The following is a 239652-nucleotide window of genomic DNA, read 5'->3' on the forward strand; positions in this document are numbered from 1 at the left end:
CTCATTAATTTCTTTTTTGATTTCAGCTTGGTTAGATTTTATTTCTTTCATTTCTCCGGAAAAGGTTTTTATTTCTGCAAACAGGGTTTCTCTAGTATGTTCCATGCCTTTTTTGAGCCCAGTTAGCACCTTGAGAATCATCATTCTGAACTCTAGATCTGACATATACCAATGTCTGTATTGATTAGGTCCCTAGCTGTCAGTACTGTATCTTGTTCTCTTTCTGGGGTGAGTTTTTCCACTTTGTCATTTTATCCAGATAAGAATATAAGAATGAGAGAATAAAATACTAAAAGAGTGGCAAAGACTGCAGAAAAATGTATGCTAACCAAATCAGAGGAGATCCCAAACTGGGGGGAGAAGAAAGGGCGTAAAAAGAAATTAAAAATATATATATATACATATATATATATATATATATATGTATATATATATATATATATATTAAACTGGTGAATAGAACAGAGCCACCCATTTGATTTTCAGTGTATTTTGGTCTCTTAGAATAAACTACCCCCCAAAATTTTAAAGAAAGAAAAACTTATTTATATACAAAAATAAGGTAAATATGATGAAGGGATGGAATATGACTGTAAAAATGAAAATTTTTAATAAATCTAAAAAAAGCAATTGATAAGATAAGTTGTTTGGAAAAAGAAAGAAGAAAAATAGAAGGGGGAGAGAGAATGTGCTCAGGCTGAAGATTAGAACAAAGCCCTGTGCTAGATTTAGGGTATATTTTGATCAATTAGAAGAAGTTGCATCCCAAAATTTTTTAGGAAAAAAAACCCCTTATATGTATACAAAAAATAAGGTAAAATACAATGAAGGATAAAATATGACTATAATAATAAAGGTTTAAAAAGATTTTTTTAGAAAAGTATTGTTAAGATAAACTGGTTTAAAAATGTTAAAAGAAGAAAGAGGAAAAGTTAAAAATTAGAATAAGAAAGTAAATAAAATTTTGAAAATGTAATTTAACTTTGCAAGACCAAAGGATCATGGGGAGAAAGCCATGAATTCCTTGCATTGCTTTCCCCTATGTCTGGAGTTCCTCTGTTCTCCTTGATCAGTGAGCTTGGTCTTGGCTGGATATTCTTGCTAATCTTCTGGGGGAGGGGCCTGTTGTAGTGATTCTCAAATATCTTTGCCCGAGGCAGAATTGCGCTGCCTTTGCCAGGGGCCAGGTTAAGAAATCTGCTCGAGTTTGCTCTTGGGAGTTTTTGTTCCCTGAACACTTTCCGTAGAGCTCTGGAGCAGGGGAATGAAAATGGCGCCTCCCAGTCTCCAGCCCAGAGGAGCCAAGAACTCGGCGCCTGACTCCTCAGTGCACCCTCAGAGAAAAGGGGTCAATCACTCCCATCTGCCTGGTCTCCATCTGCACTCTGGGCTCACCCGGCATATGACTGAGCATTTCTGTCTCTGGCACACAGCCCTGTTTGGAGTCTCCAAACCCAGCACATTTCTGCCTCCAGAGGAAGAAGGTGAGTTTCCCTGGATCTGCCACTTGTGGGGTCCCTGCTCAAAGAGCAGTTGCCCAACTGTGTTGTGGACTGTGGTTTAAGGTAACCCGAGCTGAGAGCTCACTCCTTGGCTCTGTCTCTATAGTTTGCTTCCTGATACCTGGAAGCTCTGCCACACTCAGACACCCCCAGTCTTTCTGAGACCCCATGGGACCTAAGTCTACACTGTCTCTGCAAGGGCTCCACCCCCACTTAGCCTCTGGAGTGATGTCCCTCGGTGGCGGAGGCTTCTAAACATTCTGATTTTGTGCTCTACTGTCCCACCACTTGCTGGGAGCCAGACCCTTCCCCCATGGTCTATCTTCCCATTGCTTCAGATTTACTTCTCCACACGTCCTACCTTTCAGAAAGTGGTCAATTTTCTTTTTCTAGAATTGGTGCCCTTCTCTTTGATCTCCTGTTGATTTGTAGGTGTTTGGAATGGTTTGATAACTATCTAGCTGAACTCCTGTGACCTGATGTCATTTCAGTCCACTACTTCTCCGCCATCTTGATGATGTATATTCTTGAGGAGCATAAACATAAGCCCTTGCAAATAACTTCAGGTTTAAGAGTTTTGCTTATGTTTTAGTTATGTTGTAGTCAATGCTTTAAAAAAAAGAAAAAAAAAACCACTGGATTTCTACAGAGTTGCCTATAAATTGGGAATGGCACATTTTTATGCCAAGGGTTGATTTCATTTAAACACAAGGTCTGGAGCTAAAGAAAGTAAAATTTTAGAAAAAGAAACCGGAGTGAAAAGAAGGGCCATATGTACCTGAATGTTCATAGAGCAATTCCACAATCGCCAAACTGTGGAAAGAGCTGATATGCCCTTCAACAGATGAATGGATAAAGAATATATGGTCTATATGTACAATGGAATATTACACAGTCATCAAAAGGACGAATACCCAACTTTTTTTTTTATCAACATAGATGGGACTGGAGGAGATTAGGCTGAGTGAAATAAGTCAAGCAGAGAAAAGTCAATTATCATATGGTTTCACTTCCTTGTGGAGCATAAGAAACAACATGGAGGATATTAGGAGAAGGAAAGGAAAAGTGAATTGGAGGAAATCAAGTGGGAGACAAACCATGAGAGACTGTGGACTCTGAGAAACTGAGGACTGTGGAAACTGAGGTTTTTGGAAGGGGGGTGGGGGGATAGATGAGCCTAGTGGTGGGTATTAAGGAGGGCATGTATTGCATGGAGCTCTGGGTGTGGTGCATAAACAATGAATCTTGGAACACTGAAAAAAACAAGATTAAGATGTTAAAAAAAAAGAATCAGGGGGATGCCTGGGTGGCTCAGTTGGTTGGACAACTGCTTTCAGCAAGGCAGAGGGAGTCCCAGGATGGAGTCCAGCATTGGGCTCCCACCTCCACAGGGAGTCTGCTTCTCCCTCTGACCTTCTCCTCGCTCATGCTCTCTCCCACTGCCTCTTTCTCAAATAAATAAATAAAATCTTAAAAAAAAAAAAAAAGAATCAGGAGAGGATGGGAAAAAAGAGATATACATGGAAGGCAATAAAAGGCAAAATTGTTCTATGCCATATAGACCTAAATAGAAGAAGCTGGTGTTTCAGGTGGAATAAATATTTTTAAGTGGAAAAAAAAAAAAAAGACACTTGAAACCAAGTGAATTTCTAGTGACCACATACACAAGTGTTTAATTTCTTCAATATTACTTGATCAATTGCAACTTTACAAATATTTCTGGATTAAGATTAGATTTTGAGAAATGGGAAGATGCTACATTTCCTGAGTCCTCGTGAGTGGGATTAATATTCTTTTTTTTTTTAAAGATTTTTATTTATTTGTTTGACAGAGATCACAAGTAGGCAGAGAGGCAGGCAGAGAGAGAGGAAGGGAAGCAGGCTCCCCGCTGAGCAAAAAGCCAGATGCAGGGCTCGATCCCAGGACCCCGGGATCATGACCCGAGCCGAAGGCAGAGGCTTAACCCACTGAGCCACCCAGGTGCCCCTATGAGTGAGATTAATATTCTTAAAAAAGAGACTCTACAGAGATCCCTTACCCCTTTCAGGAAATAAGGATACAGCGAGAGGGCACAACCTATGAACCAGGAAGGAGACCCTTACCAGGCACTGAATCTGCTGGCATGATAATAACCTTGGACTTCTCATCCCCAGAACTGTAAGAAAAAATTTCTGTTGTTCATAGTCTACCGGAGTAGACTATGATATTTTGTTATAGCAGCCAGATTGGACTAACACACCATAGCGTCTTACGAGACTGACTCAGGCTCTTCAGATTATGGACGCCGTAGTATCTTAAATGGGTTAGACAAGAGAATGTGAAATTGATTTCCTTTTACAATGTCAAAATTGAAAATAAAAAGTATACTAATAATAACTTTACCTAGCCTTACTTATGTTCATCTTACTGGTAGATAGATTTCATGATGATAGAAAAAAAAAAAGAAGAGACAAAAAAAAAAAAAAGAAATCCCCAAAAGTCACCTTTGGTAGATGTTAGGGAACTGTGATATAATGGGAAATATTTGGGGGCAGCTGTGTGGCTCAGTTAGCTAAGCGTCTGACTTTGGCTAGGGTCATGATCTCAGGTCCTGGGAACGAATCCCACATGGGGCTCCCTGCTTAGCTGGGAGTCTGCTTGTCTTGTTCCCTCTGCCTTGTTCCCACTTGTGCACACACACATTCTCTCTCCCATAAATAAATACAATCTTTAAAAAAAAAAAGAAAGAAAGAAATATGTATTTGGTCTCTGCGCCAGGTTCCTGGCACAGAGCTTCTAAAACCCTAGAAATTTACTAAGCGATAAGAGCAAAAGAAGTATCTTTTGCTATTTATAACAAGTCCTTTTCAGCCACACCTAAATGGATGTTAATGACGTGGCTTTGACAAACCCCCTACCTATGGGATTTAGGAGGACTGGTTGTCAGGGGAACCAACCACTTGATTAGAGGGTCGGAGCATTCAGGACCACCTCCGGCCTTTGGGGATGAGAGAGAGGCTGGAGATGGACTTACTCATCAGTGGCCACTTAATCAAGTCTGCTCACAGAATGCAGCCGCCATTCAAAACCCAAACAACAGGGTTCAGAGCGCTCCTGGGCTGGTGAACACAGCTGAATGCTGGGAATGTGCTGGGTCCGTGGAAGGTGCAGGCTCCCTGCCCACACCTTGGATTTGCAGCTCTTCCAATTATCTCTTCCTCGGTCACATCCTTTATAAAGAAACTGTACCAGTAAATGCTGCCCCGAGGTCTGTGAGTCATTCCGGCAAACTATCAGACCTTAGAGGAGATTGTGGGAACCCCTGATTTGTAACCAGTTGGTTAGAAGCACAGGTACTGTAACCAAAGGAATGTGAATTCTCTCCTTGGGGAGTCACAGATGGCAACTATACCTGGTGACTCATCGCACAAAGGAAACAGTTGGCCGCAAATAATGAGATCCCTGGGAATAACTCCCGAAGCTGTGACTCTCCAGAGATAGAGGGGTTCCTTTTACTTGGGGTTAGGATGAATCTTTAGATAGGGGAGCCTTGTCATTGTATGTAGAAACAGGCATACGGTTACACCTGAGCCTTAAGGAAACATGCCTGTTACATACATTGTATGTTACGTAAATGAGGTTTGTTCTCCTCTTTGGGCAGAGATTTTTGTACTATAATAAGTTAAAAGAAATTGTAGGTCATTCTGGAGGTCACTCCTGGTCCATCCACACAGGCATGAGGTGGGGGTTAACTCAAACTCATCTGGGAGGTCCGGGCCACTAGAGTCCTTCCTCCTGGCTGTCATTACTGCCTGAGGGATAGTTTCACTTTCCGTCATGGGATGTTATGCCCATAGGGTCCTTTCCCTGAGGTAAGAGATAAGGGGGGGAAAGAAGAGCTTAAGGAAGAAAGTGGGACAAAGGTTGGTAGGTACGTGAAAGTGAGCAATAAAGGTTGAGTCTTAGGATTTAGCTGGTGACGTACCTGAAATTTACACCGAACATCTGAGTTTGGGGGCAGTCTTGTGGGGCTGAGCCCCCAACCTTTCTGACCTAACTCTGGGTAGTTAGTGACAGAATTTTCCCCCACACATTTGGCCTTGTTGAGAGTAAAGAGAAATTCTAGTATTTTTCTTTTAGAAACCAACTTGCAATTCTAAAAACCTTATAAATAAAGCATCAAACAATTGTCTGTCTTTCCTGTACAAACCATACATGAAGGCAACCATTAGTTGTTGAAGTTTCCCTTTATAGAGATATTCTAGCCGATAAGTGAAGCCAGCGTAATAGAATTAGAGTATTACCGGTTGGGGACCTCTAATTGAAATAATGGACGTAAGCAAAGATCATCAATGGCTCTTAAAAGCATTAGGTGAAAAACTGACAGAGAACTTGATAGTATTCAGGCTTTGCCTGAATCCACCGATTAATCTTAGCATTACAGAAAGAGACAATCAAATATTTCGTGCCTCCTGATGAAAATATACAAATGGTCACAAAGTACTCATGCCAACAAGTTGAACCTAAATCTGACTGAGCCTCCAAGTGTTTCAGTTTACAGCCTGTCCTAAATCTTAGAAATGATGGTTTTGTTAAGTGCCCAGAAAAGGGGAAATCATACAAAGAAAGGGAAAACTCTGAAATCAAGTATCACCTACTTCGCAAATTTACTGACATCCCTGGGCTTTAGACATTTAGTTTTCGTTGTTGTTATTGTGGTTTTTAAAGATTTATTTATTTATTTATTTGACAAACAGAGATCAAAAGTAGGCAGAGAGTCAGGCAGACAGAGAGGGGAAAGCAGCCTCTCTGCTGAGCAGAGACCCCTCGATCCCAGGACCCTGAGATCATGATCCGAGCCAAAGGCAGAGGCTCAACCCACTGAGCCATGCAGGTGCCCAAGACATTTAGTTTTTTATAAGGTCAGTTCCAGATCATAAGGTAGTGGAGGTGGACTGTAGCACAGCTTGGACGAAGATGGTGACATTTGTGTTTTTGGTTTGTCCTTGGGGTTTTTTTTTCCAGTATATTTTAATATGAATGATTGAGAGTTTCAAAACCAAATATTTTAAACCAAACAATGAAACCATTTTCTACTGTTTTGACTTTAAAGTAACAAGAGATCCTCCTGGCCTCCCAGCTTCATATGCCCCAGGAACCCTTTTCAAATGAATGTGAATCTGGAAATCCAAATTAGAGGTGGAAAGACATCAGTTCCTTCCATAGAATCTCTAATAAATAATCATCCACTTTCTCTTTAAACACCTCCAAAAACAGGAACTCTCAGCCATATTTCATATTTGGTGTGGTTTGTTGTGAAGTTTTATTATTGTTGCATAAGAACAAGCCTGCCCATCTCCCATGATAGCACTTTAATTCTAGACCAGCTTTCTTATCCCCACTAAGTCAGTGACTCTTACCTGGAGTGTAGTGAATGGGAAAGCAGAATGAGAATGCCCTCCTCTTGGGCAACATCAGCACCTTAAAGCAGGAAAGGCAAGTAGTTTGGTAAAATGTTAAGTAATGTGATGCCCCACTGAGGTTAAAAAGTAATTTCAATGGTTAAAAAGAGAACACATGCTAAAATCCTTTAAAACTTACTGTAGAACCATTATCTTAAGTCTTTCCCTGGTTAAATATTTCTTGCTCTTTGAAATGTTGGTTATATGTATGTGTATATGTATATATATATATATATATATATATACACACTGAAGTATATTATTTAAAAATGTATTAAGTAGAATATACTTATTATTAATATAAATATCTATGTGTATGATAAATATATGTTGATATAAAAAAGTAACCCAGCCCACTTTCCCTTTTAGGATTTGACATGAAAGTTGTACATATCACTTCTACTCACGTCTCATTGGTTAGAGCTTTGTCACATGGCTACACATAGAGCCAGGGAGCTGGGAAATGTAGTGTTTATTCTGGGTAGCCATGTGCCCGGATAAAAACGCCCTTACTCCGGAAAAAGCAGAGGGTGTATAGAAGGAGACTACGGACGTTCTATGCTCCAATAACTCTGAACAGAAGCTATCACCATATATCACAATGGCAGGTGTCCTAAACTAAGAGTTTTAGTAAAAAACCCAAATACAAGTAGTATATATGTGATAGACATTTGTTCTTGGCGCCTAACATTCATTCACTCTCCTTGCAATAACAGTTCTGGTTTTTATTTGGACATCCATTCTTCCTCTTAGTCCATGTGGTTCTGTGGGTGTGCGTCCATTCTTGAATCCAGAGGTGAATTGTGACCTAACTAGCCTAGCTAGTTAGGTTATCACATTCCTTAGACAATGATGACTGTTTCAGGGATCATTTCGTCATTTCATTTCAGCCACTAGAAGGGTAGACTATCCTTTAATTCTGCATCCATCTTGCTACATGGAGTCTGATGGTAAAACCATTCTTTTTTTAAAATTTAAGCCCAGGTCCCAGCCATGTTTGAAGTCTACTCTACACTGGGTCTTCCAAGCAAAAGATCCAGTAAATCCCCTTCTCCATTTTCATTTTGCTTTCTTTTTATCCTTATACTAGTTTATAGTGGGTTTTCTGTAACTTGAAATAAAAAGAATAAAAAGAATCCTAACTGATACCTTTGAGACTATTTCCAAGTCTCCAAAATTATACAATAAGGAATTAAAAGAATTATGAAAAAGCAAGTAAGATATTTGACTAATTCATATATTTAAATGGATGAGCTATTATCATATGGCAAACATAGACACAAAACATCATTGTTCTATACTGTAGTTCCAGAATTTGGAAGCACTAGCTTGATTATAGGCTTCAAGAATTCTTTCTCATACAATATTAAATACTGATATTACTGTGGATTCATGAGCTTAAAAATTTGGTGATTATCTAAAAATCAACCTTAAATCTTTCTGGACTCAAAAGCTTAAAAACTTGGTAATTATCTAGAAATCAGCCTTAAATCTTTCTGGAGTGAGGTAGGAGTATAAATAAGTTGTAAAAGGTATCAAGCAATTTCTTTCTCTTTCTAGCTTCTTTTCTAGGTAATCAACTCTCCTTTTACACAGACTCCACATTCTCATCTTATGGCTCTTAAAAAGTACCGGCAATATTTCTTCTTACCACTTAGAGTGAATAAATAATTCAGAATAATACCAAATGTAACCTAGAACTAATCACATTTCTTGTAAATCCCTTAAGAAATCTCTTCAAAGGAAAATATTGAAGGACAATTTTATGGATCCCCGTATCATTTCTAATACTGTAAAATAATAACTGTCACTCACACGTCATTTTGTCTGTTTGGGAAAGTCCCATCTGATCAACAGGGTGCTGGTGTTGGGTCACGTTCCGTGTTACCTGGCGGCTCCTGCCGGGGGCCAGATCAGAGAAGACAGGCTGAAAGGTCTTCTAGCACATCTCCTCTAAGGATCGATTGCATCAGAATTAGCCTAGAAATAAGGAATTTTATCTCATCTTAAAGCTGGCATAAGAGGGAACTCCATTCCTTTTTAGTAACCCACGTCAGTACATAACAAGCTTCACAAGAAATTAACCACTGGCAGAAGAGGGAAGTCCAGTCCTTTTTAGTAACCCACGTCAGTACATAACAAGCTTCACAAGAAATTAATCAACTGTTTTATCCAAATCCTTTGGGCTGAAATTCTTCTGTTCTAGAAACAAAAAGCTCCTGATGACTGTCATCAGTGTGAGAGCCCTTCATATATTTGGACACTGTAATTAAAGTTCTTTATGCTGATTATTTTAACTCCTTTAATCCAGTCATTTTCAACAGGGTGAAGAGGTGATTTTACCCCTAAGGGACGTTTGGCAATGTCCGAAGACTTTCTTGGTTGTCACAGCAGGAGGGGAAGTGCTACCTATTGGCATCTAATGGGTAGAGGCATGGCACACTGCTAAACACCTTGCAATGCACGGGATGGCTCTACACAAACACACACACATGCACACAAACACACTACACCCCGAAGAATTATCGCAAAATATTAATAGTATTAAGAATGATAAACTTTACCTTTCTTTTTTTTTTTTTAAAGATTTATTTATTTATTTTAGGGATGAGGAGAGGAGGGAGAGGGAGAAGTTTTGTGTTTTTTTTTTAAAGATTATTTATTTATTTGAGAGAGTGAGAGAGAACGAGCACAAGCAGGGGGAGAAGCAGGGGGAGAGGGAGAAGCAGACTCCCTGCTGAGCTGGGAGCCTGAAGCCAGAGCCCTGAGATCACGACCTGAGCAGAAGGCAGATGCTTAACCGGCTGAGCTACCCAGGCACCCCTTTACCTACCTTAACATTGTCTTGTTTTCCAGACCTTTAGAATAATCATTTCAATTTTCTTTCAACCTCTACTCAAACTTACATGACTCCACTTAGGTTTGGAGCTGTGAATTACATGCGGGCCTATTCCTGAGAAGTAAGGACAGATTGCTTCATGGTTCCTTCAGTCTGTGATGTTTGATAACCTGAAGTGGTGAGTCCTGAGCGAAGATTATAAACATGCACCTTTCCTGGACATGTAAACAACCCACCTCAAATGTCTGTAGGCATTTGTATGAACTACAAGGGCCACACAAAGTTCTACTCTGATAAGATTATGGGAAGATCTCAGCCTGGTGGAAACGGAGATCGGCTGAGGGTGTGGGTAGGGGAAGGAAGTTCTTCCTGAGCTATGGCCAGAGCAGTAACAGAGTGATGTGAGATGGAAGAAGGAGGTCCCTGGGGCTTGCTCTTGCAACTCCCAATGTAGGCAACCAGAGAGAGAGGCTGAGTAAGACCTCCTAGCCACAGCTACATTTTACTGGGGCCTAGAGACACGTACTTAAGATAACTTTTGGTAAATTCTTAAACTTCTGTAACTTTCCCACTGTTCATTTATTTGTAATCTCCTGTTTGTCATTGTGGAGCCGTGAAAACCCTTAAAATCAAAAGGCTTGAGTGCTTGCTTCCAAAGTAACCGGAGTAACCCCCTCTGAGGCCAGCCTTGGGAAAAAAAGATTTCTGGAAGAAAAATTAGACTGGTCATGGCTAAGACGAGAAGCAATCTGGGGAAGTCCTGAGGTCTGCAAGAAGAAATTTGGGATGTACGAAAGGCTAATGCTGGGGTTGGAAAAAGTGCTTCAAGCCTTCAAAGATGGACGCTGAGTTCTGTTTTACATAGAGCCTCACTCACGTAATACATGGTTTTCTGATTTTGATTAGCATTTTGCTCCTAACTACTGCTCTTAAATTCAAATTATAGCTTTCCAGAGGGTACAAAAACAAGAAGAAGAAATATGCTGAGGTTTGCAGAGAGATCAAATAACCATTCCATTCTGAAACCATAGATTCTGCCATTTGTTGAGATTTCGTGCCAGGTTTGACATTGCTCATGTTTGATGTCTGCATACACATATTCACATTGGAGAGTCTAAATAGAAATGAAATGATTTGGTGGGTTTGAGTTCTGTAAGGAACACATAAAATGTTCCTTAAAATTTTAGTTCCAAGTATGTTTTTATGTTTATAGGACTCACAAAGACTTTATTTGCACATTATCCATTGAGCGTGAAAAATGACCTGGAAGAATATGAAAAAGTAATTAATTTCAAATTTATGCATGGAGAAGATGGCACTTAATGTCTCTCACATTCTCTCTGCTTCCAACTGTAAGCACATTTTGACTCCATTGGCCAACCCACTCAGAAGGCAGGAGGGACATGGGCAATGGAGAGTCAGAGGCCTACGGTGATGCTTTCTCAACTGTGGGCGGGACAGAAGCTGGAGGTCAGAATAGGGTAGTCCTGATATAAACTCCTGAGAATGGTGGTTCCTGGTACTTGGACCTCTTGATGGTATCCTGATATGTTTGGCCTACCAGCACGTTGTTTTCTGCCCTGTGTAAGTATGCATATTCTTCTTGACCCCAAGGAACTGGGGAGGAACCAAACTGAAACCAGGAGAAGTTGAAGAGATCAGGGAACAGAAAGGCTTCCTTCCTTCATGAGGACATGTCTACCATTATACCATCACACTCTCAGAGACCACTCCCCTTCCACTTTCTGAGGGCCACTGATACTATAGCTATAATCAGAAAGAGAGAGCACAAATCACACAATCAGACTGAGTTCCCTTATGAACTACAGCTGCTGGAAGAGACAGATAGCAATTGCACACCAAGAAAAAATTAAATAAGAACCCTAAGCTAGATCTCTGTGCAGCACAAAAGAGATACTCTGAAGATAAATCAAACTAAACCATGATTTTCAGACTAAAAATTTAATAAAATGAAGGTCATTTTTGAGACTCAAGTTAATGGAAAATTGAGTGGAAGAAAGATCTCAGATGACAGGGAAAAAATGCAAAGAGATAGAAATCATAATAAACAGGCAAACAAACAAAAAAGACAAGAGATTTGGAATATAGACCCTAAAGGATTGGTTCTAGAAGAAGGAAAAGGAGCAGGTGAAGGAGAGGTAATAGAAGAATGTAGAAGAAAGTCTTTTGTGAAAATGTTTTGAAATTTTTTTGTGTTAAAGAAAGACTAGTGTCTGCAAATTCAAGAGACTTTCTAAGTTCCAGGCATAATCAATAAGAAATATAGCAAGGCATATACTGGTAACATTCTTGAACTTCAAGAGAAAGGGAAAATCTTAAAAGGTTCTGGAGGGGGAAGGGGAATGGGCAAATTATAAAGAAAAAGAATCAGACAGGCAGGTGATTTAACTTCAGCTTCAGAGGCTAAAAGACAGTGGAGCAAACTACAAAGTACTGAGGAAAAAGTACAGAAATCCAAGAATTCTAGACCCAAACAAGCCTGCTAGTGTGGAAAGACATTTATAACTACACACAGATTCAGAAAAGATATCATAGACACACCACCACTTAAGGAAAAGTCTTAAAAAAGAGCATCAAATAGCAAATTAATCTGAATAGAACTTAATATACACAACATTAGGTCTTCTATCGTATCTGTTATCTATGCATTAGTTATCTGTGACTGTGTAACAAATTGTCCCAAAGTTTAGTGGCTTGAAACAACACTAAGCATTTATTATCTCTCATAGTATGTGTGAGTCAAGAGTGACTTAGCTAAGAGGCTCTGGCCTGGAGTCTTTTGAAGATGAACTCGTGATGTGGGCCAGGGCTACAGTTATCTGAAGGTTGAACTGGGACTGAGAATCTGCATCCAAACTGGGTCACTCAAGCCAACAAGTTGGTTTGCTATTGGCCGGAAGCCTCTGTTCCTTTGCACGTCAGCTCTCCTAGGACTGCTGAAGTCATATACTGTTGCTGGCTTCCCCCAGAGCTAAATAGCCTGGAGAGAGAGAGACAGGTGGAGCCTCACAGGTCACATAGTATCTTTCTGTTTACTAGAAACTAGTAACTAAATCCAGTCCACATTCAAAGGTATGGGAATTAGAAGTGACCAAAAAAAAAAAAAAAAAAAAAAAAAAAAAAAAAAAAAATCTGTGAATGTATTTTAAAACCACCACATAGATAAAATAAAAACTAAGGGAAACACAAGGAAAACCTCATAAAAATTAAATTATATTGAAAAATTTTAACATCCCCTTTTTAGAATTAGACAAAACAAACAAAAATAGCTTAAGGAAATTAGAGGAAATAAATCAATGCTCTAGATTTAATAAACATACATAGACCCTTACATTCCTTAAAAAAAAAAAAGACATAAATCCTTTTATCCATGAAATAGTGTTTTTAAAAGAGCGACTCAGTATTTTTTGAGGGGTAATAAAACTTTAAAGAAGGTAGAATTGCAAAAGAATTGACTACATAACAAAAGACTACCCCAAACTAGCAAATATTTTTAAATTTAATTTGACAGAGATCACAAGCAGGAAGAGAGGCAGGTAGAGAGAAAGGGGGGAAGAAGGCTCCCCGCTGAGCAGAGAGCCTGATGCAGGGCTTGATCCCAGGACCCTGAGATTATGACCCAAGCTGAAGGCAGAGGCTTTAACCCACTGAGCCACCCAGGTGCCCCCAAACTAGCAAATATTATTGTAAACTGTTAAATACTAAAATCATGTCGATTACAATTAGAATCCAGCAGGGATTTTCACAATCTCAATTATTACTCAATGTTTTCTTTAAGGTTCTATTTGATGAAAAAAAATGATATAAACATTGAAAAAGGAGCACCTGGGTGGCTCTGTGATTGAGCCCTGCATCCAGCTCTCTGCTCAGCAGGGAGCCTGCTTCCCCCTCTTTCTCTGCCTGCTTGTGATCTCTCTCTGTCAAATAAATAAAAAAAATCTTTAAAAAAATTGGAAAAAACAAGGTAAAGTTTTTGCTATTGGCTTGATTTGCATGCATGTACTCTCGCAAACAAAACCTTAAAAAAAAGAATCAGTAACTTTGCTCAATAATGCCGGTAAGTGCCAGAAAATGGAAATAGGAAAAAATTTCTTTCACAATAACATCTACATAAAATAACCAGTAATGAACTTAAAAGAAAGGCGTGCTCCCTCTCAGTAAATGAAAGAATTACTAGACAAAAAAGCAGCAAGGATATTGGAGATCTGAACGACATAGTCAATCAATCAATGGAGCTAATTGAAATGCATAGAAAATTTCACCCAGTAATAACAGAAACCATTATGTTTTCAAGTATTCCTGGAATATTCACCAAGATAGAATATGAATATATATATATATATATATATATATATATATCCATCCATCCCTAGGGTATATGTATAATGATGTTTACTGCACATCATCCATAGTGGAAAATGTTGAAACAAAGTGAATGTCCATTGAGAGAGGAATGGACAGATCTATTACAAGCATTCACGCTGTGAAATATTATCCTGCCATTAAAATGAACACATTAGCATTCTGTCATTCAACAGAGATTTTGGTAAGGATCGCATGAGAAAATTAAGGTAGGACATCAGCATATATAATAGAATCTCATTTTTGTAAAGCAAAAAATGATTTTTAAATGTATGTATCTGTGATTAGTTATATGAGTCTGGAGAAAAACAGAAAAATATGCATCATATTGTTCATACAAGTTCCCTAGAGGAGAAAAGATGTTGGGGAGAGGAATAGGGGAGTAGGGGAAGAGACAGGGAGAGAATACAAATAAAGAAATAGATAAAATGGAAAGACTAGGGGTGCCTGGGTGGCTCAGTGGGTTAAGTCTCTGCCTTCGGCTCAGGTCATGATTCCAGGGCCCTGGGATAGAGCCCCACATCTGGCTCTCTGCTCAGCAGGGAGCCTGCTTCCCCCCCACCCCCGCCTCTGTCTGCTGCTCTGCCTACTTGTGATCTCTGTCTGTCATATAAATAAATAAAGTCTTTAAAAAAAAATGGAAAGACTAAACAACATAGCATACCTCAGTGTATATGGAGTAAACTCTGTCATGTAAAATAACATATGTGAGCATGAGAGAGATTATGTGTAAATTAGAAAATATTGTTGTAGATGTATATCTACTAACTTGCAGAGAAATCTATGTTACACTGTCAAATGAAAAAAGCAAATTGGAATACACAAACTGAGGGTCCTTAAAAAAATTGGGACACAGTATTAAATCATCTAAAAGCTCAAACTGTTTGGAGTTTGGTTATATTTCTATGATAACAGATAAAGAAATCCCAGTGTATTGAACATATATTTGTGTATGTGTTAATAAAATATTAAAGTTGGTTATCCCAGGGGAGCAGCAGTGAATAAATGGTAGTGGGTACAGAGATGGAAACAGATGGGATAATTAACTTTCCCATTTTTGTTAAGATTTTATTTTTTTAACTAATCTCCACATCCAACATGGGGCTTAAATTTGTAACCCTGAGATCAAGAGCTCCATGCTCTACCAAATGAGCCAGCCAGGCTCCACAGCTTTATCTTTTATATGTGTTTGTTTCACGTTATTTCATTTGTTATTAGAACCATGGGCTACTGTTGTAATGTTCAAAAAAAAAAATCAAATAAAGAATTTTTTAAAAAAGAATGTAAAACCCACCCACATTGCATCTCAATTGTATGCTACAATTTGCATGGAGAGCACATAGCAAAGAGAAAAACACTCAACATTCAATTTGGAGAGAGTAGACAGGCATTATTGGCTTAAAGTGGATTTGCTGTAAGGAATACAACATAGCAGAGAAAACAACACCCAAATTTAGGTGCATGAATATTTATCTAAGCTCATTTTGAAAGAAAATTAGATAGTAACTGACAGGAAATTGAACATCCCGGTGATCCCTAATGCAAAGCAGGAAATATGTAGACTGACTCCATGTGGCTACAAATATGCTATAAAAGTAGCAAAGAGATAAAATTGCAATCATTAAACTGATTTGAGCACTAGCTAGAGTTAAGTTCAGGCAGCCACAGCTCAAATGAGCCAACAAGCCAAAGTTACTATTTAAGGTGGTTTACTGAGGCTCATAGGCAAGCCATTAGTCTTAGAAAAACTGTAATACTGAAAAATGTAACTGTGTTCTCTTTTCTCATGCCCTCCTCTTCCTTGGGTGCCTATTGCCCATCTCACAGGATGGCACCCAAGAGATTCTGCTCAAAATTTCAACCAAAGTCTCAAAGCTGTGGACAATGGGTGACAATTATACCCATATTTAAGAGACATACTAGACAGATCCTTACAGGACTAATAGGCAACCCATCTGATCTGTAATAATCAATACCATCCCCCTGTTTCCAACACTGATAGAAGATTCATTAATGAAACTCTTGGTAGTGAGAGGATCCATGTGAATAGAAAGTGTTATAACATGCTTGCCCTCCTATCTCCAAACCAAAATAAGGGATCCCAGTGGACCCCTTATAAAGCATAATATTATCTACAAGACGAAGATTGGTATCTGATTTTCCAGTTTCAAGTTTTGCTACCATAATAGAACATGACATTTTGGGGAGAAAATATCCCTAGGAAATTGGGTCACACAGGGTGAAGGTACTGACTAGTGTCTAACTCCCCCCCTGGAAAACTCATAGGGTGGAGAGCCTAGCTAGAGCTGCCCATGGAGCCGGGACAAAGAGAAGAGGCAGCAGTGAGAGCTTTCTGCTATTCTGGGAGACAGGCATTCCTTCTAGAGTAAGGATTTGCAATGTTTCCTATGGACCAAGTGGATACCATGGCAAGTAGCTGGGGAAGGATTTCCTTGAAAGAACCTCATCTAAGAGAACTGTGTGCTTGGGTCAGAAGATCCCACCAGAGAGAGGCTATAGGGGATATACCAGAGGATGGAGCTGATACAGGCTGGGCAGCAGTGCTGTGTCAGGATATCCAGTGGGAGTTCCAAAGACCTCACTAATGTGCTCTGTGAAGGAGCCAGCCATTGGAGGCCTGCCACGAATAAAGTAGCCCAAAGAGAATTATAAACATCAGATGTGAGAAACAGCCATTCCTTCTTTTCCTCTAATCCCTTCTGCACCACTGTCTCCAGCTCTAAAGAAGCCAAGAGCAGTGGTGGAAGAGGAGGTAGAATAAGAACAGACCAGACCTTCACCCATTGGTGGTTACCAAACCATGGGTCTGGCCTGAGCTGAGAACAAGAGAGGAGCCCCTGAATTGGATGAAGGATTGGAATGTTTACTTAGATTTAGCAAAAGCCGTAAATTCACTCTGAAATCTATGGACCCTGCTTGGGCCAGCAACAGTCAGAGCTGATTCAAGAGCTCATCAGTTTTCCTGTGCCATGACATGTATCTCCTTGTTTTCAGAATCAATACTTGATACTACATCTTCTAATATCTGTGTCTAACATGATCTTTCTGGAAGCAACATCTGGTTTTACTACTCTCTTGCTTAAATATGTTCAGTGGCTCCCGTTACCCATGGGCCCACTTCAGTGGCAGCTCTTCCAAATGGTGATGTGTTTCAGCTAAAGCCAAGATTTCCCAAGTGCATGCAGAAGACATTAGGTTATTTTAATTATTTGTCACATGGATGAATTATTTCATTTCAATAACCATGTGCTAGGATTAATAACATTTGCTAGGGAAATAAAACTAGTACATCAAAACCATGATTTCATGGATATCGTTGCTTACAAGAAGGCTAAAGCAGGCAGACTGTGGTAGCCTGCCTATCACGGACATCAGAAATTATAAACCTGGTGCTCAGGTGCCAAGTATTAAAGCTTTTACACCAGAGGGAAATGAATGAGTGTTCTGTTTTATATACATATATGCATTTACCAGGAGTCTCCTGCAAGATATGCATGACAACCTAGAAGAAGTACACAATGATGCTGTTCAAATTGTCTCTAACATTCAGAGATAATGGCTGAGAACTGTCACTACCAAATAATGAAAGACATGAATCCTCAGATTTGGGCATCCCAAAGGAGTACTAAGAAGGTTAAATAAAAATCCACAGAGACACACAGGAGTGTAATGGCAGCATACCATATTGTAGAAAAGTAGCCAAAGGAAATTACACACAAGGATGACAATTAGACTAACAGCAAACATTTCACCAACAATAGAAACCACCATGCAGTAGAACAGTATATTCAAGCTGCTGCAAAGAACAGTTACCTAAAATCCTCTATCCAGGTAACTACTGTTGGAGTGTGAGGATGAAATCAAGACTTTTTTCCCAAACAAAAACAGATGGAATTTATCAATCTGAGAAACTCATTGAAAAATCTATTATTAAGGGATGTCCTTCAGGCTAAAGGGAAATAATCCCAGAAAGAAGATCTACCATGCAGAAAAAAAGGAACGGTGAGCAAAGACATTGGGTAAACAGTGGTTAAATCTAAATAAATGGTGTTTTGTAATCAACAGCAATAGTAAGAATAGTAATGGGAGGATAAAACAAGGTGCAAATGAAGTCTTGGATGACACTAGCTTGTCAGATGGAAAAGAGCGATCATGGTTAATACATTCTAGGGTACCCATACTCAAGACGGTGGTAAAAACATGGTGACCCTTAGACTTTGTGATGTAAAGTATGTATGTTGAATTTTTAACTTTAACCACTAAAATGGAAGAAAAAGATGGAGGTCTCAGAACAGGAGAGGGGTGGAAAGGAAACAGTATTATCTCAGCCAATTAAAAATAAAACATAAAAGGAGGAGGAAAACACATAGATTAAGCTGAGTAAAGAGGAGCCATGCAATAAGATGGTAGAAATAAATCTAAATGGAAATGAAAATGAACTTCAACTTAGAAGACACAGATTGTCAAATGAGACTTCAGAGAACAACTTGATATAGCTTATAAGTATTGGGCAAGGTGACATGGAGACATACATCATATTGAAAACCAAATGGTGTGTTCCCCCACCCAGAATTCACATGTTGAAGTCCAACCTCCGGTAGAAAGAATAAAGTTAGATGAGATCATAAAGGTGGGGCTCTAACGTGATAGGATTAGTATCCTTATAAGAAGAGATACCAGAGAGCTTATTCTCTCTCTATGCGTTTGTGTGCTTGTGTGTACACACCAGGGAAAGGCCATGTGAAGGGACAGCAAGAAAGCTGCTGTCCACAAGCGAGGAAGGGGGCTCTCACCAGACACTGAGTCAGCAGGAGCCTTGATCGTGGACTTCTATCTTCCAAAACTCTGAAAAAATAATTTTTTTTTGTTTAGGCTGGTCACTAGTGTTTTAGTATGGCAGCCCGAACAGACTAATTATACTGCTGGCAGCTGCACGTGATGAAAAATTAAAGTACTGTTCTTTAGGGAAACTTAGAGGCAGAGAACAGTGGATTGTGCATGACCTTCCTGTCTTTCATCATCCCACAGGGAGATGTGCGTAAATAGGGGTATTGTAAAACTGTCACTTAAAAAATCCAAAGAGAAGGACTACCTCTTTATCATTCTACATGTTTCCAGGGAAGCTAGAAGGAGAGTCAAGGAACAGCTAGTTGACCATATAACAGTGGGAGATTTTTTCCTTATTTAAAAAAAAATTTTTTTAAAGAAATCTTTACACGCAATGCGGGGCTCAAATTCAACCCCTAGATCAAGAGTTGCATCTCCGGACACCTGGGTGGCTCAGTTGGTTAAGAGGCTGCCTTCCACTCAGGTCATGATCCCAGGGTCAAGTCCCACATTGGGCTCCTTGCTCAGCAGGGAGCCTGCTTCTCCCTCTGCACTCCACTTCCCCTGCTTGTGTTCTCTCTCTCTCTCCCTCTCCTTCCCCCTCTGGCAAATAAATAAATAAGATCTTTAAAAAAAAAAAAAGAAAAGAAAGAAAGAAATGAGTTGCCCGCTTTACTGACAGCCAGCCTGGTGTCCTGGGAGCTTCTTGTTCTTCTTTTTTTTTTTTTAAAGATTTTATTCATTTGAGAGAGAGAGTGCGTTCGCCTGACTGGGGGGAGGGGTAGAGGGAGAGGGAGAGGAAGCAGAGTGTCTGCTAAGCAAGCAGCTGGACTCTGGGCTCGATCCCAGGACTCTGAGATCACGACCTGAGCCAAAGGCAGACACCTAACTGAGCCACACAGGTGTCCCACTGGGAGCTTCTCAATTGAAGAAATGGATGTATTAGGAAGAGAAGCTGGCATTCCTGAGATGCTGCTATCAGCCTGTCCTTCCATTGAGCTGTTTCACTGAACTGTCTTCACATTAAGCTGCCAAATGTGGGGAGGGAATGAACCTCAAGGATAACCTATTTGTCTCTTCAACAATAAACAAGAAACTTAAAATATAAGGACACCAGAAGTTTGAAAAGGTAAGATGGGAAGAGATATGCTAAAAGATAAATGCTAACAAAGAGAAAGCTCTATAATCAAGCCAAAAAGTATTATTAAGGACAAAGAAGATAATTACCCAATGATAAAAAGAAACAATTTTCTAGAAAGATTGAATAACTCTAAGCGTGTGTGCACCTGGAATCATAATCTCAGATTATACAAAGCAAAATCGTCCAAACTACAAGGAGAAACCGAGAAATCAACAAATGGGGGAATTTTAACATTCCTCTCTCCCTAATTGATACTTAAACTGAGAAAAATTAGAAAAATACAGCTATTTGAAAAACACATGTAACAAACTTAACTATTCATCAAATGGACATAAAAATAATCTTGCAGCAAATAATTGTGAGGCACCCTGTGCAGGTGGAGGCTGTTGGTATGGAGGGGGAAAGAATTGACCCAAGGCAGAACAAAAGAGATAGAAGTTTACTGAATATACCACTGTGGGCAGGGCAGCAAGGGAGAGACTGTCTGTGACAGCTATAGGGTGGAGTGAGGGAGTACGGGGACGTATAGAATTTTCTTTCTTGTGGGACGCCTGGGTGGCTCAGTTGATTGGACGACTGCCTTCGGCTCAGGTCATGATCCCGGAGTCCTGGGATCGGGTCCCGCATCCGGCTCCCAGCTCCATGCGGAGTCTGCCTCTCCCTCTGACCTTCTCCTTGCTCATGCTCTCTCTCACTGTCTCTCTCTCAAATAAATAAATAAAATCTTAAAAAAAAAAAAAAGAATTTTCTTTCTTGGTAATCTTCGGGACTGTGCCCGGTTGTAACAGGCCAGTTAGGGCCTATGGTTATTTTGAGGTGAGTTGCTTACAGATCCTCTTTGCATACAGGTTGGTGGTCTCTGTGGGCCCTCCTGCCTTGGTCAAGTTCCCATTGCTTGAGCCTGTTTCCTAAAGGTGGTCTCTACCATAACTAGATAAATTTCATTCTTTCCGAGCATACATGGAACATATATGAAATACATCGCGTAGGAGCTCACAATTAAGATCTGAACAAATATCAAATAATCAACATCAGACATAGGATGTACTCTCTGAACATAATGCAGTTAAGTACATATCGTCAACAAAACTAACAAAAAAGGGCAGTAGAAACCTCATACGTTTGGAAATGTAAAAACACACACCTACAAACTGAGCACAATTTTGATAGATTTTTGGATGTCATTGTTCATTGGATGTTTAAAATGTTTCTTAATAAAAACACACTCTTAAATAACTCCAGTGTCCCTTGATAGACAATTCTTGTAACTGAAATGTAATGAGTATATTACACATAAGAATTTGTGGGCCAAAGACTAAGGTGTTCTTAGGAGAAAGTTTATAGCCTTAAATGTCACATTAAGGGACACCTGGATGGCTCAGTTGGTTGAGCCACTACCTTTGGCTCAGGTCATGATCCCAGGGTCCTGGGATCAAGTCCCACATCAGGCTCCTTGCTCAGCGGGGAGCCTGCTTCTCTCTCTGCCTGCCACTTTGCCTGCTTGTGTGCTCTCTCTCTGACAAATAAATGAATAAATAAATAAATAAAATCTTAAAAAAAGGGGCACCTGGGTGGCTCAGTGGGTTAAAGCCTCTGCCTTCAGCTCAGGTCATGATCCCAGGGTTCTGGGATCCAGTTCCGCATCAGGCTCTCTGCTCAGCAGGGAGCCTTCTTCCCCCCTCTCTCTTTCTGCCTGCCTCTCTGCCTACTTGTGATCTCTGTCAAATAAATAAATAAAATCTTAAAAAAGAAAATCTTAAAAAAAAATCTTAAAAAAAATAGCCACATTAAAAAAGGAGAAAAAATGGCACCTGTGTGGCTCAGGTCATGATCCCAGGGTCATGAGAAGGAGCCCTGCGTGGGACCCCCCAAGCAACACAGAATCTGCTTGAGATTCTCTCTCCTTCTGCCCCTCCCACTGGTGTGTGCTTATGTGCATGCTCTCTCTCTCAAACAAATAAATCATATCTTTAAGGAAATAAATAAAATAAAGCAGTGCTTTCTGAAATTGCTTTACAAGGGTAAAAAGGAAGACAGAGCAGTATCTAATGAAAATGAAAGAAAGATGAAGGAAACTCAAACAGGCTGGTGGGGAGAATGGGAAAAGGGAGAAAGGGATCTGCTGAGGGAACAGGAATCAGAGGAAAAAGGAAAAGAATGTAAAAGAAAGCATGCCCAAGACCAACAATAGAGGAAGTAAAATTAAAAGTAATAGAGGGGATAATTCTTCATGTGATTAGAGAAACTACTTTAAAAGGCACATGTAGATGCCAGGTGTGATTTAATTTCACTTAGGTTTTGGAATTTTACAGTTACTAAAGTCTTCTTCTACACCCTTATTTCAAAATGGAGAAACTGAGTCCCAGTTAAGTAAATTGGCCTGTGGTTCACTGCAGAGCCGGAAGTAGGACCCATGCCCTGAGGACACCTCGACGTGGAGATTCTCCCATTTCACTGCATTGCCTCCTCGCACCTGGAGCTCCCCCCGGCTTGAGCTGGAGGTTGGGGATGGGTGCAAACAGGGCTATGAGAGAGCCCCACAGGGATGTCACCCAGGGAAGGAAAAAAAATGATGGCAAGCAAGTGACATATTCAGTTAGTTAGCTTTTTATGCCTTTATGATCATCCTCTTGATTTAAAACTTTTTATTTAACTTTTTTTTTTAAGATTTTATTTATTTATTTATTTGACAGACAGAGATCACAAGTAGACAGAGACAAGTAGACAGAGTCACGCAGAGAGAGAGAGAGAGGGAGGAGGAAGCAGGCTCCCCACTGAGCAGAGAGCCCAACGCGGGGCTCCATCCCAGGACCCTGAGATCATGACCTGAGCCGAAGGCAGAGGCTTTAACCCACTGAGACACCCAGGTGGCCCATTTTTTTTTTAACTTTTAAAAAAGATTATTTATTTATTTGAGAGAGAGATAGAGAGAAGAGAGAGAGAGAGAAGAGGCAGGAAGCAGGGTCAGAGGGAGAAGTAGACTCTCTGCCAAACAGGGAGCCTGATGTGGGGCTCGATCCCAGGACCCTGAGGTCATGACCTGAGCTGAAGACTGAGCCACTCAGGTGCCCTGTTTCAAGCCTGTTTAAATGGAGCATGCAGCTTCTGCTTTAGGTATTTTAATAGACAGGTGATATGGGGAATATAAAAACGGGGAGTTGAGAACTGTTGTATGAATCCATTCTTATGCTATTTTTATTTCTGCTTTCCCAGCAGAACATTCTCTGTAACACATTCCTTAAAATCAAGTAGAGAAAGTATCAAAGAAGGATCTTCTCTAATTAGGCCCTAAAATAAGATTGCAACCCACAAAGGAAGAACTGGCCTACACACAGCTCCACTGCAATTACTGTGATTTCCTTTTTTTTTTTTCTTTTTTAAATTTAAAGTGAACCATATCAAATCTAAATCGTAATCTGTAGGGGGGCTGGGTTTTTTTTTTTTTTTTTTAAGATTCTATTTATTTATTTATTTATTTGAAAGAGAGAACGAGTGGTGGGGAGGGGCAGACGTCAGGGGTAGGGTAGGTGGTGGGGAGAGAGAGAGAGAAGCAGGAAGCCCCATGCTGGTCCCTATCTACAGGAAGCGGGACTCGATCCCAAGACCCGGAGATGATGACATGAGCTGAAGGCAGATAGTTAATTGACTGAGCCAGCCAGGCACCCCATAAACTGTGATTTTAGGGGCACCTGGGTGACTCAGTGGGTTAAAGCCTCTGCCTTTGGCTCGGGTCATGATCTCAGGGTCCTGGGATCAAGCCCTGAATTGGGTTCTCTGCTCAGCAGGGAGCCTTCTTCCTCCTCTCTCTCTGCCTGCCTCTTTGCCTACTTATGATCTCTCTCTCTCTGTCAAATAAATAAATAAAAATTTAAAAAAATAATAAACTGTGGTTTTTTTAATGGTTGTTTGACTTTTCTAGTATGGAGGTAAAGAAAAGCAACAAACTAAAATCAAATTGGTTGTGTGATACCTTGAGATTGAAGTTTCCTCAGTTTTGCGGAGCTGTCAATGCACATTATTACCCAGTGAGATACATGGGCCAAAATAATATTTGAGCTTTCCGGAGAGACTTCATTAACAGCTTGAGGAACCTCATGTTTATCTGGTGGCAGACCGGGGCATTAAGTGACTGACGAGACTCATAAATGCTTCTTTGTTCATAGAATTGTGCTGTAGTTAGAACACTGTCCCGCCCCACACTTGCCATTTAAGCCTCCCTTTGCTGAGATTTATAACTGGGCTGGAGCACTTTATTCATTGTACAACTTTGTGTCAAGGGATTCAGTTTTGTTTTTTGTCTTGTTTTGTTTTTTGTTTTTTGTTTTTGTTTTTGTTTTAGATTTCATTTATTTATTTGAGAGAGAGAGAGTAGGGGAGGGGAGAGGGTCAGAGGGAGAAGCAGACTCCCCCCTGAGCAGGGAGGCCGATGTGGGACTCCATCCAGGACTCCAGGATCTTGAGCCGAAGGCAGTTGCTTAACCAACGCAGCCACCCAGGTGCCCCTTTTTTAGAATTTCTGAAAACACCAGACTCCAGGTAAAACAAACCACACATGGTATGTAAAACAAACCACACATGTTACGATTTTCTTCCTTCATGAATTATGTTCTCACTTTTTATTTTAAGATGTTTGAGGAAAGCCTGCAAGGAGAAGAATTGGTATTTCAGGAAGGTCTTTGATCCAAAACCAGTCATACTCTTTGGCAAATATTTGTTATATGGAGTAGTTTCAGTTCTAGAATTTGGAATCTAGAAAGAGCTAAGGCATTCACTTGGAAAAAGTGTGGTAATGTGTTTTCTTTTAGAGAATGTTCTCTAAGAGAAAGGACCTGGAATCCTACTGAATCAGTCAAAAAAACACCTTGTAGTGAAAACCACATAATGTTGTTCTAAACTACAATTAATATATTTTTTTAAAAGGTGACAGAAAAACAATTTTTTATAAGCCCCATAAAACCGTGCAGAGCCACGAAGTGTCACAGAACTAAAGATTGAACAAAGCCTCCGAGATCACTTGGCCCATCTTACTTCTAGGCAGGACCATCCCTTTCATTCTTTTACTCAGCACTTTCTCTAGTCCCTCTGGAATGTCTAAAGTAACAGCACAGTCCTTTCCATTACAATTGTTATTTTAGCATTTCACCAAGCGGAGCAACACTGAGTAATGATTTTTTCTAAACGAAATGCTGCTTCTAATCTTTAGATTTAAATTGAAGGCTGTGGCACTCTTCTATAATATTGGAATTCTGTTCCAATGGGTGGGGTGAGTGTTAGCCTGGTATGCAACTCATAGACTAAGCATTAGTTCAGACATTTACTGTGATTAGCTACTATGTTTCAGAAGAGAGAGTTCTGGGTAGAGTCATGCTATCATGAGGTTGTCATATTTTGAGTTTTTATGTCTTTATGACATACAATTATTCCGTAGAATAATATACTATCCATTTAGATGTTCAGTTCGAGGTGTCTGGTGGAAAACAGTTTATTGAAGGAAATCAAGACACAAATGTATTATGGCTGATAGCTCCCAGAGAGTTTTTGCCAAGAGAGTTTTTTTTTTTTTAAGATTTTATTTATTTGACAGAGAGAGATCACAAGTAGACAGGCAAGCAGAGAGAAAGAGAGAGAGAGGGAGGAGGAAGCAGGCTCCCTGCCGAGCAGAAAGCCTGATGTGGAACTCGATTCCAGGACCCTGAGACCATGACCTGAGCCGAAGGCAGAGGCTTAACCCACTGAGCCACCCAGGCAGCCCCAAGAGAGCTTTTTTAAAAAAAGTAGTGCCTGGGTAGGGAAAAAAAATAGTAATCATAAAATAAAATTTAAAAAACATTAAAAAAAAGTAGTGCCTGGACCTCAGATCAGCAGGGACTCATACGAGACTCCCTGCCCCCCTCAGATTCCAGCCCCTGTACTCAAATTTGTGCACAAAAGTAAGAATAATTTTAATTGTGAATGAAGCAACCTAAATGTTCATCAAGACGGTGACACTAATTCTGTAGAATGTTCCATAGTGGATTAAAAAAAAAATGTGTTGGGCTGGGAACATTTCCAACAAGCATAGCAAAGAACAATACATACAGCATGATTCCAGTTACTGAAAGAAACAAACATCCACCGCACACACCCCGAAATACAAAAAAAGTAAGAGGCAATTAAAATGCTTTATTTGTGTGAGTGATAGGAGTAAATAAACAAATTAAAAATCTGATTTTTTAAAAAAGATTTTATTTATTTATTTGACAGAGAGAGATCACAAGTAGGCAGAGAGGCAGGCAGAGAGAGAGAGGAGGAAGCAGGCTCCCTGCTGAGCAGAGACCCTGATGCGGGACTCCATCCCAGCACCCGGAGATCATGACCTGAGCCGAAGGCTGCGGCTTAACCCACTGAGCCACCCAGGCGCCCCTGAAAATCTGATTATTAATTAAACTCTAAACTACATCTTGTCTTTTGTGATTATTGTTCTTTCTTGGAGAGATGATCCTCCCTGTGGACCCTGCCGCCATGTTGTGAGGACACCTAGTCAGCCTGTGGAGAGGCCCACTTGGTGAACAACTGAGGCCAGAGGAATTCTAAGTAGAATGGATAATTCTGCAAGTGATTTTACCAAGATCTCAAAATGCAAACTTTCTGAAAAGTGGAACAAATAGGTTTTACTTCTGTGTTTTCAGCTGTTCAGCCCGTCTCTGTCAGCAAATTTGTTTCTTGGCAAAAGACATGTAGAGCTGTGAATCCATTGTCCTAGTTCTGTTTACTAATAAAAACCAAGTATCTATTTAGACTATATAGAATCACTGTTTTTATATTGTAGTTCATTTTAAATATTCCCTAGGCTATAAATAAAATAGCTGTTTCCTAAACAGTCCACCTGAAATCTTGTGGTGCCCATCCACAATGGGCACAAAATGAGTATACATTTTAGGAGGATTGGGAGGAGGGAGGGAGTATCTGACTATCATGTACAAATCTGCACCATGGAAATGAATATTTCTTAGAGGGGGTAATATGTAATCATCAAAGCTGTTTTCTTCTTACTGAAGATCCAGAGTGGTTTGTTTGTTTGTTTGTTATTAAGATTTTTATTTATTTATTTGACAGAGAGAGATCACAAGTAGGCAGAAAGGTAGGCAGAGAGAGAGAGAGAGAGAGAAGCAGGCTCCCTGCCGAGAAGACAGCCTACTGCGGGGCTCGATCCCAGGACCCTGAGATCATGACCGGAGCTGAAGGCAGAGGTTTAACCCACTGAGCCACCCAGGCGCCCCAATCCAGAGTGTTTTATACAACCCTTCCCACTGCTATCTGATTGGGAAGAAAGAAGGAGGGAGAGAGAATGGGGGAGGGGAAGAAGGATAAGGACAGGAGAGTAGAGAGGTGACATTGAAAAGAAAGAGTGTGTCCAAGGGGTTGAAGAAGCAATACAGAGAGGAACATTTGCTATAATGTCATTGAGGAGAGCAAATCACAGCCAAGTTACTATCTTCAGGAAGTCTTTTGTGACCCCTTCTGCCAATGCATTGTCATATCCTCTTTACTTTGATGCATAATGAATTAATGCAAAACTATCTCACATAGTTTCTAAGAGTGAAGAGTCTAGGGCCCGTCTAGAAGTCACTATGGCTCAGCCTCCCAGAAGGCTATTGGCTTCTTCTGATGGCCTGCCAGGGACTAGAGGATCAGCTTCCAAAATGGCTCACCCACATGACTGCAAGTGGGCAGCCTCTGTGGTTCACCAAGTGGACCTCTTTGTAAGGTGCTTGAGTGTCCTTCTGACATGGCAGCAGGATTTCCCCAGAAGGAGAGATCCAAGAGAGAATAAGCAGAAAGTCACAATGCCTTTTATGGCTTTGTCTCCAATGAGTAGGTTATAGGCAATGTGGTTTTATCCTTATTCCTTACAATTGAGTCCTTTTTTCCAGCCCACACTCAAGGGAAGGGGACTCAGGCTCTGTCTTTTGAATGGAAACTCAAAGAATTTGTGAACATAGTTTAAACAACCATACCCCTTACCCTCCCTGGGCGGGCAAAGGGGTCCTACGCTCTGCTCTCTTGTGTGGTATGGTAGCCACTGCATTTACAGCACTGGTGTCTCCATCATTGTTTTATTCGATTCATAATGAAAATCACTAGTAGAAATAACATGCACACACAAATGCACACACGTACACAGAGACAATGGGCTGGACGACATACAAAGTTGTAATAAATAAAAAGCTGCTTGGAGAGTCACATCTTTTTAACAAAACTGGAGGTATAAAAATATGACTCAGGGAAATTGAACCTGTTAAAAATAGTGGCCACAAAAGAAAATTTATAGTAGCAGGCTGCTCTTAGAACTTGATATGAACAAAAGAGTCATAAAAAAAATAAAATCTTGGTTGTAAATTTATATGGAAAAGAACCAATGCAGTGAAAATAATCTTAGTAGAACAGCAAAAGAAAACAAAAACAAAACAAAACAAAACGAAACCAGGAATAATTTAACTACACAGTAGAGAAAGTTGATCAAAGAATGATATTAGCCTAATGACACTCTCTCTGAGAACAGCGTCTTACAATCAGCATTGTTGTTGTAATTCTGATTAAGATGCTTGTGTTAGTACATAGAATAAAAATGTTATTGAAGTCAAAACAGTGGAAGCTCAGTACCTTTGCAGACAAAATGCCTGTGACAGGGGCACCTGGCTGGCTCAGTTCTGTGACTTTTGATCTCAGGATGATGGGTTTGAGTTCTATGTTGGGTGTAGATCTTATTTAAAAACAATAACAACAAAAACATGCCTGTGACAATTTATCTGTTACTTCATGTATACAGTAAATAACCTTTGGGTAGAGTGGCTTGGAGGAATAGCTTTTTTTTTTTAAGGATTTTATTTATTTGATGTAGAGAGAGATAGTGAGAGAGGGAAAACAAGTAGGGGGAGTGGGAGAGGGAGAAGCAGGCTTCCTGCTAAGCAGGGACCCCCCCATCCCAGGACCCTGGGATCATGACCTGAATAGAAGGCAGACACTTAAGGACTGAGCCACCAGGCGTCCCTTTAAAGTTTAACACCTAAGGCAGAAACTAAAAATGAAAAGACTGTCAGAATTCACTAGAGAAAAACAAGTACATCCAAAAAATGCTATAATTACCATTAAAAGGGATATGATAACTTGGGAAAATGACTGTGTTTGAGAGATTAACAGTTTATATATATTTAATATATACCCCTCACAAATCAATGAGAAGATACCCTCATAATAAATAAGAAATTAGTCTCATGAGAGAAAAAAAAAGCAAATGCAATTTGACAGAAAGTTTAATTAAAAGAGTAATTAGAGAAATAATAAGTAAAAAACAATGTATACTCTCATACATTGCTAGTATGAATAAAAATGGGTACAACCCTTCTCAAGGGCAGTGTCACATACATATAAAAAGACTGACAAAAATGACTTGGCAATTCACAGTTAAGAATTTATACATATCTGGGGCTCCTGGGTGGCTCAGTCAGGTTAAGCATCAAACTTTTGATACCAGCTCAGCTCATGATCTCAGGGTCCTCAGATGGAGCCTTGCACTGGGCTCTGTGCCAAGCAAGGAGCCTCTTCAGATTCTCTCTCTCTCTCTGTCCCTCCCTCTGCCCCTCCCTCCTCTTATGCGCTCTCTCTCTCTCACTTAAAAAAAAAAAACTTATCCATATCTAAGAATAATTAGTGAAGTAGGCAAAGATACATGTTCTAGAGTATTCCTTTTTTTATTTAAGATTTTATTTATTTATTCATTTGACAGACAGAGATCACAAGTAGGCAGAGAGGCAGGCAGAGACAGAGAGAGTGAGGAGAAAGCAGGCTCCCCACCGAGCAGAGAGCCCAATGCCGGATTCAATCCCAGGATCCTGGGATCATGACCTGAGCCAAAAGCAGAGGCTTTAACCCACTGAGCCACCCAGGTGCCCTTAGAGTATTCCTGACAGCAGTATTCATAAAAACAAAAAATATAGAAATAGCAAAAATGTCCTATAATGGGGGGTTTGGTTAAAATTTTAAAAATACATCCATACAATAAAATTCTATTGTGCCTTAAGTTAATGTTTTAGATGAACATTTATTAATATCAAGGGATATTAATAATAGCATTATATAAAAGAAGTTATAAATGGGATGTATAATATAAGCTCGTTTTGGCACAAAATGAATGAAAGGCTATACAAAGCATAGCTCTGGGTGGTGAAATTATAGGTGTTTATTATTTTTTTATTATTTTATTTGTTTGAGAGAGGGAGAGAGCAGAGTGAGAAAGAGAGAGCTTGAGCAGGGGTTGGGAGGTGGGGAGGCTGGAGGGGGAGGGAGAAGCAGACTCCCGGCTGAGCAGGACTGTGGGATCATGACCTGAGCCAAAGGCAGACCGTTTACCAACGGAGCCACCCAGGTGCCCCGGTGTTTATTTTTTTCATTTGCTTTTTTGTATTTATTTTTTAAATTAAAGAAATGAATATGGATTGTTTTTATCACAAGAGAAAAATTGTGAGTTTTAAGTATAAAAATGCACTCAATTGCAATTAGAAGAATGCTTCCTAATTTTTTAAAAGATTTTATTTAATTGAGAGAGAGAGAGAGAGGAAGCATGAGCAGGGTGGAGGGGCAAATGGAGAGGGAGAAGCAGACTCCCTGCTGAACAGGGAGCGCCATCATGGTAGGACTCTGGGATAATGACCTGAGCAAAAGGCAGATACTTAACTGACTGAGCCACCCAGGTGCCTGTTTTTTTGCATTGATGCAGGTTTCCTCAACTTATCTTAATATTAAAATTATTAAAATACTTATTTACAAATATAAATTATTAAATATATTATTGATATAATAGAATTATAATATATTAATAATTATTAATATTATAATTATATAAAATATATAAATTTTTATATAAATTAAAATTTTATATAATTTAATATATAATTTAATATAAATTAAAAATAAATATAATATATAATATGAGTATATGATATATTTATATAAAATATAAATTCTTAAATACATTAAAATAATTATTTTTACAGCACTCATATAATTATTAAATTATTAATTATAATATTATAAATATAATTATTAAATATATTTATTTTTAATATATATTTATATATTATATATTTATTTTTATTATAAATATAATTATTAAATATATTAAAATATCTTAATATATTCCTGCTTTTTAATGAAAAAAATATCACACTTAAAAAAAGTACAGGCCAGGATTTGGGAACAGGCTGTGGTTACAACCCCCTTCTTCTGATCCCCGCCCCCACATCTTTGTTCCCATTTTCCACTCCCACTCTATAAAGTTAACCAAACTAGCTAAGTGGCTCATGGAAGATAAACAATAAAATTTATTTCCTGGGAAATAAAAACTTAAATGATATACTTGCTTGAACCCTCTTTGTGATTACTAACATAAACATACAAGACTCGATGGAGAGATAACCATTTCTCTCTGCACACATCCAGGTGGCACCTAGCATTTCTGCTTTGTTTACAAACAAATAAAATATCCTATTTTATTTACAAATGTTTATTATTCTGAATTATGTCCACTAATGTAATGTAACAAAAAGATGTTTTAAAATGCAGTAAGAAATTGGTTTAAGCAAATTTTAAGTGGATTAGTAAAAGCACCAGAGTATTGCTTCTATTTTTAAAGAAACCTCTTTTATTTTGGAATTGTGGAGGACTACCTCAGCACATTTTTCACTCAGTAGGTTATTTGTTGCTTTTCTTTCCTTTCTAATTTCAGCTTTCATTTTGAGTCACCTAAAAGTAAAGTGTTTCATGTGGCAAAAATAATGTTCTGAGTTATCTAAGTTCCATAAAGAAAATCATTTTGGATGCCGCAAGCTTTTTGCCTCTCTCTAATTCCCAAAATCAAGCTGTAATTTCTCCTCTTCTAGCTTTATCCAGAAACTTTAAATTAACAACGTAAGAAACTAAACAGGAAGTTACATTTCTCTGATCTATAAAGTTAGGAGGAAGATGAGGAACAGATGAAAAAACTAATTGGGAAAAGGAAGCCACCACATTTTGGTTCCATTAATCAAAATTATATATTCAAAATTCTCCTAGTATCCTGACTGAAAAAATTAAACATCAGAAAGAAGTACACTAGATTTTTTCCAGCTGTCTACAGGTCGTAATGAAAGGAATGATCATTTCCTATGTCTACTGATAGTTCTAAATCTATTTAGAAAGAGGTCCACAAAAGTTTAAGCATAGCTCCTAACTAATGCTTTAAAGGAAGATTTGATTTATATACTTAGTGACCAAAAAAAAAAAAAAAAAAAAAAAAAAAACCAAACAAACAAACACCAACAACTTAGCCCATATGCCATGACTTTTCAAATACCAACATATTTGAAATTACAATAATAACTGTTTCCATAGCAAATGTGATACACAAAAACAACAGATTTTGGCTTTTTCTGAATGCTATTTGGAGCCAGTTTTGTTTGAGGAGTTAATCTAGACTAACTTACTTAGTTCAGTTGACGAGAGCAGTGGTCTCCAGACTCTTGGATTTCACAAAGTAGCCAAGTTTCTCAAATGAATGAATAAATAAATAAACTGGGGAGTAAAGAACATAGGGTTATTAACTTTTTATTTTACCAATGAGTATATATAAAAACTCAGTTGTCATCAATGATCACCATTACTTCACAAGAACATTTTAACAGAAAAAGAAAGCAAGAAGGGAATAATCTTATAATAAAAAAATAACCCTTAAGAGGAAAAAAATTGGTTTTATGAAAAAATCACTACATTTTCTATGTATAATTTCCAATATACTATAATAGACTAGTATTTAGGAACCACTGGGAACCACTATAGTATTAAGGAGATCAAATTTTCACTTTTAATTCCCATATAAGCTAGTTAACTTATTGATCTGTTGCAAGGCGCTAGAATGTGTATTAATGTACATTTTTTGTCTCCTGTTAATTCACTGATTCTTTCAACTATTGAACAAATACTTCTTGTGGTCTATTATATATTATATATATAATATATCATATCAGATTATATCACATCATATCTTATATTATATTATATATTAGACACTGACAGATTATAAAGCAAAATAAGATTGTCTCTTCTCTTATGGTGCACAGAATTTATAATTCAAGACAAAACATACTATAAGAGGGTACAAATGGATCAAGGAAACCTAGAGGAAGGGGGCAATGGGCAGGCACAAATGGCATTTGAGGTTTATTATAAGATGACATTTCAATGGTTTATGCTGGTCTGGTGGAGGGCATTATGGAGGATGATTAATAAAATTATTGAAACTGGGGCACCTGGGTGGCTCAGTGGGTTAAGCCTCTGCCTTTGGCTCAGGTCATTATCTCAGGTCATGATTTCAGGGTCCTGGGATCAAGCCCCGCATTGAGCTCTCTGCTCTGTGAGGAGCCTGCCTCCCCTGTCTCTCTGCCTGCCTCTTTGCCTACTTGTGACCTCTCCCTCTGCCAAATAAATAAATAAAATCTTTAAAAAATTTTTTTAATAAAATAAAATTTCCAAAACCAATAAACCTCGTGAAGCATTAGCTATGTTGGCAATCTTGAGAATAATTTGGCTTGATATGAATAGGAGAGTACTGGGGAAATATGAATAGGCCATTGTGCAGAGGATCTTCAAAGTCAAGGCAAATGTTTAGACCATATCTAGGAAGCAAGGCATCACCACCAACCAGGTGAATAGAGATGGAAAAACTCCTGAACTTGAAATGAGGAGCCATGAGTTTGAGTGTCAACTCTATTCTTCCCATGAAAGCTTGAGAAATTATCTTAATCTCTCTGAGCCTCCTTTTTCCATCTGTAAAATGAGATTCATTTCTATGTTACATGCTATTTTATAATTAAGTAAGATGCAGTATGTGAAAAATCTAGTACGGTCTTGGACATACAGTCTAAAATCATTAAAGTTTGTTGACTGTGAATATTATTAAATTATCAAAATTTAGGTTTAGGAAGATTATTGTGTTAACCTGTGGGTTCAAAAAAAGAAACTAGAGGGGCGCCTGGGTGGCTGAGTGGGTTAAGCCTCTGCCTTTGGCTCAGGTCATGATCCCAGGGTCCTGGGATCAAGCCCCCCAGCAGTCTCTCCACTCAGCGGGGAGCCTGCTTCCCCCTGCTCTCTCTGCCTGCTGCTCTGCCTACTTGTGGTCTCTCTCTGCCCAGTAAATAAATAAAATCTTAAGAAAAAAAAAGAGAGAGAGAGAGAAACTAGAGAACAAACTAATGGTTGCCAGCAGAGAGGTAGGTGGGGGATGGGCAAAATAGGAGAAAGAGAGTGGGAGGTATGAGCTTCCAGTTATGGAAGTGAGTAAGTCACAGGGTTGAAAGGTACAGCAGAGGGAATATAGTCAATGCTATTATAATAGCGACCTATGGTGACAGATGGTAGCTCTACTGTAATAAGCACAGCATAACTTACAGACTTACTGAATCACTAGCTAGTATATACCTGAAACTAATGTAACATGGTGTGTCAACAATGCTTCAATCAAAAAATAAATAAATAAATGAATAAAGAGAGCCAGAAATCGAGTGGAAAAGAAAGAGAGGAAATGAGGAAATGAGAAATTCATGGGAATAGAAATGAGTAAATGGAGGTGAGAGATATGTGGACTGCTTGCAAGAATGGGATGAGAGGTGTGCTCGAGGATGAGGACGCATTTAAGCACGGAATGGTGTCATTTGTAGAATCCTGGAGACTGACTAGAAGCCCAGTGAGAGGTCAGTGTGAGGAGTTCGTTTTTGATGATTGAATTTGAGATCCTAGGGCTCCATCTGAGTGGGAATGGCCAGCAGTGTTCAGAAATTAGGAGAGGAGTCAGAAGCTGAGATAAACATTAGGGAACAACCTGTATAGGGATGAAAACTGAAGCCATAAGACTGTTGTCAGTCCAAGAGCGGGAGTATCGAGGCAGGAGGGACCAAAGGCTGAGTATTGAGTAGCTTCTCTACTAGGTGGGCGAGCAAACAAAGGAGGTTGGAAGGGCAGCAGAGAGGGGATTCAAAAGTGAGAAAGGCCAGGTGTTTCCAGGAGGGTCAAGGTAGTTTCAAGAACAAAGGGGAACTCATAAGTGCCACATGCCTCAGAGGCCAAACACACAAGAGCAGAAGAGTCAAAACAAGGAGCTCATTAAGGGCTGTTATGAGAACAGTTTCAGTAGCGTGGTAGGTGCAGATATCTCACCGGTGGAAAGGAGTGAAGAAGTTCATTAAAGTCTATATATTAATTTATATTTTGAATAAGTAAAAATGCTTCTGAATCAAGAGCTACCAAAGCATAAAAGGAGAAAATTAGGTCTCTTGGCTACGCCTCCAGTTTCTCGTGCATCCTTCTGGGAATATCCAGGGATATGCCATGAATATATATGATTTTTAAACACCACACTAAAACATACTGCTTTACAGCTTCCTCTTTTTCCCTTGGCCACATGATGTCTCAGAGATCTCTCCATTCAATTCCTATGTGATCTCCATGAGAAGAAGCATAACTTATTGGATTGGTCTTTTCTTCTACTGATGGACATGTAGGCTTTTTTTTTTCTTTTTTTCCAACGAAGAGTTGATAAAAAAGGACAAAATTTTCCTGGTTGACTACATGACACTCCAAAACTCTAGACCTGGTTGACTTAAGAGGTAGGACTCTATATTTACCAGTAAACAACGACATCTATCCCCTTCTCTCATCCCAGTTTTGATTTGGTGCCTGCCTTCATGGGAGGGTTCCATTTCCTGCTCTGTAACCTTCTGTAGCCTTTCCACATAATCCCATCATAAAGCTTTCTGAAAATAAAAAAGTAACTCCTGCTCAAAAGATTTAAATCCTGAACACTAGGCATCTGACTGACTTAGCCTTTAGTTATGATCTCATAAAGTATATAGATGTGAGCCTCCCATTGAGGATTGTTGGTGTTGGAAGTATCTTAAAAGTTGTCCAATTCCACCCCTTTGTTTAGTAGCAGTGGAAACCAGAGAGCAATGATATATGCTCCCTGAAATGATGTGACAAAACAGTTATGGAACCCAGGGTCTTTACTCCCAAACCAGTGTTTGATTTCAAATAAGACCTTGGATTGAGTAGGGAATAAATAAAGGAAAAATGTCTTGGGGATCTGGGAAAAATATAATGCTGTACCTGAGAACATGAGAGCCAGGTTTCACTTTTTAGTTTAGATTGATTCACAGTATGACTGGAAAGTCATGTGTCCTCTTTGGGTTTGAGTTGTTCCAGCTACGCATTTGACCTCCTTCCACACAAGCCTTGAAGAAATTACTGTGAACGTTGATGAGGTAATCCTTATAAAATTCTCTTAGCTATGAAAGCCACAACTGTGTCTAGAACTGATGGAATGTTGGATATGCAGTACACACTCTTCTATCCCTTATTGGTTTATCAGATGCTGTGAAACTTCAGCCAACCAAACATCTTATCGTCACCAGCTAAGCCTTTCCCCCCTGCCCTCCTTTTGGTCATTCTTAACCTGGTTGATTCAAAGTTTACTTATTCTAGTTCCTTGAGTTTCAAAATAACACAAGGTCTTCACCATTTACTTAAATTCTCCGTGCCTTGGTTTCTCCATTTGCTAAATGAAGATATGGTGGGGGGGGTGTTGTGGTGAGGATTACATACATGTAAAACAGGGCCTGATACATACAGTGCTCAGTAAGGGTTCAGTACTATTAATATAACCTTTTGAAAGTGGATGAGGGGGCCTGGGTGGCTCAGTGGGTTAAACCTCTGCTTTTGGTTCAGGTCATGACCTCAGCGTCCTGGGATGGAGCCCTACATTGGGCTTTCTGCTCAGCTGGGAGCCCGCTTCCCCCCTACCTCCTCTGCCTGCCTCTCTGCCTATTTGTGATCTCTCTCTCTGTTAAACAAATAAAATCTTAAAAAAAAAAAAAGAAAGTGGATGATAGTATATGTAAGCATGTGTTCAATTAAAAAAATAATAGCAACGCTCAATGCTCAATGGTTTCTTTGTTTCTCTGTTTTAAGGGACACACTGAAGATTTCTATAGGTGAAGTAACAAGAGACTTCTAGGCTATGGAGATAGAGACAACAATAAATGAGAACTGGGTCGCCCAGGCCCTCGGATCCCTAAGTTTTCTCGTTAAAAATTTGCTTCCTCGGCTGTCCTTTCAAAGTTGTATCCTCAGCACCCAGGTGCTCAATCAATATTAGCTAATGAATGAATATATTTATGAATCAACCCAAAGATAGAGAAATGGAGGACACCCACAAAGAAGAAAGTCTGGGTTACATTGTAGGTTTTCCAGGAGAAAGAAAATAAAGAGAAGGAGAATTATGTGTGTAAGAATTGTGTAACTGTTGGATGATGGTTAGTGAGTCTATGCCTGAAGATTAAAAAAAAAATAGAGAAATAGCTGTATGGTTGGACAAGCTGGCCCAGAGAATCACTGGGTTTTGTTTTTATTTTTAGTGAAGTCAGATATCTTAAGAAGGTAGTGAAGAGCATTTCTTTTTGACAGTGGTATTCTACAGAGAATCATTTTTAAAAGAGATCATTCTCAAGGTGTCACAAAGAACACCCTATTAGAGTATCTATCTCTCTGAAAATGAATCCTTTGTACTCAGGGTGTTTCTCTGTTAATAATAGCCTCCTACTATGACCCTCAGTTTCACAGCATACCTGAAAGTAAAAGCTGCTCTTTGTATAGGCATTTTTCCCCCCCATTCCTAAATACACTCCTCCCCAACTGGGGTCATAGTAATGCCATTGCTACGAAATGCATCACTACGGAATCAAAGGACAAGTCAGAGCAACTGTCTTTGTTTCCTTTTCTTCCACATCATGTTTATTCAGGATGAAATGGTTTTCAATAAAACTCAACAAGCATTTACCTAGCACCCATTGCGAATAAAGCACTCTGCTAGGTCACACATGGAACATGGAGTCAATTAGGCCTGATTTCTGGCCTCAAGAATCTTGTACTCGCTTGCAGGTTATCGTAATGACTGGTGAAATGTTTCAGGGTCTCTCTTCAACCTCTCCAGGCTATGGGTTTCTCTTAATTTAACTTGTTGCTCTAGAATTCAGTTGAAGGTGAATTTGAATATGTTGGATTTAACAGAAGTCCTGAAAACACCTTCTGATCCCTCCATCTAGATGTTCTTTCTGCACTTTCCTCTTTTACACTGGATTGTATTTATTTATGAACATGACAGCCTCCATAATCAAGAAAGGGAACAGGCACAGGGAAAGGTGCCTGAGGACTGGAGCCAGAAGACTTGTCCTTGTTTATGTAGGCAGACTCAGGATAGTAATCAACCATGAAATCTTGGCCATGCAACTTAATCTCTATGACCCTCAGTCCTGCATCTAGATTTGCAAGATAATAATGTCTATTTCATAGAATGGATATGAAAATTAGATAGTCATGTGAATGTGCTTTGTAAACTATTATCCATATGTTAATTTTATTATCCCCCATGTGACCTAGCGAAAGGCCTTGCCTCTGAGGAATACTTTTTTAATATTCATTAAATTTCTGAAAAATGACATCAACCACCTTGTGAATTCTTTTCACTCATATTCTTTTCCTAGACCACATTGTTAGCAAGGCTTATATCTGCAGTGCCCTAGTACATTGGAGTAATTGCAGGGAATAAACAGGATCAAAAGGGCCTGCTTGGGGCACCTGGGTGGCTCAATGAGCCTCTGCCTTCAGCTCAGGTCATGCTCTCAGGGTCCTGGGATCAAGCCCAGCATTGGGCTTTCTGCTCAGCAGGAAGCCTGCTTCCCCTTCTTTCTCTGCCTGCCTCTCTGCCTACTTTTGATCTATCTGTCAAATAAATAAATAAAATCTTTAAAAAAAAAAAGGGCTTGCTTGCTGGTGGAGCTAGTATCCAACACCCTTCCCCTCACACTTCATATGTCTTGCTTCTACCTTAAGGGCAGGTAATATCAGGGCGGTCCTCCTAGTCAAAAGATGGGCTTTGGAGTAAGATCATCCTAGGTTCAAATCTTGGATCTGCCAGTTTATCAGTGGTGTGATACAGGGTAATTTAAAAATTTTGCTGAGCTGTTGTTTTCTCATCTGAAAAATGAAGATAACACATGATTTTTCAATAATTAAAATTAGGTCATGTTTTAAATGAGAAATTGTGAGGAATTAATGAGTTACATACATCATCTTAGGTGTTGACTACAATGACATCCATTTTTAGCCCTTAAAAAGTTAATTGAGCAACTACTATGGGGACCGAGAACTAAACAGGTGCGGGAGATAATGTCACCAGTAGAAAAGACCTGATGATACAGTGTGGCAAATGCTATGACAGAAATAAGAACAGGGTGTTCTGGGAAGAGTAGGGGAATCTATGTGACAGCCCTGACGGGGATGCATCAGGAGCTGCCTGGGAAGGCTTCTTGGAGGAAGTGATTTCTATGAAGTAGGTAGGAATAAGCCAGGTGGACAGAGGTATCATACTGAGCAAGGACAAACAGATCTTTCCCTTTTGGGAAAGCGGAGAGCGGCTCTGATAAAATGAAGCCATGTAGGTCTGAAGATACAGGATCATGGTGAGGGGTGGTTTGCTGTGTGAAAGAATCCATGCTTTATTTGCAGGAAACGGGGAGGCATTGGTGGATGCGCTCCCTCACTTAGTGAGAACGCTTAAATGGAGAGCATTGTGTCAAAAAAAAAAAAAAAAAAAAAAAAGTATCTTGATGTAATGAAATTAATACAGGTTTACGGCTTCGCAGGTTCTCAGTCCGGGTTGAGGCTCTAGGTGTGACTCAATCAACTCAATTCATCTAATTTTGTGGTCAATCAGCGATAACACCTAACCCTTACAGTTACTTCGAGTTCTAAGTAGGCTTTATGCACACCAGCCTTGCAGCAAAGTGTGTGTCCCACAGCAAAGCATTTTTATAAATATCGGTTCTCTCTGCTTAACCACTGGGTCGCTGAAATACGCGAGCTATCGCTAGGCCCTTCCCTCCGCTCCCTCCCTTCCCTTTCCCCTTCCAGCAGTGTGAGCTGCAGCAGCCGAACGCCAGGGACGAGGAGGATGTCCACTCAGGCGAGCACGCCTAAGTGATGATTAAAAAACAGCCGCACCGAAGCCTGGGCGCGGGCGGGGAGCGAGGCCGGGCATGCTCAGAGGGCCCGGCGGGCGGCCGCGATCTTGGCGGCCGGAGGGAAGCCGGGCGGGGGCGCAGGCCGGAGCGGCGCCGGCGCGCATGCTCACTGCCCGCATCTGCTCACTCCCTCCAGTGCGGCAGCCGGAAAACCGCAGCGGCGGCGGCGGCTGACGGGGAGCGACCGAGCCGGGCGGCGCAAGGGGGGAAAAATACCAGGGCAGGACTGATAAGGGCAGGACCGAGAGCGTGGGATTTACGGCCTCTGACGGGCCGCTGCCTTCGCCGTCCGCTGGGAGGAAGGTCCGGGAGGCGGCGGCAGCGACGGCGGCCGGAGAAGGAGGCGACGGCGACGGGAGGGGAGCGCGGAGGAGGGGCCGGGCCGCCGGCGGCCTGGGAGCCGCAGTGATTTTGACGTTTTCCTGCGCTCGGTCTCCGGCGGCCCCCGACCCGGCTGCGCCGGGGGACCGAGGGAGCCCCCGTCCCGCGCGCCTGGCTCGTCCCTTGACTCGCGGGGGCCTGAGGGGGTCTCCCCGCTCCGAGGGAAGGGAAGCGGGAGGCGGGGGCGTGCGGGCACCGCGATGGCGGGGACATTTTCCACAACGTGATTGTTAAAGCTTCCCCCCCCCCCCCTTAAAATTCCGGGCCCTTCCAGCCTCCCCCTCCCCCCAAGCCCGTGTGACTAAACGGAGACAAAGGGGAGGCGGCCTCGCTCACACGCGCGCTCGCGGGGCGGGTGGCTCGGCCGGGCGCCGGCGCGGGGCGGACGGACGGACGGACGGACGGACGCTGCGCCGTCACATTCCTATGCCCGGGAAGAGCGGCGGCGGCTCCCGCGGGAGGCGGCAGGCTCGCGGCGCGGACAGCTGAGCTTCTCCTCCCCGGTCGCCGCCCGGGCGGGCCTCGCCCCGGCCCCGATGGTTTGAGCTTTTCCCTCCCCTTCCCTCCCCCGTCCCGACCCCCGCGGCGGCGAGGCCACACCATGTGAAGGTGAGAGCCCGGACATCCCGAGGAGCCGCCGTGAAAGATGGGGGATGCTGCAGACCCCCGGGAGATGAGAAAGACTTTCATTGTTCCAGCCATCAAGCCCTTCGACCACTATGATTTCTCCAGGGCCAAAATCGCCTGCAATCTGGCCTGGCTGGTGGCCAAAGCCTTTGGAACAGGTAAGTGGTGTCTTCCTTCCCTCTTCTTCCTCAGGACGTACACAGGCCGGTTTTTTGTTTCCCATCATCGGATCCCCGCTCCGTGTCTTCTCGAACAGGTTCAGGAAGATGATGGGGGACTGGGAAGATAAGAAAGAAGAGAGAAATAAAGCAGCTTTGGTCTTAAATCAAGTGCCCTTGCTTAGGTGGGATTTACCCGGATTTCTTTCATTGGAGAGCAAAACGGGTTTTCTTTTTCCAGGGAGCTATTTTATTACGTTTTTACCTAGGGTAGTTTTATTTTGTGGTATTTTCCTCATACATTTCCCCCTCAGTCATAATTGTGATTACACCACCAAGAAATTTGAGTTGGTCTCTTTATTATTGGAAGGCGGTGAATGGCACATAGTACTGTATTGATTTTGACATTTGTAATGATGGCTGCTGTTGAGACTCCGTGGAATGTAAGGTGGCCTGTGTCGAAGGACAGGGTTCGTTTTGGTTGTCATTCTTAAAGCCTGTATCATCCTTTCCATACACATACACATTCTAGGCTCTAGTAAACCATTTATTTAAAACTAATATTTAGCTTGCTGATTGTGAGGTGCCATTGTCATTTCCTATTATCAGTGAGACCTATTCCTTTTGCCAGACGTATTTTGGCCTCATAAATTAAGAGAAACAAACAGGGCCTACTATGGGATTTTTTTTTTTTAAATAGAGTTTTTTTTGAGAGCATGTGCTGTTGACACAGATTGTACAGTGCAGTGGCAATTAAACATTCTCTCCGTTACCCAGTCTTTGCAAAATAACAGGAAAAGGGCCTCCTGTTGTAATTCCTTAGCGTTTGCTTTCGGAGCCCATGTTGTAGAGCTCTGAAAAAAATTAGAGAGCTTTTCATAGAAAGATGCTGGTGTAAGGAAATTTTGTCTGGTAACTTTAAGAATCATTTTGTAAGATTTCTGTGCCCTGTATAATAAATTTTAGATGTGTAAAATATTTGTAAAAAAGTTTCTTAGTATTTGCAGACTTTTCTCCAGATGTTAAATGTAAGGTGGTTTTTTTTTTTTTTTTTTTTTTTTTTTTTTTTTTTTTTTATGTTGTTGTTTGTGGGAGGAGAATGGCTTCTTTCCACTATGAAGACTGAAAATATGGGAGTTAATGGTTTAATTGATTCTCAAACACCATAACAATGTTTTCAGAGCTGCACATGTTAGTTAACTAGCAAATGAATCTCAGTGTTTGGAAGATTATTTGCATTAGTTTGAGGGAAACTTTAACGTGATTTTATGTTTATGACAACTTTTGTTTTATTTAAATTCTTGTACTTTGATATTGAAGTAGATATTAAGGTCTTAAAACCGGCATTAGGAGTAAGTATAATTAAAACTCATTTTGAGATAATTTACATTTTAAAGATTTATTTGGAACTAAATGTGTGGAGTAACACATAGGAGGAAGCTTGAAGTGTCAGTGTGTTTTTATTTTCTGGCAGCATTGATACCAGCAGTGAGAGTAAGAGATGTATTTTGGTTTTAATATACGCAGCATGCTGAAGCTAATATCCATTTGGAGGAGAAATGAAGCTATTTAAGTATTTAGAAAAGATAGAGGGTAATTTATGTAATGACCTACATGGAAAAGCAGTGTGTACAAAATGGAAGGAAGAGGGAACAACAGAAATATTTTCTTTCCTTCTGAAACTGAGAGGATGCTTATAGTACAAGATGTCAAAATGTTGCCCTTGATTCACAAAGGCTACTAACCAGAAAATGGCCTACTTTCTGGATTTGTGTCAGGCAAGTTCGCTAGATTCCGGACCACTTGGTGAGGAACACATATTGAACACCATTGAAGAAGAAAGGAAGTGAAAGGAATCTAGTATCAGTGGAATCTGCCGTGTGCTGGGTGCTGTGCTAGATGCTTGGCATTATATTGTACGTTAGAGATTCATAGCAACTTTGTGATATTCGTAGTTTGTTCCCCATTTCCCCCAGGGCACAGGGAGGTTAAACAACTTTACTACTATCACACTTTTAGTAAGGGCAGAGATATGTTTTCACTTGACTGACTCCCAGGGATATGGCATTGGTGGAGGCAGGGCATACCTGCTATATACTCAGTTCTTTAAATACATTGCTTCATTTATTCCTGCAACAACCCTCGAGGAAGATACTATTCTCATTTTGCAGATGAGCGAACAGGTTCAGAGCTATTAATTTGTTTAAGGTGAAACATCTGGCAGGTGGTGAATTCTGCATGCCAGCTCAGGTCTTTATGACTCTGAGGTCTTTGCTCTTTACACCACTCTGCAGAGTGTGAAAAATGTGCATATAGTACCTGTTAGAAGTCTTATTTATTTATTTATTTTCTTTAAAAAGTGGGCAGATCTTTTTTTTTTTTTTTTTTTTAAAGATTTTATTTATTTGACAGGCAGAGAGGGAGGGAGAAGCAGGTTTCTTGCTGAGCAGAGAGGCCCATTTGGGGCTTGATCCCAGGACCCTGGGATCATGACCTGAGCCGAAGGCAGAGGCTTTAACCCGCTGAGCCACGAAGGCGCCCTGAGTGGGCAGATCTTAACACACTCTTGGATGGTTTAGATGAGTATTGTTGGCACTTGGTTACATTTGCTTTGGCAACAGTTGGACTGGATAAAAAGATCATAAATGCGATGAGAACCAAACTTAGAAGACCTTAAGAGGGTAACTTAGTAACAAAACTCAATACATTATTGAGAATGTTATGTTTGTGCATTTTATTCTTTAATCAACAACCTTTCAAAGGTTGTTCTATTCACTCCACATTTATATGGAGTGAATAGAGAAAAAGTAAGGTTTCGTTTCTTTTGATGTAAATATTCTTCATTTGCTGTAGACACTTAAGCAGCAAGTGTTAATAGACAATTAAAAAAAATAGCCCAACTTTAAGTTTTGATTTACTAAAATCACTTAAAAGATTTATTTATGTATTTGAGAGAGTTGGAGAGCTCATGAAGCAGGGGGAGGGGCAGTGGGAGAGAGAGAATCCTAAGCAGACTCCTTGCTGGGTGCAGGGTTCCATGAAGGGCTCGATCCCAGGACTCTGAGATCATGTCCTGAACCGAAATCACGAGTCAGAAGCCCAGTTGACTGCGCCCCTTACCTATCACTTTAAATGACTTTTCCAACACATACACTTCTAAAGTTTACTACTTTTCAATATATCAAAAATTAGAAAGTTTCTTAGAGAAAAATGACTAAATCAATACCTGAAGACCCTATATATCATCGTTAAAGAAGTGATTTTAGTGGGGTGCCTGAGTGGCTCATTCAGTTGGGCTTCTGAATCCTGATTTCAGCTCGGATCATGATCTCAGGATCCTGGGACAAAGTCCTGCGCCTAGGGCTCCCCACTCAGGAGGCAGGCAGTCTGCTTGTCTTCCTCTTCCTCTGTTCCTCCCCCTGCTTGTGGTGCAGTTGCTCTTTATCTTTCTCTTAAATAATAATCCTTCAAAAAAAAATGATAGCTAGAAATTAATGATGGGTGTAGAATGAAGTTATTGAACCGTGAAAAAGAAATAAAGCACTAATATTGCAATACCTAGAAAGCAGATAAAACGTTTACTTTATTCAAAGTCTTACATCGGAAGCTTTGAGTCATGTTCTTCTCATTACACTAAAAATATTCCAAATAGCCCAAATCTTAATAGCTTATTTTGTAGAAGAATGCAGATAACAGTTTTGATCAAATGAAGAATAAGTTTGTTTAGATGAATTTTAATAAACAGATGCTCATTACTTGAAGCACATTGCAAAAGAGGAAGTTAAGCTACATTGTCTCTACTGTATTTGAACAGCTTAACCCATTTAAGCAGTGATATTGCTGAGTTTGCTTTCAGTGTTCTGTTCCTTTAAATCTTGTAGGGAAAATGGTGGGTACAAAACCTCTTTATGAATTTCTTGAATTTGGAGTTCTTAACATGGAATTTAAGGCCAACTTCCCAGTATTAGTTTATCATTTCAACTTTATCAACTATTCTTCTTCTTTTTTTTTTCTTTATATCATTCTCCTCTTCATACCATTTTCTATTATAAATATACCTTGTTACATTTCTTTGTAGGTCTGAATACATTTTGCTGTTAAAATCCTATGTTAGCTCTGACTTAGGCATGTGGGAAAGTTGTGATGACAATGGGTAGCATTGTGGGTAAGAAAGACCAATAGCAGAGAGGCAAGTTTGGGAGTTCAAGCAAGATATCAAGAAAGCTTATTGTAGAGTGGAAATGAGAATAAAGCTGCTAATATTTATTAAGTACTTGCTGTGTATCAAGCACTTTGCATGTCATATGATTTTAATTCTTGTGACAGCATTAAGAGGTAGAAACTATTAATCATTCCTATGTTACTGATGAGGAGAATGAAGCTCAGAGGTTTAGGAACTCATCCAGAACCACTCAGTTTATGGAGCTGGGATCTGAACTTGGGAAATCTGACTTCAGTCTATTCTGTTAACCACTGTCCTATATGAGGAGAAGTGAAATTAATGGAAAACAGGCTAAAGATAGAAAAAATGTTGCAGAGTTATAATCCCTCATGTTTCTAAATGACTGAATTTGGGGTACGTGGGAAATAGTTGAAATAAAAAGGTAATATATAAAAGGATGAGGTCACCTGAGGTTTTAAGTAGGATGAGGTTACCTGATGTTTTGAGACTTAGTGACTGGGAGGATGAATCACTGTGCCATTGGCAGAGATAGAGAAAGCAGCACGTTGTAATGGGAAGTCAGCTTTGTTTTGGAGCCTTGAATATGATGCATTTTGACCAAATATCTAATCTGAGAAACTTAATGATGTCGATAGCTAAAAAATGTAGGTATATAGTATAGTTGGGAAGTTGAGGCTAGAAATAATATGCACAGAGTCTTCTGTGCATCATATGCAACTGAAATTGTAGTAGCTGTGAGGATGCCAGAATTTAGGGTAGTGAATACTTAACAATGTTTTCGGGGGAGCCCTGGGGAGAAAGGAGGCAGAATTAGAAGTGGTCAGAGACTTAGGAAGGGAATTAAGAAAGTTTAATAATACTGAGGCCCTGGAAGGAAAAATTTCAAGGGGGTGGTCTTATTAACAGTGTCAAACACTACAGGGTTTTATTTTATTTTTATTTTTTTAGAAGATTTTATTTTATTTTTTTTAAGTAATCTCTACACCCAACGTGGTGTCACACTGTCAATCCTAAGATCAAGAGTTGCATGCTCTTCTGATCGAGCCAGCCAGGCCCCCCCTGCAGGTGTTTAAACCATGCCATTCTTTTAAGAATTTATGCTCTAGTAAGGGAGATGTGATACATGTGTAACTATAGTAGAGTTCAGGAAATGTATAAGAGCCATGTGACTGGGACGTGACATGCAGAGGGAGGGAGAAGTAGCAGATGGAGAGAGGACACTCTCAGCCTCAGTGAACTGAGAAGGAAGACCTCTGAAGTGGAGGTGGTAGTTAGATGACCCTGAAGGGAGTCCAGCTGAATGGGAAGTAGGCATTGTAGGCGGAGGAGATAGTATGTGTGCGGGCATGGAGTTTTGAAACCAGGGTAGTGTTAGTGGAACAATAGACCATAAGGAGGCTTATGTAATGAAATAGTGGGGGATCCAGCTTGAAAGGTAAATTGGAACACTGTTGTTTGAAGAGCCAGTTTAAGGAATTTGGCAATTATTTTGTAGATAAATTACTCTAAGCACATTGGATTTTTTTTAAAAACCTGCTATGATGAATTTATTGAACACATACTTTGTGCTAAGTACAGTTTTGAACATTTTTTAATTGTCAGGCTTTTTAAATTCCAAGAACATCCTATTAAAGTGTATACCATTTTATTTCTTCCATTGTAACTCTAAAGCAAGATTTCCAACCACAGAACAATTGGCTGGCCAATTTGTTGTGGAGGGCCATGCTCTACATTGTAGGATTTTGGCAGCATCCCTGGCCTCTACTCACTAGCTGACAGTGTTCTCCACCCTCACTTCCACTCCAGCTGTGACAACCAAGAATGTCTCTGGACCTTGCCTCTGTCTCCTGGGGGGCAAAATGACCTCAGCTTGAGAACCATTGCTCTGAAGATTATAAGATTCACCTGCAATTTTAAAAAGGTTTTTGTACATTAAAGTCCAAGTTGATTTTAAGAACACATTCTGATTTCAGACGTCTTCAAATGGAAGATAAGAATTCAGGAAATTGGGTAGTTTGCTCTTTTTGTTAATGAGGAAACAGAGGGTTTAAATAACTTGGCTTTATCATCCAGCTTGTGATTATAAGTGGTGGAACCACAATTGGAGTCTAATCCTTTATGATACTAAAATTTGTATTTTAACCTTTATATTATATGCTTTCTCTAGTTCATTACAGTTATAGTATAGTTAAGAACACATGGAAACCTTTCAAATATAAGTCTTAAATTTGTTTTGCAGAATTTGAAAGTATATTAAATCTTTCTTTTATTTGATAAATTAGTACAGGGATAGAAAATATATTTAACCTTGGTGTGTCATTTCAGAGTCTCCCCCCATCCCCAGCGAATCTAGTTTTCCATGTAGACTAGCTATTGGACCTTTGTGATAGGTAAATTACAAATACTAATACTTAAATAATTACACATTTATTAATAGTGACAGGCTTGGTGCTTTAGCTCAGATAACAGTTGTTTTCATTTATGACACTTAGCACTTTCCATTCTAAGCTTTGCACAGTTTTCCCTTTTTAAATGTTGACTCTTCATCAATATAATATTTTAGATTTAAGTCCTATGCAGTAGTATCTTTCCAGTTCTCCTATTACTATTTGCTTCTTTTTATTTTCTGGGGCATTTTCTTGAAGTACTCTTCGTTCCCCTACTTGCTGAAGAGTTGTGATAATAAACATTTATACACTGCTTTGAGTTCTGTAGAAAAAAAATAAATTGCAGAGTGTTAGAATTCAGTCTCACACTTTGACCACCTTTAGATATTCTGTTTACCTTTGTAGAATGGGGTTATGTTTCTTACAATAATTTCAAAATATTTTTCACTACAAACTAGACAACATAAGACAGAGACTAGGCATATAGTAATAGAGAGGCCACTGAGCTCTGTCTGTAATCCTTACAGCTGTACTCTGCTGTGTTATGCCTAGTAAGGTTTATTAAGTATCTCTGTCCTATTTTCTTTAGATAAAGAGATGGAATTTCAGTTAATAGAAATATCCTTTAATCTCCCTGCTCCATATTTCACAAACCTAGGCTCCTGGGAATGTATGTGTTTGATCTTCAAAAGTTATTTTGAATGTGCTCTTTCCTTCACACCATTTTCTGTCTCTAAAGTAAGAATTGTATGCAGATTCTAAGTACTTCAGGCTCTTGGAATAAAAGACATTTGATAAAACTTTTAAAATATTTTAAAAGACATTTGTCCTTAACAAATGTTAAGTTTCAAAGTACAGTTGACCCGTGAACAACATGAATTTGAACTGCATGGATCCATGTATACACTTTTTTTTCCCCCAAGAAATATATTGAATCATTTTTTTGAAGTATATGATCATTTGAAAAAGCTTGTAGATGAACCGTGTAGCCTGGAAGTGGTGAAAAAAATTAAGGAAAGTTAGGTATAATTGTGAGAATACAGTATATAATAAATATAACATGCAAAATGTGTTATCAACTGTCTATGTTATCAGTAAGGCGTCGGGTTGACAGTAGACTATTAAGAGTCAGGTTTTTGGGGAGGCAGAAGTTATATGCGGGTTTTTGACTGCTTGGGGCATGGAGTTGGCACTCCTAACCCCCTGGTTTGTTTGATAGTCAACTGTAGATTGCTTTATTTTTTTCTGCTGGCATTTCCTACTACTCTCAAGATTCTCTTTTTCAGCTGTCTTCTTGTTTTCCCTTCTCTTTTTTGATGATATTCTAATAAAGGAATTGCTGACCTTGTTAATTTTTCTCTAATTCATAGTTTTGTAGAACTTTGTAATGTAACAAATTTTGAAACAGCAGAAATAATTCTTTTTCTAGCGACCTCCTTTTTTTTAAGTAGATACTAGAAATTTTGATTATAAGATCTTGAAAACTTACTTTTTGACACAAAAATATTTTTTGAAGAGGTGAGACAGGCACAGATTGAAAACTCAAAAGGTATAAGAGAATTGATCTAGGAAAAATCTTCTTATCTGGACCCAGAGCTACTCAGTTTGTTTTAAGTTAGGTGACATCATCAGAAACCTGTTTTTAAAAAGAGCTCTTGGAGTACATTAAAAATGATTAAATTTGGTGGCGGGGGGATCTGGGTGACTCAGTTGGTGAAGCATCTGACTCTCGGTTTTGGCTCAGGGTTGTGAGATGAGATCAAATGTAAGATTCTCTCTGTCCCTCTTCGTCTGCTCCCCCTACCCCCAACACTGTCTCTCTCAACCTTTTTTTTAAAGATTTTATTCATTTGTCATAGCGGGAGAGAGAGAGAGAAAGCACAAGCAGGGGGAGTGGCAGGCAGAGGGAGATGCAGACTTCCTGCCCAGCAAGGAGCCCGAGGCAGTGTGGGACTGGGATCATAACCTGAGCTGAAGGCAGATGCTCAAACCGACTGAGCTAGGCAGGCAGCCTTCTCTTTCTAAACTCTTAAAAAAAAATTAAAAAGGGGGGTGCCTGGGTGGCTCAGTCAGTTGAGTGTCTGCCTTCGGCTCGGGTCATGATCTCAGTATCCAGGATCGAGCCCCACATCAGGCTCCCTGCTCACCGGAGAGCCTGCTTCTCCCTCTCCCTCTGCCTGCCACTATGCCTACTTGTGCTGTCTATCTCTCTGTCAAATAAATAAATAAGATCCTTTAAAAAAATTAAAAAGGTAAATTGTATGTTATGTATATTTTACCACATTAAAAAAAAAAAGTATTTCTTGGAAGTAGAAAATGTACTGGAGGGAGACCAAGAGTTACAAAGAAGGAAATATTTAGGAAGCTATAGTCCAGGTGGGAGATGGTAACACCTTGAATTTGGATGGTGGCAGTGGATATGGAAAAAGGGGATGAATGTAAATGTTCAGACTTGGTAACTGATTGGACATGTGGAAGAAAGATGAGAGTGGGGGAGTGTTGAGATTGCTTCTGTTTACTGAGAAAGGGCACAGTAGAAGAGAGCCATGTGGAAGAGAGTTGTGTATATGGAAGAGAGTTATGTGTATGTATGTGGGAGAGGACAGCATTGAATTTGAGGAATATCTAAAATGGTGGTGTGTGCATTAGTCCCTTGAAAATTCATATGTCGAATTTAGAAGACCTCTGGGATGATACACATAAGTGGTTATAAAAAAAAGTGAGTAATTGCCAGTCACTTTGAGGGAAGGTATGGAGGAGAGAGAAGGGGACCCAAGACAGGAGAACCATCAAAGGAGCCAGACTGAGAGAAGCCAGAGAGGACAAAAGTAAGCCAGGCAAGTGTAGAATCTCAAGCACAGGGAAGAGATCATTGAGATGGAGGAGAATAAGGTATAGCTGAGCAGGAAGTCTCATAATAAAACTGTCAGATTTAGCAATGATGAAATTATTGTTGACGTGGCTGAGAACATATTGAGGGGAATGTAGAGGCAGAACCATGACCAGAGTAGGTTGAGAGTTAATGGAAGACCATGTCAAAGTATCTTCACTTGTCGTAGCAGAAAATCCCTCTCAAATTGGCTTATAGGACAGAGGATTTATTGGCTTACATAACTGAAAAAGTTCTGAGGCAGGATGAGCTTTTGATCTGATTTGATCAAGGATCCAGTTCTATTTCTTAGTGATTCCCTAGCTCTGCCCTTCTTGTGTGAGTTTCATTCTCCCACGGTCCTCTCTCTGTGGAAGCAAATGGCTGTGGTAGGTGTAGGCCTCACATCCACATATCACAGTATTCAGAGCTCTTTCCTAATCACTGAATGGACGTTCTGTATTCTCTTTTTTCTTTCTCTTTAGAAGATACCAAATATGTGCAGTGACAATAAACTTTTATGTACTCTTTATCCAACCCCCATGACCATCAACTCATAGCCAATCTTGATTTATCAGTTACACTGATTTTTTTCTAGCCACACTGACTATTTGAAACAAATCCCAGACATTGTATCATTTCATCTATAAATATATTAGTTTATATCTTCAAAGTCAGGAACTCTTTTTTTAAACATAACCACGGTACTGCCATCATCACAGCACTGTCTGTCACAGCACTCTGTATCATCAGTGTTAGGATTTCTCGGATTGTCACATGAATCTTTGTTTTTATTTATTTATTTTGTTTTATAGTTCACTTGTTCCAGTCAGTATCCAAATAAGGGTCATATTTTATAATTGGTTGATAAGTCTAAGTGTGTTTTTTGTTTTTTTTTTTAAATATATAGGCTTCTCCTACATCTCATTTTGTCTTGCTTGCCTTTATTTACTGGAGAGAGTATTTACAGAGTGTCCTTTAAAATTTCCTGTAGTCTGGATCTCTCTGGTATTATTTAGTAGGTTTCTTATAAGTTGGCAGTTAAGTCTATAGGATTGTACAGATTGAAGTTTATTTATTTCTTTTTTGGCATACTTCACACGTGGTACATATTTCTACCAGGAGGCCCTTAATGTCTAGTTAACTCTCTGACTGTCATGATTTCATTTATTAGCTGGAAAGCTCCTTTAAAAAGAAACTTTTCTTGGGGCACCTGGTGGCTCAGTGGTTAAGCCTCTGCCTTCGGCTCAGGTCATGGTCTCAGGGTCGTGGGATCGAGCCCCGCATCGGGCTCTCTGCTCAACAGGGAGCCTGCTTACCTTCCTCTCTCTGCCTGCCTCTCTGCCTACTTGTGATCTCTGTCTGTCAAATAAATAAAATCTTAAAAAAAAAAAAAGAAAAGAAACTTTTCTTTGTCAAGTATATGGTTATTCTATGTGGGAAATTACCTTAATGAATGGTAGCCTTCAAGTGTACTACCAGGCAAACTACTCCAGAGGTCACAGAAAAAGAAGGGCTCACATATAAAAGGGCTCATATGATTTAAAATGCTTAAATCATATGGTTTGTTAAATCAAATTACAGTGAGAAGCAAGGAGAAAAAGATGAGGTAAGTTAACATATTTAGGGTAGAACGCAAGCAGGGAGAAAGAACTGTGCTCCCTGAATCCTGCAGTGTACAGTGTTTTTATGTCCATCTCTTTCTGCTACATTAGCCTTCCCTAATGATGATGGTATGGTCACAAGACTGGAGTTGAAGTTTGAACAAGGAGGCCCATAGTGACACATAGGCCAGTGATACACACTTGTATCAGAGAGACACCAGGAACAAGCATGTCTGCCACAGCTGTAGCTTACCCATAAGCCTGATGAATAGCAATGGGTTTTGTGTTGCTTGGTCAGGGGACAGATAGGCCAGAATGGGTGTCACCAGTGGGTGGCCACATTAAGGTCTCAACAGATATTAAGTATTCATGTATATTTAATGTTCACTGCCTCTTGTTTGTTTAGTCTTATACATATTCAATATGTCATGGATATTAAGTGCCTAGATACCTCATGAATATTAGGTATCTTTTGGGGTTTTTTTCATTCCTTTATGTTTAACATACACATTAACCACTTCCTTTTATTTAACACATTCTTTGGATTCTGTGTTTAACAAACTTCTTGCTTACTAGTGCTTATCTATACTTTCACCTATATTTTAAAAACCACAAACTTACTCTTTTATAATTGAATAGAATAGAAAGTAACAGTACATTACACTGAGATACAGGGAAGGAAGGACAAATAGTATGTTCTTCCTTTCATTGGGGATGGGAATTGCACGAAACTGAGTGGATCACTGGCCCCCCAGAAACTGAAAGGGTAAAGAATGGGGAGAAAACCATTCTCAGTAGTGACCAGAATGTACAAAGGCAAAGGTTCTGTATTGAAAGGGTGTGTGATTGTTAGGAACTGAATGTGGCTAGCAGGGATGCCTAATACAAAGTGGTGGGTAGGGACAGGATTACTTCCTCCTTCTAAGGTCCGAGGGAGGATTTTAATCCATTTTTTAAAAAGGATTTATTAGAGGGAGAATGCAGAAGCAGGGGAGGGGCAGTGGCACAGGCAAAGGCAGAGGCAGACGGAGAAGCAGACCCCGGCTGAGCTGGGAACCGGACTTGGAGCTCGATCCCAGGACCCTAGGATCATGACCTGAGCTGAAGGCAGGCACTTAACCAGCTGAGCTACCCAGGTGCCCTGAGGATTTTAATCCCTGAAGGTGCTGAAGGTCTTTGAAAACCCAAAGGTTCCATGGTGGTGTGTAACATCAAATTTGCTATGGCAAATAAGCAAATTCTGGCTGTAGGAGAGTATGGTTTGAAATAGGGACAGGAGTGGATGTGTGAAGGCGATGAGGAGTAAATAAGGTAATTCACATGAGAAGCACCGATAGCCTGGACCCTGGGAGATGTGAGTTGACACTGTGGGAAGGGGATGGATTTTATCTGAGGGCTGAGTAGGAAGGAGGCATTACTGATGACTGCTAGGTTTCTGGCTTGTGCAACTAGATGGATAGTGGTATCGTTCATCGATGTGGGGAATGCTGGAAGATGGTCGGGTTTAAGGAAAAAGACTGATTTGGGACATTTTGAGGTTTCATAACTTTCAGTGTAATTTCAAATATGTAACAGTAGTACAAAGAACTTCCGAGTACCCTTTAGCCAGATTTACCAATTGTTAACAATTTGTCCCATTTATCATTTTCTTTTTCTCACCCTCCCACATAAACACGTGTGTATGTATGTATATGTACATGCATATATACATAATATTTTCTGAACTGTTTGAGAATGTATGAGAGACATTGTGTTCCCTACCCTTAAATATTCCAGTCTGTGTCCTAAAATGAAGGATTCGTTTCTTCTATATAATATCAATAAAATTTATAAAAATCAGGAAACTTAACTTTGCTATGATATTATCTAATCCACAGTCCAAATTCCAATTTGCCAATTGTCTTAATGACATTATTGCCTCCCCCGCCCCATTCCAAGATCCATTCCAGGATCAATGCATTGCAGTTAGTTGACTTGTCTCTTTAGTCTCCTTAAACTGGAATTGTTCTTTGGTCTGTCTTTGTTGTTCATGATATTGCTACTTTTAAAGATGGAGCACCCTGAGCTGCATGCTGAGGCTGGCCCTCTGGATTCTTCCCTAGGCATTGTCTTAGCTCTTGCCAAACTTCCTTCACTCTGTAGTACAACCAGCCAGTTCTCTGCAGGGGCTGACTGGGCTGCCTCCCCTCTTGCGTTCTTATCCCCTGCTCTGGAGTGTGGGCTCTTATATAGCAGCTGTCCCCTCTATCTTTGGTCCGAATGATTGGGATGATGATGAGATCCTGGGATGGATGCTGGCGCTGAAAGTGTCCCAACAAGAATACCCAGACACTATGAAGAAAAACAAAGCGCACAGAGACCTACCTGCTCCCAGACAAGGATTGTTGGCAATCCAGACACTGGAGACCATTTCCTAGCCCACTCCTCCTCCTGCCATCTTCTTTGGCTTTCTTTTTTCTTGTCCTTTTCCTTTCCCTTTCTTCCCTTCCTTGGCATCTGACCCACCCTTGCACCCCCTCTCATCACTGCTACAATCACCACCTGTTTCCACCAACAGACATACCCTTGTCACCCCCTTATAGAGCTCCATACCTGCATTGCTCAGGGACTTGGGCAAGAGTGCCTGGGAGGCACCTAGAGACAAAACAGTTGGCATCTAGGCAGCCACAGAGGAGAGATGTTTAGCCAGAGGGGATTTCCTTACCCTCCATTCTTCCTAAGATTGAACAGCTTGACATCTTCCCTAATATATAATGATGTTAGGGAGGTTGGTGGGGCAGAGGGAGAGGAAAGAAGTAGGAAATTTCTCCTCTTAATGCTCCATAAGGTATGAGCCCACAATTTGATTTTTTCTTTCATTAAAATTTTTGTCTTACAGGGGCAGCTGGGTGGCTCAGATGGTTAAGGGTCTGCCTTTGGCTCAGGTCATGATCTTCAGATCCTGGGATTGAGCTCCAAGTCAGGTTCCCAGCTCAGCCGGGGTCTGCTTCTCCCTCTGCCTCTGCCTTTGCCTGTGCTTTCTGTCTCTGTATCTCTCTCAAATGAATAAAAAAATAAAAATTAAAGTTTTTGTTTTATAAATACAGTAGACCAGTTATTTTATAGAATGTCAATTTGGATTTGTCTAAAGAGTCTTCTGGATTAAAGTTAGGCAGATCTGGCAGAATTACCTCAGAAGAGATGCTATATCCTCAGTAAATTGTATCAGGAGACAGATAATGTTTGTTTTGGTATTGGTGATGTTACCTTTGTTTTTTTTTTTTTTTTTTTTTTTTTTTTAAAGATTTTATTTATCTGTTTGACAGAGAGAGATCACAAGTAGGCAGAGAGGCAGGCAGAGAGAGAGAGGAGGAAGCAGGCTCCCCGCTGAGCAGAGAGCCCGATGCGGGACTCGATCCCAGGACCCTGGGATCATGACCTGAGCCGAAGGCAGTGGCTTAACCCACTGAGCCACCCAGGCGCCCGGTGATGTTACCTTTGATCAGTTGGTTAAAGTGGTATCTGCCATGTTTCTGCACCATAAGATTATTCCATTTTGAGTTGATAATTTATGGGGAGAAGAATTGAAATGTCCTGTTCGTCGAACTTTTATCTGCCATTTTAGCATACAGTAATGATTCTTGCTTGTCAGTTATTACTATTGATTATTACTATTTTTTCCCATTTATTAATTGACGTTCTACAATAAGAAATAGGTTTTTCTTTTGCTACTTTTTCATTTATATCAGGATGGAGTCATTGATTCTTGTTAATTCAGTGGGTTATAATCCTTTATTATCATTATGTATTTTGATGTTCATATTGTCCCAGATTTGGCCAGTGGAATTGCCTTTCCTCTGGATCCTGTGTCCTCTTGACATGGCCCCATCATTTGGTGGCATTTTCTTTCTTTTTGGCACATGTGCACAAACCTCTCCCTCATGCCCCCCCGCCCCATACATACAAAGACATTCTTAGCTCCTCTTGTACTTTGTCTTCTCCAGCTCTGGAAATCGCTGTTTCTTTCCTTGGTTTCTTTGAGAAACCAAGATATAGATGCTAGGTTTATTCCTTCTGGGGGTTCACAGACAGAGCTAGGGAAGACACACATAACATAAAGTACATCTATTTCTTTCTCTATATAGACAGATATAAAACACCATGTGTTCATAATGATGCTTTGCATTTTAGTCCAACACCAGAGTTCATTCTAGTCTTTCTAATTCATTTCTAGTCCCTTCCTATATTTGTAACTCCCCTTGTCAGTGAAAAGCTTGGCACGCATTTTGAATTTGGGGTTTCTTTGTGACATCCAAGTGAAGAGTTGAGTAGGCTAGCTGGCTTACAAGGATCTGAGACTCAGAAGAGGTGCTTTAGTCTCATAGGGTAGTGGGAGGAGTGGAGGAGATAATTTAAGCTCAGGAATGCTGAACAGCACTTAATACATCATTTTGTAAGCAGAAGGGTAGAGGGAGTTCATCTCATTTGAAGGCAAAGCCCTATGGTTAGGTACTTTATGTTGTTTTAGTAAACATTTGAGTACCTGCTATGTTCCAGGCACTGTTTTAGGTGCCAATGACACAGGATGGAGAAATATCCTCCTCTCCTTGAGGTTACATTGTAGTGGAAAGAGGCAGAAATAAACATACATATTATAGAGTAGTATTAACTGTTACAGAGAGGATTAAAATAAGATTACTGAATGGGTGGTCAGGGAAGGTATATCTAAGGAGGTAATGTTTAGCTGAGATCAGAATGGAATGAGCTATATACGTGAAGGTTAGAGGGAGGAACATTAGAAGCAGAAGGAAGAGCTGGTGTACAGGCCAAAAGGCACAAACTAGGCATGCTGTCACAACAGAAAGACTTGGATGTCTGGAGCATAGTGGGCCATTGTGGGAGGGGAGATGGGGTAGAAGAAGGAGGAGGCTGAGTCATATCTGCAGAATATGGAGAAACTTGAACTCAGAGAAATTAATTACTCAAAATCCTGTAGCAGGTAACTGGTAAAATTCAAACTCCTCTTTTTAAATCCAAAGCCCGTACTTTCAAAAAGCCCCAGTTTTCCCCACTATATCGTGCTGCCTCCTAAAGGTAGTGAATGTAGGTTAACTGAAAAGAGGTTTGGTTTTGAAGGTTTTACTTCTTTGCAGAAGAGTGGCCTAGGGAGATAACTAGGGAGGTAAGTATGTATATATGTATGTATTTTAAGATTTTATTTATTTATTTGACACAGAGAGTGAGAGAGATCACAAGTAGGCAGAGCAGCAGGCAGAGAGAAGGGGGAAGCAGGCTCCCTGCTGAGCAGAGAGCCTGATGCAGGGCTTGATCTCAGGACCCTGAGATTATGACCTGCGCCGAAGGCAGAGGCTTAACCCACTGAGCCACCCAGGCGCCCCTAGAGTTTTTAAAGATAGGTGCAAGGAATAAATTTGGATGACTAGCACAGAATCTGGGAGTTCAGGGGAGGTTTGAAATATTAGAGTCCTTTTAGGACAGGGCTAAAAAAAATTTTTTTTTAAAAAATAAACTAAAGTTTGTTGCGGGGGAAGGGGGTGGGATGATGGGGTGGCTGGGTGATGGACATTGGGGAGCATATGTGCTATGGTGAGCGCTGTGAATTGTGTAAGACTGATGAATCACAGACCTGTATCCCTGAAATAAATAATATATTATATGTTAATTAAAAAATAAAAACATTTTCATTCATTTATTAGCTATGTATTGAGTGTTTACCATGTACTAGGCATTAAGTTAGGAATTGGGAATTTATATCCTGGTGAATAAGACAGATATGGTCCTTGCCCTTTGGTCATGTATAAGGATACATCTTTGTCAACAGTGGGTTTTAAAAAGTATTTCCATTTTCAGAGATAAAAAATGACTCCTAACTTTCTCTGATACTGGTACTATTGTTTTTTTCCATGTTATTGACCATTTCATGTCTTGGTTAATTTCAAGTTCAAGATTTATGTCTTATTTTCAGTTGGAATTTTTCAAACTCACTAGTTCTTTCTCAGTAATTATTTTAGAGATTTTTTTTTAGATTTAGAAAATAAGGCAGTGTTCTCATGACCAAGCATGGTGATATTTCTGAAACGCATTCACCTCTTACCTCTCTACCCTTCATTGTTTTAAAGAAATGTATATCATTTGCTGGTATATGTATGCAACTACTAACTAACCCATCTTTATAGAAAATTGCCTTGAGTAATTCACTGTCTACTCCCTTTACTTGTACTTCAAGCATTTCAGGTGATTGTTAATTTCAAAACTTAGATCTAGTCAGGATTTATAATAACATGATTAAGGTAGGTTCTGCTTAAGTCCTGGTACACAAGAAAAACTTGTCTCTTATCCTTTGCAATTTTAGGAGTGGAGTTTCACTCATCCATTCCTTACGGGTTAATTTCTTAACTTTTGTCTTCTGGAGGTGAGGGAGAGGGTGAAACCTCTTATCTTTGATTTTTGTCTGTTTTCTAAAATGCTCTTACAGCTTTCATTTTGTTTCACAATGTGATACAATTTCAAACTTAAAAGAGTTTTGGATAGTTGGCAAAATGAAGTCTTGTTTTAAGCCATGTTTAGTGCTTGAAGACTTGTTTTTGAAAGTGACCTATTTTGTAATACTTACTCTGCAGTTTTGCATTCTTTAGGGGGTGGAAAAATCTGTTTTAGGCCCTCTTTTTTGGTCATATTTGTGAAACATTCTTTGGCTTGTTATGGTTCCTTTCCTTTCCTTTTTTTTTTTTTTTTTTTGCTTTCTGCTTTAGGATCTTTTTAAAATGTGCACTTTCATATCTTTTGTAGGTATGCCATAATAAAATGGAAATAGCCCCTCAGCTGTATGTCTTCCACCTTCTAACCTAGTGATCCTGGCAAACCATTGTTACTTTTTAAGATATTTAGCAGATGATTTTGAGCTAGGGCTCTGCATTTATCAAATATGTGCCCTTGGCAAGATAGCCTTTCTTAGGTTCCTTATCTTTAAAATGCGGGCAAGAGAATTGTTAATATTGAATGATAGAAGGCATGTTTAGGACAGTGTCTTGACACATAAATGTCCTTTGTAAGTATTAGTATATTCCTAATTCCTAATATATATTTGCATTTTGTCTGATTGTCTAACACTTTTACCAAGCTGTTAAAAAGATCAGTGTGAGAATGGATATAAAAGCAATAAATGATTGTTAGGTGGATGTACAGGTATGGGAGAGAAGTTTGTAATCCTGGAAATTAGCAGTCACTTTTCTTTGCATGGCTTATGTTCAGATACCAAGTTACCTGTTTTTTTATTGTTACAGGAAATTAAACTCCATTAGGCCTATATCTTATAATAATTATCTTAAAATTAAATAATTTCTCTTTTAGAGTTCGACTAAATAACTTCTATATAGTTCCTATGATACTAAATTTAATTTACCAACACTGTATTCTGTAGTTTATACCTGGGGTGAGGCAGCTGTTAAGTTTAAGGCTGGCTCACTATTGGTTAAGGTAGCTATGAAGGAGGAAAAGTGTTTTTAATTATTAAATGAGGATGATATTTTTAGATTTCACGAGAATCCCAAATTGATATATCTACTCTTGACCTCTTTCCAGAGTCCTATATCCCCCGCTGCTTTTTGGATATTTTTGCTGTCATTTTAAATCAGCATTTCTAAAACTGAGTTTATGATCTTGCTTCCAGAATTAGTGCTTCCTCTGATTTTCTTTTTTCTATTAATGTTATCACTGTTTCCCAGGTAACCCAGGCCCAACGGTCTTTGCCATCTTCACCCCCTCCCTTTGCTTTATTCCTGGGTATTTTTGGGTTTGTATTAAGTAATTCTTTATGTCTTTTACTTCTTGGTTTTCACACTTCATTTCCTTACCTTTATAGTCTATGTCTGATTTTCACCACTGTCAGTATTGAAGATCAGATTAATTATCCCCAAACATCATTCTATTTTTTTTTTTTTTAATTTTATTTGTTAGAGAGAGAGTGCGAGTGAGAATTTGAGCAGGGAGAAGAACGGAGGGAGAAGCAGACTCCCCTCTGAATGATGAGCCTGACGTGGGGCTCATCCCAGGACCCTGAGGTCATGACCTGAGCCAAAGTCAGGTGTTCAACCAACTGAGCCACCCAGGCGACCCCCCCCCCAACATCATTCTTAATGTGTCACTCTTCTCCTTTTAAACAGTAAGCATTTCCTTGCTACTGTATAAAGCCTGCATCTTTAAAAGAGATACTACTTTTGTCTTATCCCTTGCCTCCCATTCCAGCTTTACTGCTTACTCTTACATGAACCCTTTCCTCCACCCAGATTATTGAATTTGGTGTCTCTTCACATCTTCTCTTTCTCTCCCTGGCTCTCCCCTTCTGTTTAGATACTCTTTATTTTTTATTTTTTTAGCTAAATAAATTCTGCCTATTCTTTTATCCTTTTTCTTAACATAGAAGTCATCTCAGCCCACTGTGATGCTGCTTGCTTGGACTTTTAAGCACTTAACAGTTCATTTAGAACGATTGTTCATTTAGCAATTATTTTCTTTCATTTGATGCCTACTCATTCATTGTTTCTGAATTGCTTAATTCATTTGTCTGTCTAGTCTTCTTGTAATTATTGACTTCTTGAAGGTGGGAATTATTTCTAACTTCTTGAATTTCTCCAGAACCATGATGGTATATAAAATGATCAATGCAATCATTATTGTAATAATGTTTGATGAAAAAATATTTTTTAAAGATATATTTATTTATTTTAGAAAGAGGGCACGTGTATGCATGTGTGTGGGAGTAGGGGCAGAGGGAGAAAATCTTTGAGCAGACTCCCCACTGAGGTGGGGCTTAGTCTCATGAGCCATGAGGTCTTGACCTGAGTCAAAACCAAAAGTCAGACAGTTAACCCGCTGAGCCAACCAGGCACTTCTGGTGAAAATATTTTTCTAAATAATAAAAGCTCTTTAACTTTAGGGTGAGGGGCTCCTGGGTGGCTCAGTGGGATAAAGCCTCTGCCTTCGGCTCAGGTCATGATCCCAGGGTCCTGGGATCGAGCCCCACATCGGGCTCTCTGGTCAGCAGGGAGCCTGCTTCCACCTCTCTCTCTCTCTCTCTGCCTACTTGTGATTTCTGTCTGTCAAATAAATAAATAAAAATCTAAAAAAAAAAAACTTTAGGGTGAGAATTGCTGAGGAGTATATTAATATTTTGTGAATATATTTTTAAAATGATCACTTTGATTAGTCCTGTGACTTATTTTGAGCTTGTATTAAAGCTGTCTATTCAGAAGATTCTTAATACCAGTGATTGGGGTTGTCTGGCTTTGAAACCTCACTTTTCAAAGAGAAGGCAGGCAAGGGACTGGCTAGGTGTCACGCCAGAGCTATCAGGTCCTGTGGTTGTAGCTCCACGGTAGCTTGTAACTTAGATGCTTGCCTTTCCTTTTGGAAGACAAACCTCATTCTTACATTGGCTTTGGTTAAGAGCACAGAGTCCAGCTAAGGAGTGGGAGGAAGAGGAAGACATTCAAGGTAGAAAACAAGAAAACTTGTAAAACAGTGAGAAGTGTTTTGTTTGTTGCTTTTTTGGTAATCTGGCTGACATCAGATATAAAAGCAGCTCCTAACAGTGTTCTAGAAGTAGACCTTGAGAGAGTAGGGCTTGACATTGTTCAAGGGAAATCGCTGGCAGAAAAGAAACTCAGGAGAATTTGTTTTCTTTCACATGGCCCATTTATATATTCTCCTTTCTGTATCTCCATTTCTATGTCCGTTGGATGTACTGGAGGGCTTGTTGGGGTAGGATGGTGAGTGGTAAGGTGAAGGTAGTAGTGATTTATAGGTGAAGGGATTTTTAAGAGTAGTTCTCCCCTAAACTATAGCTGTCATGGTCTGTAAATACCTTCAGCAGGCTAAGCAAGAAGGGCAAGAGACCAGAGACCCTGAGACAGAGGGACACACTAAGTTAAGCAGTTTTTGTTTTGCAAGTGCTTAGCTGTACAACTTTGGGCAAATGATCTTATGCTGCCATTTGGCAAGGGCTTGCATTCTCCCTACAGTATCTGTTATAGTGCATTTTCTGGTTGACTACTTGAATGTGAGGGCATTCATTGAAATTAGTTTTTAGGAATCTTTTCGCACATTCTGTGCATTTGAGTATGCATGTGAGAAAACTTTCCTCAGAGGCACTGGACTTAGAAAACTTTTCTCTTTGTTTCCTTTGTAGTCCCTTTTTAGATTATACTTGGAACAATATCTTCTGTAAAGGAGATTTCTATCTCCTTTATTCTAGATTATTTGCCAAGCTCTAATAAATTACCTTTTTAGCTAAAGGGTTATTGTTATTTTTAAAAGGAATCTTCTGTGACATAATAATTATTAAATAAATTGTGTTTCTTTTATAAACATACCCTAAGAATTTTTTTCATCTTAATCTTTATAGAAAATGTGCCAGAGGAACTTCGAGAACCGTTTTATACTGATCAGTATGATCAGGAACACATCAAACCTCCTGTTGTTAATTTGCTTCTATCAGCTGAACTATATTGTCGTGCTGGGAGTCTCATTCTCAAGAGTGATGCTGCAAAACCCCTTTTGGGCCATGATGCTGTAATCCAGGCTTTAGCACAGAAAGGTCTTTATGTCACTGACCAAGAAAAACTGGTAACTGAACGAGATCTCCACAAGAAACCCATACAGATGGTGAGTCTTTATTTATTCAACAGTACTTTGTTTGAAGTGCATACCTTTGAGTGTGAATTGTATTATAAAACGGAGGGAAATATGTTTTGAAATTGGATTGTCATCTCTGCCTAGAGTTTAAAGACTGTCATTTTCTTATAAACCTTGTTTCCATGTGAAGGAAGATTTTCATAAACTATTTTGGAATGTTTGGTGCCATTCTAATACCCAGGAAAAACAATTACATTCTTTCTAGCTCCTTTGAAGTGATTTTTACTTAATTTAAAAACTTATTTTTTTCTGTCATAGAGACTATCTAGAAGAGATAGGAAGTGTATCCTTGATTTTATCCTCATTAGGAAAAAGATTTGTGTTCATTTACATACTAGAATGACCTCTTGGTAAATTTCTGCATATCATATGTTTTAGTTTATTTAATAACTATTAGTTCATTCTTGTGAATGAAGGGCTCTAAGCTGTGACAAGCATTCAGGAGCTTTGTCCTTATAGTCTCTGGAGATAAGTCCAAGATTTAGGTTCATCGTATACTGCTTCATTCTGATGTACTACTTTAGCTTAAGTTCACATTAAGTTCACAAAATGCTGAACATCATCAAGAATGGTATTAGAAGGAAAGAATGATTTGCACATTTGACTAAATCATGCTCTTACATGAGACTAGTTGTAGAAGGGGAGAGATATATATAGAAGAATGTATTTAGAAATATACGAAATCATAAAGTTGAAGAAGGATGAATGAAAATTATTTTACCAAATCTAGTACTAAATGAGGTGATAACCTACTTTCTGCCTATTTTCGTTCTTTAAAAAAAAAAACAATTTGTTATGAGAAATAGAGAATAATATCTCAAGAAAAATTTAGTTAATGAATGTATAGATTTATAATAGAATTACTAAAGATAACTAAGAATGTTTATTATCACATAGGAGATTTTCAGCTTTCATTGATGGCTTTAAATTCACCTTATGGTTACCCTCTGATTTTTCTATGTCTGCTTTGGATGCATATCATGTATGTGAATGGTTTGCCCACTGCAGGGGTGAGCAGAATTTTACTTAGGTGTCCTAGCAGTATTTCACATTCAGCCTCTCTAGAATCACTGCACTGATTGGATGCTGCAGCTATGATTATTTTTGCTTCCATTATTTCAAGGCCAAGTAGATTGTTATAAAGCATATCACTGACTTCATGAATCTTTGTTTGCTTAGTAGCTGCTTTTTCAGATACAGTTAGATCCTTTAGGTAACCTGTTATCTATTTCACGTCCTCTTTAAGAAGAAACAAACTTCACTTTTTCAGGATTATTTTCCTAGTGCAGTTTGGTGCACGTAAGATAAAATAAAAAGATACTTGTAGAATTAATTTAAAAATGAGGGGTTTGGAAAACAGCTAGTAACATTACTATTGGGTTTCTTTCGCACTATATTTGATCCTGGTGATAGCTGTGAATATATTTAAATTCGGTTGTAGGAAATGGTATTTAAAGACCATGATTTAAGTGATACAGAATTGCTCTTTGTCTGGTTCTGACTTCTTTCTGTGGGTTTTAGAATACTTCATGTGTGACTACCTCATCTTGACCCTCTTCAGTGTCAAATGTATTGACCTGTTCTTTATGTCTATACTTTCAGCTTTTGTCACAGTTTGATTTAAAGCTTCTCAATTGCTGTGAAATTTTGATTGTATGATATTATTAATATTATATTACAGTTTTCAAAAACCTATATGAGAACATTTCTCAGAGTACTGTTAAAAACTTTGTTCCTTAAGAAACTGTTTTGTTTGGTTTTAGAGTAGGAGTAATAAGTTTCACTTTTCTCCTTTGTCTTGCTTTTTGGAAAGTAAAACGGAAAATAGTGTTTAGCACTGAATAGATTGACTTCCAATACCACCCCCTGCTTTCGTCTCTAAATTATTTTAGTACTTTTGGGATCTTTATTTCTGTATGCTGCCTTACAGTCTCTTGGAAAATTCACATGATAGTAACAAAAGTATCAACATAAGTATAAGGTCGGTTTGACTAAGCAGATTTTATTAATTTCGGGGTGGGTTGGGGCTTGGGAGGAATGCCTTTTTTTTTTTTTTCTTTTTTTAAATGAGAACACATGTTGGAGAACATATGCTTTTTTATCACAATGCTTTTATAGGCAGATTTTTGGAGAGTATAGGTTTAAAATTTTTCTTCTGTGTTTATATCAGTGGGAAAATATTTTAGACACTGTGTTTTAAAGCCAATTAATAATTATAATGCATTAAAGTTCATCAAGCACATAATCACTATCTGTAGACGTGGGAAGAGATTGTAACTATGATCTGTCTATTAACTATTACAAATATGTGAGTAAAAGACAAATGCAAACAATATACAGTTACAATGCTGAAATGCTTACTGTTCTGAGAACTAAACTTGATGTGTGCTTGAATCAGCATTAAGTGCATGACTGAATAGTTAGCAGAGGAAGAGTTGTGTACATTGAAATCACAGGGGAATATCTTCAACTGAAAGTATGCTGTAGCCCAAATCACATTATCTATTAAATTATTTGTGAAAATAATACTGATATCTAGGATAATCTGAAAATTTAGGGACTTGTGGCAAATGGACTCAGATGCTGAAAAAGATAGCTTAAGCATACAGAGCAGATTTCAAACTTCCTTCCATAGCAAAATGAATTTGTATGAGTATTACATTCCGTATCACTAGGTTAGGCTGGGGACTTTGATCAGGATCATAAAATCTTACATTTCGTAGAATTTTATAGCCAGGAAGAACTTTAGAAATCAGAAACCAGTATGTATAAAACTTTCTAATGAAGAGGAACCTGAGGAACATGAGTACCAGGGAACTTTGAATAGATTCCCATTTCTCTTTTCAGAACTGTGACATTAGTACCTTAGAAGAGGGGTTTGGATATGTATTTTTAAGCAGGCGTTTTGGATGAATTTTGTGATCAAGAAGGTATGAGAAATTTTGTCTGATCCAGTGTCATTTTATATATGTGATACTTATTTAGAGAGGCTAAGTGATTTGCCTAAGGTAGAAGTGTTATGCACTAGCAAAACTAAAATTAGAATTTGAATGAACTAGAATTGTTACTTTCTAATTGATAGTGCTATTATCTGTATCAAATTTATGCACTTAAATGTGTCAAGTTGTGTTTACTTAGCTGTCTAAACTGTAGTCTGGTTACGAATTAAACTCTGGTTGTGAATCAGCTTTCCAACCATGTTTGCATATATGGGAAATAAGAGTTGATGTTTGTAAAAGTCAATTATTTAAGTAAATGTGTATATATGTGTGTGTGTAGGTATGTATGTAGTATGTGTGTTATGAAATAATGAGATTGATTTTCATATGATTGCAAAATAACACTTTAAAATCAAATCTTGTTTTGGGACAATCATTATTATAAAAACAAAAAATTTATTTTGATGCACTTTGTTTTAATGACTACCAAAAAAGATTGAATATCTTGTTTGTTTAATGGAAATTAAAGTGGGCTGTTAGGTCATTTGATAAGTAAGGCATAAAATGTTCTCCCATGAAGGGTCAGTATTACTTTATGGATACTTCTGGATATTCAGAAAATAAAAGCTAAAAAGCTGTTGTACATATGTGTTACTGGCCAGTAAACAGCTTTGTTATAATAGAAAGCCAGTGAAGCTCTGGTTAAAACATAGAAAGATGATGGAGATATTTTTTTACTCTCAAGAAGGATACTCTTTGTAAAGAAGAGTTACTTCGTTTTATCACATTTCATGGTCTGCATTAAGCTGACCATTAATGCCTCCCCTTGAATGACATTGAGCTTAGGATCTAGTGAGGAAGAGGCCTGCAGAAAAACACTAATTAGATAACATGAAATAGATGCTTTAAATGTAAGTTTAAGCACAGGGAATAGAGAGGTGTATATAATGATTTCTTCTAGGGAGGGACAGAATGGGACAGAATGACTGAGGTTTCAGTGGATAGGAAAAGGAATGAGATGAGAATGGCAACCAGGTTGAAGGAGTTGTTTGAGTCAAGGTTGAACTGTGAAAGTAGGTTATGTATTACAAGTGACAGTGTTGACTGCATGGAAGCATAGAAGTGAGATGAGGCTAAAAAATAGGTTGGGGTGGGACGCCTGGGTGGCTCAGTTGGTTGGGCAGCTGCCTTCGGCTCAGGTCATGATCCCAGCGTCCTGGGATCGAGTCCCACATCGGGTTCCTTGCTCAGCAGGGAGCCTGCTTCTCCCTCTGCCTCTGCCTGCCATTCTATCTGCCTGTGCTCGCTCTCTCCCCCTCTCTCTCTCTGATAAATAAATAAAATCTTTAAAAAAAAAATAGGTTGGGGTTAGATCATGAAGAGGCTGTAAACTGAATAAGGATTTTTAAACTTTTTTGTGGGATATAAGATCATGGAATAAGTTTTCATATTATATTCTTTGGTTTTTGGTGATGGTGGTGGTGCTTTGTTGATTTATTCTTTCCCTACCTATAGTAAACAAAACATTGTAAAACACTGTGAAATACTTTGTGAGCTCTTATACTGTCAGCTTAGTGTAAAATACAATATTCTATTCTCAGATTTTTCTGATTTGCTTACATCTATCTTTATACTTACTCATTTCTCAGATTCTCTAGTGGCTCTTTTTATTTAGTTTACTGTGCCAGGCATGGGATTGCACTTTATATATTGTATCTTCCATAATTTAATTCTTAGGACAACCCTAACAGAAAAATATATTGTCTCTGTTCTACAGATGAGGAGCTGAGGCTTTGAGAACCCAAGTTAGATCACAGGGCAATCATAGTAACTAGCGAAGGCAGGATTCAGACCATCTCTATTTTAGCTGTAAGTCCCATGCTCTTGGGGTGTCTTGCTGGCTCAGTTGGTAGAGAATTTGACTTTTTTTTTTTTTAAGATTTTAATTTTTTTATTTGAGAGAGAGCAGGAGAGAGAGGGAGAGAGAGAATCCAAAGCAGACTCTGTGCTGAACTGAGAACCTGACACGGGGCTCAATCCCATAATCCTGAGATCATGATCTGAGCTGAAACCATGATTTGGTTGCTTAACTGTGTGAGCCACCCAGGAGCCCCACACATGTGACTCTTGATCTTGGGGTTGTAAGTTTGAGCCCCATGTTGGGTGTAGAGATTACTTAAAAATAAAATCTTAAAAAAAAAATCCCATGTTCTTAACCACTACATTGTTGTGGGGTTTTTTTGTTTTTGTTTTTTTGTTTTTTGTTTTTGTCTGCGCCTGAGTAATAGGAAGGTAGTTGGAATAGGATAACAGGACTAGGTAATAGGAAAGTGGGAAGTGGAGAGGTAGGAGGAAGTAAAATGGTATGCTACCAGGAAATCTGCCTGGTGGTTTGAAATCTTGGGTAATTTGTCCATGCTACTTTTCAAAGTAATTTACCATTAGTTCCTGTCTTGAAGGTTATGTGAATTTCATGTACTGGCAAATAACTGTAAGCTTTGACTTGACTGTTAATAGATGATGAGGCATAGTTATGACAAGCCTTTCTGGTTGGATATGAATTTCTTGATTTTAAGAACGTACAAGGTAATTCCCTTGTTACCATTATCTTTGCTGGATATATGAAAGGTGTTGAGGACAGAGAAGCTGATCTCAGGAACATGTGCTGTTCCTTTTTTCTTTGTCTTCCTTTCTGCCCTGTTTCAACATGTTGGTCTTGTTTGGCAGCTATTCTTATGGATTTCCATGGTGCCATCACCTGTTGGAACTCAGTGAAATTTACTTATGTTTCTAGAAGCTTAAAATTTTTTTTCCCTACTTAAGAAGATTAAAAATTACATGTTAGAGGAAGAGAATTATATAAATGTAAACATTGCAGTAGTAGTTGAGATACTAATTTCTGGTCACTCTTGTATAATAATGACTTGCAAAGTTACGAGTGGAACTTGTCTGTGAAGAGGGTTTTTTAAATTCATCCATAGTGCTGGATCTCAGTTTTCTCTTTCCCAGTAATCATGTACCTCATTTGGATTCCATTATTTCTAGGTAACATATTATGTACACCTTAGTTAACAATTCACATTATCTTTTGATATTTTACAACCATGTTTATTATGTTTGAGTCAGTGTTAATTTGTAATAATTTATTTAGAACTCCAGGTTTACTGTCTATGGAATAACCTGATGACTGGTGTTTATTTTGCCAGAGGATCTCACAAAAACCCTTTGTATTTATACTAAAACTGAAATCAGTCAGGCCCTTTATTAACTTATTTAGCTTATTTATGGAGCTTCTGCTATGTACTGTGTTTTTTCTACTGTGATTAAAAAGAGTTTCTACCCTTCAGGGTCTTGCTTTCTACTGAGGATTATAGAAAGATGACCAAATTATATATCTTTAAGGTGTACAGAGGCACCAAACTTAGTCCTACTCTTATACTGAGTTTTGAAGGAATTTACCAGGGAGGCAAAGACGGGCATGTAATGAGGTAGTGTGTATGAACGTATAACAGGATGTTAAAAGGGAGTGTGAGAGCTTCGTTACATGCTTAGGGAAAAACAAAGGAGTTTGGTTGTAGCTTTAGAATTAGGTACATGTTAGGGAACCATGAGAAAAGAGACCAGAGTTAGATGGGGACAGGACATGAATAACCTTTTATGCTATGCCAAGTGTGTACTTTATCCTGAAATGATAGGAAATGATCCACCTAGTATAAGGTTTTAAACCAGAGAGGATACCGTCAGAATTGTGTTACAGAAAGTCACTCTAGTGGTATTGTGAAAGAGATAGCACTTAGGAAGCTGTTAAAACAGCGGCGACCTGAAGTAGAGGCTGTTGAGATGCAGAAGAGAGTTTGATTGGAGGAAGCATTTTTGAAGTAGAATTAAGGTGATTTTTGAATCCTCACAGCTGGGAAGTGAAGAGAAGCTAGAATAGGACTGGCAAAAAGATTTTATCCCTTATGCCAACTCTGATTAATAGGTGGTTATAACTACCAGAAGTTGGGGAAAATAGCTTCTTGGTTTCACTCTGTTCTTCTGGGAGGCTCAAGGTCTGGATGTTAGCTTCCCTATCCTCTGTTGCTCCTGGTGCTTTAGAACCCTGATATTTTTATTCAATAATGATAAAAAACAAAAACAAAAACCCAAAATAAGTAAAGGGTCAGTTTTATACTTTGAATATATATTTAATATAGTAAATAAGTAAACATTTAATATAAATATCAGTTGAACTGATATTCTTAAATCTCTTATTTTTGGGGAGAATGATAAAGGTGACTGTGGCTTGTCTTACATTCTTTTTTCTTCTTAGTACCTGTTGGAAAAAAGGAGCTGTATATAAGTGAAAGTGGATCTTTCTGTGTACAGAGAAATGAAGTAAGATTGATATTTATTTTGTTAGAGTATCCTGGTTTTTAGTTTATGTTATTCTTATATATTTACCACAAAGATGGATGGGAATTCCTGGATGTAATAAACTTACTCAGTTCCACTTCGTACACTAAGTGAGGTTGGTGATGAAGTAGATGATCTCTGCCCTAAAGATGCTCTTGGAAGACATTAGGGGTTATGTGGAATTTTGGAAGAGCTGCAGTGTGGAGACTTGTCTAGACTTGTGCAGGCTTGTGGGGATGAAATGAGGAATAAACAGAATTGAGCATACTTGACAAATGTTAATTTCTAATGCAATATATGAGAGAGGTCGTAGTATTCTTGTTCTATAGGTGAGGAAACTGACACCCACAAAAGGTGCATTAATTTGCCCAAGGCCAAGCAGGTGATAAAACATGATGCTAGGATTTAAACTTGTATCTGCTGCCTCCAAAGCCATGTTTTTCCCATTTACACCAGATGGCCTTTCAAAAAATCCGGCCAAGCAAACTAATAGGAAAAAAAAGTGAGATTGTAATTGGAATCTAAAACAAACAAACAAGCTCAGAGATGCAGAGGGCAGATTTGTGGTTGCCACAGGCAGCAGGTAGGGTGTGGGCAAAAGGGTTAAGAGGGTCAAAAGGTAGAAACTTAGAGCTTTAAGTCATGGGGATGTAATGTACAATGTGGTAACTAAGTTAATAATATTATAGTGCATATTTGAAACTTGCTAAGATAATAAATCTTAAAAATTCTCCTCACAAGAAAAAAATTCTGTTACTGTGTATTGTGACAGATGTTGACTAAACTTAATGTGATCATTTCACATATTGAGTCATTATGTTATACACCTGAAACTAATGTCAATTATACCTCAGTTAAGAAAACTACCATTTCTATGGTGCTTAATAGTTGATGATGCATTTTCACTTTTTTTGGTAACACCCAGAAAAGATAAATAGGGTAGTTATTATCAACTCCTTTTGACAAGTGAGGAAACCTTGTGGATGGCTTTATTTACTAAGATACTTATTTGGTTTCTTCTGACAGGTGTAGAAAGAAGTGGTGAGTAGATCATGATCAAATAGCTAGTTAGTGACAAAGCAGAGGTAGTTTCCAGATCTTTCTGACTCCTAACCCAATGCTTATTCTACAAATACATTGCACTACCATCCTTCCCCCGCCCCGCCCTTGTGGATCTGCATTGATTCTGAGAAGACCCACAGAGGGTTAGCATGAAGTGGAATATCACACACAGAGTGTTCAGCAATGACAGGGAATCCCAAGAATGGTAGGAAGGAAAGGGAATTGTTTTGGTCACTGTCTTAGTCTGTTCAGCCTGCAGTAACAAAATACTATGGACTGAGTAATTTATAAATAAGCTTATTTTTTGTAGTTTTGGAAGCTAGAAAGTCCATGATCAAGGATTAGCATGGTTGGGTTCTGAAGGCCTCCTTCTGGATTGTAAACTACAGATTTCTCATTGTGTCCTCACATGCTGGAAAGGGCAGGATTTCTCTGGAACCTCATATGTAAGGGCATTCATCCCATTCATGAGGGCATGGGCCTCATGACCTAATCATCTGCCAGAGGCCCTGTTTCCTGATACCACCACCTTGGGCATTAGAATTCTAACATAGGAATTCTGGGGAAACGTGAACATCCAGACCATGGAAGGTACTCTTTTCTTAGGTAAGGGATGTATCTCATTTAGTTACCGCTGATATATAAAGTTACAGATTTTTAAAAAAATATATTTATTTACTTGACAGAGAGAGAAGGAACACAAGCAGGAGTGGGAGAGGGAAAGCAGGCTTCCTGCTGAGCAGGGAGCCCCATGTGGGGCTTGATCCCAGGACACTGGGATCATGACCTGAGCCAAAGGCAGACGCTTAAGGACTGAGCCACTCAGGCACCCCTAAAGTTACAGATTTTAAGAAATAGAGTGACTCACTTTGCAAAATAGTATTGTAATTTAAAAAATATTTTAGGTTTCATTTTCATAATTTCCCTGTTTTAAAAACAATCCTGGTTTAGAAAAACGGGATTTAAAATAACTGAGTTTTTAAGAACACGTGTGAAGAGGTGCCTGGGTGGCTCAGTTGTTAGGCTTCTGCCTTTGGCTCAGGTCATAATCCTGGGGTTATAAGATCGAGCCCTGCATTGGGCTCCCTGCTCACTGGGAAGCCTGCTTCTTCCTCTTCCATTCCTCCTGCTTTTGTTCCCCTCTCTCTGTCTGTGTCAAATAAATAAATGCAATCTTAAAAAAAAAAAAGAACACACGTGAAATGAAAAATGTTTATTGTAATGTTCAGTGTGTGTTTGTTGTATTAAAAGTTTTGTTCTTACATAAAATCTAGATTCTTTATTTGTTAAACATTTTATATTTCTTTTTTCTAGCTTTATTGACAAAAATTGCATATATTTAAGGTACACCAATGTTTTAGTATACATATTCACTGTATATATTTATCATATTGAACCAAGTATTAGGTCTTGAACAGTAGGGGCTCAATAAATGAAGTGTTAATTTCGGGCCACAAAGATCAGATATTTTGTACAAATTGAGATGGTGGACAGTTTCTTATTTCCCTAGAGACCATGTGTATGCATCTTACCCTGCTCCTGGCTATTGCTGATTTATCTAAGGGTTGAGATACCTGATATATGGTGGGCTGATTGGATTCTTTACTGAGAATCTGAAAGCACAGATGGAGAGAGAATCCCAGCACAGTGATAGTAGGCAGTTGGAGCTCCATCTTACCAAGGCTGTGCCCTATTGACGGAAGTCTGTGAACTCCCGCTGCTGAGATCGCTGGCGCGGCTCAGCTTCTGTCCTTCTGAGTTTAGCGGTCAACCAATCTAGTGCCCTTCCAAGAAGCCCCAGTTTTTGTTCAAATTAGCACAGTTAATTCAACATTTATATTCTGCTGCTTGCTATTAAAAGAACTGTAGCAAAATACTAAATAAAGAAAAAGCTGTCAGTTATTTATTTTCTTTTTCCCCAATCGAGGAAGCTATGAAGTTTCAGAGCTGAAAGACCCTGGCAGTCATTTGGTCTGGTACTGACCTTCTTTTGACTGTGACTCACAGAAGTACATTTTACTGCAAATGTTATTTGCCACACCTGGTTTACTTAGTTACGCATATATTATAGAAACAAAAGTATTTACGCTTTTAACTTGATTTTTGTTCTATTCTAGTTGGAAAAAATTAGTTATAACTAACTGAATTGACTTCATGGATGACCCGTGAATGGCTTATAAGCCCACATTAAAAACCAATTTAATTAAATTACTTTATTTTCTAGAGAAGAGCAGTAAATGACAGTGTTGGTATTGAAAACTAAATATACCACTATGTTTTTCTTAAAAATGTATTTTAATATTCAATTACCAATAGTTTCTATCTGTTTTAATAAAAAGAACTATGGAAATAGAGTTTGTATGTGAATTTGCCTCCTTAAAATTTATTTTATCTAATTTCTATGGTATATTGCTGTCAGGTTAATTATCCTGAAATGAAACTGGTATCTGTCTTAGTTTCCAATTCAGAAAATTTTAATCATTTCATTTGACTTGAAATGTTATTAATATACTTTATAGTTGCACATGCAATTCTTTTTTTTTTTTCTTTTGGCTTTTCAGAGTTAGCATCTAATGATGATGATGAAGCATCTAAAGTTGCTTCAAGCTTTATATGTAAAGTAATTTATTTTTTCAGATTTTTTATGAGATATAATTGATATATAACATCAAATTAGTTTCAGTTGAACAGCATAATGGTTTGTATATATTGTGAAATAATCACAGTAAGTGTAGTTAACACATGTCACCATATATATTTACAAAATGTTGTTTTTCTTGTGATGAGGGCTTTTAAGATGTACTCTCTTAAAACTTGTAAATATGTATAGTACTATCAACTCTAGTCATCATGCTGCACATTATATCCCCATGACTTTAAGTCATGTAAGTTTATACCTTTTGACCCTCTTCACCCATTTTGCCTAATCCCTATTCTCCACCTCTGGCAACAGCCAATCTTTTATCTATATCTGTGAGCTTGTTTTTTTGTTATTGTTGTGTTTTAGGTGTCACATATGAATAAGATTGTATGATATTTGTCCTTTTCTGACTGACTGATTTCACTTAGTGTATGCCCTCAAAGTCCATCCATGTTGTCACAGTTGGCAAGATTTCATTCTTCTTTTATGGTTGAATAATATTCTGTGTGTGTGTGTGTTTTCACACTTTCCTTATCCATTGATGGACACTTAGATCGTCTCCGTATCTTGGTTATTGTATTTAAAGCATTAGTGCTGTAGTGAACGTGGGCATGCATATATCTTTTCCAGTTAGTGTTTTTATAGTTCACTTTGGAATAATGAAAGTTTGTGATCTTATCTTCATAACTCATTCAAAGTAGCAAAAGCTAAGATACTTAAGAAGTTGTCTGATATTACAGACCTGCCAGCAATAATTTTTGTTCTTTACTGGTGATGAATTAATCATGTATTAACTAAGTCTTTTCATCTTTTAAAACAATGAAAAAGATAACTATTCATTATAGGTTACTAAACTTCTTCAGTAGGTGGTACAGTAGAAGGTGGTTTATATTTATATATGATACATAATTATTGGTATATAATTATATATGCGCACATACATAATTAGAGCAGAAAGAATGAGATGTTGTAGCAGGTTGGATACCAAAATGTAGATTTTTCTAATTTGCACACTTCCAGTCCATTGCTCTAGAGCAGCGGGTGGTCATCGCGGTTGTCCGCAGCCATCTATTCCCCAGTCTGTTTGAACAGATTGAGCTCCCACCTCAGCCCCGTGACACCAACCCACTTTTGCGGCTTGTAGGTTATAGCAGTTTAAGAAATTGTTTTTAACTCATGTCAGTGATGTGATTTAAAGAAAGAAAATAGGTGATCATTAAAACAAAAACTTTAAAAAGTGTTCCATTTGGATGCTTGCTTGTGTTCATACACCTGGATAAATGAGCTTCTGTAATAAGACGAAAAAAATCTTTATGTTATTCAGATTCCTTCTGAACCTGTACTGTTCCGTGGTTGAAAGAGGGTTACGATGAGCCATGTTACAAAGTGAGATATGTTACAAAGCTGTCCCAGGGGTCCATCTTTCTTTGTAGGAAATTCTTTTAATAAACTTACAGGGATGTAAGAATGCTGATTATTGTGTCACTGAATTTATACATTTTACTTTGTTGGTAAGCAGTCAAACAAATAAAAAAATTTTAGAAAGGTAACTTTAGAGAAGGGTAAGGACTATGAAGAAAGTAAAAGCAAGATAATGTGATCAAGTGATCTGAGGCAATTGTGATCTCTTCTCTTTAGTTAGGATGGCTAGGGGCATCCTTACATGGAATGTATTTGAGCAGAGATCTACATGATGAGGAGTTAGTTAGGCAAAAATAAGGGGAAAGAAAATAGCTGACAGAGGAACAAATTCGAAGGCCCTGAATTGGTAGGTCATCCATAAAATAAATAAACTTCATGTCTGGATGATACAATTCCTAACTAAGAATTTTCTGGAGGGAATATTTTCAGGAATTGAAGTTTTAGGGTTACATATATTTAGCATAAAATTATATAATTTATACAATATGAAATGCTGATTTCTTTCAGTAAATATTTTTTGGAAATTTTTCTGGGCCTGAGAAGTGGGATGCAGTAGTTAGATGACAGATCAAGCCCTTGCTTTCATAAAGGTAATATTTTAGTAGCAAAGACAAGCAGTAAAAAGCTAAGCAAATCATAACAATCAAAACAGTGGCAAATCAAATCAAAACAGCGGCAAATGCTGTGAAGAAAATAAATCAAGAAGAAGGAGCTAGAGGAAGTAGAATGTGCTATTTTAATAGGAGATGGTTAGGGAAGTCCCGTCTAGAGAGTCAACATTTGAAATGAGACCCAAACACCAGAAGGACAAGAATGTGAAATCTGGGAAAAGAACATTCCAGGCAAAAAGAACAGTAAGGTTAATGGCCTTGATGTAGGAGTGAGATTGGTATGTTTCAGGAACTAACGGCCACTGAGGTTAGCCATGAACAAGTTGGATAGGGAGAGTAGATAGAGATAAAGATTGTAGCCAAAGCAGGTGGAACCCTGTAGACCATGATAAGAAGTTGAATTTTATTCTGAGTGTGCATGGAAATCATTGGAGGATTTTAAGTAGGGCAAGGAGTTTGATCTGGTTTACTTTTTAAAAAGTGCTCTCAGGTTGCTTTATAGATCGTGGTTGTAGAAGGTAGGTGGGGAATGTGGGCAGACAGCTGGAGAATCAGGAATTGTATTTTAGACCTGTTAAGTTTTCAATGCCTTCCAGCTGTCCAGTCATTGAATATATGAGTCTGAAGTTCAGAAATCCTGTGTAGAGATTTAAATTTGAGAGTCATCAGCATTTGAAGTCCATGGGCCTGAACAAAAGCATGTAGGAAAGAAAGTTGGGTAGATAATCGTTAAAAGCCATTATAGTAATTATAGTGTTGCAGAGGAGCTTCCCTTAGGATTGTCAGTGTTTTCGTTTAGTAACGTCATAGTAAGACAAAATAATTTGAAAAAAGACTGGATAACATGTATGAGATAACTTTAGTAAGTACAGAGTGCTATATATTAATATAAAACCAGTATTTCTTGCATGGTGAAACAGTAAATTAATAGGTACGGACATTCAAAAGCTTCTTCCTAATATCAAAAAGTTCTACTAAACTTACTCTTTTTGGTGGTGAAAATGCAAGTTGGGTGCTCTTATCATAGTATTTGGTCAGAGAGCTCAGGAACATTTATCTTGTTCTTTGACTAAGACTTCAGGTTGCTTTGTAGAGAAATACTTGAAAGAAAAATGCAGAAAAAGCAAAGCAAGACAAAACATTTTAGTGTTAGCTCAGGTTTGGTTCCAGACCCCAGTGCAGAATTTTGGTGAGCCACACTGAACCAGGTAAAAGTTTCTTTCTGTCCTCCTTTACAGTGGCCTAGAACTAAGTAGTAATAAGATGTCCTTTATGTTCCTATAATAGCCAAATGTGGAACTTACTATTACAGTAGGGTCCATGGCTATCCGGCCTGTTTCAGAAGAAAAAGAACCTGAGAGTAGGAGAGAGAAGCCTTGGTGAGCGTGCAGGGAGGGCAGGAGAAAATAGAGAACTGGTCAATGACTGGAAGAGTGGGAGAAGTTGGGTGAGAAACAGGCGGAGGCAGTGAGAACTAAAGGTGGGGAAAGCAGGAGCTGGAGTGAGAAGACCAGGTCCAGGTAGGTGTCGCCTCTGTAGCCCTGTTAACTTGGAATACCTTTAAAGAAGAGGAGAAAGACTTGGATTTCTTATAGATCCTCATGAGATCTTTCTGGTCATAGGGAAGAGTGAACAAGAGAAGGATGACTGGCCTTTCCTCTTGAGGGAGCAGGTCCTGGGCTCATGAATGCTGCAGCCACATGGACAGATGACAGAGGCCACACGTGACTTGGTACTGACCTTGATATTTAAAGACACCATCCCTACAAAATGTGGGGGCCCAGTCAGTGTTTCAGAATCTATTTCTTTTCTTTTCTTTTTTTTTTTTTTTTAAAGATTTTATTTATTTATTTGACAGAGAGAGATCACAAGTAGACGGAGAGGCAGGCAGAGAGAGAGAGAGAGGGAAGCAGGCTCCCTGCCGAGCAGAGAGCCCGATGCGGGACTCGATCCCAGGATTCTGAGATCATGACCTGAGCCGAAGGCAGCGGCTTAACCCACTGAGCCACCCAGGTGCCCCTCAGAATCTATTTTTAACGACTATTTCTTTCTCGGGTATGGAGTAAAGGGAAGGATGGAGTTGCTCAAAGAGAAAGAGCATTTCCTTTTCCTTAAGCCAAAACTTTATGGTCAAAAGGATTCAGATTTTCAGTTTTTTGTCTATGTGATGAAGCTACTTCAAAAAAAACACTAAAAATTAGTTGGAATTGATATGGTGAAATATCTTATGTAATAATTTGAAAGGAAATAGAATATTGCATTTATCTCCACTTTTTAAAAAAGATTTTATTTATTTATTGGAGAGGGAGAATAGCAGAGGGAGAGGGAAAGCAGGGAGCCCGATGTGAAGCTCAATTCCTAGGACCCTGGGATCATGACCTGAGCCGAAGGCAATTGCTTAACTGACTGAGCCACCCAGGTGCCCCTCTACTTTTTTCCTTTTTTTAAAAGATTTTATTTTTTTATTTTGAGAGAGAGACGGTAGGGGGTGGAGAGCATGAGTGGTGGGAGAAGCAGACTCCTCACTGAGCAGGAAGCCCAATGTGGGGCTTGATCCCAGAACCATGAGATAATGACCTGAGCCCAAGGCAGACTCTTCACCGACTGAACCACCCAGGTGCCCAGTCTCTGCTTTTTCTTTTAGTGTTTAATTTTTATTGACATATAATTGATACACACACGCACACACACACACACACACACACACACTCTCTCACACATTTTAGGTGTTGTACATCATAATGATGTGATATATGTATATATTGTGAACTGATTACCACATTTAATTACATCTCCATTATTGAGACTTCTGATTACTCTGAAAAGTGAAGAAAAATGGTACTGATATACTACAAGTACCAAACAGCTTTATCTGTTAATCCTATTTTTGGAAATTTTAGAAGTCATTTTTTAGAAAAGGTAGCTTATAGATTTTAATTTATTTATATATGTTGGAGTCAAGGTAGAAGTCCTCAAATCAAATTCTTAATAGGGAAAAAAATGCCTACTACTTTACAGTTGTTCCACCCAAGCAAGGCTTGCGGAAAGTGTGCCTTTCTTTTTTTTTTTTTTTTTTTAAGATTTTATTTATTTATTTATTTGAGAGAGAGTGTGAGAGAGGAGAGGGAAGAAGATTAGAGGGAGAAGCAGACTCCCTGCAGAGCCGGGAGCCCGATGATGGGACTTGATCCCAGGACTCCGGGATCATGACCTGAGCTGAAGGTAGTTGCTTAACCTATTGAGCCACCCAGGTGCCCTGAAAGTGTGCTTTTTATTACAGAATCCGCTTAACAAATACAGGGCCATGTTGATCATTTTTGTGTATTAACAAATACAGGGCCATGTTGGTCATTTTCCAGCATCTGACCCAGAGAAGATTCTGAATTGGTGAAGGATTAAGAGATGTTAGTGAAGGGGCACCTGGGTGGCTCAGTGGTTAAGCCTCTGCCTTCTGCTCAGGTCGTGATCTCAGGGACCTGGGATAGAGCCCCGCATCAGGCTCTCTGCTCAGCAGGGAGCCTGCCCCCCAACCCCCGCCTGCCTCTCTGACTACTTGTGATCTCTGTAAAATAAGTAAATTAAAATTAAAAAAAAGAGGTGTTAGTGAATATTTAAATTAAGAATTAAGTATCTTTTGAAAGAGAAGTCATTTAGAATTACTACTAAGAGAGTAGTGAATATTTGGTTTTGATTTTTGTTTTCCTACAGATTTGAATAGAGCTTTCATTATTCGTATAGTACATATTTATTAAGCTGCCAGTATTAAGTATTCTGGAGGAGGCTCATGAACTCATGGAATTTATAGTAGAATTTATATAGATTAAGTTGTTAGCTTTCCACTTTATCATTTTAACATAATAAGTGTCTCTGCTTTCAGATAATCATGGGGAAAAGAGTATAGATTTTCGGTTTGTTAGCTCACTTGCTGACTCCCCTAACTTTGCATTTTATGTTCAACTGTGGTATTAAAATTTAACAATTAATATATGTGTATCTAATCACCACAAGGTACAATTTAAATTTCTTACACTTTTATATGTCAATTATACTTCAGTAAAGCTGAAATTAAAAAAAAAATAAAGTTTAAGAATTCTGTTTCATATTTATACCTGATTTTTACCGGTTTGTTTTCTTGAAGTGAGGTATGCATGGGATAGGCCTGTTAATACTAAGGTTGTAGTTTAGAAACTAAATCCAGTTGCAATAGATTTTAGATATTTGCTCATATTCTATCACTATGTAATTGCACTGAATTGACCTAGAAGTATTTCAGTTATAAACGTTGCTTCAGAGTTTTATGCATTTGGCCAGAGCCATTTGTTGGAAGAGTAGATAAAATTTAAAGAGTAGCGAGTGACCTACGGCTTCTGCTCAGTTGCCCTACGCAAAGTTGACAAATGACACCAATCAGATTCTTTGAACATATCATGGGAAGAATTTACTCGTTAGCAAATTAGGAAATTAAGCAGAATCCTGAGCTAGAGCTAGGCCTGGGGGAGCCATGGCAAACCATGTTGTTAGGGATGGGGAGAGTGCCTAGCTTTTCATAAGGCTTCATAACCATCTTTCTATATTAATGAGTATAGGTACATATAGTCATTTTGGAAGGCTTCATAATACTCTGTGGCATGAAAATACCACAGTCTATTTGCCTGTCCTTAGTTGATGGATATTTTGGACCTCTTTGCACCAAAGGGGTTTTAAGCAAAACAATGACATGATCAGAGTTACATTTTAAAAATGTAGAAATAATGAGGCTATGCTACTTAGAGATCACTTCTGATAGCTGCAGCTTTGTGTCCGTGTCTGTGTGTAGAGACCATGAGACCGGCTTAGGGAGAGTGTGGTAGGGATCTTTCAGTTACACCACAGTGGCATGTTAATTTAGGCACTGCTTGCCAACAAGCATTCATCTAGAAGGTGGTGGGTGACCTCCAGATACTTGGTAGGTTGGAGAAAAGGTATTCCTACTTCTTACTAGGCTGTTGGAGTTTCTGCCATAGCTGTGTTCAGCTGTTTTGAAACTTTTCCTGTTGTTACTCAATCTTAAATTGTCTTAGTATTTTCTATAAACCTAGGATGGGTCGCTACCAAGGGAGACATCATGATCTTCCTTTTTCTCTTGGGAAATGAAGCCTGACTGGGTGGTAGAGCCGAATTAGAGAAAAGCTATGATTGTGTCACAACCGTATGTTTCTTTTCTTTCTGGTCCAGTGGGTCCTGTCAGGAGAATTTCGCGTACACGCCCAGCTGAAAGCAATCTGCTGACAAACTTCCTTTGGGGCAATTTTGTCATTGTTAAGTGGAGCCTTTACTGATGCTTATTTTTATATGATAAAGTGTATTTCAGTGTATTTTATGTAGCTTGTTTTAGATTTTGAGATTTGAGGCAGTTTTTGACTCAGCATCACATATGCTTGGGAAAATTGCAAATCTGGAAAGCTGTAAAGCACAAACATACTTTGAAGTACCCCATATGTGACTGGTTAAAATATACTAGGAATGTCATATTGGTTAGCAAATGAAAGAACATAGCTGTCATTTTACATTGTTGGCATAAAGTAGCGGCAATTAGGTTGAGTGGTGGTGGACAAGCCTGAGCTGCCGTATATAAACTATCATAAAAATAAATCTTACCCAGGTCACTATGGTTAGGACATTTGGAAGATATATATGTTCTTCACTTAAATCTTGATTTGTTGGATAAAAACGGTCTATTTTATTTATTTATTTTTTTTCATAAAAACCTGGCTTTTTTTTCTTGGTGGTTATTGTCTTTTTCCTGCTTACGTGTCTTTGATGGCTCAATAGCTCCTCCTTTCTTAATGGACTGGACACATGAAGGTGATGATACAGAAATCTCCTAATTTAGTTCCTTAAAGAATTGATTGATATAACATTTGTTTGGGAAAACATAAAAATAAATGATAATAATGAAGTTTGAAGATAATCTTTAAAAAATAGTTCCGTAGGTTAATCCCATAGTCATACACTGACTATATAACACCTTCAGTAATTAAAAACACTGTAAAACTTTCTATCACTTAGAATTTTTAAGAATACTTTGGTGTACACCTTATATGATGCCTTGTGAGGTGAGAAATCAGGTATTATCCACGTTTAATAGAGGAAGATGAAACTCAGTGAAGTCTGAGTGACTTCCTAAGGCTAGATCTTTCTTTTTAAAAAATCAACTTTGTTGAGGCATAATTTGAATAAAATAATATATACCTATTTGAAATAAATATTTTTCAGTTTTGACAAATATATGTATTCATGTAAGTACTACTCCAGGTAAGATATAAAATGTTTTTATCATCCCCCCAAATTCCTTTGTGTCTCTTTGCTGTCAGCCCCTCACCCCACTGCGGTATCCATTAATCTTCTTTCTTTCAGTGTAGACTAGTTTTTCCTGTTCTAGAGTTTCATATAGATGAAAGCATAATGCACGAACTCTTTTTATTTATTATTATTATTATTATTTGGGGGGGCCGGAGAGCACATATGCTGCAGGTGAGAGGGGAGGAGGGACAGAGGCAGAGGGAGAGAGAGAATCTGAAGCAGGCTCTACGCCCAGCATGGAGCCTTATAATGGGGCTTGATCCCAGGACCCTTAGATCATGACCTGAGCTGAAACCAAGAGTTGGATGCTTAACCAACTAAGCCACCCAGGTGCCCACATGAACTCTTTTTGAATTGGATTCCTTTCCTCTTATTTTGAGATTCACGCATATTATTATGTGTAGTTTGTTCCTTTTTATTGCTTCATATTATTTGATTGTATTAATACCACAGTTTGTTTATTCATTAACCTATTGTTGGACATTGATGTTTCCAGGTTTTGGCCTATTATAATTTCCTTGGGTTAATACCTAGGAGTTGAATTGGAGGGCCATATTTATATGTGCATGTTTAACTTTTAAGTAGCTGTCAAGCAGTTTCCCAAAGTGGTGGTATACTTTTTATTTTGCCATGAGCAATGTATGAAAGTTCTAATTGCTCCGTATCCTTGCCAACAGTTTTGGTATCATAAATCTTTTTAGTTTTAGCCATTCTGGTGTGAATTAATATCACCTTGTGGTTTTAATTGGTATTTCCCTGATAACTCATGTAACTTAGTGTTTTTCTCATATGCTCATTGGGTCATTCATACATCTTTTGTGAAGTGTCTCTTTAAATATTTTTCTCATTTTCTTATTGGGTTTTTTATTTTCTTATTACTTTAAGAGTTCTTTGTATATTCTGACTACAAGTCCTTTGTCAAATACATGTATTGCAAATATTTTCTTCTAGTCTGTAGTTTACCTTTTCATTTTCTTAATGGTGTCTTTCTTTTTTTTTTTTTTTTTTACTTTTTTTTTTTTTTTTTAAGATTTTATTTATTTATTTGATAGAGAGAAATCACAAGTAGATGGAGAGGCAGACAGAGAGAGAGAGGGGAAGCAGGCTCCCTGCTGAGCAGAGAGCCCGATGCGGGACTCGACCCCAGGACCCTGAGATCATGACCTGAGCCGAAGGCAGCGGCTTAACCCACTGAGCCACCCAGGTGCCCCTTAATGGTGTCTTTCAAAGAATTTTAAATTTTTCTTTTCTTTTTTTTTTTTTTAAAGATTTTATTTATTTATTTGACAGAGAGAGATCACAAGCAGGCAGACAGGCAGGCAGAGAGAGAAGGAAGCAGGCTCCCCGCTGAGCAGAGAGCCCGATGCGGGGCTCGATCCCAGGACCCTGAGATCATGACCTGAGCTGAAGGCAGCGGTTTAATCCACTGAACCACCCAGGTGCCCCAAGAATTTTAAATTTTGATGGAGGTCAATTAATTTTTTTTTCTTTGATAGTTAGTACTTTTTATGTATGTCCTAAAAAAATCTTTGTTCTTTTGTGGTTGCAAAGAATTTGTTCTCTGTTTTTTTCTTCTAAATGCTTATAGTTTTAGCTTTTACATTTAGGTATGATTCATTTTGTATTTTATTTATTTTTGTATTTATTTTGTATAATGGGAGGGAAGGGTCAAGACTTATTTTATCCTTTTTTTTTTTTTTAAACAAGGATATCTAGTGGTTGAAGGCTGTTCTTCACTGACTTACTTTGATATGTGTGTCTGTGCCACTGATTTATATGTTTATTAGTCCAGTACCACACAGTACTACTTCATTGTTGTAGTTTCATAATAAGTCTTAAAATCTGTTAGTGTAAGTCATCCAAATTTGTTATTCTTTATCAAAAATTGGTTTAGTCATTTTAGGTTCTTTGTGTTTACGTATAAATTTTAGAATCTCAGTTTCTATAAAAAAGCTTGCTGTGATTGAGATTGGAATTGTGTTGAATCTGGATCTTTGGAAAGAATTGATATTTTAGCAATATTGAGTTTTCCAGTATAAACATGGTATCTGTTCCCATTATTTTTCTTTAAATGTTTTCAATAGTGTTTTAGTTTTTATGAGTCTTATACATACTTTATTAAATTTTACTGTATTTCATATTTTTATTTTGACTGTAAATGGAGTTGGTTTTAAATTTAATTTCCAGTTATTCATTGCTCATATGGAGAAATACAATTGAATTTTGAACATTGCTTTTTATATCTTACAGCCTTGCTACATGCACATTCCCTAGTAGGTTTTTTGTGGATGTGTCCAAATCTTTACATACACAGTCATGTTACTTGTGAATAAACACAGTTTTACTTTTCCCTTTCTAGTATGTATGTCTTTTCTCCCCTTCCCTTATTGTACTGCCTAAGACTTCCAAACAGTGTTAAATAAACATGGTACGGCCAGACATCCTCACCTGTTTTCTGATTTTATTGGGGATGTATTTAGTTCTCATTGAGTATGGTGGTAGCTATAGGATTTTGAAGATTCCCTTTATCAAGTTTAGAAGTTCCATTTTATTCCTAATTTGCTAAGAATTGTATGAATGTATATGTGTTTTAAATCATGAATAGGTGCTGTATGTTGTCACATGCTTTTTTTTTTTTTTTTTTTTTTTTTTTGCCTCTGTTGAGATGATCATATGGCTTTCCTTATTTATCTTGTTAATACGTGAATTACATTGATTGATTTTCAAATATTAAACTCAACCTAAATAACTGGAATTAAACTCATTTGGCCATGATGTATTATTTTATATATTGGTGGATTTACTTTGCTAATATTTTTTCAAGGATATTTACAGCCATATTCATGAAAGATGTTTTTCCTTTTCTTCTAATTTCTTTGATTTCAGTATCAAGGTAGTACTGACTTTTTATATGTATTACGAAGTGTTCCTTCCTCTTCTATTTTCTGAAAACTTTAAGTTTAGTATCATTTTTTCCTTAAATGTTAGATATAGAATTCACCAGTGAAGCCATCAGGGTTACATGCTTTCTTTGTTTTTAAATTACACATTTATTCCTTAACAATAGATTTACAGCTCTAAAGACTTTTTGTTTCTTGTGTCAATTTAGAATGTTTTGTAGTCTTTCAAGGAATTTATTTATTTCATTCAAATTTGTCAGATTTGGGGCACCTGGGTGGCTCAGTTAATTAAAGCATCTGCCTTCAGCTCAGGTCATGATCCCAAGGTCCTGGGATGGAGACCCATATGGGGCTTCCTGCTCACTGGGGAGCCTGCTTCTCCCCCTGCTGGGGAGAGATGCAGGAGGAGAAGCAGGCTCTCTCTCCCTCTCTCTGACAGATAAATAAATAAAATCTTTAAAAATAAATAAATAAATTTGTCAAATTTATTGGCACTAGGTTGTTAATAATGTTCCCTAATTATCCTTTTAATATCTATAGAACCTGTAGTAACGTCCCCTCATTCTTTCCTGACATTAATTTGTGTGGAAGTTTATCAGTTCTATTACTCTCTTTCAAGTACTGGCTTCTCATTTTATTATTTTTTATTATTGTTTTGCTTGTTTTCTATATTGCTGAATATTGCTCTTTATTTCCTTCCTTCTTGTTTTTTTTTCTTTTTTTTTTTTTTTTGTTCTTATTTTGATTTAGTTTGCTCCTCTTTCTCTAACTTCTTAAGAATGGAATCTTATGTAATTGATTTTAAGCTATTCTTCTTTTCTAATATAAACACTTAAAGTCATGAATTGCCCTCTCAGTTCTACAGATTTTGACATGGTGCCAAACACTAGTGAATGATGTTTCGTTACTGTTCAGTTCAAAATATTTTCTAGATTTTCTTGTGGTTTCTTATTTACTCATTGATTATTTAGAAGCATCTTCTTTAACTTTCAAATACCTGGATATTTTCTAGGTAGTATCTCTTTTTGTTACTGATTTCTAATTTAAATTTGTTGTGGTTAGATTTAGAACTTTGGAGATTTCAGCCCTTTCACATATCCTGAGACTGTTTTTGGCCCAGCCATTTGATCTATCTTAATGAGCATTCATGTGCACTTGAAAGGAATGTGTATTGTGCAGTTCTTGGCTGTAGTGTCCTATAAATAAATATCAGGTCATTTTGCTTAACAATAATGTTTTTCAGGTCTTCTCTATCCCCTTCTGACTTTTTGTCCCCTTACTCTAATAATTCTTGAAAAAGGAGTATTGAAAGCTCCAAATACTTGTGGATTTGTTTCTCTTTTTAATTCAGTCCATTTTTCTTCGTGTTTGCCTTCTTTTAAGACTCTCTCTCGCAGGGTGCCTGGGTGGCTCAGTGGGTTAAACCTCTGCCTTCAGCTCAGGTCATGATTCCAGGGTCCTGGGATCAAGCCCTGCGTCCGGCTCTCTGCTGAGCAGAGAGCCTGCTTTCTCCCCCTCTCTTCCTGCCTGCCTCTCTGCCTACTTGTGATCTCTTTCTCTCTCTGCTAAATAAATAAATAAAATATTTAAAAAAAAAGATTTTCTCTCTCTTTAAAGACATTAGGATATGAGATACCTATGTGTGGTTTTCTTTATATATATATTCTGCTAAGCGTTCAGAAATGTTTGATTTGTGGGCTGATATCTTTCATTAATTTTAGAAAAGTCTTTGTTTTGGCTACTGTCTCTTAAAGTATTTACTGTGCTTTCTGTCTCTTCTCTTTCTGGTACTTGTGTTGCATGTAGTTTAGATTTAAACCAATAGTGTACAGTAGAAATAAAATGTGAGCCACACATGTAATTTTAAACTATCTAGTAGTTTGGTAGCCACAGTAAAAAAAATAAAAACAGGTGAAATTGATTTTAAGAATATATTTAGTTTAACCCAACATATGAAAGTGTTATTTCAACAGTTATTCTATTTAAAAATTATTAATGAGTATTTTTATTCTTATTTTTGTAATAAGTCTTTAAAACCCAGTGTGTATTTTATGCTTACCCATTCATGGATATTGTAAACATCATCACCATTATTTCTCCTGTTTATCCTTTGTACTAGAACGTGTTTTATAAACCCTAGAATCTTTTTTGGGGGGATGAGTTTTAAAAAAACGAGAGACTCAAATTGTTTCATATTTGTACACATACAAACTTTTTTGGTGCTCTTCAGTTCTTTGATGAAATTTTAGTTTCTATTTGGTATTATCTTCCTTTAGCTTGAAGAGCTTCCTTTAACATTTTTTGTAATGCCTATCTGCTTATGTCAACTTTTCTCAATGTTCCCTTACATATCTAAAGATGCCTTATTCTGCCTCCATTTTTGAAGGGTATTTTTGCTAGTTACAGAATTTTAGATTGACAACTTTTTCTTTCAGAGCAATAAAGATGGCATTCCAACTCCTGACTTGCCTTGTTTCTGGAGAAGTCAGATGTTATTCTTATCAGTGTTCCTCTGTATGTACTGTGTCCTTTTCATTAGTTTTGAGAGTTCTTTTTTTATTATTGTGCAGTTCGGTTATGATGTACCTTAGTGAGCTTTTCTGTTTGGGATTTTTTTGAACTGCTTGAATCTGAGTTTTGTAGCTTTTACCAAAATTGGAAGAATTTCAGCCGTTATTTCTTTGAATATATCTGTTCCCTACCACCTTTTTTGGATGACATTTACATAACTGCTTACTGTTGTCCCATAGGTCACTAAGGCTCTATTCTTTTTTGTTGTTATTTTATGCTTCTTTCTTTTGGTGCGTTAGTTTGGATTGTTCTCTTACTATGCCTTTAAGTTTACTTCAGTGCTTCTTCTGTTGTTTAAGTTCATCCAGTGAATCTTTCATTTCTCATACTACATTTTTAAGCTATAAAGATTCCATTTGTTTCTTTTCTTATAACTTACATTTCTTTATTCTTTGTCTTTGTGTTTCATGGTATTTTTTTCTAAAGTCTTTGGTACTTCTGTTATCTTTGTCATTTCTGTCTGATTCCTCCTAATTATGAGATGATTCTTGCTGATATGTCTAGTGGTTTTTTTATTTAATGATAAATAAATTGGTAAATATGGTAAATAAATTGCAACTTTCACAGTTTTGAATGTCTGATCCCCCCCCCCTTTATAGTTTTGAATTTTGGTAAGTTTCTTGTGGACCTATAATTATTTTAAGATTTAAAAAAAAGTTTTCGGGGCACCTGGGTAGCTCAGTGGGTTAAGCCTCTGCCTTTGGCTCGGGTCATGGTCTCAGGGTTCGGGGATCAAGCCCCGCATCAGGCTATCTGCTCAGCAGGGAGCCTGCTTCCTCCTCTCTCTCTCTCTGCCTGCCTCTCTGCCTACTTGTGAGCTCTCTCTCTCTGTTAAATAAATAAATAAAATCTTTTTTTAAAAATGTAAAAAAAGTTTTAAACTTTGTTTTTGTAGACAGTTAAATTACTTGCAAATCAACATGGATTCTTTTAGGACTTGTTTTGGAGCTTTGTTAGGGTGGGTCTACAGCAGCCTTATTATAGGGCTGTTTTGCACCTGCTACTCAAATGTTACCCTCCAGGGTGTCTTTTGAAACCCTGGATATTTGGTGTGGTCTCTCTGTTCTTGCTGGTTACAATTTTCCAAGTATAAGTGAAGTATGGGGATTATTTTACTTATAGCTCTTTTGTAGTTTTTTTCTGTGGTAAATGATTTTTGTCATGCCTTGTAGAGTCTTAACTTGTTCTTGTGCAGTATTCAACCAAATGGGACCCCATACAGATTTCCCTGTGTAGCTTCTTTCTCTCTGGTACTCTTCCCCACAAGTTTTAGCAACCTAACTCCCCTCTCTCCCAAACTGCAGTCTTATGTCTTCAACTCAGTGAGAACACCATGGGGCGGGTGGGTTTCATTTTTCTTCTCAGTGTTCCAGAAAGTGCTTTTAGGCATAAAGGTGAAATGATGTAGAGCTCTCATTGTTTCCTTTCACTCAAGGTTCACAGCTCTATGTTGTCTGTAGTCCAATGTCTGAGAATAGTTGTTTTATATATATTTTGTCCAGTTTTTGAGTTGTTTGTGGCAGGAGGGCAAGTCTGGTACCATTTACACCTTCATAGTCAGAAGTGATTGTATTTAGATAGTAATAGATAATATTTATACAGTATTAGGTATGTATATGGATACTGCTCTGTGCCCTTTATATTTCTTAATCCATTTAATCTCTAACAGTTCTTTTGAGGTTGATAGTGTTATTATCCCCTATTTTGTAAATGAAGAAATTGGGGTACAGAGGTGTTAAGTGCACTATTCTGAGTCACAGAATTGGTGGAGTGAAGATTTTCCCCAGGGAGCTTGACTCCAGAGTCTACATACTTAATCAGTGCTTTGTGTTCCCTCTCTGCTTTGGAGCTCTAGACCTGGAGGATCCATCTTGGAGTAGAGTTCTGGGAGCTCACTAAATCAAGTGGGTTGTTTAAAAGAAACTAGTCAGAAGAGACATGATCCAAGAGGTGAATATGAGTTGTCATTGAGAAAGGGAACCAAATATTAGAGTAATGTCAGATATAAGGCTTGAGAAGATAAGGATAAGACTATTAGTGGGAGACAAAGCAAGATCAAGGATCAATGCCAGGTACAAAACAGGATGAGACAAAATAGTTCAGACCAAGATGTGGGTTTCTTTGGGGTTAAAATGTATTCCTTCATTCAACCCTGCTGTGTGTTAGGCCCTTTGTAAACTAGACAAGGCCCCTGTATACATCAAGTATTAATTCTGGAGTGGTAAAGGTAGGAAAAGTAGAGGGTAGGAGGGAGAGTAGAAGAAGCAGAAGGCAGCAGAGGTAGGTGAAGAGGGGGACAATATGGTAGACAAATAGAAAGCAAATATGAGTGACTTAGATAACGTCAGGTAGTGCCAACTGCCATGAAAATAAAGCAGCATGATTTGGTAAAGAATAATTTAATTAGGATGCAGGCAGAATCTTTAGGGAAGACATCTCTGAAGAGATGATATTTTGGCTGGCATCTGAAGAAAAAAGAAACAGACGAATTAGACATGAAAAGATTGGAGGGCAATGCCATGTGGTCAGAAGAGTGAGCAAGTACAGAATTCCTAGGCCGAATAGGCTTCTCAGAAAAAATCAGCATGGCTCTAATAAATGAGATCTGAGAGGTAGTCATGGACCAATTGTGTTACATCTAATGAATTGTCATCAGATTTTTATTCCAAGTACAGTGGGAAATCATTCGAAGTTTATTTTTTTCCCAAAGATTTTATTTATTTATTTGAGAGAGACAGAGAGAGCATGTAATGGGTAGAGGGCAGAGGGAGAGAGAGAAGCAGACTCAGCAGACTCCCTGCTCAGCAGGGAGCCCAATATGGGGCTCGATCCCAGGACCCCGGACCATGACCCAAACCAAAGCCAGACACTTAACCAACTGAGCCACCCAGGTGCCCCAGAAGATTCTTTAAATTCAGAGTGATGTGATCTGATTTGTGTTTTAAAAAGATCACTCACGTTGCTCTGAAGAGAATGTAGTAAAGAGTGGCAAGACTAATAAAGCTATTACAGAAGTCTTAGCAAGAGATGGTACTAGCGTAGTAGCAATGAAGATGAAATGGGTGGAATTCACCATATCACATATTATTACAAATAAATATTAAACTGAGCTACTTTTAGCTACCTATGGATATAGTTTAAAAAGAATACTTTTAGCAAGATGACTCTAAAGTTTTTATCTAAAGAATTATCTAAATCCTCTAAAATTCTTAAAGTGGCAATCTACATGGTGAGTGTTAGACTGAAAAATAACTTGGTTCTAGAAGATTTAGGTAGATGATGCTTTACTCTTTTTTAATAATAATAATGATTATTTTTTTTAAAGATTTCATTTATTTATTTGACAGAGATCGAAAGTAGGCAGAGAGGCAGGCAGAGAGAGAGGAGGAAGCAGGCTCCCCGCTGAGCAGAGAGCCCAATGCGGGGCTCGATCCCAGGACCCTGGGATCATGACCTGAGCCGAAGGCAGAGGCTTTAATCCACTGAGCCATCCAGGTGCCCCAATAATAGTAATTATTTTTAAAAGCATGGCATTATATCTTGAAGTGCCTGATTTAAATATAACTAATAATAGCCTCCATCAGAATGGGTACCATGGAAAAGCACATTAGGATAATTCTTTTGACATTGAATACAGTATCATGGAAGGACTAGCTTCTAGGTCTTCTGGTCATTGCTAATATGTATTTCATACATACTCATTCATTCAGCAAATTTGTCTGTTAATCACTAATGTGTGTTAAATATGGAACTACATCATGGGGACACATTCCTCTCTCAAAATAATTATAGTCTGGAAGGAGAGGCAGACAAGAAACTAGGCAGTTACTTCATGGTAACTGCTGCTCTTAAGTATCATGGAACTTATCAGAGGGACACCTAATCCTAATCTAGTCAGAGGTAGGGTTTCATGGTCAAGGAGAACTTTCTGGGTACTGTGATATTTCATCTAAAACCTAAAGAAATGCATGGAAATTAGCTTAAACATTTTTCATGGATAAAAGAAATAGTTAGCTGATGATTACATGTAAAAGCACAGAAAAGATCTGAATTTCATTCATTGCCAGACAAGTACTTGTGAAATTTTTAAATAACGTTTTTTGACTTTTATGGTTTGGTGTGTTTCTGTGTATGTTTGTGTGTGTACATGCATGCATGCCTGTGTATGTGTGCATAGGAAATAAGCACTGGAATACTGACCACTTGTGGAGGAGATGAGTAAAAACTATGTGTAAGTATCTCTGAATAGGCTGCCTCATATTACCACTTCTTTGGTAATTTGAAATATTATTACAAGTTGAAAATGGGGAAGTCTTAAATTTTTGGTCTTATTCCTATGTTTTCCTTCAAAGATGTATTTAGGGCAGGTGCCTTCTGTGATTATTTCCTTTACTGCAAGACCCTCACAGGCATTTAGTTTTTATATGAGCTAGTTAGGTTAAAAAATTGAATCAAGCCTTTCTCTCTCCTGGCCATTTTGGCGGTTGCTCTTGGTTGGGGCCGTCCCGCACCTAAGACAGGAAGATGGTGGCCGCAAAGAAGATGAAAAAGTCGCTGGAGTCCATCAACTCCAGGCTCCAGCTCGTTATGAAAAGTGGAAAATACGTGCTGGGGTACAAGCAGATTCTGAAAATGATCAGACACGGCAAAGTGAAGCTGGTCATCCTCGCCAACAACTGCCCGGCCTTGAGGAAATCTGAAATCGAATACTATGCCATGTTGGCCAAAACTGGTGTCCATCACTACAGTGGCAATAATATTGAATTGGGCACAGCATGTGGGAAATACTACAGAGTATGCACGCTGGCTATCATTGATCCAGGTGATTCTGATATCATTAGAAGCATGCCAGAACAGACTGGTGAAAAGTAAATCACACGCAATTTTTCTTTAATAAAACTGGCCACAGCTTGTTTTTAAAAAAAAAAAAAATTGAATCAATACTGAACAAAAATAAGCTATTTTTAATTTTACTTTATTACTTATTTATTTTAATTTTTAAGTAGGCTCCATGCCCAATGTGGGACTAGAACTCATGAACCTGAGATCAGGAGTTACACATTCTAGCAACTGAGCCAGCCAGGCACCCCATTAATTTTTTTATTTTAATGGTGCCATATAATCTCGGTTCTTCTCTTTAAGAGTGAAAACTTTAATTTAGTTAGAACTTTAAACATTCATAAGAAAGGTAAATTGGAAAATTTAGCCACCCATTATAGTAAATAATTTAGTACCTCAGTTTAATATATTTAGCAGTCTTCTGCAAGTATAAGTGAGATAGTTGGTGTTCCATTTTTAATGTGTAGGTCAAACTGCTGATGTATTTACATTTATAAAAGTGTTGGTTGCCATAATCAGTCTTAAGAGGTTTATTGAAATAATACTCAGCAGTAAAAAAGGAACAAAACTATTGCTACCTAAAACAGTTTACCTGAATCTCCATAGATTTAAAAGCCATAGATTTAAAAGCTGAACTTAAAAAGCTACCCAAAATGTTTCATACTGTACGATTCTATTTGTATAACATTCTTTAAATGACAAAATTATAAAAATGGAGAACAAATTAGTTGTTGCCAGGGTTTTAGGAGAAGGAAGGGCAGGAGGGAAATCTATATATGGCTAGCAAAGGGCAGTGGGGTGAGATCCTAGTCATGGAAAATTCTATAGTTTCATTGTTACAGGGTCAGTATCCTGACTGGTGATACTGTGCAGTAGGTTAGCAAGATGTTACCCTTTGGGGAAAACTGGGTAAAGGGTACATGGAATCTCTGTGTTGTTTCTTATAATTGCATGTGAACCTACCCTTTCTCAAAAGGTTTAATTACAAAAATGTTTATGAAGAATTGATGTTTGAGATTAAAAGGGAAGGCTACAATTTGGAGCAGGAATAGTGTCTTTTGGTGAATGCTTGTCGATGAGGCCGAATTGTAGTGATTGAGTACTTTGTCTCTAGATTAGGGCAGATGGGGTTTGCAACAATTAGGTGTTTGACATTGGACTAGTTCTGAAACTCTAAGCTACAGTTTCTTATTGGCAGTAAGGAATGAAAATACTATCCACCTTCTATGATTATGAGGATTAAATAGAATAGTGCCTGTGAAGCATCTAATGTAGTACTTGACGTATAGTAAGAGATCAGTAAACCTTAATAAATATGATTGGTTTTTATTGCCCAACTTTTATTTCTAGGGTTTTTAAAAGTTAAATATTAGTATATAAATTATTCAAAATAATTTACTTAACTATGTATTGTTACATTAAAAATGGTTACTTAAAAGTTCAGGATGAGGCGGGCTCACAGGTGAGTTCTATCAAACATTTAAAGAGGAGTCATTATTTATTCTCAAATTGTTCCCCAAAAATGAAAGTGAAAGTAATGCTTCCAGATTCATTCTGTGAGGCCAGCATTATTCTTTTTTTTTTTTTCTTAAGATTTTATTTATTTATTTGACAGACAGAGATCACAAGTAGGCAGAGAGGAAGGCAGAAAAAGATGGGGAAGCAGGCTCCCTGCTGAGCAGAGAGGCCGATTCGGGGCTTGATCCTAGGACCCTGGGATGGTGACCTGAGCCGAAAGCAGAGGCTTTATCCCGCTGAGCCACCCAGGCGCTCCGGCCAGCATTTTCTAACACCCAAACCAGACAAACACCCCACTAAAAGGAAAATTACAAATGAATATCTCTGTTTTGAATGTAGATGCTAAAATTCTCAACAAAATATTGGTACAATGAATTTAAAAATATATTAAAAGTTCATTCACCATGACCAAGTGGGATTTATTCCAGGGAAGCAAGGATGGCTCAATAAATGCAAATCAACCAATGTGATACATCACATTAACAAAATGAAGGATAAATAGCACGATTATTTTAGTAGATGCAGAAAAAGCATTTGACAGAATTAAACATTCATGATAAAAATTCTAAACAAAGTGGGCATAGAAGGAACATACCTCAACATAATAAAGACCATGTATGACAGACTTGTAGCTAACATTATACTAATTTAATACTGTATGTCAACTATACTTTACTTAAAAATTGTATTATACTTTTGGATTTTGCTGAGAGAGTAAATCTTAGAAGTTCTTACAGAAAACTGGTTACTAGTATGATACAAAATGATAAATAAAAGGGATACAATATATTTTCACTTGATCCTAAAATTTCTTTCTTTCTGTCTGTCAGAGGGAGAGAGGGAGAGAGCACAAGCAGGGGGAGCGGAAGGCAGAAGCAGTAGAAGGCTCCCTGCTGAGCAAGGAGGCTGATGCGGGACTCCATCCTAGAACCCTGGGATCATCACCTGAACTGGAGACAGACACCCAAGCATCCCAATCCTAAAAATTTTTTAAATATTTGGGGGGTGCCTGGGTGGCTCAGTGCATTAAATCCTCTGCTTTTGGCTCAGGTCATGATCCCAGGGTCCTGGGATCAAGCCCTGCATTGGGCTCTCTGCTCAGCAGGGAGCCTGCTTCCCCTCACCCTCTCTGCCTACCTCTCTGCCTACTTGTGATCTCTGTCAAATAAATAAGTAAAATCTTAAAAAAAAAAAAATACTTGGACGGGTTGCGGCAAAGAAACTTGCTTCATTTGGGTGTTACTGATCTTACTGCTGATACTTTAGGACTGTATTCTGACCTAAAAACACTTGTGTCTTACTTTCTATATTTAAGGTATCAGTAAAGTAGCTTATATTTACTTTGAAACCCCAGTTGAAGGCATTTCATTCTTAAAGCTTTTTTTCTTGATTTTCTTTCTTTTTTTTTTTTTTTTTTTCTTTGTGGTTTATTGAAACTTTCTTAGGTGCTGTATCTGTAGTAACAGGACTGGCAAGTATTGCTTAATTAGAACTACATTAAAGCTGTGTATTTTTCTCTGCACATCTAATGACTTCTTTACTGAACAAATAAACATTTGAAGTACGTTCCTTACAAGGTATGGCTTGGGAAGAAAGCCACCAGTAACATAGGAATCAAAAAGGTAAACAGAAACGACTTATTCTATGGATGTATTAGCAGCAGTTTTAACCAGCCCTCACTCAGAGTTTGCTTGATAACATAATTTTGGGGGATAAGAATATCAATACAAGATCTGTAAATTCATCTTTAGACCTAAGCTGACTTAGGTATAGCATATATAAGGGTGTGTGTATAAAATGTACTTACCTGTTTCTGTGGAAAATGAATATGAGCATTGTTTCTAAATTAATCTTCTAAACTTTTTGTTCTGCTAAAAAGTTGAAAAATATTTGATACTAACGTTCTGCCATGTTTGCTTTTATCTTCTCTTTTTGATGCCTCCCCAGTCTCTTTGCTGGCACATGTGCGCAGACGTGCATGAGCACACACAAAATCATTTCAGAATCTTATGAAGAGGGGCACCTGGGTGGCTCAGTGGGTTAAGGCCTCTGCCTTCGGCTCAGGTCATGATCCCAGGGTCCTGGGATCAAGCCCCGCATCGGGCTCTCTGATCGGGAGGGAGCCTGCTTCCTCCTCTCTCTGACTGCCTCTGCCTGCTTGTGATTTCTGTCAAATAAATAAATAAAATCTTTAAAAAAAAAAAAAAAAAAAAGACATGCTTTAAAAAAAAAAAAAAAAAGAATCTTATGAAGACAAGAACATTTTTCTTTCAAACTACAGTACCATGGTCACACCAAGAAATTAAATATGGTTACAGTGATACTAATTCTCAGTCCATATTTATATTTCTGCAATTATTGTGCCCAAAATGCTCTTTATAGTTTTTTCTTTTCTCAAATGAGGAACCATTCAGAGATCATTTACTACTTTTTGCTAGCCATGTGTTTTTGTTCTCATTAAGTCTAGAATAGTTGTCTCCCCCTACTTTATTTTATTATTTCATAACATAGACATTTCTGAAGAATGCAAACAACTTAGCTTATAGACTATACCCTAACCCCCTCTTGTCTAATTGTTTTTTCCTAATTAGATTCAAATTAAAAATTTGGCACGACTCCTACATAGGTGATGTTATATACTTTACATTGAATCTCATCAGGAGGCATACCATGTCAGTTCATCCCATTGTTGGTGATACTAAGTTTGACCATATTTTCTTTTGTAATTAGGAAGTGTTGTGTGGAATGATAGCCTTGACATTGATTACATGTTGTTTCCCAGTAATGCTCCACCTAGTGGTTTCAACATCTGTTGATGATCTGTGAAATAATTACAGAATTGGAGTTGGAATATTGTTATTTTTAAAATGCTTTGATTAATTTTATATTTCTTTTTTTTAAATTAACATATAATGTATTATTAGCCCCAGGGCTACAGGTTTGTGAACCGTCAGGCTTACACACCTCACAGCACTCACCGTAGCACGTAACCTCCACAGTGTCCATAACCCAACCACCCTCTCCCTATCCCCCTCTCCCCTGCAACCCTCAGTTTGTTTTGTGAGATTAAGAGTCTCTTACAGTTTGTCTCCCTCCCGATCCCATCTTGTTTCATTTTTTCCTTCCCAACTTCCCAAACCCCCCACTCTGCCTCTCAAATTCCTCATATCAGGGAGATCATATGATAATTGTCTTTCTCTGATTGACTTATTTCGCTCAGCATAATACCCTCTAGTTCCATCCACATCGTTGCAAATGGCAAGACTTCATTTCTTTTGATAGCTGCATAGTATTCCATTGTATATATATACACACCACATCGTCTTTATCCATTCATCTGTTGAGGGACATCTAGGTTCTTTCTATAGTTGGCTATTGTGGACATTGCTGCTGTAAACATCCAGGTGCACGTGCCCCTTCGTATCACTAATTTGTATCTTTAGGGTAAATACCCAGTAGTGCGATTGTTGGGTCATAAGGTAGCTCTATTTTCAACTTTCTGAGAAACCTCCATGCTGTTTTCCAGAGTGGCTGCACCAGCTTGCTTTTCCACCAGCAGTGTAGGAGGGTTCCCCTTTCTCTGCATCCTCGCCAGCATCTGTTGTTTCCTGACTTGTTAATTTTAGCCATTCTGACTGGTGTGGGGGGGTATCTCATTGTGGTTTTGATTTGTATTTCCCTGATGCCAAGTGATGTGCAGCATTTTTTCATTTGTCTCTTGGCCATCTGGATGTCTTCTTTGCAGAAACGTCTGTTCACTTCTTGTGCCCATTTCTTGATTAGATTATTTGTTCTTTGGGTGTTGAGTATGATAAGTACTTTATAGATTTTGGATACTAGCCCTTTATCTAATATATTGTTTGCAAATATCTTCTCCCATTCTGTCAGTTGTCTTTCGGTTTTGTTGACTGTGCAGAAGCTTTTGATCTTGAAGTCCCAACAGTTCATTTTTGCCCTTGCTTCCCTTGCCTTTGGCGATGTTTCTAGGAAGAAGTTGTTGCAGCTGAGGTCGAAGAGGTTGCTGCTTGTGTTCTCCTCAAGGATTTTGATGGATTCCTTTCTCACATTGAGGTCTTTCATCCATTTTGAGTCTATTTTTATGTGTGGTATAAGGAAATGGTCCAGTTTCATTTTTCTGCATGTGGCTGTCCAATTTTCCCAACACCATTTATTGAAGAGACTGTTTTTTCTCCACTGGACATTCTTTTCTGCTTTGTCGAAGATCAGTTGACCATAGAGTTTAGGGTCTATTTCTGGGCTTTCTATTCTGTCCCATTGATCTATGTGTCTGTTTATGTGCCATCACTGTACCATACTGTCTTGATGATGACAGCTTTGTAATACAGCTTAAGTCTGGAATTGTGATGCCACCAACTTTGGCTTTCTTTTTCAACATTCCTCTGGCTATTGGAGGTCTTCTCTAATTCCATATAAATTTTAGGATTATTTGTTCCATTTCTTTGAAAAAAAAAAGGGTATTTTGATAGGGATTGCATTAAACGTATACATTGCTTTAGGTAGCAGAGACATTTCACAATATTTGTTCTTCTAATCCATGAGCATGGACATTTTTCCATTTCTTTGTGTCTTCCTCAGTTTTTCATGAGTACTTTATAGTTTTCTGAGTACAGATTCTTTGCCTCTTTGGTTAGGTTTATTCCTAGTTATCTTATGGTTTTTGGGTGCAGTTGTAAATGGGGTTGACACCTTAATTTCTTTTTCCTCTGTATTGTTGTTGGTATATAGAAATGCAATTGATTTCTGTGCTTTGGTTTTATATCCTGACACTGACTGAATTCCTGTACAAGTTCTAGCAGATTTGGAGTGGAGTCTTTTGGGTTTTCCATATAAAGTATTAATATCATCTGCAAAGAGTGATAGTTTGACTTCTTTTTGCTGATTTGGATGCCTTTAATTTCTTTTTTTTGTCTGATTGCTGAAGCTAGGACTTCTAGTACTATATTGAATAGCAGTGGTGATAATGGACATCCCTGCCATGTTCCTGACCTTAGTGGAAAAGCTCTCAGTTTTTCTGCATTAAGAATGATATTCATGGGGGGACGCCTGGGTGGCTCAGTTGGTTAAGCGGCTGCCTTCAGCTCAGGTCATGATCCCAGCGTCCTGGGATCGAGTCCCACATCAGGCTCCTTGCTCAGCGGGGAGCCTGCTTCTCCCTCTGCCTCTGCCTACCATTCTGCCTGCCTGTGCTTGCTGTCTCCCCCCCTCTCTCTGATAAATAAATAAAACCTTTAAAAAAAAAATAAAAAATAAAAAAAGAATGATATTCATGGGACGCCTGGGTGGCTCAGCTGGTTAAGCGGCTGCCTTCGGCTCAGGTCATGATCCCACCATCCTGGGATCGAGTCCCACATCATCCTTGCTCAGCAGGGAGCCTGCTTCTCCCTCTGCCTCTGCCTACCACTCTGTCTGCTTGTGCTCACTCTCGCTCCTCTCTCTCTCTGACAAATAAATAAATAAAATCTTTAAAAAAAAAAAAAGAATGATATTCACTGTGGGTTTTTCATATATGGCTTTGATCATATTGAGGTATGTACCTCAATATGATCCCTATACTTTGAAGAGTTTTGATCAAGAAAGGATCCTGTATTCTGTCAAATGCTTTTTCAGCAACTATTGAGAGTATCATATGGTTCTTGTTCTTTCTTTTATTAATGTATTGTATCACATTGATTGGTTTGCAGATGTTGAACCAACCTTGCAGCCCTGGAATAAATCCCACTTGGTCGTGGTGAATAATCCTTTTAAGTACTGTTGGATCCTATTGGCTAGTATTTTGGTGAGAATTTTCGCATCTGTGTTCATCAAGGATATTGGTCTGTAATTCTCTTTTTTGATGGGGTCTTTGTCTGGTTTTGGCATCAAAGTAATGCTGGCCTCATAAAATGAGTTTGACAGTTTTCCTTCCATTTCTATTTTTTGGAACAGTTTCAGGAGAATAGGTATTAATTCTTCTTTAAATGCTTGGTAGAATTCCTCTTCTAACTTCCCCAGAAGCCATCTGGCCCTGGGCTCTTGTTTGTTGGGAGATTTAGATCACTGCTTCAATCGCCTTATTGGTTATCGGGCTGTTCAGGTTTTCTGTTTCTTTCTGGTTCAGTTTTGTTAGTTTATACGTCTCTAGGAATACATCCATTTCTTCCAGATTGTCAAATTTGCTCATAATATATTCTTAGAATTGTTTGTATTTCTTTGGTGTTGGTTGTAATCTCTCCTCTTTTCATTCATTATTTTATTGATTTGGGTCCTTTCTCTTTTCTTTTTGTTAATTCTGGCCAGGGGTTATCAATCTTATTAATTCTTTCAAAGAACTAGCTCCTAGTTTTGTTGATTTGTTCTACTGTTCTTTTGGTTTCTATTTCATTGATTTCTGCTCTTATCTTTATTATTTCTCTTCTCCTGCTGAGTTTAGGCTTTCTTTGTTGTTCTTTCTCTATCCCCTTTAAGTGTATGGTCAGGTTGTGTATTTGAGACCTTTCTTGTTTCTTGAGAAAGGCTTCTATGGCTATATACTTTCCTCTCAGGACTGCCTTTGCTGTGTCCCACAGATTTTTGAACAGTTGTGTTTTCATTATCATTTGTTTCCATGAATTTTTCAATTCTTCTTTAATTTCCTGGGTGACCCATTCATTCTTTAGTAGGATGCTCTTTAGCCTCCATGTATTTGAGTTCTTTCCAACTTTCCTCTTGCAGTTGAGTTCTAGCTTCACAGCATTGTGGTCTGAAAATATGCAGGGAATGATCCCAGTCTTTTGGTACCGGTTGAGACCTGATTTGTGACCCAGGATGTGATCTATTCTGGAGAATGTTCCATGTGCACTAGAGAAGAATGTGTATTCTGTTGCTTTGGGATGGAATGTTCTGAATATATCCGTGATGTCCATCTGGTCCAGTGTATCATTTAAGGCCTTTATTTCCTTATTGTTGTTTTGCCTAGATGATCAGAGCATTTCAGTGAGGGGGGCTGTTAAAGTCCCCTACTATTATTGTATTATTGTTGATGTGTTTCTTTGATTTTGTTATTAGTTGGTTTATATAGTTGGCTGCTCCCATGTTAGGGGCATAGATATTTAAAATTGTTAGATCTTCCTGTTGGACAGATCTTTTGAGTATGACATAGTGTCCTTCCTAATCTCTTATATAGTCTTTGGCTTAAAATCTAATTGATCTGATACAAGGATTGCCACCCCAGCTTTCTTTTGATATCCATTAGCATGGTATATTGTTTTCCACCCCCTCACTTTAAATCTGGAAGTGTCTTTGGGTCTGAAATGAGTTTCTTGTAGATAACAAGGGTTTTGTATTTTTATCCATTCTTATACCCTGTGTCTTTTGATTGGGGCATTTGGCCCATTTACATTCAGGGTAACTATTGAGAGATATGAATTTAGTGCCACTTTATTGCTCCTAAGGTGACTGTTACTGTATTGTCTCTGTTCCTTTCTGGTCTACTACTTTTAGGCTCTTTCTTTGCTTTGAGTTCCCCTTTCAATTTTTCTTGTAGGGCTGGTTTGGTTTTTACAAATTCTTCTAGTTTTTGTTTGTCCTGGAAGCTTTTAATCTCTCCTTGTCTCTTCAATGATAGCCCAACTGGATATAGTATTCTTGGCTGCATATTTTTTCTCATTTAGTGCTCTGACTATACCATGCCATTTCTTTCTGGCCTGCTAGGTCTCTGTGGATAAGTCTGCTGCCAATCTAATATTTATACCATTGTATGTTACAGACTTCTTGTCCTGAGCTGCTTTGGGGATTTTCTCTTTGTCACTAAGACTTATAAGGTTTACTATTAGATGATGGGGTGTGGACCTATTTTTATTGATTTTGAGGTGGATTCTCTGTGCCTCCTGGATTTTGATGCTTGTTTCCTTTGCCCTATTAGGGAAATTCTCTATTATAATTTGCTCCCATATACTTTCTGCCCCTTCTCTCTTTCTTCTTCTGGAATCCCAATTGTTCTAATATTGTTTCATTTTATGATATCACTTATCTCTTGAATACTCCCCTTGTGGTCCAGTAGTAGTTTGTCTCTCTTTTGCTCATCTTCTTTATTCCCTGTCATTTGGTCTTCTCTATCACTAATTCTCTCTTCTGCCTCATTTACCTAACAGTAAGAACCTCCATTTTTTTGCACCTCATTAATAACTTTTCTTATTTCAGCTTGGTGAGATTTTATTTCTTTCATTTCTCTAGAAAGGTCTTTTATTTCTCTAGACAGATTTTTCTAATATCTTCCATGCCTTTTTCAAGTGCAGCTAGCACCTTGAGAATTGTCATTCTGAACTCTAGATCTGACATGTTACCAAGGTCCCTATTGATTAGATCACTAGCCTTTGGTACCACCTCTTTTTTTTTTTTTTTTTTTTTTGTGTGTGTGTATGATGAGTTTTTCTGCCTTGTCATTTTATCTGGATAAGAATATGAACAAGAGAATAAAATACTAAAAGAGTGGCAAAGACCCCAGAAAAATGTATGTTAACCAAATCAGAAAGAAGAAAGGGGGTAAAAAGAAGTTTAAACAAAATTAAAAATTAAGAAAATGTATATTAGATGGTGAATAGAACAGAACCACCCACTTAATTTTGGGTGTATTTTTTGATCTGTTAGAAGAAACTACCTTCCAAAATTTTAAAGAAAAAAAAACATATATACAAAAATAGGGGTAAACACGATGAAGGGATAGAATATGACTGTAAAGATGAAAATTGAAGAAAAGTTCTAAAAAATGTATTGGTAATCGGTTGGGAAAAGAAAGAGAAAAAGTAGAGAGAATTTGCTCAGGCTGGAGATTAGAACAAAGCCATGTGCTAGATTTAGGGTATATTTTGATCTGTTAGAAGAAATTGTATCCCAAAAATTTTTTAGAAGAGAAAACCCTGTATGTATACAAAAAATAAAGTTAGAAACAATGAAGGATAAAATATGACTATAATAATGTAGGATTAAAAAGATTTTTTTTTAAAGAAAGGTATTGTTGAGATAAATTACTTAAAAGATGTTAAAAGAGGAAAAGTTAAAAAAATTAGAATAAGAAAAAAATAAAATTAAGAACATTTAATGAACTTTGCAAGACTAAAGAATCACGGGGAGAAAGCCATGAATTTCATGCTTTGCTTCCCCCCCCTCTGAAATTCTGCTGTTCTCCTTGTTCAGTGAGCTTGGTCTTGGCTGGATGTTCTTGATGATCTTCTGGGGAAGGGGCCTGTTGGAGTGATTCTCAAATTTCTTTGCCCAAGAGGTGAAATTGGGCCACCCTTGCCAGGGGCCAGGCTAAGTAATCTGCTCAGTTCACTCTTAGGAGCTTTTGTTTCCTGAATGCTTTCAGTAGAGCTCTGGAGGATGGGAATGAAAATGGCGGCTTCCCAATCTCTGGCTCAGAGGAGCTGAGAGCTCGTGGCCCCACTCCTCAGTGTGCCCTTGGAGAAAAACAGTCAATTACTCCTGTCTCACTGGTTTCTGGCTGTGCCCCAAGCTCACCCAGCCTGTGACTTTGCGTTTCTCTCTCTGGTGCACACCCCCATTTGGAGTCTCCAAACCTAGCAGATCCCTCCTGCTCTGTTCTTATGGTGGATGAAGATGGGTCTCCCGGGATCTGCCACTTGTGGGGTCCCTGCTCTAAGAGCAATGGTCCAACTATGCCGCAGATCACAGTTTGAGGTAACCCAGAGCTGAGAGCTCATTCCTTGGCTCTGGCTCTGTAGCCAGCTTCCCTGCTCTGATACCTGTGAGCTCTGCTACACTCAGACACCTCTGATCCTTCTGTGGCCCCACGGGACCTGAGACCACACTGTCCCTGCGAGGGCTCCACCCCCTCTTCGCCTCTGGAGTGATGTCGCCCAGTGGAGCAGACTTCTAAAAGTTCTGATTTTGTATTCCATTGCTCCACTGCTTGCCAGGAGCCAGCCCCTCCCCCAACAGTCTATCTTCCGGTTGCTTCCGATTCATTTCTCCACATGTCCTTCCTTTCAGAAAGTGGTCCATTTTCTGTTTCTAGAATTACTGCTCTTCTTCTCTTCAATCTCCTATTGGGTTTGTAGGTGTTCAGAATGGTTTGATAATTATCTAGCTGAACTCCTGTGACCTGATGTCATCTCAGTGTGCTACTCCTTCACCATCTTGACTCCTCCTCTCTAATTTTATATTTCTAATTTGGCATTGTAATGTAAAGAAAGCATTCTCTTTCTTTCCCTTGTAATGATTATCACCTTGGACTCATGGATTTTTTTTTTAATTCCTTTTACTATAACTCATTGTTGTCATTAATCTTTTTTATATTAAAAAAATGGGTCCATATTTGTCAGAAGGAGCCCCATGTAAGCTGGCTTCTGTAACTTTTTGACATCTCCCCATCAGTCTTTGAATATTTTTTTTCTTTCTGACCCAACTGTATATTCCAGGCTCAGTTTGTACTTTATCTGTTTCTGACTTGGATTCAGTCATTTTCTAAAGAGGCTTGGTTTTATATTAATGCGGGAAATGGTATTTAGATACCAAGATCTGGGCACAGGTGTATTTATTGCTACTTTAGTAGTTACTGCTTCTAGGCCCATTCTTCACCTTAGGGGTAGGAAAAATACATGTATATAATCACATGTTCTTATTGATTACATGTAATTCAAAACTGGAACCATAGAGTTTTTCCATTTTTGAATCATAAGGTAAACATCTGCCCCCAGGACTCCTTCCCAGAGATATGCGTCCACATCCTGATGCAGCTCTTGGCTAGGGACGGTTACATTGCCTCCCATGCCCATCTTAATATGGCTGTACTGGCTGAGATCCACCTCCGTCAGCCATATCTCAGCATTGCTCTAGTTAGAGCACTGGCAGCACTTTCACAGTGGTTTTTGTGTATTTTCTAATATCTGCTATGGCAGCTGCCAGTCAGGTTGAGCTGTCTGCTTGAATAGTCCAGGTTACCTCCTGGTTACAAAGTGGCATAGCTTTTGAGTGGTTTACCCCAACCGTATTCTGGACATAAACAATGTTATTTTTAGAGCACAAAATGCCTTGTACTCTTACTGTCGTCATTTTACAGATGAGGATATTGAAGCACAGAGAAATTGAGGACTTTGCTCAAAACTACATAGTAGTTGACACAGTCAAGTGAACCTAGGCTCTCCACTTAAATAGTCCTTGGTCTTAATCTACACTACTAGACCATAGGGTTTAAAGAAGAAGTAGGGGAAGATGTGGCCTGACAAGCGTGATTATTTTAAGATAATGAAGAACTTCATTAATCAAATAACTTTGGACTTGTTTGGTAGGCCCTGGGAAGTCACAGAAGACTTTTGCTTGTAGAATGTTGTGATTAGAGATGTGTTGTAGAAGGTTAATTTCTTGTGGTTCTGGGGACTATTGGAGGCAAGATTCCTGTTAGGATGCTATTTTGGGGACTCTCTAGGGAAATAAAGAATCACCATCTCTAAGGTTTGGGGCTAGGGAATTTGTGATTTGATGCTCAGTTGGATTTAGAACCACTGTGATAGACTGTTTTCTTTGTTTACCATATGTGTTTCGTTACTGTTATGCTGTTCCTATATGTGTCTACCTAGTAGATCCTCATTTAAGTACACTTGCTGTTAAAGGTTAGACATATTCCAGATGAAATTGATGGAACTGCTCAGGAGACATAGTATCTTTCATTGGTCAGGATCTTTTACTAGACATTTGAGCTATGCTATATTTTGTATAGACTCATTTTAGAATAAAGCTTAGTATCCATTTGATTCAACGTTATCTTGAAAATGGTTCTCCATTGGGTAGTATGATTGTCAAATTCATGAAATGCAAATGACAGGATATAAAGCAGATGCCCCTGCAAACCTTATAGAAACAGATTAAAGAGAACTCTCTGCTGTTTTGTTGTGTGTTATATTTGTTAAACTTAGGCAGAATTAATATTGAATCTCAAGAGAGGAGTATTTTGAATCCTGTGGCCATCAGCTCCCTGGTCAGTGTTGCCATTTTCACCATTCTGTCTGGCGAGAGCAGAGCAACAGTGGCTCTGTTTGGTCCTCTGTTTAATAAAGGTTGGGTACACCCTCAGTAGGTCACAAATAGCAATACCATAATTCTCCTGTAGGTTACAACTAAAATCTTTGTTGGTCAGTGTATACTCCTGACTTTGTTTCTAAGGCCAGTGCTTTTTGCTCCTTGGGTCAACCCACTTTTGATAGGCTGGATTTTTGATATGCTATGAATTCCTTTTACCAGAGGACAGAGATTATGATTAGAAGTTTCTTTTTCTTCTGGAAAATTTTGGTTTTCATGCCAACTGTAGAAATCTCTAAGGGCGCCTGGGTGGCTCAGTGGGTTAAACCTCTGCCTTTGGCTCAGATCATGATCCTCAGGGTCCTGATTGAGCCCCAAATCAGGCTTTCTGTTGAGCAGGGAGCCTGGTTCCCATCCCCTCCTGCCTACCTCTCTGCCTATTTGTGATCTCTGTCTGTCAAATAAATAAATAAAAGTCTTAAAAAAAAAAGAAGAAATATCTAAGATTCTAGATACTTTAAGGTGAAGGGTGATTTATTTTTCTAGATAGTGGGTATTTTAGATATTATTAAAAATAACATTTGCTTATTTCTATAAGTTTGCATTCTGCATACCTTTAAGCAGGAGATGTCTATATATTGATGATAAAAAGAAAAATAAATATGCTAAATTCTGTTTTCCTTTAACATATTTTTATTTCTAATTTCTTATGGCTTCAACTAATCTGGATAAAAGATATTTTTAAAGATCATCATTTATGATCTTTCTTAGATATTACTTAAAATAATAAAATAGCCTACTATCTAGAAAAATAAATCACCCTTTACCTGGAAGTATTTATAAAGATACTTGGCAAACCTATGAATAATGGCTCACTTAGAGCCAGAAATGGTGATATATGAGATCTTCATACTGGAAAAGTGGGAGAAGAACATCACAAATTAATCTGGTTTTTCTGAGTACCAACTTGAGATAAAGTTAATGTAGCATATAATTCACCCATTTGAACTGTACAGTGTAATGGCTTTTAGTATATTCACAATTGTGCAAGCATCTCCACAATTTTAGAAAATTTTTATCACCCTGAGGAGAGACCCTACACCCTTTACTATCACCATCCTATCTCCCCATCTCCCACCCCCAACCCTGAGCAACTGCTTTTGTATTTTCTATCTATATATATTGCCCTTTTTGTACATTTCCTATAAATGGAATAATATATGTGTGTATGTGTGTGAGAGAGAGATTGGCATCTTTTTTTTTTTTTTTAAGATTTATTTGTTTATTTATTTGACAGGGAGAGATCACAAGTAGGCAGAGAGGCAGGCAGAAAAAGAGAGGGGGAAGCAGGCTCCCTGCTGAGCAGAGAGCCCAATTCGGGGCTCGATCCCGGGACCCTGAGATCATGACCTGAGCCAAAGGCAGCGGCTTAACCCACTGAGCCACCCAGGCGCCCGAGGTTGGCATCTTTTACTTAGCATATTGTTTTCAAGGTTCATCTGTGTTGTATATATCACTATTTTATTGCTGAGTTGTATTCTATTTGTATATATCACTATTTTATTGCTGAGTTGTATTCTGTTGTATGGAATATCTATATTTTGTTTATCCATTCATCAGTTGATGGACATTTGGGTTGTTTCTACCTTTTTGGCTATTATGAATGTTTGTGAACAGATTTTGTGGTTTTATTTCTTTATATATGTGGTTTTATTTATTTATATTATATATGATATATATACACCTAAAAGTAGCATTGATCAAATGGTAATTCTTTGTTTAATTCTTTGAGGAACTGCCAAAGTGTTTTGCACAACAGCTGTATCATTTTATGTTTTTACTAGCAGGGTATAGGGTTCTGACTTCCCTACATTTTTGCCAACAGTTGTTACTATGTGACTTTTTAATTATAGCCTTCCTAATGGATATGTAGTGATATTTCAGTAGATTTAGCGCTATTTTACTTTTATCTCCATGTAAACTAAAGATAAATGAAACATACAGTAAACCTGTTTTAAAAATAAATAATATGCAAGGTATAATTTTCTGAATTGGAATTAATTTTGAGAAACTGTGGTCAGATATGTATATGCTGTGCATATCATTTTAGCAGAATAATTCAAATACATAATGTTCATGATTGATTTGTTAAGTCTTTGCTCCCTCCCATCTCCCTCTAGGACTGCTTGGGCATGGTAGGTGTTAGAGCCACTGTATCACACAGTAGGCCAAGCAAAGCCTGGCTTCTTTTTAGGAATTTTTTTTTTTTAAGTTCTGTGTCTAAATCTGATACAAGAATAATAAGAGGCATGCAATACTAGAACTTCTGTCTTACTAATATATGACGCTTAATTAAGCACTCTTCCTTATGCCATAGCTTTAACTTTAATTTCTAATATGTAAATGTAATTCATTTTATCTAGTCTCCACTGATTGGACAGAACAAAAATATAACTTTTATAACACATATATAGAACCTACTATTGGTCTTTGTGTGATACTTTAAGCTCTGTCAAGTTAAATTCATTGGGATTCTGTATCCTTTCCTTTTTCATTGGAACTGCATTTTATTCTGTAAGCAGTCTTAATACTACTGCTCTTAGACGGCCCATAGACTTTCTGCTCTGCCACCTGGTGGTGGCAGTTATTGCTTCTGCCACTGCTGCCTCGCCTCCTGCTAATACGCAGACTCAGAGAGGGTAGCACTGGGATGAGTCAGCCTGCTGGTGTCAGGTGGTATGGGCCCTGGAGCCAGACTTCTAGGTTTGAATCCCTGCATCACTGCCTCCTTGCTGACTCACCTTGAACAGGTTACACAGTTTCCTCATCTGTAAAATAAGTATAATAAGAGTCCCTCTCACGGGGTGGTTGTATTAAATAAGTTTAATACAAATGCTGAAAACATTACATGGCACATGGTACTATGTGTTAGCTATCATTGTTATTCTGATCTTAAAGTTTTAGGTAAGAAATTATAGATGTATGTTTTATTTAGAGATATAAATTACTCTATACTGGTTGTAGCCTAGAGTTTATTTTGTTTTTATTATTGATCTTTTCTAGATACATTATGTATATACTTTTCTATTTACAGCTCGATCTACAGTTTTATTTATATTATGTATTAAGTTTTTCATTTGCAGCTTTTCTCTTTCTGTTTTACATAATTTTTAATTTAGCTCTAACTCATATAGTAACGTTAAAGGGTAAAAAATTACTAGAATTTATTTAATATTTATTTTGAAAATTTTTAGTTTAAAAGTGGTTGAATATCATATAGAAATAACCATAAGGACAAGAGTGGTATTTATAAAAATTTATTTTTGAATTTGTAGAAGTTAAGTAATTAGAGAAATGAGAAAATGTTTTTGTTTTGAAAAGGTATTACTGGGTGCCTGGGTGGCTCTGTGGGTTAAGCAGCTGCCTTCAGCTCAAGGTCATGATCTTAGGTCCTGGGATTGAGTCCCGCATAGGGTTCTCTGCTCAGCAGGGAGCCTGCTTCCCTCTCTCTCTCTGCCTGCCTCTCTGCCTACTTGTGATCTCTCTCTGTGTGTCAAATAAATAAATAAATAAATCGTTTAAAAAATATTACCAATTCTACTGTTCTACTGTTTCCTAATTTTTTGAAGTAAATGCTAGATTTTATATGCATTTTTTTGCATACTGTGATAAGCTAGTTTCTAAGTAAGTTTTTTTAACAGCTTATCCCTTCCTATTTTATATATGTTACATGTGTATATCCATACATGTATGTATATACATATTGTATGCATGTGTATATATCCTGAACATTATTATAAGCAGTGTTGTTTTTTTCTACTCAATATTGTGCGTATTTTCACCTGTTGTTAAATATTTTAAGATACTATAAATTACTTATTATGATTGTAACATTGTTTCCTTCCTTTTTGTTATGTATAATATAATGTCACTTTCATTCACAGTTATTTTTTCCTCTCAAATTATATCTGTAGAATAAATTGCCAAGAGAAAGAATCTTGATAAAGAGTATGCAAATAGTTTTATGGCTCTTGAAATGTTTTCCCACATTTTTGTTCAAAAGAGTTATGCTAAAACTTTTAATTCCCTTAAATACTAATTATTAATTTAATACTAATTAAATACTAATTTCTAAGAGCTTTCCTTTTTAAAACATTGTGCTAGGAACAAAGATAAAAAAGACAGGCTCTCTACTCTCCAGGGCCAGAGTTTAATAGAAAAGACACATACAGATAAATGACTTGAGTGAAAGGAAGTTGATTCAATGTGCCACTTCAGGTCTGAAGGAATAACTGGTCTGTCTGGGCATAGCATTCCGGAAAAGACTTGTCGGATAAGGTAGAATATGAAAATATCTGAATTTGAAACAATTATTGATGCTTATTTTTCTTTCTTACAGATGGTGTTTATCATTTCTAAAAATATTGCTTGCCTAACTAAATGATTTAATTTCTACCAACTGCACAAAAGTAGAAAGAGCACATAAAGTTTGGACAAAATATTTAATTGTCTGAACTTCAGCTTCCTCACATGTAAAATGTATATGATACTTCCTTTAGAGAGTTGTGTTATAGAAAATGTATATTATTTCCAGCCTTATTTCAGAAAAGATTTGAAATGAAAGAACTAATATATTAATGAAGTCTTAGAATGGCATCTGGCACATGAATTAGACTTATTAAGTAGGAATCACCATTGGTTTTATGATTGCCATTATTAAGATAAAGTATCTGCCTTTCTATAAACAGTGCTAACTTTTTGGTAGGCTAGTCTATCACCTCCTAGTCAAAACCCTCTTTTTTAAGCTCCAGTGTAAAGTTAGCTCTTCCTTCCTTACAGTGACACACAGACTAGCTTCTTTCCTTCTTTCTTTTTAATTTTATTTTTTTAGATTTTTGGAGAGAGCATGCGAATGGGGAGAGGTAGAAGGGGAGAAGAAAGAGACTCTTAAGCACACTCCAATCTCATGACCTTGAGATCATGAACTGAGATCATGATCTGAGCCAAAATCAAGAGTTGGTCGCTTAACCAACTAAACCCCCCAGACACCCTGCTTCTTTCCTTCTTTCCAGCTCTTACTAGTTGCCAGGTACCATGTTAGGTATAGGAAATATGAAGATAAATATCTTCTTGCCCTCAAAAGTCCTACTTTCTCACTAGGAGAATAGTGTTGTGTACAGGTGACCGTACTACGATGAGATAGTGATTCTCAACCCTGGCTTCTGGGGAGCTTTTTAAAAATACCAGTACCCATGCCCTTCTTCACATAAGTCAAAATTTACTGCAAGTACAAACTATTTTGTAGGAACCTCTACTCATTCTGTAGGAAGAATGAGTCATTTTGATTGGAAAATGAGTTGGAAAAAAACCTTTAGAATTAAGATGGCAATTAAGCCAATGTCAGGACTTAGTATATATTTGTAAAGAAGATGACAGCAGCAAGGGCATAGAAACCTGAAATTTGGTGACAGATTTGGGAAACAGCAGTCTTCTGTGGCTCTTCTGAAAGGAGTGTGGATTGGGAGAAAGAAATGGTAAAATATAATGCTAGACTGATAGGGCAATGATTAAAGAACTTTACCTCTGTTAAGGAGTTTAGACTTATATAAAGTAAATGAGATAGACTTCATGAGAGAATGATATGATGAAATCTCTGATTTGGAAAAATGACTAGCCTTAGTTTATAATGTCTTCAGAAACAAATTCTAGATAGGTTTAAAGTTAATAGAAAAAATAGAGGACAATATTTCCATATTCTTGGGGTGAGGAAGCCTTTTGTAAACATGGGGTAAATTCTGAAGCCATAATATTGAGATCAATAGATTTTTACCAAGAATATGTTTAGATCTTCCCTATAGCGTACTATAAATAAAGTTGAAAATCCAAAGGCAAACTAGGAAAATGTATTTGCTATCAGAATGACACAGATCTAATCTTCCTAATATATAAAGAACACTCACAAATCAAGAAATGAAGATAGAGGAACATCCCCAAAAGAAAAATAGGTGAAAGATATAAGCAGGCAGTTTTCCAAGGAAAAAATACAATTTTTTTGTTTAGCATGTAAAAAGATGCTCATCCTCTTTCAGAGAAATGCAAAGTCGAACAAGAGTGGGGTTTTTTTAACCTTTCAGACTGATACATATGATAAAAAGTGAATGATGTCATATTTGACAAAAAATGTGGGGAAACAGGCAGAGTGATAACATTCTTGGCAGGAGATAAACGTTGCCAGAAGCTTTCTAGGAAGCAGATCAGTGGTTATTTATGAAAACTTAAAATGTGGTTGCTCTTGGACCCAATAGCCCCACAGTTTAAAATTGCCTCTGGAGAAATATAATGTTGTACCATTGTTTATAATGCCAGAGAAGAGGACACAATGTGAATATTTACCTATTTGATGTGCATTGAATGTCTTTGTAAGAATATATAGTAGACTATACCTGTTGCTAGGGGAGAAGGACTAGGAGAGAGGTAATTCCTACTTTATATACTTTGTAATGTTTGGAACTTTAAGAATCACCATGTAATAATACTTTTGTGTTTAAAAACAAGAAAACATGTACACCAACAAATAAAGGCAAAGGAAAGATTGGAAGTTCTGGGCTGCTGGGTGAATAGGATGAGGAGGAAGATGGAGCCAGGAGAATCAGAGGTCTTTGTCTCCTTCAAGGGTGGCAAATATTGATGGTCTGCACTGGCACTGTGGCAATCAGTAGATTGAAAGACATTTTGGAAGTAGAATTTAGGAACTTCTACTATGTGGATGTGAAGCCCGGGGCAAAAGCATAGTCAAAGATTGGAAATTGACTAGTACCATTAATAATCGGTGCACCAGACATAGTATCTTGAAGTTTGTAAGTTGTATTGCTGAATAAATGACTACAACATTATTAAAAATAGGAAAAATGGGGAAAGGAACATTCTCTGAGTAGAAGATAATGAATGTCTTAAGGATCCTCAATAATTATTTCAGTAATAAATTAGTTTGGTTCAGTTAGCTCATCTCTTATTTTGTGCTTTCTTATTAAGGCTTGTCTTCTGTAGTCTTTAGTTCTGTTACTGTTCGTTAGGAATTATTATTAGCATTTTAAAATATATAAACAACAGTTTCTAAGTGTAATTTTAAAACTCTGTGTTCTTTTATATTTGCAGAGTGCTCACTTGGCCATGATAGATACGCTAATGATGGCTTATACCGTAGAAATGGTCAGTATAGAAAAAGTAATTGCGTGTGCTCAACAGTATTCAGCTTTTTTTCAAGCCACGGATCTGCCGTATGATATTGAGGATGCTGTCATGTACTGGATTAATAAGGTAGGAATATACCCACTGTAGTAAAAATGAGTTTCATAACCAGAAACTCCTCAATTTATCCTCAATTAAAATCCTCAGTTATGCACTGCCACTCTGCCACACATTGCTGGTTTTCTCTACCCAAAATTCTTATTTTGAAATCCTAACCCCCAATGTGATGATGTTGGGAAGTGAGGCCTTTAAGTGATTAAGTTATAATGGGATTAATGCCCATATAAAAGAGGCCCCTGGGGGCTCCCTTGCTCCTTCTGCTCTGTGATGTCACAGCAAAGAGATGGCCAGGAAGCAGGCCCTCACCAGACACCAAATCTGCTGGTCCCCTGATCTTGGAATGCTCTGCATCCAGGTTTATGAGAAATAAATTTCTGGATGGAACTAGAGGGTATTATGCTATGCAAAATAAGTCAGTCATAGAAAGACAAATATATGATTTCACTCATATGTGGAATTTAAGAAACAAAACAGATGAGCATGGGGCAGGGAAGGAAAAATAAGATAAAAACAGAAGGAGGCAAACTGTAAGAGACTCTTGACTATGGGAAACCGCCTGAGGGTTGCTGGAGGGGAGTTGGGTAGAGGGAGGGGGACATTGGGTGAGAGACATTAAGGAGGGCACTTGATCTAATGTACACTTGGTGTTATATGCAATGGATGAATCACTAAATTCTATTCCTGAAACTAATAATACACTATATGTTAGCTAAATTGAATTTAAACAAAAAATTTTTAAAAAGGGGCACCAGGGTGGCTTAGTGGGTTAAGTGTTTGCCTTCAGCTCAGGTCATGATCTCAGGGTCCTGAGCTTGAGCCCCGCGTGGAGCCCCACATCGGGCTCTCTGCTCAGCAGGGAGCTTGCTTCCCCCTCTCTCTCTGCCTGCCTCTCTACCTACTTGTAATCTCTGTTAAATAAATAAATAAAATGTTTTTTTAAATTTTTCCCAAAAAAATTAAAAAAAAAAAAAAAGAAATTTCTGTTGTTTATAAGCTACCTATTCTGTGGTTATTTCTGTTACAGCAGCCTGAACAGACTAAGGCACACTCCATTACTGTTTTTGTTTTAAATCAAAATGAAAAGTAAAGTTGTTCAAGTTACTTAAAATTTCCCATTACCTTTTGACAAAAAAAAAAATTCTGTTAAAATGATTAAAATAGATTTCTGTATATTCTGTAACATCTATAATTACATTTAATAATAATTATTTCTTATCAGATAAATATAATTCCCAGCACTCAGAGTAGAGTATTATACACTGTGAGTGTTGAGTAAATATTTTTTGAATCCAAGAATGAAGTTTTATTCATCAGGATGGGAAACACTACAGAAAGTCTATATTCTTGTGAGAATGATCCAATAGGGAGGGAGAACTGAATGATGCAGGAGATTTAGGGAATAACAGTGTGGTCCATACACCAGTAGCATTAGCAGCACCTGAAGCTTCTTAGAAATGCCTACTCTCCACCCAAACCCCAGACCCATCAAATCAGAGCCTGCATTTTAACAAGTTCCCATGACTCATACGCACATGAAAACTTGACAAGCACATGAAAGCTTGACAAGAACCGAAGCGGAGGATCAGTGACCGTGACAAAGAAAGAAAGAGTTCCAGAGCAATAAGTGAAGAGAAACTGCCCTCTGTTAGGATGCTGGAGGGGAGACTTTCTCTACTTTAACAGCAGGGAAGAAAGAAAGAGAAGGAGTACTGATGCAGAAAGTTTACAGATTTGGTGGCAAGAAGAAAAAAGTCCCACCTGATGGCTCCCCATCTCTAGTCTCAAAAAAGGAGAGGCAAGGTCCTCAACTAACAGTAAGAAGGGATGGGTTATGGAAAGTTTGAGGACTAGAGAAGAAAGGATGAAATCGTCTTGAAATGTGGGAAAGTGAACTTCTTGATGACACACTTCTTGGCCTGGCAGTAAGCCCTGAGTGTCCATTTGAAGTGTGTACTTCTAAATTTAAAGTGAAACTGACTTCCTTGTGTAAATTTCTCCAGTAATACTTACCTCTATAGATGCACCCTAGAGAGAAGGTGGGTAACCCAGCTCATCTAGGGTTTTATCAGATAAACCATAAGGAGGAAAATAAAACTTCCCCATCCAGATAAAACCCCATTCATCCATATACAGAACCTCTCTAAAGAGTTGTTTACTCATTCACTAGCCTTCTCTGCTCTCTCTCTCATCCCCATTACTATCCTGAGATTATTCCTGAGTTGGTTTGGAAGATGGCGTCCATTTTGACAAATCCGGTAATACTTCTCTGTACTTATCTTAAATTCAGTCTTTACTTCTAAATCATGTGTGACCCTTCTAAAGTTTGAAAGGAGAACCCAAGGTGTTGGTAGGACTCAAGTGCCGCACTGGTCTCCTATGTAGCAGGTAGCTTCTTCAGCCTGCCAGCACTTGTTTCCCTTCTGTGCTGCTTGGAGTCTTTACTACATGTGCATAGTTCAGGGCTCAGCCAAGGATTTGATGTCAGTTTATACATGGAGCTGGGGTCTCCCTTGTAGTGATTCCTTCTTTCCAAGGATACTCTTCCTCAAAGTCTAGCCATTCTGACAGTCTCAGATTTCTCCCTCAGTTCCTCATTCCAATAAGACTGGTTTTCTGCTTGAGTTCTAGCCACTGTGCATTGTGTGGATTGAGGAGAAAACCATAGAAATATAGATTTCACTCAGCGTGTTCCTTTCTTTCAAAGGAAGAAACTCAAAACCCTGAGATCGAGTCATGTGTTCTACTGACTGAGCCTGCTGGGAGCCCTACTATTTTATATTTTTAAATGAAAATAAATAAATAAAAGCTAGTGTATCTTAAAATTAATGGGTAGGATCTACTTCCAAGTTCATACGGTTGTTGGCAGGGTTTAGTGCAGGCAGTTGGACTAAAGGCCTCAGTTTCTTATTGCTTCTGTAGAGGCGAGGCTAGCAATTCCCTGCCATGTGGGCCTCTCCATAGGATAGCTCCCAGCATGGTAGCTTGCATCATCAAAGCCAGCAAGAGAGTTGACTAGCAAGATGGAAATTAGAATGTTATGTAACGTGATCACTAACATGATATCCTATCACCTTAGTTGTATTCTGTTGGTTAGAAACAAATTAGGTCCTTCTCTCATTCAAGGGGATTAGTGGAGACCATTTTAGAGCCATACTACCCCAAACCGCTTTATGAGGTAGCTTTTATTCAAACTAAAATCTGAGGCTGAGAGGCATCAAGGAATTATTAAGGTCATAGCTTGTAAGTACAGGTTTTGATTCAGACCCAAGTCTTTCCTAATTCTGTTGTCTCTTAGAGTATTTTATACAACCAAATTGATGATCTAAGAGATTAACTAGAAAATGTTATAGCATGGCATATTCATATACTAAAATAAATCTGTTGATAAAATCCCTTGTAACCCCTTAGAAATATCATGAATAGAAAAAACTCTTAGTGATTATTGTTAATTAAATTTATCATAAATTGGGTGCCTGGGTGGCTCGCCTTTGGCTCGGGTCATGATCCCATCATCTGGGATCCAGTCCCACATCTCCCTCCCTTGAGCTTGCTTCTCCTTTTGCCTCTCTCTCCGTCTCTCATGAATAAATAAATAAAACCTTATAAAAATTTTATCATAAATTTAAATTCTCCATTTGTTTTTATTTTTATTTTTTGAGAGATTTTATTTATTCATGAGAGAGAGAGGCAGAGTCAGAGGCAAAGGGAGAAGCATTCTCCCCAAAGAGCAGGGAGCCCGATATGGGACTCTATCCCAGGACCCCCGGTTCATGACCTGTGCCAAAGGCAGATGCTTAACCCTTTGAGCCACCCAGGCCCCCTCTCTCTCCATTTGTTTTTAGCCACTGAACTGAATTCTGGGCAATAGAAGAGTTCAGAAAATTATGGGTTTAGAGTTATCGTGGTTGATAATGGCATTAATGTTTTCCAGAGTGCCATAATTAAACAATTTGAACATTTATTTTTCATTACTAGAGTGACCTTAAAATCATTAGCTCAAAATCCAGAATTGTTTAAAGTATTCTTAAGAAATATTTTATGTACTATATAGACTGTTTCTTAACCTTTCTAGATTATGGGTGTTTGAGTAATGTAATAGGAGATAAATTAGACCTTCTCCCAAGAAACTTCTCATAGAGAAGATTTTTACATCTATTTTAGCTGTGGCCTTATGATGGCAGTAAAACCCGCTCATGATTCAGGGACAGGTCTATGAAATCACAGATTAAGAACTTGATTCCAAGTGTTTTCTACTGTGTGTGTGTGTCACACACACACACACACACACACACAGGAATGTTACTTAGCCATTAGAAAAGAAGGAAATCTTGTCCTTTGCAACAACATGGATAGATCTAGAGAGTATAATGCTAAGTGAAATAAGTCAGAGAAAGACAAATACCATATGATTTCACTCACTTGTGGAGTTTAAGAAACAGAATAAAGGAAAAAAAGGACACAAACCAGAAAACAGACTCTTAACTATAGAGACAAACAGATGATTATCAGAGGGGAGAAGGGTTGAGGGGATAGTTGAAATAGGTGAAGGGGATGAAGAGTACACTTACCTTGATGAGCACAAGAGTCATACACAGAATTGTTGAATCACCATATTGTACACCTGAAACTAATTTAGTATCGTAATGTTAACTCTACTGAAATTGAAAAAATAATAAAATAAATGCTTCATGCCATTTAAAAAAAAACCTACAGTGTTTTTATTGAAAATAAAAACATTAATTTTAAGGAAAATAATTTCCATTTACTAGTCCTTAAAGAGATAATAAAATTTTTATGAAAAAGTTTGTTGGGGCACCTGGATGGCTCAGTTGGTTAAGCATCTACCTTCAGCTCAGATCATGATCTCAGGGTCCTGGAATCAAGCCCCATAGTGAGCTCCCTGCTCGTCGGGGATCTGGCTTCTCCCTCTCCTCTGCTGCTGCTGTTCACCCTGCTTGTGCCCTCTTACATTCTCCCTCTCAAATAAATAAATAAATAAATAAGATCTTTAAATCAAAAGTTTGTTGGGGTTCTGGGTGGCTCAGTCAGTTAAGTGTCTGCCTTTGGATAAGGTTATCATCTCCAGGTCTTGGGATCAAGCCCCGAGTCAGGCTTCCTGCTCCACAGGGAGTCTGCTTCTCTCCACTCTCTCCCTCTGCCCCTCCCCACTGCTCATTCTCTCTCTCTCAAATAAATCTTTAAAGAAAATAAAAATTTAAAAGGTTTGTTTTGTAAGCATTAAAATTGGAAATTGAGTACCTTTTTTCTCTAGAACTCTAACCAGCTCCTGACATATAGTAGAGACTCAGCAAATTTTTAAATAAATTAATTTAAGAATATCAAATAAAACACCTGTAAAATACTAATTTTTTCTGGTTGGGAAAATGAAATTTTCTTATTTAAGTGATGCCAATATTTGACATCGGAGATCTGACCACAGACATTTTATGGTGTGTGTTATTTCACTGTCATATTTGAATATAAATTCAAATTAGCGTTTTTATATTTTAAGGTAAATGAACATTTGAAAGACATTATGGAACAAGAACAGAAATTGAAAGAACATCACACAGTTGAAGCTCCGGGAGGTCAAAAGGTATATGTTTCAAAGAAAATAAAGTGCCTTTATTGATAGACTATGTATGTTCACATACATGTATTGTTTGGGAAATACAGATATTAATAAATAGATATATTCATAAAATTATTTTTTGGTGGTTAACTGTGCCCTAAGAAAGCATGTCATAAATGCCAAGTAAGTAGAAGTACAAAATGAAGGTTAATTGGATGAAGGTGTTTAGGAAAAATTTTTAATGATAAGAGCTCAATTTCTGGAATACTTTTGGCAAAAATAATGGCTTTGCCTTTGGTAAAATGTATGAAACAACAAGAAAACATTTTCAGTGTATCAGCCTTACAATGACTTGTAGTAGGACCGGCTTTTAAAATATATTCCAGGGGGCGCCTGGGTGGCTCAGTGGGTTAAGCCGCTGCCTTCGGCTCAGGTCATGAACTCAGGGTCCTGGGATCGAGTCCCGCATTGGGCTCTCTGCTCGGCAGGGAGCCTGCTTCCTCCTTTATCTCTCTGCCTGCCTCTCTGCCTACTTGTGATCTCTCTGTCAAATAAATAAATAAAATCTTAAAAAATAAAAATAAAAAATAAAATAAAATATATTCCAGGAATTGTGTATTATGATTATTCTATGAAGAAAGAAGAAACATTAATATGGATTCGTTTTTTTCATGCTTTCAAAATTCTTGTGGCTTTTAGAGTTTTCTTCTTTGAAAATTTGTATTTTTATCATATACTAAGACCAGAAGTATATTTCCTGCACTATAGTATATCACATTTTTTAAAACAGTGAGAGCTCTTTAAACATGTTCTGTACCATTTGAATTGGGGTGAAAGAAATTATAAGCATTCAGAGATCTTATTTTCCAGTTGAATTATTTAAAGTTTCTTTATTATTATACAGTTTTTCTATTCATTTTGGTCTAATGCTCTTGGTCATTGATACCTCTATAAGAAGAAAAAGAAAAAAGGAAAGAAAAGGAAAGGTGTTTTGTGTATTACCAACTTCAGTAGAAAACTTTTGTAAGAGATCACCTGAAATTGTGTCTAAATTTGTTATTTTGGGATCACAATGATTTCCCTCATTTAGCTTACTGACTAGCTGCTGAAAATACTGTCCATACTTGACTCTTCATCCTAACCTTGTTGACATCCTTTCTCCTAAATTAGGTACATCAGAATGGAAATCTTTGTTTTCTGTCACCCCTGATCACATGCTCCATTTTCCTGACTTCCAGCAGCTTCTGTCCCTGTCTCTTTCCTCTTTCTTCTCTGAGTCCTTTACTGTTAATTTCCCTTCTTCTCTCTTTCTCATCCTGTAGGGGTTAAAACCTTGCCCCCAGTTTTGCTCCTGGCTCTAATCAGGAATAAGCTAAGATGGTATCATCCTAAGTTATAACACTGATGACCTTTTTCCATAGAAATCTTGTTTGTTAAATATAATGATTAAATTCGGTAGTATTGCATACGCATCATGAAGTACGTGGGGATTGTTTGCTGACATAGGACCCAATAAACATAATTTTATGGAATAAAAAAATGCCATTTATATTCCAAACAGAGCAAGTGGCTTTTAAGAAAAACTGGAATCTGGGCACTACTCATAACATTTTGATGTTTTAATAGTGCTTAGTCTTATGCAATTGCACATATTAACCTCACAACCAATATTTGTTTAGTGAGTCATTGAGTAAATGTGATTCATTTTTAAATATTTGGATTCATACATATTTTAGCACAATACATATTTTTATTTTCAAATGATTTTCTTTCCAATTGTTAGAATCTTTGTGCAAATTTCACATAGACTGTGTTAATTTTACAGAGTCTTACTGCAAAGTGCGGGGTTTCATCATTATGAAGAACCACTTTGTGACAGTGTAAACTAGGGAAAGAAATCTCTATTACCTAATGATGAGATTTTTGGCATTTGAACTGGTTGGTTTGGCTGGAAATTCAGTCACTTTATTCTTGATTTTTATTCCCATAAAAACAGAATTCTTGATTCTTTCCTCCTTTTAGGGATGAGAGGTAGAATGACTCGTTCTTTCTTATTGCTATATAAGTGGAAAGAAGTTGCCACGCCACCCACCTACTCCAGCTTGCTGGCCTACTATCCCAGATTAGCCTTGTCTTTGATTTATCCAGCTATAGCCAGAGCCCATTGTTTGGATGATAACATTTCTTACCTCTTGTCCTTATCTACTTATTCTCAACTTAGATGTTCAATAACATCTATTTTATGAAACTTCTTTTTAAACTATCTTCTTGGTAAAATACATGCATATGTTGAGGGATACTTGCACTGTATTTTTTTTTTAACTTCTTCAAACTTTAATTTAGTGAGTTAACATTTCCTCATTCCCAAAAATGCTGCATTATTGTCCATACAATTTCTTTCTTTCTTTCTTTTTGAACTACAGGTTTATTCCTATTCATTTTTTTTTTAAATTAACGTGTAATGTATTATTTGCTTCGGAGGTACAGGTCTGTGATTCATCAGTCTTACACAATTCACAGTGCTTACCATAGCACATATTCTCCCCAGTGTCCATCACCCAGCCACCCTATCCCCTTACCCTCCTCCTCTCCAGCAACCCTCAGTTTGTTTCCTAAGAGTAAGAGTGTCTTACAGTTTGTCTCTGTCTCTGTCTCTGGTTTCATCTTGTTTCATTTTTCCCTCACTTCCTCTATGATCCTGTGTCTTGTTTCTCAAATCCTCATATCAGTGAGATCATATGATAATTGTCTTTCTCTGATTGACTTATTTTGCTTAGTATAATACCCTCTGGTCTCATCCACTTTGTTGCAAATGGCAAGATTTCAATTTTTGATGGCTGCATAATATTCCTGTGTGTGTGTGTGTGTGTGTGTGTGTGTGTGTACACACACACTACATCTTTATCCATTCATCTGTTGATAGACGTCTGGGCTCTTTCCATAGTTTGGCTATTGTGGGCATTGCTGCTATAAATATTGGGGTGCAGGTGTTCCTTCAGATGACTACATTTCTATCTTTGGGGTAAATACCCAGTAGTGCAGTTGCTGGGTTATAGGATGGCTCCATTTTCAACTTTCTGAGGAACTGCCATACTGTTTTCTAGTTTGGCTGCACTGGCTTGCATTCCCACCAACAGTGTAGGAATGTTCCCCTTTCTCCACATCTTCACCAACACCTGTCATTTCCTGACTTGGTTTTGATTTTCTTGACGTGGTTTTGATTTCTATTTCCCTGATGCCAAGTGATTTTGAGCACTTTTTGGTGTGTGTGTTGGTCATTGGATGTCTTCTTTGGAGAAATGTCTTCGTGTCTTCTGCCCATTTCTTGATTGGATTACTTGTTTTTGGGGTGTTGAGTTTGATACGTTCTTTATAGATTTTAGAGACTGGCCCTTTTTACTTGCACTATATATTATAAGTGCTGGACCAAAATTAGAATTCCAAATGTATTTCTTTAGATGTTATTAGATCTGTTGATGATGTATTTCTGATTGTTGAGTTGGTTGGTGTCCTAAAAGGAAGACATTTTAAATAGTACCATGTCCTAGAAAAATGTTTTGTTTAAGCAGTTTACTAGTGTTATTTTCTGTTTTTCTTTCAAGCTGCTCTTTTTCCTCTAATACTCCTTTTTACTCTAAAGTAGGATGCCCAGTTAAATGTGAATTTCAGAGAAATTCACAATGAGATACACGAGGATCTCATGTTTTTATTTGTTGAACCTGGCAGCCCTAACTTAAAAGATCTCTGAAGTTTATAGCTAATAACATTGAGTCCAACATTCATTCTTTTAAGGAGTTTGTTCAAAGTGCTATGGAAAGATGAGTATGAACTTAAAGTCAGAATAGTTCTGCCACTAACTAACTTCATGACCTTTACCACGGCACTTAACCTCTTGGGCCTCATTTTCTTTATCTGTAAAAATTTAAAAGTTGAATTAAATGGCTTCTAAATTTTATGACTAAAATGATTCTCAAATTTTCCTTTCTTAATATATTAGTAAAAGTAAGGGATTCAAAGCAAATGGTTAGTGAAAATAGCAAGTAGCTGATTATTACAAACTTTTATATGTATGAGTATATATATGTAACTTGTAGAGTTATGGTAACTGGGAGTAAAATATCTAAGAAGGTTTTCTGGAAAATATGGGACTTGAATAGGGCCTTAGGGTTTATGATATTTGCAAAGTAGGGCACTAGGTCATAGGGAATAACATGAGTGGGGACATGAAGCAAAAGACATAGTTGGGCATTAGTAAACAGACTATTTGTTTAATTTTTGAAATAGCTGCAAATTCATGGGTTTCTATGCTTAAATTTACAGTACTAATAGAGAGAGTAAAGTTTGTTTCTCATAGTATTAAAGATAACTGTCTTTTCAGCGTAACACTTGCCACTTTTAAAATAGAAATACTGGTGAGGTATTTTACAGAGGGTTGGGAATTGGTTGAGGGAATAACCTGTGGAGAAAGAATATTAACTGAGCTCTAATTGCTTTTCATTTAAAGGTGTAGTCTCAAAGTAGACTACACTTTTCCCAGTGAGACAGTAGTTGAACACTTACACATCTTTGCTTGATTATCTCAGCCCCTGTGAATTTCTATTTTTACCAAAGTTCCTTAGCAATTAAAAACTGTGACCAACTTTTTTTTGTTTTAAATGCTGTTTCTTGGGCACCTGGGTGGCTCATTGGGTTAAGCCTCTACCTTCAGCTCAGGTTATGATCTCAGGGTCCTGGGATTGAGTCCCGCATCCGGCTCTCTGCTCGGCAGGGAGCCTGCTTCCTCCTCTCTCTCTCTCTCTGCCTGCCTTTCTGCCTACTTGTGATCTCTCTTTGTCAAATAAATAAATAAAATCTTCAATAAGTAAATAAATAAATAAATAAATTCTGTTTCTTCAAACAGTACCTGAGATAATAATTGAAAGATTCTTTTTTTCAATAACATCAGTTTTTTAAAAGTTTTTATTGAATCCAGTTTTGTTTATTTTTTAGTAAGGTCTGTGCCCAGTGTAGGGCTTGAACTCCTAAAGCACGCAACTCTACCAACTGAGCCAGCCAGGTGCCCCAAAAGAAAGATTCTGAAGTCAAATACATTTGGGAAATGCTGCCTTGTCTGTGCCCCTTTAAAAATGATACAGCCCGTTTTAGTATATTGACGGCCCAGTTAAGAAGCCTGTCTAGCTATTTCTCAAGCATGTTTAATCTTGGACTTCTTTTGTGAATAATGTCTACTAACATCCTGTAAAATTAGTGTTATTTGGAGCATGCTTTGGGAAACATTGACTTAGAGCTTACAATTTTGTAATTGTCTTTTTCATTCATATATATATTCGTGTGTATGTGTGTGTGTGTATATATATATATATCTCCTAATATAGGACATCATTTTCAGATACATCATTTGCATTGACTCTTAGATTTATTTGGTTTCTTTTTCATACCATTGTTTCACTCAAATAGTTGTGAAGACTTGACCTGCTGAAATTAGATCATTTTTAAGGAATTCTACCCCTAAGATCCTATTCGGTAATTACAGTTTATTCTTGTGTGGACTTTTGTGGTCAGTGCTGATTCATTTGTTTCTTTATACCTATTGCCAATATGCCTTTTCTTTTCAAAGTTGTTTACTAACTTACTGGTAAAGTAACTGCCCAATCTAGAATATACCCCTGTTGTATTCTCAACTCATTTAGAGGAACTTGGCATTTTAAGCTTTTTTTTTTTTTTAACTAAGTGATATTTCTTTTATTTATTTATTTTTAAAAAATGTTTTATTTATTTGACAGACAGAGATCACAAGCAGGCAGAGAGAGGAGGAAGCAGGCTCCCCGCTGAGCAGAGAGCCCGACACGGGGCTCCATCCCAGGACCCTGAGATCATGACCTGAGCCAAAGGCAGAGACCTTAACCCACTGAGCCACCCAGGCGCCCCCGTTTTAAGTGTTTTTAAAATTTAGAGATGGTACCATGATTTTTTTTTCTCCAAGCAGTATTTTATAAAGATGACTTGCCCTAAAAAAAAAAAAAAAAAAAAAAAAAATTACTTGCCCTGGAGAGACTTAAATATTAGTTAAATGTCCCAGTACTATGATTTTCATCTTTGCTTGAGAGGGCTGTAAAAGTCAGATTTCTTTAACTGCTCTATAGATCTTATGCAATTGGATACAGATTCTACAAAGATTTGGATTGGTATAGACTTAATATACTGCTTTAAGAATATTTACTTTGAAATATTGTAGACTTACAAAAAGTTTCAAGATAGAAAAAGAGCTCTGTATACTCCTTACCCAAATTCATCAATTTAACATTTGCCACATTAACTTTCTGTGTGTGTGCGTGTATGTTTGCATGTATATACACATACACAGATATATACATCACACACAAATACATATATATGTAAATGTTTCTGAAACATTTGAAAGAGGGTTGCATACATCAAATCTCTTTACCCCTTAATACTTCAGTGTGTATTTCCAAAAAACAAAGCTGTTTGTTGTATAACCAAAGTACTGGTGATTTAATGTCAGTATAATATGTTGGTCAGTCTTAGGGTCTGTGTTTCAGTTTTGTCGCTTGTCCCAGTTGTACTCAATTATACATTATAATATTTTCTTCAGTATAAGATCCAGTCCAAGGTCATGAAGTAGCTTTAGTTTCATATCTCTAGTCTTCTTTAAACTGGAATAGTTCCTTAGCTTTTCTTTTTTGTTCAGGACCTTGACATTTTTAAAGAATACAGGTCATTTTCATCCCTCAATTTGTTTTTTTCTGGTATTTCCTTACAATTAAATTAAGGCTGTGGTTTTTAGACTGGCATTGTGTCCTTCTGACCATATTCTATCCAGAGGGGTATGTTCTCCATTTGCCTCCCTGCTAGGTGATGTTAATTTTGATCACTTGGTTAAGATATGGTCTGGCTTCTTAACTTAAAGGTTATTATTTTTACTTTTATAATAAGTAATTTGAGAGGACATTGATATTTACAGTTGACCTGGGATTAAAGGTGCTATGCAGTTGGAAATCTAGTTATAACTTTTGACTTCCCAGAAACTTAACTACTAATAACTTATTGTAGATTGGAAGCCTCACCAATAACATAAATGGTTAATTAACACACATTTTGTGTGTTATATGTATTTTATACTGTATTCTTACAGTAAAGCTAAAGAAAATGGCATTAAAATCATAAGGAAGAGAAAATATGTTTCCAAGACTGTACTATATTTATCAAACAAAACAAAAGAAGACAAAAAACCTATGTGTAAATGACCTGTGCAGTTCAAGCCTGTATTGTTTAATGGTGTTAACTGTACTTACTTGCCTAATCTTAGAATACAAATAAAATAGCTTCAGAGTTGCTCCGTGTAAACCAATATGAAAAAGAAACCCACTAAAGAGCTTAAGATTTGTTTGCAATTCCTTTTTCTTTTTGAGTTTTTTGGGTTTATTTTATCCTTTTAATGCTTTCATATGTTTTCCAGTTTTATTGAGATACAATTGACATACAACACTGTATAAGTTTAAGGTATACAGCATAATTATTTGACTTCTACATACTGTGAAATGATTACCATAATAAGTTTAGTTAACCATCATCTCATATAGATACAATGTGATTCCTTTTTCTTTATATTGATGATGTATGGTCAAAATGCTGTGTTCTGAAATTACTTGGGTTCCCCCCACCACCACCACTTCATTGTAGTTCTGTTATTCCTTTGAAATGTATTTGGTTTTGTTGGTTTCTGTTTTCATTTAGTGTTTGTGGACTTCTTGCTCCATCCTTGTTGATTTAATTTCATTTTTTGAATATGTAAAACATTAATATAATTCCCAAAGTAAAAACTATGCAAAAGTTATACTCAAAGAACTATCAGCCCCTCCCCTTACCTCTTCTGCCTCTTTCCTGTCCCTCACTCCCTGCCAACCCTTATAGGTAACAAATTGGTCTATCCTTCTTGTTTTTGTTTTTATAGAAGTAAGCATACACACACACACACACACACACACACACACATTCATATACATATGTGTGTATATATATATATATATATATATATATATATATATGTTTGGTTTTTTCTCCTCTAACAAAACATATTTAATCTTTCACAATCTGTGTTTTTCAGTGACAGTATATCCTGAAAATTACTGCATATAGTCCCTAGATATCTTCCTCATATTTTTGAAGCAGCATAGTACTCTGTTTTGTGTATGTACCATAGTTTTTTTAACTACTTTCCTTTGGGCATTTAAGTAATTTTCAGTATCTTGCAATCACAAATAACGCTACAAAGAATAATATCCTTTTGTATTGAAATTTCAGGATAAATTCCATAGAAATTGGATTGCTAGATTGAAGGGTAAATACCTGTATCATTTTGGTAGCTAGTGCCAAAATCTTCTCCAAAGGAGTTTGTACCATTTTACATTCCTGTCGGCAATTCAGCACAACTTTTGGACCGACAGCAGTAAAGAGATTCTTAAGTCTAATGGCTTATGAGGTGACAGGTCACACTATGATTAATTCCTTAATAAATTCCAGCTTCGTGAGGTTTCCAGTAATAGCCAGGTCAAACCAGCATCCTCCCAAAGTGTCTCGAGAGCACCCAGAAGTAGTTCAGGAATTAGCCTAAATTCCAGAGTGATTGTGGATACCCAGGGGAAGACATAGAACTGTTTGGCGAGTGTTAATGGCAAGACCTAAAACAAGTAACCAAAATTAAGGGTGAGCCAAATGTGTGATGAAGACAGTAGAAAGGATTGCTGGAAAATAGAATTATTCCAGAAAATCAGAACTGCCCAGTTTGGTCTTTGTCATCAGTAAAAACTTAATAAAAAAATTTTCACCAGTTGTCTGTGGCCTTTTAAAAACATTTCAGTCTCATAATTTTATCTTAAAACAGGATTTGAGGTTACAGTTTGCCTAGTTATTCTCTGAAAATTAAAAGGAGGGGGCAATTGCTGTTCACTTCAGAAATATAGTTATCCTTCTTCAACAAGGAGGTTTTGCGTATATTTGAGCTTATGAAAGCATGTGTTTATAAGCATGAATAGCACAGATATGTATTTGTTCTTTTAGTATGTCTACTTTTTTTAGTCCCATTTCCTTCAGCTAGGCAATCCAAATGGTTTTCCTTTTTCCTTAGTAGGATTGCTATCACTAAGTTAGGTCAGTGGAGAGGTGGGAGGAAGGCCAGGGCATCTGAATTAGTAAAAAGTCCTATTGAATATTTTACAAAATATATATAGAGAGATATATAGAACCATCAGAGACTGCTTTGCATATCTCCTGTTTTAATAGTTCACAATAAATTTCTTGGTATCAGTTTGTGTATAATGGAATTTTCTAGTCTCAAAACCAAGAAAACCCCTGTTTTTGAAAATTTTGGTTTTTCATCGGGATCCTGATACATTCTCAGTGGCTTCCTTTGCTCCTGTTCTTTTGTACTTTTTATGGTTATCATAACTGCAACTGCCCAAAACTTCTGGTTAAATGAGAGACTAAAATACATGCAACAAAATTATTAAGGTTATTTTTTCCTGATGCAATAAGGAAAACTTATTGGACATGTTATCTCTATGGAAAGTTGGTATTTTTCTGATTCTTGAGGTGACTTTTTTCTGATTCTTAAAGTTCTTGAAATTATTTGTTATTTTCCAAATAATCTTATTTTTACAGTTAATTTTATATAGGAAAAACTTGTCTTTAAAGATTTTATTTTTAAGTAATTCCTACACCCAATGTGGAGCTTGAACTCAAAACCCCAAGATCAGGAGTTACATGCCCTAACTACTGAGCCAGCCAGGCACCCCTGCAGAATAAACTTTCTACCTAAAAGTTGAATATGAATTTTAACTCAGACCCCATTTAGTTTGGTTCATTCAATAAGTGTTTATTCAAGCCCTTAGAAATTGTGCTCAAAAGTACAAAGATAATCAAATTATTAGCTCATATTGACTGAAATTATGAATTTATTCATTATTTTAAAGAGGTAAAATTATATACTTTGGTATACCTCTAGATAGTAAAATTAATAACACTTATATTCTCTTTATGTAAGTAGCTACTTGCTTTAGAGACTGTAAAAATCTTAGTAAGAATTGTCAATTACCCCATTAATTAAAAGAAATTCTTCATATAGTGGAAAGAAATTATTTTGTTCAGGTCTACAATGCTATTTGCTTTATTCGTACACTTATTGATAGAGTCTTTCTTCTTTTCTCTTTGGAAAGAAACACAGCCATATCAGACTTGGTTTACTAAAGTCTAAGCATTATAGTGACTACATATCCAGCCCTGATCTTTCTACTTCCCTTTTGTGATATAGATTTACTTTTTAATATGATGTGTGATTCTAGAACTGGAAATAAAATTCTTTGCTGCCAAAGTATACAAACTATCCTGAGTATCTGAAAAATGAATTGTTGTGTTGGGAGAGGAGATGAGGGGAGGAGAAGGTGGAAGTCTTTATCATTAGGAACCTATATATTTTTAAACCTTAATTAACATTAAAAAGTATTATGAGAACTATAAACTTGGAACTCCACTATGAGAAGCTTTATTGTCACTTTTTAATTGAAAATCATTCTGATGAATTTTCCCTTTACCTTTTGCTTTCCCTTTTTTCCCCCTGCTGCTTCCTCTGAAGTCTCCTTCCAAATGGTTTTGGAAACTGGTTCCAGTAAGTTTGCCCAGCTACTTCAGTTTGCTCTCCAGAATTATAATTGTAGAATGGTATTGTTGTGTCTCCCTGGTATAGTCATTTCATATAATTCTGTTAGTTGCTGCATTGAGATTGGATTTTAAGGTATTTGATCATAATATAAAGTAAAAAGATTTAAAAAATCTAGCCAAAGTTTGGATTAGAAGCTTTAAAAATAGTTTAAAGCATAAGCATTCTTTCATTAGTCCTATTGATATTTACAGACTGTTAGTAACTAGGTTAAAAACATGTATGGATAGAGATTCTTACTAGTTCTAATAACTTTAGGAAAAGTAGATCTGAATTACATATGTAAATTATCTATACCCTTTTTTAAGGGTATACTTTTTGTGTGATTAGAAAAGTGACATTTTCTTAGTGGCCATACCAGTATTAGACCTAAACTATATTCAGTTCTGATTTGACCTGAAGGTCTGTTCCTTAAAAATTAAATCTGGGTGGTTAGACCACTTAAGTATTTTATACCCTCAGAAATAAGTATATAACTTAGAAATACACTGTCATTTTGGAAGATAGAAAATATGATGCCCCTTTTAAATACCAGATTTCTCAGTTTAAAGAAGGAATAAGGAATGTTTCCATACAGCAGGTTTATAAAACCATAGAAGATCAAGTATAAAATATAAAAGATGACAACTTTTATGAACTGCAAATAAGAGTTGTACATGACTTCAGAAGTTTATTTACCTGGTACATCTTTTAGGATATAATCTTCAGGAAAAGTTTTTAGTATGCACTCAGAAATCCCTGATAGTCTGTTCTAAATCATCTACATTTATTGCTAAAGCCTCATTAGTCTGTGTGAGTGTGTGCCTTGAATAGAAGTGCTGCTTGGCAGAGAGCAGCAGGACAAATCACAATTCGGTTCTTTATTCCATGACCCTGGGCGCTCAGCTCAGTCTAGTTCAGATTATAGGGTGAAAACAGGCTGCTCCTAGGGAGCTGGGAAGTTTGGCAATGAGCCCACCCAGCCAATTTAGAGGATTTCTAAGACGGAGACTGTTTTGTTTCTAGCTGGCCAGGGAAAGGAATGTAAGGATCTAGAACTGTGGCTTACCAAATATGAGAAGGGTAACTTAAGGCTAGAAGATGCTAATGGTTGATTTCTTCTTTTTCTCACCCTCCCCTTTACTACTTCTCTGCTCTTTTTTCATGGTTAAATTTTAAACTCTATTAGCAGTTTCTAAACTCTATTAACTCTAACTCTATTAACAGATTACTAAAGATACTAAAATCAGTAATCAAGGAATTTATATAGTGCATATATATAATTTTTTTCTGAATGTAGGTACTTTTGAGTTTGGAACATACCATTAAATAGAGATGTCTAGTGTGCACTAATGAAGAAGAACAAGCTCTCTGATATCTTCAAGAGGAAAAAATGTTCCATGCGTCTTGTTCTTGGGTAGCCAGAGAGAAATAGGAATAAATACTTATTTCTTCATTAATGCATGTACTTTTCTGAGGGATAGCATTTAAAGGAAATTTAACTTCACCACCAGATAGTAAATGTTCTCTTTCAGTAAATTATTTTTGTTTTTATTCTCACAGAAGTATTTTATTTCATAATTATAGTTATTAAAATATATATAAACCAGATGGAGTTAGAAGAAAAATTAGTTTTGATTAAAAACCTTGAAATATCAGTAACCAATTTAATCATAAGTTTTTCTAATAAAATACTTCAATATGCATTTTCATTAAGTCTTTAGCATTATTTTCTTGGCTTTAGGAGAGCTGACAGCTAGTAACAGACCAGCCTTTAGTTATCCCTTGCTGTGTTCCCAGCAGTGTGCTTATTAGCATTTTATGGGCATCTCCTTACTTCATCCTTCAGTGGTTCTATCAAGTAGGTACTATTAGTATCCCCATTTTACAGATGGGGAAACTGAGAAGTGAGAGTTTAAGTAATTTGTCCAAGATTACAGAGCTAGTAAGTGTCAGAACCAGGATTTGAACCTAGGTAGTCTGATTTAAGAGCATGTCTCATTTCTAGAGAACTGTCTTACAAATTTGTATCCAGTCACACCAAGCAATCTTTAAAAAACAAAGATTTCTTCTGTTTTTCTGAGGGGGAGCAGAAGTCCTTTTATTTGCTCTGTTAACCCTAGCCCTAACCCTCATTGGGTTGTTTTTTTGTTTCAAAGGTGTTACATTTTATTTATATTATCTTAATGCCAAACCAGAATATTTTGGTGATATTCTAGTTACTCAAAGTGATGTTTCTTATTGTCAGATTTTCTGTAAGAATAGTATTGTATTCTTATACCTGCTTCCCAATTTTGAGAATTCTTGTAATTCTTTATGCTCCAATAGTACTCTTGCTCTTTGCGTATAAGAACTTGTGGTCTAAGTTAAGGCCAACATTAAAATAAATGAATTTTATTATCTACAAAAGAACAGAATGATGCTTTGGATGTAAAATGTTCAGAACCCATTTTATGATGCTTTTATATTTAAATATTTAGCCTAAAGTTCATTTCATGTAAATTGGCAATATAATGTTGTACTAAGTACTTTGAAACTATAAAGCTGTTTCTCTGTATTTGACTTTGGTAAAGTAATGTCTAGTAGTATTTAGAAAAGAAGGATGTTGCTTGAATAGTTCTCATTTCTCTTGATGTATATTACTGGTGCATTAGACTCTACAGTGACAGTTTTTTCCTTATGTTTAGTATTTATTTATTTTATCTCTCTTTTTTTTTATATTATAGGCTCGTTACAGAAAGGAGCAAACATTGCTCAAGCAACTGCCTTGCATTCCATTGGTAGAAAATTTGTTGAAAGATGGTACGGACGGCTGTGCGTTAGCTGCTCTTATTCACTTTTACTGTCCTGGTGTCGTGAGAATAGAGGGTAAGTGTCCCAGCGAAATATTTGTGGGCTGTAGATAGATGGTGACAAATATTGAGAAAACAGTATTTAATAAGTAATGAAGGCTTAAAAAAAAAAAAGTTTACATATAATCCCGAGGAAGGTAGTTTGAATAAAACAGTCCTAAGTCTTTCTGTGTAGAGGCCCCTTTATTTGTAAGTGTATGTAAAACAGATTCCACATAAATATGTGTTTGTACTAAGCCACTAATTATAAAATGATATGAAATGTATGTTATCAAATTAACCCACAGTCATCACCTTGCTCTTTTCTTATTTGAAGATATTTGTTTGAAAGAAACCATGTCTTTGGCTGATAGCCTGTATAATCTGCAGCTGATTCAAGAATTTTGCCAAGAATATTTGAACCAGTGTTGCCATTTCACCCTGGAAGATATGCTGTATGCTGCTTCATCCATAAAGGTAAATTAAATAATTCTTGGTGTTTTTGTTTTGTTTTGCTTTCAGCTTTTGAAAAAATATATATGTACCTAGATCATATAATGTATATGTAACTATATTAAAAAATATATATGTAACTAGATCTATAAATGGCATAGTCACTGTAAGTTTACAAATTAACTATAATATCAGTCAGTTAAGCTTTTGAAAAAAGTTTTATTTTTCTCCTTATTTTAAAAGGTTTTAATACACTGTTAGCTATGGGTTTCTTTTATAATACAGAGCTAAACTGAAAAGTTGTGGTACAAAACTGACCTGTTGTCCTAAAGTTAGTAAAATAGAGGATTAGTCACTACATGAATCTTAGATGCTATTATGGTATCCTGGGAGCATGAAGGAAGTTCCGGTCACTTTTAGCATTCAGCAGGACTGTGGACTATGGGAAGAAGGAATCCTTAAGGTCCCAAGAATTGAGATAAAACCTAGAGAAAGAAAGAGGGAAAGGAAAATATTAAAATAGTCTGGAAATGAACCTTTTTAAAAAGGAATTCAGTTTTATGAATTTGTCCCCTTGCTTCAGAATATCACACACTGTCTGTTAGCTGTAGGCCACCGCTTACTGCATTCTGACAGGAAACAGTTATTGAGCACTAGTTGTGTTTAGGGTGCTTGGGATGGCTAAGTGAACAAAACCAAGATCCTCCCTGTTCTGATGGAACTTACTTTGTAGCAGTGAAGAGAGACATGTCACGTGTAACTTCTTCTGAGCTGCAAGTTAAAAGGCAGTTGCTTGTTAAAAATTTTGTGATGTGACCTGATACCTCGGTATTCCCAGCAGCTCATAGCTATGAAGTTCCTTCGTATCTTACAGACCTGCCTAAAGTTGACCAGTTCCGCTCTAGAGTCTCAAGGATAGATAATCTTATAATAGATTTTTTTTTTTTTAAGTCTGGCTGAGAGGAACAACTTTGTATCGTTCTCCTCATAGTTTCAATGTCAACTTTAATTGAAACTGCTAATGGACCCTTCCTACCATGATACTAGTACCTCATGGTTCTTGTCATTCTTACTCTCTGATCTCTCTTTCCTTCACCCATGGATCACCACAGGTAGAAGACAGAGCCAAAGGTAAAGGCCTTTCTAAAATAACCCACTATTCTTATTGACCCCGAGTGGGCCCACTCCCCACTGTCTGATACATCAGAAGAAAAACACTGATTTATTTTGAAGAATCTACCTTGCCATTTTTATCAAAATGGAAGATAGGAAATAACTCTTTCCATATATATCTTGTTAATGCCTTTTCTGGCACTCATCTGTTAAGAAAATTAAATACTATTTCTGTAGTCTCAAAGAACTCATTTCATTAATTACATTGAGACATAAGATTGAATAATTTAAGTTGCTTACCTTGGAATTCCATTAAATAATATATAGCCCTGATGTTTAAATTGACTTAGTCTGGGCATGATCTAGATATAAAAACATTTTCTTAAATCAGGCATATTTAACTGACAGATACATCTGTCAAAATAGCTAAAATCAAAAAGAAAAGAAGTGTTGGTGAGGCTGTGGAGAAAAAGGAAGCGTCGTGCACTACTGGTAGAAGTGCAAACTGGTACAGGCACTATGGAAAATAGTATAGAGGGTCCTCAAAAAATTAAAAATAGAATTTAGTAATTCTACTACTGGGTTTTTACCCAAAGAAAATGAAAACAACAGTTCGAAAAGATATATGCACCCCTATGTTTATTGCAGCATTATTTACAATAGCCAAGATATGGAAGCAACCCAAGTGTCCATCCACAGATGGATGGATAAAAATGTTGTTGTGTATATACACACACAAATACTACTCAGCCATAAAAAAAGAATGAGATCTTGACATTTGTAACAACATGGACAGACCTAGAAGATATAGTGCTAAGTGAAATCAGTCAGAGAAAAACAAATACCATATAACTCTATTCAAGTGTGGAATTTAAGAAACAAAACAGATGAATGAACAAAAAGACAAATTAAAAAAAAAAAAAAAAAAGACTCTTAAATGCAGAAAACAAACTAGTACGTTGCCAGAGGGGAGGTGGGTAAAAGGATTGGTGAAGTAAAGGGGATTAACTGTCTACAGAAAAGGCTTTGGTCACTTTCTGTATTATATACTAAATTATTAGAATAGTGAGTTTGACTTTCATTGAATATTTTAAGACTAATAGTTGGAAATAATTCATCTTATGAGGGGCACAAAATGTTTAATATAGTTGAGCTGTTTAAAGTTTAAACTTTTAAACTTTTACTGTGTAAAGTTGAGTTGATCCAGAAATCTCTCCCAAGATGTTATTAAGTGAATAAAGTGGGTAGCAACATTATAGCATGATGTAATTTATATATTAGAAAGTTTTTTTCTGGAGCATCTCTGTGGCTCAGTGGGTGCTAAAGCCTCTGCCTTCGGTTCAGGTCATGATCCCAAGGTCCTAGGATTGAGCCCTGCCTCGGGCTCTCTGCTCTGCGGAGAGCCTGCTTCCTCCTCTCTCTGCCTGCCTCCCTGCCTACTTGTGATCTCTCTCTCTCTCTGTCAAATAAATAAATAAGATCTTAAAAAAAAAAAAAAAAGTTATTTTCTATTTGTATGCAGATCTATGCATAGGAGAAGGTTGATTAGAAGGATGAACACAAAACTTAATAGTGGTTTCTTCTGAGTGAGATACTAGGATTTGGGGGAGAGTAGTTAAAGCATATTTTATTTTTATTAGTCACCATACAGTACATCATTAGTTTTGAGGCAGCGTTCCAAGATTCATTGTTTACGTGTAACACCCAGTGCTCCATGCAATACATGCCCTCCTAAATACCCAATACTAGGCTCACCTTTCCCCTCTAAACCCTCAGTTTGTTTCTTGGAGTCCATAGTCTCTCATGGTTTGTCTCCCCCTCCGATCTCCCACTTCACCTTTCCTTTCCCTCTCCTAATATCTTTCATGTTATTCCTTATGCCCCACAAGTAAGTGAAACCATATGATAATTGACTTTCTGTGCTTGACTTATTTACTCAGCATAATCTCCTCCAGTCCCATCCATGTTGATAAAAAAGTTGGGTGTTCATCCTTTCTGATGGCTGAGTAATACTCCACTGTGTATATGGACCTCATCATCTTTATCCATTTGTCTGTTGGAGGTCATCTCAGCTCTTTCCACAGTTTGGCGATTGTGGACATTGCTGCTATGAACATTGGGGTGCATATCGCCCTTCTTTTCACTACAACTGTATCGTTGGGGTAAATACCCACTAGTGTAATTGCCAGGTCATAGAGTAGCTCTATTTTTAATTTTTTGAGGATTCTCCACACTGTTTCCAAAGTGGCTGCATCAACTTGTATTCCCACCAATAGTATAAGAGGGTTCCCCTTTCTCCACATCCTCTCCAACATTTGTATCTTGCCTTGTTAATTTTTGCCATTCTAACTGGTATAAGGTAGTATCTCAGTGTGGTTTTGATTTGAATTTCCCTGATGGCTAGTGATGGTGAACATTTTTTCATGTGTCTGTTAGCCATTTGTAAGTCTTCTTTGGAGAAATGTCTGTTCATGTCTTCTACCTATCTTTTGACTTGATTATCTGTTTTCCATGTTATGTATATCTATATTCTTCTGCATTAATTGTTTAAGAATGTTAATATGTAGTTGCATGACTGTTTTAACCAAAAGGAAAGAAAGCTTTTAAATGAAATTTATTTGGTATCATGCCTGGAATATGGTAACAGATTTATTGCTGTTTCATCATCATAAATTCCAAAAGAAATGATCATTTGGTTACTTGGGAAAACTCTCACTATGCTGACATCTTGTGGCCAACAACAGTATCTTACTGAAGTATTTTTTTTTCCAGCTTTATAGTACATAATTGACATACAACACTGTATAAGTTTAAAGTATGCAAAATGATTACCACCAGGGATTAGCTGACGCCTCTATCATATCACATATTTACCATTTCTTTTTTGTAGTGATCTACGCCTTCAGCAACTTTTAAGTATACAATACATATCTCATTAACTATAATCATTAGATCATAGTTCCACTTATAAGTGGAAGCTTTTACCCCTTAACCAAAATCTTCCCATTTCCTCAGCCTCCCAGTCCCTGGTGAATACCACTCTATACTCTGTTTCTTTAAGTTCAGCTTTTTTAGATTCCTTGTATAAGTGAAATCCTACAGAATTTGTCTTCTCTGTCTGACTTACTTTACTTAGCACAATGCCCTCAAGGTCCATCAGTGTTGTTGCAAATAGCAGGATTTCCTTCTTTCTCGTGGCTGAATAATATTCCATTGTATATATGCACCACATCATCTCTATCCATTCATCTATTGACAGACATGTGGGCTGTCTCCATATGTATCTTGGCTATTGGGAATAATGCTGCAGTGAACACAGAAATGCAGATTTCTCTTCAATCCTGTTTTCAGTTATTCATATAAATACTCAAAAGTGGAATTGCTGGATCCATATAGTAGTACTATTTTATTTTTATTATTTTTTTTTAAAGATTGATTGATTTATTTATTTGACAGACAGAGATCACAAGTAGGCAGAGGGGCAGGCAGAGAGAGAGGAGGAAGCAGGCTCCCCGCTAAGCAGAGAGCCGGATATGGGGCTCGATCCCAGGACACTGAGATCATGACCTGAGCTGAAGGCAGAGGCCCCAACCCCCAAGTACCCCTTATATAGTAGTCCTATTTTTAATTTTTTGAAGAATTGCCATACTCTTTTCCACAGTGGCTGTACTAGTTAATATTCCCACCAACAACGTACAAGCCATTCTAACAGGTGTGAGGTGATATCTCATTGTGGTTTTGATTGCCATTTCTTTCATGTTTAGTGATATCAAACATTAAGGTCCTTAAAATATTAATGTGTCAGTTGACAATTTAGTTGAGTGTTAATGTTTTTCCAAAAGATATAGACAAGCTTTCAGTTAACTATACTAATAGAATGGAACCTAGGGCCAATACTTTAAATATAATGTTATAATTTGGGTTTAGAAATTATCTGATGGAGATAAATATAAAGAAAAATTATAAATCATGATGCTCTTTCTACCAGAGATATTCCCTGTCCTGTCAACAGTTTGGTATTTTGCCAACTGATCTTTGTTGTTAGGTATTTATTCATTCATTTATACGTTCATTCAGTAAGTATGTATTGGCCATTTATTATGTACTGTTTTAAAAACTGAAGATATATGGGATGCCTAGGTGGCTCAGTCAGTTAAGTGTCTGCCTTCAGCTCAAGTCACGGTCCCAGGGTCCTGGGATTGAGTCCAGCAAACAGGACTCCTGCTCAGTGAGCAGCCTGCTTCCCCTCCACCTGCTGCTGCCCCTGCTAATGCACTCTTCAGCCTCTCTCTCTGATAAATAAATCTTAAAAAAATAATTTTAAAAAACCAGAAGATATAATGATGAGCATGATCTTTGTCCTTCCAGACTTAATAATCTGATGGGTAAAATGAGGAACTCTGGAGAATGTGGTATTAAATGAAGCTGGAGAAATTAAAAAGAGACTGAATCATGTACCCTCTACCCTTCTGTAGCCTATAGTCAGTTTCCCAAAAGCAGTGGAAGTGGGGGGAGGGGTGTTGCATTTTCAAAAGTTTGTTTGGCCTAATAGTCAAATAAAAAGCTATTGTGTTCTAAATGAGAGCTGAAAACAGTTTGAATCGGAGTGATTATGATGAAGATGGAGAGAAGTGGGTGGATTCCAGAAATATTTAGGATGCAAAATTTGCAGGTTTTGGTGATGAACTGGATAGGGAGAGGGAGAAAGTAGGAGGCATCAGGGTGACTCCTAGGCTTCTGGTGTGCACACTGGGATAGTGATGCCATTCATTCAGGTAAAACTGGAATAAGATCAGATTTGAACTAGATCCCTAGTTCAATTCCAGACATTTGAGGTGCCTTTGAGATATCCAAGAGAAAATGCTCTCTAGGCCACTTCATATGTAAGTACAGTTAATACATTTGGGAGTCATTTGGTAGCTGTTGGGCGTGAATGGCAGTTTCCAGTGAGGGGAGACATCAGGAGTAGCAGTGCTGCTGGGAGGTCAAGTAAGATGGAGACTGAAAAATCTGTTTGATTTAGCAACAAATATAAGGCACTGGTGACTTGAGCCAGTGCTGTTTTGGAGGAATGATGCGCCTGGATGCCAGACTGGAGTGGATTAGGGAGGCAGAAGGCTGAAAGGAGATTGTTAGCATAGGTCTGCCTCAGAGAAGTTTAAGAAGAGGTAAAGAAGGTGGGAATGAGAAGAAACTTACTGAGTGAAGGTTTCATTTCGTTTTTCATACGAGAGATTTGAGCATTTTAAAAAGCTAAGTAGGAAGGATTCAATTGAAGGGAAGAATATATAGGAGAAAAGCATATAATTAAGAATGTAAAGTTTCTGAAGGTTAGCACGGATGGAATCCAACACAGCATTTGGGATAGTAAGCATTCACATTTCCTTTCTAAAAAAAAAGTCACAAATTACAACAACTGCTTAAAATAGTGTGTATTGTCTATAAATGTTTGAGTATTCTGGGAATTTATAGTTAAAAGCAAATGCTGAAATTAGGAGACCTACCAAATTCTGTTCGCCATTATGCCTTGTCTTCTGTAACATTCTAGACTCCTACATTCAAACACCTATCTGACAAGTCCATTTAAATGTCTAATGACTATCTCAAAGCTATTAACTCAACATTCCTTCCACTACCTATTTACTCCAGTCTTTCCTGTTTCATTAAATGGTACTACCAGTTGCTGAAGACAAAAACCTGACTTATCCTTGATTCTTCTCTTTCCTTCACTTTCTACAAACACAATAGCCTTCTGGAACTATCAAGTAAAAGATAAATATTTGAAAGTCACCAGCTTAAATATGAGAAAACAGAGAGTACATGAACTCTAAATGAGAGTGTATAGAGCTCTGAGGATTATTCATAATTAACAGGTAGAACTGGGGTACCTGGATGGCTCAGCTCTTGATTTTGGCTCAGGTCATTCATGATCTCAGGATTGTGAAATCAAGCCCCTGGGCCGGCTTCTCATTCAGCAGGGAGTCAGCTTGAGATTCTTTCCCTCTGCCCTCCCCCCACTCCTGGCTCACTTTCTCTAAAATAAATAGATAAATCTTAAAAAAAAAAAACAAAAACAAAACAGATAGGAGGAAGGCATCGCATTGGAAAACACCCATCTTTCCAATGATAGTTTTGAAAACTAAAATTTAATATGAAATAAAACCTCACTTATTAAATACTAATTTGATAATTTTATTGATGCCGAATTTAAAGGCATATTATTTTAAGTAATTATAAAACAGACTTTGTATAGTGCTAATTTTTAAACTTGCTAGATGCCTACAATTATGGTAATTCTTCATGCTTATAACTTTTAGGATGTATGCATCCTAAAATATAATCTTGTCTTGGAAATGTGCTTTTGAGGACCCTCAGTCTTTTCTTATAATTTTAAGCTATTTTAAAAATTACTCACATTTTCAAATATAAATCATAAAAGGCAAATGACTTTGTTAACTTACTAATAACTTTTCAAAGTTAGGTTGACATATTGTATAATGTTTCTGTATATACATTTCAAAATTATTAATAATTAGCCATAATGATCTAGTCTTTTGGTTATTTCATGCCTGGTTGAGGCTAGCATCATCAAGCATGTAGATACCTGATTAAGTTTTGGAGAAATTTCTAGGAATCTGGAAAGAGCTTTTTTTTTTTTTTTAAATGATAGCCACTCTTCAGAGTGTCATAGGCTATTTAAGTTTGTATTGACTTTGGATGAAGAGTGCCTTATACATAATCTCAGGTTCTCTGGTTAGAAGTACCTATGCCTGCCACATAAATTGGACTACTGTTCTGGATATATAGAGAAAAGCAGGAAAGAAGTTTTGAATGGCTGTTATAAATTTTACCTATAAGCGTGAATATTATATCCCAGATTTAATAGCCTAGAGTAGATACACTCCAATGATGAAGGAATGAGATTTAAACCTATGTTTTAATAGGTAAAACAAAAAAAATTGTATTTGTCATTACTTTCTGGTCAAGTCTTACCTGACTTTTCTCTTTTTCTTAACTCTCTTACGTAGAGTAATTATTTGGTGTTCATGGCCGAGCTCTTCTGGTGGTTCGAAGTTGTGAAGCCCTCGTTTGTGCAGCCTCGTGTCGTTCGTCCACAAGGAGGTAGTAGGTGTTCCTGGAAACAAAGAAAATGGAGAGTTTATCTAATCTCCCCTGGTTATTCTGTTTGAGGGAATCTTATTGTTATAAAACAGCCGTTAGCCTTATAAATTCTGAGTATTTTAATATTTAAAGCTACTAAGTTGTCTGTGAGACGGATGATATAGGAGAGAACAGCTTTGAATTTGAAGCTTTATGTTGTGGAATTTTTAGCTTCAACTCCTTGCCTGCTTTCTTCTTTTTGCCTCTCTTACCCCCATCTCTAGCTTTTATTCCCTGTTAGATGCTGTGTTTTTAATATTGTTACCCAGATTCCATTTAAATGATGGCATGGCTTTAGTCTACAATTTGAATTTACCTTTAAACCATAAAAAGGTTTATATGCATATTTTTAAGCCTGGTATGTTTTATGATCATTACATAGCATGATTTATTGATTGCACATAATAAGAAAACTAAATTACAAAACGAAGGGGTTACCGTAAAGATCCCTAGAAATAAAGAACAAAAAATCTTCCTGTTTTTTCTCTAAAACAAATTTTCCTTTGGCTTCCATCATGAAATGAGAGGTTTATTTCTATTGGGGGAAAAGGATTATAAATACAAGTTTAGCTCCACTAAAGAACTTTTCTTCCAGCATAACTACAGGACCCCTCCTTCTGCTGCCAGTGGCTGTCCTGTGAAACAAAAACACAGTTATCGTGCATCCCAGCCACTTAGCTGCTCTCCTTGGCTCCAGATTTTTGTATTGTTCCTCACCGTTACCCTTATTTCTCTTCTATCTCCTCGCCCTCACAAAACAAAACAAAACAAAAAATTAAAGAAAAAGATCAGGAAGGAGGGAAAAATATATAGTCAAGGGAAAGGCATGTCACTGTAGTGAGTAGAATGAGCTTGCTTCCAGTGTGCCCACTGTATCTCAGGCAAAATTCTGTGAACTATGTAATAAAGAGTATTTCATCTGTTCCATTTCTAGACTGATTAGGGCAAATTCTGATTATTGAACCATTGTGTATCAAAGTATACCTACAAAGAAGTTAAGATCCTTCCCTAAGGCCATGTAATAAAGTCAGGTGTCTTCAGTAATTATCACAAACCATATTTGTACAACTTTTTACAATTAATATAGAATTTTCACTTACATTGTGTTCCGTGATTTTTATCTGTGAAACCCACTATTCAAAATATTCAACAGCTATTACATTAGGTCTCAAAGGCAAAATGTAAATGGAGTCTTCCCCAGAGTTATTTACAAAAATAAGAACTCTACGGTGGGGGGGGGTTAATTACTGACCAGTGAAATTCTTTCTTAATTGATTACCAAAATATCAATTATTTCATAAAGAAACAAAAATTACCATGTTACTGAAGTTCCGTGAAAGCTTTAGCAAAATCAGACATTCAGATTTATCTTTAAATATCTATGTTTATGTTAGGCTTCCCCCTTAACCTTCCCCCTAATTATAATTAGCCTTAATCAAGTGAATTTTTTCAACCAGAACTTCAAGAAGAATTTTAAATTTTCCCTTTGAAAATTTAAGAAGAAAATTTTGAATATGCTATAATAAAGGAAAATGGAAATTCTTGAAATGGTGTAAACATGCTAAATACATCATTTTGAGGCTTGCATCTTCTATTGTAGCTGAACCTGTGAATGATATGCCTTCAATTCCAGTCTTGAATGCGGCCAAAACAAACATCTTGGATAGTTCGTGTAGTTCTGACTTCACTTCAAGGTAGAGTCCAGAATGACTTCATTTTCACTGTTTCCATCCCATTTGTTAATAAAATCAAAATAAAATGTCATTAGTTTTTAACTAGCTTACAGTATTACAGCTTGTTTTAACATAAATGTAATTGAATTTACAGAGAAACAATGTTTCATACATAGGCTTTTATGAATCATACTCAAAAGTGGGAGAATATGTTCTGAGGTTCAGATAATCAGTTTTGTTTTGTTTTTTTTTTTTTTTAAGATTTTATTTATTTACTTGAGAGAGAGACAGTGAGAGAGAGCATGAACGAGGAGAAGGTCAGAGAGAGAAGCAGACTCCCCATGGAGCTGGGAGTCCGATGCGGGACTCGATCCCGGGACTCCAGGATCATGACCTGAGCCGAAGGCAGTCGTCCAACCAACTGAGCCACCCAGGCGTCCCAGATAATCAGTTTAAAATCAAACTTTTGCTGTAGAACTTGTTTGTCATTGAGAATTGCTTAAATGATAGGATGGGGGGAATTTTACATTTCTATCTGGGTTTTTAATTTTTTTTAATTTTTTTAATCTTTGAGGTAAACCTCAAAGTTTGAGGGGAACCTGCTATTTTATTTGCTGGTTACTGTAGCTAACCAAAGATCACAATAGAATGTTTATTGTAATACTGAATCTTTATATGTGATGCTTTAGTTCTTAATATCAGGAACTGAACTGAAAATAAAAATTTAGTATCAGGTTAATCCTGACTTCTGACCCAAACATATGATAGACCCATTAGTTTGTTTAAAAATGTTTTTCCTGTAAGTAGCATTTTAGGTATATTTATTAGAACTTAAAATTTATATTGACTTTGGACTCCCTAATTTATCTGTTTTTTTTTTTTTTTTTGGTTTAAAATTGTTGTATTTTGTGGCGTTTTAGAAATCCAAGCAGATCCATTAAAAATACATTTTTAAATTGTTGAACAGGCAACTCAAAGTACTTTCTTTATGAATTCTTGGCTTAACATAAAAATAGGAACTTGTTCTGAGCTGTCACCCACCTCACACATTGAAGAATTTTCTCTCTCAAGTGGGTGCTAATGGGTGTGAAACTGGAACACTGACAGAACCCTTACGGTACTCTCACTGCCTTTGTAGGGCTTCTCACCTCTGGACTGGCTGATGTCTGTAAAGTACTTCCTACTGATTGCCCTCTGATTTATTACTGTGGCTTTTCTTACTACTTCCATTAGCTTTTCTATTCTGTATCTATGCCTCAGATTTTACAAAAAGAGATTAAGTTGGGATATTGCTGATCTAGGAGCTTCTCTGTATTTTTTCCCATGGGAAACTTCTTTCTATATTAATTTTGGTGTTTTCCTGGGTTGATTACATATTGACATTTCCTTCCTTGAAAATTTAGAAAACATTCAGTAGTCTAGGTTATGACTACTATACTAGTAAATCTTTAAAACCTCTGAAACTTTTTGTTTCAAGGCTAGATCATCCCACAGTTATTGTTTCTAGGAACCTTAGTTGGACACTCTTCACACTTCTGACACTGGAAAATGTCTTCAGGCCCTCTGGAAGCCTCCTCTCTTTTCTGTTTCTCAGATATTTCAGTGGCTGCTCTTAATCATTTTTCCTAGCAGATGGATGTCTAAATTCTTTTCCTTGAAGAGACACTGTGTAGCTGTCATTCTAGGATCCTACTAATCCTCCCATTTCTGTAAGTCTCCATGTGGTCCACTGGAGTTCTCTCACTGTAGAACTTTCCAGGAAGGAGTCAAAAGCTTCCACTCTTACTGAGAAAACTGCAGTCACATGTACAAATGTGAGTGTCCCTAACTAATGAAGTTATGAGGGGAAAACAAGTGAAGAAGACAGGCAAAGCAAGAAACATTTGTAGCAGCTAATCCACATACTTGACTACTAACCTACTCAGCAGTTACACCAGATCAAAATTTTCTATGCAAATGTAAAAGTGTGGCAATTAATAGGACTTTAAAACACTTTAGCCATTATCTGGAGAAAAGTGAATATATCTTTATTATTAACTTGTGATTCAGGATTAGCTTCCTCCCCGAGCTATAATGGGAGAGTAGAACAGAGGCAGTGATTTTAGAGGGAGGGTTAACATAAACAGACATGATGGGGGCAGGTGAGTACTCCCTGACAGTCTTCTGAAACTATGAGCAGTTTAGGGGGGAAAGGCACATGGAAGCAGATAAGCATTTGCTTTGGAGACAACAAGGTTATGCAAGTTCTTCAGGTATTGTTGCCTTTAGAAAAGCTCACTGGTTAAGCTTTTATTAAATAGTAAAAACAGAAGATTATTGTTTCATTTGAATCTTTTGGTTGACTTGTTCATGTTCTCAGTTTACAGTAGCCAAAAGATAATGTGATCTGTAGGGGGACTACAGAAGTCACTACATACTCCTGTTCCCCAGTTTATGCTCAACTGATTGGGGGTGGGGATGTGTAACTTCTGCACTTGACTGTAAGTTAGGCTGCAACAGACTTGAAAGTTGGAGAAAAATTAAGTTCAGACCAAATGTCATGATAATTTGAGAAACAGACTACCCAATCCCTTGCATTAATTTGAATGGAGTGGAATTAAGAAATAGGAAAGCTTCACATCGTTATAGGCATTGAGGTCTTTAAGGTGCAGCTCAATATATTAACATTAACTTTGATGTAACTGTTAGAGATGTATAGACACAGGTCTGGGAGCAGGAAAGCTATCAGGATCTTTTACAAGGGTTTATTTTACCTGTAGTTTCTGGTGATTTAAGTATTTCCAGCCGATGACTTTCACTTAACTTAATCATTTCTCAATTTTTCTATTTGTAAAATGAAAATAATATGCCATATCTTATCTCGCTGAGATGTGTATGAAAATATTTCAGGCCTTTTGACTAAAAGACATAAAATACATAGAGACACATATACTCATAGAGTCAGAGGTGATAATGTTTCTAATTTCAGCCATTCTGTATAAAGTTTATATTAAAGAAAAACGTATTAAAATGTTTTTATTTTACCTTGCAGTGGGGAAGGAGCTGCCTTTATGCACTCTCATCATTTGCCTTCTAGGCATTCATGCCCCCAAGCTCATTCTTCAGCTTCAGGTAATATTTTTGAAAAAACTTAGGTTAACTGGGAAATGACTGAGAATAAATATAAATAAAAATATGCGGGGTTTTTTTTTTTTCTTTGAAAAGTGTTGTATAGACACTAAAAGGTTGATTGGTTTCTCTGTGCTTGTCTTTCTTAATAGAATTATCTCTGTTTCTCCATATATACCTACTTTTTAATGCTCTTAATGACTCCTAAAATATTTGAAATCTGTTAAGCTCTAAGTTAAAAGTTTTTTATATACTTTCAATGACTGTTTCTTTTTCACATTTGAAGGAGGAATTAGGAGGTCTTCATCTATGTCCTATGTTGATGGTTTCATAGGGACATGGCCCAAAGAGAAAAGGTAAACAAAGGGAATTATTTTTAGTATATTCACATTATCAATAAATGCTGTTTATTGAATCGCTGTATTGTACACCTTAACTAGTATAACATTGTCAACTATACTAAAGTAATTAAAAAAAGAGAAAGAAATGCTAATTCTATTTAGTTGATAGCCAAGTTGCAATTAGTACCTCACTTTGAAAAGGGCAATGTAGGCAGATGACTGAGCGTTCAAAGGGGCTAAATGTTAAAGGTAGCCCAGTAGCCCTGTGCGTACCTTGAGTACAACAGGATTATGCAAAATGGGAAAAGAAAGGAAATACAAATTTAAATAATTGTTAAAGGGTATCAAATCATTTCTTTTCTGGGCGTGTTTAAGGATTTTCTCTTCGAATGTTTTTTTAGATCATCGGTGCATGGAGTTTCATTTGATATTTCTTTTGATAAAGAACATACTGCACACAAATCCACTCCAAACCGAGGAATCACTCGCTCTATTAGTAATGAAGGACTTACATTGAACAATAATCGTGTATCTAAAAATATTAGGAAAAATTTGTCCTTTAAGCCAGTAAATGGAGAAGAGGAAGCAGAAAGCATTGAAGAAGAGCTTAATATAGACTCTCACAGTGGCCTCAAGTCGTACACACCCCTTAATACAAATGACCTGAATTCCAACGAGAATATTCATTATAAGCTTCCAAATGGAGCTTTACAAAATAGAGTACTTCTAGATGAGTTTGGCAATCAGATTGAGACACCAAGCATTGAAGAAGCATTACAAATAATTCATGATACTGAAAAATCTCCCCATACATCTCAGCCAGACCACATTGCTAATGGCTTCTTTCTTCATAACCAGGAAATGAGTATCCTAAATTCAAACATCAAGCTAAATCAGTCTAGTCCTGATAACATAACTGATACAAAAGGTGCCTTGAGTCCCATAACTGACAATACTGAAGTAGACACTGGAATTCATGTTCCTTCAGAAGACATCCCCGAAACTATGGATGAAGATTCTTCTTTGAGAGATTATACTGTAAGCTTAGACTCTGACATGGATGATGCTTCCAAATTTCTTCAGGATTATGATATTCGAACCAGCAACCCCAGAGACGCTTTGAGTCCTTGTCCAAGTACTGTAAGTACCAAGTCCCAGCCAGGTAGCAGTGCTTCTTCTAGTTCCGGAGTTAAAATGACCAGCTTTGCCGAACAGAAATTCAGGAAACTGAATCATACTGATGGGAAAAGTAGTGGGAGCAGTTCTCAGAAAACTACACCAGAAGGTTCTGAACTTAATATTCCACACGTGGTTGCTTGGGGACAAATTCCAGAAGAAGCAGGCCTTCCACAAGGCCGGGACACCACCCAGCTGTTGGCCTCTGAAATGGTGCATTTAAGGATGAAATTGGAAGAAAAGAGGCGTGCGATAGAAGCCCAGAAGAAGAAGATGGAGGCGGCTTTCACTAAGCAGAGGCAGAAGATGGGAAGGACGGCATTTCTTACGGTGGTGAAAAAGAGAGGGGACGGCATTTCCCCTCTTCGGGAGGAAGCAGCCGGGGCAGAAGATGAGAAAGTGTACACCGATCGAGCCAAAGAAAAGGATTCCCAGAAGGCGAACGGACAGAGGAGTAAGTCTCTGGCAGATCTGAAGGAAAGCCTGGAGAACCCTCAGGCCAAATGGCTGAAGTCTCCAACCACACCCGTTGACCCAGAGAAGCAGTGGAACCTGGCAAGCCCCTCGGAGGACACTTTAAACGAGGGAGAGATCTTAGAATATACCAAGTCCATTGAGAAGTTAAATTCATCTCTCCATTTTCTACAACAAGAAATGCAGCGCTTGTCACTTCAGCAGGAGATGTTGATGCAGATGAGGGAGCAGCAGTCCTGGGTGATTTCACCTCCTCAGCCCTCTCCACAAAAACAGATCCGAGACTTTAAACCTTCCCGGCAGGCAGGCCTGTCGTCAGCCATTGCGCCCTTCTCGTCAGACAGCCCCCGCCCTACCCATCCGTCCCCACAGTCTTCCAACAGGAAGAGCACATCTTTTTCTGTTAAAAATCAGAGGACTCCTAGGCCAAATGAATTAAAAATAACGCCTTTGAATCGAACCCTGACTCCCCCTCGGTCTGTGGATAGTCTTCCTCGGTTACGGAGGTTTTCACCAAGTCAAGTTCCTATTCAGACTCGGTCATTTGTATGTTTTGGGGATGACGGAGAGCCTCAGTTAAAGGAATCCAAACCTAAGGAAGAAATTAAAAAGGAGGAACTGGAATCCAAAGGGCCCGCAGGGCAGCATGTGCATAACCTGGAAGAAAAGGAGCTTAAGCCTCTTGAGTCAACGGTTTCTGAAGTCCTGTCCCAGCCCATCACGGAGACCGTCCGACTGACGCCAAATGAGGACCAGCTGAACCAGCCTGCAGAGCCTCCTCCTAAAACTGTCTTCCCTCCGGCTGCTCCTAAAAATGTTAATCTGATTGAAGTTTCCCTCTCAGATTTGAAACCTCCTGAAAAGGCTGATGTAGCTATTGAAAAATACGAAGGAGAAAGTGATAAAGAACAGTTTGATGATGACCAGAAAGTATGCTGTGGATTCTTCTTTAAGGTAATACTAATAATCTTCATTGTTTGGGGGCATCATCATTCAATGGGTTTGGTTTTAGCCAATGTGCTTGCCTCTTTTAGTAGTAGTCCCTTTTGTTACAAGCCTGCCACTAACCCTGAAGTACATTAGGGGCTCCCCTTGATGGACTGTACTAACATCCGAGCACACTGAACAGTCTTCCCTTCACCAAGGTCGTGGTACATGTGTTTAGATATGCTGTTACTACTCCTCTGCCTTTCTTCCTTGCTTTTATAAAAGCCTTTTAAAAAATGTGAAGCTATTTGGATCTCTTCAAAGAGCTGTCAGTTTGTAAAAAGCACATAATTTGGCATTGTAAGTATATTTTAGGTTTTTTTAAATTTTCTCTCCTGGTATGTTTTGTTTCTTAAAAAAAGTTTTAAGGGATGCCTGGGTGGCTCAGTTGGTTAAGCTTCTGCCTTCGGCTCAGGCCATGATTCCTGGGTCCTGGAATCGAGTCCTGCATCTGGCTCACTGCTTAGTGGGGAGCCGCCTTCTCCCTCTGCCTGCTGCTCCCCCTGCTTGTTCTGACAGATAAATAAAAATAAAAATCTTTTAAAAAAATTGACCAGATAATCTGGTAAGGTGAAACATTTAAAAATAACATATGTAGTTTGAACAGAAATAGCTCCTTTGAAAGCACTGGGTAAAGGTCTAGCATAGGACTCCTAATCTCAATATTGATATTGGATACTGTAGCCAGCCAACACAAATACTGAACAATATCACTTTTTGGTGGTCAAGCTCTTAAAATTTATCATAGGTACTAGAAAAACACAAAAAGCTTAATATTTTTAAATTTTTCTAAATCTCGATTTTCTTCATCTTTATGTTTTCCTGTATTTTCCAGATTACCTATAGGAAAGAATTTTTTTTAATAATCAGAAACATGTGTATCTATTACTCATGTTTCTTTTTTAATTAAGGAACTAAAGTAAGATTATCTCTGATCCTGTCTAGCTCCACAATTTTGAATACAGAGGAAAAAAGGCAGTACTCAATAGCCTTTATCACTTATAATTTAATTTATAATTTACAATTTATTTGTAATTTATAAATATAATTTATAAGATTTTATGTTTATAATTTAAGATTTTAAATTGAAACAACAGTCTTACAGGAATAAGAACCCAAGAACATTGATGTGATTACAATCACTAGTTTTACTTTTGGTCATTTAATGTTGGAAATTTGTAAATTAAAGTTGTTCTGAGGGTGATTGCCTGTTAGTCCCTTTTAGAGTTGAGAAATTTGAATGTAAGTCATATTTTGTTTCTTAACCATGTAAACTGACTAATTTTTAATAGAATACTACTGTAAACAAGAATAGATACAGTTTACTAATTTTAGAGACCCCAGGTACCCCTGTTCCTTGTAGAGAAGGGCAAACGGAAGGGAGAGAATCCTTCAGGGTGAAACAGGGCACACATCTGTACCTTGGTGTCCGTTCTGTCACATGGCAGTGGTTTATGTGCTATTTAACCATAGAGCTAATTTCTGGATACCTTCATTTGAATTTCCCTTATTGAGCATGTATATTAAATACAATTGTAATGCAATTTTTAAAAAGATTTATTTTTAAGTAATCTCCACACCCAACGTGGGGTTCAAATTCACAACGCTAAGACAAGAGTTGCCTGCTTTTCTGACAGAGCCAGCTCAGTGCCCTAGTTTGAATGCAATTTTTTTTAAATTTTTTTAAAGATTTTTATTTATTTATTTGACAGACATATCACAAGTAGGCAGAGAGGCAGTCAGAGAGAGAGAGGAGGAAGCAGGCTCCCCATTGAGCAGAGAGCCCGATGCAGGGCTCGATCCCAGGACCCTGGGATCATAACCTGAGCCGAAGGCAGAGGCTTTAACCCACTGAGCCACCCAGGCACCCCATTGAACGCAATTTTTAAAACTAAGAGAAAACTCCCTACCTTTTTTTTTTAAGATTTTATTTATATATTTGACAAAGAGAGAGAGATCACAAGTAGGCAGAGAGGCAGGCAGAGAGAAAGGGGGAAGCAGGCTCCCCGCCAAGCAGAGAGCCGGATGTGGGGCTCGATCCCAGGACCCTGAGATCATGACCTGAGCTGAAAGCAGAGGCTTAACCCACTGAGCCACCCAGGCGCCCAAAACTCCCTACTTTTAAGTTATTTACTAGGGTCCAGAAAAACCGCTGCTTTTTTTAAAATTTTCTTTTTATGGTTGTTCTTTGCAAACTTCCTAGGTTTTGAAACATGTAATTAAGTAAGTTTAAGTGTCATTTGGTAGTTGATAGAACTGTTACCGCTTTATGAGGGCGAGCGAGCATGAGAGGGGTTGGGTCAGAAGGACAGGCAGACTCCCCGCTTAGTGACCTGATCCCAAGGCAGCTGCTTAACCAACTGACCCACCGAGGCGCCCCTGATTCACTTCTTCCTTCTTCATTTCTGGAACATGTCCGCATAGGGTGGGGTTGGAATAAGAATGACTAGACAATGTAACCACAACTGAAAATGAGAGTACTGGTGAGCACAACATTTCACGTTTTTCCATGAAATCCATGCTTAGGATGATCAAAAAGCAGAGAATGATATGGCAATGAAACGAGCAGCTTTGCTGGAGAAACGACTGCGGAGGGAGAAGGAGACTCAGCTTCGGAAACAGCAGCTGGAAGCAGAGATGGAACATAAGAAAGAGGAAACGAGGTAAAGACTCTGGCCCTGGATCTGGGAGCTGCCGGGCGGCAGTGCCGGAGGCTCTGCTTCCTCAGGGCCCCCACCAGCTTGTCAGATGTTTGCAGCGTCTGGAGACACTGACATAATGCTGATTTCTGGTGCTTGTACGAGTTGCTTTATTTTCCCAAATTATTGATTGCTTATACATTTTTATCCTGAGTTTGAGGCATTTCAAAGTAATGTTCTCCAGAAACATTAATTTAAGATAACTTCACAGGTTTTTACACATAAACATATTTTTAAAAAGCAATCATTTACTAACGGTATGTTTATGTATATTTTAATGATCTAAATTATCTCAAGCGAATTTTAAACCATTTTTTCCCAAGGTGCTGAAACGTAATAATTTTCCCTTCTCTCATCAAAGCCATACTCCCAGTATCTGGTTTCTTTAGTGTGCAGAGTAAGAAATTCAACCATTTGGTTTCCCAGGCGTAAAACTGAGGAAGAGCGTCAGAAGAAGGAAGATGAGAGAGCGCGCAGAGAATTTATCAGACAGGAGTATATGAGGCGAAAACAGCTGAAACTAATGGAAGACATGGATACAGTAATTAAACCCCGTCCTCAAATAGCAAAACAAAAAAAACAGCGCCCAAAATCTATTCACAGAGATCATATCGAGTCTCCCAAAACACCAATAAAAGGTCCTCCAGGTAACACAGCTTATTTTGAAGAGTCTGTTCATAAAAAAACACCAGCCTGGTTTGTCATACTAACTCGACTGTGCTTTGGTATGCTAAATTGGATCCACAATTTGAGATGGTGCATGCTCCTAATTTGGAAAACCAAAATAAGCAAATGTAGGTTTGTTTATGACTTCTGTGTTATGTGTGCATGCATATATTCAGTAGAGCCAGTGTGAGTGCTGAAGCATCCAGAATGCATCCTAACCTGTCAGGGACTCTGCCCTCGGGTATAATCTCTCGGAATTGCTAGTACCCTTTCCATACTTCCATTTAAGGATAAACACTGTGTGCACAGAAATACATAAGAAACACATTGGTATAATAAGGAATATAGAAGCAAGAGTTCATGAATCCCCCCACTTTTTTTTTTTTTTTTTTTAAGATTATTTATTTATTTATTTAACAGACAGAGGCCACAAGTAGACAGAGAGGCAGGCAGAGACAGAGGGGGAAGCAGGCTCCCTGCTGAGCAGAGAGCCCGACCCAGGGCTCAATCCCAGGACCCTGGGATCATGACCTAAAGTCAGAGGCTTTAACCCACTGAGCCACCCAGGTGCCCCCATGAATCCCTTCTTTAAGACAGAAATGGTCAAACATCCAAAATCTATAATTTTTGGAGTTGAGAGAATGTATTCTAAAATTTAGCACACATATTCACTTTTAAAAATATATATATTTTATTAAAACTAAACCCTGTGGGAAGTTTTAGAGAATTCCCATAGTTAACTCTAAAACTGAGAAAAAAATAATATAACATTGACCGTTTAAAGAGAACTCTGCCTTTTCTAGCCAACAAAATTTTTTGATACCCAGTACTGGCTAAAATTAGTAAATTAATTTCCCACGTAGGAACTGGATATCCCTAACTATATTTTATTCTTAACTTCTTTTGTTAACTTTTTTCTTACAGTTATAATATCAGTGTCTCATATTACCACTTTCCTTTTGGAATAAATCCTAACAGCAATTAGTTTTATCATTATTTCTTAAAAGTAGGTACCACTGCTAATTTTAGATAAATTGTGCATATATGCATGCAAGCATATTGTTTAGATTAAAAGTAAGAAAAAACTACAGAAGCTCAGTTTTCATATGCTGGTGTTATCTAATGAACAGACTCTTTTCTAGTTGCTCCTTTTAAATTTCTAATTTTGTTTTCATTCAGGATCACGAATTTATCGTGTTTTTTCAGTCTCTAGCCTTTCTTTGGCATCACTGAACACAGGTGATAACGAGAGTGTGCATTCAGGCAAGAGGACACCAAGGTAAATCCATAACGTGAATATTTTTCACAGAAAATAATGTTTCCAACAATTATCTTGTATTTTATAATGAATGAATCATAACACAAATTTTTATAGTTTTGCTGACTGAAACTGTTTCTGTTTAAATAAATTGAAATATAAAGAGGATATTCATATTTGACTTTTTATCTTTTAGGGTTTTAGGGTTACTGACATTGATAAGGTACTTTTTATAAAATATGAAACATTAACAGTAATTGCTGATACAGTTTTGGTAAAATCATAGTGTGCAGATATAGCACGTCATCTATATTAAAGTGCCAGCCTCTCTACTTTTTTCTCCTAGAATAATTCCCAAGTAGGCTGCCTAACTTGGGAAAGATCCCTTCTGTACTGTCTCTCTCAGATGTAGATTAGAAACTGAAAGCCCTATTTCCTTACATCACGCTGTAATACCCATGTGGAAAGAGAATATATGTAGTGACAGTCATGAGTTTTGAGTTCTGATTTTTGCATCAACATCCTGTTGCAGTAATGGCCAGTTTTCATATAGAAAAACATTCATCCTTTCAGTGAGCAAGTAGGTAAGGAGTGCCTGTGGTGTACAGCTTGAATAAGGCAGTTAAACCGTCTTTTGATTTTTTAAGCTTCTAGGTTGATTTTGGTTGGTACTTTAACAAATATCCCTTCTGACCCCCAAGTATTCTTCTGTTTGAAACTTAAAAAATACTTTATTTACCATTTAGATCCGAGTCTGTAGAAGGCTTCTTGTCTCCAAGTCGTTGCGGCAGTCGAAATGGGGAGAAGGACTGGGAAAATGCATCAACAACTTCTTCAGTGGCTTCTGGAACAGAATACACAGGTCAGGGTCCGTATTTTTAGGGAGATGTTTTAATTTAACACAGTCATGAGAACAAATACAGGCTAATCTAATGAAAGTGTCATGGGCTCTTCTCTTGGTCTAGACACCGGGGAACCTGTACAGGAACACTGAGTACAGATGGTCCCTTACAGGGAGGTCAGTTTCAGTGAAACGGTTGCACTTAGGGAGGTAGTTACTTGTCCCAGGTGAACTGAGATCAGTTTCTAAAGAAAATTAGCAGTATCACTTATACCACATCCATCTACTTGAAGACGCTGACCATATCTGTGCTGTGGTTTGAATCTGAAGAAGTTTTAGAGAGGTTCTGTCAGCTATCCACGGGTCCTGAGTACTGAGAAAAGGCTAGAATCCACAGAGACCTCTCTAACATTGGGATTTCAGGTATCTAGAGTTGTGCATCTTTAAAACACATTAATGTGAGTGGTGGGGGGCACGTGGCAGGCTCCATCAGTGGATCAAGTAACTCTTGATCTAGGGGCTATGGTTTGAGCCCCATGTATAGCCTACTAAACAACAACAACAACAACAAAGTATGAAGGGACTCTAAAAGCTGAGGGGAATGCATTGGCTGCAGGAAGGTACCAGCCCCACATCAGATCCTTTTCCAGCCTTTGTTTGTGTAGGCATTACTGAAACAAAAGCAAATTTAAGAACAGAATGTAAGATGCTTGTAAAGAAATGAGGCTGGAGAGAAAATGTGAGCAGCCATTGGGATCTAAATTGGAAAGGCACAGGAGAACGTGCAGGGCAGTGGAGACTGCCTCCGTCCGCAGGTGACCCACTGGAAATGGGAGCCGCATGAAGGCGTAAGGAGGTTAGAACTTGCTGACTTCGCCCGTGTACTTCACTCCTCCTTTAGCCAGTTGGACAGCCTTTAAGGCCAGGGATTAGATGGCGATTCCTTGTTTTACCCTCTGCTTCTCTATGTAAACTCCCTTAACAAGCATCTTTGCCACACACAGTTTCAAACCTAGAGCTACACAGTTGTGGTGTGCTGTGCTAGCTCATACCATAGGGCTCTTGGAACTTGTAAATTTTCAGGAATTATGCAAACTGTAGAATTATTGGTAGTTTGATATTAGCCAGAGTAGGAGTGATTGGTATCACAGAAAGAGGTAAATGCTGCCCATCAGGGCTAATTTCCACCCCCACTTCCCCACCCCCGCCCAGAAAACTGGTTTCTTGGCTTGCTATGGAGGATAAGGACAATCCTTGTCTTCCAGGACGGAGTTTAGTTAGTATGAAGTAGGGAGGTTTTACTGTACTTCCTATTAGGAATGTTCCAGGAATATGGCACAAAGTGCTTCTGTTGCTTGGCAGACCAAGGAGTAGAATTGGTTTAAAGAAAAATGCTTTGGAACTAGAGGATATCATGCTTAGCAAAATAAGTCAATCAGAGAAAGACAACTATATATGATCTCACTGATATGAGGAAGTGGAGATGCAACATGGGGGGTTAAGGGGGTAGGAGAAGAATGAATGAAACAAGATGGGATTGGGAGGGAGACAAACCATAAGTGACTCTTAATCTCACAAAACAAACTGAGGGTTGCTGGGGAGAGGGGGGATGGGGGGTGAGGTTATGGACATTGGGGAGGGTATGTGCTATGGTGAGTGCTGTGAAATGTGTAAACCTGGCGAGTCACAGACCTGTACCCCTGGGGATAAAAATATATGTTTATAAAAAATTTAAAAAATAAAATGCTTAAAAATCTCAGATATGTGAATGAAGAAAAAGATGAAGACTTTTCTGGTCGTTTTAAAAGCTGTAATTCCTCATCGATCCATTCTGCTTTAAGTTCACCAGTAACCTTAGCAGACTTGAGAAAGAGGGTGAAGCAGACAGTCTGGCAATTACAGCCCCATCTGATTTCCAGCACTACTGTCTCAGAGCTGTCTTGGCACCATCCTTAACATGTCTCCCTGTGTGGATAAAACAATGTTCTGATTGGAGTACAGCACTCAGCAGCCTTTAGGCACAGATTTTGATACCCTGTGGTATGAGCTAGCACAGCACACCACAACTGTGTAGCTCTAGGTTTGAAACTGTGTGTGGCAAATATGCTTGTTAAGGGAGTTTGATTTTTAGTTTCCTCAACATAGGAACAATTATATCATTTAAACATGTAGTATTTCTGACTTAGGAATGGTATTTTTATTTTGCTGCTAAATTCTTACCACAGGACCAAAGCTCTACAAAGAACCCAGTGCAAAATCCAATAAGCACATAATACAGAATGCTTTAGCTCATTGCTGTTTGGCTGGAAAAGTAAATGAAGGTCAGAAGAAAAAGATACTGGAGGTAAGCATGTTTGCATGAAAATTAAATTTGGCAACATTCTAAAATTGTAGGAGTCCTCTCTGCTACCAGTTCAAAAGAAAGTACCCTTTCTTGGTACTCTTGAAAGTACCATTCTCTCCTAGGATTTCAACAGCATATAAAAGATCTGTAGCTATGTTTTAACTTTAGATTGAGTTAGTTCACTCTCAAATGGGGTTTTAGAAGACTGCAGACTTAATTAAGCCTAGGATAGATTCAGATAATAATATAAAATTGTAAGTTCTTTTCTTGACCAGAGCTACTTGTTCATGTTTCATATGTAAGTAAGGTAGTTTTCCTTTTTAAAAATGAGGCTGTATTGCAAAATTGCTAATCAGCGCCTGGTTTGCTAGTGGTTATTTGACTAAGGTCAAGATTTAGCAGGCATTTCATATCTTCCTGCAGGATAATAATATACACACAGAGCCAACAGCACCTCAGAAGTGAAGTTTTGCATACATTGTTAATTAAAGTGTACTTTGCTTTTATAATACACATTTTATTTTTGTTCTTCAGAGTTTATATTTTGAATCTTGTCATAATATTTGACCAAAATAGGTGTAAAACAATTATGTAAATTTTATACAGTGAAATGTTTAAGAGTTTTTATTGTTTTGTTTTGTTTTTATTTTGAAGGAAATGGAGAAGTCAGATGCCAACAACTTTTTAATCTTGTTCCGGGATTCAGGCTGCCAATTCAGGTCTTTGTATACTTACTGTCCAGAAACTGAAGAAATTAATAAACTGACTGGGATAGGCCCTAAATCTATCACTAAAAAAATGATTGAGGGACTTTACAAATATAATTCTGACAGGAAACAGTTTAGCCACATACCTGCTAAAACTTTATCCGCCAGTGTTGATGCGATTACCATTCATAGTCATTTATGGCAGACCAAGAGACCAGTAACACCCAAAAAACTTCTACCCACTAAAGCATAGGAGTTGGGAAATACTTGCTTCAGAACATTCGTGGTAAATTTGCACTTCATCTTTCCTGCCTATAGAAAATCTTTCTAATTGCCAACCAAGACTTTTATTAATTGCACCTGAACATTAAGCTCTGTTGTCACGAACAACTGGAACGTGAGCCACAGCATTTTGGATTGCGGAAGAGTCACACGTAGGTGGTAAGTCCAAGTGATGAAGGAACGTTCGGATTCACAAATGGAGATTTGTGTCATCGGGTTCGCCTGCTTGATGGGAGACACACTGAAGCACTGAATTCTCATGGACACTAGTTGGACTATGATTGAAATAAGGCTAAGATGACAAAGTATGTGTTTTATTCCTTTTTTTTTTCTTTTTAATGTACATGTTTGTCTTCAGATGGTTTGTTTTGCTGTTTTTCTCTCCTGGGGGTTTAATCTGAGATACCTTTGTATTTCGTTTCATGGGGAGACCGCAAGCGTAGGAAATGCGCCTTCAGAGGTAACTCGCACCTTTCTGATGATGCTAAGAGAAACACTAGTGTTTAGTTTTACAGTAACCCTCATGTTTTAATGGTGTTAGAGCATTTGCAAGAATTATTCTAAGTATTTACAATTCTGTATTTATTATTCACTCAAGTATTAACATTTCTCTATTACATAAGAGGAGGTATTGTAAAGAGCTGCTAGTAGGTTCGCTTTAAACCACATGAGCTTAACCAAGAATATGTTATAAGAAGTTGCTGATTAAATCAGTGCTGTTTTTACACCACTTCTGGCCAACTCAGAATAATTTAGATTGTTCTTTTAACAAAAAAGGCTTTCTATCTCTTTTAAAGTAAGTCACTTTATAAGCTGGCAGAAGTGAAGGACACTTTGAGAGTAGTCTTTCAATCTGAAGATGTAAGACTTCCTGCCACAAGTTCTCAAGAGGTCTTTACATTATATTTATAACTGATATAAAAATTATATTTAGAATTTTTAAACATGTACAAAGGGCTACATTTTAATTTTAAAATAGCTTCACATTATTTTACTTATATTGAGTTTCTTTTTTTATTCTTTTCAAGTGGAACAGCTTAGGTTAAAGTACACACTTGAAATCTCTACATGATCTTTGTTCCTTTAACAATGTATATCAGAGGGTTAGTTGGGGAAAAACTTCATTCTCAGGAAAAGACTTGAATGATTATGTGACCCTGTTATGTTTCAGTGTTGTGACAACTGTGTAAACGTAGAGGGGAGAGACAGTATTGTATCATAAATGAGATGTGGGGTTGGTTTTCTTTTGTGGGAAGTGGAGACTAAAATATATACATTTCTCTAATTGAGTTGTTTAGAGAAATAACTAATATCTCATATGATGTATTTACTTATTTTAAAAGAGAATAGGAATGAGATGTCCCTGAACTGTACTTTTCTATTATTATAAGGCCTTTAGGCATCAGTGCATCTGGGTTATCAACATTTTCTCAAATGCTGTCAATATTTTACTGTAATTTATGTTCTTATATTTATGTATATTTGTTAAAACTGTAAAAAAAATTTCACAGATTTTTTTCCAATAACTGTGCAAGATATATGTGTAGCTCAAAACTATTTGTGATCTACTGTTTGCATGTAAGAGACCAGGATATGTAACTCTTATATTTTAAGTATATACATACTGTGTATATAATATATGAATATTAAGAATGGGGACTTGCACATTTTACCTTTCAGACAACAGTTTCTATCACAGAAGGAAATGACTGTCAGATACATGTTTAGATTAAGCCTAGTTTAAAAAAAAAAAGAAAAGCAAATCTAATCAAAATATGGTAATAGTCAAAAGGAGAATTAATAAGCACTTTACATTACTAAATTTGTTCTTTTCAATCAAATTTCCCTTATCAAATCAGTCATCTTTGTGATACTACTTGGCCATTAAATTTTTAAAAATTGGATGCAAGACAGTAGAGGAACTATTTAAAGCTAAGTAGGACCACCCTTTCTTCTTAAATTTATGTGTGTCCAACAATGAATGTCCATAATGTCTAAAGGTAGAATGTGAACATTGCCACAAAAGTTCATTGCTCTCAGTATATTTTACTTTATTAATACAGAAGGAATATGGATGTATTTCTTTAAGTCTGCAGATTTTTTTTATTATGGTGCAGCTTTTTTAAAAAAATTATGTTTTAAAAATTATACAAATGAAAATTATGGCATTGCATAAAGTCTGGAGATTTCCATCAACCTTATTGAAACACACTGGTGCTTTCATCATTAGAGGTCAAATGATGATGATGATGATGATGATGATGATTCAGTTAAGTTTGCCAAACACCTGTCATGGTTTCCAGCGCAACCTGTCAAATTCTATTTGACGCAGCTTTGGAAAGCTTTTAATTCCTCTTGACTTTTCGATTTTGTTTTAGGATGACTGTTACAGTTTTTATTTGGCTGTTTAAAGCCAAATTCAACTTTTTAATTATGGTTTGATGGACACTGTGGGGCAATGTACAGTGTATGGTGTGCTTACCTGTCCACTCTAGAGCACTGCTTACAGGTTTTTTTAAGATGCTGTGCTGTAAAATACTGTCATATTTGCTATTTCCTGGTACAGTGTAGTTTTTCCCCTTTCATTTGAATAAAAGCATGGCACCAAATGACCTTTTCTGTTTTTTGAATAAAGTGTGTTTTTTCCCTAATATTTGAACTTGGGTAAACTCATCGTATAGCTTTCCTACCTCTTAACCTATGTTTATTTTTTTTTTTTTTAAGATTATTTATTTATTTATTTGTTTGACAGAGAGAGAGATCGCAAGTAGGCAGAGAGGCAGGCAGAGAGAGAGAGAGAGGAGGAAGCAGGGAGCTCAGCAGGGAGCCCGATGCAGGACTCATCCCAGGACCCTGAGATCATGACCTGAGCCAAAGGCAGACGCTTAACCTGCTGAGCCACCCAGGTGCCCTTAACCTATGTTTAAATGTAACAGTTTGACTATTCACTAGAGGCAACTTTTGGTAGTATTAGACACTGTCTGAATACTGACTTAAGGCAATGTTAAAAAGTCTGTAACTTTCTGTGCTTAGCTCAGACCACCTACATAGTGGAGTTTAAATGCTTGTGCTCATGATACAGCTTTCTGTCCATGTTAAATCCCTTTCTTTTGGTGAATGATTAAAATGTACTAGAATTAACACTTTATACCTTTGAAATTGAACGGCTAATGAACAGTTCTTGATTTACTCTCTAAGTTTCACTTTGATTTTGTGGATTATATTCATTCAGTCCAGAGCGATTAAGAAAAAAATATCTAATAACAAAACAACAACAAAGTCTTCATACACAACTATATACCTGAAGAAATACCTGGTGTTGCTAACTGTAAGTGCGGTTCTCTACCTTTAGGTCCTCTGATAGGGTACCCCAGCTTCAGAACCCAGCTGTAACTTCCATAGTATTTTGCAGTGCCTTGATTTTCAGAAATAAAAATATTTAACCTGAAGACTCATGCAGCATTAGAGAAGTCTACACAGACCATGGCACCCTAGAGCCCACTCATAATTTGAGAGCGTGTTCCCTGATTTGGCTGCTTGACAGTTCTTAACAAGGCAGAGGGAAGGATGCCTGCGTGGCTTAGTCCATTAAGTATCGGCCTTTGCCTTAGATCATGATCCCAGGATTCTGGGACTGAGTCCTGCATTGGCTCCTTGCTTAGCAGGGAGCCTTCTTCTCCCTCTACTAAATTAAAATCTTAAAACAAACAAAACCTAGGTAAAGGGAAATGTTCTACAGTGAACAGGAACATTTTTATTTTGTAACCTGTGCACACGGCAAAATAATAAAGAATAACCAGCAAAAGAAACAGAGTTATAATACTCTGACCTAGGAATCAGGCATTGGAAAAACACATCTTAATCTGGGGCACCTGGGTGGCTCAGTCGGTTAGCATCCCACTCCTGGTTTCACGTCAGGTCCTGATCTCAGGGTCCTGAGATCCACCCTGGTGTCCTCAGTGCAGAGTCTGCTTGTCCCTCTGCCCCTCTCTCTGCTCACGAACTCATGGTCTCAAATAAAATCTTCAAGAAATATATAAAACTCTGTATCTTCTTCTAATGGCAGTTTTGCCTTTAAAAGAAACAAATGAACAATGCTCTTATCATTTCAGGGAGGGTGGCGTGCGCCTCGGTTGTTACTTCCCAGCTGCTCGTCACTTAAGGCTATCTAGAATCTTCCGGTTGTCTGCTGTTGGCATCTGGGGCACAGGCCTTCTGGCGGTTCGGCATTCCACGTCCAGATGCGCAGACAGCGAGAGTTAGCTTGCGTATATGTTTAATGTCACTGTGGTGTCTGTAACTCGTTACCTCTATCCACAGTGGCTTATAGTTATGTCAGAAAAAGAAAAAAGAGTTCTTCCACTTTCCATTGAAGAAGATAAAAGCAAACAAGTTAAAAAAAAATGTTTGAAGACTTTTGTGTTTTTTACCGTGGTAAGGATAGCCGCTGTGGTACTTAAAATACGGCTGTCCTTCATTCTGCTTCACCGCAGTCTGTTGTTTTAGGTGGCTGATCTGCTCTTCCTTCAGGAGCACCTGCTGGTGTCAGAAGCACCCGGGGCTGGACGACGCACAGCACGGCCTGTGTCGTTGGCAGCACAACTGGTTTCCAGCTCTGTTTGGCGGCACTGATTCCTGACCCCACCCAGTTACCCATATTCATGGTCTGCCTGTTTATATGAGAAAGGCAATGTGGCTCTCAACCCTCAAGCAAGCAGAAACTCTTCACTATAATACTGCTTTATGAAGTGAAAGTACTTCTTTTCTTTCTGTGAAGAGATACCAAGATCTCCATTTCACAGATGGGGATGATCAAGCTTCAGAGGTCAGTAACCGCCAGGGACACAAAGCTAGTTAAGTGGCCACCTCACAGCTCAAGTCTAAACCTGATTTCCCCTCCCCTTCGCTGTGCCGCACGGTGCATGACCTCCGCTGCTGTGGATGTGGTGGAAGAAAACTACGTGAGGTCTGATAACTGTACTAGTTAGTAATATATTCACCACTGAGGGAACGCTAAGAACTTGTTACAGTGGATTTTGTTCTCTTGCCTAATAACTGTAGCCAGCATCAACCCCAAAATGGCTAAAATCAGCCTGGTGGGTCCCTACACTCTTAAACATCTAGATTCCTAAGAAGAGAGGAACGGAGAAAGTACGGATGGGGTGGAAAGAAAAGGATTCTGCTGACAGCCTGATCAAATGTATCCAGGAAACAGTAATGAGGTGCGAGAGACTAGGTCACAAAGACACGGGGGCTCTTCCATCAAGGAGCCCCTGTCTTGAGGCGGATGCGGTTAGACCTTTACAAGCATCTGATAAACTATGCTCTAAGAGAGGTGTGGACCCGAAGCATGGGACAGATAAGCCCCCTTCTTATGAAGAGTTAAAAGGTTCTTGTTCATAAGCAAGTTCACTCTTACCAAAACTGACTTTATATAAAGAATGTAAGACTTAAGTTGCATCACCAGCCAATAAGGGGCCCGTCCTAGCCCAGTCTTCTTCAGACTTGAGTTCTGAGTTGCAAAGGCATCGTTCTGGTGACAGACCTTAAAGGCCTACTTTCCGAGATCGTCAGCATCTGACAAAGCCAGCTGACCGTACGATGCTTCCTCTTCACGTTCGTAGCCAGAGACCGCTGCACTGCACTGCTTTTTGCTGCTCTGTTGTCCCCTCCTACCAGACAGAGAAAACCCGAGTTCGCAGTCTCATCAGGGGGCTGCTCTGGAACACTTGGGAGGACCATAGACACCTCTGTGCATATCAGGTGGGTCATGCTTGGGTTCTTCACCTTTACATTCGGTGCCTAAATGCAATAGGGATTCAAGAATGATGTGTCAAATGAATAAATGTATGGAGGACTGCCTAGTCCAGATTCAAAATCACACCCAAAACTTAGTCGGATTTCTGCCAGGCTACCACTGATTTCCTACTATAGATATTTTTGCCTAAAAATACCAGCCCCACGTTGACTAACCTGGTCTGACTCCCTCTGCTTTATATAGACCATTCCAGGGGACCCGGGTACAGCTTGGAAATTCAAACCATCAGTGACCGTGACATAATGGTGTTCGGTTCCCCTACCTCCTCTCTTAGCTCCTCATATTGCCCCCACCCCCCGCAAATTATAGGCAATCCCAAGGCTTAGTTCTCCTCCGGCCCTGCTCAACCTCTACTTCCCTTCTAAGAAGGTCTTCAGTACCAGCTCCGACTGGCCCTTCTGCACAGCTCCTCCATCTCCAGCCCGAAAGCTCCCTGCAGCCCCACTCGGGCACCTGACTGCCAGCTCCGCCTCTCACCTGGAAGTTCCACTCTCCCCAACTCAACCGGTTTCTTTTTTCTGTTATTTTTAAAGATTTTTATTTATTTGACAGCACAAGCAGGGGGAGCAGCAGGCAAAGGGAGAGGGAGAAGCAGACTCCTGCTCAGCAAGACTCGATCCCAGAACCCCGGGATCATGACCTGAACCAAAGGCAGATGCTTAACGGACTGAGCCAGCCACGTGACCCTCTTTCCTTTAAGATTTTTCCCAACTCAACCAGTTTAAAAACACTGTCAACCTCCTAGTAAAACCAATGCCTTCCTGGTATATGTCCAGCCACCATGGCTGAAACCTTCACAGTCTTGTCTGTCTGCTTCCTCTGTCCACGGAGGACACCTCCTCGTACCTAGACAACCACCAGATCCTGTCCGTGTTCACGCTGTCAGTCTGTTCCTCATCTTTCTGGACCAGCCTCATGTCAGGTGCCAACAGTTCCTGCTTAAACTCTGCAAGACCCTCCGACTCATCCTTCCCTGATTCCATTTCTCCCCCACAAACAGTGCTGCCAATCAGTCCTGGGTTTTCCTAAAGCACTGCTTTCACCGTGTCCTCCCCATTAGTCAAAAACTCCCAAGGGGCCTTATCCTCACCGTATAAAACTCAAGCTCCTGAGTTCAGCAGTTTTAGCCCTCCCAGGCTTGCCGCAAGTTGGCTTTTCAGCAACATCAGAATATCTGATAGTCACATATCCAACAGGCACCAAAACTCAGAAAAAATCGACATTTCAAAATAACTCATCACAGTTATCGTGAAAAAAATCAAACTGTAAGGACTTTCTCATATTTATTTTACAGTTTACTGTTTGGGTTTTCGGTTGCAGAGAGGATGGGGCTGGGGTATTGAGGTGATTTGTTACCTTTTGCTGCTTGGGACCACGAAAGTTCTCACTCCTGTCTTTCATGTCGCCCTTCCTATAACACAGACCTCTTCTTCAGAGAGGCTGACCTGCCTTAATCTTGATATAATGTGGGCTATCACAGTCAGCCTCATATCAAAGATATTTGTACGTTGCAGTTCATTTTCTCTAATACTGTGTTAGCTGCCGGAGAGGAAGCACTGTGTCCATTATGTTGCCTCATTGAGTGCTCGCCCTGTGGTAGGAAGGGGCCGTTTCCAGCATCAGTCTGAATTGAAGGTGACCTTAGAAACAGGTTTCACTGATCTGTGGCAGAACTGCGGCCAAGTGCGGGGGAGTCCCTAGCAACCCACAGGGAACATAGCCGAATTCCTGCTGCAAGTAACTGAAAATTCACACTAACTTTCCCATAACCAACTTTCTGTAAAATCACTGAAAAGTCATTGCAAGTCCTAGTTTAGAAGCTTCTGTGGGCAGAATAATTACAAAGAGAAAAATGTTACTTCCTTTCCAAACAAATTCTGGGGCCATTTTTATATTAAGGGACTTCCCTAGTGCCTGTCTTTTAAATTTCTGATGGTTTTGTTTCGGCCTTGAACCTCGGAGCTGCGGAAACCTGCAGGGAGGACAGAGCGGAGCCTTACTTTCCTTGGAAGCCGCACTCCTGCCCTCACCCTCCACATCCATTCTAATTCTTCCCCCAGGGCTCCTAAAGGCCAACAACGAAGTCTGGGGTACATCCCAAGACAGACACACAGCTGCGGGCCACGGGCTTTCACACTGAGTCACCCCTCAGCAGTGTGGGCTGAAGCCCAAAGGCCCGTGGCCAACTCAGATGCTGCCCTTTCCCAGCCACCCCATATTTAGCACCTGAAAGTTTCGGAAATGATCAACCATCTGAAACGTTCTGCGTGGCCTCTGGCATCCCGGGTGGGGCCCATTCCCCAGTGTGTGCCTCCCCTTGGGGGGTGAGGCTGCGGGGCAGGGGCAGGAACGCGGTCTTCGCTAACCTGCGGCTCCCTGCCCACCTACCCTCCCAGGATCCTCCCTGGGGCTCAGGGGTTGGGGCCTATGGGAAACCTCATCATGGCAACCAGTCAGTAATAGTGAATAAAACAGAACACTCCCCACTCAGTACTTATCCAGAGAGGGTGTGGACACACAAGGACACATGGCTTTGTGGGGTTTTCCTCCCACTCAGGTCCCCATCACTGCTGATCTCCCTGTGAACCGCAGCTGCACTGGCATCCTGCCATCTGTTTGTGTTTTGGCCTTGTCAGCAGTTCGCAGCCTTATGTCACCCTGGGAAATTCACCATCAGTGACACCAGGTCCAGTGAACTCTGGTTGTCCAAGGCTTAAGACCACTCCCCTAGATGGGGATATCTCTGGATTCCCAATGCAATTCCAAAAGCATTTATTGATCACCTACTATGTGCACAGAAAGCCTCGTGTCCTGGAGGGGAGGAGGGGTGGCACAAGCAGGGGAAACGAGAGGTCCTCTGCCATGCAACCCAGGCCAGGAGTGCGGGGTGCTGGGGGTGCGGGTGCAGAGCCCAGAGAGAGGGAGGGCATCTACTGGATGCCTGCTCACACCCCACTCGGGTGTGAGCTGCACTGGCTCACATCTTCACAAGCCCCAATCAGGTGGATGCAATCACATCCATCTTAAGATGTGGAGTGTGGAGCCCAAGATTGCACCGCTGCCAAGTCATAAAGCTGGTACAGAAGCCAGACTCCTGCCACTGATCTAATCGGACCCATTCTGTTTGTTCACTAACCACAGGCAGACATAATGACATAAAATACATATTCGATAAATTCGACATCACAACCGGGAGAACAGGGTTTTTAAAAAAATATTTTTAATGTAATAGTGTTGGGAAAGTTAGAAATCTAAAAAAAGCAAAAAAACCACATTTACACTGTAGGTGGATTAAAAAAAGATGCTAGGAAGTTATTTTTTAATAATACTGTTGACTGTTTTTAGACCAAAGAAAAAGTAACATTCTAAACTCTGGAACTGCTGAAAATGTAAAATTAAAAATAAAGGAAACAGCCAAGAAAAAAAAATCTGAAAGAATATTTGAATTAAATGGGACAATGTTTAATCCTAAATAGTTCATATAAAAAATAGTAGATAAATGTATGAAGGACATGATTAGACAGTTCACATAAGAAGAATTAAGTACAGAACGACTTTTAATCTTACATTCAAAGAAATATATATTAAAATGAAGGAACCATTTTTACCTCCCTTTTTTTAAAGATTTTATTTATTTATTTGACAGAGAGAGATCACAAGCAGGCAGAGAGAGGAGGAAGCAGGATCCACACTGAGCAGAGAGCCCGATGCGGGGCTCGATCCCAGGACTCTGAGATCATGACCTGAGCCGAACGCAGCTGCTTAACCCACTAAGCCACCCAAGCGCCCTTACCTCCCTACTTATTAAAGTGGAAAAAAATCTTACTGAAGAATATTTTTGACAAGATTGTGTTGAACCCAAAACCCTCATATGATGCCATACGTACAATTCCTGGTCTTTATAAGCATCTGCATTGAGCCATTTTCACAGCCTGTGACCTTCACAAAGGTCACTACACTATGAGAACAGTGTGAAAAAGAAAGTTCACAAATGCAGTTATTTGTTACGAATTTCTGTAACAGCAAAAAATACTGGAGAAATCCAAAATATCCCAAGTCAAATTATTAGAAACATTATATTAAACATAAATATTAAACAACCTAGAAAAATGTAGGTTTATATGGCATTAAAATAAGCAGACGATGAAATTATGCACCCTAATTACTAATGATTCTTAAACTGTTGTGTTAAAAAAGTATGTGAAGAACATCTGAAATGGAATGTGAAAAAAATAGAAAATCCAAGAATGATGGGATTACAAATCGATTCTCTCCTCTGGCTGGAAACAAATTCACCAAAATGCTACATATGGTCGCTCTGTGTTGGGTCTGGGTGGACATACCTTACTCAGTCTATAATCTGCTTATTTGGCCTTTATGATGAAAAAGGCAAATATAATGTTCAAAATTTTTCCTGAAGGGTTAAGATTATGTGTATAGAAAAATTCAAAGTGGGGGAAGAAGTTGTAAAAGCTTACATAGATAGCTCATAAAGGAACAAAAATAAACCTATTCCTGAAGGCAACCTAGTTCAAAGCCTTAGATATTTATTGTCTCTTCTGCTGTCAGTCACAGTGAGGGACAGAGAGAAGCTCTACAGGCAAGGCAGGGCTGACCCATGTAACAAAGCTGGTCCAGAGAGAGGAAGACCCTTAAGGGATGGAGGTCAGAGAAGATTCCTGGGGGTGAGGTATAGGGAGAGGGAAGACCACCTCTGCTTTGCTCTGTTGACACCTGCCAGAAAAGGGCCAAGATCCTTGGCTGAGCAGGATGAATGTTCTAGTAGCTGACTTCTTCTAATCCTGCGGGGGAACATCCACCACCAACAGCCCCCACCCCAGGAGGAGAGCGAGCAGAATCGTGGAGTTGGCCTCGGTGACTGAAAGTTGGATAGAAATCTCTCCAGCTCTGGCCTTTGCTGCTTCCTCGCATCCAGACAGGTTCACAAAGACCCACAGGGCTCAGCAGTAGCACAGAGAATCTGCCATGTGCTCTGGGCCACACACTTCCCTTGGGTATGAGACCACAGCTCCAGGAAGCAAGAATCTGTGTTTTTAATAAACAACCTACTTCTCCTTCCCGCTCACCCCCCTCCCCAGGCTTCCCTCTCGGTCCCTTGCCCCATTCTTCTTTCTCACCTGGCGGTGAGCAGACAATGAAACTGCGTGCATTCTAATGACGAACGATTCTTAAACTGTTGTGTTAAAAAAAAGTATGTGGAGGACTTCTGAAATGGAATGTGAAGGAAAAAAAAAAAAAAAGAAAGAAAGAAAAATCCTTCTAGGGATGAGCAAAACTGTTCTGAATCTCCAGCAGCCCCCACAGGTTCCCACCCTATGGGCAGGTCTTCAGAGGAAACTCAAGCTCGAGGCCCGGGATGCCCATGGAGGGTGGAGCCAAAACCATTCATTCCCCGGCCTCTCCTCTACAGTGTGTCTCTCTACCTCTTGTAATTGGCCGGGGAAAGACAACCTTGACAAGAATGGCCTGGATATGGGCACGGCCAAGGCTCCTTAAGCTTTCCCACTCCCTGAGGACCCTCGTGGACCACAGGGACATCAGGCTAGAATGACTTTGTGTCTCAGTTTGCCCAGAGCAGTCCTGGTTTATGGCCCGGGTTAATTACCATAGATCCTCTCGCTCTCAGAAATGCCCTGGTTTGGATCATTCATTATTTCATGACCCAACCTTGAAACAACAGGAAACAGGACACCTACACGCACGGGCCCCTCTGTGTTCCCTGAGCCCAGCAAATGGGACGGCATCCATATAGTTCCCAAACACAGCCACCCCATGCCCATAGTTGACTCCTCTCTGCTGAGACCCGCAACGTTATCATGATCTCTTGATGCTCGCCCTTCTGTCCCCACCACCGGTAATCTATTTCAGGTGCTCTCTCTCCCCCCACACCCAAAGAATTACGACAGCCTACTCTGGGTTCTCCCTGGCCTGAGCCTCTCCTCTCCCCGGTCCAATCCACAGTTCTGCCAGTGACCTTTTCAAAACAGAAAGAGGTCATGCCCTACTCACAAATGTCCAGTGACTCTCCACTACCTATACAGTGAAATCAAGATGGTCCTGTGACCTGCATGCTGCTACCTTTCCTGTTTCCTCTCCTGCCACCCGCTTCCCACCCTGGGCTCTGGTCACACTGGGCCCATGTCCTGCTGCTCTATTTCACCTTCCAGCTCCTTCCAGGACCTGCACTCCAGGGTTATCTCCTGGAAGGCCTTTTCTGATGTCTCTTCCATCAGAAGTAACTGCTCTTGCGGCACCTGGGTGGTTCAGTGGGTTAAAGCCTCTGCCGTCGGCTCAGGTCATGGTCTCAGGGTCCTGGGGTCAAGCTCTGCATTGAGCTCTCTGCTCAGCGGGGAGCCTGCTTCCATCCTCTCTCTCTGCCTACTTGTGATCTCTGTCAAATAAATAAATAAAATCTTTAAAAAAAAAAAAAGAAGAAGAAGTAATTGCTCTTTCCTCTAACCTCCAAGAGCACTTCCGCCTTTCTCAGTTTGACGTCTGGTATGCTGGCCACTGCCCGGGCATCTGTATCTGTCTCCTGCCTCAACAGCGAGGCTCTAAGGTCAAGAACGGCAGCTCTCTCGATGCCGGACATGCTGCCTGCTCCATGACAGTGCTCACTGTTAAGTGAATCGAATCAAAATCGATAATCCGCCTCAAATTTTCATACCAGAGCGCCCAACAGGTCAGTCAGTCACTCATTCCTGGTGACAGTGTGGTGGGCTCTCAGTGGGCACAGACACAGAACCATTGGTCCCAACACAGTGTCTCTCCTAGGAGCGATGTCTGCTAAGAATTCAGACCCGGAACAGAAGCAAAAATTAACAATCAGGACCACACCAAAATAAAGAGTTTTGCACAGCAAAGGAAACCGTCAACAAAATGAAAAGGCAACCTACTGGATGGGAGAAGATATTGGCAAATGACCTATTCCATAAGGAGTTAATATTCAAAATATACAAAGAACAGCTCAACATCAAAAAAACCCCACAAATAACCCAAAATGGGGAGAGGACCTAAGTAGACATTTTTCCCAAGAAGACACCCAGATGGCCCACAGACCCTAAAAAGGTGCTCGACATCGCTCGTCATCAAGGAATTGCAAATCAAAACCACAATGGGCGATCCCTCACACCAGTCAGAATGGCTAGTACCAAAAACACAAGAAATAACAAGGCGTTGGTGAGGATGTGGTAGAGAGGCAACCTCTGGGTTCTGCTGGTGGGAACAGAAATAGACACAACCATTTTGGAAAGCAGTATGGAGGTTTCTCAATAAAAACAGAAATATTGGGGCGCCTGGGTGGCTCAGTGGGTTAAGCCTCTGCCTTCGGCTCAGGTCATGATCTCAGGGTCCTGTGATCAAGCCTCACATCGGGCTCTCTGCTCAGCAGGGAGCCTGCTTGCCTCTCTCTCTACCTGTCTCTCTGTCTAACTGTGATCTCTGTCTACCAAATAAATAAATAAATTAAATAAAATAAAAATAGAAATATCATACATTTGGATATCTACCCAAAGAAAATGAAAACACTAATTCGAAAATACATCTACACTCCATGTTCATTGCAGAATCATTTTTTTAAAAGATTTTATTTATTTGAGAGAAAGACAAAGATAGCAAGAGAGAGCAGGAGTTGGGAGGAGAGAGAGAAGCAGGCTTGCCGCCGAACAGGGAGCCCGATTCCAGGATCCTGGGGTCATGACCTTAACTGAAGGCAGACGCTTAACTGACTGTGCCACCCAGGTGCCCCCATTACATCATTATTTACAATAGCCGAGATGTGGACACAGCCTGTGTTTACTGATAGACAAACAAAGGAAATGTGGTGTGTCTATGTGTTCTCTACATATTCTATATATGCTCTAATTATATATATATGAAATGAAATATGTCATAAAAAATATATATATATGAAATGAAATATCAGTCATAAAAAAGGACCAAGATCCTGCCAAATGAAATTTTCAGAGAAAGGCAAATGCCATTTTTTATTTCACTCATATACATAAAACCTAAAAATGGGGCACCTGGGTGCGTCAGTGGGTTGAGCCTCTGCCTTCGGCTCAGGTCATGATCTCAAGGTCCTAGGACTGCGCCCCTCATAGGGCTCTCTGCTCAGCACGGAGCCTGCTTCCACACACCAGCCCCCTCCCCACCCACCGCCGCCTGCCTCTCTGCCTACTTGTGATCTCTGTCTGTCAAATACATAAATAAAATCTTAAGAAAAAAAATAAAACCTAAAAAAAAATGAACAAATAAACAACAAAAATAGACTCATAAATACAGAGACCTGGTAGTTGCCAGAAAGGAGGAGAGTTGGAGGGTGGGCAAAATAGGTGTAGGGGTTTAAGAGGTACCGACTTCCAGCTATAAAATAAATAATTCCCAGGAATGGAAAGTACAGCGTACGAAATATAGTCACTAATCCTGTAGCAACATTGCACAGTATCATGCAGACGGTAAATACACTTACGGTGCTAAGCACTGCGTAACGTACAGAATTGTCAAATCCCTATTTAATACACCTGAAACTAATATAATATTGTATGTCGGTACTTCAATATATAACATTTTTAAAATTTTTCTTAAAAAAAGGATCTGGACCTAACTAGAGTTGCCCAGAATTCCTTGCTGTAGAAACAGCACACCAAACTAAAAGGCTTTTGCATCGCAATGGAAACCATGCACACAATGAAAAGGCAACCTACCGAATGCGAGAAGAGAGGGTACCTCCTGGAGAAAAGGCAAGCTTTCCTTCACCCCCCATCTTCTCGCGGGGGGCAACCCCCTTCAAGGCCAGGCGTCACTCTCACCGGTTCATCAGTCCTCCCCTGACTCCTACCATAAGGGCTCTCACCCTCCTCGAAACTTCTGACTTCTAATCTGCTCTAAATTAGGTACCATCTTGAGTCATCTTTCGTCCTAAATTTACATCTGTGTTTGGCTTAACAGGGAGATTTGGCCAGATGAGGGCAGATAAACAAGGGCTGGGATTAAATCCCAGGCCCCTCACCTTTTCTGTCTGGATACTCCTTCCTTTCTAGCTTAAAACCTTCCCGTGTGGCTCCATAAGGAGCTGATTTGGTCAGAAAAAGCCACTCTTTGAGTTAGGACATTTAACCTGGTGCCTCAGGAGGCTAAAAACAGCTGGAGAGCTCTGGTGGCCAATTCCTGATGAGGAAGTGGGCTCCCAGGTGGAGACCCCCCTTCACCCTGGCCCTGTTGTGCACCAGACAGCAGAACCCCTTTTTCCTAGAGAACACGTGAACCCGCAGCAGGCTGCCGCAACACCGCCCCCTTACAAAACCGTCAGCGGGGGTTCTAGCCCCTCACCTCGAATAAAACTAGAGGAAACCACAGAGCCGAGCACCGACGGGAACCAAGTGGGAGATGGAAACAGATGGGGGCTGTCGGGCACCCGCCAACTCTTGCAACCTGACGTCCGACCAGAGGGCTCCCACTGGGAGGGACCTTTTCTCCAAGAACCCTCTCCAAGTCTCCTCTGCCGGGTTCCCTGCACTTCCCCTGGGGCCAGCCCCAAATCGTAGGCCTCTACCCAGGAGCCTGCCCCTCCCACGCCACCCCGCTCCTCCCTCACCTTCCTGCCCACCCACCTGCTTCGGTCTGGGTGGCAGGAAGGGAGGTGCTGGGCACCAGCCGTGAAGAGCAACCCACCCCCCCCCCCCACACACACACACACAACACAACCTCTCGCTCAGAGCTGCTGCCGCCCACACCCAGGCTGCGTCCCCCACGGGCCTCACGGTCCTCCCCCGCCATGCCTCTCACCGAGCCCTGGACCCCCAGCCCGTGGACGCCGTCCTGGGACTACTCAGGGTCCGGCGACCTGGAGGACCTGGAGGACCTGGAGCTGTGCCGGGTCCGGGACCTGCCCTACAGCTACGCCTACGTGCCCGTGCTCTACCTGGTGGCCTTCGTGGTGGGCCTGCTGGGCAACTCCTTCGTGGTGTGGCTGCTGGTCGGGCGGCGCGGCGCGCGGCGGCTCGTGGACACCTTCGTGCTGCACCTGGCCGCCGCCGACCTGGGCCTCGTGCTCACGCTGCCGCTGTGGGCCGTGGCCACGGCGCGCGGCGGCCGCTGGCCCTTCGGCGAGGGCCTGTGCAAGCTCAGCGGCTTCGCGCTGGCCGGCACGCGCTGCGCAGGCGCGCTGCTGCTGGCGGGGCTCAGCGTGGACCGCTACCTGGCGGTGGTGAAGCTGCTCGACGCGCGGCCGCTGCGCACCCCGCGCTGCGCGCTGGCCGCCTGCTGCAGCGTCTGGGCCACGGCGCTCCTGGCCGGCCTGCCCTCCCTGGCCTACCGGGAGCTGCAGCCCCTCCCCGGCGGCCGGGGCAGCCAGTGCGGGGAGGAGCCCTCCGACGCCTTGCAGGCGCTGAGCCTGCTGCTGCTGCTGCTCACCTGCGCGCTGCCCCTGGGCGTCAGCCTGGTCTGCTACTGCCTCATCTCGCGCCGCCTGCGCCGGCCGCCGCACCTGGGCCGGGCCCGGAGGAACTCGCTGCGCATCATCTTCGCCGTCGAGGGCGCGTTCGTGGGCTCCTGGCTGCCCTTCGGCGCCCTGCGGGCCGTCTTCCACCTGGCACGCCTGGGGGCGCTGCCGCTGCCCTGCGGCCTGCTGCTGGCGCTGCGCTGGGGCCTCAGCATCGCCACCTGCCTGGCCTTCGTCAACAGCTGCGCCAACCCGCTCATCTACCTGCTGCTGGACCGCTCGTTCCGCGCCCGGGCCTGGCGCGGGGTCTGCGGGCGCCCCGACCGCCCGGCGCGCGGGGGCAGCTCGGCGTCCTCGCTCTCCAGGGACGACAGCTCCTTGTTCCGGAGCCCCGCCGGCAGCTGCGAGAGAGCGCGGACGGCTAGCGCTGGCCCGGCCCTGCTCTAGCTTGTCCCCCGCCTGGGGAGGTGGCGGCCCCGGAGCCCGCAGGGGAGGGAGGCCCCGGGGAATCGAGCGGGAGAAACTCCCCAGACCTGCCTTCTCTGCTGCCGGCAACGCGCTCGGGCCGGCCCTGCCTGGACTCCCAGAGCCGCCTCCATCAGCTTTCTCAGGACCTCAGCGCTTTTGGAACTCCCGCCCCCAAACCAGCCTGCTGAGAGCAGCCGTTCTCTCAGCCCAGTGGGCAATGGGGCTGATTTCTTCAGTCCAATAAAGGTCTAAGGAGATGAAGCAGACAGCAATCTGGACACCCACAGGTTCGCCAAGTAGAAGGAAGGGAAATGGTTTCCTTCTCTGCCCCATTGGGAATGGAGCTGGTCAGAATACCAGACATAGCCCACCACCCCCCAAAAGCTATGCCATCTCCAGCTATGCTTTCTCTGAACCCCTACAATAGCCACTGCCTTCTGAGAAATACCTTCTCGAAGTCAGACCCTCTGGCCCTCTCACTCTCCAAAAAATTCGGCAGAATATGGGAATTGAATGCCCTTTTGCCTTTAGTCATCTTTGTAGCTGTCTATGCTGTATCATTAGTCACTATCAGTTCATTTTCCCCGGGGTTTGCATTTTCAAAGCTCACCAAAGCCGTGGGGACTAGCCTCAGTGTGCACTGTCCACTTAATTCCTCCTGACAATTTCCCCGAAAGTGCTAGGCCTACCCTAGTTTTGTATCCTCTCCCCATCCCCATGAAGCAGATGGACCTACTCTGGAAATTATCTTGGCCCTTCCCTCTGGACAGAAGATTCTGAAATCTTTCACCAGACATTCAAATTCTCTATCACTCAGCTGGGGACACCAGAATCGTCCGTGTCAGTTACCGTTCTCAATAAAAACTTGCTAGCCTGAGCTTGACAATCATGTCTTTCTTTATTTGAGCAGTGGGAGTGAAATGAATGTTGGGAGGAAAATCCAATCCTGGGTCAGACAAAATCAATCCAGTAGTTGAGGTTAACCTTGGATGATCAGGATTTAGTGCAATGTCAGGAACCTAGACGGTTAGCGGCACCATTGAGGGTGCAGTAATCCTACAGAAAGGCAGCAAATCCTTTGCTTTTATTATTTTAAAGGACGTTTCACATCTTGAAGGTTACATTAAAAAAAAAAAAAAAAAAGACCTAAGGGCATCTGCTAGCCAAGTGTCACTTCAAAGAGGAAATGAGTCACTGTGATTTTTTTGAATGTGTACTGGGCATTTTTCCCTATCCTTTTTGAGACCGTCTATCCATTTTCTGACTCTGACTTACCCTTTGAGGTTTCTGGAGGGTTTGGGAATTCGGTGTTTATACTTTTGATTTAAGAGGATTTGGCCTAAAGGAATGTCAGTGCAGGGAAAGGAAGGTAATTCTCCTTGAGAACCGCCTCCCAGCCAGCTCTCCATCAGGCCGATCATAAAGCTGCAGGCTTCGGGGGCGGCACCCCCTGAGATCAGTGCTAGGTTGGGTCTGAATCCAGGGCATTCATTCTCAAGCTGCTTAACCCCTATCTAATACCACTGCATCTGTCTTTAGCATTTGGGGGTGTTGGATTAAAATGAATTGAATGTCACAGCCCACTGTGACCTCACCTGTCAGCTGCCTCTCAGTAGGTGAGGCTGTTAAGAAAGATTAAGCACATTCCTCCCACACACCCAGAGACTTAGGAGTCTGTGGGGTTCCTGGTGCCAGTAGGACAAATTCAGACACTCTTACAGTTTAAGAGCTCAAGTTTCCCATGGATGGCTCTTCTACGCTCACCATTGCTCTTCGAGGCAAGAAATTATTGTTCATCAGGGTGTCTGGCTGGTTCAGTCCAAGAAGCATGGGATTCCTGTTCTCAGGGTCATGGGTTCGAGCCCCGGCGCTGGGTGTAGAGATTACTTAAGTAAATAAATAAATCTTCAAAAGAAAGAAAGAAATTATTCTATGCCATATGGTGGGCTTGCAAGATAGGGAAGGTAGCTCTCATGTGGGTTGGGATGTGGCGAACGAAACCTCAGCTCACAAGCCAAGCGCTTCTCTTGGCTGTTCTAAGGTTCCACTTCTACTCCCACCAATTTACTTCTCCTGACTTCCTGACTCACTGAGCTCCCTCAACATTTCCCTCCCAATGCAGAACTCCAGCTGACGGGGAGTGGGGGTTGGGGGGCTGGGGAAGTGCGCGCGCAAACACAGACACACACGATACAGATACAGACACGACATGGAGAGAAAGTTCCCTCCCTTTGTTTGTGAAAGTCAACGAATTTGCCTGCCTTGGGGGTCCTTGGAAATTTTTTTCTATACTCACACAAGAGTGAAAGAGGACCAGTAAACTTCCAGTTTTCACAGAGGAAGACAAAGCGCAGGTTCAGGAAAGAGCTGGTTCAATGAGCACTCCCGTATGTTTTGCCAACAGGAGTGTTAAAGGGTAGATTCTTTTATTTTCTCTATTTTTTTTTTAAGATTTTATTTATTTATTTGACAGAGAGAGAGAGAGAGAAAGAGTGTGTGCACAAGCAAGCAGAGCTGCAGGCAAAGGGAGAGGAAGAAGCAGGCTCCCCGCTGAGCAGGGAGCCTGATGCGGGGCTTAATCCCAAGACCTGAGCCCCAGGCAGACACTTAATAGACTGAGCCAGCCGGGCACCCAAAGGGCAAATTCTTTTAGAAAGCAATTTGTCAGAGCACCTGGGTGGCTCAGTGGGTTAAAGCCTCTGCCTTCAGCTTAGGTCATGATCCCAGGGTCTTGGGATGGAGTACCACATCAGGCTCTCTGCTTGGCAGGGAGCCCCTTCCTCCTCTCTCTCTCTGCCTGCCTCTGCCTATTTGCGATCTGTCAAATAAATAAATAAAATCTTTAAAAAAAAAAAAAAAAAGAAAGCAATTTGTCAATCAATGTGCAGAGCTTTAAAAAATATTCATATCCTATCCCTTCAAATTCTTCATTCTCTGTGACCCTGTGATTTCATGTTCACCATTCTCTACTAAGACAGTAATACTAAATAAGAAAATCTGAGGCACTAAGTTCTAAAACATTCTTAAAGACTGAGCCTGAAAGGGAACAACGTGAATGGTGTGTGAGGCCCTCCTTAACATAACTGTTATGCAGATTCTTAAGATGTTGCTTAAAGGAGAGATCGGAAAATGTGGACCATAAAAGAAAAGAAGACAACAAGGTTTCGTGTGTTGAACACCCACTCACTTCAAGCTCAATAACTGTTCAAGGGGTTTGGGTAAAGCAAAACATTACATGCCACGAAATCAAAGTCGCGTGGATAAAAAGTATCTTTTGCTCTTTGCTTTCTCTCCCACAAGTTTGAAGCATCCCAGGTATGTTGCTTTTCTCGTGGTGCTAAGGAAGGAAATGCCATCTGTCTTACTTCTTTGTTCCTTGTTGGTCTCTCCCATCAGAATAAGGGCTCCCTAAGTGAAGGGAGTTTACTTTATTCAGTTTCGTGTCCCCACGTGTCCCCATCGCCGGGAACACTGCTTGCCATGGCTGGCGCACTCATGAACCACCTGTCGAAGGAATGATCATCAGAACCACAACACAGTATGAAATAATAGGATACATTGTGAGGAGTGGGGGAATGTATGTCATTTTAGGTATGTTTGATAAAAGGGCACAGAAGAAAGTCTAGAGGAAACTCAATAAATGTGAGCAGTGATTGTGTTAGAGTAGGGGGATTACAGATTCCTCCCTCCATCTCTTTATTCCTGAAATTTGTATAACATTTCTTTTAAGGGAAATTCTCCAAGGGCTGTGAAACTGCCAAACTCAGGGGTAGGGGATGGTGGCTAACAACGTTCTGGGTCCTGCCTCCCACTGCCACCACGAGCTGCCTGTCCTGGGGTGTCTCCCAGCCTGTGGGCCTCACTTTCTTCATCTTGAAGGATGGAGATAATTATGTCTGCTTGAGCTGCCTGGTAGATCAAAGCAAATCATGTTCTTGAAAGTACTTTGTGAGCTGTGGTGTTTTAGACAAACAAACCACAGGAGCCCCGCCTTGGGATTATCTGGTTCCCCCGGCCTGGCTGCCCCCACCCTGGCTGCCCCCGCCCCATCATCCCCACCCCCACCCCTGCCCACCCTGCCCTGGCCTTCTGCATGCCCTCACCGTCCTGCCCTCGCTGTGGCCGTGAGAAGGGTGGGGCTGCTCTGGGGTTTAAAAAGGTCAGCATCCACTCTACTCACATTAAAAAAATAGATTTAAAAAAAAAGAGAAAAGAAAAAAAGGTCAGCACCTGGTCAAAGGTTGGGCACATTTGCCATGTGTGACTCTGACTTCATTCTTATGACTAATTCTGGGCCTTTTTTCTCACCTCCTTTGACCTCCAAGGTTCTTTCTCAGGGCACAGTGTGGGAACCCAGGCCTCCCCCCTGGGGTGATGAGTGATCTGAGGAGTTCAGAAGAATGGCAGAGCTGGCAAAGTTGCCCTTGATGATATGACTCAGTCCCCGTGTCGCTCTGGGGGTAAAGTGAGGACTGTGGCCACTCGTGAGGGCTTCTGATGTGGCAGACCTTATCAAGTCTAAATGCCTCCCTTACTGGGGCAGAGAGACCCAAAGGAAGCTCCTGACCACCCCCTGCGTGGTTCGAGCCCCCCAGCACCAGGAGAAGAGGACAAATGACAGAAAGACCCACAGCCAACAGACCAGAGGATGCCTGGAAAGGGAGAGGAAAAGCCGAAGCAAAGATATACCATCGCTCTTCATGATCACCAAAGTCAAAAGTGTGTCCTGGGTGTGTGATGGTATCTCGCGTGAAAGCAGACACCGCCCGAGATTCACTACCTCACAGTACTTGTGAGAGCTAGAAACCCATTCTGACGGTTCTAAGAGGACCCCGAGCATCAGAGATGGGAAGTCACTTGTTTAAGGTAATAATAACACTACTGGTGTCTGTGTAACACACCACAAATATTTAAAGAGCACACACACAGAATTTCATCAATTCTCATGACCCTGTAGTAGGCAGGAATGACTAGCTTCATTTTACAGACCTTGAAAATGACAAGTAAAGAGGCTTGGTCATGGTCACGGAGAAGCAAGCAATGCTGATCAAACCTTGGTGGAACCCTCCTGCCCTCTCTTCCCCCGCTACCCCTTCCCAGGTGATACCCAAAGAGGCGCTCGCTCTCTCCATTCTGAACCCAGCTCACACTCGGCAACTCCCTGACCCCGGCTCTCTCTTAAAAATGTTAAGAATTTCTAAGGCACAAACTACATAATCTCGCTTATATGTGGGATCTAAAAAAAAAAAAAAAAAAAAAAAAAAAAACAAGACAAATGAATAAACAGACGAAAAGCAGACTCAGACCAAGAAGTACAGAGAATTGGTGGGTGCCTGAGGGAAAGGCGGGGGATGGGCAAAATGGGGGAGATCCAGGCCTCCAGTTATGGAATGAATATGTGCATAAGTCATGTGAATAAAACGTACAGTACAGGGAATCTGGTGACAGACGGCAGCTACGCCCGTGCCGGGCACAGCATAATGTAGAGTTGTTGAATCGCTACATTGTACACCTGAAACTAATGTCACATTGTGTGTAAACTATACTCAAATAAAAAAAAAATTAACTTTAAGAGTTTTCTTCTGATTATTAAAATAACACTGGTTCTTTATTAATAAAAAGTGAAATTAGAGGAAAATACAAAAGAAACTATGAAAAACACCCACCATTCCACCATGAAAAGATACTTTAAAATATTTTTCTGTGTATAGAACAATAAACACTAAATTGGGAATAACCTACCTGAGACCACAGACTGAGTCCGTTGTGTTCCCAATTGTATACCCAGTGCCTGGCACAAAATTGGTACTAAGTAGCTATTTGTTGAATATTATATGCATTATATACATTATTGTGGCACTCACTTTTTTTTTAATTAAGTAGGCTCTGCATCCAACATGAGGCTTGAACCCGTGACCCAAAATCAAGCGTCCCATGCTCTACCAACTGAGCCAGCCAGGTGCCCCTATATACATCATTTTGTAGCCTGCTATCTTCATTAAGCAATATGCCATATTTTATCATATCATTAAATACTTTTCTAAAACATGTTTTTAAGTTTACAATACATCATTATATGAAATATAATCTCATTTATGTAACCAAGCCCCTCATCTTTTTTTTTTTTAAAGACTTTTTAAATTTATTTGACAGAGAGGGATCACAAGTAGGCAGAGAGGCAGGCATAGAGAGAGGTGAAAGCAGGCTCCCCGCTGAGCAGAGAGCCCGATGAGGGGCTCCATCCCAGGATCCTGAGATCATGACCCAAGCTGAAGGCAGAGGCTTAACCCACTGAGCCACCCAATCGCCCCCCTAATCTTTTTTTAAAGCTCATTTATTTTTTAAAATAGTCTTTATATGCAACATGGGATGTGAACTTGACCCCGAGATCAAGAACTGCACGCTCTTCCAACACAGCCAGAATCCCTAACCTTTTTCAATTTTTCACCCTTGTAAACAATTCTATGATGAACATCCTTGTACAAAGATTTTTGTAATCATTTCTAATTCATTTTAGGGCAAATTTCTGGTAGCAAAAAGTATTCATCATAGATTATCAACGGTTGAAGACTTTTGGTACATTGTGCCAAATTGTTGGTAAATTTGTATTCTCTCTGGAGGTGTATGTGAGTGCCCATTCACCATACCCTTAACAAACACCACCAGGCATTATTATTTTAAAAAATATTTGTCAATTTGGTATCTGCCCAACTTAAAAAGAACACAAGATTACCGTCTTATTATATTATTCCAAAGACTTGTAACTCGTGCAAGGATATTCCCTAAAGAACTTGTATTATTATCCCCATTTTACAGATGAAGGAGCTGAAATACCTGCCAAGAGCTCTACTGACTTGCCAGGGGTCGCACACACACCTGGCAGAATTTAAAACCTGCGCACCCTGGCCCATAGCTCAAGCCAGCTTCCATCTCCCACCAGTTTCTAGCACCTGCCTTACCCTGTGTAACACTCATTAGTACTAAACCCAGTCGCACACTGAGATCAAGACCATTACTGGCTCTGCATGGAATTACTGTACTTCTGTTCTCAAAAGATCAATAGTTAAAGGGTGGTTAATTTTTTGTATCCACTTGACGGGGGTGGGGGGCACAGGGTGCCTAGATATTTGGTCAGATGTTATTCTGAGTGTGTCTATGGGCGTGCAGAGATTCACATGTGAATCAGTAGACTGAGGAAATAACTCACGTGGTGGATAGGGGGCGGGAGCGGCGGGAGGCAGGGGGTTCATCCCACCCATCAGAGGCCTGAACACAACCAAAGGCTGTGTAAGAGGGAATCCACTCTTGAACTGACTGACTGAGCTGTGACATCAGTCTTCTTCCTTTGGACTCGGACTGGGACTAGAATTTCCAACCTCGACTCTCTCCTGGGTCTCCAGCTTACCAACTGGAGATTTGGGGACTTTTCAGCCTCCATTATGGTGTGGGCCAATTTCTTATACTACATGTCTTTAGATAGAGAGATGGTTGGATTTAGATGGGCATATAAATATATAATAATCTATATAATATATATATTTATAAAATAGATATATTTATCTCTCTTCTATTGGTTCTGTTTCTTTGGAGAACCCAGACTAATACAATCACTGAGGAGAGCTTGGGCATCAGAATGAGACGATGAATGGGGCACTTTGCAGGTGTGTTAAGCTAAGGGATCAAAATGGGGAGAAACGGTGCAAACCACCCCCTCTCCCCCACACTGCCTGGCTAGTCCTAACTGGCAACTTAGGCAGTGAAAGCAGAGGAGCTTGGCTCTGGTGGGCAGCAAAGCCTGAAGTACAGATCTGAGACAACGGCTGCTCATGTCTGGGAGGAGGCTGTGGTTTGCCCCAGGGAGATGTGCTAGACACAGGGTGATTAATCTCGCGCACCCTGCTCTGAAAATGACTGTCTTCTTGATGCGCACACTCGCATTGCATCTCTAATCCAGTGTGTCTCTTTGCCTCAGCCCCCAGCCAGCCAAAAACAAGGCTTGTGCTGTCCGCATACTGGATCCTATGCACAAGAAGCCATAGTATAGTAGAGGACACAAGGCTTGCTGAATTCTTTCTATCTTTTTAAGCAAAATCTTGGGTCCCTTCCTTTCCTTTTTCCTTTTTTCTTTTCTTTTCTTTTCTTTTCTTTTCTTTTCTTTTCTTTTCTTTTCTTCTTCTTCCTTCCTTCCTTCCTTTCTAACAAATTGTTCCAAATCTTCACAGGTTTCATTTTTTAAAATTCTGATTACCATAAAGAGAGAAAAATGTCACATTAAGAGTAAAATAACTCCAGACCACGCACCCTAATAGCACTAATTGTCACGTTGGCACATTCTCTTTCCAACCCTTCTCTATCATGGTCACATCTTACACCGCTGTCATCAGGAGATGTTCTGTTTTGTCTTCTTCTGTTTTCTGGAATATACCAGAAACATTTTTCTATGCCACTATACAGATTTCCTAATGGTCACTTCTGAAGGCTTCCCTTTCCTTGTGGATAGACCAGAATGTAGCTAAGCCATCTCCCTGTTAGACACTCAGCTTGTTCCGGAGCTTTTGCTGTGATAAACTCGCAGCAGTAAGCATTCTTCCCCGCAGACCTGGTTTGGGATGCCCATTCCAAACCGAACAGAACCCCTGCCACCTGCTTCCCCTCCTGTGGGCTCTTCTCCTTCATGGCCCTGCGTCATTCCATCACCTCTGATGCTGTCTCCTTCGAAACAATGAACCCCCCCACCTCAAAAACAGGAGCCGTGGACTCATAAACAATACATTTTGGAAGCCGTTTGAAAAGTAGCACAGCAGGGACGCCTGGGTGGCTCAGTTGGTTAAGCAGCTGCCTTCAGCTCAGGTCATGATCCCAGCGTCCTGGGATCGAGTCCCACATCGGGCTCCTTGCTTGGCGGGGAGCCTGCTTCTCCCTCTGCCTCTGCCTGCCACTCTGTCTGCCTGTGCTTGCTGTTGCTTCTCTCTCTATGACAAATAAATAAATAAAATCTTAAAAAAAAAAAAGTAGCACAGCACACATGAATGTCCGTAATTATTATTATTTTAGACCCTAATGGACAGACTGTGAAAACCACTGTAAACAGGAAGGACCTTAGTGCATAAGCTGGGGCTGTGCCTGGTTCAAGTCCCAGCTCTGCTTCTCACTTTCTTTTTCCACTTCAAAATCCTCATCCGTAAAATGGGAGTAACGCTTTTTACCTCAGTGGGCCCGTGAAAAAGTTAAATGTGACACCAAATCAGGTGCTTACAACTACCTGGCATGTATCGAGCATTCGATGTTTGCTATAATCCTCGCGAGTACAATAAACAATACAAACTCTTCGTTGAGTGGAATTGAATTATACCACAGCTTGTGATTTCTCTTCTCTGATTCCCTGATTCACCACATTTTTATTTTGCATTTGCTATGTGTCACTTAGTCAGCAGGGCTGTGGGGCTACCGAAATTAAAAAGACTCCCCGTTTGCCTGAGGAACAACCACTGACACCCTGAGTCTCCGTCCCACACACACACGCGAAAGACGGAAAGTGTGGGCTCACGGGCATAAATGAAATAAAAGCCACACAGATTTGGGGTAAAATGCTATTTTTCTTTTCCTCTTTTTTGAAGCTCAGAATTATACAAAGAACTCTGTACTGTGTGAATAAATCACTTTTGGATTCAATGATTTCCAGAGAACGGGCTGATCACGGTGCCCCTTGAGTGAAAGTCTGGGAGTAGACCCTGGTTGTTCTGTCTCTCAGGGGGGGGACACTGCCTTGCTGAGCCCAGAGCACTCCCTGGCATGAGTGGAGCAGGCAGCCGTCCACACACAGCCACTCGGCTGAGGGGCCGTGCCCAGCAGTGGGTGGCCAAGCTGCTGCCCATAAGGGCCCAGCCCTGGGTGGGGACGGGATGAGGGGACTCCTCTGGTCCATAGTCCCACGATTACAGGCTCAACCTCTTCGTCAGAGACTTATCTCACATCTTGCTTTCAAAAATATTTTAAATATTTTATAAAATGCACCCACCAAAAGGCTGGAAGCATATAACCATCAATTAAAAATCAAACAATCAAGGCAAAACAATCCGCACACACGCAAAGGCAACAACTCAACCACGCTACCCATTACCACAAACGAGGCAAGACAAACAAGTAACATCAAGTCAGAAAGTAAAATTCATTTCTCAGCCCACTGAATAAATGCTTTTTGACATTTCAGAATCTGTTTGTGGTCCGGTATCAAGAGAGACCCACGCATACAGGGTCTGGGTACTCTCGGCAGTTCAAGTCTCGAAAGACACCCGAGCAGAGCCTGTCGGGGAACCCCAGCAGGCTCTGTAAACAGGAAAATTATTTTTAAAATATAATAAATCAACAGAGACATCTTTTAGGGGGTTTTCTTATATCATAACCTGAATTTGGAAGGTAGGTTAGTAAGAAGGCGATTGCCCACATCCTATGAAGTTTACTGCTTTTTAAGAAAAAATCATTTTTAAAAAAGTTTTATTATTTATTTGATAGACAGAGATCACAAGTAGTCAGAGAGGCAGGCAGAGAGAGAGGAGGAAGCAGGCTCCCCGCTGAGCAGAGAGCTCAATGCAGAGCTTGACCCCAGGACCCTGAGACCATGACCTGAGCCGAAAGCAGAGGCTTTAACCCACTGAGCCACCCAGGTGCCCCCAGGAAAAAATTATTTTAAATAGAAACAAAAAAATCACTCTTTGCAACCTCAAAGAACATAATTGATTCAGGCAATGGTCACTAGTGGATGCTAAAGCCACTGGGCGGGAGCTGGACCATTACAAGATGCTCCCCTATTGCCTCAGGGAAGAGTTCCCAGTGAGAAGGGAGAAAACACAATGTGACAAATACAAGGGTCAGGAGCAAGTTCAGGGACAATGCGAGGAGGCAAGCAGATAAAACACAGAATGTAGGTCATTTCATGAGACAGCTGACCTGATTTCAACAAGACTTGATTAAAAAAAAAATCAGGTGGGGAAAAAAGAGCCAGTTTCAATGTGTAGACCTTCCTTGGATCTGATAGACACAGACCACCTTTAAAAGACAATTGTGGGGCGGGTGCCTGGGTGGCTCAGTGGGTTGGAGCGTCTGCCTTTGGCTCAGATCATGATCCCAGAGTCCTGGGAACGAACCCTGCACTGGTTCTCTGCTCAGCAGGGAGCCTGCTTCCCTTCCCCTCTCTCTGCCTGCCTCTGTGCCTACTTGTGATCTCTGTCTGTCAAATAAATAAATAAAATTATAAAAAAAAAAATAAGACAATGGTAGGACAACTGGGGAACTTTGAACGTCACTATGTATTAAGTAATATTAAAGGGCTATTGTGATAACGATCAAATGATTCTATAAGAAAAGCGTCCAGGTTTTTTGTTTTTTGTTTTCAGAGATTAGCTCTGAAACATTTCGAAGTGATATGTCGCCATGTCTGGTACTTTCTTTAAAATATTTTGCTAAAAAATTATTTGCTAAATAATTCAAAAAATATTTTGCTAAAAAATAAACTAAGGAAAGAGAGGAAAATGTTGATAATCACGAAGTCTAGGTGACAGATAAATGAAAGTTCATTATACTAGACTCTCTCATTTATGTTGGAGAGTATTCATAATAAAAAGTTTTAAACTATTGGGGCGCCTGGGTGGCTCAGTGGGTCAAGCCGCTGCCTTCGGCTCGGGTCATGATCTCAGGATCCTGGGATCGAGCCCCGCATCAGGCTCTCTGCTCTGCGGGGAGCCTAGCCTGCTTCCCTCTCTCTCTCTCTGCCTGCCTCTCCATCTACTTGTGATTTCTCTCTGTCAAATAGATAAATAAAATCTTTAAAAAAAAAAATTTTTAACTATTAATGTTAACTATTCATTTTAAATTGTAGGAATTGCATATAAATAAAGAATACACTTTCACAGCAAAAAGTCCTTACGGAAATGATAAACAAAGCTCAACTCCTCTTCGTCCCCCAGTCCCTAGGTCAGCCCCCACCCCAGAAGTAAATACCATTAGCATTTCGGTGTGTAGAGATTATTTTTCAATTTCTTAACTGCCCCTGCTGGAATCCCAGCTCTTAGGGGTGGGCAAGGACAGAAAGTAGACATCGCCCACTTGGCAGCATCCAACCTATATCTGAAGTTTCTTGGGCAAACTGAGTGGCTTCTCCTCCCTGATTTTAGCTTAGGGGGCTTTTGCCCATCAGGAACACCCAGCTAAATTTTGCTTCAAGATCCTGCCTGGATCCTGCCTGCTGCCTTTCAGCCACTTTACAGAACTGACTCCAATCGCCAGGCCCCCTCTCTCTACACCTACACCTCCCCCCCACCCCAGCCCCACACCCCCCGCTATCAAAGCACTTAGAACACTTTAGTGCATGAATTTATGAACAAACAGATGGAAAATGCCCTGACCAGTCACAGAGGGGGAGGTGTGAGGAGGTCATGCATAGCTGGGTTTATGGACCATTTCAATGGATTTTAAGAGCATCGTACCTCAAGGTAAACCATTCTCCTTTTTCTTCCTTTCTCATCAGTATTGTAGGAGACAGAAGTGTGAGGCACGAATTTGATTCTAGTTAACACATGCCAAGGCCCCAGGCCCAGGGCTGGCCACGGGAGGAGGGCGGCCTTTCGAAGCCTCAAGCCTCGAGCTGCTAAACCACAGGAAGTGAAACTTGGTCACCAGTAAACAGGTTTGGACCACTGAAGTCTTAATTTTCATGCAGAAGATTCTTTCTTTCTTTCTTTCTTTCTTTCTTTCTTTCTTTCTTTTTTTTTCTTCCTGAGAGTTGGGTGTGAGGAAGAACTTATTTTTCTTTTAAGATTAGAAATGCGGGGGAAAAAAGTCTTAAAAAAAAAAAAATCACTACCAGGATGTCTGGATGGCTCAGTCAGTTAAGTGTCTGCCTTCAGCTCAAGTCATGATTTCAGAGTCCTAGAATCGAGCCCCACATGGGGCTCCTTGCTCAGCAGGAAGCCTGCTTCTCCCTCTGCCTGCTGCTCCTCCTGCTTGTGCTCTCTCTCTCTCTGGCACATAAATAAATAACATATTTTAAAAAATAAATAAATTTTTTTTATTTTTATAAATAGAAAAATTATTTTCTATTAATTTTCCCCGGTGCCTAGCTGGCTCATCCGTGGGGCATGACTCTTGATCTCGGGGTTATGAGCTGGAGTCCCACTTTGGGTGGAGAGGTTCCTTGATAATTACATAATGCTAAAAACTATCTTATCTACATGATTTCACTATCCTCCCCACAGCCACACCAGTGCGTCCACCAACCCCATTTTACAGAGGAAGAAACTGAGGCTAATTTGTCACCAGTAAACAGGTTTGGACCACTGAAGTCTCAAAACACATACTTTTTATATGTCTCCTAAATGACGTCCCTGAGCTGCCCAATAACCACCTACCAGGCAAAGTGAGGAAAGGTCCCAGTAGGTCAGGTGCTACTTTGGAGGGCACCTCTATCTCCAGGCACTTGAGAAAAGCAAGCAGTTATCAGATTTCTAATAACCCAGCCCTGATCAGAGCAGCAGACACCCCTGCCCTCATCCTCCATCTTTCCCGCCACCTCCCTTGCCAGCCGCTTGAGCTCATGACCTGAGGTGCAGCTCAGACAGGGACTTGGGGGCCCGGGCTCTGCTCCCAGGGACCTGGGACTTCTCCACCACACATAACCCTGACAGGGAAGAAATGCAGTGGGGACCAGGCTGACAAAGTCTTACTATGTGTGCCATCTGACTTCAAGCAGAAAAGGGCTTTCTCAGTGGGCACTGGAGTGGGGGCGGGTAAGGAGAGCTGGGAGCAGAGAGGCACCCTCAGGACCCACATGTCCTGTCTGTCAGGAGGCTGGTCTCCGCCATATCTGAAAGCCCCACAATAATCACTGCTTTCTCTGCTCTGTGGTATTTAGCTTTTTGTCTTTGTAGTTGCATTGTTTTTTAACATAATTCTCTATCTTTTCTTAAAGTTTCAAAATCTCGGGGCGCCTGGGTGGCTCAGTGGGTTAAGCATCTGCTTTCGCTCAGGCCGAGATCCTAGGAGTCCTGGATGGAGCCCCATGTGGGGCTCCCCGCTCGGCGGGGCGTCTGCTTCTTCCTCTCCCTCTGCACCTACCCACCCAACCACCGCCTTGCTTGCCCTCTTGCTCTCTTGCTCACATAAACAAACACATGAATAAATAATCTCTTAAAATTTCTTTTTAAGGTTTCAAATTCTCTGGGTCTCTAGACACAGAAGAGAGGATAGCCAGAGACCAGGGCCTGAGGGCATGCTGGGCAGTGATCCCAGAGCAAGGGAAGGTAGGCTCGGGGCTTGGGGCTTGCAGTGAGGGAGGGGCCCGTTCACCCCCCAGGAGAGGAAGGATCCGCGTCCTCCATCAGCTGGGCTATCGGAAGCAAGGAATTCTTAGAGCCTAGGACAACTCCACTCCACCCTCGTCACTTTCACTCTCAGGATTTTTTTTCCTCCAAGGCACAGAGAGGAAAGACCAGAGCATCATTGGTCCAGATCCAAGAGCGATCAACTCTTGCCCCCTGGTGGCCCCACCAGGGAGCGCACGCTATAACTGAGGCCGGCGCAGTGCTTAAGAGGGGAGGATGGCGTCTCAGGGGCCAGGGCTCTGGGCAGGAGGCCCTCAGACACAGGGCTGTGGCCCCTAGAATCCTATGGGAGCCCTGGTGGCTCGGATGGAGGAGGTGGAGAGGAAGGGGTGGGAAGAACGAGAGAAAGGGGAAGGAACATGCAAAGGAAGAGAGAGAAGGTGGGAAGGGTAAGCACCGTGGACAGGATCCGGTGGCATCCAGAAAGCAGCTGAGAATTGCCAGCCTGCTGCATGCTGCTGTGTTTTGGTGAAGTGGGCTCCTTTTCCATCTCATGCAACTAACTCAAGAGTCGGAGCCCCACGGATGGCTCTCTCCTGCATTCCAAACAGCTCTCTAAACGCAATGTCTTCGCCCAAGTTGCCCTTCCCTTGGGGCAGTTGAGTGAAACCCCCAGCCTTGGCCCCCTAAGGTGGTCGTATGCATTTCCCATAGCTACTTACCTCCTGCCACCAGCCTGTGCCCTGTCAAGAGGGTTCTGCGCCACAGAGGCAGATGCCAACGGGCAGTACCCCTCCTGCACCTGCCCCCAGCTGCGAGCTGCAGGATGCGGTCAGGAGAGGAAACAGGGCCTCGGGCTCCGAGTCATTCTGGGGTTTCCAAAAGGCTTCTTGCAGAGGGCATCGACAGGGCACTGTCTGCACCACTGAGAATCGACTCATTCTTTTCACCCAGCCCACGGAGGGAGGGGGAGAGGAGGGTGGGCAAGGTGAGTGAGCCTCATCCTCTGCTAGGCCCAAGGGCCTGAGGACACCTGAGTCAGCAGGACCAGGGCAGCTCCCATGGGCAGGGAGAGTTCTGGGGCACCCTCTCCCCACAGTATGTGGGGAAGGGCTGTTCCCAGCACAGACGGGCAGCTGCTCAGCCACCATGAGGCTTTCAAAAGCTAAGCTACGGAGTTTCCAGCTTGTGCCCCCTTCTATTCTCTGGCAGGAACTCATAAAGCTTTTCTCAAGACCCCTCCACCACTTCCCAGGACTAACCAACCGATGGAAAAGAATTGTGGCCCCCTTCAGCCAAAGTGAGAAGGACAGAAAGCTGTTGGGTGCTTGATGGACTCTCCCAATGAGCAACCCCCTCTCCTTCCATAGTCTGGGCTAGTCAGTTCCCTTTAAGGGCTCTGGTTTCTGCTTCCAGAACACCTGCTTCCCCAGCCCTGTCTTCTTTAGACCCTGCTCAAACCAGTCCCAGGCTCTGTGCTCAGAGCTGTGCGGCAGCAAATCAAGCTATGGCCCAAGGACCGCAGATACATTTTGTTTGACTGCTTTTAAATTTTTAATAAAAGAATCAAATGTGTACAAATTAGGAGATCTCACATTTCACACAAAATCTGGGTTTCCAGATTTTGTTTTAAAAATAGAAGCCCTTTTCTTATGACATTTGCAGTGACGGCTGCCCTGAGACAGAGCCTCAGTGTTGGAATTTGCCATAGTCTCCACCATGCCCTTCTGTGCCCCACTCCCCCAACATATGCCAAGGTCAGGTCCATAAATCAATTTGATTCTGTTCTGGGCCTCTGGGGTGGCAAAAACTGGTATTTTCTCAAGCAGGATCCTGAAGGTTTAGGGGAGCACCAGGGAACAGGATTAAGGGCTGGCAGCTGGCTGCTCTAGCCCTCTGGGGTCTCTTGTAGCCTGAGCTCCTGCTTCCTGGGTATGTGCAGTGCACAGTTATGTTGAGGCCAGAAACTTGGGCCTGAGCATCCCACCTCCCAGACCTGCTGAGGCCCCGCTACCACTTCTGGGCACTGTGTGAATTAGTGTTCAGGGTCCTGGCTGCCCAGGACACACACTATTTTCCTTCACATTCCCAGGTCATCACACCTCTTTTTTCTGGCTTCCAAAAGCCACATCTCTGCCCTTGAACCTCTCAGGACCCCTGGCATTGTCTCAGGAGCCTTGGGGCTAAGGCCTTCAGGAGGGTTCTGCTTTCCTCCCAGAGAAAAGGCAGCAGTGAATGGAAAGGGAGAAGGAATGCAAATCAATGCTTCAACAAACTGTGCCATTCCATGAGTAATATAATAATATAATAATGCTTACCTTCAAAGGCACATTACCCTCTATCCTTAACACTCCCAGAATTCCACGCCCCCCCGCCCCCGCAATGTCTTTTTCTCATCTTACATACCCTACCTGGGTGATTTCACCCACTCCCAGATCTCCAGCTCTCTAGTGTCTCCTAAGCCCCTCTCTCGAACCTGCCTTGTGGTTTAGAGCTCTGCCTCCTGCCAACACTACTAGGCTGCTGACTGGACATTACCTTCAATGTCCTCAGGTGAATACATCTTATGCTGAATCCTCAAGCTAGAAATCTGGGAAACCCTCGACTCTTCCCTCTTCCTACCTGCCATGTCTTTAGTCAGTCAGTTGTGAAGTCAAGCAAGATCTACCATCCTGTATGGCTGTTTCTAAATTCTCCCCAGTCCATTTGCTCATTGATCTAACAATGAGTCTGCCTAGGTTCTGGATTGACAGTTTTCAATATCGTGATGGATAATTTTACGTGTCACCTTGGCTAGGCCTGTGGTTTCCAGATATTTGGTCAAATATTACCCAGGATGTTTCTGTGAAGGTATTTTATTTATTTATTTATTTATTTATTTATTTATTTATTACTTTTAAGTAGTCTCTCCACCCAACATGGAGCTCAAACTCACAAGCCAAAAGTTGCACCTGGCACTCCTCTGTGAAGTGTTTTTTTTTTTTTTTTAAGGATTTTATTTATTTATTTGACAGTGAGAGAGATCACAAGTAGGCAGAGAGGCAGGCAGAGAGAGAAGAAGGGAAGCAGGCTCCCTGCTGAGCAGAGAGCCCGATGCGGGACTCGATCCCAGCACCCTGGGATCATGATCTGAGCCTAAGGCAGAGGCTTTAACCCACTGAGTCACCCAGGCGCCCTGTGAAGGTATTTTTAAAAGGGATTAATATTTAAGGGAACAGTGGACTCTGAGTAAAACAGATTATTCTCCATAATATGGGTGGACCTCATCCAATCAGATGAAGGCCTTAATAGGAAAAAGACTGACCTTCTCTGATGAAGAAGGAATTCTGTAAGCAGAGTGCCTTTGGACTTGAACTGCAGTCTTCTCTGGTCTTCAGCATGTCAGGCCACCCTGCAGATTTTGGACTTGTCAGCAATTCTAATAGCATTCCTTAAAATAAATCTCTTTTTCTCTGCATCTCTCTCTTTCTAATATATATGTATACACACATATATTTATACCTATTGATTATGATTTTCTGGAGAACCTTGACTAGTACAAGTAGCCTCTCTTTAACCTCAGGATAAAAATCTTAAGCCTTAGCTCGCCCACACAGCTCTTCAGTCAACTTAGTTCAGACAGTGCTTTTGTATTAATGGGAGAAAGTCGCCGTCTCTAGGGAGAACCCCCACAGTTTGGTGGGTGGAACACCAATGAGCCCTCCTTATTAGTATGGTGCACAACCTGGACAACCGCACAGAGCTACCCTTCTTCCTAATGAGCCTCTGCCTGCCACTTTAGGCTTGTCTTTCTTTGTTTTCATTTTTTTCCTTCTGCCTCATCCTACACCCTAAGTTCCCTGTAGCTCCTAGAACCTACTGTGCTTCTTTGCCATTATGCTTTTGTATATCCCGTCATTGCTGCCTCAAAATCCTCCTTATACCTCCCAAATTCCCCTGGCGCTGCCTTCTCTTGCTTTTGCGACCCTCCTTCTGGCCCAGCCTCTTCCCCTCTCCTCTCTGTCTCTGTCTCTCTCGACCCTGGGTTCTAGCCTTTACTTCATTTATACTATTGCTACTTGATTACTCTCTACTGGGGAATCATCCAGGGAAGAATTTGAACTGTGATCCACCGTGCTGAGCACTAGTAGGTGCTCAGTAAGATTCTTGGACAGACGAAAGCAGGGGAAGAGTGAATGAAGGATGGCTGAAGGGGCACGAGGCTAGCGGGAACAGTAGGAGGCGCTCACCGGGAGGGGGTTCCTCTCCTGGCCCGGCCGAGTGCGGCCAGCCGGCGCCCAGGAGGACTGGGCTGGGGCCGGAGGAGGGGGAGGCAATTCCCGCGGCGCCAGCGCGCGGTGGCTCCGCAGCCAGCGCGGTGCACGCGAGGGAGAAGGGGACCGGCGAGGAGGGGGAGGGGGCCTGCGAGGGAGGGGCGCGGCGCCCTCTTGCCGGCTTCTCTCATTCTTTCACCCCGGGGTCCCGGGGAATGGAAACGGCCCCCGGCCAGGCCGGAGCGCGCGGATGAAAGGCGGCCCTCGGCCGGAGAGCCGAGCCTCCTCCCGTCCGGGCGGCGGAAACTGGCAGCGCGGGGGGTGTCCCGCCACGCCCGCGTCCCAAAGCGGGAGAAGGGGGCAGTCTCGCCTCCTCGAACGGGGATCTCCCAAGAAAACTCATTCCTGCTGGCATCTTGCCACCCCGACAGGGGGCCCCGCCCCGACTCTTGGCTCGGAATCTCGAATCCCTTCTTGAGTCTTTCCCCTCTTTCCTATGGGCCTTGGTATGCCCCAGGGGACAGATGTCTTGGGATCTTTAACATTTGGGATGCTGCAAATGCCGAAGTTAAATGAAATACCTCCCGGGAGGGAAGGCCGGGGGGAGACTCGGGGAGAGAGGAGATGGCCTGGACAAGCAGGTCCTGAAGCTGCGAGGCAGGAACAGGGGGCGCGGGGACAGGCGGGCGGCGCCAGATCTCCATGGGACAGGTAAGGGGGAAAACTTAGGGGGAAGCAGCGCGGGTGAACTGAGGGGTTGGGGGGAGTTCAAGCTCCTAAACCCATGGTCTTCGGCCTTAACGGAGCTGGCCCTAAAAGGAATGGAGTAATTTACAAAAGGGGTGGGAATTTCAAGGTCCTCCCCAAAGTGCACATTTCCGACTCCTCAACCCTTCTTCGACCTTCCCCATGCCTGTGGATCCCCTGGCCAGGTTCCGGGAAGCCAGAAAACAGCCAAACAAAAGGAGCAAAGTCTGGGGCCGCCTGGATGCGGAGGGCGCGGTGGGGGAGGGGAGCAGGGTGGACGGACAAAGGGGCTTTTTAAGGAAAGCCTAGAGGTCTGATTTCAGGGCACATTCCAGGCTAGAATGGAGTTCTCCTGTCCTAGCCCACTCCACCATCGCCTGCTGGAGGAGAACACCTTTCCCAGTAGGAAGAGAGAAGAGTGCAGTAAGAAAACGGTTCAGGAGCCCTCTCCCACCCGCCTTCGCCTGGAGGGTCCCGGGCTCCTTGGCTTTTTTCTGCTCTGTTGACTCCGGCAGCTGACCATTGCTTTGTTAATTCATTAAGTAGGATTTTCGGAGCGTGAGATTCCGTGCTGGGCTGGGTGCTGGTGGTGATAGGAGGGTGGTTGGAGGAGGCCCTTGGCTTTGAACAACTTCCAATCTCATGTATTAGAAGAAACTTAAAGAAGGGACTTCAAAACAATGTTGGAGTGGATGGCTATAGAGTGTGGAAGTTTCCTGATTTGGGACTTGTCATTGGGAACTGAAAACCCGAAAGAGATGCAGTTTTTCGCCTTTCAACAATCAGATTCCAAGTCCTTTAACTCTGCTCAGGGAAACCACTTCCTCCACCGCCAAGTGGTGTGGATGCTCTGGGCTTTGGGGCAGGGCATTGATTAGTCAGTCCCCCAATCCCCGAGGCTGACGGGGAGGGAGGCAGTGAACCCCAAAATTCCCAGCCAGTTTCTGGGGTGCCCACCTCCCTTTCGGTATTTTGAGTTGACAGGCATGGCCGACGGTGAGATCCGACCTATTGAATCTGGTGGAGTTGGTTTGCTAGTCCCATCCCAAACCTCACGTTTTGCTGGGCAGGAAATGTTGCATGTGAATTTGAGGGAACAAGGGGGTTTTCGAGAGTTCCAGGGGATCAGCGCAGTGAGTGGATTATCTGTGTTTCTCTCCTCTGAGCTCAGAGATGGGAGGGTCCCTGATGGTGGGGTTCTTAACTGGGTCCTGGGCACCAAAGCATCTGTGGATAGAATTCAGAGGGTTTCTGAACTTAGATGGGAAAAAATTTTTTTTATTTCACACCAACCTTTAACAAAATTTAGCATTGCCTTCAATTACAAAGGCAAGAAACCACAGGCGGTACTTGTGACTTTGCCATTGATAGAATTCACAGATAGTTTTATACCCATTTCCTCTATGAAATTATCCACTGCTGGATCCTGTTTAATGTTAATAAAGAAGCATATATATTACCATGTTTTTCTGTTTTTAGAACTGTATTTCCATATAGTTGGTTCTCTTAGTGATTGTCTTAATTTCATTTTGTGAGTTAAAATACATGCTATCAGCTAGTTCTAGAAACTTCTATCACCCCCCCACCACCTGGAGCTGGGGGATGGGCAAGGTGGAGGAAGGGGACCAGTTACAATGAGTCAATCTCTCTCTGTTTGTCATTGAAAGAATGTGACAAGTCTATTGGGGGATGGGGAGGACTGGGGGAGGGAAGGGCTGTGGGTTCTTGGGGAGACCAGACTGAAAGCTGGCTCCACTTCACAGGAGGGGTTCCCCCACCCTTGGGGCCCCTCAGCCTCAGCCTGGAGAGAGGAAGGTGGTCAGCCCAGAGGACTCTGGGGCTAGCATTGTTTGGAAAGAAGGTGCGTATAGGAATGTGAGGGGGAGCAGGGTATGTGTGTAGGGACTCTGGGGACATCAGCAACAGAGCTCAGGCCCCCAGGAGCTGCTTGGTGGAGCAGACTTCCATCATCCTGGCCCTGAGGAATGGGGAGGGGGATGGGGTTTGGAGGTGAGGATGGAGGAGGGAATCAATCCAGAGAGAGGTACAGGTGCCTATACCCCAGGTTGAGGGGCACAGTGGGAGTATCAGAGAGGGAGAAAGGGAGGCGGTAGGATGACACGTCGAGGGGTGCAGTCCTTAACCCACAGTATGTCTCTGTGTGGTCCATGGTGAAGCAACAGGCCGCCTTAGCCCTTGCTTCTCTCCGTGAAATGGACTAAGTTGTGAACAGTTTTTGGTTTGCTTGAGGCTCAGTGGGGTGGGAGTCCTGGAGGCGTATTTTCTGTAGAGAACGGGTTGCATTTTGGTCTCTGGTCCCTTGATTAGATGCTGGGGTCCCAGTGGAGCAGGGGACAGGGCTGGGGTTCAGCTTAATAATGTTCAGGGACCCTGCTGAGGCATGGCTGTAAGTAACAAATAGGCCTTGATGATCCTGGGGGGCAATGTCTAGGATGGAAGGAGAGAACACCCTTGCTGTCTTTAGGATCCTAGCACCTTCCCATATGGACTCCATAGCTACTGCCTTGCCTGAAGCTTTTTAAAACCTGATTTGAGAGAGACGAAACTCGGGCCTTGGTTTCCTTTCCAGTGTACGGAAAGAGCAATGAGCTCTTCTTGTCACTTTGTCAGTTTCATGCTGGTATCCCCATGGACTGTGGACCTTCACCCTCCTTCTGGGGGTCTTGCAGGCCTTGATTTCTGGAAAGGGAAACTGAGGGTCAGGAGGGCAGTTGTGCCTCTAACAGCTCACCGTGTTGCATAGAGTCCCTTGAGGCCATGAAGACGTGACCCCTCTTGCCTTCTTCTGGGGTTCCTCTTTGGGGAGCCCCCCTTTCTCCCCACTCCCCGCCCCCGGAAGTGCAGAGGCCCAGGAGCTGCCCGCTGGCAACAGCCACCGCAGGATTAGTTCAGGGAAGGACTTGCTCACCTGCTCCTCCCCTCTGACTCAAGTCACAACAAGTAACCTGGTTCCCCTGGCCCGGCAGGCAGCCTAGGAGGAAAGGCAGGCAGGCCAGCAGGCGGGACCAGAGGGAGGGGCGGCCTTCGGCAGCGAGTGGAGCACTGGAGCCAGGTCAGAGAAAGAGGACAGGGAGGCCTGCCTGTGTCCTGGGACACCCTGAGACGGCATGCGACACCCCTCAGCCCCCTGACCTGGGAACAAGTGGTGCTTCCGGAATCCTGGACTAGACCCCAGAAGCAGGTGAGGGCGGAGCGGGGTGGAGCAGGTCTTCGGGGCTGAGGGGCAGACTGGCCCCGAGGGACGGGGGCGGTGGGGAGCCCCTGCGGTGGCCAGCACCAACACCCCCTTCCTCCTTGTTTCTTGGGCACAGGATGATGGGGGGGTGCTGGTGGGCCCAGATGAGGAGCCTCTTGTTCTGCTGTAGTTCCCAGACCTCAGCCTCTACGGGAGAAAGGGAGAGGCCCAGGAGCTGGCTTTGGGGGCACATCTGGGATGGGGGAGGGTCCTCAGGGGCTCAACCTGAGGGTTGCTGGTATTTCTCCGTCTTCGCCTCTTCTTTCCTTCGCCTTTTTCCGGGGACCTTGTTTGGTCAGGTGACCTGCTTCCTAGGACCCAGGACTGGGGTTTGCTGTCGGGGGTGCTGAAGGTCTGGAGGGCAGGGAGGGATTCCTGCCTCGGGAAGGGGTTCAGTGTGTTCCCTGAACTGCCTTTATGGGAAAGCAATGCCTGAAGCATCAGGCTCCAGAGACTTCTGTCCCGCTGGAGGAGGGGGGACCTGGGCAGGGTCCATACTGCGAGGAGGGCCATGTTGTCCGAGGGGTCCAGATTCAGAGCGGGGGGCTGACAGGGCCTTTCCTACAGACTATCTAAATCTTTGTGCCTATGAGGAAAGCAGGCCCAGCCAGGCCAGGCGACTCTCTCAGGACAGCATAGGCAGTGGCTGAACTTGAATCTCCCAACTTCAGGTCCTGTGCTCTTTGCTCTACTTGGAGCCGCGAGTTAGCCCCAAGTGCGCCCAGCGTCAGTCAGACTGGGGCCACTGTGAATGCCAGGGCCAGCCTCTTGACCCTGGCAGTGAACACTGGGGGAGGGGGATATGGCAGGAGGTGGGGGTCTCCTCTCACATCCGTCCCCCTGCCCCGGTGACCCTACTTTGCACGGCAACAGTCAAGGAGGGGAACCAGGCTGAGTTATCACAACTTCCCAAGGCAACGCCTTCATGGTTAATAATTAATTAGCAAGTGTGACTAATTAATGGCTTCACTCCCACATTACCTCCTTCCTCGTCCAAAGCAAAATTCCCTCACCGTCCCAGCTGTGAGGGCCTTGCTTTCTAGCTGTGGCCGGGCCTTGCCCCTGGCTGCTGGGGACGGGTAGAGGCTGCCTGTGGTGGGGTGGGGGCTGGGTCAGCCGCCTGCCCCTCAGGCCTGCTCTCATCTTCCGGAGGGATGGGTCGCGCATGGGTGGCTCCCTCACTGCATGTCTTGTTCTGGGTTTCCAGAACATGGGCCATTCTCTCTCTTTGGCATGTTTGCAAAGGCCCCACATAAACTTCTTTTTTAAATCCTACCATCTGTTCTCTAGACTTTCCTGAAGAATTGGAATTCCAAAGTGCAGGTACCTACTGTTTTCAGGGCTGTGTTTTTATTGCTGTTGCTCAACGGTCCTTCGATGGGCTGAGTGGTTGATGGAGGTCGATAAAAGAGCCCTATCCTTCCTGCTTTTCCAGTCTCGAGAAGCAGAGGTCCTCCTGGGTACCGGGCTGCCTGCAGCCCTCTCCCTCTCGCCTTGCTTTGCGCTCAGTTTTCCCAAGGCCTGCTTTCCTCTGCCCCGGACTGATGGTGGAGGGCGGAGCCCACCTCCTCCACCCCGTGGTCCTGTGCGGTAGGCCGGCAGGATAAGCTCCAGACAGAAACTCAGAAGGACTTTTGGACTGTTGCTCAATGGGCTGACTCAGTGAGGAGGTGGCTGGGCTCTCCTTCCAGACTGCCTGCCTGGGCTCCGCCCACCTCTCCCCTTCCCTGCTCTAGCCAACAGCTGCCAGAACCCTGGCCGGCAGGGACCCTGAGCAGGGGTGTGAACTCAGGGAGGAGAGAGGGGGCGAGCAGCAGGTGTTGTTTTGGCCACTGGAGCCCGGCTGGGCCGACGCATTCTGAGATTGTACCTGTGCCACCGAGTGTGCTCAAGCCCAGGGAGGCAGAGGAGTGGGTGATCTCGGCTCCTCCTTGACCTCCAGCAGCTTCCAATCTAGTCACAAATCCCACCCCACCCGTGACCCTGAGACACACACACACGCACACATACACACACTGGGCCTCCCTGGCTGTGGGGTATAGGGGGTCTTGGCCGACTCCTCCTTGAGGGGTCTCCTAGACAGAGTGGCTTGGGAATTACATCAGGGCTTCCGGGCAGCTCTCTGGCACCTGCCTTTGGATGAAGACCCTGGTCCAGAGGGTTGGGCAGCACGGGCTTTGAGGGCCCTGGAGCAGAGGCTTGGCCAAGTACCCAGTACTGTCTGTCACCCACTGGGCAGCGGGACAGGCCTCATGCCTCCTGGGTTCTCAGGCTGAGGATAGTCAGCCCCATGGGGACCGCTGTGCCCCAAGAAGACTTCTTCCCCCTTCTGCTTTCCTTTGCTCCTTGCTTCGTGTTCCCTCCCAGTTTTATTATCCCTTTCCTTTCCTGCTCTTTCTTGCTCTTTTCCTCATCCTTCTCCCCAGGCTCAGTGGTCCTTGTGGCCACTCAGAAGGAGGCAGCAGGAGGCTAGGATGGGTTCAGAGAGCACCCCCCCGAGAACAGTTTTGCTGGTGAGGCCCGCCGAGCTTTCTCTGCAGCACCCCCCGCGCCAAGGGCCTCCCGACCCCAGACTGTCCCAGAAACCCCGTCCTCACTTCCCCTCCCCCTGCCCTCAAATATCGGACCCTTACTTAAGGTCTGTGTAGAACCAAGGGGTTTTACCTACAGCCGGTTTTAGTTTATTTATTTATTTCTTCGAAGCTGGGGAACCTGCAGGCCGTCACCACATCCTGGCTCAGGTTGGGAACGGCGTCACCCCTCCCTACTCTGTGCCCCCTCCTCCCCGAAATCCATCATGGAGAGTAAGGATGAGGTCAGCGACACCGACAGCGGCATCATCCTGCAGTCGGGTGAGTGGTTTGGGGAATCCCGCCCTGTGGGCCCCCAGCCTGACTCTCCGAGGCCGCAAGCCCCCAGGGCTGGCCAGGCTGAGTGGCTGGAAGATGAGTGGAGAAGGTGGGAGGCTGGGAGAGGCCTCCGCTGGGGGCTAGATACCCAACGGGCTGCCGTTTTCCCGGATGGTCTGGCCTGGAGGTCTGATCCTATCTGGAACAGGTCTCTGCAGTTCTGGCCCTAGTGATTACTAAGAAGTAGAAACATCTTATCTGGCTACTGGAAAGGTCCTGTCTCTCCGGTCGGCCTGAGTCTGTCCTCCTGATAGAAGAGAAGAAAGAAGCACATATGTGAGAGAGAGGGAAAAAGAGAGAGGGAAAGAGAAGGAGGAAGTAGTAGAGGCAGAAGTAAATTGTAGGGGTGGAGGGTGGGAAGGGGAAGAACAGAGCTCAGGCCTGTAGCTCGCCCGTCACTGCAAATTGCCTTGGGGTTGGAGGCCAGCCCTTTCCCGTGAGCTGTCCTGTTGCCACCTGGAACTGCCAGGAGATGTGTTTGTGGTTATGACACAGGCTGCAGCAGCTGACCTGTCATCTGTGGGCAGGGATGAGGCTGTGTGTGTACACGAGTGTGTGTGTGTGTGTGTGTGTGTGTGTGTGTGTGTGTGTATGTACATGTGAGCACATCCCCCCCACCACCCCGGGGATAGTTAACAGGTGTCTGAGAGGGTCTCCCCCACCTGCTGAGCTGTGCCCTGCTGCCCCCTAGGCCCCGACAGCCCCGTCTCCCCTGTGAAGGAGCTGACGCACGCGGTGCGCAAGCAGCAGAGGGCCCTGGAGGCGCGGCTGGAGGCGCGGCTGGAGGAGCTGAAGAGACTCTGCCTTCGGGAGGCGGTGAGAGCCCCAGCCAGCCCCCCGCCCCCACCCCCAGCAAACCTGGGGTTAATCTGAGCCACAGTTTGGGATGCTGGGGCTGCTTGGGAGGAAATTCTGGAAATCAGAAGGGGGGGCGGTGAGGCCTCCATCCCGTGTGCAGCACTTGGCCTGGGCACCGGACGGCTGGTGGGGGAGAAGGAAAGAATCCAAGTGGGGCCCGCGGCACAGGGAGGGGAGGACAGAAGGGCTGGAGCGGGAGTGGACGGAGGTGCGCGTGCCTCCGCGCGACTGTAACCAGGGCCAGAGTCGATCTCTGAAGGAGGGGGGACCTGAAGTTTGAAGGAAAAGAGGACGGTAGGTAGGGGGTGCCCTGAAGAGGCCAGAGAGGGTTATGGGGTACTCCGGGTTATGGGGTAAGGCGAGACGTGGGCAGGGGCCTCCGGGGAAGGCAGGCACAGGCCATGCAGAGCTCGTGGGATTGGCGATTCCTGGTTGGCCAAGGGCTGCGTACGTGGAGAGGGGCCTGGCTGACTTTGTTTCCCCGCAGGAGCTGACGGGTATTTTGCCAGCAGAGTATCCCCTCAAACCAGGGGAGAAGGCCCCTAAGGTCCGCCGCAGGATCGGAGCAGCTTACAAACTGGATGAGCAGGCCTTGCACAGAGAGGTGAGGAGCCCGAGCGGGCCGTCTTGCCCCCACAAGTGTTGCTCACTGAACCAAGGCCACGCCACGTGGAGGGGTTAGCTCCTGAGGCAGAGCCGCTCAGCCAGGACCTGGCCATCTCCGTTTCACCCCAGCACACCCCGTCGGGGAGCTTGGCTCTGTGCTGATGAGGGACACCCACTAACCTACAGCCCAGGTGGTGTGGGAAGGGGTGCCGCCACAGGAGCTGGGAGAGCTGGGACCTCGTGAAGATGCTGGGTTTGGTCGCCAGTAGGCAGAAGATCAGTTAAGAGCTCAACCACCAGCCCAGAGAGGCAATGGCCTGTTTAAACAGGTTATTCTGGCCCCTAGGGATGTCCTCCTTCTCCGCACGGCAGGCAGGCAGGCGGCGGGGGTGGCTCGGGCCCTAGGATTCCTTCCCTGTGGTGTGAAAGGCAGCAAGTTTCTCCGGGCCTGCCTGACCAGCCCTTGGGGTCAGGAGGGAAAGTGTCCCACTTTGGTTCCCACGCTGCCTGGCTTAGGTTGCTCAGGGAGCAGGCTAGTGGGTGGGTCCCTCTGCCCACTTCTCAGGGCGACAAGTCTGCTCTCGGCCACCTCCCACTACCCCACCCTCCTCCCCGTGGCCTCAGCCGCAGCTCTCTGCGTCCCTGCTTCCTGGGCTTAGGGTCAGGATCCAGAGCCCAGGGGGTCAGGGCCGTTCTCTGGGTCCCTGAGTGAGCCCCCTGCCTCTCCCGCCTCCCCAGGACCCCCTGAGCAGCCTGGAGCGGGAGCTGGCCCTGCAGCTGCAGATCGCTGAGGCGGCCCGGCGCCTGTGCCGGGAGGAGAACCTCAGCAGGCAGGCCCGGCGGCAGCGCAAGCACGCCATGCTGCAGGAGGAGAAGAAGCTCAGGGAGCTGGAGCGCTGCCTGGGCGAGCAGCGGCGCGCCAGCGGGCCCCCTTCTACCGCTGCCCTGCCCCTGGGCCGAGGTGAGCCAGCCGCCCCCAGAGCCCCGGGCCACGTGTGAGCTGCATGCGATGGCAGGGGCCGGGACTCGGGCCATTGCATTTGCCTTTGTGCCCAGCACCGTGTCTCATGTTCCAGCTTGATTTTAGCTCGAAACCCGCTTCCTCAGTCCCCCACTACCCCACCCTGACCTGCTGCAGCCCCGACAGGCCGTGGCAAAGGGCTTCTCCATCCTGTGAGACCTTCTCCCCCGTCTCCTTAGAAAGCAGTCCACTCCTTCCTCATCCTTCTCAATGTCCTCTGCCCTCAAGAAGGCCTCCTGGGCAGAAAGGTGCTCCCCAGGCTGACTTCGAGCTTCATCCTAGGGTCCGCTCAGCAGCAGTGGGCAGAGCTGCCCTCCTGCCCTCCAGGCCCCGGGGCTGGTGTATATGGTTTGGGAAATGGGAGGCTTCCCTGAGCTTGGGCTCTGAGCTGAGAAACTGTCCCCTGGCCTGTGTCAGGCCGCTCAGGGGCCTACTGTTGCTACTCACAGCTGCTCCCTGAATTGTTTCAGGGGCTGGAGCTGCTCGTGGGATGTGTAGGTGGAAATCCAGCCCCTCAAATGCCACACCCAACCTTTGCTTAAGTATCTAGCACCACCTAGTCAGGAGAAGGCCTCCACTTCTGTTCTCCACTCTCACAGGGCCTCTGGTCTAGTCCTGAGCCCCGTGGCCTGGAGACTGGGGGCTGTGGGGGTACCTCAGAAGGTGTGCCTGCCCAGGGCCTGCCATTATTGGAGCCCCGTGCGTCTAACTCCGGCAAGTGGTTCTGAGCCCTTCGGTGTGGCTGTTGCTCTCCGCGAATCCAGCTTGTTAGGCCGAACTGCAGCCCTCCCTGCCGGTTCTCAGGGCGTCCTGCTTGTCCTGACCCCGGGCCTCTCGTGGGTAGCCCAGACCTCCGCAGCTCCAGGGGAGAGAACCAGGGTGGGGTGGGGAGCAGTGGCCCGGGGCAGAACTGGATGCCAACGCCTCGGTCTGGGCACGGGGAATTGTTTACTTCTCCACCATCAGGCTCCTACCCTGCTCCTTGGGTTGGCTTTTTGCTGAGGCTGTTCTCCTCTCCTGGTTGGGGACACTTGTATTTAGAGTCCCCCATGCCCGGTGGCCCATGCCTTGGACTTAGGGGATGCTCTCAGTCCAGGTCGTGGAGGTCTCCATTGCCACACATCTCCCTCTAATGTTGGGAGAAAGGATGGGACCCAGCACCTCCCAGGTCACCTCTAGTAGAAGCAGAGGAGGCAAGAGGGGCCTCCGGGGGACAGCTGGCCCAGGAAACACAGGAGACCGGTGCACCTGACACAGGCTCAGATGGCCAGACTCCTCTGGGTCACCTGGTTCTGGCCTGGCCTGGCTGTAAGGTAGCATTCCATGTCTCCAAGGCACAGATGGAAAAGAAGTTCTCCATCCTCCCTGTACTCCGACAGGGTCCGCCCACTTGACAGTACCTCCCACCCTCTGCCCCCTTGAAGGGAAGCTATGGACTCAGGCAGGAAGGTCCCTGAGGACTCACTTACTCCGTGTCCCTGTCCCAGTTTGTCTCAGCCCCGCCTGGGTCCCCCTCCAGCTGGTACTATCCTGCAGCCCCCTCTGCTCACAAGCCTGCAGGTGGTGGGGTGGCGGAGGTTGGGGGTGCTGTCCCTGTGCTGCTGCCATTGCTACCATGACGCTCCTTGTGGGGGGCACGAAGGGGGTCAGGACTTGCCTTGGGGCTTTGGTTAACCCACCGTGGGAGGCAGGACGTTCTGAAGCCTTCTCCGGGCCCTCAGCTCAGGTGAAGACGGAGCTGTAGAGAGGAAACGGGGTGAAGCTGGCTGCCTTTCAGCCTCCAGACCAGAGAAAGACCCTGCATTCTCTACCTTCAAACCCTGCCTTGACCGTGGGCATGAGGTCCTGGGCGCTAATGTCGTCCCTTGGGAGCCCAGGAGGCGGTGGCTAGAGCAAGTAATTCCTGCTCTATGGCTCCCCTGCCCAGCCCTGCTTTCCCTGGAAGGAGGAAGTAGAAAAGGATTAATAATTAGTTAGTAGCTGAAAGGTGTTTGAAATTAAAAAGAAAAAGCAAACAAACAACAACAACCAAAAAAAAAAAAAAAAAGAAAGAAAGGGAAGAAAAAGCCCACCTGCTCCCTTGGTTTCTGCTCAAGGCTCATTCAGTTTAGGATAATTACTAATTATGCCAGGTGGGAGTAATTAGCTAGTACCCTGCAGGTGGCGGGGAGCAGTCAGATGTTAAGCTAATTTACCACGGTGAACTGGAGGAGAAATTCCCTAGGACCCAACCTCCGGTTGCAGTAGGTGCTCTGAATGTGTTTGTTGACTGACAACTCCTGCCTTCAGCCAAGCTGCCTCCTAGAATTTCCATAATGGAAATTATGGTGGGAATGTTCTATGGTGGGAATGTTCTATGGTGGTGAATGAATTATGGTGGGAATGTTCTATACCTGTGCTGTCCAATATGGTAGCCACTCGAGGAGCTCCTGAGCATTTGAAATGTGCCCCATGTGACTGAGGACCTGAATTTTTAATTTTATTTCATTTTAATTAACACAGCCCCATGCAGCTAGGGGCAACCCGTGAAACAGTGCAACCTTTGAGAAGGCTCATGTTGTGGGTATGATCTCCATAGTTACTGCCCACCTGGGGAGTCCTGCGGGCCACTGCTGGACCGAGGGCAGGGCAAGGTTGATCCAGGGCTGGGTTGGGGCAGCATGGCCAAGACAGGGAGCAGCCTTCAGCAATGGCTTGTGTTTGCAGATAGATGTGACCTACCTGTTCCTTACCTCTACAAATGGGTCCTCAGATGACCCTTGTGCACTTTTTTTTGGCCAGTCCACTTTTTTGGCAGTGCACTTTTTTTGGGCCAGTGAATCTGGCCAATGATCTGCTTGTTTTTATGAAGATTAGGGATGATGAGACCCGATATCTTTCTTCCCAGACCATATAGTCAAACCAAAACATACAACTAACCCCAGGGACAGCGGGGGGCTATGATAGTTAACAGTCCCCCAATTTCTTCAACTTAGCATCCGTGAAAAATAAAACTCTTTATTCTCCAGGGTTTTGGAAAAGATCAGAGGCAGAGAACCAGAATTCAGTGAAAGGGTGTCTCCTCATTTGATCCCCAAAGCAAAGGCCAGTGTGAGCCAAGCGCACCTTGGGATAGCTGACTGCTTGGGAGTTGGCCCAGCTCCTTGGGCAGTATGCCCTACAGGGTTTAAGAATGACTCTTGGTAGAGTTTTTATTTCATTTAAATTGTGGAGCAAAGGTTGACAAACTTCTGTACAGGCTCAGAGAGTAAATATTTTATGGGCTTCATGGGCTATAAAGTCTCTGTCACAACCACTCAACTCTGCCACTGTGGCTCAAAAGCAGCCAGACATTACATAAGCAAAGCTGTAGCTGTGTTTCAATAAAACTTTATTTAACTGGATTTGGCTCAAGGACCCCCAGCTTGCCAATCCCTGTTATAAAGGATTTCAAGATAGCTGGAATTGTTTACTTTTCTTAGAACTTTCTGGAGAATGACTTACACATTAGATGACAGCTAACAGGAGAGCAAATAAATGGTCATGGTGACGAGCCAGAGTCTGGTCAGACTGTCTGGGTATGAATTCTGACTCAGTCACCTTTTGGTGGATTCACCTAAGCCACGTTCCTCAATTCCTCCAAGCCTTGTTTTTTTTTTTAGCTGTTATATGATGATAATAGTATTTACCCTACATGGTGGTTTTGATGATCACATGAGTTAATATATATGAAGTACTTAGAAAAGTACTGGCACAACAGAAATTTTAGCTATTGTTTTTATTTTTATTTTTTTGAAGATTTTTATTTATTTATTTGACTGACAGAGATCACAAGTAGGCAGAGAGGCAGAGAGCCACTGTCAGAGAGAGAGGAAGGGAAGCAGGCTCCCTGCTGAGCAGAGAGCCCGATGTGGGGCTCGATCCCAGGACCCTGGGATCATGACCCGAGCCGAAGGCAGAGGCTTTAACGCACTGAGCCACCCAGGCACGCACAGAAATTTTAGCTATTGTTAATGTTCCCTCATCATTGTTATCATAGTTGAAAATACTTTGTGAATTCCATCCAGGTCATTTTAGGAGTATTCGCAAGGTCCGAAGTTTCAGTTTGTCCAAGGGCAATGGCAAATAGACGTTCCCTCAGATTTCTTGGATCACGCTGCTGCCATACCATGCAGAAATGTCACACTCCCATTTCCTTCAGGTGACCCACCATATCACCAACTGAAGAGCCTTCCGTATCTGGCCAGGCCAACCCCACAGCTCAGATTCCCACTTTGCACTGCTCTCCGTGCTGGTAATGCAGGATTTCTCAGATTTGGGGTCCTTGAGTTGTATTTATGATCTCAGAACACTGGAAGAGTTAGGGAAATACTTTTCATCCTGAGGGCCTTCCAAAATGATCCTTTGCCTTTCCCTTCCACTGTCAGAAAACCCAGAGGAAGCTCTGGCTTTTTTGACAGATGGGGAACCTGAGGCCCAGAGCATTGAAATTGCTTATTCAAGGTTGCATAGTAATGGCAGAGCCAGGGTTAAAATCAGGTTTCCTGTCCTCTTGCTCCTAACTTCTGATTCTTTTCTACTTCCAAGTAATATATTCATATCTAATATAGTACTTAGTACGCAGTTGGTATTTCCTGATAAGGGATGTTATCAGGAAGGGGTGGGGTCAATACTGCCTGTTAATCCAGATCTATGGGTTGATTTCCTCACCTCCTTCTCTCCCGTTTGACTTTCCCAGAGCTCAGTGCCTCAGATGACAGTTCTCTATCAGATGGGCTGCTCCTGGAGGAAGGTGAGAGGGGTAGTTTAGGGATTGTTGTTAGGGCTGGGCTCCTACTGGAAGATGGGGACGGGGGTGGAGGGGGGGGCTTTGGCAGAGTTCACTAGTAAGGCCTTCAAGTGGGGAGTGGACATTTAGTGACCCAGTGAAGGTGGGGTTGCCAGGCTGGGCTCAGGGTCTGTGCTCTTGCTTGATGCACATTTCTGTGTCACCCTGCCCATGTTTATTTGAGGGTGGGAATGTGTCGACTTTTTCCCATTCTAGAAGTTCAATCAGTTTGACAGGAAAGGAAAAAGCGAATTCTAGCAGAGCCTATAGAGTGTGGGGGGTGTCCCTGCCTTTGCCCTGGGACATTAATTCAATATGCACCTGTCAGACCCTAAGAGCCATCTGGCCATAATCATTGTCCCTTTTGAACAGAGGGTAGCACTTGGGATGGAAACAACAGTCAATAGATTAAAAACCCTGTTTATAAACCCTAAGGATGCTGGAGGTCAAGGTGGACCAAGAGGGTAGCATAGCCCTGCCTAGGGGAGTGCCCAGGTCGATAAGAGAATAGCACAGCATGAACAAGAAAAATCAGTACGCAGAAAGTTAGCTGCAGACAGGGTAGTGGGAGCAAAGGTTAGAAGGTGGAATACTGTGAGTTAAGCAGAGTCAATCCAGGGAGACTTCTTGAAGGAGGCAGGTGTAAAACAGCTGTGAGAGAGGCAGTCCCAAAAGAGAAGAAAACATCTTCGAGCATCTGGGCCTGGAGCCACAGCCTGGAGTAGTCAGACAAGCAGCCTCGGGAGGGAGAGCAAAGCACAGGCCAATTTGGGCCTATTTGTCAGGCACTGACTTCACCAGGTTCTTCTACCCCTGCAGAGGAGTCCCAGGTGCCAAAAGCTCCCCCGGAGTCCCCAGCTCCACCTTCCCGGCCTCTCCCACCCCAGAGCCTCGAGGGCTTGGATCCCGCGGAGCCTGAGACTGGGGGCCTGGAGCGGGCCCCAATCCAGAACAGCCCCTGGAAGGAGACTAGCCTGGACCACCCCTATGAGAAGCCCAGAAAATCTTCTGAACCCAACAGCGAGTCCAGGTCAGGATGGGGAGGAAAGAGGGTGGGGAGTAGGTGGGAGCTGTGCTTGGCTGGAGGAGGGATGCAACAGGGGAAGGTCTGGGAGACTGCCCCTCTCCTTAACTGTGTGATGGTGGGAGGCATGAGTTTTGGGGATCCCCTTCCACTGTGCCCTCCTTCCTCTGCACAACTCGAGCCCCACAACGGAGGCATTCTTGCCACTGACCTGTCTCTCATCCTTTTTCAGCAGCCCAGCCACCACACCCCAGGATGGGCCCAGCACCTCCAGCCTCTGGCTGCTGGAGCCTGCCTCCTACCATGTGGTTCCCATCCGCAGCCTTCCTGGCCAGCGGCAGGGCCGCACCAGTGCCCCAGCCACCCCCGAGATCCAAGGCAGGAGGGGCCAGTCTCAGTCTCTGAGGTAAGAGGTCACCCCAGAGGTGCAGGGGGAGGGGGACCCACTCTTGAGAGCTTACATTTGGGTGTTGGTGGCTTCTAGGATGTAGGTAGGACTGTGGATGGCACCTGCCTCGTGCTGTGGCTTCTCCCTAGGATCCCTCCTTGGGGAACCTCTCAATAGAGGCCATGCCACGCACAATCAGCGCGTCATTCGTGAAGCAGGCTGTTTTCTGCACAACGCAATTCATGTTTCGTCACCTTAGCCAGATTCTCTTATGGCAAGAGAATATGGAACTTGGTAGACACTTTTGCAATTGTTTAAGATTGTTTTATTATTGGTGGCTGGCAGTGGATGATTCACTTTCTGAACTGATGTGCAGTCAATTCTCATTATTTGCGGTAGTTTTGCGTCCCATGACATCACAGCAAACACTGAATAATACTGAACCATTGCTCCTTGAGCAGATAGTGCGGTAGGCTTCTGAGAGCTTCTGGTCACAACATTGTTGTCAACTGATCAGTACATAACCTTGTTTCATGTGTGCTTCTGTTTAAAGACACCTTATTTAAAATATATTATTGACCCATTAACCTTGAATTCCTGGCCAATAGCACTCTAGGTCATGCCCAAATAAAGCTCAAGTAATACTTAATATTCTGCAAGAAGATATATCTAGAGCCTTCCCGCACTTGGAGCCATTTTAAACAGTAAAGTCGCCAAGAAAGAGCACAAAAATATGAAACACATTGCACTAACTAGACTGTGGAGAGAATACTCGTTTATAGTATGAAAGCCACAACAAGAGCTCAGAGCATTGCCTTGTTCCGCCTCAGCGGAGAATGTGCCTAGTGGGCATCCCCAAATTTTCACCATTCTCTGCACGTCCACACATGACCACAAGTGTTGTGAGTGTCGATTGGAGGTTACAAATACATTTTTGCTGGGGGAGATTTTTGCAAAGACTGAATCTGCAAATAATGATAATCAGTCGGATGTTATTTTCCAAGTGTTTTACAGAGCTAGGACAGGCAGCACACGAATGCCCTGGGCATGACTTCTGGGTTCTTCTGTGGGTTGAAATGTGCTTGTCAGGCATTGCTAGGTGGGGTGAGGCTTGGGACAACTGCTCTCAAGTCAAGCAATGAATTTTATATTTTACATACTTCCTGGTCTAGTTTACAAACGGTGCCTTTGTGCAGAGGGGTGAGAGGCACCCCCTGTAGGCAGACACAGCCCCACTGTAGTGCCTATTAACAGTGAGACCTGCATTTCAGCCCCTATAGGTCCTGGGCTGCCGCCCTAGGAAGGAGCACGGTGACGGCGGCTACTCTATATTAGCTTGGTAGCCCGGCCATATGGGTGTTTTAAATAAGAGAATTTTACTGTCTCACAGTTCTGGAGGCGGGAAGACCAAGATCAGGCTAGGGTTGATTTCTTCTAAGGCTTCTCTCCTTGGCTTGTGGATGGCGGGCCATCTGCTTCCTTCCCATGGTCTGTGCCCCACACAGCTTTACAGGTCCAGCTTAGAAACCTGGCCATGTCACCCTGCATGTTTCTGTGGGTGTCATGCAGCTGGACACAGGGTCCCTAACGTGGGAGAAAATAGGAGACATCGCTGGGGCATCTTGTCACAAACAGCGCAAGTGTGAAGGCAGCAGGCGCATGAGGGCAGGAAGGGGGGGATCTGGGTGTTTATTTGGGGGAGCTTTGACCCAAGACCCCAGCCTGTGAGCCATGCCTCCTGTGAGGAAGGCCTCCGCCTTGCCGTTTTATCTTCACCGCCCCTAACCCCACCGCCCCTCAAGGCCCGCGGGAAGAGCCTGGGCCTCCCAGACGCCCAGACTCAGTGCATCTCCCCTTCCTCCCCCAGAACGGATTCCTTCCGGGCGGGCCCCGAGGGCCGAGGTCGCAGCGCCTTCCCCCGCCGCCGCCCCACTTACTACACCGTGACGGTGCCCGAATCCTGCTTTCCCCCGACCAAGCCCCCGCTGCCCCACCCCGCCTACCACTCCTGCTCGGAGGACAGCGGCTCCGACGTCTCCAGCATCTCGCACCCCACGTCGCCCGGCAGCAGCAGCCCCGACATCTCCTTCCTGCGGCCGCTGTCCCCGCCCCAGCCGCCTTGCCACCGCGGGGCCTGGGGCCCGGCCGGCGCGCTCTACCCGAAGCTGCTGCTGCCCCCCGGGCATTTGGCGCCCGGGCGCTACGTGCTGGTGGCCGAGAGCGCCCTGCCGCCGCCCGCCGAGTGGGAGCTGGGCCGCGCCGCCTTAGGCCCCGCCTACGAGGAGGACCTGCGCTGGCAGCGCCTGGTGGCCCCCCACGGCCGCGTGCTGCGGACCCCCTCGCTCAAGGACAGCCCCGCGGGCCGCGCGCTCAGCAAGGCGGCCGTCTCCGAGGAGCTCAAGTCGTGGCACGAACGCGCGCGCCTCCGGAGCAGCCGCCCGCACTCGCTGGATCGCCAGGGGGCCTTCCGTGTCCGGAGCCTGCCCCCCGGGAGAGAGGGCTTTGGGCGAGCCCCGGGTCCCCGGACACAGGTACGACGGCTCCGGGCTTCCGGGGAGGGGGCCTGCCGCCGGGGGAAGGGCTGGACTCTAGCGGGTCCAGAGCGGAGAGGCGGCCTGCCTGCAGCGCCACCCCCAGCCAGGAAGGACAGACCACTAAAACGTTTCCCCCTGGCTTTGCAAGGCACTCGGACCTCTCCTTGGGGCATCTCCTAATTTTACCTCTGGCTCCAAAACACATACCCACCTGCGCTGGTGGAGGTGATCCTGGAAGAGAGCAGAGACGTTTTTCCTTAATAGCTATTCATAGATGGTCCGCAAAGCAGATAAGCCTCTGTTCATAATTGGAAGTCCAAGCCGAATTAACCCCCAAATCTCCTGACCTGAAGGCTCAGGACAAAGGGGGTCTGAAAACGTGTTCGCAGAAGCCAGGACCTGTGATTGCCTGTGTGTCACCTTCCTCTGACAGCCCTCTACACCTGGAGGCTGAGAAGCAGGGTGGCTGAAGGTTAAGGGCACAGACTCTGAAGTTAAGCTTGGGGAGTGGGAGTAATAAGGATTGGCCAGGCGTCTGTCTCAGAGGGCCAGGACCTTCACATGAGTTACTGTGTGTAAAATGATCAGAATCGTGTATAGTTAGTACTAGTCAGTGGTTCTCTTATCGGCCAGGGGCCAGACTGGTAAGATAGAGCACTCTGACATGACGTAAGGGTGTCCACTGTGGATTCAGTGGCCCTGACCTTCATTCCGGAAGTGGGGGTAACACAGGAGTCCTGTCTTCTTTCTCTCTGGTATGGAGGGCTCTGCAGGGGGTGTGCTCCAGAAGTTTCCAACAGGCTGCTCCTTTGAGACCCACGATTCCTAGCAGGCCCAGCTGCACGTCCCTCCCCAACCCACCCCCAGTTCTCTGGGCTGCAGCTGGCATCCTGGCCGGGCAGCAGTCTGGCCCCGGTCCCGGGCCGCACCCTCCAGCTGACGGGCTTTTGCTTTTCCCTTCCTGCCAGCTTGAACCTGCCCTTAGCCCAGGCCCAGCCCAGCCCAACCTGCCCAACAGGGAGGGTGACAAGAAGTGAGCCCAGGAAAGGCAGGGAGTAGGAGGTCAAGGTGCCTGTCACACCCCTGGAGTGGAAAATAGATAAAGGGTGATCAGTGGGGGACATTGAACCTCCTGGGGTGGGGCAGGGGCTGAGAGGCTGGGCCTGTGTTGCTGCCGGTCAGCGTCCATAGGGACGGGGGTGGCGTGCCCGCGTTTGCTTTCTGGACATTTCTACCTGGTTTGCTCACAGATCTCTCCTTTCTTCCTGACCCTGGCAGGTGGCCACAGTGTATGTGCCCCGGAGATCACCCGAAGGGGCCCCCGTGCAAGTCTTTGTGCCTGAGAATGGCGAGATCGTCAGCCAGGTGTAACCAAGGCCTGGTGTTACCGTGTGCCCCCCACACCCCGGCCCGGCTACTGGAAAAGACTTGTCCACAACAGGACTGGAGCCGAGCCCTTCCCCCCTTGAGTGCCTTCTTTAGCTCCTTGACCCCCATCGCAGGTCGATGAGCCGGGGCTGAGCCTTTTTTTTTTTTTCCAGAAACCCTGACTTTAGGATTTATATTTGTGATATGTGCTCAAAATCCCTATAATATGATGACGCATTATTCCCCAGAGCTTGGTCTACTGGACTTGAGGCCTTGCCTGTCTGACTGACGGCTTCTGTCTCCTTCTGCAAGCGGCAGGGGATGCATGAGGCCGAGGTCACGTTGGGATTCCTCACAGACTCGGGATTCCTCACAGACTCGGCCCTTGGGCTCCAAGAACATCCCCAGGGACCAGCTCCTGACCCTGGGACTGCAGCTAGAGGCATACTAGTGTGCCTCCCCCACCCCACAATTTCCTAGCTCTGTGGGTACTGTAGGGGTGTGGGAGCAGGGGGAGAATCGTCTTCCCCCTTTATAATGTGCTCTGTGATGCACACACGAAGTGGTAGGTTCAAGATTCTATGTCCTGGTGGAGTATTGTCTTCCTGGATGGACCCTGTCTTTTCCTCACCCTGTAACCCCCAAACCCGCCCCAGTCATTTACCATGTGCTGTCTGTGCCCTCTGGGCTCCCACATCGACTCAGACCTCTGAGCCTTGAATTTGAGGCTTTGCCAGATTATAGCATTCGGAGGCCCAGGCTGGGGGCTGGCCTGTGGTGTTTGGCGGGGGGCAGCTCATGCTCTGACCAGCTTCTCTGGGCGTCGTGAAGACTGGCAACCCCACCCTTCCTTCTGTCACCTTTTCATTGTAGTCTTAAAAAGCAGTGCCTTACCAGGTGTTTTTGGAAAGGCCCCATGTCTGTGGTGTGTTCTTGTAGGCAGGGGTGGGGGTCCCTGCCCTGCCGCTCTCCAGCCAGCTGTGCTTCTGCTCTGAGACTGGGTTTCCTTGAAAGACGGCAAGTCCTTATTTTTACGGATATGGGATTACTCCCTCTCAAGAGCATTCATTAATTGTCCCGTGTGCTAAGACCTGAGCAGGCCTGGAAACGGCCTGTGCTAAGACCATCCCGTAGTCCCTGGGTCCTCATCCTTGGGCCTCTTTGCTCTCAGAGCTAAGTTCAGATTCTGTCCATGCAGAACCCTTTCCCCTCTGAGTGCCCTGGACTAGGACAGAAACTACAAATACAGCTTAAACCTCCAAGAACTTTGGTGCCTGACCCCAAAGAAATCCAGTTCTCCCCCTCCTGGACAGAAGGCGGTGTGGCCAGCTGTGCAAGGTTGCCAAGGGAGGAGCTTAGGTGGCCCGTCAGGAATCTGGGGGAGGGGAGGAGAGCCTGGGGATAAGCACCTGCATACCTGTCACTACACTCTGACCACATCCTGCAACTCCCCCACTTTTTGGATGGACACTGGCCCCATGACATTTGAATCTCCTACTTTGGATTCTTGTTCTCTTGTTTTGTCTCGAAGCCCCTTTCACTAATGTACAGTTATTTCCCCTCCCCGTGTCCTTCTGGGAGCCCAGAGCTCCCTAGGCTGAGCCAGGAGACATCCGAGCGCCCCCACACACATGAGTGTCCCTTATGTTAACTTATTGGTCCTGTATGATGCCTGGTACTTGGCTGCGGAGCTGAAACTGTGTGGGTTTTAGTGCCAAATATGTCAATAAAGTCTGTTCTTTGTGATTGGTTGAGCTGATGATGAACAGTTCTTTTGTGCCAGGTTGTCTGAGCAGAGGATTTGCCCCAGATGCCTGCCTGGGGAGGCTGGTCTCCAGCCGGTCTGGCCAGGTGAGACGGCTGCAGTGGTAGAGGGAGGCTCTCCGGTTCTTTGCCTCCCTCACAGGACGGAATGGGGAACAATCCCGGCCAAAGCTCCCTAGGTCTCCAGGGCTTGAGGAGATGGGCTCTGGGAGTCGCTTTCTCAAGGGCAGGGGACTTTGTGGCAGCTTCAGGAGGTCTGAAGTCTTCCCCTGAGCCAGGCTGGGCCGTGGTTAGTGATGCGTGTGACTAGGAGTGTTCTGCTCCCTAGGTCTCCAGGGCTTGAGGAGATGGGCTCTGGGAGTCGCTTTCTCAAGGGCAGGGGACTTTGTGGCAGCTTCAGGAGGTCTGAAGTCTTCCCCTGAGCCAGGCTGGGCCGTGGTTAGTGATGCGTGTGACTAGGAGTGTTCTGCTCCCTGAAGCTGTGTTCTTGGCTGCCCAGAGTGGAGGTTCCCACAAGAAGCAGCCCCTTCTCCAAAGCTGGACAACGGGGGAGTTTCCCTGGGGTTGGGAGGAGGGGGCATTCTCCACAAGGTCTCCTCCGCCCTATGGGGGCAGGATCGCCCTCAGCCCCTTGTTCTACACAGGACCATGGGGTGGCGCAGGGGCGGAAAGTTCCAGTTTGGACCACCTCCTGGCCTGGCCTGCAGGGGCCGCTACAGGACCCGGGAGTGCAGCGCCCCCTGGAGCCACAAGGCCCAGGAGAAGCGTGAGCCCCGGATCTGAGGTGCCCTGTGTGTCAGGTAAATGGTCTCTGCCTGCCTGTTGTCCTCCACAGCAAAGGGCTGATGGCTGCGGGTAGGGGTGACTCCAGGCTGGCCCTGGGTGCTGAGCCCTGGGGATGGTGGGAATCGGTGGGCTTCAGGGACTTGGCTTTCTTAGGCCTGTGGGGGTGGGGGGTAGTGCTGTGTTCCTGATGGAGGTGGGCTGGTGGAGGGAAGGGGACTCCAGGGGTCCTGGAGGACAGAGCACCCCGATCATGGACCTAAGCATCTTCAACTTGGCTGAGCTGCTGATAACGGGGTTCTTGATCCTGTGCTGTAGACAACTTGATGCCTTAGGCCCAGGGAAGCTGACTGGGTGCTGGGGGTGCTGAGGGGACCCCCTGTCAGAGGTGGAAGCTCCCCAGAAAAGGACTGGCAGAGACCAGCTAACATATGGGGGGACAAAAGGAAGCAGGGGTTAGGGCTGTGTGTCGAGGCTCTCCTAAGGACAGCCAGCAATCGGATATGCGAGTCTGGGGACCCAAGGTGTGGGGCACTGGTCTCCTGGCCCACAAGCAGGTGTTCCTGGGCATTGTCTGGGAGGGGCTGACATTTACAGGCTCTTAGCTCCCCTACCACAGGGCAGAATGGGATTCGGAACTGGAGAATGGGGACAGAAGCCTCTGGTACAAGGGAGATGGAGGATTTTAGCAGCAAGACTCCCAGAGGCAACTCGGCCCAGAGGCAGACGGGGGGACACTGCAGGTCCCTGATTCTGTATTTTAGACAGTAGTAATGAGGCCTCGGGGAGGCCCTTCTGAATCTGAAATTTGCCCATGAGAGCCCTGAATGGAAGACTTGTAGGCAAGCCGGGGTGAATCAGGGCCCTTCCGAGGGGCCCCTATCTTCCCATGGGGAGGGAAAGGAAAGCTGATGGTGGGGCCAGGCACTGGCATCACCCCGCCAGTTCCTTTTCTTATAAATGGCCTGCCTCCTGCAGCTTCACCTGCCGGTGGCGAGGCCGCCTCCCTAGGAAGAAGCGCTGACGCCCGTCCTTCCTACGGTCCTCATCACCAGCTGCAGGCTGCCGCCCCAAGCATGCAGAGGAATCCACACCCTAACAAGCAAAAGCCACACAGAGTAACTTTTTCGCAATCGACCGGCCAAGTCTCTTGGAATCCTAACTTAGCGGGTGAGCAGCTGGCCCTGGACCAGGCTGTGTTTCAAGCCATTTCAGTCTCAGAGGTGACGGTGATTGCCCAGCCCTGGCTTGAGGTGTCACTTCATGGACACGAGTCAGCCCCCTTCTGGCTGCTCCCTTCACAGCTCTAGGCTCTGGGTACTTGTCCGCTTGCAGACCTGCCTCCATGAAAAGCCAGGAGCTGGGCAGGGAAGAGGCCACTGGGGCTTTGAATTCAATCTCACCCAGCTCACAGCTACTCAGGGGGAGCCAACATCCACGCCCCCTGCCATGTTCTGTTTCCATGCCTATCTTTTCTCAACTGAACAGCCAGAGTGATCTTGTTAAACAAAAGTCAGACCATGCCACTCTTTAATGCAAAGCCTCCCCAGGGCCCCCATCCCATTCAGAGCAAAAGCCTGAGTCCTTACAGCAATCCTTGCCATGGGCCCTGCAAGGCCCGCATGACCTGTCCCATCACTGCTCTGCTTTTGTCTTCTGCCATTCTCCCTGCTCTTCCTGCTCAGGTACATACTCCTTGCTGTTCCCTGACCATGGCAGCATGATCCTGCCTCCGGGCCTTTGCATGTGCTGTTCCTTTGGCCTAGAGTGCTCTTTCCCTAGATATCTTGTATGGTTTGGTCCTCATTTGAAGGACCGACCCTTGAAGACTACTCAAATTTAATCAATGACATTTTCTCTGACCTCCTGTGTATATATACTAACCTATATGAAAAATTACAAAAAGAATACCTTTAGAACAGTAGTAACAGTAGTTTCTGTGAAGGAACCACTTGGTATGTAAGCTCTATGTCTGTAAGCTGGACTTAAAAGAGTGCCTTTTACATAGAAGGTGCTCAATAAATATATGCCCAAGAATGAATTTATTAATTTCCTGCTATGTGTAGGGATTATCCTATTTTTTACATGAGTGAATTAATTATGAATTTACTAATTATAAACGAATTAACAAATGCATTAATTCAAATTAATTATGAATTAATTAACTCACACCTCATAATAATACATACATACTGTGATTATTATTGTCCCCATATTAAGGTAATAGAACTGGAGCTAGGGGATATTTAATCTGTTCAAGATTGCTCCTGATATGCATTCAGTCATTGAATTATCACAACAATAATAGATGCTATCATCTTCGCACTTGTTGAGAGACTTACCTTGCTGAAGCTCACAGGGCCAATAAAATAGAAGAGCTGAGCTTTGAACTCAGGCAGAAAGATGTTTAATTGCTGAGCCATGGCTTTAAGCCCCACCCCCAGAGCCCTCTGCTGGTGAAGGGGCCTTGCTTCTATTGCTCTGGCCCTAGCATTGCTACCATCTCCAAGGTCTGACAGCCCTTGGGATGGACAGGCTCTGTTCTTAGCGTTACTCCCCAGCCTCTGTGTCTACTACACCTGGATTCCTATTCAGGGAGGCTCTCCCAGAGGCCTTTACCAGCCCAGTTGACAATGAAGCTTCCAAGGCTGATTTGAGGTTTCGAGTTCATTCATATTCAGGATGTTAAAAGCCTCTCTAGGACAGCTCCAATAATGTGCGGCCACTGGGGGTGACTTAAAGTTCTCTCTCTTTACAATTGTCCTTCTGTCCCTGGCCATTCGTGATGCAGAACTCTTACGTATGTTCCCACTGACTGCCTCTCCACTCAGGCTCTAGAGGTCCCCACTAGGTCATAGGCCTGGAGAAGCTGGTTCTTGGAGCTGGGACACACACCCAGGCTCTGATGGTTTCTGAGCCTTCCTGGTAGAGGGTAGGGGCTAGAATGGCCCTGCTTTCCTATTCCATCTGAGATAATCAGCCAAACTCCTTCCGACTCCATTCCTTTGCAGGATTGCGCCAGTCAGAAAGAGATGCCTGTGAATTCATTTTGGAATTTTTAGAACAAGGACAAGTGGTAAGGAAATCCTCTGAACCGTTTTGAGAGCTGAGGAGGAAAGAAGAAAAAAGTGAGGAAGTGAGCACTCATGCTTCCTTGGGTTTTGAATACTAGCCCTGTCTTGGAATTCACCTGAAATTCAGCTTTTTTTTTTTTTTTTTTTTTCCATAGAAGAGGGAAAAGAGAGAGTTAAAGAAGGTGGGGAAGGGCAGAAGAAGAGGAAGAGAGAGAATCTTACGCAGGCTCCAAGCCCAACATGGAGCCCCATGAAGGACTCCCTCTCACAACCCTGAGATCTAAGCTGAAATCAAGAGTCAGATGCTTAACTGACGGAGTCACCCAGGCACCCCGAAATTCAGCCCTTTTTTGCCCTCTGACCCGAACAATCTTAAGTCAAGTCAGCAGACAGGATCTGCGCAAAAGAAACTTTCTTATGGACTCCTAGCTCTACAGGCCCCAGCGGGCTCTGAGGGGGCCAGGACATTGATGAGTGTCAGTCTAGATGATGCAGGAACTGATGAGGAAATCAAGCGAGCTATCCATCTCCCCATCCCAGCTGCCCCGAGGGCTGGGCTGACGGCAAGGGACAGGGTCTGGGGGTACAAGCCGCAGGTCCGGCCTGTAGGAGGGACTAAGGACTGAGGCCTGGCCCATAGGCAGGCAGTTTCTGTGTTCTTTCCTAGTCCCAGTCAGACAAGCTGAAGTTCCTGAGGGCTGTGGATACCCTGAGCAGCGCTGTTCGCTCCCAGCCAAATGGCAATATGAATGATTACTTTCCCAAATCCATTCTGGCCAAGAAAATTGAGGTGAGAAAGACCCCGAGCTCTTCTGGGAGTTGGTCATCCAGGGAGGAGAATGACCAGCTCCCAGAGCCAAGAGCTGGCCCCGCTCTCTGAGGAAATTCTTGTTTCCTCCTGGCCCTTCTAGGTACTAATCCTTGAAGAATCCACCGAGGTCTTGGTCAGCAATGTGCGTCAGCAAGCCATGCTCTGCATCGTGGCCCTGAGGTTCCTTCTTTGCTGTTTCCTCCTCTGAGCCCCTGGGTCTCTGATGCCGAGAGCATTCGGGTTGGGAGGAATGGGAAGGTTTGGGGACTTGAGTTTTGGGCTGTGGGTGGTAGGCCCCTATGATTACCATCTCATCTACCAGCCTCCAGGGGTGGTAGCGGTACCTCTGATTTCATTATTAGAAGCCTGTTAGGATGCCCAGCGTAGGGAGGTCTTCCCAAGATAGGGACCTCCCTCCCTGGCAAGGAAGCCATTGACAATTTTCTGGGGACTCAGGGCTACACTGTTTCCTGTGCCTCAGGAAAGGTAGGACACCAGGTTCTACCTTAGGGACCTAGAAGCCTAACCCACCTTGTCACTAATATCCTCCAAAGCTCTCTTGTCTTTTCTTCTCTCTCACCCCAGCCAGGTGAATCCACCATTCTACTTACCCCAGAAACTGGACCTGGTAAATTCCTGCATCTCTAGCACATTCTCTCTGCCCTTCATGGCGCCCAGTCTAGACCGAAGGGAGAGTGCTAGTCTCTACCTCCAGGTAATCCCCAGCATCGCCTCCCAGGGGAGGTTTCCTCTTCTGAGGCTTGCTCTGTCCTCTGAGCTCCTGAGCCCTTCTCCTCTCCTCTCTGGCCCCTCCTTCAGGAGCTCGGAGCCCCATGGTCCTCACTCTGCCGAGGAGTAACCCCTTGGCCTCACCCTCACCACCTGTCTTCCTAGGGAGTGACTCGTGTTCCCACGCTGCCTGTGGCCTCTCTCACAAAGGCTCTCGTTTCTCTGGTTCCATGGCAGATTCTGTCTTAAGAAGAGACCATATGATGATAAACCCCACAGATTTTATGGAATAACTGACCAAGCAGACTGTCAAATCTCAAGTATTTTCAGTTTTAAAAATAGAGCCTTCCTTAATCTAACAGCATGAGTCCCTAATGGTGAGAACCTCACGGGGACTGTATTTGTTGGGGACACCTGCCTGATGCCTACATTTTACTATTTGGCCTATGATTTTTGGACGGGTCCCAATCTAGTCTCCCATGAGGTCAATGGAGGTCAGCACTTGGGAAGATCGGACTGTGGTGGCACAGCTGGACTGGTCCCACTCTTCTTCCTCCTGAGGAGGGGTCTGAGGGACATGGGGGAGTGCCCCAGGGAGCCCAGCTGGCCTGGTGGCTGTCGGTCCTCCTACATGTCACGCCTCCTCACTTGTCAGACGATCCAAGCCTTAGATGACCTGTTACAAGCTCTCGTAATGGAGGGTCTGGACCCCAGCATGGCATTACTACAGGACTTCCTGGAGGTAAGTGTCTGTCAAAATCAGCCACACTGGAGCCCTGTTTTAAATCTGGTCTTTTGGGGGAAAAGACAAGGAATATTAAGACAATCGGTATGTGTGTGGGGGGGGGTCTTTCTAGCCCAGAGGTCCTTGGTTCTCAAACCTCTCAAGCATCACAGTGACTTGGACACCACTTCTTGTATTGCCCTCTCTCTGTCTTTAGAGCCTTTCCAATATTCTTAGTGATGACATGCTGTCATCTCGCTGGGGTGAAGCTGAATTGGGGAAATAGCCGAGTCACTTGAAACCAACTTTCCTCACCATGATGATGATGCCTGAGGATAATATAATTTTAGATAAAACATGATGTGGGACTACCAATATGGAGAGAGGATCACCTGGGTGTCTTTAAAAAAAAAAACTTTGGGGGAGCCTAGGTGGCTCAGTCATTAAGTGTCTGCCTTTGGCTCAGGTCATGATCCCAGGGTCCTGGGATTGAGCCTCGAATCGGGGTCCCTGCTGAGCATCTCCCTCTCCCACTCCCCCTGCTTGTTTTCTCTCTCTCACTGTGTCTCTCTCTATCAAATAAAGAAAATATTTTTTAAAAGCAACCAACCAAACAAAGAAAACCCCCCCAAAAAACAAGAAAAACTTTGATGAGGGCCACATCTAGAGAGGAAACTTATCCATATTAGGAGTAGTGACACGGTTTTTTTGGAAGGTCTCATTTGTTGAGAAGCATTTCTGTGCTTTGTGGGTACCTGCACTGTAAGTGGACTAGGAAACACACTATTATAATTTGAGTTTCTAGGGAACAAAGATGCAGAGCTTTGGTTCTCCATCAGGATGGGGTCCTCAGGAAATCCACTATAGGGGTCCTCATTATTCAAAAGTAAATGGTGCTCTCCAAAGGGACCCCTTGAAATTGTTTCTAAAACTTCATTTATTGATTTATCTCAATAAGTGAAATTAAAATGATGAAAGTAAGAATTTTTTTTAAGATTTTATTTATTTATTTGAACAGACAGAGATCACAAGTAGGCAAAGAGCAGGCAAAGAGGCAGGCAGAGAGAGAGGAGGAAGAAGGCTCCCCGCTGAGCAGAGAGACCGATGCGGGGCTCGATCCCAGGACCCTGAGATCATGACCTGAGCCGAAGGCAGAGGCTTTAACCCACTGAGCCACCCAGGCACCCCGAAAGTAAAATTTTTACATGCAACAACATTTAGATTATATTTGCTACCTTGACGTAATTCTAAAACAAAAAAAATTCAGACACAATTTTTCCTACAAAAACTATATGATCGCATATTAGACTTTGCACAGTGGGATCAGAAAGAGGATTAATTTTGGGACGCCTGGGTGGCTCAGTGGGTTAAGCCGCTGCCTTCGGCTCAGGTCATGATTCCAGGGTCCTGGGATTGAGCCCCACATCGGGCTCTCTGCTCAGCAGGGGGCCTGCTTCCCTTCCTCTCTCCCTGCCTGCCTCTCTGCCTACTTGTGATTTCCCTCTGTCAAATAAATAAATAAAATCTTTAAAAAAAAAAAAAAAGAAAAAAAAGAAAGAGGATTAATTTTGAAAAAAATATTTAAGGACTATTTAGTTTTTTGAAGGACGTCTCTCTCTCTCTCTCTCTTTTTGCCTTGTTTCCCCCCCCCCCCATATTTTTATTAAGGCATAATTTACATACAGTATAATGTCCCCTCCTAGTCTGTAGTTCCACGTTTTTTTTTTTTTTAACAAACTCAGCCATTTCTACACAACTAGACTCAAGCTACAGAGCTGTTCTACCATCCCCCCACATCCCCTCACGACTCTGGAGTCAACCCCTCTGTCCACCCCAACCTCTGACAGTAGATGGTCTGTTCTTCTCTTCGGCATATGAACTGCCAGAGCGAGCACCTGTTTGTCTTTCTGGCAGTCGGGAGGTAGATTCAAAGCAAGGTGGGATGAGAACAGTGCTCCCCATGGAAGACACTGCTGGTGTTCCTACGCTGCCTTTCCAGATCATCTTGCCTTGGCTAACACTGTCAGAGAAAGTGCACGAACAGACCCGGGCCTTGGGCACCATTGCCCGGATGCTGAGGTTTATTTGCAATTTCCCGGAGCTGTCGGTGAGTGCCTGGGTTGGGGGGGGGGGGGAGACCGACCCATGGGCCTTGCCTCTCTGAACGTGGGCCACCTGGCAAAGCCTGGGTCTCGGCAGGGCTGAGCGCCTTATTTATTTGTCTATTTATTTAGCGTGAGTACCTTTTCTGCTTCTATGGGATAGTGCCCTTGGCTAGTAAACTCTATTGTGTAGACATAGCTCAGTCTTGGTGGGAGACCTTGGCCTGGAGGGCTGGGTTGGGCCCGTAGCTTTCCATCGGCTGACATATTTGAGGTGTCTGACTGCCCCGTTTCCGTGGGTGTTGATCCGGCCACACGGCCATACTTGGAGAAAATGGTCTCCACATCTGACTTCTTCACCACAGCTGTGTTGAGGTTTCCGATGAAGACCCGAGAGTTGATAGACTTGGGGTCATTCTTGTTAGTTACGTTGCTTGTCTGGATCTTCAAGGACATGGTGGCCACTAGTACCATGCTCCCCCACTCCAGGACAGAGTGTGGAGTTGGTGGGGCAAGGGGCCACACACAAGCACATACCTTAGTGATGTGGGAAGAAAGGGGAGGTTGGAGGGGGACAACGGTCATGGTGGGGAGGAGCTCCTTGCGGGATGGCGGGAAGGTAAGTTTCCTTTTCCTGGCAGGACATGACGGAGTTCTCCATGAGTGGGAAGCTAGTCGGCATCTTAGGCCTGTTCTGCATGAACACCGACTATGAGATCAGCACAGGGGCCTCGGAGGCATTGCATTACTTGTTCAAAACCCTTGTGCTTCACAGAAGTAAGTGATACGAGCTGGGCCGTTGCGTGGCTGCCGCTGTGGGGACCCTCTGAGTGACAGAAGCAAACCAGTACGGGTCCCTGAGTGCTGACCTTGTGTCTGGCACACCGGAGAGCAGTTCTCTCCTGCAGGGGCAACTGGAGTAAACAGGCTTTATCTAAAAGAACGCCAACGCCATGCAGATGCAACACCCTGTTTTAAAAGATTCTAGAAGATCCTTGGAAAAAAGGGGGAGCTAGGTTCACAGCCCCCCATGAGATCCCATCACTCCTGCTGGGTGTCTGACTGAGAAAATGGGCATCCTTTCGCTGGGAACAAACTTGGGAATCTTTGTTCTAGACCTTCTCTGCCCCAGAAAACAAAAAACAAAAAACAAACAAACAAAAAAAACACAAAGATACAGACAGCCACGCACACTTAGAGAGGTGCCAGAGGGATTTGCAAGTATGCCCTAATGGGAGTTTCAGAAACCTTGGCTTTTTAGGATTCATTAAAATGTGCTTCCTGTTTTGCTCAGCTGTCAGGGTGAGGGGTGGGGACGGTGGGGATGGTGGCATGGGTAAAGGAACAGCAGGGCCAGTGGACCAGACTGCCTCCCCAGAGACAGTCTCCCTCCACCCATCAGCCTGGCACTAGGGAGGCTCTCCCTATTCTGCTGGGCAAACGTTACTCCTCCTGTTGAACCCCGTTGATCTCTGAGGTTTGGAGGGGAAGGGAGGGAGGGTGTGTTGCTTTCTCCCTGTTAAGGCCCTGCCCTGTAATTGTTGTTTTTGGACCGGAGGTGTGAGACAGAAGACAGAGGTCGTCCTGAAGGACTTGCAGAAGCATTTCCGGGGAGGATGTTTTGCCAACATACAGAGTCTCACTATGGTAACCCTTGCCTTCCACCGTGTGTGGGGTGCCCAGATGGGGAGCGTCCAGAGGGGAGAGAAAGATGACTGAGTAGCGATTACAGAGGGCCTGGCTGGGACCACAGAGGACTACCGCCCCGACACAGGGAACGGCCCCTAAATTTTAAGATCTCGTGGACAGCATGCTGGAGGGATAAGGCCCACTGCCCTAGCTTCACTTGAGTTGACTGAAGTTGGAGGGTCATTGAGAGAGTTTGTAAAATAAGGGCACAGTCAACCCCATCCCCCACCCACAGATTGTGCTCCTGGCCCTTTATCTGTGACCTCACTTTAATTCTATAGGCGTATTGCTGGTCTTAGCAATGGTGTCTCTAAGCTTAGTCTACTTCAGCCATGGCAGTTAGATATCCAAGAATCCTTCTTCCTTCTTTCCCTCCCCTCACGTTCCACATCCAGTTCCATCCTCCATCTGTCCATTGTCATCCTGGATGGGAAGAAATTTCATTCATGCTGCCCCGGCGCCACAGCGGCTCTTCTGACTCTGTTCACCACTAGTCTTGGGCCTCCTGCTGATGGCCTTGTTTCTTTTTTCTTTTTTTTTTTTTGAAAATTTTTATTTATTTGACAGACATAGATCATGAGTAGGCAGAGAGGCAGGCAGAGAGAGAGAGCAGGGAACCAGGCTCCCAGCTGAGCAGAGAGCCCAATGTGGGGCTCGATCCCAGGACCCTGAGATCATGACTTGAGCTGAAAGCAGAGGCTTAACCCACTGAGCCACTGAGGTGCCCCGATGGCCCTGTTTCTGACTGTGCTCCTCACCACGCCACTGAGGTGCCCCGATGGCCCTGTTTCTGACCGTGCTCCTCACCACACCATTTTCCACACTGTCCTCAGAGATTTCTCAAACGCACATATCATCATATTATTCCCCTTTGGACTTTGCCCAGATTCCCCATTGTTCTTATCCTAAAGACCAGACTTCAAGCAGCCAGGGATGCCTGGCCCGATGTGGCTCCTGCCCAGCTCCCTCGCCTCATCTTATCTGGATCCCCCCCCCCCCCAAGTCCAGGTTCCTTGCAGGGCACAGTGACTGGACTGAACTCCTCTCTCTCCAGGACTTTGCACAGTCTGTTCCCTGCCTGGAACTCTTTCCCCCATTTTCACCAAGTATGGACTTCAGAGGTACTTCTTCTAGGAAGACTCATCTAATCTTGCAAGTCTAGCTTTGGTCTCCCCACTGTGTCCCTTACTGGCATTTCTCACTTGGCACCATGAATATCTATTTACTTGCCCTGACCAGACAGTAATTTTCTTGAGGGCAAAGGCAAGGGGTGTCTTGTGTGTGGGCTTCCTCCCCAGCACCCAGCCTAGAACCAGGCAGAGTCGAGATTCTCTTTCTTGTTTGGGTGAATAAGCATCCCTGGGGTGTGTAGATCCAGAGACACGAGGCACACCTGGTGTAGACCACAGTAGTCACTATTTCCCTTGGAATGCTGTCAACTCACTACACATCAGAACTCATTTCCAAATGGTATCACCTAATTACATTCCAAATCCAAAATAGAAATGCCTTTTCATTGTTCTCTTGTACCCTGTTGTCTGGACCCTTGTTATTACCTGGGGATCCTGGTCTCACACCATAGAATAACCAGATACGGGCCAGGGGTGTCTCCACTGGACCCAAGTTGACTGGTCTCTTTGGAGTCCGGGGGTTTTGTGCAGTGCCAGAGTGGGATGCTGACATTGCAGAGACAGCTGTTGCTCCTCTTTCGTCAGTTCTTCCGGAAATACCTAACCCCTGAAGAGAGAGCAGATGTGCTAATGGTGTCAATGGAGGCCATGACCAGTGCCAACAGGAAAGATGCCTTCGCAGCTTCCAAGATGCTAAAGATGATCCTGAAGTACTCTATGCCAGAAATTGGGAAGGTACCAGCTCTGAAGGGCTTAATGGTTCAAGGTCAATTGAAGATTCTTCCTCTCTGTTTTGGATCTTGTTCTCTTTTATTTCCTACTGGTTGGGGTTTAAGGAATTGAAAATCCTGTAACTCAGAGGAGAAAAAGTTAAATGAGGAGTTGTTTGTAATTGTGTAAAAGGCCCTTCCATGGGAAAGGATGCCTTTCCATGGGAAAAGAAACCTCCACATCTATCAGAAAGGGAAGAATAGAGTCAAATCTATAGCAGGAGACTACTGCCTGCGGGATCCCAGGACCAAGAGAGAACTGTTATCCCTTCTATTTCCAAATAATATGTTAGGTCTGTGGGTGCCTTCTTCATTCAGGTGGAAGAATGTACAGTCAAGGCAGAGATCAGTCTATCTACTGATCAATCTATCCATCTATCTATTGATCTATCAATCTATCTCATGTATCTGTATTTCATATGTACATATGAATTTATGAGACATTGACATGAATCAGAGATGGAATGCAGGGGCTCTTTTGTCAGAGGTGGGACTGGTTCTCTGTGAAATCGAGATAGCATAGTTTATCTTTGTCCCTTAATATCCCATTTATAAAGGTCTTATGGATTGATAGATTTACTCTCATCTCATTGGCCTAACCTACTCCTCTATCTTGGTTATGACATCTCTACAATAGGTCCAGTTATCTCAAGCCTTAGCCTTGCCACCCTCTCTGGCCTGGAGAGCCATCTGAATACCTCAGAGCAGATCAGGAGTAAGCTCTTTGAGCTGAAGGCCACCCCCGATGTCAACCACTGCAACCTCCCACTCAATGCCTGTAACCCCTTCTGGAACATTCCTAACTCTTGAATAGTCAGACTTTCCTGAAAGCATTTTTGGGAAGCTCACAACCTTAAACGATAGCTCATTCTAATTTGTGAATCACTTTCATTATTAGAAAGTTCTACCTTATTGTGAGCTGAAATATTCATCTCCACAGTTTCTAGTCCTTGGCCCAAGTTTGCTTTTTAGACTTACGCAGAAATCAATCAATTTATTAAAACTGGGTGCCATGCACTCTGCTAGCCTTCCTTGTCCACATGTTATTCTACTGAATTCTTACAGCTGGTCTGCAAGGAAGGAATGGTTTTCTTTTTAGAAATGGGGAAAAGTCTCAAGGAGGCTAAGAGCCTTAGTAACTGAAGTTTCTTGAACACTTCTTGTGTAATAGACACTGTTCCAATCAATGTAGGTGTATTAGCTCAGAGCCATTGAAGTGGGTAAAGTTGTTCTCATTTTCTATATAAGGAAGTAATGCATGAGAGGATGAAAAACTTGCCAAGGTCATACAACTGGTAAGCAAGGAAATGAAGTTCAAATTCAGGCAGTGTGACTCCAGGGCCTGTGCTGTTCACCAGTAGGCATCCTGCTGAGTGCACACGGCTAGTAAACCATAAGGCCTGAGCCCTGGCCTTCCCCTATAATATACTTGATGTCTCCTATCCCCACATCTCTGAGTTACTCATCCCCAGACACTTGCTTCATTCCTCACGACATGGTTTCCAGGCATGACTTGAGTGATCCTTCCCTTCTGCTCTTTATTTTCCCCCTCCTAAAATATGGGGGACAGAAGAGCCCCCAGCCACATAGGTGTGGCAGGACCAGAGTTGGGCACTGACGGGTGAAGACTGGTTTGCATTGGTGTGTGACCATACACACACTTTATACAGAAGGTGCTTGGTTACGTGCCTCTTGATGAGCTGGGGCTGTGTCCAGAATGAAACTTGCTCCACCTTCCCCCACTTCAGGTGCCAGAAATCATCCAGTACATTTACCACAATGTGAACAACATCACTGAAACCACAGCCCAAGGGACCATAGAGAAGATCCTTTACCTGCTGGCCCAGACCTACACTGATGAAGTTATTTTGACACTATTTAAGATGGAGGATCAGTCACAAAGGTAGGTGACCATCAATTCCACCCACCGGCCGCCGACAGTCTTCTAATTTGCTTACTCTTAAAATGTACCCAATTTTTAATACAAGCAGGTTCCTTACTTATTTGGAGGCAGGATGATTGTCAAAGTAATATGGGCTTATTGCAGCAAATTTGAAAGCATGCAAAATTTTGAAAAAGTAAAAAAAAAAGTCATATTGGTTATCACCAAGTATAATTTATAATGTCTACTTTTATTTATTTTTATTTTTTAAAGATTTATTTATTTGAGAGAGAGATAGAGAGATAGAGAGCATGCGTGAGTGGGGGGAAGGGGCAGAAGGAGAGGCAAATAGAGAATCCCAGGCAGACTCAGGCAGACCCCCCACTGCACTGCTGAGTGCAGAGCCCCATGCAGGGCTTTGTCCTGTGATCCTGAGATCATGACCTGAGCTGAAATACGAGTTGGTCACTTGACTGAACCTCCCAGGCACTCCTAATTTATCTATATTAAAAAAAATTTTTTTTAAAGATTTATTTGTTTGTTTGACAGAGAGCGAGAGATAAATATTTGTGTACAGTTTTTCTTTGTGTGGATATCAGCTTTCTTTTTTCTTGAATAAATTCCTAGGAACTGCATTGCTGGGTAATATGGGAAGTATGTATGTTTAACTTGAAAAGAAACTGCCAGACCGTTTCTCATGTGTAGCTTTCCCATTCCCACCAGCAACATAAGGAAGTTCCAGTTGCTCCCATTCTTGTTCACACTTGGTATTTACACTGAAAAAAAAAAAAATTAGTCATTCTACCAAGTGTGTAGTGGCATCTCATTGTCATTTTAATTTACATTGCCCTAATTTATTTATTTAAAAAAATTTTTAAAGGTTTTATTTATTTATTTGACAGAGAGAGATCATAAGTAGGCAGAGAAGCAGGCAGAGAGAGTGGGAGTGGGGGGGGAGGAGGTCCCTGCTGAGCAGAGAGCCTGATGCAGGGCTTGATCCCAGGACCCTGAGATCATGATCTGAGCTTAAGGCAGAGGCTTAACCCACTTAGCTACCCAGGCGCCCTTGCCCTAATTTAATTGCAGCAAATGATGATGAGCATGATTTCATGTGTTTACTTGCCATCCGCATAACTTCTTTGTTCAAGTACCTAAATCTCATACTCCTTTCTTAATTGAGATGTTTGTCTTCTTATCATTGAGTTTTGACAGTCCTTTATATATTATGGCTATAAGTCTTTTTGCCAGTTATATGATTTTCAAATATTTCTCTCATTTTGTGGATTATTTTTCATTCTCTTGAGGGTCTTTGGCAAAGTTCTAAATTTGATGGAGTCCATTTTATCTTTTTTTTTCTTTCTATGGATTGTGTTTAAGGTCACAGATTTTCTCCCATGTTTTCTTCTAGGAGGTTTGTACTTTCATGTGTTCTATGTAAGTGTGTGGTTCAGTTTTGGTTAATTTAGGTATGAGGATCTGAGTCTAGGTTCAGCTTATTGCATATAAACATGTGAATCTAGAGTTTCATTTGTTGGAAGTTTTTAAACTATGAATTCAATTTATTCAGTAGGCATAGGGCCACTCAGATTATCTATGTCCTCTTCAGTCAGTGTTGTTACTTCATGTGTTTCAAGGAATTGGTCTATTTCATCTAAGTTATCTTATTTATGATCAAGGAGTAGGTCATAGTATTCTTTCATTAATTTTGAATGTCACTAATGATTTCCCCTCTTTCATTACTGATATTGGTACTTTTTGTCTTCTCTTTGCATTTTGGTCAGTTTGCTGACCAAAAGCAGTTTGTTAATGTTATTGATGATTTCTAACAACCAGCTTTTATTGCTCTTTCCCTCTGTTGTTTTTCTGCTTCCATTTTATTTATTTATGCTCTTGAGAATTTCCTTTGTTCTGCTTGTTTTGAATTTAATTTGGTCATCTTTTTATAGTTTCTTAAGGTAGAAATGTAGATTAGTGATTTGAGAATTTTTTTTTTCTTAAAGAGTTTATTTATTTGACAGGCCGATCACAACTAGGCAAAGAGGCAGGCAGAGAGAGAGAAGGAAGCAGGCTCCCCACTGAGCAGAGAGCCCAATGCGGAGTTCCATCCCAGGACCCTGAGATCATGACCTGAGCTGAAAGCAGAGGCTTAACCCACTGAGCCACCCAGGCACCCCTGATTTGAGAACTTTTTTTAAACAAACATCTTAATATGATCAATTTCCCTCTAAGCATAGCTTTAGCTGCATCCAACACTTTTTGATATGTTGTATTTTCATTTTCATTCAGTTCAAAAATCTTTTCTAAGATTCTACTTAGAAGTGTTGTTAGGTTGTTAGTTTGTTAGGTATGTACACATTTAGGATTTCTACATCTCGATGAATTGACTCTTTTAACATTAGTTAATGTCCCTCTTCAAACTAGTAGTATTCATTGTCTTAAACTTTACTTTGTTTAACATTAATATGGCTAGTTATTCTTTCCTTTGATTTGCCTTTGCATGGAATATCTTTTTTCATTCTTTTATTATTTTATCTATAATGGGTTTTTTGTATACAGCATATAGTTGGGTTCTGTATTTTTATCTGATTTAACTATCTCTACCAATTACATTTAATGTAATTAATGATGTGGTTAGATTTTTTTTAAGTTTTATTGAGCTAGAGTTGACATACATCACTGTATAAATTTCAGTTGTACAATATAATGGTTTGACTTACATATATTTTGAAATGATTACTGTAGTAAGTTTGGTTAGCATCATCATCTCATACAGAAAAAAAAAAAGAGAAAGCAAAAAAAATTTTTTTCCTTGTAATGAGAATGGATATATAGATAGGTTGGATTTAAGTCTACCACTTTATGATTTGTTTTCAGTTTGTCTCCTCTGTGTTTTGTCCCAATGTTCTCGATTTTAGTGGGTCTTAGGATTCTTAACACACCTAAATTTTCATAGTCTATGTAAAGTTGATATTTTACAACTTCAAGAAAATGTCGAAGCTTTCAGCATACCAGTTCCTTTTCCTTCCCTACTTTGTCTCTCAGTTATATCTAGCACATGATTATATCTAGCACATATTATATCTAGCACATTAAAGAAACACACCAAAAAATGTTACAACTTTTGCTTTCAATAATCATACTTATTTTTAAACTTGTGAGAAAAACAGTCCATTACATTTGCCCCAGTATTTACCCATTCTTTTTGCTCTTCCTTCATTATTGAAGTTCCAAGTTTCCTTCTGATAAAATTTCTCCTCAGCTTGAAAAACTTCTTGTAGCATGTCATTCAGAACAAGTCTGCAGGTGACAAATACCCTTAGTTTTTTCATCTGGGAATGGCTTGATTTTACCTTAATTTCTAAAGAATATTTTTATTGGATATAGAATTCTCGGTTGATAGCTTTTTTCCCCCCTTATCACTTTAAATATGTTATTCCATTGTCTTCTGGACTGTATGGTCTCTGATGGAAATCTGCAATAATTCAAACAATTTTTCCAATATGCAATGTGCTATTTTTTTTTCCTCGCTGCTTTCAATATTTTTAAAAAATATTTTATTTATTTATTTGACAGAGAGAGATCACAAGTAGGCAGAGGCAGGCAGAGGCAGAGAGGGAACAGAAAGCCCGATTTGGGGCTTGATCCCAGGACCCTGGGATCATGACCTGAGTCAAAGGCAGAGGCTTAACCCACTGAGCCACCCAGGTGCGCCACAAGAATTTTTTTTTTAATATTGGTTTTTGGAAGTTTGATTATGTTGTGTCGGGGCATGGTTTCTTTGAGTTTATCCTTATCCTTATCCTTTATTGTTTGAGCTTCACTGAACTTCTTGAGTCTGGTATTACACCAAATTTGGGGGCATTTTAAACCATTATTTCTTCAGATACAATTTCTGCACCAGTATCTTTCTTCTCTGAGATTCTAATGACAAGAATATTAGACTTTTTTTTTAAAGACTTTATTTATTTATTTGACAGACAGAGATCCCAAGTAGGCAGAGAGGCGGGGGGTGGGGGGGTGGGGAAGCAATCTCCCTGCTGAGCAGAGAGCCCGATGTGGGACTTGAACCCAGGACCCTGGGATCATGAGCTGAGCTGAAGGCAGAGGCTTTACCCCACTAAGCCACCCAGGCGCCCCGAATATTAGACTTTTTGATGGTGTCTCACAACTACCTGGAACCCTGTTAATTTTTTTTTTATTTGTTTTTTTCAGATTGTGTAATTTTTGTTAACATAGCTGCAAGTTCATAAACTCTTTTCTCTATCACCTCCAATTTCCTATTGGTCCCAGACAGTTAATTTTTATTTCAGGTATTTTATTTTTCAATTCTAAAATTCCCATTTCATACTGTTTTTCTTTTAATCGTTTTTAATAGCTTTGCTGAGAACATCTGTCTTTTCATTCATCCCAACAGTGTTCATCTTTACCTCATGGAGCATGTTTAAAATGTCTACATAAAGTCTTTATCTGGGGGAAAAAAATGTCTTCAGTTGCTAATTTCAACATCTTGGTAACCTCAGGATTGGCATCTGTTGATTATTTTTTTTTCCTTGAGAATTGATCACATTATCTTGTTCTTTGTATGTCAATTAAATTTGGATTGTAGTCTGGACATTTTTAATATGATGTTTTGAGGCTCTTGGTCTTATTAAATTCTCCTGAATATATATATATTTTTAACAATCAACCTGGTGTATGGGTTAGACTGCAAGTTCTGCCTCACCTTCTCTTGGATGTAATTTCAATGTCTGTTAAGTCCTTTAAATCTTTTGCTATGCTGCTTTGTTTTGGGTCTACACATAGACCCTTGCTTCTCAAGGGTCATTTAGGTCCACCCTGTGCAGGCGCAGCTAAGGAGTGATTCCAGAACTTACTTACGTGTTGGCTTGTTTACAGAATTAGGAATGCCTCTGTCTCTCGCTCCTTTTTCTTTGGATTTCTCCCACCTTCTGGCTTCCAGGAACATCTTTTCCAAGTCCTCTATCTAGAAAGTTGGGTTTTCTCTCATAATTTACTGCTTGTGCCAATACAATTGTACAACTGGGTCCATGTTTAGGGCGGTAACATGAGAACAGAGGTAGAGAGAAAAGGGGTTTCTCCCTTCCACACACACACATACCCTCTGGGACACAACTTCCCTGTTTTCTTGCAGTTGCCACCTCCATTTCCACCACAAAGTGGGCTTCTGGAGGAATCCTCAGGACAGGGTTGGGAGAGGAAAGAGATGAAGATTCTACCCATTCTTTCATAAAGTCACAAGTCCTAGGGTCCCGTTTTCCTAGACCTTCTGCTAGAATGAGAGAGTTTTACTCAGATTTTGTGTCATGTGCCTGCTGCTTAGTTTAACACCAGGACAAACTTCAAGTCCAAGTTGGGAGATGAAAGAGAAAAGAAATCAGGGAAACTCATCCAGTAAGAGTTGCTTTTTAAATTGGTGCTTTCTGGGGTGCCTGGGTGGCTCAGTCGTTAAATGTCTGCCTTCAGGTCAGGTCATGATCCCAGGACCCTGGGATCAAGCCCCGAATTGGGCTCCGTGCTCTTCAGGGGACCTGCTTCTCCCTCCCCCACTCCCCCTGCTTGTGTTCTCTTTCTGCCTGTCTCTCTCTGTCAAATAAATAAAGATCTTTAAAAATATGTTGCTTCCTTCCCCAATCCATCTGCTATTAATAATTTTCAAAAACAAGTAGTTGGTTTTCATAATTGATCTGTGTTTTTTGTATCAGTCAGGGGAAGTGAGGGAAAGGAATGTGTTTGCTTGGTCTTGGCCAGCACAGCACTGACAGAAAATAATTTCTTTGTAAAGAAATTAAGAGGGGCGCCTGGGTGGCTCAGTGGGTTAAGCCTCTGCCTTTAGCTCCGGTCATGATCTCAGCGTCTTGGGATCGAGCCCCGCATCGGACTCTCTGCTCAGCGGGGAGCCTGCTTCCCCCTGTCTCTCTTTCTGCCTGCCTCTCTGCCTACTTGCGATCTCCGTCTGTCAAATAAATAAATAAAATCTTAAAAAAAAGAAATTAAGAAAATTAAGAGAACCTTAATCTTAGGGAAATTAAGATTTTAATGTCTAATAAGTATCAGGTAGGTAAGGAGAGCTTGGACAAGGCAATAGAGAGGACACCACAGGAGGCTCTTCTGACTGATCTGCAGCTTTGAAGTGTGGCCTGAGAGAGTCTCTCATATCAGGATCTCAGGTCAAGAGAACATCTCCGGGTTTAGCTCTGTGTGAGAGGACAGAGGATGGGGAGGTCTGGAGATGATGACAGTGAAAGGAGAAAAAGAGAGGGGCTAGAACCCTGGGCAAAGGAGCTCAGAATCCCTTTCCCTGGAAGCCCTGTGGAATCAATGGAAGGTGACCCTGTTGGTGGGGTTCTGCCTCTACAGAGTGGTTCATAAGCCCTGGGAAATCCTGGCATCATTCCCCAAAGGCTATGAAGTGATCATGGAATTTCTGATGCAGAAACTGACTCCATACCAGAAATCAAAGGAACAGGAGACCAGCCACAGGATGGAGATCTCTCCGTTGATAGTATGGAGGGGCCCATGGAGGGGGCTGGGTGCTGGGTGCTGGGTGGGGAGCCTCCTGGTGTCCTACCCCACATTGCCTTGAGCTCTTGGGGATTCTCCCTTTTACATATCCATGTTTGGTTGAACATCCTAATGACAGAGTCTTATGGTAGTTGGAGGGAGGGTTTTCTAGTTGTCTCTGCCTCGTAGGGTGACAGAAGAACTAGCTTCTCCGTCTCCCTGGGTGAGCTTAGGTAAGACAAACACCCCAGTATGCCTTAACTCTCCAAGTCTATGAGAGAATAAAACCACCACCACAATGATGAGACTATTTTAACATTCTAGAAATTTCTTCTTATTTTCTTGGCTCACAATAATTTAGTTTTTGACTTGCTCTGGCAGCGTGGGCTTTTCTGGGCCAGGCCATCATGGTGATAGGTTATGGGCAAAGATTTCATGGGGACAGGGCCTGAGACATAAAGTCGATGATGACCCTGCTCTCCTCCCCACCCTCAGGCCACCAGGGCCATCCAAGAGCTCCTGCTTGAACCGAGTCGGCGGATGGAGATTCATACCTTCTTCTCCTCCCTGTTTATGGCCTTGCTCTTCCGGATCTCCTTTCTCGTGCTTGAAGAGGACACGGATATCCAGGATGAGCAGCATATAACCGGATGGGTGGACCCTGTCAGGTACCTTTGGCGTCTGGGCCATAGTTCCTAGTGACCGTGCTCCAGGGCCCATCTGGCAGCCATGTCTGGTTATTCTCCTCTTATGTGCCTACCTTGGTCCCAGGCTGCTGGTTTGGGAAACCTTGTCATACCTCCCGTGTAAGGCATAGAGTGTGCTCCCCATCCATCATTTCAACAAGTCTCACTGGACTTTTGAGAAAAGGCTCTTTATTTCTGACTTCCTGAGCTGATGCCAAGATTCTGTTCCCAAGTGACATCAGTATAGCGGATAAAACAGCGCCTCTGAGCTCCACTCTCCACCTTCTGTGGGCTTTCTGCACCACCTCAGGGACCCCCACATCTCTCTTGGGCTTGGATTCTCATTTGTGAGATGTTAGCCCGGGTCTCTCAGGGCTGTGCCACTACCAGTGGTTCATGATTTGCATAGACAGGCAGGTGCAGGTGAGGGGAAGGAGCACAGATGGTGGGGAGGACTTCCGGTCTGCTTTCTGCCTTTTCTCCAGTTGCAGCATAGAGGCCCTGAAGACCTTGATGCTAAGTACCGGGTATGGAGACCACGTGTCTTACGTTCAGAAACTTGGGGGCTGGGAGCTGCTCACCAGTCCCGAAAGACACTATGAGGGGGTCACTCTGCTGGCCAGGTAGGCCTCACCCTTGTCCCTGGCCAGACGACCTCCCATCCTGTTGGCTCTCTCCTGGGGCCCAGGCCTGCTCCTGAGCTCTCTGCTCTCATCGGCAGGACCATGGTCATCAAGAACTGTTGGCACAACCGCCCCATCTTCAGTTTCATCATCAGCATGCTCCAAGACCTGAACTACAGGAATCACTTAACGGCCTTCGTGTTCATGACTGAAGTGAGTGGTTCTTGGTGGGAGGAGAGCGGGTGAGAGTGGTGCCTCTGGAAGGCAGCTGTACCCAAAGGACACCTCCAGGGATGGCTGGTGGAGGAAGGGTGGCCTACTTCACTGTGGCTCCCTATCCCACAGAAGGGCCGGGGGACACGGTTAATGACAGTTAGGTACCTTGAGTCACAGGCTTGCAAAGTACCTGGTGTAATTCCTCCTTGAATCTTAAGGCAGCTTAGCTCTGTCCCAACCTCATGGGAAGTCCTAGCTCTTTCCTTCAGCCACCTTGACCTTCATTAGCCTTTGAAATGAATCTTTACTCAGTACTACTGATTGACTCCATGTATTTCAGCCATTTGACAGAAAAAAAAGGTGTAGAAAATTTAGAACATGTGAAAACAAACTTTAAAAATTATAAAACCATTAATGGGCACAATACCCGGGGGAAACCACTTTTAGCTTTTGGCCTGTTTGGAGGGGGGCTTTGTGTGTGTGTGTGTGTGTATGTATTTCTGTGTGTGTGTGTGTGTGTGTGTTTCATATCTAACATCATTCTCTACTAATACTGTATCTTGCTCTCTTTAAGCATCTTCAAACATAAATTATAACGGTAATGTAATATTTCATCACAAAGATGTTCTATAATTTATTGGACAGTTTTTTCTGGTTTTACTATTTACAATTTTACTATTTACTATTATAAATAACATTGTAGGGGACATCTCTGTGCAAAAGACTTTGCCCATATTCCAGATTATTTCTTTAAATGTTGACTATAAGGAGCACCTGGGTGGCTCAGTGGGTTAAAGCCTCTGCCTTCAGCTCAGGTCATGATCCCAGGGTCCTGGGATCGAGCCCCACATCGGGCTCTCTGCTTAGCAGGGAGCCTGCTTCCTCCTCTCTCTCTCTCTGCCTGCCTCTCTGCCTACTTGTGATCTCTGTCAAATAAATAAATAAAATTAAAAAAAAAAATGTTGACTATAAGTAGAAGCATTGATTGAAGAAAAATATGAATGTCTTCTAGGATGTTTTTACATTAATGCCAAATTATTTCCCAGTAAAATTGTACCAAATTATTCTTCCACCAGTAGTATCTGGGAAAGTTTTGGGATTTTTTTTTGGCTCACTGTAGCTTTAAGTAGGCTCCCTTCAAGATTCAAGCCACCTGATTTTTTTTTTTTTTTAACATGGAGCAAAACTACGACCATGACCATGACAGAAGACAATGCAGGGCTGCTACTGGAATCTAAGCAGATATTGCCCTGACCTGGGTTGTAGGCGGTGGTCTAGCTGGAAGGTGCCCAGGGCCATGAGCAAGTACACGTGTGCACTGGCAGGGGGTGCTGGTATACACATTCAAGGATGTATGTTGTGTTGGCAGAACCCCTGCTAGGGATGTGGGAATGTGGGTGTAGGGTCCACAACTCTGCCTGGAAGAGGGTGCTTAGCTCAGTGGGCCTCATGTCACTAGGGAAGCTGTTTCAGTGCAGATTTCTGGGCCCTATCCCCAAAGCGTGCATTCGGTGGCTCTGGAGCAAAGCCCAGAAGTCTTCGGTTTTCTGTCAACAGTCCAGTGGGTGTCGCAGTGCAGGTTTTGAGGAACAGTGCAGGGTGCAAGCCTCGGGGCGGCGGGGAGCACGGCAAGACGGATGTCACGCTCTGTAGAGCAGTAGCTCTGACCTCTGGCTGCCTCAGAATCCTCTGGGCAGCTTTAAAATATGCTAATCCCAAAGCACAATTTCACCCCCTCTCTTGACTTCCTGCCTTGAGATTCTACTTGAACTGGTCTGGGATCAAGTCCAGGCGTCGGTTTATTTTAGAAGTTCCCAAGTTTAGAGCTGCATTCTAGAAACACAGCTAGGATCGACATCCGCTCTAGAAGCTCCCCCAAACGCATAAAACCCAAATGAAGCAAGTGGGCGTGTGGATAATAATTATTCATCTGCCACCGTTACTGGATTTGCAGGCTGAGGAGCTTGGAGGGAGGCGTCGGCAGGCCGGGGGAGAAGGCTGAGACCCCACCAAAGGAGGTGAGGGAGCCTTGTTCCGAGCTGTTCACCCGAGCCAGTTTTTAAAGTGGAGAACCAATGGGGTTTTATGTAGCTGCTAAGACAGCTGAGCACAACCTATAAACAAGAGGCACGAGCTCGAAATGCTTTCTAATATTTCACAGCCCCTTGCAACTTCCCTGCTTCCTTACTCTCAAATGACCCCAAGTAGAAACACTGAAAACAGGGCCACGTACTTTCCTTCATGGCACTCAAGGAACAGGTGAGCTCACTGACACTGATTTCCACGGCAATTCTGAAAAAGACGTTAATATTTCTGTTTTGTAGAGCATGAAACTGAAGCTCAGAGTTTGAGAACCATGCTGGGCTAATGCGTAAATTACACGGGTCCCTGGGGGCTGTCAATCAAAGACAGGTGGAAATGCCGCTCTGTCCACGGGAACGTTTTTGCCAGTAGAATCGCACCCATGAACACAGACATACATTTGTTTGTATATGCACACACACAAAAGCAAGTTCCTCTGGTTTAAATGTATCTGATTGGCTTTTTTGTCTTTTAAAATTTTTTATTTCAAATGACATAGAGACCCACATAAATTTTATGTAAATATACAAATGAAATCACGTTGCGCTATTTTTTTTTAAATTGTAGCCTTTAAAAAAAAAATCTTTCCTGTTTTTGCTTCTCTCCCTTCTACTGTATCATTTCTACCTGCCACCTCTTCCTCTCCGAAAGGATATCAAATATGTATCCTTCCATATTTTTCTCCATGGTCAAATAAGCTGTACACAGCTATGGATCAATATCTGGTGCATGTCTTACTTTTCTCCTCTATAGCTCCCTTCATCAAAGATGCCTGAGGAAAACCTGTAGAATGGATGAATGACTTCTGGAATGATGGAGTGTGAAGTTATCTCTCAAATATGCTTTGGCTTCTTTACCTGGCCTTCTAAATCCTTAAGAACATCTCTTTTTTTTTTTTTTTTTAGATTATTTATTTATTTATTTATTTGAGAGAGAGGGAGAGAAAGAGCATGAGAAGGAAGCAGGTAGAGAGAGAAGCAGACTCCCCATGGAGCTGGGAGCCCGATGTGGGACTCGATCCCAGGACTCCGGGATCATGACCTGAGCCGAAGGCAGTCACCCAACCAACTGA

At 41.5% G+C, this 239652-nt stretch overlaps 4 protein-coding genes and 2 long non-coding RNA genes across 14 annotated transcripts; 4 read left to right on the forward strand and 2 right to left on the reverse strand.

The window, feature by feature from the left end:
- The first annotated feature begins 40408 nt into the window (after window positions 1–40408).
- CAMSAP2 (calmodulin regulated spectrin associated protein family member 2) lies at window positions 40409–160771 on the forward strand. 6 transcript variants are annotated; one of them, XM_059146930.1, is made up of 18 exons: window positions 40409–41464; window positions 62910–63169; window positions 113607–113768; window positions 119272–119355; window positions 129983–130015; window positions 132772–132913; window positions 133214–133353; window positions 141471–141564; window positions 143204–143297; window positions 146308–146387; window positions 146671–146740; window positions 147127–149329; window positions 151889–152025; window positions 152488–152708; window positions 153907–154006; window positions 154732–154847; window positions 157052–157170; window positions 157825–160771. In XM_059146930.1, the coding sequence occupies exons 1-18, from the start codon at window positions 41326–41328 to the stop codon at window positions 158128–158130; spliced, it is 4500 nt and encodes a 1499-aa protein (XP_059002913.1). In that variant the 5' UTR covers window positions 40409–41325; the 3' UTR covers window positions 158131–160771. The 6 variants fall into 6 exon arrangements, with proteins under 6 accessions (XP_059002913.1, XP_059002917.1, XP_059002914.1 ...); XM_059146931.1 differs by having other exon boundaries at window positions 40410–41464; window positions 153934–154006; XM_059146934.1 differs by lacking the exon at window positions 62910–63169.
- Window positions 92563–93023, forward strand: LOC131815238 (large ribosomal subunit protein eL30-like). Its single transcript, XM_059146937.1, has one exon. It carries the CDS (start codon window positions 92607–92609, stop codon window positions 92952–92954), a length of 348 nt encoding a protein of 115 aa, XP_059002920.1. The 5' UTR covers window positions 92563–92606; the 3' UTR covers window positions 92955–93023.
- Window positions 141439–146170, reverse strand: LOC131815239 (uncharacterized). Its single transcript, XR_009347618.1, has 3 exons — window positions 146030–146170; window positions 143173–143324; window positions 141439–141577 (listed from the first exon to the last, which is right to left on the reverse strand). It is a non-coding gene; the product is annotated as an uncharacterized LOC131815239 (long non-coding RNA).
- LOC131815242 (uncharacterized) lies at window positions 146383–190126 on the reverse strand. Its single transcript, XR_009347619.1, has 3 exons — window positions 189945–190126; window positions 154725–154829; window positions 146383–146415 (listed from the first exon to the last, which is right to left on the reverse strand). It is a non-coding gene; the product is annotated as an uncharacterized LOC131815242 (long non-coding RNA).
- GPR25 (G protein-coupled receptor 25) lies at window positions 172683–175784 on the forward strand. The gene has a single exon (XM_059146936.1). It carries the CDS (start codon window positions 173774–173776, stop codon window positions 174884–174886), a length of 1113 nt encoding a protein of 370 aa, XP_059002919.1. The 5' UTR covers window positions 172683–173773; the 3' UTR covers window positions 174887–175784.
- A 3884-nt stretch (window positions 190127–194010) lies between the features above and the next one.
- On the forward strand, window positions 194011–214747 carry INAVA (innate immunity activator). 4 transcript variants are annotated; one of them, XM_059146365.1, is made up of 11 exons: window positions 197196–197424; window positions 199905–199991; window positions 200182–200330; window positions 201079–201203; window positions 201733–201849; window positions 202590–202812; window positions 207590–207643; window positions 208499–208709; window positions 208936–209109; window positions 210959–211622; window positions 212904–214747. In XM_059146365.1, the coding sequence occupies exons 3-11, from the start codon at window positions 200276–200278 to the stop codon at window positions 212994–212996; spliced, it is 1716 nt and encodes a 571-aa protein (XP_059002348.1). In that variant the 5' UTR covers window positions 197196–197424; window positions 199905–199991; window positions 200182–200275; the 3' UTR covers window positions 212997–214747. The 4 variants fall into 4 exon arrangements, with proteins under 4 accessions (XP_059002344.1, XP_059002345.1, XP_059002348.1 ...); XM_059146361.1 differs by lacking the exons at window positions 197196–197424; window positions 199905–199991 and adding an exon at window positions 194011–194186; XM_059146362.1 differs by lacking the exons at window positions 197196–197424; window positions 199905–199991 and adding an exon at window positions 194056–194186 and having other exon boundaries at window positions 208939–209109.
- Window positions 214748–239652: the final 24905 nt, after the last annotated feature.

This window comes from Mustela lutreola, chromosome 14, assembly GCF_030435805.1.
Source record: "Mustela lutreola isolate mMusLut2 chromosome 14, mMusLut2.pri, whole genome shotgun sequence".
Taxonomy (NCBI): Eukaryota; Metazoa; Chordata; class Mammalia; order Carnivora; family Mustelidae; genus Mustela; species Mustela lutreola.

Coding starts and splice junctions, on each gene's coding strand:
- CAMSAP2 (XM_059146930.1), top strand. CDS start 41,326: ATGGGGGATGCTGCAGACCCCCGGGAGATGAGAAAGACTTTCATTGTT. Junction 41,465..62,909: donor GGCCAAAGCCTTTGGAACAG/GTAAGTGGTGTC, acceptor TAATCTTTATAG/AAAATGTGCCAGAGGAACTT. Junction 130,016..132,771: donor GGTTTTGGAAACTGGTTCCA/GTAAGTTTGCCC, acceptor TTTATATTATAG/GCTCGTTACAGAAAGGAGCA.
- LOC131815238 (XM_059146937.1), top strand. CDS start 92,607: ATGGTGGCCGCAAAGAAGATGAAAAAGTCGCTGGAGTCCATCAACTCC.
- GPR25 (XM_059146936.1), top strand. CDS start 173,774: ATGCCTCTCACCGAGCCCTGGACCCCCAGCCCGTGGACGCCGTCCTGG.
- INAVA (XM_059146361.1), top strand. CDS start 194,026: ATGCTGCAAATGCCGAAGTTAAATGAAATACCTCCCGGGAGGGAAGGC. Junction 208,710..208,935: donor GAACCCAACAGCGAGTCCAG/GTCAGGATGGGG, acceptor ATCCTTTTTCAG/CAGCCCAGCCACCACACCCC. Junction 211,623..212,903: donor CCCCGGGTCCCCGGACACAG/GTACGACGGCTC, acceptor TGACCCTGGCAG/GTGGCCACAGTGTATGTGCC.